Below are 242,673 nucleotides of genomic sequence, written 5' to 3' on the forward strand. Positions count from 1 at the left end.
TCTTTAGGAACTTTGTTTTTGGGGCATCTCCCCAGAGGGAAATGGATCTGCTTCCCTTGGGAGCATTTTTTCCAAAGATGAGGGAAGGGAGGTACACCAGGAGTTGTTCAGACTTCCAGGTCCTTTCCAGCTTTGGGGCTGTGCTTGGGAAGGAGTGTTGGACACGTGAGGGGATGGAGCAGGACATCCCTATGGACAGGGTCAGATCCTGCTGCCCACGGCAACTGGGAGGGGATGGGAGGGCACGGAAATGGGGAAATGGGGAGATGGGGAAATGGGGAAATGGGGAAATGGGGAACAGAGGTGGGGAAAATGGGAAATGGGGAAATGGGGAACAGAGATGGGGAAATGGGGAAATGGGAAATGGGGAAATGGAGAACAGAGATGGGGAAATGGGGAAACGGAGAAATGGGGTAATGGGGAGAAATGGTGAAATGGGGAAATGGTGAAATGGGGAAATGGTGAAGTGGGGAAATGGGAGAAAATGGGGAAATGGGAGAAAATGGGGAACAGAGATAGGGAAATGGGGAAATAAGGAAATGGGGAGATGGGGAAGTGGGGAACAGAAATGAGGAACAACCACTCTCCCTCCTCTCTTCCAGGCTATGGGAAGTTCAGGAAGATCTGTGGGCCTGAGGGGTACTGCTCCCCAAAGTGTCGCGTGACGGAGTTGAAATACACCTCTGGTGACTGCAAGTACTCCTGCTGCATCCCAACCCTCCGGAAGTGGAAATAGGAGCTGAAAAGGGAGCACCTGGGGAAGAGGAGGCACCACAGTGGCTTTGGGAGCAGATTCCCGGCTGTCTGACCCCACTGTCACCCCCTCCTTCTAATAAATAAAACAAAGTAAAAAATGGAGATGTAATTCTGGTGTGTGTGCTGTGGTTACTGGTGTCCCCACGGTCGCTGCATTAAAACAGGTTCCCCAAACCCAGCCCAAAGGCTCAACAGCAGCAAAAAAAGCCTGAACATCCACTGACAATGAGCTGCAGGACTGTCAATGCTCTGACAGGGTTGGGATTTGGGAATAAGGTGCTATTTTTCCTCTTGACTTCTCCATGGCCCTTAACAAAGCCCTCTGGAGACAGAGGAGACTCTTTTATCTCCTTGCTGCTTTTCAGGTCACAGGTTGTCTGCAGATGTCTTTAAAAATGTCTGTGGCTCAGCAATGTCTCCTCCCAAGCACAGGACAGCCCTCCTTCCATGAAAATTCCAGCAAGTGGGAAACAGAAGCAGCAAGACTCCCACAGATCCCCTGCAATGGACTGGACAGGGGAGATCCTTCAGCAAATGCCACCATGGGCAAAACAGACTCCCCCTAGGAAAATTAATATAATTTATTGAAAATCAAAATCAGGGGAGGGAAATGAGGAAGGAAAAAAAAAAATCTTAAATTCTGCCTTCCCTGCCTGCTACTTCTTCCCATTCTGGGTGTTCCTCCTGAATTCTTCTCTTTCCTCCCCTCTCCAGCGGGGAGATGGGGGCTGTGGTCAGTTGTCTCTGCTGCTCCTCGGGGTTTGGACTCCTCACACACTTCTCCTGCTCCAGTGTGGGTCCTTTCTGTGGTGTCAGTCATGGTCCTTTGGGAACAGGCTGCTCTACACGGGGTCTCCAAGGAGTCACAGGTCCTGCCAGGACCCTGCTCCAGTGTGGGGTCCCCATGGGATCACAGCCTCCTTCAGGCATCCCCTGCTCCAGTGTGGGGTCTCTATGGGCTCACAGTCTCCTTCAGGCATCCCCTGCTCCAGTGTGGGGTCTCTATGGGCTCACAGTCTCCTTCAGGCATCCCCTGCTCCAGTGTGGGGTCCCCATAGGGTCACAGCCTCTTTCAGGCATCCCCTGCTCCAGTGTGGGGTCCCCATAGGGTCACAGTCTCCTTCAGGCATCCCCTGCTCCAGTGTGGGGTTTCTATGGGGTCACAGCCTCCTTCAGGCATCCTCTGCCCCAGTGTGGGGTCCCCATAGGGTCACAGCCTCCTTCAGGCATCCCCTGCTCCAGTGTGGGGTCCCCATAGGGTCACAGCCTCCTTCAGGCATCCCCTGCTCCAGTGTGGGGTTTCTATGGGGTCACAGTCTCCTTCAGGCATCCCCTGCTCCAGTGTGGGGTCCCCATGGGGTCACAGCCTCCTTCCGGCATCCCCTGCTCCAGTGTGGGGTTTCTATGGGGTCACAGCCTCCTTCAGGCATCCCCTGCTCCAGTGTGGGTTCCCCACAGGGTCACAGCCTCCTTCAGGCATCCCCTACTCCAGTGTGGGTTCCCCATGGAGTCACAGCCTCCTTCAGGCATCCCCTGCTCCAGTGTGGGTTCCCCATGGAGTCACAGCCTCCTTCAGGCATCCCCTGCTCCAGTGTGGGGTTTCTATGGGGTCACAGTCTCCTTCAGGCATCCCCTGCTCCAGTGTGGGGTCTCCAGGGGCTGCAGATGGATTTCTGCTCCCCCCTGGACCCCCACAGGCTGCAGGAACACAGCTGCCTCTCCCTGGGCTGCACCCTGGGCTGGGAATCTCAGCTTTGGTGCCTGGAGCAGCTCCTGCTCCCCTTTCTGCACTGGCCTTGGAGCAGGGCTGTTCTCACATACCTTCACTCCTCTCTCCAGGTGCTGTTTTGCATTTTCCCCCCTCTTTTCTTACCTCTGTTACCCCAGAGGTGTTGCCACTGTCGCTGAAGGCCTCAGCCTCATCCAGTGGCACGTCCATCCTGAAGCAAATTGGAATTTGTGGAGGAGTCAGGGGCCAGAAGAGCCATAGGGACTGAGGGATCCTTTCCCATCTAGAGAAAGGACAGCCCGAGGGGTGCTTTGGGAAAACCTGGGGCAGTTTAATCCTCTTCTCTGCTTCTGCTTTTACCTTGCAATGGAATGTATGCATTCAGTGCAGAGAGAGAGAACAACAGCAAATCCACAGGGCCTGGGGTCTGCTCAGCCCCTTAGAGCTGTGATATCCAGCTGGATGTGGACGGGAACCCCTCATTCCCAGTCCCTTCATGTGGACACACTTGCAGCAAGAGCTTTTCCAGGTTTTGCTCCCCAGGGCAGGCAGCCCCAGGCTGCTGCCAGGCCATTCCAGAGGGAGCAGCACCGTGCAGTGCCAGCATTGTTCGGGCTCAAACATCCATTCTTTGCCAGGAACACAACCTGCGGTGTCTCCGCTTGGGTTCAGCCTCTTCTTGGACTGGAGGTGCTGAAGGATTTTTTTGTTTGTTTCTCTGCGAGGGAGAGAGAAATGTGGGAAGGAACACATCAGTCACAATCTGACATAAATGTAAATGTTTCTCCTGCCAGTAACCTGCTCTAGTGAGAAGTGTCCCTGCCCTGTCCTGTTCCTGTCCCTGCCCATGGCAGGGGCTGGGAAATAAATGAGCTTTAATGTCCCTTCCAACCCAAACCTCTCTTTTATTCCCAGTTTGTGGTGAAGGACACTTTGGGAGGGCAGTAGAGGCCTGAGCCACTCTGGCCATCTCTGCCCTTGGCATTTTGCTGTGTTTTGTTAATTTATGTGTAAAATTTACCTTCAGGCAGTCAGAGGGTTCTTTTGACAGGAAGGAAATTTCAACTCGATAACAACTTGCATGTCCAGTGCCACAGACTCTGGCAGAGGGTCTGGATCTTGACAGGCAGCTGGGAATGCCCAGGCTGGGGTTGGCCAGGGTGGGACCAGTCCTCTCAGGCCTCTGCTTTGGAAAGGGAGAAGAAGGGCTCTCAAACTCATTGCTTTAACACTGATCACCCCAACCGTTCCTACAAGCCAGCACCAAGTCCCCTGAACAGGGGGACAGTCACAATTGTCTGCGCTGAAAGTTTTGGCAGCCAGACTGAGAGGAGCCCAGCTCTCACGGGAGGAACACCAGCACAGGGCACACGAGAGCCCTTCAGAGAGCCAAATGGGCACAAAGTGGATGTCCCATTGTCAGATGGCCACTGGGTTGGAGTGACACGAGGTCCCGTTGAGCTGCAAACAACGCGTCTTTGGACACCAGCAAAGTCACGCTCCTCCTGACGCTGTCCTCTCTGTCAGGAAATGTCTATAAATACCAGGGTCTCCAGCCTTTTTCTCAGCAAGATCTCCCTGCAAGGCTGCATCCCAGAGCTGCTGTGATCCTGGTGGAGATCCAGCCATGAGGGTCATCTACGTCGTCTTTGCTGTTTTCCTAATGGCCTTGATGGCCACCCCAGGTAAGGTGGAAAACTGTGTGGAGGGGAATGAGAGATAAGGCTGAACCATAAAGGAATTAAGGCGAAAATGTTTCAGGAATTGTCCAAGGCCGGGTTGGATGGGGCTTGGAGTAACCTGGGATGGTGGGAGGTGTCCCTGCCCATGGCAGGGGGGTGGAACCGGATCAAGGTCCCTTCTAATCCAAATCACTCTGGTCTGTATGAAAACACATTTTCCAGGAAAGTGGCTGTGGGTGGGTCTTGCATGGAGGATTATGCTGGGTTTGGGTCAAAAGACTTTTGGAGTGGAGTTCAGCTCCAGAATCACCCCTTCCTAAATTTAGACACCCAGCATCCGTGGGTCTCCGTGGGAACTGGGTCCCATCATGGACCATGCTGGTGACCATGAGGAATTAGTCAGCGTAGGTGCAGATCTTTCCTTCCTTCCACAGCCAAGAGCCAGCCAAAAAGGAGCTGCAGAGGGCACTGCTCCAGGACCTGTGGCAGAGGAGAGAGGGAGGAGCACGCTGAGGACTGCGGGAGGATGCACTGCTGCCTGACACACAGGAAAAGGAAGTAGAGAGGAGGATGGAAAGTGATGTTTGCAGTGGTTTCTTCTTGTTTGGAAGGAACTTTTTTCCTTTTTTTTTTTTTTTTTTTTTTTTTTTTTTCTTGATGGAAATAGATTTTGCTCCTTTCAAAAAAAAAAACCAACTCCCCCCCCCCCCCCGCCCAAAAAAAACAAAAACCCAAACCTTGAAATGTGGTGCGTGGTTCATTGTCTTCTAAAAGGTTGAGTACAGAGGACAAGGAAAAATCTGGTCAGTCTTGCCAGACATCCTTGTTCATGGAGATGATGTGGTCAGATGTAAATACTGAACCCATTCCCCTTGTCCCCAGTCCCTCTCCAGCTCTCCTGGAGCCCCTTTAGGCTCTGGAAGGGGCTCTGAGCTCTCCCTGGATCCTTCTCTTCTCCAGGTGAGCACCCCCAGCCCTCCCAGCCTGGCTCCAGAGTAGAGGGGCTCCAGTCCTCAACCCCTGAAGTGCCAATAATTTGGAAATGACCATGGCTGTGTGAGCAGCTCTGTGTGGTGGTGCAGGAGCACTTGGAAGGCACAGGATCCTTGGGATTGAGCCGCTGGAGGGGAGAGGCACAACCTCAGGTACCAGATTGGATCCAGCCAGGGCTGGTGCAGCCTAAAAACTGTGCTGTGGCTCCTGAATCTGAAAATTGCCACCAATAATTATATTTTGTCTCCAGAAAGGTTTTAGTTTTGACAATTATGTGTCGTTGAGCCCTGTTTTGGAGTTGGCCTGATGGGGTAAACAGCCCATGGCATTCCTGCTGGATATTCTTCCCAAGGACACAGCACGGGGAATGTGCCCTCCAGCTGCTCCTTCTCAGCTGAGGCAGCACCTCTGGGAATCACTGGGGACACGTGAGGGAGAAAAATCTGATGAATGTGGAAGGGATCCCTGACCCACTGGTGGGAGCAGAGCTGCAGATGGCACAGAGTGCCCAGAGAAGCTGTGGCTGCCCCTGGATCCCTGGAAGTGTCCAAGGCCAGGCTGGACAGGGCTTGGAGCACCCTGGGATAGTGGAAGGTGTCCCTGCCCATGGCAGGGGATTGGAACCAGATGATCCTTAAGGTCCCTTCCAGCCCCAAAAATTCTGTGATTCCATGATCCAGGGCTCTTCTTTGCTCATAATTTCCTTAGAAAACAAAGTGTATAGAACCCCAAATCATCTTCATGCCTTGCTGATCCCAGTTCCCGCTTGTCACTGTGACTTTCCTGCTAATGTCTCCAGGAGGAGCAGCTGGAGGGTCCCTGCTGCAGAGACTGTGCTGCCACTACACCTTGGTGCTGGGGGAGACTGGGTGGGTTTACTGGAGAGGAGCTCAGCGTGGCTCAGGGATTCTGTCTCCTGCAGATTTTTAAGGCCTGTTTTTCCTTGCATTCCCATCAATGTCCTCAGCTGTGGACTCCAGTGTCACCCCCAAGGGCACCTCCAGGTTATCCTAAGCCCAAAGGAAAGGGTTCTCCTGTATCTCTTTGAGAGGAAGGAAACCACGCTTTGCTCAGTTTTAATGCACAACAAAGGGAAAGGATTTAAAGACCCCAACTGAAAAATGGATCACCACAGTTTTATCTGAGGAAAAACAGAGAGTACACTGTGGATAGTGATAATTTCACCTTTTAGGGAGGTTGGGATCAGCAGGAATGAACAGAGCCTATTGAAAATCCAACCTGGTGCAGGTGTCAGTCTAAGTGCCAGGTGGGGACAACAGCAAAGTGTTCACCGGTCAGGAACAAGGATGGTGGAGGGATGGGGGCTGCTCACACACCAGTGACAGTCTGGACACGGCCAGGCAATGCCAGCTGGCCTCAGGCCCAGCAAACAGGCCCTGGCACTGTTTAATGGACTGGAATAGACACCTCCAGGGTGTCCAAGGGCACGGGAACAGAGCCAGGAATAGGCTGTGTGACTTCCTTCTCTAGGACTGGTGGGCTCAGGGAAACAGCGGTGGGGGAACAGAGCTGAGGGTGTTGCTTTGTGTTTGTAGTTTGGAATCTGTAGTTTTCCACAGGCTGGAAATATAATGTGGAGAGAAGGGCAAACTGAAAAAGGGGATGCTTGGAAAAGAATGGGATTTCTATTTGTGTTCCCATCTCCCACTTCCAAGGTGTGGAGAACAGAGATGCACGAGCTGCATAAAGGGGACATAATTTCCAACCCTGATGAGCTCCTGCAATGAACACTGAGGCAGAAGGTGGGAATCCTGTGAGGGTGCTGAGGCCCTGGCACAGGTTTCCCAGAGCAGCTGTGGCTGCCCCTGGATCCCTGGCAGCATCCAAGGCCAGGTTGGACAGGGCTTGGAGCAACCTGGGATGGTGGAAGTTGTCCCTGCCCGTGGCAGGTTTCTTTTGAGAAGGTTTTTAAGATCTTTTCCAACCCAACCATGCTGTGACTCTGTGATTTCTTGAGGAGACACACTGGAATTTTGTAGGTGACCACAAAACCACACAGCAAAGGCACCAGGAGGTAGAGCTCATCCCACCGTCTCCTTGTGTCCTTCTGCAGGGAAGAACAATTTGGGAATAGAGATCACAGGGAGTTGAGAGCCCAGGCCTCCTACTCTTCCTCCTGGAGGTCCCGATCCAAACACCCCCTCCCACTGAGGCTGCTCCAGGCACCGTGGATGGTGAGGATGCCATAGGAACAGCCCAGGATGCTGGGGCTGCCAGCACGAAGGCAACTTTGGGGTGATGTACAACCAAGAGAAAACCCAGATCCCTGTTCCAGGCAGGAAGCAGGAAAATCCCGGCAGCGGGGCTGGAAATGCGGCTTTCAGCATCTCTCTGCAGCCTGGGAGCCTCGCGTCCCACCAGGCTCACGGTGAAAGGCGTGCCCGTGGTCAGAGGCCGGGAGAAGATTTAGGGAAGGCTGCCATCTCTTGGATAACTGCAAAACGACGGCACCTTCCCGGGAGATGCTGCTCACTCACCCGAGGGATGCGGGCTCCAGCCTTGCTCCCGGAGAAGCGCAGGCTGAAGTTATCGCCGCTCTGCCCGTGCCCCCCGCAGGCCGCTCCACCTCTTTATTTAGGGCAAACCGGGATCAGAGCTGGGAACGAGCTGATTTTCCGTCTGGCTTTCCGTGCCTCTCGGCGGTGGCTGCCTCTGCGAGGCCGGGGCTGCGCATCTGGAGGGTTTTACTCCAGCCACCTTCCACCGGGCTGCCTCAGGTTCTGCGGGTCACACACGGCTGGGAGAGGTGCCACTAGACTGGGGACAGCCTTTTTGGGGTCTCCTCGCCCATCCCTGCTGCACTCCGGTGATTTCAGGGGCTCCTTTCACCTTTCCACGGGGAACCTCGTGGAGTTTGCAGGGGCCGCACCTGCCCTGCCGAGCCCTGAGGTGTGAACCCTGCCCTCCTCTGCTTCCCTGTCCCCAGGGTCCCCTCGGCCGCCCTCTCTCCCAGACCCAGCACCTGCCTGCCTGGTGGCCCACTTTTCCTGCAGATTAAACATTTGTCTTATGGCCATAAGCTGCTTAAACACGTCTTGGGCAAAGCCCCTTTGTGAGTATCCCGAGAATAAACGGCTTCCTGCTGGGACCACTGCTGTGCCCCCACTCCAAAGGGCGTCCTATGGACGCCTCGTCTGTTTTCCTTCCCTTTTGTGCCTCCAGTCTGCTCATCTCCTTTCCAGGAGTGAGGAAGTTGCCCCATCATGGACAAAGGGAAGTGGCCTGTGTTGCACGGCAAAAGGAAATCCCCGATCCTGCCTCCCTTTTCCACCCTGCTCCGTCTCCCCGGGATATCCCAAATCTAACCAACCCTACATGTGTTTACCCAGCCAGCCAAGCCCGCGATGTTTAGGATCTGCCAATGCATGAGTGTGCAGCACTTTCTAATTAGCCTGACAAAGCTCAAATAAAATCAGAGCCAACATATCCAGCGCTTCCAGGATTTCCCCCCCCCCCACATGCCTGTAAGCTCTACATCTCCACTGTTTTTCCTCTCTGCCACCTCTGACCAAGCTGTGACCTCTAACCTAGACCCCCAAAAAAACATCGAATACAAATAAAGTGACCGTCCTAAAGCTGTTTCCATTTTTGGCAGGCATGGGAGGAGGATCAAGCTGACCAACACTGGGAATATTTGCTCCAAACAGTAATAATTGTGATTTTTTTTTTTTAAGGGAACTTTTTATTATGATGACTCTAACTTTTCACTCAGTTTTTGCCTCCTGAGGATGTGTGATATAGACCCCCCTGCCGCACCCATTTTCTTTTCTAAAAACAAATGCTGGCTCTAAATTCCCAATAATAACCCATCTTCCCATGCTCTGAATATCCAGCACAGAAATAACAGAAAAGACCCAAGCACTTGGATCAAGGCAAGGAATTCCAGTAACACCCTGTGCCCTAAAATCAAGGGGATCCATCCAGGGCTTATGCTATTAGAGGAGGTGATGCTGAGCCGGGGCTCCTAAGCCATGGATCCTTGGATATTAGAGAAGGAAAGAGTGTGGGGGAGGTGGCTGGGATGGAGAAATAGGGAATGGCTTAGCAAAGCCAGGCTTTAGAGTGCCGTGGAGGCTGGTGACTGTGATTCCCCTCGGGAAAGAGTGGTCTGGTAGGAGGGAAGGACTCGTGGGCTGCATGGAGAGATGAAAAGGAGGCAAAGTGACCTTATTGCCCCCAAAACTGTTCTGCTTTCCAGCTGGAACGTGGGGTGTCCCCCTGGCGTTGGGAATCCCAAGATTTTGGAGGCCAATCCTTCAGTTCCCAGCATCCATGGTGCTGTGAGGGCTGGGAGAGAGCAGGAAAGGTCCTTGGGAAGCAGCCCAGTGGCATAAGGGAGATGTGGGAGAGGGAAGGGAAGGGAAGGGAAGGGAAGGGAAGGGAAGGGAAGGGAAGGGAAGGGAAGGGAAGGGAAGGGAAGGGAAGGGAAGGGAAGGGAAGGGAAGGGAAGGAAGGGAAGGGAAGGAAGGGAAGGGAAGGGAAGGGAAGGGAAGGGAAGGGAAGGGAAGGGAAGGGAAGGGAAGGGAAGGGAAGGGAAGGGAAGGGAAGGGAAGGGAAGGGAAGGGAAGGGAAGGGAAGGGAAGGGAAGGGAAGGGAAGGGAAGGGAAGGGAAGGGAAGGGGGATGGCCACAGGGATGTGGGCAGGGGGAGTTCCAGGAGCAGAACACGAGCAGAGACCAGGAAGGGAACGGTTACACTGACCAAGGTCATGTGGTGGCTTCATCAGGGTCCCAGGATTTGATGACACAGGAAAGGCCTGGTGGGGTGCTGGAGCTGTGGCTTGAAGAGGGGAAAAATGGATGGAGGAATGATGTCAGGGAATAAGGTGCAGTGCCTGTATGACCAAGAGGATTCAGAGATGATCCAGGGACACCACCTGGTCTGGTCTGGGTGTCACTGGAAGGGAAGAGTCACGCCCCACAGGTCTTGGGGATGAACTGCCAGCCCAACCTGTGGCCAAACAGCCCTTCCAGAGTCCTTGGAAAGGCTCCTTCAGCATTTTTGCCTTGAGCTGGGCTGGGATCACCCGGCAGTCAGACACCCAGCTCCTGCTATTCGCCTGGAGAGTGCATTCAGGCCTTCAGTCCCTAAATGTGATTAATGACCCCAGTCATAATTACTGTGTAGCACCTCTGAGCACCCAGATTCTCTCCAGAGATTTATACATCTCTTAGGAGATTTACAGTTTAAACACGGTCTTGTGCATGGCTCAAAGCCAAGACAGAGTGTCCAGTTGGGCTGGATCTGCTTTTAAACTTTCTCAGTCTTCAAAATAGGATGATCCCTTCAGATGGTCCACTGGGAACAGCCCCTTGTCCATGTTAACTCCTGAGCTTCCCAGGTTACTCCAGCCATTGTTCCACCTGAGCTGAAACAAGCAGTTCAGCAGTAGGGGTGACCATCAGTGCCCCAGATAGCTTCATTCCCAGCTGCAGCCACAGCCACAGGGATCTTAATTCCAGTAGGGAGTAGGACAGCGGCCACGTGGCCTCAAGGACCAGGAGCAGAGCAAACCAGAAGCAAAGACCTTGACCAGCAGTGTCAGCTCATAAAATACGAGGCAAAATTGTAACTCATGCAAAGATAGGAAGCCTCTTTTTCACTTTAAAAGTGAAAATGCTGGAACTGAGTAATTACTCCAGGCCTGGCTATCCAGTCAGAAAGCATCAGGCATTTCTGAGCAGTGCTGGGTGAGGGACCGATGGGGCTGGCTGGCATTTCATCCCAGCTTCCTTTCACTTGAGCAATCCGCTCCGGAGACTCTTGCTTTAGTCACTTTTACGGCTCCTTGCACTCAGGGCTGCAGCAGCATGTGCTGGAAGAGATGCTAAATGTTATTTTGTGGCACTGCTTTTCCTAAAAGTAACTTTTTTTTTTTTCTTTCTTCCTTCCTGAATAGCTGTTTCCCCCGTTTCTTGTGATACCTGGTGCATTTTCACTGAGAAACGTGAGCTCCGGCCAAATTGTACTTGGAATCCCTCAGTTTCTTCCTGCCTTTCAATTTCCCCTGAAACTTAAAGGGGTGAACTCATCACCTGCCCTCTTCTGCTGGATCTCAGATGGTGTCAGCCCTTGAAATGACCTTGCTTGCCTTTTGGCATCCAGGGGGAGCAGGACAGGCAGGAGAGGTGGGTCCATGTGAACCTCATCAAGTTCAACAAGGCCAGCTGCAAGGTCCTACACTTCCGTCTGGGCAATCCCAGGCACAAGGAGAGGCTGGGAGGAGAATGGGACTTCTCCTGGGGAGAAAGATTTGGGGGTGCTGGTGGAGGAGACCTGGACATGACAGAGCCATGATCAGTCCAGGGCTGATCCCCCAGCGTGGGCAGAAGGGAAGGGGGGGATTCTGACCTGCTCAGGTGAGACCCCACCTGCAGAGCTGCCTCCAGCCCTGGGGCCAACAGTAGGAGGATGTGGAGCTGCTGGAGAGAGTCCAGAGGAGGACACGGAGATGTTCCAAGGGCTGGGGCCCCTCTGCTCTGGAGCCAGGCTGGGAGAGCTGGGGGTGCTCACCTGGGGAAGAGAAGGATCCAGGGAGAGCTCAGAGCCCCTTCCAGGGCCTAAAGGGGCTCCAGAAGAGCTGGAGAGGGACTGGGGACAAGGGATGGAGGGACAGGACACAGGGAATGGCTTCCCACTGCCAGAAGGCAGAGTTAGATGGGATACTGGGAAGGAATTCCTGGCTGTGAGGGTGGGGAGGCCCTGGCACAGGTTTCAGAGAAGCTGTGGCTGCCCCTGGATCCCTGGAAGTGTCCAAGGCCAGGCTGGACAGGGCTTGGAGCAGCCTGGGATAGTGGAAGGTGTCAATTCCCCTGGGGGTGGAACTGGATGATGTTTAATGTCCCTTCCAGCCCAAACCATTGTGGGATTCCATGAATTTTTGTGTTCTTTCCTAAACATCCCTGAGATCTTTGCCCAGAGAAGCCAAAGGATGTGTTGGACACCTCATGGGTGGTCTGCACCTGTACTCCAGGGTGCCAGAACACCCCGAGGAGCTGCACAAGTTCGTATTGATTCAAGAAACAAAACAGTCAAAAATTCAAAAATGTTTTGTAAAGACAACAGAAGAATTTGAGGGTATTCAAATGAAAAAAAGAGAAGGGAACCACAGGCCCGAAACTCTCTTTCCATCTTTTCCTGCCCTGGATGTCACTGGGTGAAGGCAAAGTTCAGTGGAGGAGCAGGATTTCAGAGTCCCCTCCGCAGTGTAAAGCCAATTTACAGACTCCTCTGCTAAAGAAGGTCACTGAGTCAACTGCTGTGACTGGATAATTGCATGACCGTGAACATTCGCAGCCCTGCATGCGAAGATCCTGTAATAAAGGTAATCAAATCTCATGCTCCAGCGCACACGTGGATCTCCAGCAGTAGCTGGGAGAGAGCTTTTCCACCCAGGACTGTGCAGTCACTGCGGAGTGCGACGGAGGCAACCTCGGGAGCCTCCAGTTTTGGCCATCGCCGGAGGCAGGAAGCAGGGTTTGATGAGCTGGTGGTCTAAGTGGGGATGGCAATTCCTCTGCAGGGGCTGGGGCGATCACGGAAGGGGCCGGGGGTGATTAGCGTGCTCCAGGGAGTCGCTGTGCACCGGGAAATCCGTGGCTCAGGAGATCGCCCCAGCAGCAAACCCTGGCCCGGAACGTTGGCAGAGCACCACAGGGCACTTACGCAGTGGAGTCTGAAATATCCTGGGAGACTGCAGGTGACGCTTTGCCCTGCTCAGGAGTGAGGAATGATGAAGGAGTCCTCATAGGTGCCCAGAGATGGTGTGGACTGCCCGTCCCTGGAGGTGTTCCAGGCCAGGTTGGACAGGGCTTGGAGCAATTCGCTCTGTGGAAGGTGTCCCTGCCCGAGGCAGGGGGGTGGAATGAGATGGTTTTTCAGGTCCTTCCCACCCAAACCGTTCTGTGATTCTGCAATTCCATCCTCAGCCAACACTGAGACACTGACCTCCCTCCCAGGACAAGCCATTACTGGTTTCCATGTCAGTGAAAAGCCCAGCCATGGTGTCCTGTGCAGGGACAGGAGTTGGATTTCATGGTCCTAGTGCATCCCTTCCAGCTCAGAATATTCTATGGGTCTGTGGCAAACCAGAGAGGAAACATAACATCCTGACGGGTGCATTGATGGGAGTCAAGGATTGGGATCTATGTGTATTTATGCGGATAAATCACGGATAAAAATAAGATTTCCAACATATGCGAGAGAAAAAAAAAAAAAAAAAAGAAGAAAAAAGAAGAAGAGAAAAAGATAAAAAGAAAAAGAAAAAGAAAAAGAAAGGCACTGAAGAGTACTTAAGATCCTTATAATCTTAAAATCTTAAAATCATAAAATGGGTTGGGATGGAAGGGACTCTAAAGGTCATCTTGTTCCAATGCCTTGACATGGCAGGGACACCTTCCACTATCCCAGGCTGTTCCAAGCCCTGTCCAACCTGGCCCTGGACACTTCCAGGGATCCAGGGGCAGCCACAGCTCCACTGGCACCCTGTGCCAGGGCCTCCCACCCTCACAGGGAACAATTTCTTTTTTTGGAATACTTGGAGGGAAGAAGAGGGCACAGACAAGCAGCATCTTGGATAAAAGTGCATCCAGCTATAATATGAAAAATGCTCAGACAAAAATGCCCACTGTGGGGGTACAGGGGACCCCAAATCAGTGCCCTTCAAACCTGAACATCCAAGGGGCTACATCTTAGATTACAGGGCCCAAGCTCTGCATCAGGAGGCCGTGAAAGCTGTGATTTCTGCAGGTCAGCACAGGCTGGAGCAGAAATGGATGTTTCCCAGCAAGCAGAGTGCAGTGAAATACCCTATTGGAATACCCCACTGAAATACCCTACTGAAATACCCTACTGAAATACCCTACTGAAATATCCTATTGAAACATCCTATTGAAAGCCAGCGGCAGGAATCCGCTCCCATCTGATCCGCAGTAATTTCGCACAGTTCAGGAGGTTTTCACACGCAGCAATAAAGAGCGATTTTGGGAGGCAAACAGCTGAAAGAGCAGAAGCACCTGGAAGTGAAGGCATCACCTCTGGTGATGATTGCAGCTCCCTGACGTCAGGAGCCAGCACCAGGCAGGCACAGGATTTCCCAGCAGGGCCCAGCTGCCAGACTGTTACTCTGCCTTCACACTGTCAAACGCACCTGGATCCACAATTCCCTGAGCTCCGGCGGAAAGTACAGGGGAAACCACGGAAAACAGGTTTTGCTGCAGTGCTGTGACAACCATCCTTCATCTCTGTCCACAAAACCCACACAGCCAGGCTGGGGAGAGTGTTTTGGGGCCACATCCAGCCTCTTCCGAAGGAAAAAGGAGAGGTCCTGGGAAACTGGCACAGGGGAGTCACAGAAATAATCTGAGGGCTGGAGCACCTCTCCGAGGAAAACAGGCTGAAAAAGCAGGGGTTGTTCAGTCTGGAAAGGGAGACCCCATTGTGACCTTCCAGTAATTAATGGGAGCTCATAAAAAAGAGGGAGAGGGGCTTTTGGCAAGGGCATGGAGTGATAGGACAAGTGGAGAGGCTTCAAACTGACAGAGGGAAGAGTCAGGAAGGAACTGTTTGCTCAGAGGGTGCTGAGGCCCTGGCACAGGGTGCCCAGAGAAGCTGTGGCTGCCTCTGGATCCATGGAAGTGTTCAAGGCTGGGTTGGACAGGGCTTGGAGCAGCCTGGGATAGTGGAAGGTGTCCCTGCCCATGGCAGGGTGTTGTAACAAGATGATCTCTAATGTCCCTTCTGTCCTAAACCATTCCATGACTGCATAATTCTGCTTCCCAGTAGGGATGCCTCCAAAAGGAGCTTGTGGCACAACTCAGGTGTTGAGACACAAGCCATGGTTCAAGAGCTTTAGATGGGAAATTCAGAGGTGAATACATTCCCATGTGGCAGGAAAAATCCAAGGAGTGGACTGACTGAGGCCCACGCAAGCCTGGATGGATGAATGAACACCAGGAATAGGAAATGCATTGAAAACACTGAGATCCCTCCTGAAGCTGGATGGCTGTCATGGCTTCGACCCTCAGGTGAGTTCCAGCTCCCAAGCCACACTCTATCAACAACCCTATCAAGCAATTCAAGGCAGACTTACAGGCTCAGGAGGAAGCTGTGACGTCCCTCCATGCACATTTTCTCCTGCAAAATCAGTGTTAGCTTGTGTCTCCTGCAGAGACAGTGACGTCTCCTTGCACTGCCCTCTGTACCTAGGAAGTTATCCTTTGCAGGGGAAGATCTGATTCAGCAAAATATTCCACCTAAAATTAACCTGGAGCCCATCTGTGCTCCTGGAAACAAGTGGCACCGGGAGCTGGTTTGAATATTCTGCCACACAGACACGTCTCAGGATCGAGACATGATAAGGGATAAGGATTTAAATGTTTTGTTTAATCAAGAAGTGGTAAAAGAGCTGCTGACAAGGAGGTGGAAGCAGCGGTGTACACGATATCCTGAAAGCACACATGAGCAATCCAGGGTTGTTGGACTCCCTGTGAGGAACTTGGAGCAAGGAATGGGGTGTGTGCTTCTCCCTGGAGTGTCACAACACTACCCCATCTCCTGAAAACAGGAGTTTGCTGCCTTTCACCCTGCTGGCCCCACCACCTTGCACCAATCCTCCTGGCAGCTGGCAGCTGCAGCCACACCGAGGAGGGAAACTTGCTCACGGGAGTGGAACCGGCGGCTTCTCCCTGGAATGTTAATTAATGAACAGCCACACTCCGGGCGTGCTGCATCCTCGCAGCACCTTGTGCCGCGGTGACTTGAGAGAGCAACGAGTGCCATTCCCATCTGGAGATTTCCTGGGGGGATTTCTGACCTGTCCTAAGTGGGACCAGCAGGATCATAGAATCACTGAATGGTTTGGCTTGGAATGGACTTAAAAGCTTATCTAGTCTGACCCCTGCCATGGGCAGGGACACCTTCCACTGTCCCAGGCTGCTCCAAGCCCCGTCCAACCTGGCCTCGGACACTTCCAGGGATGGAGCAGCCACAGCTTCTCTGGAAATCCTGTGCCAGGGCCTCACCACCCTCACAGGGAACAATTCCTTCCTGATCTCTGAACTAAACCTCTCCTAAATTAAAACCATTCCCTCTGATATTGCCAGGACTGATCATCATGTTAAGGTCTATGAATTAAGTCTCTCTTTATTGAATTATTGAATTGTGGAATGTTTTCTGTTGAGGGGGGACCTTAAAGAACATCCAGTTCCAACCCCTTGCCATGGGCAGGGACACCTTCCTCTAAATCAGGATACTCAGGTCCTTACCCAGCCTGGGACTGAGCATCTCCAGGGACAGGGAGTCCACAGCAACAGGACTGGGATGGGAATGTCTCAGAGGGATGGGAATTCTTTCCTCTCTTAGGGTGAAATATTACAGGTGCTGCAGAGAGATTAGTCAAGCCCGCACAATCTCTGCTGGTGGTGGAAGGACAACTAAGAACTTTTGGGGTCTCATTCAGCAGGCCCAGTTGTGCAGTCTTTACCTGGACAGCAGCCCCACTGCAAGTACAGTGATCTGTAAGATTTAGATCAAGAGTTATTGTTTGCTGCTGTTTCAGCTTCTTCTTTCTTTTTTTTTTTTTTTATCTTCTTTCTATTCTGCCCTAAAAATGCCAGAGCTCGTTATCCTCTCCGAGACTCAACCTGAGCGTTTGTGCCGCAGACTCCCTCGTGCCCCTTCTGATGAGCCTAACCACCAGAGAACTGAGTGCCTCACACTTCTCTTTGAGGAGTCCTTGCCGTCCTCCAGCTTTGCTTGACCTCCATGGGATTCCCTCTGTCCTGCACTGCCCATCCCCTGAGCAGAGCAGGGGGTGTGTTTCTCTGGTTCTGGCTGGGTTTCCCATGGGAGATGCCACAAGGAGCAGCTTGTGACACTTCCCAAAGACCAAACTCACCATTCCTGGCTCTCTAGCAACCGGAGAAGCAAGACTCAAAAAGTATCATCTAAACAAAGGATCCATCTCTGACCAAAGTTCTTGTCACTCTGGTCTGTGTTGCCCTTGCCTAATTTCAAGTCTCTAAAAGTTAAATCTCTGTGCAGTCAGCAGAAAAAGGATGGGCACCTCCAGAGCATGGTTCCTCCTGTCCCAAAATACATGCCTAAAACTGGGAGAGGAATTGCCTTCTATCTGTGCTGGCATCCTCTCCAAATCCTCCAGAGGAACTCTGAAGGATCAGCTTGGACAAGGAAGATGTCCAGCTTCTAGATGGCTAAAACAAGGCGAGACGAATTCCCACGCCTGGCTTCGAGTTCAGGAACCTCACAGGGAAGAACAATCCTTCCACTGCTTTATTAAGCAATCCTCAAGCTTATTTATCTCTTCCTTCCAGTCTCTTTAAATGCCACTGAAGTTGCTGTCACCACAAATCAGAGTCACCAGAACTGCCTTTCAAAGCAAAAACTCCAAACTGAGAAGACGAGACATTGCTGGGAAGCAAACCCCGACGGGCTGTGTATTGCAGGGACAGGAGCACGGGGGCTGCTCCGGCCTCTCCTCACCCTGGGCCATCCTGGTTTTGTGACTCCTCCCAGGGAGCAGGGTGCCTCAGGAGCATTACAGCAGCTGGATTGCTTCAAATCTTAGCACTTCAGGAGGACTTTCTTTACAAAATAGGTTGTTAAAAATTGGGATAGGTGAGATGGTAGAATCACCATCCCTGGAGGCGTTCAAGGAACAGCGGGAAGTGACACTGAATGCTCTGGTTTAGTTGACAAAGTGGTCCAAGTTTCGACTTGATGCCCTTTGAAGTCTTTCCCAACCTGTACGATCCTGTGAAATCAAGGATTCACCTCACATTTTCTCCCCACTGTTGACTGGCCCTTAGCAAGGTCCCATAAGAAAAGTAAGATCAAGGAAAACACTTATTTGTCTTTAATAATTCCACTTTCCACACATTTTCACACCAGAGGACTCCTTGAACTTGTTGCCATTTGCCTCAAATGGGCTTTTTCTTCCTAGTTCACATTCTGGAACAGTCCAGCAGTCGTTTCCTATTCCCAGTCCTTGAGTCCTCCAGGATTTTGCAGGCTGCGCAGATGTCCCGAGTCCCTCTGGAGAGGTTTGTCACTGTCCAGCCTTGGCAGCTGCGTGTCCCGGAGGTCTTCACGCCCCAGCAGTTCTCATGAAGTGACTTCTTCCCAAGCTCTGGCATGAGTGGGGATCAACTGGTGCTCCCCAGTGGTGGCTGATCAGCTGGTAAATGGAGATTTGCTCCAGGAGAAATGTGCACCTACCCCAGGGTGATGCTGCAGGATGTGTTTGAGTCCCGAGTGAGCCCAGGCTGGACAGTGAGATTTGGGGATGGCAATTTATAAAAGAGCTGGAAGAAGTGAAGCAGAAAGGAGATGAGGGAATAAAGGGTTTTTTTATGTTTTTCTGGTTTCTTGAAGAAACAAGGCTGGGGAGATCATACCCTCAGAGTGCCCATCTCTGATTTTCTGTGTCTTTATCATTCCTGTCTGCTCCAACAACTCCTTCATCCCTCCAACAGTTTCTACTAGACCCCAAGGAGACAAAAGACATCCTATCAACATCTTCTCCCAGGCAAAGCTGTGGATGATAGGCACAGCTCTCAAAGAGGGGAATTCTTAAAGCCACTCTTTGTTCAAAGATTGTTGGTTTCACTTTATTTGGGGATGGGCTTTGAGGATGAGGCTTTGAGCAATCTCCACTAGAGCAAGGTGTCCCTGCTCATGGAATGAGATGATCTTTAAGGTCCTTTCCAACCCAAACCATTCTGTGATTATATAATTCATTTGGATTCTTTTTTTTTTTTTTTTTTTTTTTTTTTTTTTTTTTTTTTAGTGATTTTGTTTGATTAAAAACAAACTGCATCCCCAAATGCACACCTATACATTTTACTTATCATCATATATATCATCGCTCTGCTCATGGGTTCTCTGTAATGAACTTTATAACATTCCCAAAGTATTTGCCATGCGCTGGTTAACTGCCGCTCTTAACCAAGGAAACAGGACTCGAGAAAGTGTGAGAGGATGGACACATTCACACCTGAAAAAGTTATTTGAAAAGAAGTTTCAATGGCTATTCAGGTTTTTGAGCAGAAAACTCACTCTGTAAATACCACAGTTGAACACAATGAAAATGAAATTAATTTTCAGCATCAGAGAAACATTTCTATAAATCCTACTGTGAACTCCAAGGTACCAATGCCAGGTGTCTGGGTAGCAGGGATGCTCAGAGGGCTTTCCAGATGTCACCTATCAAGAGCAGTCCTGGGAGGATCTGGGGCTGCTGGTGAGAGGCTGGACATGCCCTGGCCCTGAAAGCCCCCTGTCCTGAGCTGATCCCCAGTGTGGGCAGCAGGGGAGGGGGAGAGATTCTGCCCCTCTGCCCCACTCAGGTGAGACCTCACCTGGTGTCCCCAGCACAGGAAAGACAGGGATTGGAGTGAGTCCAAAAGAGGCATCAAAATGGCCAGAGGATGGGGCACCTCTTCTGAGAGGAAAGGTTGAGGGAGTAGGGACTGTGAAGCCTGGAAGAGGGAAGACTTTGGGGTGACATAATTGTGGCCTTCCAGTGGCTAAAACGAGCCAACAGGAAAGTTGGAGAAACACCATTTACAAGGGCCTGGAGAAACAGGACAAGGTTTCACACTGACAGAGTGCAGGGTTAGATGGGATACTGGGAAAAAAATTGTTCCTTGTGAGGGTGGGGAAGCCCTGGTACAGGTTGCCCAGAGAAGCTGCAGCTGCTCCATCCCTGGAAGTGTCTGAGTTCAGGTTGGATGGGGCTTGGAGCAACCTGGGACAGTGGAAGGTGTCCCTGCCCATGGCAGGGGATTGCGGTGAGGTGGGGTTTTGGGTCCCTTCCAACCCAACCCAGCCCATTCCATTACTCTGGGACTCCATGAACTCATGTGGTATCACGAACAACCTGTGAAATACCTTGGTTGTCCTTGGTAGGATGGTGCAGGCTTGGTCTTTCCTGCTTCACCCTGGATTTGGAGTAGGGTTTATTTCTCTTAATGTCAACAACAGGTGCTTCTCTCCAGAGCACGAAACAAAGTCCAGGTTCTTTCCTGGATCAGAATTCCCATCTCCACAGGCACTTCAGAAGCAGCCCTATCAACACAGCAACCAGCTCTGCTTGGCAAAGGTAAATCTCCCCAACCAGTGCATCGCTGCTGTCTGAGGGTGGCCTGACAAATCCATTGACATGGCATAAGGAAAGATTTAGGAGAGGTTTGGGAGCATAATAAATGAATCCCCCATCGAGTCGACTCTACGTTCCTTGGATCTAGCAAGCAATCACAATAAGCCCTTTGGATTACTTGAGACAAACGCCTGTCTGCACAACAAATCACCGCAGATTGCTTATGACAGCCAAATGAGACGTCCTTTCAGAATATCACCAGCCACTCTCACAGCTCTGGAGCACTTTATACAGCAGGAGTTAAGAAACCTTAAAAAAACCCACATCACCTCTTTTGGGTCTTCTTCCATGGGATAAAGACAAGTGACTTCTAACCTGCTCTCCCAGGGTGGTTTGGCCAAATTTTTTGCAACAAGGCACGAGAGCTTTTGTGCTGTCTTTGGCATTCCAGGTTACTAAAGGATTATATCCATAGACTGTGGTAATCCCTGAATATTTAGAAAATACACACATGGCTCTCCAAACACCAGACATCTGCCCCACGGCACTGCACATCTGCCATTCCCATGGATTTCTGAACAATTTCCTTTGATGAGCAGGTTTATTCCAATGGAAATCAACAAATGAGAGCAGCTCCTCTTCCCTCTCCACGGCTGTGCCGAGTCTGCAGTTTTGTGGCTTAACATTTTTATCCAAGACAAAACATGCAGTCAGGCTCTTTGGACATCACACAAACACACATAAAGGTTGAAAGATAAATAGGCTGGATGTAGACATGCACACACACAAAAACTCACTGAAATCTCCTTTGCTAAAAAAATCAGCTTCTGAAACAAATACATATTTTTTAAATTAACATTTTTTTAGAGACACTAACTGCATCTTGAGAGCAGGGAACACATTATTTTGTAGGCGTTTTCAGCAGCACAATACCAACCCCTATTTTTAACTATTGACTAATTACCAGTAGATCTTAATTACATGGTGTGTGGAGGCACTAATAAGTTTACAAATCTGCCAACAACACTAAACACATATGTCTTTGCAAGCATTAGCCTCTCTCTCTTATTTCTTAAAACCTTCTCTCTCTTCCCCACCCCAATTTGGCAACAGAAGGTCCTGGAAAAGGCTGTAATTGCGGCTGATTAGAAGGCGAGCATCTAAACACATCCTCGTGGAGAAAAGAATGGCTCAAAGCACGAGGAGGAATGAAAAGAGAAGCCAGCAGAGACCAGAGAATCTGGATTTTCAGCAGGGTGAGAGAAGGGTAGCCTTTGGAGTCATTAACTTTTGTGTTCTCTGCAAGACTCATGGAGCCATGTGCAGGTTTATTGATTAAGTTTGTTTGGGAAACAGTGGCTTAGAAGAAGCTGGTCCATGGAAGGTGTTCCTGCATACAGCAGGGGTTTGGAATGAGATGATCTTCAAGGTCCTTTCCAGCCAAACCATTTCGTGATTCTGTGATACAGTCTCTGAGAAGAAGGATGGTATTATTTCATGCATTTGGGTTTAATATTCTTATGGAAAAAGTAACTCAGCAGAACTGCCCCGGTGCTCTGCTTTGCTGGGTTACTGCACAATGCAGCCAAACCCAACCCAGGGAGATTTTTCTGGCAGGGTTTTCTTCTCTTGTTTGAGAATTTTGACCAAGTTTTTGCATTCTCAGCTCCTCAGAGATGTTTTACACCACAGCTGGACCCTCACATCTACCAAAATACCTTTTAGACTCAGACCCCACAGAGGTGTCCACACTTGCAGGCTCGTCCAACAGCCCTGAGTGGGGCTCAGGAAGTTTGAGCCCTGGGGATGCTCCTCTTGCGCAGGGTCTGTCACAGGGGGCAGGGGGCTGTAGGTCTGCAATGCTCCTGTTAAATACACATTTGGATGAAGTTTGCCCAGTGTTACAAAGAGGATTCATGGAAATTCAGGAAGCAAAGAGGTCGCTGCCATCAGCAGATCCTCTGGAGGTCACAAACTTTCATAGTCTTCTTCAAAAGTTGGTCAAGAGGGAATGGCTTTAAACTGCCAGAGAGCAGGGTTAGATGGGATATTGTGAAGAAATTCCTCCCTGTGAGGGTGGGGAGGCCCTGGCACAGGTTTCCCAGAGAAGCTGTGGCTGCCCCTGAATCCCTGGAAGTGTCCAAGGCCAGGTTGGACAGGGCTTGGAGCACCCTGGGGTAGTGGGAGGAGTCCGTATCCATGGCAGGGGGTAGAAGGGGATGATCGTTATGCTCCCCTCCAACCCAAACCATTCTGGGATTTTATGGTTGAACTCAAGTGCTGTCAACTACAGAACTGAATACCTAGAAGCCTGATGTAAAGGCTTCCACCTGCTCTTCCATCAGTTGAGTTTGCGGCAAAAAGGAGCAACACCCAGAGATCACCCTCAGCAGAAGCCACTGCACACCCAACAGCATTTAGTCCAAGAGATGAATGCTTGTGGATGGTTTGATGTTGCTTTAGAAGCTATATAGAGGCTGTTGATAAAATCAAAGAGCTATTAGAAAAAAAATAAATTATAGTGGAATTGTATGGGCTGGTTTCTAAAATAAATAATTCCAATAATTTGACAAGAAGGAAAATTAATCTTCTCTTTCCAAGTGCAAGTGTAACTAAAAGGTGAAGAATGTCCATATTCGTGTAATAAACACTGGGGACACTTTTAGTCTGTGTCCACACTGCTGCTGATCTCCTGAATGATCTGCCATGGAATCACTAGATAAACTTGAGCTTTATGACACCATAAATGAGAGCAGGTGTCTCCTTTGCACATTCATATTTCTAAATGCAGGAGGGTATTTCTGTCTGGGATGATTCAGTGTTTATATTTACACAGTGGAGGAGAGGAGATTATTGTCATTTGCATTGATGAAGGAGGTAGTTGTCACCTTCCAGTTTTTCCATATTGAATCTTTGTTAGCAAATAACATGTCTTGAGTAAAATGAGAGCAGGAGATAATTTAAATGGGTGCCACACTTAGCCCCAGCAGTGAAATCACAAAAGTGAATCAACATGAAAGCAGAATCATTTTTTTTCCTCAACAATTTAGGTAATTATGGACAAGGCAGGCATCAGTTTTCCCTGCAAAGAAACTGAACCAGTTACTCTGGTGTCTTAGGGCAAAACTTCAGTTCCTTAATTAACAGATTCAGAAATATAGTGTGCGCTGGCAGATGGAAGAAATGATAAGAGCACTTGGCAAAGCTGGAAATGTTGGTGATTGCCCATATCAGAAAGCACAGAGTGTGCCTGAACCAGGACTTCAGAATAGCCAGACTTAATTCTGAGATGCTGTCTGAAACAGCCACGTGATAATTTTGCCATTGAGATGAGAGACTTCCAGCGTCCACGTCAAGCTGGGCAAATCTCATCCTTCCCCTGAGTTATTAAATGACCTGTGCAAAGCGTAATTAATTAAAAGCATTTAAAAACCAAGAAGGGAAATTGGTGATGCTTTTAATACGGTGGGAGAAGAAAGAAAGAAAGAAAGAAAGAAAGAAAGAAAGAAAGAAAGAAAGAAAGAAAGAAAGAAAGAAAGAAAGAAAAAGAAAGAAAGAAAGAAAGAAAGAAAGAAAGAAAGAAAAGAAAGAAAAGAAAGAAAGAGAGAAGAAAGAAAGAAAGAAAGAAAGAAAGAAAGAAAGAAAGAAAGAAAGAAAGAAAGAAAGAAAGAAAGAGTTATCCTATAAAAAAGAGTTTTGCTCCATTATGGAATAAATAGTATTTATGCCCCAACTCTTTACACATAATGCCAAGTGGCCAGGTGAAGAGATTTCCCCAAAACAGGTGAAAATTCTATGTTGTTGTCTGAAACTGGAGCCTGCTCCTGCCAAGAGAAACTGATCTAGGAGAGGACAAAGTCACAGGATAGGAGGATCCCTGGCAGGGGACTGGAATTAGATGATTTTTAAGGTCCCTTCCAACCCAAACCATTCTGAGACTACGTTCTCACTCAGGACCAAAGTGGAACAAATGATGGTTGAAGTGGAGCCAAGGCAGGGGCAGAAGGGTTACTGAGTGCAAAACGACACAAAAATCAGAATCCCGTGTGGTGCATGGGGAGAAGAGAAGGGCTGCAAAGGTGTCACCAACACAGAATTAAAGAACATCCATTGATGGAAGGGACCCACAAGGTTCATCAAAATCTAACACCTGCCCCTGCACAGGACAACTCCAAGGTTCACGCCATAAACAACGGGAATAAAATGGAAATTCTGTCCTCAGGATGAAAAAGGAAAAAAAAGCAAGGAGACCTGGTGTGGACAGAGCTTTAGGAGACCGGGACATAGGGGATCTCAGAAGATCAGCAGGGAATCAGGGGAAGGCGATTTCTCTGCAGTACTTTGCCTACAGGAAGGACCAAGGAGAGAAGAAGACACCAAAGTGTAGCAGCCCACATTGGAAACAGGCAATGCTTGGGTTGACGTTTCACCCAGAGGGAGACGGAAGAAGCTGCAGTCACCAGCCACCAGTCACCTTTTCCTTGACTTTCTTCCGGAGGGAAACCCAGGAATGTTTGGATTTGTGCACCATCCTGTCTAAATTTGGTTTGACATAAAAGGTCATGCATTTAATTAACAATTCTGTAACAACAGCATTAAATACAAGAAAGTATTCTGCTACATTCGGAGGTTTGAGGGAGGTTTACAGCATCATGAGACCCCACTTGAGGTAGTGCTTCCAGCTCTGGGGTCTCCAACACAAGAGGGACATGGACCTGTTGGACTGAGTCTAGAGATGCTCTGAAGGTTCCTTCTGCTCTGGAGCCAGGCTGGGACAGCTGAGGGTGTTCTCCTGCAGAAGAGAAGGATCCAGGGAGAAGTTTAAGGTCCCTTCTAACCCAAACCATTCTGGGATTCATTGATTGTGTTATAAAAAAGCAAGCATCAGGAACTGTGGGAAGGGGAATAATTTTACAAGGAATATTACCTTACCTCAGTCAAGGTGTGAAATCCAGCTCCACTTCCTCTCACAGTGAATCCACATTGGCTTTTCTAGCGACCCAGAAGAACAGAAAAACTGGATGTTACCCACACTTCCCATTGGCACAGGGGCCAATCCTCACCCTGCTTGGAAGGGGAAGCATTGCCTGATAAGTTTATTTTTCACTGAGCTCCAAGGAGCAGCGTGGCACACTGACAACAGCAGCCAGCCTCTCTGTGAGATACACCCCTGCCCTTCAGAGCCAATTAAATCACTGGAATCCCATGGGGGGAAGCAGGAAACGCTGTGTAGCTGCTTTTCCTAAATCCCAGCTTGGAAAAGCACCGAAGAAGTCCATCAAACTGGAGGCCTGAGCTGTTAATGCTTTTCCAAGGGGACAAACGCAGTTCCCTGCACTGCTCACCACCTTCCTTGGCTGAGGAAGTCTCGTTAGTCCCCTCCTATGGGGTAACCAGCTCCTCGAGGAGCAGGACTGAGGGGATTATCCCATGTTTTGTTTAATAGGAAAGCTGCAAGCACTTCCAGAAAAGGCAGGCAGGATGGAAATCCTGGAGTCACCCCCTCCTGGTCAGCCCCACTCCCCAGGTGACCCCCGGACCAAGCATCCAGCGTCACTGGTTCAGCTGATGGCATTGAAATGGTGTCCCACAAAGGCATTTTGGGGGAAGCAGAGAGAGCAGACAGGTTCTTTTTGATGCACAGTAATAAATGAAAACAGCTGCAGCTCTCAGGAGATTAAAGGGAGCCTGAGGAGAGCTGAATAAACCCTGTCACCACAGGTAAGATCTAGATAACAGGGACGATGAAGTTCGCTAATGCACGTCGCAATACCATACTAATTCTAAAATTTGTCAGGAGGTGTAAAGTGATTTAAATGTAACATTTCTGTCCAATCCATACAAATATGGGATTCACATAATTTAAATTTCTACTTAGCGGGGAATTGGTATCCAGGTTTTATCATGTAACACTTGAGGATCTGAACATATTTTAGGAACTTGTAAGGAACTGGAAGTGAAGCACCTAGTCCAGCTGTGAGAACAAACCACACTCAGTTGTTTAAAGTCCAGGCTGGATGAGGCTCTGAACAACCTGGTCTAGTGGGAGATTCCCAACCCATGGCAGGGAATAGATCAAGATGGTCTTTAAGGTCCCTTCCTACCCAAAACATTCAGTGATTCCATGATTTTATGATCAGCAAGGACTAACACTATTGGCAGTCACCAATACCACTTACCAGTCAATTGCATTGCTAAAATAAAAATCCAAAAATTCTCAAATAAAAGAGAAAGGGTGGAATTGGAAAGGTTAACCAAACATTCCTCACACTGTCTTAGAGGCAGTTCTTACCATGGCTGTGACCTGGCTTTGCAATAGAGAACATTTGGGACCTTCCGCACCTTTCCTAGAGAGCTCAGTGTCACAAACTGGTGGGTGAGAGCTGGACATTCCCTGGCCATGTGCTCTCAATCCCAGAAACTCCCATGCCCTGGGCTGATCCCCCAGCATGGGCAGCAGGGGAGGGGGAGGTTCTGCCCCTCTGCCCTGTTCAGGTGAGACCCTTCTTGCAGAGCTGCCTCCAGCCATGGGGCCAACAGCAGAAGGACGTGGAGATGCTGGAGAGAGTCCAGAGGAGGACATGGAGATGTTCCAAGGGCTGGAGTCAGGCTGGGAGAGCTGGGGGTGTTCACCTGGAGAAGGATCCAGGGAGAACTTAATGCAGTCTTTTAGTACTTGAAGGGGGCCTGTAAGACAGACGGGGACAAAAGGGACAAGGCTTGATGGTTTTAGACTAAGGAGAGTCAGTTTAGATTAGATAGAAGAAATGAGTTTTTTACAGTGAGGGTGAGGAGGCCCTGGCACAGGTTCCCCAGAGAAGCTGTGGCTGCCCCTGGATCCCTGGCAGTGTCCAAGGCCAGGTTGGACAGGGCTTGGAGCAACCTGGGATAGTGGAAGGTGTCCCTGCTCACAGCAGGGTGCTGGGGCAGAATGGGCTTTAAGGAATCACTTCCAACCCAAACCATTCCATGATCCCATGATTCTATGACAGCGCTGCCAGAGGGAGACAAGTGGCAGCTAAAGCAGCATCCTGCTGATCCTCCCCTGGTATATACACGTAACATTCAAAGAGGTTAATAGAAATTAATAAAGCTAATCAACAGAAGGACTGGCCTAAGTGAGTCTTCTAAGTCAAGCTCGCACAAAAACTACTAAGTTTACCAAGATATCCAACTTTTGATCCCGCAGAGACACGAACATCGTGGCAATGGAAGCTGGAGCTTTTTCTGCCTCATGCATGAATAACAAAGCCACCTGCTATATTCCAGCAGTGGATGCTTTATTGTTAGTGATGATGCATGAGGCAGAAATAATGCAGTTTGATTTTTAGAGACAATACCAAGTTGAGCTTGCAAGGTTGTCAGCCCACACTCGTTTGACTAGGGAACTGAGCAAACAACATGGAAGTAATTGATGGAAACTAATGACACAATAAGATGTCATTCTTTTCTGACCTACTTTGCTTAAAGTAAATCCCCATTAATTGTAATTATCTGTACTCCACGTACACCAAACACTCAGCTGGATCCATCCCTCGGTTATTTAAATGAGATAGTTCCAGATTCACACAACTCTGATTCTGGCTTACATACCTCTCTATATTTAGTGTTTGTTCCCCTGATCTGAATAAATGCCTGGAAGATGGAAGACCACACAGCTCAATTAGAGTATTGATCAGGATGAAAAAGCCTTTAACCAAGCAGCACAAGGAGGTTGTGATCCCATGCAGGGGTGCTGCTGGAGCCCCAAACATGTCTCCCCTTCCCAGTGCCTCCCTGGTGCTCCTGGAGAACACCGGGAATGTGAAACGCAAGGCACAGACAGATCAGCTCCGAGTGCTGTGAGGGAAAAACCCTGGCTAAACATGTTTTATAAATACTTGCAGATCTCGGGGTCACCCAGAGTTTACCCAGACCTCCGGACACAAGCGCCTCCAGTGTGATGGAAGCGTGGGACGCTGCTGAGTGCCGAGAAAAGCTTTCTCCTCTCAAAAATATGAGTTGAGAGATCTCAACATGGGTGTGATTGACACTCACAACTTCCAAAAAATCCCTAAAAATACAGAGTGCTGGCTAATAAAAGAAACAGGCTCTGAGTAATGGCTTCTGGCTCTCTGTGAGGGCCAGGACTACAAGGGAATGGGAGCTCTTGTGGGCTGAAGGGGCAAAGCGTCACCCCCCCATGTCCTTGGCCAAAGCCACCCCACAGCAGCAGCTGTGGGAAACAGGGAAATCAGGGGGTTGTGGGGAGACTGGGACATGGGCACATCTCTGTTGTGTGCAGGAGAGATGTGAGGGAGCAGGAGCTGGAGAACATCATGGGATAATCAGGAATTAAGATGTAAGTGGTGGAGATATCACTTCTGGCCACCCACGGAGTCATGTAGCCATGACTCATCCCCTGGTGCAGGAAGGAACGTAGTGTACCGTGCATCAAAATGGACAGGATCTTTCCAAGGAGAGACGATCTGGGATGGAAGACCTTTAAAGGGCTTCCATCCCAGCTGTTTGTCCCTCCACACTGGCATGCCTTTTCCTTGATAAAATCAGGAAGTTATGTGTTAAACGAGTTACTTTTTTATTTCAGTCTCCCATACTCCTACTGGAAAGATCTTCCGATTTCCAGGCTAAAAATATTCATGGCCAGTTCCTACTCATTTGCTTTTCCACCGTTGCCCTTCAGTGTCCCAACGCCTTTCCCTCCGCTCACATTTATTTTCCAGGATGTATTTATAGGCAGGAAAACACATTCCTTCTCCAACCTCATTTTTTAGCTAAACTGAACAAGCCAAATTCTTTCAGTCCATGGGAGAAAAGACAGATTGTCCTGAGCTCTGATCAACACCCAGCTCTCCCCTGCAGCTGGAATTCGCCCTTCCCGAGCACAGGTGGCCACAACTGCACCGAGGAGTTCGGGGGCAGGGCCAGCAGGGTGTTGTCATTGTGTCATCCCTTGCCCAAGCAGCTGCTTCTCTCACTCCACGTGCCAACGCTGAAATCCTCAACTGCTGCCTTCTCCCACCCGAATGTCTCATCAAACAAGTTTGGGTTGGTTTTGTATCAAAACAGATGACTCGTCTGCCCCCCTTATTGGTACACCTACACTTCTATATAAGTAATAAGACCAAACAGTTTGTTTACTTCTCTGTTGTTTGGGGGTTTGGGGGATTTTTATATCTTTTTGGTCATATGTAGCAAATCTGCTGCACAGAAAAGTTTGAAGGAATGAGGGATGCTTCCATTTTTATCTCCCTCGTACTGCAAATAAGAAGTCGAAGCTTAATCTGGGCGCTTCTCACCCAAAAATATGGGTCCCAGAGTCCTTATTTCTTACTGCTGTGAGAATTACCATCCATATTTAGGTTTGAAAGTATCCATCAGGAGAGGGAGTCGATCACATATATAAATACATGCCTTATGCACATGAAATAACTTTGGTCGAGGGCTGGTTTTGCTCTTATTTATTTCCATATTCTTGTAATAGCTGAAGTTGGCAGAAAATAAGGGAATATCTTCAACATTTGAATGCCTTATGACGGGATCTGTGGGATCCTATTGTGTCTGATCCCACTATACAATATTATAAATAATACCAGTTTTCTCCCTTTGGAGAAATTTGTGCCAGAGTTTCACTCCAAGTGAAATTTGCCCACATCCAGGTGTACATCAGGTACATCCACATGGATTATGCCCAAAGCTTTGCTTTCTGCTCCCTTTCTTCTGTTTCTCTGCTGTAGGAGTATCCAACCATTTCAAAACCAGCAGTTTTTCAGACTTCACAAAGCTTTTCAGCTCTTTCGACATCACCCAGAAACACAAAATGCACCCTTCCCAGAGATCCTGTTTAATATATGAAAGTCTGCACACTTTTTCTTCGAGATTTTTTTTTTTCTCCTTGCAAAAGCATTTTCTCTGCACTTTACCTGCATTTTTCTACCTTCTTGGAGCTGATTCTTTTTTTCTCCATGTTGAAATTTAGACTCTGCAAAGCAGCAACTTTTTCAGCCAGTTCTAGAGTCCTGACATTCTCAGCCCTGATATTTTAACACAGTTCAAAGGAAAAAAAATATTGGAAGGAAGGGTAGAATTCAAACTCCCACAGAAAGAGGCAGAAGCAGCTGCTGGAGAAGGAGCATCTGCAAGGAGTCTTCTTTTCGAATGGTGGGGGAAAAAAAAACACATGGAAAAGAGGAGAGATTGTAACCTACAGAGGACAGCACAAGACAGCTCAGAAAAGATGGATATGATGAATGAACAAATGTGTAACACGGAACTGGGGGGAAAGGACTTGGAATTTGGCTTTCCCAGACTGCCAGTGGGTCCTTAGGTGAAACAGCTGCCTGGGATGCAGCTCAGCTCCAGGCAGATCCCAAAAACAGAGCTGGGAGCTGCTTCCTCAGCCTGCCAGAGGTTTCTCCAGCACAGAGCTGAGCCCTTGGAGAGCGTGCTTGACTCTCTAAGTACAGGGTGGGAAAACCAGTGTCCCCCAAAGCGGGTAAGGGAATGACAAAGAGCAGAGGAGGGGATGGAGAATCCCTGTGTGTGTCTGGTTCCGTTCCCGCACCGGGTGGGAGATGACCTCCGGCTAGCTCAGGTCAACACAGCCACAGATGTTCCCAGTCCGGGGGGCACGCAGGCTATTACCTGCTGGGTCGGCTTCTCAGCTGGACCAAGTAGTATCTTGACAGCAGCAGCAGTAAGAAAAGATTGGCTCTCATCCTAGCAGGTTAAAGATGTTTATTCAGGCCCAGCTGCGGGAAGTCCGCAGCTGGTCCGACCTCAGTCCAGTGAGGCCAGCAAGCCAGAGCTGAAGAGCTGAGAGCATGAGAGAGTCTCTCCGCCACCTTATAAGTGGGGGAGGGGTTCCAGGGGGGTTAAAACAAGACAACAAATCAGGGGATTCAGAGGGTAACAAGGTGTGCCCACCCCCAAGCCCTGGACCACTAAAATCCAGAGCTAAAGGAATTCCCCCCAGGGGACCTATCACCTGAAGCCCTCTCCCTGAGATTTCACAACCTGGGAGGGCTCCTCAAAGTGATAGACAGGCTGCCCCAGAGAGGGGGGTGGGGCAGAGGGGATGTTACAAGTCAGGTGAGGAGTGGGAGGACTGACACAAAACACCTTATTATACAGACAACACAAAAGGGATACAGAATTGGGGATACAGTGAAATGAACCATAACATAAACTTCTTATAAAAACCTAATAAAACAGTTCTGCACCACCACACCTGTGTTAGGAGAAGGACAGGAAGACACCAAGGTGAGGGATTTGAGGAGGCAACAAGGTGGTGTGAGGTCGGGGTGCCAAGGTGTGCTTGGAGAGAGCTGTTATCAACAGAGAATGAATCCCAGAAAGGTTTGGTTTGGAAGAGACCTTAAAACACAGCCAGTGCCACCCACTGCAACAGGCAGGGGCACCTTCCACTACACCAGGTTGTTCCAAGTCGTATCCAACCCGGCCTCAAACACTCCCAGGGATGGGGAAGCCACAGCTCTACCATGCTCTGAGTACAGGAGAGGGACAGGAGAGGGGCAGGAGCCCCCCATCCCCAGCACAATCACAGGAAGGGAAAAGAAAAAAAGAAACCCAAAGGAGGTCCCAGATCTGCCAGGGACCTGGGAGCTGCTGGAGGTGGGAATGTGGAAAGCAGCCTGGCCGAGGATGAACTGAGTGGTGATCCTGGGATTTGAGGTGGAACAGATGACAGGGACAGGGCAGCTGACACTGGATTGGGGAGCTGATTTGGGAGCAGGATGGGGTCAGCACAAGGGAGTCCAGCTGAGGCTGGTCTGGGGAACAGTGGTGTCAGCACTTGGGCCTTGAGGGAAGAAGCACAGTGGAACTTTTTGAGTGTCAGAGGAGAGCCAGGAAGAGGGTGAAGGGTCTCAGGGGCCATATGACGAGCAAACTATGTCACTGGGTTTGTTCAGCTGGAGGAGATGGAGGACAGACCTCACTGGGGGCTGCAGCTCCTCCTGAGGAGCATCCCCAGTCTCTGCTCCCAATGACAAGGACAGGAGCCAGGGAACAGCTGGAGCTGTGCCAGGAAGATTTAGACTGGGTATCAGGGAAAGGTTCTTTCCCCAGGGGTAGCTGGGCACCGACCAGGCTCCACAGAGAATGGGCACGGCCCCAAGGCTGCCAGAGCTCCAGGAGGGTTTGGATAATGCTCTCAGGCACAGAATGGGATAGTTGGGGTGTCCCATGCAAGGTCAGGGGTTGGACTTGTGTGTCCCTTCCAAACCAGAATATTCTATGATTCAGTGTAGATTTTCAGATTTCAAGACGACTAAAGAGATGGAACACCTCTCCTGTGAGGAGAGGCTGAGAGAACTGGGGTTGTTCAGCCTGGAGAAGAGAACCCTGGGGAGATCTTAGAGCCAAGGTCTTACGTGGCTGGGGAACAGGTTCAGGTTGGACATTAGGAGGAATTTCTCCAAAAGAAGGGTGGTTAGACATTGGAACAGGCTGCCCAGTGAGTCTGTGGAGTCACCATCCCTGGAGGTGTTCAAGGAAAGACTGGACATGGCAATCAGGTCTCTGCTGTTGTTGACAAGGTGGTGTTTGGTCATATGATCCAGATGTGTTTTCTAACCTAAATGATTTTGTGATTCTGTGATTCTGTGATTCTGTGAAATGATCTCAAGTTGTACCAGGGGAGCTGTAGACTGGATATTCAGGAAAAAAATCCTTCATGGAAAGAGTGTTCAGGCAATGGAATGGGCTGCCCAAGGCAACCTGATGGTGGAACCCCCATCCCTGGAGGTTTTCAAAACGTGTAGATGTAGAACTTGGGGATACAATTTAGGCATGATCATGTCCATGGGTTAACAGTTGGACCCAGTAATGCCAGAGGTCTTTTCCAACCTAACTCTGTGGTCCTGTAAGGGAGTTCCAAGAAAGCTGGAGAGGGATGTTGGACAAGGGCATGGAGGGATAGGACAAGGGGGAATGGTTTTAAGTTGAAAGAGGGCAAGCAAGGCTAGATGGGATTTTAGGAAGAAATTCTTCCCTGTGAAAGTGCTGTGAGGACAGAGGTTGTCCAGAGGTTCAGAGAATAAGCTGAGTTGGAAGGAACCCACAAGGACCGTCCAGTCCAACTCCCGGCCCTACACAGGAGCATCCCCACCAATACCCACCCCGTGCCTGAGAGCGCTGTCCAAGTGCTCCTTGAGCTCTGTCAGTTTTGGTGCTTTGACCATTCCCTGAGGAGCTCTTCCAGTGCCCAGTCACCCAATATCCAACCTAACCTTCCCCTGACACAACTCCAGGCCATCTCCTCTGCTCCAGTCCCGGCTCAGCACACAGCAGAGCCCAGCGCCCGCTCCTCCTCTCCCCCTCACGAGGAAGCTGCAGACCGCGGCGCGGTTCCCCCCTCAGCCTCCCCTTCTCCGGGCCTCATCCCTGCGAGCCCCCCGCGCCAGGTCGGACGGGGCACGGAGCGTCCCTCCGCGGCCGAACGGCGTCCGTACCCGCGGGCACGGCGTGCGCAAGGCGCCGCTCCCTCCGCTCCTCGCCGGCCCCGCCGCGCTGCCGCCGCCGGTCGCTGTCGCCGCCAGGCGGCCCCGGCCCGTCCCGCGCGCCGCGGAAGCGCCGCCCCCGGAAGCGGCGGGCGGGGGGAGCGGGCACCGGGGGGCAGAGCGAGCGAGCGCCCGGCGAACGGGCCGGGGACGCGGCGGCGGCGGCAGCAAGATGGCGGCCAAGTCGGATGGCGGCGGCGGCGGCGGCGGCGGTGGCGGCGGTGGCGGCGGCGGCTTCGCCCAGCTGCACAACCTGGACGAGGCGGCGGCGGCCACGGGCGGCGGCGTCGGGGCAGCGGCGGCCGAGGTGGCGGAGGAGCCGGGCGCAAGCAGCTCCTTGCACATCTGCCACTGCTGCAACACGTCGTCTTGCTACTGGGGCTGCCGGAGCGCCTGCCTGCGGAACCTCTTCGGGCGGGCCGCCGCCACCGCCGCCGCCGAGCCGCTGGCCCCGCGCCCCCCCGCCGCCGCCGCCGAAGGGCCGCCGGAGGGCGGCGAGGCGGCCGAGCGGCCGTGGCTGGACTGCCTGTGGATCGTGCTGGCGCTGCTGGTGCTGCTGGGGGATGTGGGCACGGACCTGTGGCTGGCGCTGCACCACTACGGCCGGCGGGACTACTTGTGGTGCGGCCTCACCCTGGCCTTCGTGCTGCTGCCCTCGGTGCTGGTGCAGATCCTGAGCTTCCGCTGGTTCGTGCAGGACTACACGGGCGGCGGGCTGGGCGCCGTGCAGGGGCTCAGCAGCCGCGGGCCGCCCATGATGGGGGGGACCGCGGGCCGGCGTGGGGGACCCGCCGGCGGGGTAGGAGGAGCCGGCGGCACCGCCACCCCCGGGGCGCAGCGCCTCTGCAGGATCTCCGTCTGGGTCTGGCAGTCCGTCATCCACCTGCTGCAGATGGGGCAGGTCTGGAGGTAAGGGGCGGCCGGGGACTCCGCCGTGCCCCCGGCGGGGCAGGCGGCGCGCTGGGTCGGGGACCGCGGCCGCGGAGGGGCGGGAGCGGGGGCTGCGAAAGCCCGGTGCGAGAGGGACGTGGGGCGGCGGCGTCAGCCCCTGGTCCGAGGGGGATGCGGGGCGCTGACACCTCCCGGTTTGTGATGGACGGGGACAGTGTCACCTCCCGGTTTGTGATGGACGGGAACAGTGTCACCTCGTGGTCCAAGGTGGACGTGGGTCGGTGTGCCCTGTGGTCCAAGGTGGGTCAGTGTGTGCTGGCCGAGGAGGGGCTGCTGTAGGTGGTTGTCAGCACCTGGTTTGAGGCGGATGTGGGCGATTGTCAGCTCGTGGTCCAAGATGGGCATGGGTCAGTGTCGCCCTCTGGTTTAAAATGGGTCACTGTCCTCTGAATGAGGTGGGGAGCTCTCAGCTCATAGTCCAAGGTGGACGTGGATCAGTGTCACCTTGTGGTCCAAGGTGGACATGGGTCAGCGTCCATCTCCTGGTTCATGGTGGACATGTCACCTCCTGGTTTGAGGTGGATCAGTGTAATTTCCTGGTTTAAGTTGGGTCAGTGTCATCTCGTGGTTTGATGGGGGTCAGTGTCGCCTGGATGGGCTGAGGTGGGTCGCTGTCCCCTAGCTGAGGTGGACCAGATGGCCACTGCTGTTACCTCATGGTTTGAGGCAGACGTGGGGCAGTGTCATCTCATGGCTTGAGATGACCATCACTGTCCCTTGGCTGAGGTGGGATGGATGGGGGTCCGTGTCACCTCATGATTTGAGGTGGCCATGGGTCACTGTCCCTGGCTGAGGTGGGGCAGATGGAGGTTGTTGTCAGCTTATGGTCTGAGATGGACATGGCTCAGTGTCACCTCGTGGCCTGAGGTGGTGGTGGTCAGTGTGGTGCTCCCCACTTGGAGAAGAAGGGCAGATTTGGGGGTTGCTCCAACTTTGAGTGAGGAGAGACCCAAAGAGAGGAGCGATTCCCACAAAATGAGCCTGGGGGCTGAGGTCGGGGACATGGGGGTCATTGTCACCTCATGGTCTGAGGTGGCCCCTTGCCAGTGCTCCCCACGGTGGAGGAGGTGTCAAGGTCCCCCTTGTGCTTAGGGGACATTTGAGGGGACAAAATATGTCTGTGGGCCTGAGGTGGGGGGGAGTGGGATTGGTTGGTACAAGCAGGACATGAGATGGTGCTCTCCACGTGGAGATTTGGGGTGACCCCTTCTTTAGTGAGAAGAGCCCCAAAGGGAGCAGAGATGCCCCCCAAGTGAACGTGTGGGGCTGGGAAGAGGGGAGTAGGGCTGCTGTCACCCCACAGCTTGGAGGGGACACAGTTCTGTGCCCACCATGGTGTGAGATGGGATTCTACCTCGGTGGGAATGAGATGGTGCTCCACAGGCATGGGGCAGGATGAGGAGGGGGGGGTCATGGAGCTGCTCTTCCCTCCAGGACAGGCCTGGGGCTGGGGGTGACCCTGGCAGAGGCAGCGCTGCAGAGGGAGGTGCTGTGACCCTGGAGGGGACTCACGCCACCACCCCCCTCCCGGAGCCAGGGGCAACCAGGAAAAGACCCCATGGAATGCAGGGGCTGCTCCAGAGAGGGTCTGCAGGGGGATGGAGCCCTGGCTGCCGAGCACTGGGACGTGCTGGTTCCAGAGGGGTGATGTCCCCCTGGCACAGATCCCGTAGGGATGAGGGGTGAGGGTCTCATCCCCAGCCAGTGGAGCGGGAGCTGCTCGCTTGCTGACTCCCCCTGAACCGAAGGAGCGGGTGGTGGAAGAGGAAAAACGCAGCGCGATGCCTCGGCTGTGGCTTTGGAGAAAGGAGAAACCTCGGCGGGGACGGTGGCGGTGGGGCTGCCGGCATGAGCCTGGAGGGGCCGGCATTAAGGGACCGTTCCCTGCCGGAGGGAGAGGTCCTGGGGTGGAGGAGACGCTGGCCAGAGGACGGGTCTGGGAAGTGACCTCAGGCTCGGCAGGAATAAAAAAGCATCCTCCAGTGCAAGCTGCAAATTACGTTATCCTCCCCAAAAAGAGAGGTGGGAGGAGGCAGGGAGGGATTCTCCAGGATGAAAGCCTGTGGATGCAAACGCTGCCACAGAGATGTCGGGCTTACGGAAAGAGGTGGTGTAAGGACAGCTGTAAAGAACCCGGCGTGGCCCAGCATCCTCTGAGCTGGGGCGCGGGTTGGTAACGTGGAGGGGCTGTGAGATTTGGGGTGGGGGTAGAGGGACAGCTCTGGGTTGTGTCACGGGGTGGTGGCTGCACCCCCTCCACCTCATGGACGATCAGGCTGTAGGGAAGAGGCTCCAGATGGGGGTCGCGTGGTGTTTGTAGCTTTTAAAATAATCCCTAGGGATCAAGGATTTTTATTTACCCTTTTTTTTTTTTTGAAGAAGCCGCGAGGGTGGAGGGGAGGGGATCTGCGTGGGAAGGGTGCGTGAGATGTGTACGTAGGAAATAAGCCCATGTAATCATGCAGTGCAACAGCAAATACATATTTCTTATGCATCTTCAATGTCATTTGTGCATCGTTCAAAGCACATTTGTTCTCAACTTCTGCTTGGGGGTTTATTCTATTTTTATGGGTTTTTTACGGCCAGGATTTGGGCTGGGGGGTGGCGGGAAGGGGATGTCTGCGGGTGGTGCGTGCGAGGATGATGAATTGGTCCGCGACCCTTTCTGCGGCTTCCCCTGGTGCTCCCAAGTGCTGATCCCATCAGCAAAAGCAGTTCTCAATGCAGATGCTCCTCTGGCAAGTTGGATTTTTCCTTTCTTGGAGTCAGGCAGAAGAAATGATTATGTTTTAGCTGTGCACAAACACCCCATGCCATGGCACGCTCGAGTGAGCGCTTGGGGAGGGGGGAGCTGAAGTGATGCTGGCAGGGACAGAGGGGGTGCATATGGGGGGCTGATTTTTGAGTAATAGGAAGAAACAATGCTCAAGTTACCCAGATTTTTCCCTAATGCAGAGGAAAAACATTTGCTTCTGAGAATGTGCAGGGCTGGGAATGCAGAAGGGGACTGACAAGGAGTGCTGCAGCTCAGATCACGTTAGGTGAAATCAGGGAGCTTTCTCTCCTGTTGATCTCTAATCCCACCAGCGCCCAGCTCCCACTCTTTAAGGCACACTAGACAGCGTGGAGCTGACTCCCAATACCTGACCAGAGACAGAATTAACTTCCTGGGATCTGTGGAGCAGCCTCCACGAGGGTGTCTTTTTGCATTCCCACTACAGCTGCTGCCAGCACCATTTAAAATTAATCTCGGATGCGGTGACGGGACTGATACTGGAACGCACTGGTTTGGCCGCCTTTGCCTGCGGCACAGTCGCTGCATGCTGGGGAGAAGTTTAGACGTGGGGATGAAAGAGGAAAACCTAGGACAGCGAAAGTTCAGTGCGTAATGCTCCGAGCCCGGTTTCCTGTGGGATCACGGATCCGTGCTGCCGCTGCATGGAGTGTAAGCGGGCTCGTACCTTACGTAGGGGATGTCGTGGGTGTTGCTCAGCAGCTGGGAGCGAAATCGTGGAGAATTAGAGGGGGGCAGGTTGGAGTAGTACAGGAATTCTCATCCTGAATACGTTTAGGTAAATATGCGTTTGGATTTTGAGGGATGACACAATTGCTGTGGTGGCTTCTTCTCGTAAATACTGGGAAGGCTCGCCAATAAGATGGTGAATAAATAGCATTTTATAGCAGAAATATAAATATACATCGGGATCTTATTTTAGCAAGGCTGTCTCTTCATTTTGTCAGGATTGTGGGAGAAGGAGCTTGTTTTGGACCAGTCTGGATGGAGGCTTTGTTGTTTGTGTCGTATTCAGAGGGCGGATCGTGACCAGGCAGGAGGGCTGAGGGGGCAGTGTGAGTGCTGAAGGGGGGCTTAGTGATATTCCTGGGGTTTTTGTGTTTTTTTTTAGTTCAGCTGGGATCTGAAGGATGTGTTAATACTGTCTGTCTATAGTGGCTGTTGGAAAAATAGTGAAAACATATGTGTGTGTATAGATACATATATTTTGAATTCTTGCTAGGAGTAGTCTGATCTCAAATGGATGCCAGCAGTCTCATCTCCAATGCCATTCCCACCAATAAAGCTCAGCTCCTGGGGTTTTTACTTTCGTATACCTACAATATTCACCTTTCCTCTCAAATCTTAGATTGTCTTGAGGACTTGAACAATTCATCCAGACTATCCAAAAAGTGAAGAATGCCAATTGGGGCACGTTATGCTCATTATACAGGTGCTGCAGTGCAAGCTGCCAAGGGCTGTTCCTTGAGGAGGGATGCTGTGGTTTTTGCCAGAAACAGGATGAAGACAGGGCTGTTCCTTTTGCCAGAGCCGTTCAGATGTGTAAATTCAGGAGAGATAGAAGTTTTGGTATCTTGAGTAGTTGCACAGGTTTTTTGAATGACAGGAGTGAAGTTCCCTGTCTGATGCACCTTCCCTTAACCTCTGCTGGAAGTGGGTTACTGGGTCATGGATGCTGCCCTGGAACAGGGGGTTTAGAGTGGAAAGTCCGATCCCTTGCGTTGTGCCGTGCTATTAAAGCAAACATTATTGGATTCCATTGGATTAACGGGATGTGGAGCTGGGCTGAAATGAATGCTGACCAGCTGGAAGTCTGTGTCTGTTAAACTATCAGTGATGGTGAGTTTTGGGACCTGACTGTGCTCTGTTTATGGGGCTTGTCATTAAAACAGATTTGAATACAGATCTGGGAGAAAAACATTCTCTACAAGAAACCCCAGCAAACCACAACAACCCTTGTCACTGTTGTGACATTAAAAATTGCCATGTGTACGTACATGGTGAGAAATTCCTAACATTTAGGCAGAGAGTTGGCATCTTTTTTATTAGTGGAAAGACCAAATCTGTGAGTTGTTCATCTTCGGAGGTGGAAGGATGAATCAATGGGTTTAAACGGAATATGTGGCATTTAATGACTTTGTGTTGAGTGGATTCAGGCTCTTCCTAAAATACTTTGTCTGGGGTGAACTTTGTGATTAAGAGGCACATTATTTTGGATAGTTTAGAAGTACAGGCAGCAGCAACTCTGAAGTTTTCTGCCCAAATCTCTCAAAGTGGGAGCCATCTGCTTCTCAAACAGGAGATGAACCAGAAGCTGCTGACCTAATGCTACCTCCTTGTCTTGGTTTGGGATGTTCAGCTCTCTAGAGCCTTTCTGTAAATTTACTGCTTTTCCTGGCATGCTGGAATATTTTTTTCAGCTTTTGCTGGTTAGCTTGTCTGGCAGCTGAGTTTTTCCTTTTAGCCAAGTTTTAACAGCTTGCTTTTATAGTACGGAGTTTTGTCAGCTTTTGACAAGTTGGCAGAGGGAAGACATTCTGGGATAGATGATAAATATGTTCTCCCTACAAAAACAGGTCTGGGGTATAACTTTTTGTGTTTTTTCCCAGCGAGGTTGTCCTCCCTTCCAAAAAACTTACCCATTCCACTCCCATTTCTGCAGGATCTCCATAAGGGAGTGCTGGGCTGTGGGTGTAGAGGTCCAACAACATCTACAGAACCCGTAGGTTGTGAGAGAGTGGAAATAATAATGACAATAATCATAATAACGATGGGAAAAGGGCTTTATCCCTTGAGAGGGGTCTCCATGGGTGGCGGGCGGTGGTGATGCTCCGTGTTTTGTTGAGTGGTTCCCACTAGAGGGGGTCCAACCACAGATGTTGGAGCGGATCTGCTGGGCCAGCCTTGGGAGGGCAGAGATTTCTCCAGACCTTTCCTTGGGAGAAATAACATCCTGCCCTGACCTGCTGGGAACTCCCCTTCCCGTGCAACCCAGTGTTTCTGCAGACAGGATGGCTTGGGCAGGTGGGGAGTGGGATTTGGAGGAGAAACTGGAGTTTGGTTTGTTTTTGGATGATGTTGAGGAAGAGCTACGTGGTGCTCTGTGGCTGGGCAGTGACAGCAGCTCATCACCCTCCTGCCCTGGTTTTTTGGGGAGGAGGAAATGGAAGCAGAACTGCTTGGGTGACCTAAATTACTTCTTACTGAAGCCAGCATAAAATTTCCACGGCTTTCAAGGTGAAGACACTGTTGCAAGGTATTTTGGGGACAGCATCTCCAGGAGTCCAAAATCTGCAAGGGAACCCAACTGCTTTGAAGCTGGGTTGCAGGCTGCTTTCCTAAATGCTCCCACCCATGTGGACCTTGACCACAACATCCCTTTTCAGCTGTTCAAGCTGAATTCCAGGAAAAACAGCTGTTTGGGTTTTTTTACCCACTCTCCCTATGGCTTTATCTTTAATGCCAGTGCTTTTCCTCGTGGAGGGGAGGCAGGGTGCCAAGGGAAGGAGAAGAGATGGCTCACCATTTTTTGTGTGTTAAAATTCCAGGCTCTGTATTTCCTACCTTTCCAGACACTTCCATTTTGCTTCTAGCTGCACTGAGCCAGCTTTATTCCTTGCAGTGGTTCTCCTCTCCGAACAAATGTAGGTTATTCAGGGAGCATTTCTTTTAATGAAAAGGATGAAGAACTGATGGTGATAAAGCATCTCTTTGGAGGAGTGCTGCTTGCTCTGCCTTGAGACTGCAAGGAGCAGAAATGGGATGTCAAACATGTAATTTTCCTTGGGGAATGAAGGTGTGCCTGTGGAGAAGTCTGGATCTCTCACACAACTTCACTCTATACTCATCTTGCTTTATTTCCCTTGAATCCTGACTTGATTTTTAGCACCTGACTGTAGTGAAAATCAACAGTAGTACAAGGCAGTGTTTTAACACCTGGAAGATTTTAGGTAGGAGGAATTGTGAGTCAGAGCAAGGCTTTGCTTGAGAGAAAATTAAATTGTAATTAAAGGCATAAGCAAAGAACATGTGCCAAATATTGTCACTTCATTGACCCACCTTCTTCTGATGTGCTGGGATTCAGAATGATGGCCAAGCCTACTGTGATGCTTTAGGGCACTGAGATGCTTTTCCAAACAGGATCCCAAGAAAACAGGGGAAGAGCTTTCCAGGGGAGGAGGATCTTTAGAAAATCCTCCAACCTAGCAGCACTCTGATGGAGGGAGGAGCACCTTGTATTTTTAACCCTGTGAAGCAGAATTGCTTGATCTGTGCAGGGTAGAACATCAGACACATCCCATATCCTTTGGGCTGCAGTTTCAAGGATGCTCCCAAAATCTTCTGGATTGTGGGACTGAGCATTTAACTGTGTCCCAGAAGCAGCCCATTGCATCTCTCTGTGGATGAATTTTTTTTTTTTTTTTTTTTTTTTGGTCACTCTCTTCACTTGGGATTTACATTTCCTACCATCCTGCATTCCAGTTTCAGCCTGTGTTTGATTAAATGGAAATGCTGTAGCAGAGGAACCACATTTACAGTGCTGAGGAGGAGTCTCAGGAGTTGCTATTTGTCCATCCCTGAACAAATTTCACTGGTGGGCTTTTGTTATTTCAGTATAAATGGGTGTTTTATTCCTTACTCCCATATCTTGAACCAGGAACAAAATCAAATCTTTGCCAAGAGACAAAAAAGTAGAGCAAAAGGCCATCATCCCCAAAACTATAATGGGACCTGGAGACTGTGCTGCTCCTCACGTCTCCTTTTTTTGGAAATCTGTGAGAGCTCAGATTCACCTCTGAAGTAGTCACAGTCTGTCCTTAAGTGACTTCAGCTGCGCAGAAGATCTTTTGCAGAATTGGCAGCTTTGTTGAAACCTATGTACAAGCCCAGAGCTTTTATCATGACCTCCTCTTCCTCTGCTCCTTTCTGATTTGGTTCACCTACAGCAGGATTTGGGGACTTTGGCATCCCAAAGAAATATTCCTGTGTTATAATGGAATAGAATCATGTCATAGAATGGTTCGGGTTGGAAGGGATCTTAAGGACCATCCAGTTCCACCCCCTGCCATGGCAGGGACACCTTCCACTATCCCAGGCTGTTCCAAGCCCTGTCCAACCTGGCCTTGAACACTTCCAGGGATCCGGGGGCAGCCACAGCTTCTCTGGGAAACCTGTGCCTGGGCTTTCCCACCCACATAGGGAAGAATTTCTTCCCCATATCTATCCTAAATCTCTCATCTTTTGGTTTAAAATCTTTCCCAGTTGTCCAATCACTATCTGTCACATAAAATCACTCTCCCTCTTTTTTATACCGCCTTTTGTCCAGGATGTGCTGAGGGAAAAGGCATCTTCTCCCTGTCCCAAAACCCCATGGGCAATAGAACTAAGACAGGAATTTCTCGTAAATGCTGCCTCAGTGCCCTCTAGATGATCAATGAATGGGCACTAGGAAAACCAAGCCTGTTGTGAACAGGTTTAAATGGACACTGCAGAGGTCTCAGCTCATGCTGTCAGCTCCTGAGCTACATCACCTTTTCTGCCTTCACATGTGGGATGTGGGAGAAGCTTCCCATAAAACCCCCACCATTTTGACAGAACTCTTATTAAAAACTCCTCAGGAGCCATGATGCAAAAGGCTCTGGCAGCTGGAGCTGCCTTTATCACTTTGCTAATTAAACCTGTGGAAAAACCCCAAACCTGAGTGAGGGAGGATCATGTCCAGCTGCCAGAACCTCCCTCAACTCATGGGGTTCTGTGGGGTTTTCTGTAGGGGCAGGGAGCAGGATCATATTTTGCTTCTGTGATGGACACTGGAGTTAACAACTCTCCAAAGAAAAGCGAAGAGAGATGAGCTCCCCCCATCCTTTCAGTGGGGTGGCTCAGGATCATCTCCTAAAGCAGGGACATGTCATATATCTCCCCGTGAGTTTAAAGAGTTCCAGTCTCTGGGGAAATGGCCGTTCTCCCATTTTCTCTTGTAGAAAAAGATCAGTTTAACTCCTCGTGCTTGGATCCCCCACACAGGCAGCCCTGGATGACAGGATGGCAGAAATACGTTGCCTGATCTACCAAACACAGAAGACAGCAGTAAAGCACCAGGAGTGGTTTTGGGTTTGGGATTGGAATTCATCCCAGTTATGTCTAAGCAAGGGAAAAAAGAGCAACGGAGGCCGATGTTGTTGAAGTAAAAATTGTAAAGAGTGGTATAAGCAGAAGGCATTTAAATAATGTAAACAGTCTGGCATGGGAGGAAGGATGGGAGGCATTCCAGAAACAAAGGGAAAATAGTTTTAAAACATGGCTAAAAATACAGCAACTCTTGAATTCCAGAGATTATCTCAATTAGCGCTTTTTCAATATATCTTTACAACAGAATTGTAGGAGTTCACAAAAGATAATGGAGGCTATGAGATACGGAGAAGTGATATTAATTTGTTTAATTAAAAGGATGAAGGGCTCCCTAAAATAAGATTCACTTATCTTCTGTCGCAGGGAAGAGCAGGGTTATATTTGGAAAACTGCAGCTCATGGCACCGTAGTGTGGAGAAAGCATGGAGAGAGCCAAGGCTGGGAGGAAGAGCCCCTTCTTCAGCCTCAGCAGTCCCTTGCTCAGTGACTTTCAACAGCAAGTCCTTTCCCATGGGATTTATGTGCTATTAGAGCAAAATGGAATGATTTTACATTTCCAAGAGGATTTTGTTTGATGTTTACAGAGCAGGAATTGTACATTTTCGTCCAACAGAAAATCAAATACTCAGACATCAGAGCTTTGAGGGGCAGGCAAACGTGGTTTAAGCTGGGAATCTGTGTGTGTGAAGCTGTGCGTGGATGTGCTTGATGTCCTCTGGCTCCAGAGGTGTGTGGCACATGTCAGAGTTTATGTCCAGCCTCAGCACTGCATATCCATCCCTTGGAATGGGGGAGAAGCATGCATGGATATCCAGCTGGAAGTGTAGAGGGAGGCCATAGGGGCCAGGGAGGAGAGAAGACCCTCATGCAGATCTAAATTAAATTAACCCCCCTGGATGTATATTAATATGTTAAGTAGCACTAAGCTCTGTATCCCAGCTCAGCAATATTTTGAGGCACTTTATTGCTTTAATGGAGGGGTAAAATAGAACCTGCAATTATAGTAATTTTTTCTAATTGAATATTTTGCTTTATTCTTTCCCTTTCAAAGCATGACTGTAAGTACCAGCCTTCATAAAGCTTTGGAAATATTTATACTTTCCCTCTCCGGCAATGGGTGTAAATATGCTTTTTCTGGGGCAGACTGTTTGGGTCCCTCATGGATGAGGAGCAGAACAGCTCTGGAGAGCGGTGGGCAATGCACCTTCCTCTGCTCCTTTTAATCATGGAATTCTGGGATGGTTTGGATCCAAAGGGCTCCAAGGATCATCCAGTTCTGATCCCTTTCCATGGGCAAAGATACCTCCCTCCATCCCACATTGCTCCAAGCCCTCTCCAGCCTGGCCTCGGACACTTCCAGGGATCCAGAGGCAGCCACAGCTTCTCTGGGCATCCTGTGCCAGGGCCTCACCACCCTCACAGGGAAAACTTTTCCCCATATCCCATCTAACCCTACTGTCTTTCAGTTTAAAGCTGGGAAACACTCGTTTCCCATCAGGGAAGGGGGGGGGACCGTGATGTTACAGTCTCAGTATTTTCTGTCATCCTGCATGGGCTTGATGCGAATGTCAGGTGTCTTTTTGATTCATTTCCTGTCCGTGCAGGGGTAGTGGACAATCACAGCTGTTATTCCCAGGCCATGTTCTGTGCAAGCAGATGAGATCCTTGTTTTCTGCCACCTAAACTGAGTTTGGGGAGCAGGACAGGTAAAGCTCCTTCAGGCTCCTACTGGAGCAAGGTGTAAATAGTTGGTAAAGGCAAAAGCTGAGGGGCAGAGTCTTTGCCCAAAACCAGCCAGGTGAGGCAGGATGCTGACTACGGGGGATTAAACTCCAAAGCTGATGGTATAATTGGGTGTCAGTTGAGCTTTTTGAAGTAGCCATTTTCAGTGGCAGCTCTTCAAAACGAAGTTCCTCCCTCCAGCTCCAGCCTCAAACAGGCAGCAAAATGCAGCTAAATTAACATAATAATTGCGTCGTGCATTCCGTGTGTGTGCTGAATCTCGGGTTTAAAGAGGGAGATTTGCCGATACTCCCTCCGTGTGATGGGATGCTATCAGTTGGACGCTGTTGCAGAAGCTGTCTCCTCGTCTAAAGGGGACTTTTGATCCGATAAACTGCTTATCTCGTGTAGTTGTCCTTTCATCTAGCGTGGGTTGTGTGTGACGGCTGATGGAAGGCACGGTACTGTGGCTCGTTTATGAATATTAATTAGAAATGGAAATAATTTGAAACACTGTGCACTGACAACTCTCCGAGCACCACCAGCTGCAGAAATCCATCAGTTTTTCCCTCGTGGAAGACTCACAAATGCGGGGAAGGCGCTCACGTCGGGGTGTGAAGTCACCACACGGAGTCTGTCACGCCAACACGTCGGCGATGCAGCGGGAGGCTGACTCGGGGCTTTATTTCCCAGCGTTTGTTATGGCTGGGCTGGGAGGGAATGGTTTCCTTGGGAAAAGCTGCAGCACTGCCTTGCCAAGTCATGTGCATCCGAGCCGGGGCCGGAGCTGGAGGTTGAGGCTGTGCCTGGGCACGTGGCTGTGCCGAAGGGCAGCGCGATAAGGCTTTGGCGCCCTTGTTTTAGTGAAGGACATGCTTTGCTCCTGAATGCTTAATCTTACCTTAGTCCTTGTCACTCCGGGCCCGCTGTCACACGCTGACGTAAATGCATCGTGCCGCTGACGCCGGCAAAGGCTCCAGCCCCAAATGTGATGCAGCTCGCTCTGGGATGATACCAGAGCCTTTCAGGGAATCTCAGAATAGTTTGGGCTGGAAGGGACCTTAACGATCATCTCATTCCAACCCCTTGCCGTGGGCAGGGACATACTTCCCCTTTCACGATCCATCTCAAAGTCCAACCATGTGCACTGATCAAAGATAGAGCCCCCTTCATCTCACTTGCCAAGAACTCATCCTCCGTGGCCACATCTCCTCTTGGGAGCTTGGTAGTGACAGGATTTGCCCTCTGGCCCTGAGATGAGCTGGCACAGCGTTGCTGGTTCTGTCACATTAAGCTTTCTTGGTTTTTGGGAGAGGGTGGCTGCCTCCAGGATGCCAGCTGGGAATAGTTCTCGTGGTGCTTCTTGAGGGGCTTGTAGGTCCCAGGGTTGATCCTATGCTGGTTGAGCCTTGAAGGCTCCCTGCCTAGTAGACAAGGAGGAGCCTAGAAGGATGAAACACAGCTGAAGGAAAATGTTCCCATTACTTAAGGTTAATTTTTATTTTCTGATGAGAGTGTGGGCTTGTTTTTCCAAGCTGATAAAGGCATATCCAGCCTGTCAGAGTCTCCAGCAAAATCCACTTCTAGCTTTTGGACATGGCCATCAGATTTACCTGTTTAGGAGTAAATTTATTTTACGACTCCTGTGCATGCACCAGTGGCGGAGGCCAGATCCCTTCATTGGATTAGACTGTCATTGTCATCTTTGGGAGAGTTATATTCAGTGGGCCACTTTGGAATTGATGCTAAGGGGTGAATCCCAGGTGAGGAGAGCAGAGAAATGCCAAGACATGTCATAAATCATGGAATGACAGAGTGGTTTGGGCTGGAAGGGACCTTAAAACCCTTCCAGTTCCAGTCTGTCTGATGGGCAGGGACATCTTCTACTGTCCCAGGTTGCTCCAAGCCCTGTCCAGCCTAGCCTCGAAAACTTCCAGGGAATTTAGCTGAGACCCAAACACTCATATCCTTGTGGGCTCGTCCTGCTCGGATGCTGGTGGAGGAGGATGTGGTTTGTTGCTCCTGCCGTTTTCCTGAGTGCTTTGCTCTTTGGGAAGGACCCGCTGGGGTTAAACTGGGACCATCCTCGGGAGCTCAGGACACGCAGCGAGCCAAAAATGTGCACTTCTGGGGTCACCCATCATCACCCAGACCCCATCCCAACTCTAATTTGTGGGTTGTTTATTTATAAAGCGAGCCAAGTAATTAACTGCTTGCCTTTAAAACTCCTCGGAGCCCTTCAAACCAGTGCTTTAAAAATGGGTTGATTATTCCGCTTTCTTCAAAGCACGGGGTATTAGGAAAAGTCGGCTCCTTGCAGGCACGATCCTCTGGCAGCCCAAGGCACTCCAGGGGTGCTGCGCCGTGTCACACACGCTCAGTGTCACAAATCACTCGCCTGTGAGTGCCACTTGCTCCAAGTGGGGCATGACGGCTGTCACAGGGCCGGCTCCACCGTCTGCCATCCTCACCTTCCCTTTGGAATTTATTCCCTTCCCCCGGCATGGCTGGGGTTGGGTTCTTTGAACCAGCGCTGGCTTTGCTTTTCAATCGTGAGCTTTAGATCTGGGATAATAAAACATCAAAGTAAACCAGATTGTTGTGGATACAGGAAAAAAAAAAAAAATCAGGACACTCAGTAGGACTTCGGGGAGTAATAAATTTGTTCTATATTTAATCTCGTATTTATCGCAATGTCAGTATGAGACCACTTCATTTTACTACTTTAACTGTAGCTAAGAATAACTGAATCCTTGAAATATTGAGAAAGTGGCTAATACCTGGTGGTAGCTGATGGGATCCAGCTTTAATAGTTATTGATTGGCTTCAAAAAGCTCCCAGTAATATCACTTCTGAGCTACTGTATGTTGGGAGTGCAAATCCTATCAGTTATTTAAGATTAGAAGTAATTGTAGATTTGCAGCTTAATCATCCCTCAGTAGGTGAAGCCAGCCAGGACTTGAGGTGTCATTTATAATTTTGCAAAAAATTATGGTTGATCTGCCCTGGTTTTATTGTGGGAAAATCTTGGCATCCCAAAATTCAGATATTCTCCAGCATTTCCTCAGCTTGCTCTAAAATTGGTGCAGCTTTTCTGATGGGAATGCAAAGCTCAGTTTGAAATCTGTTTGTCAGGCAGTGGACACAAGGGACAAGTGACCTCTGTGGAGTTGGTCTTAGTGCTTGGTCCTTTCTCACAGTGCCCCATGTCTCAGAAGGGGCTGAAAAAGCCCACGTGTCCTCACAGGAAAATAAAAATTATCTCTGAGTAATGGGAGTATCATCCATCCAGAAATTCAGGAGAGCAAAAAATCAGATTAAACATTGCTTTTGAGTACTAAAACTCTGCCTGGGTAACCTGACATTTACCTGTGCTTCAAAACAGCACCTTTAATGATGCTTTATTACCGTTTGTATTCTTAGTCTTTGTTTTACTGCTCTGGAGTTTCATAATCCCATTTATCAAAACATTTGGGGTTTTGCTGTTTCTTTTCTCCCTGGTATGGCTTGTTGCACAATTAGAGCTTCGTTAAAGGCTCTCATTATATTTTTTTTGGTTGTGATCAAGCTCTGCCTGCAACGAACCACTGAATTTTCTGTTTGAACACACCGATGTCCCTGTAATTTCCTGCTGCTCCTTTCACTGGGAACCGTCTCTTTGACATTCCTGGGAAGTGACCGATTTTTTATCAGCGAGGGCACGCTATTTCTAACTCTTTTATTTTTCTTGTTGATATTTAAGTGCGTTCTGAGAGGAAAAAAAAGACAATTTTTCCAATTTCCTGCAATTATCGAGAGCTGTGTAACTGCAGCCGGGAGTTTGAATTCAGGGGTTAAGTTGAATTTCTGGTGGCTTTGCCAACTTCTTGGCCTGGGACTGGATTATTTCCCCCTTTTTTTCAGGAGATTAGGGAATTTATTCGTGAAGCAGCGCTCTTAACACAGGTGTCTGAGGCGCTGGGAGGTTCACACCTCCTCCATTTACTTTGAATGAAATGCTTTTGCCATCCTGAAACTGGTTTTTGGGGAAATGGTGAGGAAATCACATTTTAACTTGGAATATTTATTTTGGAATAATTCTGCGGTGGGATTTTAAGTAGGAATTGATGACTGAGGATACACTATTTGAAGAATCATTATTTAGAGCAGATTCCCACATGGAATCTGGGTCTCACTGGGGCAGAAATCTGTTTAAGGATCCTGACTCCTGGAGGAGCCAGGCTGGGACTGGGGAATTGTGTCTGGTTGGGATCTGCTGCTGGGTATGCTGCTGTGAGGCTTGTGAGCCCTAACTAAGAATGAAAATGCATGTATTTATGATCTTTAAGTTCCCTTCCAAGCCAAACCATTCCATGATTCCATGATATTTAGAGTGGATATTCTGCCTAGCACTGCTCCTTATGGTCAGTGAAAGGGTCCTTGTGTCGCTCCCACTTTCCACTGGATGTAGGGTTAATTGGTTGTGTGAATTAACTGAGGACTAAGCTTCATTAGGCTGCCATTACCAGTGCATTTGTATTCTTCCTGTCCCAAATCCTCCATGTCAATCAAAAGAGGAGTCTGCATTCTTAGGAACAATTTCACCATCATAAAACTGAAAATTTTTACCAATCTGACTCCTTTAAATATACTTACTTCTCCTCCAGTCCTTTTTCCAAGAGGAAACCTTTCAGTAGGACATTAAATGTGTGTTAACTCTAAGGGCAAGGTTGTGTTCCCGTTTGTGAGGCAGGTGGGACTCTCTGATACCCGTCAAGAGCTCTGAGATGAGGTGTGTCCTGTCCTCTTCTCTTGGCATTGCCCTTCATCTGTTTTCTGCTCTTTACTCTTTCTCTTCTGTGGGAGTGCGTTTAACTTTTCACAGAATTCTTGAATTATAGAATCATTAAGGTTGGAAAAGACTTCCAAGACCATCAAGTCTAGCCTATGACTGATCCCCACTCAGAGCACTGAGTGCCACATCCAGACCTTCCTTGGGCACCTCCAGGAATGGGGACTCCAAACCTCACTGGGCAGCCCCTTCCAATGCCTGACCATCCCTTCAGGGAAGAAATTCTTCCTGATGTCCAGCCTGAACTTCCCTGGCACAACTTGAGGCTGTTCCCTCTCCTCCTGTCCCTGTTCCCTGGGAGTAGAGCCTGATACCCCCTGGCTGTCCCCTCCTGTCAGGGAGTTGTACAGAGCCACAAGGTCCCCCTGAGCCTCCTTTTCTTCAGAGGGAGCCCCTTCCCCAGCTCGCTCAGCCAGTCCTTATCCAACTAGTGCTCCAGAGCCTTTCCCAGCTTGGAAGATACTGTTTTCTTCAGTATTGTTGAAGTTGGTTGAAGTGTTTTATTTGGATTTTTTTCTTGTCCCCAAACTCAGGGGTTCTGTGCAATCAGCGCTTTGAGTTGCTGTTGTTATTGTTGCTTTTAAACTGAGCATCCCTGGGGCTGGGCTACTCACTGCATTTATGGAACTGAGTGGCAGAAACCCCATAACTGCAACATTTTATTAACCACAGCATCAGAGAATTGCTAAGCTTGGAAAAGCCCTCTAAGATCATCCAGTCCAACAGTTCCTGCAGCACTGCCAAGGCCACCGCTGACCCATGTCCCCAAGTGCCACATCCACACAGCTTTTAAGTGACTCCTGCTGTCCTGGGCAGCCCCTTACAAAGCTTGACCACCCTTTTGCTGATGAAATAGTTCCTAATTTCCAGTCTAAACCTCCCCTGGCACGACTTGAGGCCATTTCCTCTCATCCTGTCAGTTGTTATGTGGGAGAAGAGACCAACCTCCACCTGTGCACATCCTCCTGTCAGGTAGTTCAGGCTTCGGAGTTTCCTTTGATCCATGTCAGTTTTCTTGGATCTCCTAAGAAATGGGATGTCTGTCCGAGGCTGACTCTCCCTGCCCTTCAAACATCGTCTGCTGGGGTTACCTCAGAAAGTTTCAGATGTTTGGAGCTTGGGTACCTTTGGCTTTTTAATAAAAGACAAGATTCTTAATAGAAATACCACTTGAAGGCCTGACAAACCAAGGCTGGTTTTACTGAAAGTGATGTTACTGAATTTCAGAAAACCTTCCTCACAGGAGCAGGGAATAACCATGAAAATTCACCATCCCAGACATAAAATTTGCTCCCACGTCCTTTTGCCCATGAATCTCATGATAAAAGAAATTATTTGCCCGTTAAAGGGTATCTATTACTCTTCCTAATCATAGGAATAGAATTAGAAAAAGGAATTCCTGCTTTAAATGAGGCTGTTTACCCAGTTCTGTGGTGTAGCCGTTATTTCCCTCCATGCACTCTCCCGTTCATTCACAGCAGTAAAGTGTCAGATACATCTGAAAACCTCCAGATTCAGTCAGCAGTCAGCTTTTGTCAGTTTATGATCTCACACTCTTTTTTTCCCCCCCACAGGAGTTCTGTTACCTGATAAAGCTGTATCTCTTTGGGTCAAACCAGTGGGATTATCTAAATGAGGCTGTTTGCTCTGCCATCCTTCCCGACCCGACTCTGCTGTGCCTTTGATGGGAGCCCTTCCTGGGGTGTCCTGCACTTGTTCCACACTGCCTTTGGTGAATTAAAGAAGTGACTCCGTGTCCTGAACGGTTCAGGGTGACAGGGATAACCAGCTTTTGTGCACAGCTGCCTGTGATCCGTAATAACTGCTAGAATGAAAGGAAGGAACCACAAAGCCTCAGCAATATTTGGTGTTTTTAAAGTAGTTCTGATTTAAGCGTAAAATACCTTTTTTTTTTCTTTTTTTGAACTTTATCAGTTACTGAAAACTGTTCACAATGCTTGAAAGGTCCTTTCTGGCAGTACAGGAAAGTACCATCAGAGATCTCAGGCCAAAGCACCATTCAGCTCGTTATCTTCTTTCTGATGGCAAGCAGAAAAGAGCACAGCTGGCCCAGGAAAAGGGGTTGGATCTGGGCAGATACGTCCTGACTTTCCACCAGGTTCTTGTGCCATCATCTGGCATTTGTGGTTTAAAAGTTCCTGAGCTGGAGGTGGTGTGTGTTTCATAGCCCATGATGGATGCCTTAGTCCTTTGAGGGGTTTTGGCAAAATTTTCTTAGGTGGTTTTTTGTTTTGTTTTGTTTTGTTTTTGTTTTTTAATTATATTTTGCTTTGCTTGGTGTCTTCTTGCTCTTTTCATTAGGACGGTTCCCACATACAGAATTTCTGGTGGGAGGTTCCGTGCCATCTGGATGATTTTCAAGTTCCCTTTCAACCCAAACCTTTCAGTGATTCTGTGAATTCTGAGGGATTGAAACTTTTCCTGCAAATATTGGGAGTGGGACACAGTTGTTTCATTTGGGGCATTGGGGGGGGGGTTGGTTTGCTTTCATGCAGATTCCTCTGTGGAATGGGGATTACTTGAGCTTTACACGTAGTGAGTTATCCTGAAGAACTGAAAGCAGCAGGGTGAGTTTCTGCCCCTTGCAGAGAAGGAAAATACCTGTCCAACAAAAACTTTTCCATAGATTTATTGTGAGCACTATTTTTTAGTGAAGCAAGGTACTGAATATTCCAAAGTCGGTTTTCCAGCTTCATTGTGGTGTCAGTGTTGACAGTTGGATTCAGTGATATTTTTATTGGGTAATTCTGTTTTGTGTGTATTGGACTTTGGGAATATGTATAGAGAAAATACTCTTGTGCTGTCAGAATTCTTAATGTGAATGTGTTATTTGCTCTGCAGTCAAAGGGTGTTTAAGCGAGACGGATTTTATTAAATCATAGAATCCTGGGATGGTTTGGGTTGGAAGGGACCTTAAAGCTCTTCTATTTCCAGCCCCCTGCCATGGGGAGGGACACCTTTCTAGAAGGTACAATTGCATTTTAAAAGTGCCTGTGCTCTCTACAGCTGGTGAGCTGTGAAGAGGAGGGAGACCCAAGGAAAACAGGACCCCCTTCAGATCAAATCCTGTCTCCCACAAGGGATGTTGATACTGATGAACAAAGGTGATTTTACACCACAGCTTCAGCAGCAGAGCTCCTCTCTGAGATGGGTCACTAATTGTGGTTTCTCTCCTTTTTCTCATCTTTTACCACTTACAGTAACTCCCCGCAGGCTCTGGGGAGAATTGGTCCCTGCAGATTTCTCTGCAGCAGGTTCTGATCCTGAGATGTACAGCAGGATTTGAGGAAAAATCCTGGAAGAGGGCAAGCACTGAGAAGGGAGAGTGGGCGTTGCAAGGAGATGGGTTGGCTAAATATTTCCTGTGAGGGTACCAAGGGATGTAATAATGACTGATATCAGAGGGGATGGTTTGAAAAGAACAGCTCATGTCTGATTTCAGCCTCTGGATAACGTGGTTTGGCTCATGCCTTGGAGCTGGCAGTGCAGGAGCAGCTCAGGGAGAAGGTGGAGAGCTGGTGGATGAATTGAGGAATTTCATTGCTTCAGCAAGAGGCAGCGTGAAGTCTTGTTTGAAACTCTTCTGAGTCTGTAAGGGCAGAAGACAAAAGCAAAAAGTTGAATTCAGGATCACGAGAGTTTTCTGTGATTCTGCATTGTAGGAAGGAAAATTCCAAGCAGCTGCAGCCTTTCATTCCATGCAGTTAATGGCATTTTCCCATTAAATTAATTTATTTTCTCAAATCACAAATGGATCTATAGTATCATTCACAGATGTTACTCGGTGCATAAAACTTGGATGTCTCTTCATACGACCATGGAATGGTTTGGGTTGGAAGGGACCTCAAAGAGAATCTCATTCCAGCCCCTGCCATGGGCAGGGACACCTCCCACTATCCCAGGTTGCTCCAGCCTGGCCTTGGACACTTCCAGGGATCCAGGGGCAGCCACAGCTTCTCTGGGCAACCTGTGCCAGGGCTTTACCAGCCTCACAGGGAAGACTTTTTTCCTATCATGACTTAAATCTCTCCTCTTTTAGTTTAAAACCATTCTTTTATCTCACCTGAAAGGTAAAGCCGTGAGCTGCAGGTGCCTTCCCAGCACTTTGGAGCATGCAGACCCCAGGTCTATGCTGCCAATCCACCTGCTCTGCCTGAGCACTGAGCAGATCCCAGGGAGACTTTTCATCTCCTGCAGGATTGCAGGCCACAGACCTCGTGTTCTCCAGGATGTGAGCAGTGTGTAATATTGATTGGAATGCTTACTGTAGTTATTTATTGCCTTCATTAGCAGGGAAGAGATGAGAGACTATCACAGTGTATTAAGTTGTCCCAGAGACACCTGGATAGTAAATTATAAATAAACAGTCAACAGTAGAGTAGAGCTGGTGGAAAGCTGGGATGGTCAATGTAGGGATCTACCAGCCAGGCTTTTTAAATCACTAATGTGCACATTCAGCATGGTTATTACTTCCTGTGGCTGGTAATGCTGTTTTAGGGGACTTAAATGTCTGGAGACATGGTTTGACTGAGCTAATTGAAGTCCATCTTGAGATGCCTCTTCTCTTTTGCACAGGACTGAGACTTTGAATACATGTTTTCATAGGATTTCATCAGAGATAAACCCCCCAAAACTGCTATTTTGCTGTAAACATACCCTTCCAAGGAAGGGGAAGATTGAGCTAAAATGATAATATCCCTGTATTGATGATTGGCTGGAAGAGGGAGGTAAAATCCTGGGTAGAATAAGGGTAATTCCTTGTGCTGCCCATTCCATTTCCTTCCAGTTTACCACCAAATAAACTTTTATCCTGAGGGTGATGACTCTGTGTGTGCTGGTGTGGGATTGTAGCATTTTTAACTTCACTGATTATCGTGACTGTTGTGGTTAACTGTTGGAATCAATGATCTTACAGATCTCTTATGATTCACCCAGCACTCAGCTTTTACTGGAGCCTTTTGAACCCAGAACCTGCCCAGAGCCCAGTACTGCAGCTGTCAGGCCTTATTTTATAAGAAAGATAAAACTTACATGGCCGAAGGGACCTCAGAAAAAAGCTCAGTGACAGAAGGACCAGTTGAAGACAGTGGAATTGAAAGTGGCCGAACTTTTTTGGTCGCTTTTATTTGTATTTACTATAAAAAAATAAAAAAAAACCAACAAACCTGCAGTTCTGCTTTACTTGAAGCTGCCGTGACTCGTAAATAAACCGTTGAGCGCTGTGCTCATGGCCTAAACCACTGGAGATGTATTTAAAGCCATAAACCCTGTTGCTGCACTTGTGTTTTTGTTTTAAATCCTGTTTGCGCAAGGCTGTTAATTTACACAGGGCTTTACAAACACAGATAAGACACTTTCCCTGCCCACATAACTCTTTCTTAGAAGTCTGGGCTTCCTGAATTAGTTCTTTGTCCAGGTATTAGGATGTCCCTTCCTTTCCTTATGTATCCCCGTGAGCAATCCTTGAGCCAGGATTTTTGTGAATAGACGTTCCTTCACCCAGCGGAGCTCTCATCCCAGCTGGGCACTGGGCTCTGTTTTTTGGGAGTAATTTTGGGGTGGAAAGTTCAACACCCAGGCTTGTAGGAGCAAGCCCAGGCTTTTATTAATCCCCAACTCCTTATGTTCGTGCATAAATAATACCTGAGCGTGACAAACACTAGTTAAGACATTGTGCATTAATAATGACACTTCTTGGCGTTTCCTCCTCAGATTGGGAAGGATGCTCTTTGTGTTGGAGGCACGAGGAGTTCAGAGCATCATAGGTTTCATCTCCATCCCACTGGATGCGGGATGGAGCTGAGGATTTCCTCTTGCTGGAGATTGCTGGTGGTGTGAAGCACTTTAGGCAGCCCGAGTGTTTCCTGCAGGAGAGCATTGTGTTCTCCTGGTGCCAAATGGGTCAAAATCTCTGCCGTGGTGGTGGCAAACTGTGGAGCTGGCAGGGGAAGGAATAAATCAGGGAACGTTCTGGGGAGATGATCGTTAACCAGCATTCATGTGTAAAACGGCGTCTAGACATTCAAACACTGCTAATAGCCTTTGATTAACCATTTTTGTTTTGTTCTTGCTCAGTGTGTTAATCACTGTGATTAAAATGCTTAGCCACCATGGAGCTAGGCGTTGGGTAAATTAGGAAGTAAGCAAATCCAAACAGATGGGGCAGGGAAAATTAGTGTCTCTGGCAGGGCCAGTGTTAGACAAGGCAGGGCCAAGGAAGATTTAGGTGAGACCCTAAATAATCTAAGAAAAGCAAATTTACGTTTGCAGTGGGCCTGGCAGATCTCCCCACCCTGCTGCTCATGTAAAGCTTTGCCTCCTCAAGCCTTTTCTCTTTGCCTCTTTAACTCACCTGGCCTGTCAGGTCCCAGGATGCTACAGCCAGGGTTGGAATCTGCTCTCTCCTTTGCACAAGGACATCCCAAAATCCTTGTGGGGTGGGTCCTGTGTCCCCTGCTGCAAATCCCTGCAGATAGGACTTGCAAGAAGGATCAGCCACTCAATTCTGGCCCAGTTTCTGCTTATTTGGTGTTTTTTCCTTTTTTTTACAGCAATAGCAAAGGAATGTTGGGGACGTTTAACCCCTTCACCACCAAACGTGTGGGCGCCATCCTTCAGTGGCACAGTGACTACTTTAAACTGCTGGGATTAGAGCTAAATCCTTGTCTGCTGCAGATTTTCAAGGAAGAATGAGGGCCAGAAAGGGTGGGAAAAGGCACCTTGCTTCTAAGATCAGGAGCCTTGTTAGGTGTCAAGATGCATCAAAATTAGCACCCAGTCATGTCATCTCTAAAGAGAAATCACAGATAAAATGGGTGAGCACAGGGGTTTGGACAAAGCTGGAATTACCTGAAGTAAGGATCATCTGTGGAGGGGATGGAGAGACCGCATTCACAGCACTCTGTTCTTCCTTCCCTTTAATCTTGTTTTCTGTGTAACTCATTTTCTGGTAGAGCTGTGGAAAAAAAAAAATTAAATGGGTAGTTTTGGTGACAGCAGGTTTTGTCCTATTATGTGCTAGGATCTGTAGCTAGGATTTCCAATTTCCCCTCTAATCAAAAGGCTTCCTAAACCTTTCAGAAGTGCTCTCCTGGGATGACTGCACTCACAGAAAGGCAAGTGCTTTGTTTCTGCTGGTGTCAGTCTCTTCAAAGGTACCTGAAGCACAGCACAGCCACCAGCCCAGTCCTGCTCCTCTCAGAGCATCTCAGGGCTGGGGATATCCAGTGCACAGCCCTTCCTTTTCCGCATGCTCCAGCCCTGGGTACGTGATCATCCTGGGATATGACGGTGTGAAAAGTTGGGAAGTCTTGCAGTTTCCTCACTTATAAGAAATGCTGAATTTAATCTGAACCGGTGTTCAATCACTGCCCGTGTGGGACTTTTCAGATTAAGTTGAATTTTGTTCTTGTATTTTTGTTGTGCCAGATAGATTTTTACTTAAAATCATAAAATCACAAAATGGACAGAGTCCCTGGTAGAAATCATATGTTTAGTGATCTCTAAGGGTATATTGAACTCTTGTAAGAGCCCCAGGCAATACTTAAACTCCTTAAAAGTTAGTTGTCTGTTTGATTTTGTTTGTTTGGATTTTTTGCTTGCTTCTGCCTTTTTTTTTTTTTTTTTAATTTTCGCATTCCTTTGATTTAGTGCTTTCCCTCCTGTCTTTACATGATCATCCCAGGGAGGTTTAGGTTGGATATTAGGAAAAGGTTCTCCCCCCAGAGGGTGGTCAGGCATGGAACAGGCTCCCCAGGGAATGGTCACAGCTCAGGAAGTGTTTGGACAACGCTCTCAATCTCAGGGTGGGATTGTTGAGCTGTCTGTGCAGGACCAGGAGCTGGACTCCATGATCCTGGTGGATCCCTTCCAGCTCAGCATATTTTATTATTCTACCTCTCATTTAATATTTCTGATTTCCTTCATGACTAAGCACAGCAGTTTTCAAGCCTCATAAAAAACTTCTCTGCCTGTGCCTCCCTCCGTACGCTGACCTTACTTCCTTGCTTTCATCTCCTTTTTCTTCCCCCTCGGGTCATATGCCTATATGCAGGAAAGCACAGATAGTGCTAAGTAAAAATGTCTTTTATACCTGAAATCTATAAGAAGCCCTTAGACTCAACACTGTATCTAAATATACCTGAAAAAGTTGGGCTTATTCAGCTCTCCTCTAAGGCGATTGAGACGTGAGTCTCCAGCTGAGCGTGTTAAGCTCTGCAGTGACCACACTTCCAAATATTTTATTTGCAGTGTGTTAAGGTTTCTTCAGCAAGTGCTCTATTGTTAGTGCCAGGAAAATGCTGACATATATTTTATGTAGCACATCAGATGTGATCCAGACTCGCTTTGCAGAGCTGAGTAGCATTGCTACGGCCAATTGTTCGACACAGCATTTTGCTGTGTTTCCTGACATGCTTAATAAAGATATTTTCATGATTCTGAAGGCAGCCTGAATGCCATTAACTGCTGGCTTTCTGAGGAAGCACAAACGCAGCTCCTTGATGCCAGGCTCTGCAGGTGTGGCTCAGCGGCCATCAGGTACCACTCCAGAGCATGGGAAAATTGAAATAAAAAGCACTTCGGTGTCACCTGAGCTGCTGCTTTCTGTCCTGCAGATTGATCTCATCCATGGATTAGGGTAAGGTAGAGCTGGGGCTGTTTTCTCAGGGATGGGGATGGAGGTTGTTGAGATTCTGGCACACAGGAGACCTGGCAGAGGATCTAAGGAAAACGTCTCTGTCAGGCTGTATCACGATCCCTGTGATATCCGTGTGTTGTCTTGGCAGAGTCCAGAGCCTGTAGATGTGCTGACCTTGCAGCCAGAACAGGAATTAGTTATTCCAGTAGAGCTGGGCCTTGTCATCACCACTTTATCTTGGATTTAGTATTTTTTCACTTAAAACCCACAGTGGATCTGTGGAGTAGGAGGAAAGCAGGAAACTTGCAGAGGAGTTGTACCTGCAGGTAAATCCTAGAGGGAAGGAGCACCCCTCCCATGAGGAAAGGCTGAAAGGATTGGGATTGTTCATCCTGGAGAAGAGAAAGCTCTGGGGTGAGCTTATTGACCCCTCAAGAGGGGACCCCACAAGAAAGATGGAGAGAGACTATTTACCATGGCCTGGAGGGGCAGGATAAGGGGGAATGGTTTCAAAATAAAAAAGAGTGGGTTTAGGATGAATATTAGGAAAAAAAATCCTCCCTGTGAGGATGGTGAGGACCTGGCACAGGGTGCCCAAAGAAGCTGTGGCTGCCCCTGGATCCCTGGAAGTGTCCAAGGCCAGGCTGGATGGGGCTTGGAACAACCTGGGAGAGGGGGAGGTGTCCCTGCCCATGGCAGGAGGGTGGGATGAGAGGATCTGTAAAGGTCCTTTCCAATCCAAACCTTTCTATAATTCCATGGTTGATTCTCTGGTACATGATTTTATGTGTGGTTTTTGATGTGCTGGGAGAAAATAGTCTGGTGGTTGTATTTAAAGGGATGGTGTTGATTGACACAGGGTGACTCAGTATGTCCCTGATCACTTAGGAAAGTGCTGAACATCCCTGTGGGAAGGGAACAGGCTCACAGCACATCCCTTCCTACAGAGGGAGTATCTGTTCCTCAGGAACAACCTTTTTTTTCCAATTTTTTTGTTTTTCTGCTCTGTATGTAAAGCCGGGGAATTCTCCGTAGGAAAAAAACCCAAATTATTCGTGTTTAGATTTTGCCACCCTGAAGACTGCGGGAGAGGAAAGAAGAGTCTTCTCTCATGATAGAGGTGTCCTTTTTGGCAATGTGGGCTTTAAAGAAAGCCAGAAGTACAGGAGGAGGATGGAGGCCAAGAGGAGGAGGTGGGATCTTCCATGTTCCCTTCACAGATCCCAAGGATGCCCCAGTTTGGTGTAGAAGCTGAAGCAGGGGGTGGCAGAGAGTTGATTTGCTGCTCTCCATGGATCTGAACAGCTTCTGAGTAGCTTAAAATAAGCACTTGGAAGGTATCATGTTCCCAAGGAGGTAAACGGTGAAGGAATCACAAGTTGGAGAGTGGGGAAGGATACGTGACAGAGCTGAGCCCAAGATTTGGGGCAGAGAGGGAACTGGAATGGGAAAGTCCTGAAAGTGTCTGTACTGTGGCAAAGAAGCCAGAAGAAGAGGGTATTGTGGTCAAGTGAAATAAAAAGATGTCTAAAGTGTGCCACTTCTATTGAATTTTCATCAAATTTTGCACAGCAGGGTGGCTAAGAGGAAATAGTGGTTGTATTTATGCTACTTCCTAAAAAACTTGGGAGAAAACATGATTAGCGTTTTCCATAGTGATCTTTAGCTTCTGTTCCTGATGTCCTGAGTTATGAAATCAGAGCATCTGAATAATGAAAAAGCATAGCATAAAGCACTGGATAATTAGGCTCTTCTGAATTTTAGATTTAGATTGAATATTAGGAAGGAATTCTTCCCTTTGAGGGTGGGAAACACTGGCAGAGCTTGCCCAGAGAAGCTGTGGCTGCTCCATCTCTGGAAGTGTCCAAGGCCAGGTTGGGCAGGGCTTGGAGCAACCTGGGATATGGAAGCCATGGCAGAGGTTGGAACGGGATGGGTTTTAAGATCCCTTCCAACCCAAACCCTTCTGTGATTCTGTGAAATTATTTGATCCTTATTGTGGTGTTCTCCACGTGTGCAGGAGACACAGAGCCTGCCCGTGTGGTAACTTCCAAATTTGACCCATTTCAACCAGAGTTTTCGGTGCAAATGTTTCAGATCACAGATGGTTGCTGGGTCTCTGAAAACAGAGGGGAGAGAAAAACCTGTTAGAGGTCCAGTGGAGTGAAAGCTACCACGTTTGTGAGAGTCCACCAGTGAATTTACCAGGACACACCAGTTACCCCAGTTAACAAGGTGGGGGGCGTGAGTCACAGGTTGGACTCGGTGATCTCAGAGTTCTTTTCCAACCTAAATGATTCTGTGATTATTTTTCACCGAGTTCATCCCGCCTCTGCTCCTATCTCTGTCTATCTCTTTTGCAAGTAAATCTTTGGGAGGAATGATGCCATAATCTAATCCCAGGGCTCTTTTTCCTCCTGCAGCTGCCGATCCCAGCGCAGGCTCCCGGCACTACGGGAGGGGGTGTGATAGATCTCCACGTGTTCCCTGGATCTATGGCAGCTCCGTGTGTTGGCCTGGTTACGGAGATTTTGTTCGATTGTGTTGGTTTAACTCAGTGGGAGGTTATTTGAGAAGGAAATGAAAGGCTCAATGAACAGTGAACGCTTGAAGAGGTGTTAAGAGGAAATTCCAGGCGTCTAAGCTTTAGGTTCTTTTGTTTTAGGAGTTTCTTTTGACTGCCTTTTCAGCCAGCCTGGTTTTGAGCAGTGCAGGAGTAGGTCTGCAAGAACAGAGGAAGGGATAACTCCTGCAGAGTGAGAATCCCAGCGGAGAGGAGTTTGTGCAGAGAGGACATGGGGGTCACAACACTTGTGGATACGAGAGTAGATCCAGGAAACATTTTTTATGATAAGGGTGGTGAAACACCAGCACCATGGGTGCTGCCCCATCCCTGCAAAAATTCAGGGTCAGATTGGATGGAGCCCTGAGCAAGTTTATTTCCCTGCCCATGGCAGGGGGGTTCAACACAGAGATCTTTAAAGTTCCCTTCCAACTCAGCCCGTTCCATGATTCTGCAGAGAGTTTTTACCTGCCTCAGTTCCTGCGGAGGATGATTTATGTCAGAACAGTTTGGTAGCGGGATGGGACTTGACAGCAGGCAGCCTTGATCTCAGCACTGGGAGAAGTTATTCTGCAAATCAGTTTTATCACCGAGAAGGGTTTCTAGAGGCCAGAATTCAGCAGGACAGGTCTCAGCCTGGGCTGTCACATCCCTGACCTGTGCTGGAGAGGGGAGAGCTGCAGGCACTGGGGACAGCCAGGTGTGAATGAGAGCGGTCAGAGGGGCACGTAATGCTCTGTGTCACGGTGTTGTGGACAAGCTCTTAGACAGAAATAATTAAGAGTCCTGGTAATCTTAAGTGAAAAAGGAAGAGGTCTTGTCCCGTTTGAAATTCTTTTTGTGTCTTTCACCCAACTTGTATTCTTAATTAGCTGGACATTGGAGCTGTTTTGAATGTATTTTTCTAGACAGGAGTATTTATATGAAAAAAAATCTGTTTGTATAAAGGGAGGAGTGTAAAGTACTACAGAAAAGGAAGACAAGATTGGTTGTTCTGAAATCCAGACTTTCCTGTTGAAAGTGATCATGTCAATTATATAGGAAGCCTGATAGCAGTGAAGTAATGAGAAGGAGATTGGATTGCTGAAACAAATGTAGTTTTTACAGCATTAAGATCTGGCCAAAACTTCCATTCTGAGGCAGTGAATTGCATTCTTATTAGACAACTGTGGTCTTCCCCGTTTTGCTATAGAGACACAGACTTGTTACTATTTAGGCCAAGTAGGTGCAATAATATCTCACCTACTTCTCACTGACGTGTAATTTCTGTCCAAGCTACAACAAAGCAGCTGCTTCCAAAACCCGTAATAATTATGGCTGCTGATTTTAGCATGCTTGGGATCAATACACTGGAAGTAGTGTAAGACTGGAGAGCGCCACTCTGCTTTAAAAGACTTGAGAACTGATCTACACAGCGTGGCAAAGGCTGAAAGTGGAAGGCTTTGTTGGAGGAGGTGTTAAAATTAAGTGTTGACATCCTTCTCCACGTTTCATGCAGTTCACTTCTCAAAAACAGTCCCTTCTTAATTATCCCTTGGATTTATTCATCTTTCCCAAAATTTTTTCACATGATTAGTGAAAGGTGGTTGCATGTGCCTGTCTTCTGTTTTCAGCAGGATGCTGGGTTGCCCTGGCAGTGGGCATCCTTCTGTATCCCTCATATAATTCTCCAGTTCTCCAGCATTCCCTGTTTAACATTTCTGCCTGGCTACATGTGGGTTTTACAATTAATATCACAGCTGAAGTATACTGGGAGATCAGATGATTTATAAAAAGGAGTATAAAAGTCTCATTTCATAAAAATAAATCTCGTGAAACCACGTTTGTAACCTTTAAAGTGAGCAGGAGTACTTTGAGAGAGATGGATTCTGTGAAATTACACTGTTAAGAGACAGAGGGGAGTCTCCCTCTTGGCTCCAGGGCACTAAAACTCAGCCCCTGGTCTTGCCATCATCTAACAGAAAACCTGATGGGTCAAGAGCCAGCACATAATTCCAAGCCCATGGTGTGACACAGTTGAGCTGGGTTTAGTACCAGATTGTTTTGCCAGGGACTGAACTGATATGCTCAGATGGACCCTGAGGGTGGACTTTAGTCCAGCATCTCATGACAGCCCTGAAGTGGTGACTTAGAACCCAAGGGAAGCAGCCAGACCATCTCCAGAGGAGAAGCCAGACCCTGGTTCAGTTCTTCCAGTGCTGGTCCCACTGCAGGGTCTCCAGAGTGGTTTTGGCACAGGAGCAGCCCCACCTGAGACCAGCATGCCTTTATTCAGTGCTGGCGTGTCCCATCTGTGCCAGCTGCTGCCTCGGGTCCTGTCCCCAAAGTTCCCAATCTGGGGCGAGCAGCAGCGAACGAGGCCGCGGTCCAACGGTGCTGCTCTGTCAGCAGAGCAGACTTGGGTGAGATTCAGCCACAGCAGCTGTTCCAAGGCAGAGCAGGTGGGAAATACCAAACCTTGCATTGCTTGAGGAGAGATGTTCTCGCTCTGCTCACCCAGGAGCTTATGAAGAGGAATCACAGAATGTCCTGAGCTGAAAAGGACCCACCAGGACTCCAAATGCTGGCCCTGCATAGACACCTTAACAATCCCACCCGGCTCCTGAGAGCATTGTCCAAACACTCCTTGAGCTCTGCTGGTCTTGGAGCTCTTTAAAGTTTCAGAGGGGAAGTCTTGGTGTGATTTTATGATTCCAGATGGATTAAAAAGGCTTTGTGTCTTAGCACAGGAGCAAGTCAGGAACAAATTCCTCCAGCTCCTCTTCCAGGCTGCAGGGCAGTTTCTGGTAATAGTGCTCCACAGAGCAAAGTGGAAGGAGTGGACTGGTCCTTTTACCATCTCCTGAGGAGTTTTTGTCCCTTACAAAGACAGCACATCTTCCAAGCTTGGCAACTGGTCTAATATTGTCGGATCACGGGCAGGGACACCTTCCATTATCCCAGGTTGCTCCAGGCCTTGTCCAACCTGGCCTTGGACACTTGCAGGAATGGGGAAGCCACAGCTTCTCTGGACAACCCGTGCAGGGCCTCACCACCCTCGAAGGGAGGAATTTTTTCCTAAAATATCTAATCTATACCCCCCCCCCCCCCCCCCCCCCTTTCAGTTTGTTTATCTGATGGATTAATGCCCCAAGGAAATGCATCAAGTATATGGAAGAGTGTTCCCACATCACCTCGTCCCTGGTGTTATTTAGGTGAAGAGTTGATGGTAGCAATAATAGGAGGCGTTTTTAAGCCAAAGTGTGGAAAAGCATTATTTGTACTGAGATCAGGGAAAAAAATTGCAGGAATTTAAGTAAATAGTTCCATGAAGAGAAAGAACAACCAGTAGAGCTTTCTAGTCTTGTGTGTTGGGACATTTTCCGTTATTCCAGTAAAGTTCCCAGCTCAACCCGACTCACCAGCTGATGTCCAGGTTCTGTTGTTACTCTTGGATAGGGGGATTCACAGCTGCATTTCTCCTCAGGAGACAGAAACCAAAGCGAGGCAGCTCTGTGCTGGTGACAGCGTGAATGTGCTCATTGAAAGCTTCATTTAACGTTTATAAACATCAGGGATGGCAGAAATGTTGTAACTTCAACATTTAGCGATTTTTATTTAAAAAAAAAAACAACAACCCGCAGTTAAGGCACTTTGAGGCTGCTGAAACAGCAAAGCAAACATTTGTAAGTTTGTAGGAAATCTGTGCCACGCTTCGCAGGTCTGTAGCTGTGGGTAGGAGGAGAAGTGTCAGCTTATCTCCAGGAACTAAAACATCCTGATTGTATCACATAGAATCAACCTCTCAAATTCATTCCTGCGCGGAGAAACCCAGTCACATAAAATAGGCCAGTTTTGAAGAAGGGCTTTGAAGCTTTGTGACCACTGGCATTTGTGTCAAGCTAGGGTTATTTACAGGCTGCTGTGAAGGGGTTTAACTAATCACTGGCAGCATTATCTAGTTTTTCATGCTTGGAGAGAAGAACTCTCAAAGCCCTGAGTTTTGAGTGGGGTCGAAGAAGTTTTTTACTTCGAGGCATCGTGCTATGACCTCTGCTAGAGGCACAACAAGGCAGTGAGTTCATGTGGCGTTCAATTTGTAAAAAAAGCAATATTCAGGAGGTAGAAGCAGAGTCTGGCTACAAGGGTGGAGGTTTAAACATTGTCCAGGCATGTTGGGTTTGTGTTAGGAAAGCCAGCACTCACCTAGAGTTGATTCTTGCAAGGGGACTTCAAGAAGAGCAAGATGTTTTTAAAGGTTGTGTGCGTGTACCACGTGGGGACATGGTTTAGTGGTGGGCTTGGCGGTGCTGGGGGAATGGTTGGACTTGAAAATACTGGAAGGCTTTTCCAGCCTAAATGATTCCACGATCCTCTATTTGTGTGTCTTGGCCTCTGCCATGAGCAAAGGGGTTTGAGACACACAGAAGCATCAGCAGTGGATAAGGGTGGGGTCAGGGTTTACCTGCAGATCCGTGAGACCTGATGGGTTCCACTGGGTGCTGAGAGGGGGCTGGTGTCAAAGCAAGGCCACTCTGAAAATTTGTGGAGATGTTGGGAAAATGGTGAATATTGTCCCCATCTTCCTAAGGACCATCCAAGGAGCTGCAGTCAGTCCTTCCCTGAAGGAATCACGGGGTGAGTCCTCTTGAACAAATTTCTGGGCATTTGCAGGGAAAGGAGTTCCCCAGGATCAGAGCCTGATCCCCCCTGGCTGTCCCCTCCTGTCAGGGAGTTGTGAAGATCCAGAAGGTTCCCCCTGAGCCTCCTTTTCTCCAGGCTGAACCCTTTTCCCAGCTCCCTCAGCCACTCCTGGTGCTCCAGCCCCTTCCCCAGCTCCATTCCCTTCCCAGAAAAGGGAAGCCACCAGCATCTCTTTAAACAGGAGCCCAACCACAGAGACAGGTGACCTGACCCCCTTTGCTGATCATACACAAAATCCCACATCCAGTTTTGTGCCTCTCAAGAAGAACTTCTCTGAACCAGAGGGGATTCACCATCAGGCCGGCAGCGTGGGGTGTTTAGACACAAAAAGCATTTATATATGCTGTGATAAATTACGATTTTCAGTAAGATCTTCATTGCTGTGATAAAAAATGAGGTGGATAAGGTGTCTCAGTTTTTCATGGTGTTGTCACGAGTGCTGCACTTGCAGGGTGCAAAGCCAGAGTAAGAACTGAGCCCATGGACAGCTCCCCCTTCCCAAAACAATCCGAGGGGATTTTTCACTGCGGAGTTCAGGCAGAGAACAAGAAGCATGTGTTCTCCTGGAGCAGAGCTGGCTCTGTTGGCAAAACTGTTACCAAACATCTCACAAAACTACGGAGTGGGTTGAACTTCCCAGGTTTTACATTTATAAGGAAAAGCAGTCAAGTTTCTGGGTTTTTTTTTTTCCCCACCAGCAACAGATTGCACCGAATCCGAATTAGGTGGCTGCCATCTGCTTTCACACAGGCTTGGAAAACAGGCCAGCCCTCCTCAGCATGAGTGGGGAGGGTGCTGGGGAGTGTTTACAACTCTGTGTTTACAGGATTTGGGATTAATGTGCTGTTTTCTTTTTCTGAGACAGAGTAAAATTGAATTAGGCTCTGAGCAAAACACTGACTGCCACTCACTTTCAGCACTGCAGTGTAATTTAGAAAAATGAGCTGCTCAAATCATTCTCTACCAAAATATTCTGACCTCACCCAATCCAGTTTGGAGGTATCATCCTGGGTTGTGTATTTTGACATTTTCTCTGCATTCAGTGCACTGTAACAGACTTAGCTGATGCATTCTGGATTCTCAGTGGTGAAGCAGAACCCCTCAGAATTTTGGGGGAAAAAGGAGGATAAGGTTTTATGGACTGTAAGGTTGGTTAAATGATTTTCAGAGTAGGATGTGCATGTCATCATCCCCAGAAGCGTTCTGAAAGTGTGTGGATGTGGCAGTTGAGGACATGGTTTAGTGGTGAACATGGTGGTGGTGCTGGCTTGGTTGGACCTGGTGATCTCAGTTTTCCAGCCAGGCTCTGTGATTTTCTGTTTCTGTGACTCAGGCATCCCAGAGTCAATGAATCACAGGGTTACTTGACCTTGCGCCCCTGTCAGGGCAGGTTGAGTCTGAGCCACGCAAGTACATCTTCCAATTTCAGTCTTATTTGTTTAAAAAAAGTGACAGCATGGAAAAAATGATATTAACACTGAAGTCAGGGTCAGCCAGGTCCTGGAGCAAACACCTTTGGGAACACACCAGGGCTTGTGCCAGGCTTCTCCTGCCCTCGTGTCCTACATCCCCAGCAGCCCCTCACTGCTGGGCTCCTGGGGGTGACATTGAGCTACCAGGGCGGAATTTTTGGGTGCTGACCCCCATCAGTGCAGACAGCTGAAGGTGTCACTCTGTGTGCAGAGTGCCTTGGGAAGCCAAGGGAAAAACAGGCCTGAATTCCAGCGGTGTGACCCCACAATGGATAAGGATACTCCTGTAAGGAGCAGTTCCCCTCGCCTGGTTAATTCCACTTGACTTGGCTGATTTGACTGATTCCCCCTGATTTCACACACACAGGGGCTTGGCTGAGGCTTTTCTCAGCTGCAGGGATGAATCAAAGAGCTCTGTGGCAGCAGGTGGGCTGGAGAGAGATTTTGATACCAGCAAAGGTGCAGACACAGTAAAAGAAATGTTTGGATGGTTCATTTATTGGGCATTTCCGTGCCTGGTTTTAGTGTCTGACGTGACACTACAGTTCCCAGGTGCTGTTCAGAGGAGAGCTGAGCAGCTCCAGCACACACTGAAAGCAGCATTTGCACAAGGCACCAGACTACAAAACATCTGTACTTGGATTTGCTGTAACTTGAAATCTTCAGCTGGATCGGCCTTTCCACCACAGCTCATTTACGCTGCTGCTGGAGGAGTATAATTTATTCTCGCATTTGCACTGCCAGGGTGGTTTTAAGTGGGAAGTGAGATTCAGACCTTCAATTTTCTGGTGGTTTCTTTGTGTTTTGATGACAGATGAACAGCTGGATGCAGTAGCCTTTTTCCAAGCCCCAGAGCATCCCTTCCTCGCTGTTAATTCACATCAGAGCCTGCCAGACCTGTTGCAAATAAGCCATGGGAGGATAAAGTGAAGCAAAGCTCGTTGTGTCTCAGAGCTGCTTTGTTCTTTCATTTGATAATTATCGCTTTGGTTTTAATTATTTAGGCTGTCGTAGTCCGTGTTGTGTCACCCTGGGTTTGTGCACTGCTGTGGTTGGGACAGCTCAGGAGGAGAGGGGGGGATTCCTGCTCAAAGCACACTCAGATTTACTCCTGTGACCTTTGGACACGGAGCGGGCTTGATAAATCCCTGCTGACAAGCAGAGAGGCATCATCACTTGGAATTTGCAAATGTGGAACAGCAGCAATTAAGGAAGAGTGAGTTTGTATTGCCAGAGCTGGGAATTTATTTAAGGGAAGATGGATTCGGTGTGAGGTGTTGATGAAGAGCGTTTTGTTTTTGCCCTGTTCCTGAAAAGCGCTTTTTAATAAATTGCTGATCTTTGGAGACCTGTAAGAAATACCACGGATTGCCTTTTATCAGCCTATAATGTGCCTTCATCACTCGAGAGAAGGATGTGAGAGTGATACTGAGTTGGTCCCTGGAGAAAGGCAGGAGACACTGCTGACGGCTCCGGGGTTAGGCTGCAGCGAGTCTGCGGTGGAATGGAGCTTAAATTTCCTCGTTAGCACAAATATCTCTCTAACCTTATCACCAAAGTGCTGCTGCTGGTTTCTCACACACAGAATTACTCTCCTGTAATGCTACAAGTAATTTACCTCAGTAATACTGAGTCAGAAACACCTCCTGTCTGAGTTGTTATGATTTATTGCTTCTTGAGGCTCTTAAGATTGAAATGGCTTTTCCAGCCTCGAAACTCTAAAATGCCTAAATATTATATTCTGCCTTTACTACGAGGCAAAATCTGAGTGGATTTGATGGCACCGAGATAATCAAGATGAGATGCTGGATGGCCATTTCGCGAACACTTTCTGAGAATAACATCAAAAAGTAACCAGATGTTAAAAGTGTTGTAACCCCTCTGTATTTCTTGGAATCGCAGAATGGTTTGGGTTGGAAGGGACCTTAAATCTTGTCTTGTTCCAATCTCCTGCCATGGGCAGGGACACCTCCCTATCCCTCCACTATCCCAGGCTGCTCCAAACCCTTGCCAGCACATCCTGTGCTTTGCCCACCCTGTGACTTGCCAGCTCAGGGGCTCACCGCTGCCCACCCGTAGTTTATGTTAACATTTTCGCTTCTATGGCTGAATGGAGCTGAACTGGAGTTTGCCTCCAAGGCCAGTGTGTTCCCCTCCTCCTCCCACTGCACAGCTTAGCGGGGTTTAAAAACTGCTGACGTTTTAAGGGCTGATTTTTGGGTCGGGCCTTTTGTACGCACGGCAGGGGGAGGATATTGGTGGAAACCGGGGGAATTGGAAGGATTGCTGTGGCTGCAGGCTGGGGGAAGGGGTGCTCCACTGCTGGAGAATAATACTGTCACTTTGAGGTGCTTTTCCTGCCCCTCCTGCAAAGGCACTCCAGCAGTGCTCCGGCTGTCAGGAGGAGGGGTATTATTGGGAGAAAAACAGGAGGAGCTTTGTAACAGGGCCGGGGGCAAAAGTCGTAGAACTAGAGAATGGTTTGGGTTGGAAGGGACCTTAGGGATCATCACATTCCAACCCCCGCTGATCAGCAGGACCACCTCCCACTAGCCCAGGTTGCTCCAAGTCCCATCCCGCCTGGCCCTGGATGCTTCCAGGGATCCAGGGGCAGCCACAGCTCCCCAGGGCCTCCCCACCCTCACAGGGAACAATTCCTTCCCAATATACCATCTAACCTTGCCCTCCTTCAGCTTAAAACCATCCCCCCTTGTCCTGTCCCTCCATCCCTTTTCCCAAGTCCCTCTCCAGCTCTCTTGGAGCCCCTTTAGGCTCTGGAAGGGGCTCTGAGCTCTCCCTGGGTCCTTCTCTTCTCCGGGTGGGCACCCCCAGCTCTCCCAGCCTGTCACAGAGGAGCTCGAGCCCTCTGAAGTGACTTGCTTAAATGATCACTGAAACACCCAGGATGCTGGGGGAGAAAATGAATGGCAGAACTTTTTGTAAAAAATTGCAGGGGAACCACAGAGGAGCTTATTCTATTCCCATGTGGACACACCACAGCGGCGGATTTATTCTTTCCCACCCAGATGTAAAAGCAGGAGGTGTGTGAGCACCGATCATTTAGGTGAGCGCATTACAAACACTCCTCTAATTTAGCACACGATAAAATAGCCCCTTAAATGCCTGGTATTGCTGAGAGTCTTTATGTTTGAGCGCACTGCAGAAGCAGTGGGTTCTCTTGTTGAAGAGCCTGAACAAAGGAGGGCAGTTTTGTGCTCAGAGTCGCTCCAAGCAGCGAACAAAAATATCTTGGAGTAGCAGTGAATAGGAAAAAGAGGGCAAGAGCTCTGCCTTTGTGGTCTGGAGGCCTGTCCTCACCAGGTCGTGTCAGGCAAGAGCTGCTGGCACAGGGACGTTCCTCCAGTACAGCTTTTTAGTAGGGCACCAAGTGAAAAACGAGCGAGGAGAATGATCCGCCCGACTCTGCCTGGCAAGCAGGACCGGGGCCCTCTGCGTGAGGACAGAGGAAGGTTTCAGTTTGATTCTGGCAACCGCAAAAAGGTAAAACAACATCTGGTTTGTGGGTTTGGAGGTCGAAAGCCAAGCGTGCCTGATTGTGACCTCACTCCTCATCCCACAGCACACAGGCTCTGCTTGTGTTCTCATGGGAGATTTCCCTGCATCCCACACAGAACTTGAATATTCCCAGACCCTGGACCGCTTCCATCCCTTGGCATAGTAACATTGCAACAAGCACCAATTTTCTTGTTTTTCTCCCATGCAATTGAAGAGTCAAAATCTGTGATGAATATATTAACATTCATTGAATTATAGAACAGATATTTAGCATTTTTCCTGAAGGATCCTAAAATGCTTTGCAGACACTTTCATGTATCACTACACAAATGCAGCTGCTTTTGCTTCATGTTTAGATTTAATTTGAGATGAAGGGAGAGAATTTTGTCTATCACAAAATCACAGAATGGTTTGGGTTCGAAGGGGCCTTAAAGCTCATCTCATTCCAACCCCTGCCACGCCAGGGAACTTTCTACTATCCCAGGTTGCTCCAAGCCTTGTCCAACCTGGCCTTGGACACATCCACGGATGGGGCAGTCACAGCTTCTCTGGGAAACTTGTACCAAGGCTTCACCACCCTCACAAGGGAACATTTTTTTCCTAATATCTCATCTAAACCTACACCATGCACAGCGTTTTTTTACAGGAGGACACATGATGAGTATGAGCAGAGAATTTTGTTGCACAAACCCAGGTTACAAGTGCATCCAGTGCCCCTCTTGCACTTCTGGTGGCCTCAGGCTGACAGGTGACATCTCACGAGCTTGGCTGTATCCACAGTCTGGCTGCACCATTGGAATTTGGAGGTGCACGACCAAGTCCACGTATCTTTTTGAACCAGCCCCACCGTGCCTTGCTGTGGGTTTGCATCCTCCTTTTCTCCTGAAATGAAAAACCCTCCCAAGCATTCAGGGTGAAAGGTGATAAAATATAATAATATCTGTTCTGAGGCTCGTTAAGGCAGGGGAATTGGGTGTAGGTGCTTCCTCTACTCTCACAACTCTGTCTCACTCCTGAGCCAAGTTTCATTTCCATCAGAAGCGCCCTGCGCTCTTCCCTCTTGGATAATGGGGGTGTGAGAAATCCCTGTAGGTCAGTTCTCCTGGAAAGCAGCTCCTGCCTTCCTTTATCTCTTCCCAGGGCTGGCTTTGCCCACTGCTGCTCCTGTTGTCCCAGCCCTGAGCAGGGATTGTTAATCAAGGCCATAATCAGCCTCTTGCAGGTCTTTTGTTTCCCAGACTGGTGCTCCCTGGTTTCTACTTCCTGTGATTTTTTTTCCCCTGTCCCTAGAAAAGCTGCATCCATTTGAAAGCTCCTGTTCCATCTTCCCCTTTCTTTAAGATGTATTTGTGCATTTTTTTCCCTCTTTTCTAATCAAAACGAACTCCCAGCCCTGCCAGGATCAGGATCTGTCTGGGTGATTTCAAATGCACTGTGAGAAAGATTTGGACCCGAAGAGACCTAACTTGTAAAATGCATTCAGTGGAAACCCTTCAAATTCAAAAGCTGCTTACAGTGTCCATATTGGATGTTGAGGAGGCTGGATTCCAGGCTGGAAAGGGTCAAACACCATTTTTAGAGGGTTGGAATGGCTGAAATTGCTCTCTTAGTCTGCAGACATCAGGAGGGTGGCAGCATCTGGAGAGGCTGTCATGGATTGCCCAGAGAAGCTGTGGCTGCTCCTACATCCCTGGAAGTGTCCAAGGCCAGGCTGGACAGAGCTTGGAGCAACCTGGGATGGTGGAAGCTGTCCCTGCCCATGACTGGACAGGTTCCACATAAAGTTTCTTCCAACCCAAGCCGTTCTGTCATTCCATGTCTGGTGGCAGAGTGAGCTCCTGGCTGCACTTAAAGATGGCTGAGACTTCAAAATAACCTGAGGCAGAAGGGGAAAATTCCAGTTTCTGATAGCCCAGGAGGTTTGGGATAACCGTTGAGTTTCCTGGTGGATGCCATCTCTCCTGCAGCTCCTATGGAATGATAACCAGGGAGACGAAGGCCATAAAGGAGCTGGAGCATGGTGCCACCACTCTGGAGCTGCTCCACCTCTAGGCAAATAATTCACCAATTTTTAGCTTCAAATGTCACTTACTTTGCAGCCTGCTGCACTTCATGAAAGCTGCCATTGAGCAATCCCAGTTTCCTTCAGAGCTCCCAAGTTTTGTGAACACTGTCACTACAAAAGGCAAAGCTACTGGAAAGGTTTCGTCCCAAAATCACTGTGGGAGTTAATTAACATTTAAGGGCTTGGGTTCACTTCATTTGGGCCGATCTTGTCCGAGTGTGAGATGGGGGTACAGATCCTGATGGTGTGGCACTGATGTGTCACTTGAGAGCAGAAATGCTGCTTCAGTGTCCTGTGCCTGGAATATGGTGACTTTCAAGAGGGTTTTAAGTGTTCACAGCCCTCACTGACCTTTTTTGGGGACAGTTTGGACACTTTCATGTCACCATTTCATTGAAGAGCATTGTAATTATTAACATCCAGTTCGGACACCTAAAGGAAGCATTGCTTTGAGGCTGGAATTTGTGTATTGGAGACAGATGGGTGAACTGCTGAAGATAATCAGAGGTCAGCTGGTTAAGCCTTATTTTTTGAATAGCCTTGTTGGGGTTAGAGAGTGCTTTCTTAAAGCGTATTTACTGCATAATCGGTGCAGATGAGCGTAAGAGAGCCTTTGAAGGAATTAGTGAAATTCAGCTGAGACTGCTTTGCATTCAGGCAGCAGAGAGCTGCTGAAAAACCCAAATGGCTGAGGGATCCTCCTCTGGTGACCCTAAAAACACATTTAAACCTCCTTTTCCACCTGCCAGCCTGATCTGTGACCTCACCATGACCTGACAAAGTGGAGTTCTCCTGAAATGCACTCCGGCTTTTAAGAGGGGGTAGTTAAGATCACTTTTGCTCCAGAAGAATGATAGGAAAATGCTGACACTCCTCATTTCTTGAAGGAAAAATCCATATGCCACAGCCTTGTGTGAACAAATGTGTTGTCTGGGCCGGATGGACAGAGTTAGCTGGGCAGTGATGAGTCTGCTCACAGGAAGAATCTGCATCAAAAAGTGAAGTGAGGGAAGCCAGAGAAATCAGGCTGGAAAAACAGCTATTTATTGGAAGTGTTGCCACAGCTAATGCTGGGATCATGATCCTCTTAATGTGCCGGTGACACGGAGTGCAATGTCCCAGCAGGGCAGCACTTGCTGTCTGTCTGTCTGTCAGTCTGAAAAATCCTGCGGTGTCTGTGACAGAGCCACAGAGGTGCTGATTTACTCCTTACCTCTGCTGGGTAGGAGCAAATGGCAAATTAATCGGGGCTTGGTGCAGTAGCTCGTGCAGCACTGAGGAAAATCTTCCTTCAGGAAAAGGTTTCAGGTGTCAGGAGAGGCTTAGAAGGAGCAATTTTCAGCAGCTGCTGGTGCTTCTGAGGCTTTCTCTTCTCTTCTTTCTGAGGTGATGTGGGAAAACGTTTTTTTCATTCCTCACCCATGGAATAGTCATTAAACTCAAAGAACAGTTTAAACTGTCCTGATGCAGTTTGGGACAGCTGTGTGGATCTGTGCAAGGGGTTGAATCATGTCCTGAAGAAAGCAAATGGACAGGAAGTATTAAACTGGGCTTTCCTCTAAAAGTGGTGCTGCCAGAGGTGCTCAGAAGTGGCAGATGCAGCAGGATCTCTTGGAAGCAAGCAGACCTGCACAGCAGCTGTCCCGTGGCTCAGGGTGAGGCTGTCCCCATCGCTGGCTCCACAGCAAATCTGACAGTCCTGCCGCTGTTTATTTTCCCAACATGAAACATAAAATATCCCATGAAGACAGGCTGGGAGCACTAGGAGCATTCAGCTTGGAAAGAGAAGGATCCAAGGAGACCTCAGAACCTCTTCCAGTGCCTAAAGGAGCTTTGAGAGAGCTGGAGGGGGACTTGGGACAAGGGATGGAGGGACAGGACACAGGGGGAATGGCTTTAACTGAAGGAGAGTAGGTTTAGATTAGAGTTTCTGGGAAGGAATTCTTGGCTGAGGGTGGTGAGGCCCTGGCACAGGGTGTCCAGAGAAGCTGTGGCTGCCCCTGGCTCCCTGGAAGTGTCCAAGGCCAGGTTGGATGGGGCTTGGAGCACCCTGGGCTGGTGGAAGTTGTCCCTGCCCATGGCAGAGGTTGGGAACTGGATGGTCTTTAAGGCCCCTTCCTATCCAAACCATTCTGTGATTCCAGATGTGACAGGAGTGCTGTGGGCATCACTTCATTCACATTCACATCTGTTTTAACTTCCAAGAGCTGTGTCCCTGCTGAGCACTCCCAGAAGGCTTCAGGAAGCAGAAGCAGAGACTTTGAGCTCAGCCAGAGGAAGATGGAGCACTCTGCATCCATCATCTCTACACGTTGGCTCAGGGGCCATTTGTGGCCCTGGTTGTTTTCCCCTGCTGCCAGATTTCAGCTCCAGCCTCTGGAGCAGTGGATAATCCAGCCTGTGCACAGAGTTACAAGGTCAGGAGGAAGCCAGAGCTGCCAGCAGGACTCGAGCAGTTTTTAGCCATGGATCCTCCAACCTCAGAGTGTTGTCCTGTTGCAGGAGTTGTGTTCTTGTTTTCCCTGACATCCTCCGCTGCTGGCTCATTCCAGGGACACGTTTGCAGGGCATTCCTGTTCTAACAGAGCATCCTCTAGAGCTGTGTTTCCCTCACTGTTCTCAGGACAGATTTCCTTATTCTGAATCCTCATAACATGAGTGACCAAAAAAATGACACAAACCCTAAGTGCCAGTTTGTGTTTACTGCTTGTTATCCTGAAATTCCTTGCTGGGATACTGCTGCTGGATCCTGCTCTGAAAAATGCTCCAATACCAACAGTGAGCAGCTAATTTTGTCCTTTGTAAATTTAATTTAGACATTGAAAGGGCTTTACCTTGACCTCACAAGTTTAGGGGAAGCTTTATAGATGAGTGTTAGCCTGCTTTCCCTGTCAGTGTTCCCAGCTCAGGTTTATCAGCAATCTTTCCCAGATTTTCATTAAAAGCACTAGTGCCCTAGTATATAATACTCAAGTTAAATCCAGATGTATTAATGTCTTATCTGATTCCTCATGCACAATTTTGGTACCTAGAAGAGAACAGGAGGATGACCTCTCTCTAAAAGGAGTGTTCATGCCATGAGAAGAAATAGGAGTACAGATTACACTTAAAATTTTACTTCTGAAGCACCAATCTGTGTTCATGGAATTGGTCTGTTACTGCTCCCCAAGGCACACTGTGAACTTGTAATGGAGCCTCTGGACATAAATAAATGCTTTAAGCAGTTTAGCTGGAAGTGTGGCTCCTCACCTTTCCCCTCTTCCCTTCTCTGTCTCCGTTCCTGCCTCCTGCCAGGCGCTGCAGTGATTTGAAGGGGTTTGTATCTTATTTCCACGTGGCTGCCTTGGAGATCTTTTTGACCAACTTCCCTCTGGACTCTCTACAAACATTAAAAGATGTTTGAAATTACTCAACCTCAACGGTGCTTGAAATTGAGCCATGTTCTGTTGTGTCAACAAAGTGCTGCAAGTGCTGATTGTAGAGGCTGGAATAAAGGTTTCCAGCTCTGGTGCTGCTGCCCACAAAATTCCCTTATTAAGTGATGTTCCCCCACCTGGGGGCTCAGATGTGCTGCTCTGGTGGCTAATTTGTCCATCTTCTTTTATTTTATTTAGATTCTTTAATCAATGAACAGGTTGAAACAGTTCTGCTGTGAGACTTCCACCCCCTGCCATGGACTGGGACACCTTCCACTATCTCAGGGTGCTCCAAGCCCGATCCACCCTGGCCTGGGACACTTCCAGGGATCCAGGGGCAGCCACAGCTTCTCTGGGCACCCTGTGCCAGGGCCTCACCACCCTCACAGGGGAGAATTTCCTCCTAAATGTCCCATCTGAATCTCTCCTCCTCCTCCCCCTTTGTGCCATTCCTTATCAGCCCATGTAAAAAGTCATTTTCTCATTCCTTCCTTGCTCGTTTTCCTTTGTGTGCTTGGATCTACTCAGAAGTTATTTGGGGGAGAATTAAGGGCTTTGTAGGTTATTGCAAATTTGTGGTATTACTTGGAGTCTGAATAATTTCACGGTGCCCTACTTGGCAGTGCTGCTTTTTTATTCGAGCAGAATGTTCCAGAGGTGGAAGAGTATTTCCTCTTCTTCACACTTGTGTTGCCCACAAAACACATGGAAAAGGAGCAGTGAAGTGTAACTTGTCCAGTTTTGGTGTCAAGGTGGTGCCTTCCCTGAGCAGCCTCTGCTCTGAAGCTGGGAATGTTCTCCTCGAGAAGGGAAGGATCCAGGGAGAGCTCAGAGCCCCTTCCAGAGCCTAAAGGGGCTCCAGGAGAGATGGAGACAAGGGGACAAGGGATGGAGGGACAGGACACAGGGAATGGCTTCAGACTGCCAGAGGGCGGGGATAGATGGGTATTGGGAAGGAATTCCTGGCTGTGAGGGTGGGGAGGCCCTGGCACAGGTTTCCCAGAGAAGCTGTGGCTGCCCCTGGATCCCTGGAAGTGTCCAAGGCCAGGTTGGGTGGGGCTTGGAGCAGCAGTGTCTGTTGAGTGGTTTCCCTTCCCTTGGCAGGGGTTTGGAGATGGTATCTAAGTTCCCTCCATCCCAGAGCATTCTGTGTTCCTGGTATCAAATGGAAAACCTTTATTTTGGGAACGCTGCATTTCAGTGGGTGCAGTACAGTCTCTGTGTCTTTTCTGGCTCAGGGTTTCCTCGTTCCTGCAGCAGCTTTGCTATTTTGCAGTAAATTCCTGGTCATAGCCTGCTGTCATCTGGTGTCTGAGGGCATCCTTTAAGCAGAGGTGAGGATTGAGGTTATTTTTCAGTTCAGAGAGTGTCTCTGCACTTGGTGAACAATGAGCTCTGCTGGTGCTGGATCAGATGTTGAAAAACTTCTTTCTCTGCTGGTCCCACCTGACAGTGAAAGCAGCAGATTTCCCTCTGTGTCTGAGGTCAAAATAAGCAAAATATTTCAAGGGCCTGGGATTCCACTGTCAAGTCCTGTGATAGCACTGGAGCTGCAGATTCCATAGGGGGAGGTTTTGTTGTCTTCCAGCTGGGATATCCCAGGAGCAGTGCTGTGAGTGCCAGACCGAACAAAGCCTGGTGCCCTGGAGCTTCTGTCTCATGCTTGGCTGCTCTGGGACCCACAGGGGAATCTCAAAGGATTGGTGGAATGTTCATGTGCCATTTAAAGGGCACTCTTCTGTGCAGGTCCTTCAGTGCCTGAGAAGGGAGAGGTTCACACTTCCTTTTTTTCTCCAAGGATGAGCATAGAGGAGGATCCACCACCCCCATTCAGCATCAGAATGAACTTTTCGGGGATTTGGGGCGTTTTTGTTCCATGGGAATTTGGAGTCTAGAGAGGAAGTCCTATGAGGAGCAGCTCAAGGAGCTATGGGGCTCAGCCTGGAGAAAAGGAAGGTTGGGGGATCTTCTGACAGATGGAGGAGACCCCCCTGCAAAGGTTCCTGCTTCTCCCAACACTTTGTTGAGAGAGGAGATAGACTGGAAATCCCAGAGGATGTGTGCATGTGGGAAGCTGAATGAAAGGCATGTCTAAGGAGGACTGAAAAAAAGTGGGTTTCAAGTGAGAACGTGGGAAGGGATGCTGGCTTGGCTTTGTGAGGGGCTGTAAGTCTTAAATGTTTGAGTTCCCAGAAGATGTTTGAAGCTAAAATAATAAGGGAAAAGAACGAATTTGGCAAATACCTGGTTCCGCTGGCTTCTTAGCACATGCCCAGTGTCCCAGAGGAGATGATTCCTGCTGAAAGGGGGGAGGTTTGCAAAAGCTTTGGAAATGGTAAAAAAATTTCAGTGAAACATTTGTTGCAGGACAGCAAGACTCACTCCTCTAATAATTGCAGGGATTTTGGAGAAACTTCCAAATGCAGCCTTGAGGAGCCACCAGAAGTGTTTAGGAGAGCAAGTCACAGACCCCTGGAGGTTAGGGCATATAAAATGCTGTCTGTGCTCCAGACTCCGGATGGGGATCTCTAAAAGGGGGTGTGTGCATCCCTGCCTGTTTAGAAAATTATCCACATTTTTGATGTGGCTGTCACTGTCTAAAAACAGGATGTAAGGAGCTTGAGGAGCTTAGGTACCTTCTGCCGTGTGACAGTGTCATTCCAGCTGTGTGAGGATCATGGAGTCAGAATATCCTGAGTTCAGAGGGATCCATCAGGATCACTGATCCAGGTCCTGGGCCTGCACAGACACCCCAACAATCCCACTCTGAGCATCCTGGGAGCATTGTTCAAACTCTCCTGGAAATCTGGCAGCCTTGGGGCCATGCCCATTCCATGGGGAGCTGTTCCAGTGTCCACCCTCCCTGTGAGGGGAGGAGGGAAGCTCAGTGGTACCCACAGCTGTAACTCCGTGGTTTCCAAAGAGCTTTGAACACTGGCAGCAGCTGAATTCCCTCTCTCCTGTGCCATCCCCGCTTGGAACGTGGCATTCATCTGCAGTATTCATTAAGATGGAGAAATATTTGCATATTATTAGCATTATTACATGGAAATAAAGCTGCTGCTGGTTCTTCCCTCCCTCCATGTATCTTTCATCACCCGCCTTTATAAGGCTCTGAATCCTGTTTGTTGTGTGACAAACTGGGCTGATAAATCTTGTTACTCACTTCAATGACTGGGAGACTCACTGCACATTACTGAATTTGGTGAATTATATAATAAATGCATAATTAAAATTAAACCCAGAGCCTCTCTTGGAACCTCAGAAAACGCTGTTTGTGATGAATTATAGAGAAACGTACATGGGTATTAAAATTTAAGCCTAATTTTTTGGATTTATTTTCAATCAATATTTAATACACTACCTATAAGTTCCTGCAGACCCACAGCAAATCTGTTGTGGCATTGCTGGAAAGCACAGAAAATGTCTGTGTGTGTGTGTGTGTGTTTAGAGTGAGGTGTTTGTTTTCTTGGGGCTTTATAGCTTAATATTTGATTACAGAAAGGACAACTCCCCTGAGCACAATGTGCTCAAAATTTTTTTCGGCCGTAGGAAGTGTCTGTGAGGAGTTGGGTTTTGCCCAAATCTGTCCCCACTTGATCACCTTTGAATTTTGCCCTGAGAAGCTGTGGCTGCCCCATCCCTGGAACTGTTCAAGGCTACGTTGGATGGGATTTGGAACAGCCTTGGATTATGGAAGGTGTCGCTGCCCATGGCAGGGAGTTGGAACAAAATAACCTTTGAGGTCCCTTCCAACCCAAACCATTCTGTGACTGTGGTTTACTGGAGGAGAATCACAATAGTAGGAAATCATTTACTCAAATTAAGTGCTGCTCGGTTGCTCACTCATCACATTGGTATTAAAATAAACTGAAAATCTTTCCCTAGATGTATTTTTGCCCTCTTGGTTCTCACTGCAAGGCGGCTGCTGTCAGGTTTAAACTTGAGATAATGCTAAAAACTTCTCTCTTTGCTTAAAACGGGTTTTAGAGATATTTTCCTAAAGAGAAGCGATGTTTTTCAGGCAAACAGCCTGCAAGTTTAATTTTGAAAGGTTTGTGTCTTAAGTAGCAAATTGAATAGAAGGGATTTGATTCCCCTAAATCCCCAATTCTAGAGAAAGCAGCTTGAGATCTCAGTAAGAGAATTAACACATGGGTTAAACTTACAATAAGAAGCAAGACTTGGAAAATGCCTATTCAGATGCCGTTAAGGAAATAATAGGATTAGTTCTTGTCGTGTCAGTGTGGATTCCTCAAACCGGGGGCTGCTGACACACAGCTGGGCTGCGTCGCTGGTCTGGCCGTGAAATTGGGGACAATGACAATAAAGATGACTTTTCTTGGAGGCAAATTCCTTTGAATGTTTGAGCTTGTGTACACACACAGGGCAGGTAATTCGGGATGACAAGGGAGCCCCTAATAATCCCCCTCCCTCCCCAGATGTGCTGTTTGTGGCTGAGGTGATGGTAATTGCAGTAAGTGGTGAAAAAAGTCAGGACTACACCACGGCACTGCGTGTTTTCAGTTCCTGTAAGCAGATTTCTGTTCATTTCTATCATCTGTTGAAAACACAATGTGATTTCTTACCTGTTATTTTATCCCCTCTATTCCAATGTATATATATTTCGATGTATATACATTATACCCATCGTTTAAGGTAAAGGATTTTTGTCCTTTGTTTATATTTATTTATTTGTTTTCACCGTTCATATCAATTCAGAATCCTGAAAAAAAGCATTATTTTCATTTTCTTGTGCTTTCTGTTCCATAATCATCCATGTGTCTTTGTTTTTAGCTTAAACCAAAGAGAACGAAGCATTTAAGGCAGACTTTGGGTTATTTTGACATCACCTGATTCCATCATAGAAGGAGCTGTAAGAGACCAGCGCTCTGGAAAACTTCCAACAAAATGGTAATGAGTCAAAGAAAGGCTTCTGTTGTGTTGTCACTCTTCTGTTCTTGTCTTCCGATACAACTTCTGCTGCTTTGCAAAGCTTTTCTTTCCTTTTCCATGGGGTTTCCTCTTGCAAATAGTCCTGGGTGTCCTGTAATTCCCCCCAGAAGTGCTTTGGGAGCAGAGGGAAGTTTAGGCAGCATTGTACAGAGCCAAAAAATTGCATGAAAAGTTGTGGCTGCCCTGGAAGTGTCCAAGGCCAGGTTGGACAGGGCTTGGATCAGCCTGGGATAGTGGAAGGTTTCCCTGGCCATGGCAGGGGGATGGAGCTGGATGATCTTTAATGTCCCCTCCAACCCTTTCTATTCTGGGATTCTATAATTTTGTGATTCTATGATTCCATAACTAAGAATGAAATTAAGTTCTGTGTTGTCAGATAATTGGCAAATGTACAGAGTTCCTCAGTTAATTATCACCAGAAAATTTATATATAATAATAGAATAATAAAAAAATATAATCATACCATCAGTGGAGGAAACAAGGTGGGCACGTGCTCAGGCTGGTGCTTCCCTTCCTGTGTCAGAGCATTCCCAAGCACTCCTCAAGCTGGAACTTAAGGTAGCAAAAAAAAACCCCAAATAAACAACCCAAAAAAAGCCCAACAGCTTTACAGCTTGGTCTCTGACAGAGCAGAGAGTATTTGCTGTGTTTTGGCACAGGATTTATTTAGGGGGTGTGTATGAATCTTGGAGAGAGCTCCCTGCACATTTTGCAGTGGCAGCCGCTGACGCTGCCTCGAGTTGCAGCCAAAGCCAGGCTGGTTTCAGCTCCATGTGTGTTTGAGCTCAGTGTTACTCCACACTGGAGTCATCTGGTGAAGCTGAATGATCTCACAGATCTGGAGATCAGCAATGCATTATCTTACTTAGCTGGCAGTTCAAGATTTTAAGGAGTGAATTAGAAAAGCTGCACTGAATGCACATGTGTACATGCATATAATTGTGTCAGGTCACTGTACCTGTATTTTTCTTACCCTTGGACTGTTCTTGCTTGAAATTCTTCATTCTGCTCTCCTCTGAGCTGTGCCTTTCTTACTAACAGGAGTTGCTCTCCTTTAACAAAAAGTGCTTATCCCTATTGTATGTCTTTTAAAATGTGTCCATTTAAATTAATATTTAACAGGGCAGAGACATGTCTGTGGTATAATGTATCCACTTATGGCTAATCGTTATTTGAGGTGATTGAACCTCTTTGTACTTAATTTTTTGTGCTTTTTATCCAGTGGAATAATTTGTAGATTGCAGTGTAAGAGCTGATTTACACCTCAAAGTAGACTTTCTCCTGGAGCTCTGGGTTTATTACATACCAGCATCCTTTTGGCAGCACAGAGGGAGCACTGAGTGTGGAAAAATCTCATCCCAAACCAGAAATCCCAATTCCTATCCCAGTTTGAGGTGTAGTTACCAATCTATTGGCACCCACCTGTACAATTACTTTCTTAAAGGCTTTGGAATGGGTAATTTACACTGCTGGGAGTTTTTATTCCAGCTGACTTCTTTTATCTTTTCCTTCACTGCAAGGGTGCTCAGGCACTGGAACAGGCTGCCTATGGTGGAATCCCCATCCCTGGAGGGATTTCAAAGCCATGTGGATGTGGCACCTGGGGACGTGGGGTCAGTGCTGGGGAAACTCGATGACCTGAAAGATTTTTCCAACCTTAATGATCCAAGTGAGGTTCCAAGTCAGAGCTGCTGGTCTTGGCTCCCTCTCAGTCACTTTCCTCTCCTAGAAATCCTGACGTTTTTGGCTCCAGCTTTGACTGGATCTGCACCTCAGACACTGAACCTTTGGTGGGATGAGCTCTGCCACCCCCATCAGGGATCCCTGAGCATCCTCCTTCTGTTTCACCATTTGAGCTTTAATTGATCGATAATGGTTTAGTTAAGATTTGAGCATTGCTATTTATTTAATGTTATTCTTTTCTTTTTTGTTTGTGTTTTAGGTATGAAAGGTTTTTATGGGTGACAAGATGTTCCAGTGCTTGGATCAATCTGTTTTGTTTAAAGTGGGAAGGAGTGGATTTTTTTTTTTTTTTCCCTGCTGTTGTTTGGTTGGGTTACTTTAAGTTTCTGGAATTTTACATCAGCAGAGCTCATCCGGGGTACAGAGACAGAGAATCATGAAATCAGAGTGGTTTGGGTTGGAGGAGACCTTAAAACCCATCTTGTTCCACCCCTCTGCTGTGGGCAGGGATACCTCGCACTATCCCAGGTTGCTCCAAGCCCTGTCCAACGTGGCCTTGGGATGAATGAGACGATTTTCAAGGTCCCTTCCAACCCAGTCCATCCTGTGATTCCCTGATTCTCTAAAAGCTCATCAGAAATCACTCCACTCCGTGAGATTTTTAACGTGCTCTGTTCTCCCTCAGCCACAGCTGAACCCTCTGTCAGAGCAGGGCTTTAACTCGAAGCCTGCGAGTTCAGACATCTCCGCAGAGGATTAGGCAAGTTAGAGAAATTAGCTTTGATCCCTTTCTGCCAGCATAGGATTATTCCACATCACACTGGGTTTGAAGTTCACTCCTAATCCAGTTTTACGCGGCCCGGGGGGACCGGGCTCCTCCCAGGCTCCGTCTGTGCCACGGCCCCGCGCTGCAGCCTCTGATTTTAGTGGCTCTTCCTTGATCCGGAGATTCAGTTTGCATTCCCATTGCTGCATCCCGTTCCATCCTGTGCCATCCCATCACTGCTTCCTGGGATCTGCCCTCCCAAGGCAGATGGATCCTTACACTCCCAGTGCTCACTACATACATTGATATACATTTGATATTTAAACCACACCCTTGCAAACACTCTGATATCCTGTGTGGAGGTTTTCAAGCTGTAGGAACAGGTTTACATACTAAAAGGGTTTGGAATGTCCAGCCTGGATCTTTGTGCATGGAAACAACTGTGAAACAAGATTCCAAGGGCCGCCTGTGCAGAACTGATGTTGATGATGGCAAAGTAGAGGGTCCTGTCCCATTTTCCAGAGATTTAGTGCTCAGTCCTGAGGGGGTTTTTTTATCGCACTGCATTTTATTTATGATATTTGTAACCCCATAAGCTTTCTTCCTAATAAATGTATACTTTCAGGCCGAAAAAAATCCTGGTCTGTGATCCTTTCAAATGCCTTTTTGCAGGCATTCAGCATCCTGAACATTTTTTCCTCACACACACCAGGCAGGGGAGTAGCAAAGCAGCAGAGCATTCCAGCCAGGAGCTTTTTGAAGTCCCCAAAGGATGCATTTAAAAGTGACATCGTGTTTTGCTGGACTGGCAAAAGCTCAGTTTAGCACCTCCATCACTCCCAGGGATTTTTCAGGAAGTGCTTTCTGGAGCAGAAAGCACTGGATACGTCAGAAATGTGGTTTATACACCAAAAATGGGTTTATAGGTAAGAGCTACAATTTCAAATTTTTAAGGGTAGCTGTATTTTAGTGGGAAGGGAAGCCCAGGAGATCCCAGAATGGAATTCTCATCCTTGTTCCTGCCCTGTGCCTTTTTTTCATCCACACCTTGTAACAGTATTTCATTTTTCAAGAACACAGCATTCATAGAAGGAGAGTTTTTAACCCTCCTGTAGCATGGTTGGCAGGAAATATCCCTGTATTTCCATGCTGAATTGCTTGGATAGCCCCTGCTCCTGCTTTTTCCTTCACTGGCAACAGCTCATTCAGAACCTAAATCCACCCCAGTGATATTTAATCATGGAGTCACAGAATGGTTTGGGTTGGAAGGGACCTTAAAAATCATCTCATTCCAACACCCTGCCATGGACAGGGAATCATCCTCCTCCCCCAAAGCTGTCCTTGGCAGAAAAGCGCTGTTAATCCTGATGGGAACCAGCAAGTCCAGGGATTTCACGGCACCCCTGCAGCAAAGCGGTTTTGGAATTGTTCTCCCCCATCCTAACAAGGCTTTGACCGTACCAGGAGCACCTTCTACAAAAAAAAAAAAAAGACTTTTTTTTTTTTTTTTTTTTTTTTTTTAAGCACATCAGCTCTGGAAGGTCGCAAGTCTGTCAGAGTAACTTATCCGCTCTCCTCTGGAAATGGCATTTCTGGAAGGCTGTGGCGGATGCTGCTCTGGCAGTCTGGGCTGAATCCTGCGGAAGGGCTTCAGGAGATCCATCAGATGCCCTACTTAAATTTAAAATGTTTGGAGTTTCTTTTATTTTTTTTTATTTTTGTTTTGTTCTCTTCACTGTAGTAAAATTATTTTTATGACCCTTCGGGTATTACCTGCTCTTATAAATCTTTCTATAATTAAATTTACAAATCCGCCTGTGAGCTGGTGATGTGTAAAACCTTGCAAACGGGACCCTTTGTGTGTTAACCTATATTTATGTTACTTTTATTCCTTCTGGCAGTAATTATCCTGGCTCTAGGCCTAGGATTAATCTATAAGATGCTGAACATGCTTGAATTTCCCCCCACCCCCTTCTCTCTGGCAAACTTATGTCTTATGCAGAGCAGGGCATTTTTAAAACTGCTTCCTATGAAGTGGTTTCACTGTTTTACCCCTCTTAAGTGATTCACAGGAGGAGCCATGGCAGAGGTTAATTGATCCTGGGCCGTGCGTATGGGAAGGAGAAATGATTCAGCCTCTGTCAGTTTGGTGCTGGGCTGTTTCCGAGCCTGGTGACGCAGCTTTGGCCGCCTGGCCAAGGGACTGTCACCATCACTGCTCTGCAGGACTGGGGGGGTTTAAGAGCTGGACAGGGACTCCAGCTCAGGTCTGGTGGGGCTGGAACTTCCATGCCATGGACAACAGGCAGCTGAACAAGAGCCAGGTGTGCCTATGTGGCCAAAAAGGCCAATGGCCCATGGGCCTTCCCAGGAATTCTGTGTCCAGCAGGGCCAGGGCAGTGCCTGTCCACTGTGCTGGCACTGCTGGGACACCTCCAGTGTTGGGGACAGCTCTGAGACCTTCCTGACAAGACAAAACATTGAGGGGCTGGAGCGTGTCCAGGGAAGGGAACGGAGCTGGGGCTGGAGCACCAGGAGCAGCTGAGGGAGCTGGGAAAGGGGCTCAGCCTGGAGAGAAGGAGGCTCAGGAGGAACCTCCTGGCTCTGCACAACTCCCTGACAAGAGGGGACAGCTGAGGGGGATCGGGCTCTGCTCCCAGGGAACTGGGACCGGAGGAGAGGGAACGGCCTCAAGATCCCCAGGAGAGATTAAGGTTAGATATTAGGCATGATTTCTTCACTAAAAGGGCTGCTGAGCCCTGGCACAGCTGCCCAGGGCAGTGGTGGAATTCCCATCTCTGCAGGGATCTAAAAGCCACGTGGGATGTGGCACTTGAGGACATGGGTCAGTGGTGGTTCTGGCAGTGCTGGGAAATGGTTGATTTTCCATGATTGTGTTATTTTGCCATGGTCTTGAGGCCAAGGTGCTGCAAGATCCTTAAAGGAATCATGGAGGGTTTGCACCCACCTTATAATACCTTGGTGGAACATTTGTCCATCCTCTTGCTGAGTAAAGAGTTCAGGGACATCAAAGAGAGGCACCAACACTTTCTGGAGACAAGAAAATGTTGTTTTCTGGGTATCACGTGAAACACAAGCACAGCCCGGGGCATGGGCAATCCACAGATTTCGTACAGCTGGAAAAGGAAGTTCTGGTTCCCCCCATCCCTGAAACATTCAGGATCAGGTTGAGTGGATCTCTGAGCAGCCTCATCTGGTTGAAGATGTCACCACTCACTGCAAGGGGGTTGGAAGGCCTTTAAAGACCTTTTCCAACCCAAAATACTCCCTGCCACATGTCCTCCTCCTCCCGAGCTGGCAGGTGCTGACACCAGACCTGCTCCATCCCTTTCTCCATCCCATCCTTCCCCCTGCTGTGGGTGGGTGAGGAAGGAGCTTGTGAGAGCCTCGGTGCTGTTCCAGGGCTGCTGCTGCCGGATCCTGCTCTGGGGGTGTTGCAGTGCCCCTCACGGAGCAGCGGCTCCATCCCCCCGAGCCAGCTCTGACACTGCGATCAGACGGGGAACACTCCTCTGGATTTTGGGAACCAGAGGAGCAGCTAAGGGGACTTTCCCCTTGTCACAGGAGAGACCTCACCGAAGAAGGAGGAAGGAGTTTGACTCAGCTGGAGGGCAAAGCCCAAGGTGTTTATTCAGTCCCAGATGGAATGGCCTAACCTCAGGGGAGCTGCTCCAGCAGAGCGCCCGGGCGATGAGCTCCAGGATTAAATACAGGGGAAGGACTAAGGGAGGAGACAAGCCAACATCCAGTGAGGGGAAGGTGGGAGGGGAACAGGGTTGGAGGGACTTTCAAAGAAACCAATGAGAACATAAAGGGAGGAACTTCCTCAGCTCCTGCCCTGTCACTCGATGTCCTTACCCAAACTTTCTAGAAGCGGGGAGGAACAATGGAATGACAGCAGGGCCCATAGGAGGGGACTGGAAGGAATGTGGGAGGACTGACAGGGGAGAGGGGCAGGGACAAACCTTGGAACATCTCAGGAGAACAGGGGTTGCGGAACAAACCATTACAACGAAAATAAAAAACATAAAATACAATACGAAAATAAATAACACAGAGCACAATGCTACAGGAGGTGTCCTCATGGCTGAGCCGTCCTTGGGGACTGTCCCCTTGGACAGAGGAGCCATGTCCCAACAGTGGTGGCCTCAACAAGTTCACAGCTGGAAGCTTCAGCCTTCCTGGATCCCTGGATCGATGCAGCCCTGGGCTCTTTGCTGCTGTGTCAGGAGAGCTGCCCTGGGCTGGAGCAAACTTTGCCCACTGGGAATTTTTTCCTTAGAAAACCTTTCTGGAGTCATTGATTTGCAGCATGTCTGAGCCAAATTTAAGCATGGAGCCACAGAGATCTGAATTTAGCTGTGCTGGCTGTTTTCCCTGGGAGGAGGGATCATAGGGATGGATTTGATTGCCTAGGAAAATTAGTGTTGATTTCAGTGAAGAATATTTTATTACAGTGTTTGCATTGGCATTGTCTTCATAGGATAATGGCTGAGAGTTTCCTGTGTTTCCTGTGCTTGTGTGTATTTAATAATTTAATCTATTCCTTCTGAATACTGGCTTGGACTAGAAAAGGAAAAAAAAAAAAAAAAAAAAAAAAAAAGGGCTGGCTGCCGACTGTTAATATCCCATCATAAAATAAAATCACTAATCCCAAAGGTGGAGTTGCAATTAAAAAGAAAGAAAACCGCTGTTGAAAAGTATTGAAATGGAATAATATGGTTTAAAATGGACACTGCCTGTGGCATTTGCTTCAGATACTGAAGATGCTGAGGTTGTAGTGCCTTGAAAAACTGGGATGCTGTTACAGGACCCCAGAATGGTTTGGGTGGGGAGAGACCCTAAAGCTCCTCTCACTCCACCCCCTGCCATGGGCAAGGACACCTTCCAGTACCCTAGATTGCCCCACGCTCCTTGGGGAGCCTGTTCAGTGCCCAAACACCCTCTGGAGAAGGATCTTTTCCCAATATCCAGCCTAACGCTCCCTGCCACAGCTGCAGCCATTCCTGGGTCCTGTTACTGCTCACAGAGAGCAGAAATCAGAGCTGCCCTAATTAGAAGTGGAGGATCCAGCCTGGAGAATTCTTTCCCTCTTCCATTTTACAAATATAAAATAACAACTTGGCCAAAATATTAGTCTTTAAACCTTCTTTTTCCCTGTGTGGGCTGTCAGAACTCCCCCTCAAACTCCCTCCAATCCCCTCAGGCACCATCTCCACACCAGGAAGGTTCCCTGCCCTGAGGATCCAAACATTTGCTGCACATGTGGGGCACAGAAGAGCCAGGGAGGCTGTTCAACACCATCAGTCCACCTCAGTTTGGGATCTGGTTTGCAAGGATCAGGGCAGGTGAGAGTTGTTGCTGCACGTTGTGTGCCTGGGAGTGTCCCAAATTCCCTCTGCGTCCAGTGGAGGTGGGGAGCTCCAGGACAGCGTAGGAGTGCTCCAAGCTCCCCAGCTGGGTGCTTTAACCTGCCTGGCAGTTATCCCTTCTTTCCCTTCCCGGGTATCACTCCGGGCCACGGGAAGTTTTGGATCAAGAGGAATTACCTTCAGTTGGTAATGAAAGAGGCTGTGCTCAGTCTTGCTCAGAAATGCAGCCCTGGACCTGTTAAATCAGGCTGTGTCTGGCACTGGGGGGATGAGTGCAATCTAATAAAGGTATTACAAGCACTCCGGTTTGGGCAATTAAAATGATAATGATATACTGGAGCTAACAAGGCTGAGGTGAGGCTTTAAGGAGGCCAGGGAGTGCATCCAGGTCTGCGCTGGCACAGAGAAGCTGTGGCTGCCCCTGGGTCCCTGGAAGTGTCCAAGGTTGGACAGGGCTTGGAGCAGCCTGGGATCGTGGAAGTTGTCCCTGCCCGTGGCAGTGGGTGGAACTGGGTGAGCTTTAAGGCCCCTTCCAACCCAAACCATTCTGGGATTCTGTTTGCAGAGCTTCTGGTCTGTAGGAGGAGAGTAATAGAGACTGATAGGAGGGGAGGATTGACCATCACTTAAAGGTTATTGCATATTTTATGTAGGACCTGAGTCTCAATTCACAGAACTACACAATGCTCTGGGGTAGGAAGGGACGCTGAAGAACATCCAGTCCAGCTCCCAGCACAGACAGGGACACCTTCCACTCCCCCAGGTTGCTCCAGGGGAGGAATCCTTCCTTTACAGCAGCATTTTTCTGGATCAGGAGTAGCAGCCAGGCTGTGCTCCCTCTGAGCAGCTTCCATTTACGAGAGGAGCAGAGCAGGAGCAGAGGAATCCCCGTGACCCACCACTGTCATTTGCTGCCTTCAGAGCTCTCCGTGGGCAGCACGAGGGCTCCTTTATGGCATTGTGTTTACCAAAGCTGCTTGGAGGAGGTTATTTAAACTGCAGTGGTTTGAACCGTGCTCTTGACATAATTTTTTCTCCATCTGTAGCTTAAATATCAGCCTCTTCTCTGAACTGAATGACTCTCATGGTTACTCAGATGCTTTCAAGGTGCAGCCGTTCCCTTTGTGAGCACCTGTGACATTTGGAGCTGCCCAGTCTGATTGCTACAGAAATCCAGCGTGTTCCAGGCTCTGCGTGGGAATCACAGCAGTTAGAGAAGCACATGGAGACACTGGGGTCAGGCTGGATCTTCTGTATGAAACCATTCAAATTAGGAATAAATCCTTCCCTGTGAGGGTGGAGAGGCCCTGGCACAGGGTGCCCAGCGAAGCTGTGGCTGCCCCTGGATCCCTGGAAGTGTCCAAGGCCAGGCTGGATGGAGCTTGGAGCAACCTGGGATAGTGGAAGGTGTCCCTGCTCATGGCAGAGGGTGGAATGAGATGATCTTTAATGTCCATTCCAACCAATAGTTCCAATAAGTTGTTTTGCAAACTCCAATTGTGATTATTAAATGAATTTTATTTTATGATTTTTTATTAATATTTATTAAATGAATTAAATTAAACAGTCCCATTGTGTGGTTCTGTGGGCACAGAAAAAAGTGCTTAATATTTTTGAAAGGAAAAACCCAAACCCGGGGAGAAAGCCCCAGGACTAACAGCTTTCAAAGCGTCCTGCAGCTCTGGGGTTTTTTTGTGTGGGCAGGAAGATTTCTGCTCACTCAAAAAAGCCGGACTTTTTCTAATAAATAAATAAACAAACACCAATTCCTGGGGGTGAAATTCTCAAAGGCTTCTTAGGGAACCAGCACTACTGGCCAGGGTGGCAGGGGGGAAATTTCCCGGTGTTACCTCGTGCAGTCACTTCTAATCCCAGTTCCACAGCTCCGGCCAAGCAGATAAAGACATGAGGGTGTTTGGGACCTGGAACTGGGGAGAAAAACCAGCGTGGGCTCTCGCTGCTGAGAGCGGAGTTGGGATGCTCAGCCTTTTGGAGGAGAGCTCCAAAGTGCTCCTCTCAGCTTGGAAACACCTCAGGAATTCCTTCATTAGAGCACAGAGCCAGAGAATTGCTAAGGTTGGAAAAGTCCTACCAGATCATGGAGTCCAACCATTCCCCCAGCACTGCCAGGGCCACCACTGACCCGTGTCCCCAAGGGCCACATCCCCACGGCTCCTTAATCCCTGCGGGGATGGGGACTCCACCACTGCCCTGGGCACCCTGTTCCAGTGCCTTACTACCCTTTCCATGAAGAATTTTTTTCCTACTATCCTAATATCCAATCAAAACTTGCCCTGGCACAACTTGAGGCTGGTTCCCCCTTTCCTGCCCCTGTTCCCTGGGAGCAGAGCCTGACCCTCCCCCGGCTGTCCCCTCCTGTCAGGGAGTTGTGCAGAGCCACACGGTTTCCCCTGGGCCTCCTTTTCTCCAGGCTGAGCCCCTTTCCCAGCAGTGCTGGGTGAGGGGTTGGATTATGTTTGGATTTAGCAGCCTCCAGCTGAGTTTGCAGGAGTTCCCAGCCTGTGCCCCAGAGCCAGTGCCAGAGCAAGTGCAGCTGTCAGCGAGCTGCCAGGTGGATTTTGGTCCCTGTGGTGCCTTCACTTCCAGTATTTCCTCATTCTGAGGCCTCTGGGGACCATCTCCCTCGCTAATGCAATTTGAGGGCCATCACTCAGAGAAACTCTGAGGGAGCCCAGCTCCGACTCGCTCCCACCTTTGCTGATCCCTCTGCTTTTGCTGCAGGAGGAGCTGCTGTGCTCAGGTGTTTGTCCTCGTCTCTGCCCTGCACCTAAATGTTTGTTTTCTGTGAGGAAATCCCATCATGTGTGAAGAGCCCCCGGCTGCCCTCGGCACCAGCACGCCATGCACGGCTCTGTCCTCCTGTGATCCCAGCAAGCGCTGCAGTCCCAAACCAGGCTTCTCCACGGCACAGACAGGAGTCGGGCCAGGAGCAGCTGAGGAGATCTCCCAGAGCGGGATCTTGTGTGAATTGAGGGGTCGAGTAAGGATAGGGAAGAGGCTCCGCCAGGCTGGGATTGTGTTCAGCTCTTCCTACGCCCACACGTGGGAGGCACCTCCTGGGAAAAACCACGGCAGCCTCCGCTGGCTGCCTGAAGATTCCACCACTAGCTGCAGTGGGAGCTTGGAGAGGAGGCTCTGGAGGTGGATACCTGCGTTTTGATGGGCTGGGAATTACATCTGGGACGGGGCAGCATCCACAAAGCATCACCCATGCCCTGAGGAGCTGTGGCTGCTCCTGGATCCATGGAAGTGTCCAAGGCCAGGTTGAACGGGACTTAGAGTAGCCTGGGACAGTGGGAGGTGTCCCTGCCCATGGCAGGGGGTTGAAATGAAATGATTTACAAAGTCCTTTCCAACTCAAACCATTCCATGACTCCATGATGGATATAGATGGCAGAACAGTGAGGTCTCTGAACTTTTTCAGTGCAAAGCCAGGAACATCCCATGAAAACCTTGCACATCCCATTACCTGTGCAGGCTCTCCAGGGTTTTGGGAGCCTCCCAGCGAGGGAGAGACGTGGGGGAAGCGAATCCCAGGTGGGAGTGTGTTTTTGTGCCAACACTGAATTCAAAAGGAGCCGTGAATGCAGAGACAGCTGAGCAACGGTGCAGCCTCCACCTTCTTTCACACCGGGAATTGTTTCCACTCAAAGAGCTGCTTTGCATTTTTATTTAATATGAATTTCCCTTTTATCAGTGTCACTCGTGACTCTCGGGTACAGCCTGTGATTCTTCACATCTGAGTACAAAAAGCTGGGCTGGGCATTGTGCTTTCCTGAGCTGGAAATTCCTGCCCTCTTAGTTTGTGGGCAGGAATAGCTTTTCCCACATTCCTGGGAGAATCAGAGTTGGATAGAGGATAGAATCTTCCCTGCGTCCTGGGACACATGGATCTAGAATCGAGCTACCCACTAACCTCCTGCTAAGTTTTTGGGGACAAGATCTGTTGCCTGCCAGATGTTTGTGCTCCGTCTGGCACAGCAGGGCAGTCTGGGTGCTATTTTTGTAGCTGTGTTAAATAACTCCGTCTACAGGGTTTTGGAGGTAGGAGGGGATGGTCTGTCAGGGCCCTTTTAAGAGTGACTTGGTGTTCAGGCTCGTGTAACACAGGAGATGTTGTGATTCCACATTGTGTGGCTTCATCCACCCCCAGAGCTGCCGCTCTCCTGTGCCTGGGGTTGGGCAGGGCTCAGACAGGCTGGGAGAGCTGGGGGTGCTCACCTGGAGAAGAGAAGGATCCAGGGAGAGCTCAGAGCCCCTTCCAGAGCCTAAAGAGGCTCCAGGAGAGCTGGAGAGGGACCTGGGACAAGGGATGGAGGGATATCACAAGGGGGAATGGACAGGGATAGATGGGATATTGGGAAGGAATTGTCAGCTGTGAGAGTAGTGAGGGCCTGGCACAGGTTTCCCAGAGAAGCTGTGGCTGCCTCTGGATCCCTGGAAGTGTCCAAGGCCAGGCTGGATGGGACTTGGAGCAACCTGGAATACAGGAAGATGTCCCTGCCCATGGCAGGGGTTGGAACGAAATGATTTATAGGCTCCCTTCCACCCGAACCATTTTAAGATTTCATTATTATTCTTAAATAAACTCATTCCCATTGCAGAGATGTTTGCCTTCTCTTAAATGTAAGATTTATTTTAAGTGGATATGGTACATGAACCCTGTGCTTCATCTCAGCATCAATTCCACATTTTAGGTGGAAACTTGGAAGCACTGAAGAACTCCTGGTTGTTGACCCTGGCTGTGTTTTGTGCCACTCGTTCCCTCCAACCCTTCTCCATTTCCCTGTCTGTGGAGTTCCGAAGCACGGAGGTGAATATTGGGCAGCTCCTGCCCTGCAGCCTGGAGTACCTTATTTTTCTTAAACCCCACAGGCCTGGGTTCCATCAGGCAGAGTCCCACATGAAAACTTCATGAGGTGAAGCCCTCATTAGGCGATGCCTCTGCTGGAGAACACGAGGAAAGGGAGTGGCAGAAAGTCTCTCTGCCCATCCTCAGGCAGGTGTCCCACGCCACTTCCAGCCACCACCTTCCCGCTGCCCTGTCCCACTTCACAGCTGGCCTCCAGGTGGGAATGACAATGCCTGTGGTGGCTCAGGGCCTGTCACCATCCCCAGCCCCTGCAGCACTGGAGGGTGGATGTCCAAAAGCTCTTGAAGCCTTGTACCAGCTGCTGTCCCCTCTCTGCTGGGAGCTGCCGTGTCACACAGGCTGCAGGAACAAAGCCAGGACAGCCAGGTGGAGGAATGGCTCAAAAGCCTCTTTTGTTTGCTTCTCGCCCTCAAAGGCAAAATGATGTCATGGAGGAGAGGTGGAGGCACGAGAAAGCTCCTTGTGACGCTGGCGCCTGAGAGTGGGGAGCTCACTGCGTAACCCACCTTGCCACACTCCCAAACCCCGTGGTGTGGTGGCCAGAAGGAGGGTGTGAAGAGTCCAGAGCACTCTTCAGAGGTTTTCCAGCTCTGCTTGATGCTTCTGCATCATCTCTGCCGTGTGGCCTCTGGCACAGAATCCACAGCACTTGTGCAAAGTAATTTTAATGTCTTGAAAAATACGACTTGCACAAGGAGTTTTGGGGCAAGGAAGCTTCAAAGACAGGTTGGATTGGGATTGGATTGGGATAGTGGAAGGTGTTTCTGCCCATGGCAGGGGATGGAACTGGATGATCCTTAAGGTCCCTTCCAACCCAAACCCTTCAGTGATTCTGTTCTCAAGGTAAGGTTGGCAAGGATTGGCTCAATCAAAGAGAAAATTCCAAAAAAGTGTTGAATTTTCTGGCTGCTGATTGCAATGGGGATGAGGCCCCAAATTACGAAATGGTGTTTTAAACCCCCCATAAAAGGATTTCTGCAGGGAGGATAATAATGGCACAAGCTCAACCCAAGGTTCTCTGAGGCAAATGAACTCCCACGGATAGCAGAGAACAAGGAAGGAAACGAAGTGGGGGGAAAAAACCCAGCTGGGTTGGAACAGAACTGACTCCTGGAAATCCTCCAGGCTTTGGAAATTGGTAGGCTTCTGGTTCTTGATGGATCCCTCATGGAGCTTAACAAAGACTGGAATATAAAGATATGTTTATACCTTTTCTTTGGGAGTCATTTTGCCTCTGTTGTGGTCTACAGGGCTGTGCCCTCAAGCCTAAAAATAAGGGTAATTGATGTAATCCTAAACCAAGGGAACACACCAGCTGAGAGCACAGATTATCAACCTGTCCCCTCAGCACCTGCAGGCTGGGAGGGGGGGAACCACGCAAAGAAAGATTTTTGAATGTTGCCCCCCGATCATCACAAGTGATGAAACAGCAGTGGGTGGTGTGGCTGGGGGGTGGAAGGAGCGATTTGGGAACCCAGAGGTGCTTTGAGGATGGATTTCAGGAAGCAGATACCTTCTCTGGAGGCCAGCCCACAGCTCTGGGCTGCTGTGGCAGATAACCATCCACAAGTGATGGAGGTGACTTCTCTGTCTGAATTTAAGATGCCTTAAACCTCCTGCTGCTGTTTTATTGTTCGACGTAAAGCCAACGGAGGCTCAGGCTGAAATTCCCTCTGAGTTCCCAAATGAGAGACTGGGATCACATCCTTTCCGAGAGGTGTCCAGCTCCTGATCAGGGGCGTCTCCACATTATTCTGTGTCCTCGTAGCCTCAGTCTGCACCAGGGAAGGTGCAGGTTGTACATCAGGAGGAATTTCTTCGTGGAAAGGGTGGACAGGCATTGGAAGGCACTGCTCAGGGAAGACATGGAGTCCCCACCCCTGGAGGTGTCCAGGGAAGGACTGGACGAGGCACTCAGTGCTCTGGGCTGGGTGACAAGGTGGAGATTTGTCACAGGATGATCTGGGAGGTCCTTTCCAACCTAAATAATTTTGGGATTCTGTGAAAGAGGCCGTCTCCACCAATATCCTCCTAGTCAGGGTATCTTTTGTTGCCTCTGAGAGCCCTTGGGGTGGATTTAAATCCTTTGTTCAAGCTTTTACTTAAACAAAGACAGGATTATTTTTCTTCTTTCACTGGTGCCAGTGGGATCAGAACAAGGATGTTGTGATATAGAAACAACTGTTTGCAAAGAGCCTTCACCAGGGAAGGGGAGCTCTGCAGGGTCCTGCTGGTCACCAGTGCCTGCTTTCAGCTGGGATCTTGGGTGCCATGGAGGATGTGCGGAGATGTGTCACGGACTGGGTGACAGGATGAGGGGGAATGGCTTCCAACTGAGAGGACATTTAGATGGGATATTGGGAAGGAATTGTTCCCTGTGAGGGTGGGGAGGCCCTGGCACAGGGTGCCCAGAGAAGCTGTGGCTGCCCCTGGATCCATGGAAGTGGGAAGGTTGGATGGGGCTTGGAGCAGCCTGGGATAGTGGGAGGCGTCCTGGGAGCACACAAAATGAGCATCAGGAGCACTCCTGGCTGCCAAGGGGCCGCTTCTCCGTGCTTGGCCTATGCTCTGGCTGGGATGCAGAGCAGCACTGACCCTTCCAGCCACAAGGCTGGAGATTTTAAAGCTCTTCTGGGGAGATTCCTCATGCCCAGAGCAACTGTGTCTTCATTATGTCTGGTAGAGGCTGCTGAAAAATTAATAACGCACTTACGGGCCTTAGTTAAGGAGCCTGCTCCGGGCAGGGAGCGAACGTCCCCACTGATGGGGCCTGGAAACCTGGAGAGCCGAGTGGTGCCTGCTATTTATTCCCTTTTATTTAGCATCCATATTTAATGCCTTGCCTCTTTCAATGGCTCTGCAAATATGAACGAATTAATTGGGGAGTTGCTGCAGTGCACATAACGAGGAGAGCCCTGCTAATTAGTCAGGGCGGGGCGTTGATGAAGCTCTGTTCAACAAGTGCTCCTGTTCATTCCCTCCTTCCAGTCTAAGTTCTGGTTTCAACTGCACTTCACTGATGGGGGAAATCCAAAATTCAGCAAAAATGTCTTCTGGAGGGTTTTTCTCAAAAAGGAAAAGCAAAACATCTGTGTTCTAGGAAGAGGAGCTATACTGATGTGTTTAATTTATGGGTTTAACTAATTTTTTTTATTATTTTTTTTTTCTCCTTATTCTCTAGATAGCATTAAAAACATACCTGGCTGGGAATGTATATCTAATTAATTGCTTGGCAGCAAATGAGAACCTTTCAACAAATCCTCCATGCACATTTTAGATCTTAATCCAGGGGCAACGCATTGGACAGTGCCTCACAGTGAGCAAGGTAATTCCACCTCTGTTAGAATAAGGCTTATTTCATAGAAGAGATTATTGAATTTGGAATTCCTGGTCTCACTGTTACCGCAGTGACTGTGAGGTGTATTTCTGTTTTGCATCCATGCTCAAGATTCAGCTTCCCAAGAGTCTTCCCCTATTGTGTCGCTTCTCATTTCTCCACCCTACCCATCCTAAATCTCCCTTTAATACTAGTGGGAACATGGTGGAGCAGGAAATGAATGCAGGAGGAAATTAGGTTGCTTTTGCTCTGTCTTCATGAATTTCTATCCAGTAACTCCCTCCAGTCATACAAAAAGGGACCTGAATCCTAGGAATTGTCAGAGGTGGGGACTGAGTTGCCAAGATGGAAGAGAATTCCTCCAGGAAGGTCTGTGGAGTGTCTATTCTTCATTCCCTTCAGGAAGAACTTTCCCATGCAGTGGCTGAGCACTGGACCAGGCTGCCCAGAGAGGGTGTGGGGTCTCCAGATATTCCAGAACCTTCTGGGCATGTTCCTGTGCCCTGCGCTCTGGGATGACCCTGCTGGAGCAGGGAGGTTGGTCCAGATGAGCCTACGGGTGCTCCCTTCCAACCTTTACCACCCTGTATCGCCTGGCTTTGCCCTTTCCTAGCTGAAAGGGCCATTTCCTGTGATTTTTCCGTATAGCACCTAACACGGAGGGTGTTCGTGCCCCAAATCCCAACTGTGAACCGAGGACAAACAAATCTCTGGTCTCATTCTTCTCCTTCCTGCTTCATCTTCCCTCCTGCCATGCCAGCAGCAGGAATTCCCGTCTGACTCCGCCCTTTTCACCCCAAAGACCCCACCAACCTCCTTCCTGGGTGTTTTCCCACTGAATACCTTCACTGACCCCCGGGATGCTCCTTTTCCAGCTCTCATCCCAGTCCTTCCATCCCCTCAGGGATGCTGCCTCATCTTGCTGCCTGCAGGGTGCTGCTGATGCTCTGTATCCTCCCGGGAATGCCGTGGGGTTGAGTTCGTGCTGGGCTCTGGGACACTTCCACTCAGCCCCTGTGGAAAGCTGGGGGGAATGTTCTGCTGGAATTTTGGAAGATGATGTCCTGGAAAAGCTGAGGAGATGCTCTGCTGGAATCTGGGGAGAAGTTTTGCTGGACTCTGGGGAGATGCTCCGCTGGAATCTTGAAAGGCAATGTCCTGGAGAATGGGAAGATGATGTCCTGGAGGATGGGAAGATGCTCTGCGGGAATCTGAGATCATATCCTGGAAGCTGGGGAGATGCACTGCTGGAATTTGGGGAGATGTTTTGCTGGAATGCTCTGCTGGAATTTGGGAAGATGTTTTGCTGGAATCTGGGGAGATGCTCTACTGGAATGCTCTGCTGGAATCTGGGAAGATGCTCTGCTGGAGTCTGAGATGATGTCCTGGAATCTGGGAAGATGCTGTCCTGGAATCTGGGAAGGTGATGTCCTGGAATCTGGGGAGATACTCTGCGGGAATCTGGGAAGATGCTCTGCAGGAATCTGGGGAGATGCTCTGCTGGAATCTGAGAAGATCATGTCCTGGAATCTGGGGAGATGCTGTCCTGGAGGCTGGGAAGGTGCTCTGCTGGAATCTGGGGAGATGCTGTCCTGGAGGCTGGGGAGATGCTGTCCTGGAGGCTGGGAAGGTGCTCTGCTGGAATCTGGGGAGATGCTGTCCTGGAGGCTGGGGAGATGCTCTGCTGGAGGCAATCGTGGCCAGCACGCATCAGCTGCTCCACGGCCGCCGCTTCATTCCGGCACCGGGCTCGGATAATCCCCTGTGCCTTTAAACGTGATGCACATCAAAGCCAAGCAGAGCAGAGGAATTCCCTCTTCCCGCCTCCCAGCCCGCGCTCCCTCCTTTTTCGTTTAAATTTTCGGGACTGGAGAGCGGATTGCAGCTGACACAGATTTGTAGCCGTCTCCATGACGACAGAGACGGGCGAGTTGTATGTGGAGCGTGTTCATTGTTAAGTTTCTAATTTCACTGAGATCGCTGGATGGTTTTTCTCCTTGGTTTTTTTTTTTTTTTTTTTTTTTTTGGTTTTTTTTTTTCCTGTAGCTCTGAGATGCCCTGGAGAAGGAGGAGAGCTGTCGGTGCCCCTGCTTCTCCAGGCGTGCTCCCTTGCTATCCTCGGAGCAAAAGCACTGGGAACCAGCCCCCAGTTTTCAAAGCTTTCCTGTTCTTAACCCCTTCTGCCCATCCCTCTGAGTGTTTAGCTCACGTGCACCTCAGCAATTCCCACTCTCCCTGAGTTCCCTCGGTGTTTTCCTCCTTCACCTGCTTTCAGCACTGCTGCACAGCCAGTGGATGCCATGCAAAGGTGCAGGTACATGGAGTTGATGACCATGAACACCATAAAAGCCACCAAATTCTGTCCAGGGATGCAGCATTATCCATGTCTTGCCTGGAGAAGTGGCACACAGCCAGTGGTTTGACAGAGTTGGTGCCATCACTGGTGTTTCGAAAGTTTTGGATCTTCCAGTTTGACTTTCTCTATTAGGGAAGATCTAGATTGGATATCAGGAAAAAGCTCTTCACAGGAGAGGTTGCCAAGCGGTGGAACAGGCTGCTCAGGGAAGTGGTGGAGTCACCATCCCTGGAAGCGTTCAAAAAATTTATGGATGTGGCACTCATGGATGTGGCACTCGAGGACACGGTGGTGGTGGGGGTTGATGGTTGGACTTGTTGATCTTAAAGGTCTTTTCCAAACTTAACAATTCCATGATTCTCGGATTCTTTTCTCACCTCGAGAAGAAACACACACCTGCACACAGACCTGGGGGTTTTTAATCAACTTGGTTTAGAATGGGGTGGAATTCGATGTTCCAGGTTAGGATTAATGCTGCTTCCCCCCTCAAGTGGTCATCTGGTAGGGTGGGGGAGAGAGAAAATATCCCTTGTGCTGATGCTCTGGTGCTCAAGTGACTTTGTTTGTAGAGTTCAAGGTCTCTCTCCCTCTTCCCAGAAGAAATGCTGGAATTCAGTCAAGAGAAAAACAGGATAGCTGATGGCAGAGCAGCTTGGGAAGAGAAGGCTCTGCGGAGACCTCAATACAGTACATAGAGGGAGTTTATTAAAAAAAAAAAAAAAAAGTACTTTTTACATTTTAGAGACTTTTTACATGGGCAGAGAGTGGCAGGAGAAGGAGGAATGGCTTCCAGCTGAGAGGACATTTAGATAGGATTTTGGGAAGGAATTCCTCCCTGTGAGGGTGGTGAGGCCCTGGCACAGGGTGCCCAGAGAAGCTGTAGCTGCCCCTGGATCCCTGGAAGTGTCCAGGGCCAGGTTGGATGGGGCTTGGAGCAGCCTGGGATAGTGGAAGGTGTCTCTGCCCATGGCAGGGGGTGGTATGAGATGATCTTCAAGGTCCCTTCCAACCCAAACCATTCCAGCATTTTAGGATATCAGGTTGCTGGTCACAATTTTCCCAGTTTGGCCAAACTTCATGAACAAAGTCAGATCCTATCGAGAAGGGGATGTGCTCAGGCTTTTCTCTGTCCCTTGCCTTTGAAACTACAATAAAACCCCAAACCATTGGGATGTTTTTCAAACAACCCCCACCTTTGTGGTGTCACGGGTGCTTCTTTTCCTTGGCTGCAGACGGGGAGCAGGGGAAGATGGGATGTTTGAACTGCAGTGCCCTGTGCTACTTCCAATGCCCTCTGTCAGCAGGTCAGTTTGAGCCTGGCTGGAAGCCCCTGGGTGTGTTAATTGAATTAATCTCTTTCCTATAAAGCACTGAGCTCTTAAGGTCAATGTGCAGTGGAACACAGAGCCGTAATTGAGGTACTCGCTCACTCATGTGCACGCTGGAAGGAAGAATGGTCTGATTGATTCCTCCAGGAAGGATCTGCCTGACATTTCAGGCACAGATGGTTTGCTTGGGTTGGTCTTCAAGCTCCCTCACTCAGTTTCTGTCGTCTGACTCGATCCCTCTCCTTGTGGCTCCATTGAAAACGTGGCTTTGAAAATGAAGATTCACAGCAGTTCCTCCCTTCAGCTCTGTGTGGAGGGTGGGTTTTGTGCAGACCAGCCTGCTCTGATCTACCCAAGGAAGCAATTTATCCTCCTTTTTCAGTATTTGGCCATTTTCCTTTGCCTCTGGACCTTTCAAACAGACAGAGAGTTGTTACCAGGACTTTTCTTAGCGGAGATGAAGAAGCAGTCAGCCAGAAGAGATAAAATCCCATCAGGGGAATGAGGAACAAAACTTCTCGCTGATGTTCTGGCAGGGACTTTGCAGGATTTGAAAGACTTTGGGTAGATTAACCTGAAGAGCAGCACTTGGATGTTCCATCATATCATGATTCCTTCTGCTTTTGGAGAAAAAACATTGGGTTTTGGGCAGGATGCGTGTGATTTCAGGGAACGGAATGTTGCCACAAGAAGAGCAGGAAGGCTGTGAGCATCTGTAGGAAAAACTGGCAGTGGGAAAGGGCTCCACCTGCTCCAAAGAGTGAGGAGGGATTGCTCAACCATTGCAGGAAAAACAAAAACACGTTGTGGATGTGGCTTCCAGGAGCTCTGGAAATGGCAGATCCCAAAGGATAACAGAGATCACCACGGTCTTGTCTCTGGAGCGGCTCAGAGCTGAGGGTGGATAAAACCTGATTTTCCAACAGCAGAAAGCCACAGATCTCTCCCATTTTCTGCCAGTTTGTCCTTTTCTCACTACTTGTAGGCTGCAAAAAGGTCATTTTATAAGGACAAATCCAGTGCCCAGCCTTAGAGAAGGGCTGTTATTACTGAGAAAACAATAAAATCAAATACTGCCAGACTTTGCAGGAGTCCCCCTGTACAGAGAACTCAAGAGGATTTGCTGTCTCCCTGGGAAAGAAATTACAGGCTGGGAGTTAACTCTTCTGCTTGAGTCATTTTTCAGAGTTGATTTTGGCTTTGCTGTGGAATATCTCGTCAGATTTTTTTTGTTTGCTTGCCTGCTGACATTTTAATAAAAAATATTTTATTTCATGCCTATAGTACTTAAAAAATAATTGTGAGGGAAGGCAGAGGGATAGTTTTTCATCAAGTATCTCATTTTCCTAAGGATCTTTGCTAGGGATATGGGGGGTTTTTTTGGTGGTTTTTTTTTTTTTTTTTTTTTTTCTGAGAAAGCCCATGTGCTCCAGGAGCTCAGGATGAGCAGAGCTTCAGCAGGAGAGAGAAGCGGAAATGCAAAAGATTTGCACAGGTTCTGACTCACTCAGAACAAAGAGCAGGAGGTTCCAACTGTGCTCCAAAGTGGGATCACCAGCACGTGCCCCATCCCAGGAGAAGCCAGGAGCTTTCCCAGAAGCTGCTGCTGCTCCTCTTCTAGCTCTTCTTGCAGGAGCTGGCACATGCTGTGCTGCAAAAAGCATTTGCATTACAAATTAAATTGGAATTACTGGTTTGAGATGGGAAGTCTCACACAAAGACCTGATTTATTGGGAATTCACATTAATGGGATTATTTCTGCTGCCCCCAGGTTGGCCTCCAGACGTGTTTTTGGGGCTGCCATGCCCTGTGTGCAGAGAGGGGAGCAGAGAGATGGCAGGTAAGCCTGGCTGGCTTTGAGGAGCGAGGTGTGGAGCAGGTGGAGTTGGCACATGGGCTTGGTGGACTCGCTGTGCCAAGGTGCAGGGGCTGGACTTAGAAACAGCAGGAAACACTAAGGAAAACCCAGCGTGGGCTAATCACAGGGTGGAAAATGTCGCCTGGAAGTGGAGCAAGGAGCGGGGAGCAGGGGTGTCTCTAGACCAGCTTGATCCCATCCGACCTTGGAGCCCTTGCTGGAGCCTGCTTCTGGTGTTCCTGGCACAGCCAGGGTGAGTCCAGGCTGGGCTGGGCAGAGTTCAGAGGAGGGAGTTCCCTTTAAAGTTCCCTTCCCACCCAAACTTTTCCATGACTCTGTGATCTATTTCCAAAGCATCCCAAATTGATCAGCTGGAGTCATAGTAGAAGGAGTTTGGGGCAGCAGCTGGAAGCATCCTGTGTCTTGGAGCCACCAGCAAGGAGAATTCAGTGCCTTGACCCTGGGGGTGGAAGTGTCCCTGTGTTGGATCATGGCAAGGAAACCTGGCAAAGGTGGATGCCAAGGATTGGACTTGGTGAACCCAGGGGTCAAATGGCTTTTTAAAATCACACCCTGGCATGGCCAAAGCCTCACCAGGACAGCTGCCGCCTCCTTGGCAGTGCTGCGTTAAGAGTTGGGCTCCATCTTGGAGGACTTTTCCAGCCTCAACGATTCCATAATTCTATACCAACCCATACAATAATTCCCTTTATGGGTTCTCCTCCCAAGGCAGGTCCCCCACTCGCTGCCAGCAGAGCCGTTCCCTATTCCCTGTTCCCCAAGCACCACATCCTCACTTCTTTTAAGTCCCTCCAGGGATGCTGATTCCACCACTGCCCTGGGCAGCTGTGCCAGTGTTGACAACCTTTTTCATGAAGAAATTATTCCAAATATCCAACATACACCTCCCCTGGCTCACCCTGAGGCTGCTTCCTCTTGTTCCTTTACTTGTTACTTGGAAGAAAGGACCAACACCCAAAATGAAACATAAAAAAAATTATCTCTTCCTGTCCCTTGGCTTATAACCCTCCCTCTGCCACAGCTGGATTGGAGGAGAGCACAGGAATTTTCAGCAGGATTTGAGGTAGCTGGGATGCGGGTGATCCGTCCCGTCACTTAGCAGTCCATGGGTTTGCAATGCTCACCGGGCAATGCCCTCTGCTTTAGAAACACCTCCCTGCCCGACTTCCTGGCTGTCTCTGGGGACACTTCCCACCTCCTTTTGCATTTCCAACACTTCAGGGTTGAGAGCACTTCCCTGCTGGGAAAAGATCGCGTGCAAAGAGCGCCGGGCGCCTTCCTGCATGAGCTGTTTGCCTGTCCCCAGGCTCCTTGCAGCGCCTGCCGTTGCAAGTTTGGATTCCTAACATTTTTCCAGGATGCTCTGGAGCTTTTTTAGCCCCTCCACTCATAACTAAGGGAACTGGCGCAATTTCCATGTTGCCCTGAGTGTGTTCACCTAACACAGGGCAGGCACATGCTCCCAGCTCTTGGAAACATCCCCTGAAACCACAGTCTGTGAGGGGTGGTGCTGGAGGCTGAAATTTGATTTGGGAGGAGGAGATGCTGTCTGGCTTCTGCACAAGGAAATCCAGCCCTTTCCAACCTGAGGATCGGATCAAGCACTTGCCAGTCCGCTAAACTCACTAAGTGCTAATTTGACGGGTTTTTTTCATCTGCTTGGTGCGCCTAAAATAGGATCCCTCCTCTGGCTATCCTTGGGAAGCCTTCAGGGAGGTTAAAAATACAAATGTGAAAGCTGTAATGATGAATGTCCCCTCGGGATCGACTCAGAGCCTTTCAGATGTGTTGAGGAGCCGGGACACAGGAGCAAAGCTGGAGCACTCACACAGGGGAAGCTCTCGTTGCAGAGCCACAGGGGATGTGAACAAGAAGGACACAGAGAAAGCATGGAATTATGGAATGGTTTGGGTTGAAAGGGACCTCAAAGCTCGTCTCATTCCACCCCCTGCCATGGATTCTGTTTGGAGCCGTGTAGAGCAAGCAGTGGACCCCGTGCACGGCGTTATTTAGTGGGAAGGAACAACGAACTCCAAGCACATAACGTTGAACCAGGCCAGCTCGAAGAGTTCCCAGCCACCCTCAGGAGATTAGGAGGAGCCTAAGAACTAGAGATTGGATGTTAGGGAAAACAAATCTTCACTGGAAGGGTGGTCAGGCATTGGAACAGGCTGTCCAGGGAAGCGATGGAGTCAACATCTCTTGGAGGTGTTCAAAAACACGTGCACGTGGCACTTGGGAAAAAGATTTAGTGGTGAATATGGTGGTGCTGAAGGGGTGGTTGGACTCTGTTGGAATTCTGGAAGCTTGGATTTTGGGATTTTAGTGTGTAGCAACACATGTGAGTCAAGATGGAGGGCTTCAGGCGTTGTCTGAGTCCTTCTTCGCCACCTTCTTCCTTCTTCTTCATGGACGCCATGATCTTGGAGGTCTTTTCAACCTAAACAGTTCTGTGATTCTGTCTGGGATCAGCTGGCTCTGAGGTTTTGAGTCAAAAATAGCCACTTTAAGTACCCTCAGCCAAGCCCAAGGAGGCGGTTTCAAAAGGACATCCACCTTCATTTAAACACAGCATGAAACAAGGCTTTTTCCTCCTGGGTGAATTGTGCCAGTGGCTAATTCTTCTCTGAGTGGGAAATATGCATCCTTCAAATTATTATGAGTTGAGGAAGTTTTTGATTCCTGGGCAGTGGTCGTTGTTCCCCCTGGGTGCACTCAGAGCCCTCTGCTCGCCCTCCTCTTCCAGGCAGGCTGGCACGGATTCTGACTTCCAGAAAAACATGATGTGATCCTTGGGGCTGTCCTGTGAAGGGCCAGGAGTGGGCTCGATGATCCTTGAGCCTTCCTTCCATTGCATGATTTTATTCTATAAAGCCAAATCCTCACTGAATCTCTAAATCTCTTGGCATTAAGGACGTTAATATCATCATTTTGGAAAGGCCCCAAGCAAAGTGAGTTGTTCTGCAGAGAAATTAACTTTTTTCCCCTATCACATTTCTATGGGATTTAATCGTTTAATTCCTGCAGGAATGTGTGGTGCAAGTCGAAGTTGGGTGAAGCCTGGTTTAGTGTAAAGGTTCCTGCTGTGAGAACTGTTGAAAGAAAAATCTATTTCACAGCATTGTGGATGTAAAACAGCTGGGTGGTCAAGGCTGAGACTCAAGTCTGGTTTCAACTGGGTTTGGCAGCAGGAGAAAGAGGAATGTTCCAGGTAACAGGTGATAGAGCAAGAGGAAATGGCCCCAAGCTGTGCTATGAGAGATTTAACCTGGATATCAGGAACAGTTTCTTCACCAAAGGGCGGTCAGGCATTGGAACAGACTGCCCAGGGCACTGCTGGAGTCACCACCTCTGGAAGTGTTCAAAATGTGTGGATGTGGTGCCTGGGGACATGGTTTAGTGGTGAACACGGCGGTGCTGGTTGGTGGCTGGACTCGATGATCTCCGAGGTCTTTTGCACCAGTAATGATTCCATGACTGGCTCAAACGGAAAGCCACGTTTCGGATCTCCGTGCTCTCCCTGTTTCGTGCCTCTCAGACAATTAGGGCTTGCAGTGGAGAGGCAGAGACTTGGTCTCCTCCTGCACCAGCATCCTGCTCCAGGAGCAGCCTAACAGAGCCAGGGTTTCAGATCCCCTCCAGCTCTGCCACAGATCCAGGCCTGGGGCCTGCGAGATGGGGACAAACTTTTTATTAGAGCCTTTTATTTATCTAGAGCTTTTTATTAGTAGCTTTAGAGCTTTTTATTATTAGGACAAAGGGTGGTGGTTTTAAACTAATACAGGGTCAATTTATATTAAATATAAAGAAGAATTTTTTATTTTTTTTTTTTTAATCATGAGGGGGATAAAACACTGACACAGATTGCCCAGAGAATCTGTGGATGTTTCATCCCTGGAAACATTCAAGGCCAAGTTGTACGGGGCTTGGAGCAACCAGGGATAGTGGAAGATGTCCCTGCCCATGTCATAGGGATGGAATGAAATTATCTTTAAGGTTCCTTCCAACCCAAACCATTGTAGGATCTTCTGATTCCCCCTATTTTGCAATACTTGTGCCTGTCATTTCTCTGGGGATTGGGATGACTCGAAGTGGGAACAAACCCTGCCCACACGTGGCTGCTTTCACCTTCAGCATCTTGCGGGATGCAAGAGTGCCTGTTCAGCTGATTTTTCCTGAGAAACTGTGGGCAGGGAGGTGGGCAGAGGGAGGATGTATCCAGGCGGGGAGGGTCTGTCTGTACCAGCAGATTTTAACCAGACTTGGGCTCTGGAGCAGAGTTATCCACAGTGCCACTTTTTAGGGTCCTGCACCGTTTGGCCTGGCCAGGCTGCCCAGGTGATGGGTCCTGGCAGGTACAAACTGTGTGAAAGTCCAGAGCTCCCCAGGGCCACATCAAACAAACCAACGAGGGCAGGAATGGCAGGAAGCTGAATCCACCTCCGGGACCATCCCTGCCACTAAATCCACACCACGATCCCCAACACCCCTCTCCCAGACAATATCTGGGCACGCCTGAGGGTTTAGCAGGGATGTTTTCCAGAGGGCTCCGTGCCAGCCTGCTTTGGAGGACGGGAGAGCTTGTCCATATGGATGTGAGCTGTGCCATGCTGCTTTGCCCTCGGAGAACTGGCCCTGACCCATTTTATTTCCTAGCAGGGATGTGGGACGCGTGGCCTGGAGGCGCTGGATTCATCAGGCTCTGCAAGCAGAGCCGCCCTTTGCCAGGTGTCTGGAAGTTTTAGGAGCTGTTAATGGGAGAGGTAAACCCCACTGGCTGCCCCCCCTTCCTGGGAAACCCGTGATGTAGTCCAACATCCAGTGTTTTCCATGCATCCAAGCAGAAATAGCCCCAGATTCAGATCACCTGCAGACAACACACAGGAGAAACTGAGGCACAGGGATTGTTCGACCTGCTGGGACCCCACAGGATCCAGATGCTGGGTCCATACTCTGGAAATCATCACCAGAGAGGTGCTGTTTGGATATGGATCACTGGTTTGGGCAGTGCAAATCAAGGCAAAAGCACCATCAGGAACCAGGGTGCTGGAAAAACGTGCTGGGGCTCAGAAGGGCTCATCCGATCCGAGATCATCTCGATCTCAGGCACAGGATGGAATTGTTGGAGTCTCCTGTGCAGGGCCAGGAGTTGGGCACGATGATCCTTGTGGGTCCCTTCCAGCTCAGGGTCACTTGGGACATCTCATGGATGTTTGAATTATGGGTTAGCTCAGCAACTTCTGGTGCACAGCCCATAAAAGGCTGGGCAGGGCCTTGGGAGGAGAAGTGCTTGGGCTCCAAGGGACTTAAATATCCCAGAGACAACAGCTCAGCTCCTGTGTGACTTCAGAGCCATGCTGGAAACTCCACCTGGCCACCAAGGCGACGTGTTCCATCCCCCAGGACACATCCACAGAGATGCAACCTTCACCACAGGGAGCCTGGCTCATACCCAGTGTGCTGCATAAAAAAAACAAAAAATAAAATAATAAAAACAACCCCTTTCTCCAGACTTCCCAGCTCTCTGGGTTGACCAGAATGGCTCTTTTAAGTGGGGGATGGATTCCCTGGATGCTCCCAGGATGTATTTGGTGCTCATCTGCATGAGGGGGATGAGCAGCCCTGCTGAATGAATAAAGAGCAGAGCTTCACTGCTCCGAGTGACGTTGATTTTAATGCAGAATGGCACAAAGTGGAGCAGGAGGAGCTCACCAGCTATCCAGAAAAGCTTCACCTGGTGGGAGCAGAGGCAGGAACTGACCTTGAAGGAAACTCAGCTCAGATTTGGGACATCTGTTAGCCACGGGAAAGGCTGCTTGGCATAGTGGGAATGGTTTGCAGCAGGGTTTGCAGCTGGAAGCACAACTGGATGGGGCTGGTTCAGTGGCTGAACAACCCTCTGAGAGGCAGCTGCTGCTGAGCAAAATGAGTCCCTGGACTGCCATTTCCACTGATTTCTTCCTGCAGGGAGAGGGGCTGTGGAGCTTCACTCCAGCAGAAGGCATTGGGCGCGCTTTTTTTTTTTTTTTTGGTGCATCTCTCTAGGCAAAGCACAGGATCCTCTCTCCCCTCTGAGCAGAAGCTGCTGTCACCTTTGTGAGCTTTGGTTCCTACAGTCCTGCTCCCCTGCCCTGCACCAGCCTCAAAGCTGCCCAAATTACCTGAGCCCTCCCTGCATGTGCCACATGCCAGGGATAAACCGACGCAGGGATATTTTTTTCCTCTCTCCATCAATCCAGGAGCGTGGCTCCCTCCTCCCATCAAAGAAGCATTTTTATTGCCTTGCTCCACGTCACTCCTGAACTGCTCCCAGCCAGAAACTCTCTGCTTGAAGCAGTGTTTGATTTAACCAGAGGCAACTCAACACCATAGTCATCAGTCTGTTCCTGGCACTTTCAAGGCCTGGAAGTTAAAGGAGGGAATTGAAAGGGAAGAGAATTTAAAAAAAAAAAAAAAAAAAAAAAAAAAAAAAAAAAAAAAAAAAGTAATAATAATAATAAAAATATCCTGTCCTCTAAGATCTGATTTCATGTGAAATGTTTTCCTCTTTGGAGTGAGCATTAGCAGCTGATCAGCAGCAGCTGCTCTGCTGACTCGCTGGTAACGTGCGCTTGTTCAAAGGCGCAGGGAATGCCGGCTCCTGCAGGAGATGAAGGGCTGGCAGCTGCCTGGAGCTGGCTCTCATGCAGCCTCGCCAGCTGACCACAGGCTGCAGGAGAGGCCTGGCTGCCTCTCTGGTGTTGCTGGATCTTAAAAATTGCTGTGCCTACACGGGTGATTTCTTCCTTGGGCTCCTCAGTGAGAGAAAACTACTGGATAGGGCAGCATGAGGGAGGAAAGGCTGGCAAGGCTTTCCTCAAGGAGCGTGCCGGGCTTCTGGTGGGATTGTTTGTCAGGGAGAAGATCCCTGGCATGTGGCCAGGATTTTCCACGGCCTGGAATGGTCTGTGGCTGCAGACAGGTCGGCCGGGACTCCTGAGGAGTGTGCCAGGGCTTTCTGCAGGCAGGAGTTGGGATGGAGCTGTGCCACCTGCCTTAACATTTCTAAGTGTCCCCACCGCTACTTTTATAGTCCCACTTGGACACCTGCTTGTGCCTGAGCTGGAATATGAGCCAGACTTTCCATGGATGTAAGGAAATGCAAATTGAGTGATCTTGGTGGGGCAGCTTTGATTTACAACTGCTGTGGTTGCCTTGGGCACCAATGCCAGGGCCACTCGTTGATCCACAATTGTGGAAATGCTTGGATTGAAGAGGAAATGACCTCAGGTTGTGCCAGGGGAGGTTTAGGTGGGATACTGGGAAAAAATTCTTCACTTAAAGGGTGGCCAGGCACTGGCACAGGCTGCTCAGGGCAGTGCTGGAGTCCCCATCCCTGGAGGGATTTAAAAGCTGTGTGGATGTGGCACTTGGATCAGTGCTGGATTTGGCAGTGCTGGGGGAATGCTTGGGCTCAGTGTTCTCAGAGGGCTTTTCCAACTTCACCAATCCTGAGATTCCATGATCTCATACCCACAAGTTGCCACGTGTGCCCAGCAGTGGCCAGGTTGGAAGCAGTCAGGAGAATCCCTTTAAAGGTTCCTTGGCTGATGTCTGGCGTCTAAAACTTCCTTCTCCTGGGACTCTTTGATTGCATTGGATGAGTTTCCAACACAGCAAACACCTGGCTTCTGATTTTATTGAACCCCAGAAAATGGATTTGGGAGAGCTGAGTGCAGTTAAGTCTTAAGGCAACTCTACCTGCATGATTCCCTGTTTCTTAAGTCCTGTCTCATGAATTCCATAATCAGAGAAAGCTGTTTCTCCCAGCTGACTTCAGGATTTCATTGCTGGATTATCCCAAAGTTCCTGTTGCCCCCAAATCCTTTTTAGGGTGGAATGGGATGGTGAGGTGGCCTCTGGAGACCCAGCTCAGGTTCTCTGAAGGGCACCACCTGAGACGTGGCTGTGCCAGGAGCTCAGGGCCCCTGGTTTCTGGAACAGAGGCAGCCTCAGGTGTGTGTGCAGATTCCCAAACTGCAGCTGGATCCTCCTGCACCTGCTTTCCCAAGGGTGGTGGGAATGGAAGCAGGAATCAGTCAGCAATGCATCTTTAAATCTTTGTTTGCATCATTAGGCACATCTGAGGGGTCAGGATGCTTCATTATCCCTGCTGGGATTAAATACTCCTCTGGAAAAGTGTTTGGTGGCTTTTTGTTTAACATCTCTGTGTAAGATGGATGTGAAATGCCAGGCAATGCTGTCTGATGGGCATTCAGGCTCTCCTGGAGGAAGGATATAGCACTGTCCAAAGTGGGAAGAAGGGAAAAGGAGTTGGTCTCACCTGGAATTCACTTCATCTCAAAGATGAATAGGGACTTTTTACACAGGCAGATTGTGACAGAACAACAGGGATCTGTTTAAAACTAAAAAAGAAGAGATTCAGGTTAGTTCTTAGGAAGGAATTGTTCCCTGTGAGGGTGGGGAGGCCCTGCCACAGGTTTTCCAGAGAAGCTGTGGCTGCCCCTGGATCCCTGGAAGTGTCCAAGACCAGGCTGGATGGGGCTTGGAGCAGTCTGGGATGGGGGAAGGTGTCGACAGGAGGTGGAAGAGGTCTTTCAAGTCCCTACCAATCCAAAACATTCTGTGATTCTATGACATCATCCTTGGCAAACGACAAAGCCAAAGCTGGAGCTGAATGTTTATGGGGCCTTTTTTTGAGATAAACCTCATATCCAGGAAAGCTTGGGATCTCTCTAGGAATGGCAGCTGGCTCAGGGGTGGGCCCACTGTGCAGCTCCTTGCAGACACCGTTTTTTTCCTGCCTTGTTCCTCTCAGTACTTCTTTGTTGGGAACAGATTTTGGGTTCATTCCTCCCCTACCACACACTTTCACCCAGGCCCAGCCTGCTCCCTAATAAACCCAGCGTGTTGGCAGCCAATCCTCTGATCCTGCGGAAGAAGTGCCTCTGTTTCTCCTCACACGGGCAACTTGATTTGTAAACAGACACTTAAGTGGGTGTTTTTAGCGGTATAGCAGATGGTCAATACAGCTGCCTCCTCTCCCTACTCTGCATTCCCTCCTCTACAATTACACTTTCTTGCCATTTTTCTCTGTAATGCGGATTCGGTTTAAAAAAAAAAAAAAAAAAAAAAAAAAAATTACAAGAGGGAGAAAATTGCTCAGTGAATTTCAAGAGGGGGAAAAAAAATGGATTGCAACCTCAAACATAACCTTAAAAGCACTGTGAGAGCTACCCACACATCCTCACTTCGCTTGACTTTTCCCTGCTTGAGTAGCTCTGGATCTCAATGGGACTGCTCGTGTGGGAAGAGCACAACGCTGGGATCCACTCCCTCACGCACAGGAACCCGTGACTAACACTACAGCTGAAGGGTTCATTTTCCTCCCTGCTTGATGGAGTCGGGCTCTGGTGCTGAAGGAGGTGCTTCCCCGAATTCTGCAGCGGGGCTCGGAGGTGGTGTCGGGATGGGGGATGGCGCAGATCCCTCTCCAAGGGTTTGCTGGCTCTGGCCCAGGAGCGGAGTCGGGGTCTCTGCAGATGTTTTGGCCCTGCTGCTGCACTTCTGCCTTGTGTTAGGCTCGTGTTTTTCCAAATTCACCTCGCTGCCTTCTGTGGGATCGATGATCAGCCCCAAGTGGGGGGTGGGATTGACGCCTTGGGAAGGCTGACCTGGAACAGAGACTGGACAGAGCTAGAGAATAAAGCAGATATTTACTAAAAGGCCTTGGGCAGCACAAGAGCCTGGCCAGGGATACACCCAGGATGGACCCAAAACGGTCACAAAATGGAAAAATGGTGAGGAGGTCTCACACTTTTATAAGTTTTGCTCCATTTGCATATCGGGGTTAATTATCCAATTACATCCCCAGGTTATGACGTCCCATCCTTCTTGTTTTCTCTGTTCAGCCCACCGTTGTTTGTGCTTCTGGGCCCGAAAACTTGTACTCGTTGTCCTTGGTCTCCAGCAGGAGAAGGATTTGTTTTGTCTGCCTGCTCTGTGAAGAGAGCTCACAAACAACACGAGGCTCAGAGCTGCACCCATGGGCAGCACAGAATCTGAAAAAATACAAAAGCTAAAACTTAAAGCATCAAGACTGAGCCCCTTCCCTCCCAGGCACTGCCCCACAGACCAGCATCTCTCTCTGTTCAGAAGGTGCTCCTTAAACTCCTTAAATTTTCCCTTTGCTTGCTCTCAAGCTGTCATTTCTTCTTCCCCTCCCAGCACGGCCCCATTGCGTGGTTGACACCTCCAGGAATCAGCTCTTAACCTTTACAGACACGTTAAAGCACTGGAGTGAGACTAATCCAGCACTAGTCTGGGGGCTGCACTGCCTTAAGCCACTGCTGCAGCTTTGAAAGCAAACCAGCCATCACCTCTCTCTTACAAGAGGCTTGGCTGGGGATCAAAGTCCAGGTGGGGTCATGTTGAAGAGTCTTTTTGTCTCTGACAGGTTGTCTCTCCCTGCAGTTCATCCCTGAGACCTGGAGACGCAATCAGTGGACACAGGGGGGAATTGTCCAGCCTGTCCCAGCCCGGTTCTTCCGTGTGCCTTCTGAGAGAGGATTGTGGCTCAGTTCTTATCCCCACGGCTCAAAATATTCTGGGGTTGGCTGTCAGGTCTCCTGGCCTGACACTTGAAACCCATTGAGGGTTTCCTGCCTCTTCAGCAGCCTTTTCCAAGCAGATTGCACCAGGGCACAGATAATTCCCTGCCCGAGGCAGTGGTGGAGTCCCCATCCCTGCAGGGATTTAAAGGCCCTGTGGATGTGGCACCTGGGGACATGGCTCAGTGGTGGTCTTGGCAGTGCCGGGGAAATGGTTGGACTTGATGACCCTAAAGAGCTTTTCAAACCTTAATGACTTGATGAGTCTACGAATCTCCTCAGAAGCTGTCTAGGAATTTCTCAAGGCAAACTTTAGTTTCCCTGCTGGAAAATACAAGTTCAGCAAAAAAAAAAAAAAACAACAAAAAAACCCAACAAACTCCTTTTCTAAGAAGGTGCTTATTCCAGTAATGTCTCCAGCAGGAATGATCCCTCTGAACTAATACTCTGGTGATCAGGGAATTATTTAGGGGTTATTGTTTACACGTTTCTCCCCTGTTATTGGTGTCCTTGTGGGTGTGATATGCTCCCGTATCCCATCAAATCGCTGGATGGTTTGGGTTGGGACCTTAAAGACCGCCTAGTTCCAGCTCCCTGGATGCCTTTTCATCTCCAGCAGTGATTACGAAAAAGCTGTGAGAAACATAACTGCTTTCTAACATTGGAAGCATCCATGGGCAAACAAAAAATGTGGATGCACAAGGGATTTCACGAGGAATATTTGCATCCCACAACACCCAGGGACTGCCCCTTCCTTGTCCTTACCTGTCACGCTGATGAGGTCTTGCTGGTGTTTAAGGCTGGAGCTTGGCTCTAGATCCAGCCGGGAAAACCGCACCGCTCAGGTTCGTGGTGCCACTGGAGGGATTTGTCCAGAAGGACAGGACCTTTCCTAGGAACAGAGCTTTCCTGAAGGGTCTGCTCCTCTTCCTGCCCCCAAGGTGAGTTTCTGGCCCAGGACTCTGCTGCCTTGCTGTTTCCTGGCCGGAGCCTCCTCATGCAGGGATGGCTGCGGCTCCTTCCCGCAGCCCTGGCCTCCATCCATGGCTATAGGAGGATTCCGTGCAATGGCCAGATCCACCTGTGCTTCTGTTCCCTGGACCTGAGCCCAGCCCGTTTCCCTCCCTGTCCCTCTTTTCCATGAATGAAGTGGAGGGATTTGGCCGGGAGCCAGAACCCTCCGGGCTTTTATCAATGGGATCAAGGGTTTGTCCTGTCCGTGAGGAAGAGTCACGGCGGGATCCCCTCACTGCTGGTAACGGCCTCGCGTGGCGCAGGTCAACCTGCCCGTCAGGGATCTGCGTGGAAAGGGCTTGCTTGGAGCCTCTGGAACGCTTCCATGGATGTACTCACACGTGGAATGACAGGACAAGGGGGAATGGCTTCAGACTGACTTCAGGGATAGGTGGGATAATGGGAAGGAATTGTTCCCTGTGAGCATGGTGAGGTCCTGGCACAGGGTGTCCAGAGAAGCTGTGGCTGCCTCTGGATCCCTGGAAGTGTCCAAGGTCAGGCTGGACAGGGCTTGGAGCAGCGTGGGATAGTGGAAGGTGTCCCTGCCCATGGCAGGGGGTTGGAATGAGATGATCTTTCCTTTCCCTTCCGACCCAAACCACTCTGTGATTCCATGGTGACACACGTGCTTGCTGGGACAAGGTGGCATCCTGCCCCTCTTCCCAGGGACAGCCTTGCAGGAATGTGCTCCCTTCTTGGAGGAGGACATGAGGAGGTAACTCACACAGGGAAGGTCTGAAAAGAGGATTCAGCTGAGCTTCGTATGGTGCCACAGCTTTTCCACAGTTGTCTCGGAGACCGTCCGGGGACAGCAGAGAGGGGACACAGCCACCAGCCCCAGGATGTGGTTGCTGAGCCACCAGACAGGGCTCCTGTCTGTCCTAGGGTGACTTTATGATGCTTGTATCCCCAGTTGTCTGTTCTCCCAAATTTATCCCCAAACCAAGACAATGTCCCATCTGTAGCTCAGATCACTGGTGTGATCAAACAGCTCTTTTCCCCATGTCCTGAAATTCACTGGCTCCAGCTAAGGCATTGCCAATCTCAGGCTCTCCAAGATGCACACCAAGCCCTCAGAAAGTGACAAAAACAATGATCTGAAAGGTCTTTTCCAACCTAAATGATTCTATCATTCCATGGTTTTAAATCCAGGCAGGCAGAGAAGAAGTCATCAGCATTCCATTTCTTCATCATTATTTTTTTTCCCCCTCAGGTGTTAGAGCCTGGAGGAAAACGTTGAAGTCAAACCTCACCTCAGAGACATTTTAAATGCTTCTCTTTGCCTGAGAGGTGCAAAATTCTGTTTCCAAAGTTTTCCTGTTTGCTTTTGGGCAGTCTTTCACCACAGCTTTACATTTATTTCCTAAGGAAACCACACCTATGTAGGGACAGAGCGTGGACCCTTCAAAACTTTCAATACTGATTTTTCAGAGGATAAATCCTTCAACTTCCACACAACCAGGGACGTGGAAAGGGAATAGGAACCTCAGTATCCTCAGTGAAGGAAAAAGCAGCCCTGGACCATATTCCCTCCTAAATTCCAGCCAAACCACCCATCAGAGGAACCTGACGAGTGTCACAGACTTGGGTAAATCCTTCATTGGAATTTGTGCTTAACTGGATGCTGGAGAATCCACCGTCCCTTGGAAAAGAACCTTGCTTTGCTCTTCTGCTCACAGAGCAATTTGTTTCCTTAGCTGTAGTGTGGGGAGAGATCTGGATGTGGTTTCATGTTGGAGCACGTAAAGGAAAACTTTGGGAGGCAAATAGGAAAAGCAGGGTTTTTTGAACCCTGGGATACCGCAAGAGCCGGAATTTCCACATCTTCATCCACCGGGCTTCATCCTGGGCTGGCCTGAGCTTCCTCCTAATTTAACGCCTGAGGAGGCTGATTTCCATGAGCCCATCTCCCCTTTGCCTCAGGCACATTTAACACAGGGCTCAAAAACCTTTTCTTCCTTTAAATCCATGAATTCCCATCACCCTTCAAACAGCCTCCATTGGTCTGCACCCCATCCCTGCCCCAAACCCCACGTGGGGACCACAGCAAGGGGTGGGATGGTGGCAGTTCTGAACTTCCACCTTGTCCCTCCAAATGTCCCCAGAGCTCTTGGGAATGACCCAGCCCAGTGTCTGCACTTCCAGCTCCCACTCCAGAGCATGTTTCCCTTTCCCTGAGTGCAGTGGGATGGCTGGAGCTTCCCACAGCCCTTTCAGACAGCACCAGCCTCCCCTCCCTGCCAGCCCCTCTCTCTCCCACCCCTGGTGCCTGTTTAGACCCATCAAGTTTTTAATCTGGCTTGTGTTTACAATCTCCACTTACTGCTGCTCCATTCTTTCTTTCTTCTGTTTAATTCCTGCTCCCCACTGGTGATTCAGCAATGAGTCCCTCTGGGCTCTAGGGTTTTCCTTTCAGAGGGTTTTTTTTTTGAGCATTTCCTGAAATGTTCACCCTAGCTGGGATCTCATTTGCTGCCTGTGGGGCTGGGCCTGTGCCCCCACAGCAGAAATGGGCTGATGGGTGGTGCAGGAAGACTCTCCTGGGAAGGTCTCATCCCAGTTGTCCCTCTGGCATCTTCTCCTGGGTGAACATCCATGGCAGGAGCGTGGCTGAAGTCTCCAAGTGTTGAGGCTTCAATCACCAGTCAGCTCAGAGGTCTCGTTCTGGCCAGGCCTGAGAGGGTTGGGGAGGGGCAGAAGGATCCCATGGCCTCAGGAGATACGGGATGTTTGAGGTGTAAATCCTTGGATCAGGAGCTGGAAGAGTGTTTGCAATTTGGGCAGCCGAAGGACAAGACCTCAGGACCACAGAGGAGAGGCTCTGGATAATTCATGTATACAGATGTTCCTTTTTCCTAGCTTTTCCCCAGGTGCCAAATGCCACCGGAGATGCCCTCAGGCTGTGCCCCGACTGCCTCTCCAGGAGGTCAAAGGTGCTCAGTTCAGGGCTGAACCAAATAAAACTCTGCCCATGTCTTCATTTCAGTGAGCGAAACCTCTTCCACCCAACCCAAACTGGTTTGCTTTTCCCCACCTCCATTTCGGCAGCTGCACTGGAGTGCCGTGAGTCCCACCATCCACACAGACAGGATGACCAAAGGACTCCTCATTCCTGGCTCATCCAGCAGGAAATCGAGTCACAGGCAGGTGCCAGCAGAGACCAGCATCCAGCAGGTCTGTTTTGCTGGGAGAGCAGGAATGGTGCAATCCCTGTCCCTGCTTCCTCCACTGGCACAGACAGAGCCTTTCTGTCCCACCCCTACCTCTGCTGTATCCCCTACATTTCAGGCATCTTTCTCTCCAACAACTCCCAGCCCTGCCCAGGCATTTACCCAGCAGAAATAGGACTTTTAATTACTATTTTTTATTACTTCCTTTTCATAATTGCACTGGAGGCTCTCTGCTGTTCTGCTTTAATCTGCATCCTGAGAAATCACTTTCCCAGGCACGATCCACCGGATGGGAAAGGGAAATGAGGATTTCAAAGTGCAGCCATGGGCTTGTTGGCAGCAGAGAAATGTGGGATCCACTGTCGTTTTATCACAGGATGGTTTGGGTTGGAAGACACCTTAAAGATGATCTCATTCCAACCTCCTGCCATGGGCAGGGACACCTTCCACTACCCCAGACTGCTCCAAGCCCCATCCAACCTGGCCTTGGGCATTTCCAGGGATCCAGGGGCAGCCACATCTTCTCTGGGCAACCTGTGCCAGGGCCTCAGCACCCTCACAGGGAACAATTCCTTCCTAATATCTGATCTAAATCTCTCCTCTTTTAGTTTAAAACCCATTTCCCCATGTCCTGTCCCTCTCTGCCTGAGGATTTCCTCAGGCAAAATCCTGCAGACCCCCCTCACCTGACTGTTCCCCAGCCAGCTGCTGATGTTCCTATCCAGTACTTTGGTGCACATGATGCCTTGGAGGGGCTACCTGAAACAGAGGCTAGACAAAATTAGGAGAGTAAAAGCTGGTGTTTATTGAGGCCTTCAATAGAAACACCCTGGGCAATCAGAAGCCTCTGAGGGGCTGCACTCAAGATGGGCAATGGTCATGGGTTCTTCATACAGCTGTAAGTTTGGTCCATTTACATAGCAGGGATTAATCCTCCAATTACAGCTTCAGGTAATGAAGTCACACGCCCCCGGTTTGCTTTTGTTTATACTTTTCGGGGCCTGAGACAGTGAAGTGTCCTTGAGTCCTGGGCCTAGAGAGGAACTGTTTTGTCTGAATAAAAGGGGAGAACAGGCTGGCAGGCTGTGGAGCTTTAGAGTTATACACTAAAGAACTTGAAGGATTACTAATACATGAAAAATACAAATACAAAAAATCCTAAGGCACCACACGCAGAGGCGTTAATTGGATGGAAATGTCGGTGTTAAGACTTTAACGCCCTTTAACCTCCCCTCGCTCCACCCCATCGCTTCAAAGTGTCCCTGTCATTACTGTCTGTCAGGATCTGGAGCTGTTCATTGTCTGCCATCTGTGGAGGGGGATCATTTTACAGGAACCCTTCAGACAATGCCAACATTTATCCCTGACATGAAGAAGTGGATTTTTCATAGGGCCAAAGCTGCTCAGGGTGGGGATGAGGAGCAACTTAAGAATGGAAGAGTTTGTGGATTTGGTTTTTAAAAGCTGCTCAGCCCTCAGGCCTGGTGCACTGAAGGAAAGAGGAGATTTGGGTGCTGTAGACACTGAAGGGATGGCTGTCACTGCTGTCCCAGGGAAATGATACAGGACACGTTCATGGATACCTCAGCTCTGGGGTGTGGGTGAGGTGTGGTGCTTGGACCAAAGTATCTGAAAGAAGACACTGAGGCCGCCAAAGAACCTTCTGTCAGCACTGGGGACACCTCCAGTCATCCCACCCGTGAGAGGTGCCCAAGAAACGCAGGAACAGCCACCTTTGGAGGCACCCCTGCTGTAGGTGACACCTCCAGTGACGGAGTGAGTTACCTAAGGGGCTCCTGGCACCGTGGCATTATCCAGATAGCAAAGCCAGCTCTTTACAAAAAGCCACAAGATCCAATCCTCAATCCCTGTCCTGTCCTGGGCATCCCACGGAGGGTTGCCCAGAGAAGCTGTGGCTGCCTCATCCCTGGAAATGTTGAAAGCCAGGTTGGACGGGGCTGGGAGAAACCTGGGACAGTGGAAAGCGTGACTGGAATCCTTCCAACCCAAACCATTCCATGATTCTCTGATAATGCAGCATGACCTGCATGGAACTGGGACAAGCAGCCAGCCAGGCACCTCCTGGGGTGGATATTCCCACCATAAGGACCTGGGGCTGGGAGAGTGGGAGTTGTGTGGTGAATCACAAAGCTCCACCACACAACCAGCTCCAAACCCAGCAAGAGAGGCTCCTTCTCACAGCAGAACCCCCAAGCCATCAGATTTCTTTTTAGACTAAAGCAGCGTGTAATATATAATTGATAATGGTTATTCCTGGTGCACTCCTTGTAATGAAATTTTAATGCCGGGGACAGCTCAGCGTGTGCGTGTGTGTGTGCAATGTAGAGCTGGGCCTTCGTGCTGTTAAACACAGCTCCTCAGCCTTTGTTCTGGCAGCTGGAATCTCAGCTGGCTTCTCAATGTCAAAGAGGACAACCCCACACTCAGCTGGTGCCAGAATTCCCACCAAAACCAAGAGTCCAGAGCTTGGAGTGGACGCTGTTCCCAAGAGTTAAAACATGACTCCATCTGATACCCCAGAGTTGCCCCTGCCAGGCCCTTCCTGGGAATTTGGGTGCCTGTAAATCACATTTCCATCACCTTTGGGTCCCGTTAAGGAAGAGCTTCAGCTGGAAGCAGGAGGATCTCACCCCACAGAAAGCTGCCCTTCAGTGAGCAGAGCTGCCCTTCTCCTGTCACTGATAAAAGTGTCTGGCCAAAAAATTCCAGCAGTGACTGTGCCATGTCTTTTCCTTTCTTTTCAGGAGGGGTAGTTAACTCCCTCTCCACAGTCTGGGTTGTGTTTTCCCCTCCACTTGTTCATTTCCATAGATAAATTTGGGCCAGGGCAGGCGGCAGTATATGGAACTCCCTCCCTGCTCATGGCCAGCCCTAAGTCCTGGAAAGCAGGGGGAACATTGCCTTAAGATCAGGTTTGCCCAGATTCATGGGAATGAAGAAAATGAGTCATCCTACCCTTCTGTTCTCTACCCATTGTGATATTTGTGAGGGTGTAAGGTCAGGGAACAGCCTATCAGCTGGACAAGCTGATCTAGCTGGAGATGGCCCTGCTCATTCCAGGGGTTTGGACTGGATGACCTTTAAAGGTCCCTTCCAGCCCAGGTTGTTCTGTGATTCTGTCATCAGCCCGTGGAGCAACCGGTCCTGGGTCCTTTTTGGGATTTATAGGGTGGGAGAATTCGGAACGGCATTCGTTAGTCTGTGCCTAGGCTGTGCTGGGAACAAAGTCCTCCCCACACCCTGCCAAGCACTGGGATGTGGGGAAAACCTGCAAGAGTTTGGATGTTTTGTTTGATTGTTTTCCTGTGCTCCAGGTTACAGAAATAACAATTTTACCAACCATTATCCGCATAACTAAACCAGTTGTGCTCATTTGGGGGATTGGGTTGGATATCAGGGAAAGGTTTTTCCCCCAGAGGGTTGTGGGGCACTGAAAAGGCTTCTCAGGGAATGGTCACATTCCCAAGGCTGCCAGAGCTCCAGGAGCATTTGGACAACGATCTTGGGGATGCACAGGGTGGGATTTTGGGGTGTCTGTGCAGGGCCAGGAGTTGGACTGGATGGTGCTGGTGGGTTCCTCCCAGCTCAGGACGCTCTGTGATTTTATGATTCTGAGTGGTTCCTGCCCTTTATTCCCACCCTGTGGCTGCTTTCCTGGGCACAGCCCTTGCTCCCTGCAAACACTCCCAGCAACGTCTGTGTCTCTACAAGGCGGCTCCACGTCCTTGGTGACTGTTCAGCCAAAATAACCAGAGTGTGAGTCCATCCCCTGGGGCAGGGGACGAGCGGCTGGGAGGGCTCTGGGAGTCACCCTCTGGGTTCAGTCACTGATGGAAGTCCCTGCTGCTGCCCTGGGCCCTTGCTGTGGCATCACTGGGGCACGGGTGAATTGAGAGCGCTGCCAGCAGACCCAGGTTTGCCCAGGCCCTGCCAGGGCTGGGTGGTTGATTGTTGTGAATGGTAAATGGAACAGAGTGGTAATTGTGAGTGGTAATTGGAACAGAAAACACAAGGGCTGGGGTTGGACCTTCACATTTCTGTTTTTGCCACCATCCCCAGCGCCTTTTCAGCCCTGGCCAAGTCAGATTTAGCCAAACCCTCCCTGTGTCAGCTCAGGAGCTGGCGTGGGCCAGGGATCATCCCCAGCGGTGGTTGGGGTGCAGCCACTGTCTTTAGGAGGGCGGGAAAGGTTAATGGTGACAACATGGCCAGGTCTCTGGGATGGAGATCAGCCTCCAGCATGGATTTATTGTGGAGGTGTAACCTCAGCATCAGCCTGGGTGGGAGAGCTCGGGGTGTTCACCTGGGGAAGAGAAGGCTGCAGTGCCTAAAGGGGCTCCAGGAGAGCTGGAGAGGGACTGGGGACAAGGGATGGAGGGACAGGACACAGAAGGAATGGCTTCCCACTGCCAGAGGACAGGGATGGATGGGATATTGGGAAGAAATTGTTCCCTGTGAGGGTGGAGAGGCCCCGGCACAGGGTGCCCAGAGAAGCTGTGGCTGCCCCTGGATCCCTGGAAGTGTCCAAGGCCAGGTTGGATGGGGCTTGGAACAACCTGGGATAGTGGAAGGTGTCCCTGCCCATGGCAGGGGGTGGAACTGGATGATCTTTAATGTCCCTTCCAAAACAAACCATTCTGGGATTCTTCGATTCTATGACCAGCTCTGCCCCTGAGCCCTGTGCAGGTTTTCCCCTTTGCCTTTCCTTCATCCCAACCTCTCAGCACCCACCTCTTGCAATAACCATCCCCGGGAGCTGGATCAAAAGGACAATCCCCAGCCTGGCAGCCTTCTCCCGGCTCCAGGACCCAGCTGCAGTTTGGAGCTGGTGGTGAAGCCTCTGATCGCCCCGCGGGATGCACAGGCACCGCGGGCTGTGCGTGCTGCTGGGGTGGGTGAGTGCTGCAGTGGAGAGACTCGTGCGAGCCCAGCGTTGTCACGGAAACCGGAGAGTTGGCGAGGAGGCGGAGAAGGGGATGCCGAGAGTGCGGGGGATCCGGGGAGGCAGAGGGGCTCTCCCGTCATCCCTGCTTGCAGAGATTCCCCCGAGGAAGAGACATCTCCCTGCTGCTTTCGGGGGCTTGCTGGCTCGGCTCCTCCTCGCTGGGGTTGATGGGTTTGTCTGCACTGCTCCTTCTCGGGGTCGGGGTCAAACCCTTCCTCCCTGTACCGCCAAAAAAAAAAAAAAAAAAAAAAAAAGGAAGACTAGACAGGAGGCAGAAAGTGAGGGAAGAAAGAAAAATAATTGAAAGGGGCAGGGAAGTGAGGAAAGAAAGAAAGAAAAAAAAAGGATTGAAAGGAGCAGGGGAGTGAGGGAAGAAAGAGGATCCAGAGGTGTACGAAGGAGTAACGCTGAATTCCCACTGTGCCCATCCCTGTGACCCCTCCGGGGCAGGGTGGCACTGGAAAGCACCAATGGAGCATCATCCACCATCCCCTGAGTGCTCTGAGGCAAACACAGCCACTCCCTCCCCAAAAAACAGCCTGGTGCCCTCCTTGCCCCACCTCAGGGAGCTCTGCGAGGTGGGACAGCACGGGGGTGACACAGGAGCGTGGCCGTGGTGGGCAGGGCACAGTCCTGGTGTGGGTGTGGAGGCCTCTGTCACTTTTCCATCCTTCCCTGTGACTCTGTTGGCCATTGGGATGTTTGGCTTCCCCCAAGGAGAGCCCAGGGAAGTCACCAAAGGCCTGGCTGTGGTTGAGGGGTGACGGTGGCACAGAGCAGAGGTTCACACATGGACAATCGGGGCATGCAGAGGGAATTCCACGGTGTGACCCCGGCACCAGGACTCTGGGGCACCCTCGGGGCTCTGCTCACCCCCAGGTTCAGACACAGCTGAGTCTGGGCTGGCTTGAGCTGTGCCAAGGACGGTTTTTGCAGTTTGGGGTGAGGATGGTCAGATCCTACAGGCGTGGCAGTAACTCAGGGCTGGCTCCTGCCACATGGCTGAGGTGAAGATCCCCGTCATGGCCCAGCTTCTCCAGACCTCCCCACACCTACACTGCCTTGCTGAGGATGTTCCCATCACTTTCCATGCGATTTTGGGGGCAGGGCACTGAAATCTGCAAGTGAGCAGCAGAAGGTGGAGTGAGGGAATTTCATTTACTAGGAGAGTGGATGAGACCACTGCGAGGAAATGAAGTTTTATGGTCTTATTCTTTAACTGTGAGGTTGAAAGTCCTCAAAGCAGGGGCTGGGTGACAAGAATGTGCCTGAGCAGCGGGACATTTACTGCACAAAGAGCAGCACAAGGTCTTATTTGTGGGTTCAGCTCAAAATTTGGCCAACTCAAGGCATGAATCCCTATCCATGTTTAGGATGGGTGTTCCCACACCAAGGGTGGGGACGCCCTGGCGCAGGCTGCCCAGAGAAGCTGTGACTGCTCTGGAAGTGTCCAAGGCAAGGCTGGAGCAATTTGGGATGGTGGGAGGTGTCCCTGCTCATGGCAGGGGGTGGAACCAGCTGATCTTTGAGATCCTTTCCAACCCAAACCATTCTGGGATTTCAGGGCGTCAGGAGTCAAGAGTGCAGCCACAGCAGCCCCAGCAGGAAAATGCATCCATGGCTGAAAACATCCCTCCACCGGGTTTTCCAGTCAGTCTCTAAACACAGTGGAAATCACAGGCATATTTATTCACTTTCAGTCCTTAATCCTGCACTGAACCTGATGGTGGTGATGGATATTAGGGCTGATTGGACATGGCTGATTATTATTATTACTATTATTATTATTTTGCCAGCTGCAGGGTGTGTGCCTGTCTCTTGCAGCACTCTGCCTCTTCTCTGTTGGCTCCTGGGAACTTGCTTCAATTTAGTCCAGGAGACCTGGAATTACTCCTCAGCAGGATCCTGTTGTTATTTTTGCTAGAAGACTCGGCTTGTTCAGCTTTTTTTTTTTTTTTTTTTTTTTTTTTTTTTTTTTTTTTTTTTTAAATTTTATACGTTTTTTCTTACCTTTTACAGCAGGGAAAAGCCCTCACAAATTCTGGGTTTGGGTCTTTGTGAATATACATGTTTTCATGTATATACTTTATATATCTGTGCATCTCCCACACTGGTGCAGCCCCTTGCAAACAGCCGTCCTTTATCATCCCATCCCATCCCATCCCATCCCGTCCCGTCCTGTCCCGTCCCGTCCCATCCCATCCCATCCCATCTCATCCCATCCCATCCCATCCATCCCATCCCATCCCATCCCATCCCATCCCATCCCATCCCATCCCATCCCATCCCATCCCATCCCATCCCATCCCATCCCATCCCAATCTTCTTCTCCTCCTCAGCCTCATTCACCCAAACTCACCCACTGAACAGATAAAAAAATCTTATTTATTTATGGGTGTATTTAAAGAGCATTGCCCTGCTAAATGCTGCGCTGAGCTGGAGACAAAAGAGGTGGGAAGGGTTAAAAAAATGCAAACTGGGGAAATGGGAATGAGGAAATCAATGCAAAGACCAAATCTGAGTCATCTGTGGACTGCAAATCTCTTGGTCATAGAACTTGATTAATGCCCTTATTTGAGCTGGTCTGTGATTTAGGGAAGAATTATGAGGTCACATTTTTAAACTTCAGGTCTCTTGTGACTGTTTCTTGGGGGGTTTTTTAAATCACGTTGTTTTTTAGAAAATTCTCAAAAAAACCCCAAATGTCAGAAAATGTTCTCCCTCCTCAAAAAACTCCAACCAACCTGCCCCAAGCATTTTTTCAGCTTTGACTTTTGATTTGCAGTAGATTTTATTTTTTATCAGAAACAAGTCTTGGACATGTCGTGAACTTCAGTGTCACCTGGCCAGCATGGGGAGTGTTTCTAAATTGGAGAGACAGAGGCACAGAGGGAGGCACCTCTTGGAGCTCAGGGCTTTTGAGCCCTCTGATGGAAAAAAAGGGATTCAAATCCAAGTCTGTGAGCAAAAAGCACCAAAACCAGGCAACTTTCAGGCTTTACAATGCAGTGTATTTTTATTGCAATGACCAGTATTTGGGAATTGTGTGGATAGGGAGAAAATGCAATATCCCGGGGGAAGTTTTCCTCCCAAAGCATAACTGGAGGTTAATTGGTGTCTAGGAGGGTCCTTATGTAGGTGTTTGTGCAAATATATATATTTAAACTCCAGATCCTGTTGTGCTCTGTATAAAATTTTTTTTTTTTTTTTTTTTTTTTTTTTTTTTTTTTTTTTTTTTTAAATTTTTGGAAGTCAGCCGAGCTTTTAATCTTTTGTGCTTCTGAAGAGATGTTCTATTCAGGGAGCAGTCCCAAAACCCCAAGCTCCTGACCACTTGTTAGCGCTCAGCAGAAGGAAACCTTGTGCCCCGGGGGCTCCGGGGACTTGGTGCTTTTGAAGGTGAAATCGCAGGGAAGCCCTTGCAGCGGGAAGCGCAGCTCCTGCCTCATCACACCGATTAAAATAAAAGGAAAAGAGAGAGAGGAAGAGCTTTGGGTGATGCTGTGGTCTGGATGCCCTGGGTGCGGGGAGGGATGCGGGGATGCCGTGCGGCGATGCCATGCGGGGATGTGATGTCCCGGAGGGGATGAAGGAGGTTTTGTGCGGTGTCTCCGTGCCCAGCACATCCCTTTTGGGTGAGGAAGGGACGGGGCAGGCACGGAGCGCAGGTCGGGGTGCCCCGAGCAGGGATGCAGGCGCACAACTCGGGTGAAGCATCCCGGCACCTCCTGGGCCGCCGGTGCCCGGCCGCTGCTGCGGCGAGGACGGGAATTCTGTGCGTGCAAAGCCTCGCCGCCCCAGCGGCGACAGCTCCTGAAATGACCCCAGCGCCGCAGGACCGATCCCTTTATCCGTGACCGCGGTGCGCCAGAGGAGGGGATGGAGCGAGGAGAGCCGCGGAGTGGGGAGGAGGAGGAGGAGGAGAGGGAGAAAGAGGAGAGGGAGGTTGGGAACTGATTACGTGGGAGGCATTTTGTCCAGCAGCACCAGCAGCAGCAGCAGCAGCGAGGATGCAGATGAAAGGATCATCCCGCCGGGGAGAAAAGGCGATGGCGAGGATGCTCCGGTGTGCCCAGGGGTGGGCTGGCACGGATGCAGCCAGCTCCAAGCCCCCCGTCTCCGGGCACCCCTCGGCCCCCGGTGGGGCTGTGCGGCTGCCGGGGCCGGGATTAAGATGGATAGATCGGTGGGAAGCGTTCGGTGTGACCGGAATAGAAAGCACGGTGGCTTCGTGCTGACTTGAGGGCACGGATCCAGAAAATAGCATTGCTCGGGAGATGATTACTTTACTATTGGAGCTTGTCCTTAAAATAGCAAGCTGGCTCCTCGCTTCCCCTCCTTCCCCAGTGCCTGTGCACGGTCCTAGTGGCGGCTGCGAGATTCCTAGGGTGCTTCCCCCCCACAGTTTATTCCCTGTTTATTTCCTTATTATCCATGTCACATCATACTTCGTAAAAACGTCCTTGAAGGCCTCTCGGTCTGTGCAAAGCTCGCAGGGGGCCCAGGCTCAGCTCTGACCATTGCATTTGTAGCAGGGGAAGGATTTGGGGGGAGCTCCCTGGGGAAAATCAGTCAGGGCAGCCATGGGGTGATGCTGGGATGTCACCCAGGAGCGCCCCTGGGGATATCAGAGCCCTTCCCTGGATATCTCCTCCTGGCTGGGTGCTGCTGTGACCCTGGGGCAGGGCCCCGTGCCTCAGGGCTTGGTGGCAGCAACATTCCCACGTCGTCCGTGTGGCTCCGGCCGCTGGGGTTTCATTTCACGTGGGGAGCAGCAGCAAGGAGGAGAACAAAGCCAAAAGCAGAGCCGGGAGCAACCCAGGCCAGCCGCTGATCCCTGGGAGCCTTCAGCGCAGGAAGAGCCTTGCGCTGTGGCCACGGGGGTGACGCGGCTCTGCCACGTCCCACGGGCGCGGTTACGTCTTCTCCGCTGGCGCGGGCAGGGCCACCCGTGGCCAAGGAGCCATCGGTGCCAAGGGATGGAAGGGGAAGCAGCAGAGCTCCTTCCATGGGCTCAGCCAGGGGACCGCGAGTCAGAGACCTCAGCGAGGGGTCTGAGCTCATTTCAGGGCTAAACTTAGTTCAGAGAGCCCCAGCAGCCGCTCGGGAACGCTGCCGCGTTGGGATGGATGCCCTGGAGCGGCGTTTTGTAGGCCAGGCCACCCGGATATTATCGTTAGCGTTAAAAATATTCTCTGCTGAGTAGAGAATAGAGGCTTTTGCTCCTCTTAGGCTGTCTCCGTGTGGATGCCTCCTGTCTTCCCTTTCTTACATGAAGCACTGAGTCCTTGGGAAGGGAAGGGGAATGGGATTCACGGAACTGAGGACGTCGGAAGCAGAGAGGGGAAGAGCAGTGGGGCATCCAGGGTAAAGCAGGGAGAGCCACAGCGAGTCTGTACCAGCAAGAGCAGCAGTGCTGGGACCCCGGCACGGGGTCTGCATTTCACTGCCTGCATTGCTGCTTGTGCTGGCACTGATGGGCCAGGACCGACCAGCACTGACCCACAGAACACCCAGACACAGGGCAGGGACTGGGACTGCCTCCACCAAGGGGGGATACAGCCACCCCCCTTCAGAGGAGGGTCCAGAGGAGGCCACAGAGATGCTCCAAGGGCTGGAGCCCCTCTGCTCTGGGGCCAGGCTGGGAGAGCTGGAGGTGCTCACCTGGAGAAGGATCCAGGGAGAGCTCAGAGCCTCTTCCAGAGCCTAAAGGGCTCCAGGAGAGCTGGAGAGGGACCTGGGACAAGGGCCTGGAATGACAAGGGGAAATGGCTTCAAACTGACAGTACCAACATCTGGCCACATCATCTCCCTACAAAAGAACTTTTCTGACAAGAATTACCAGATGCTTCCTGATCCTCTGCCATATCTGAGAATGATTTGGGTTGAAAGAGGCCTTGAAGAGCATGTCAGTCCAACCGTCTGCCATGGGCAGGGACACCTTTCCTCTATCACAAGTTCCTCCAAGCCCCGTCCAACCTGGCCTTGAACAATTCCAGGGATCCAGGGGCAGCCACAGCTTCTCTGGGCACCCTGTGCCAGGGCCTCACCACCCTCACAAGAAAGAATTTCTCCCTAATATCTAATCTAAATATCCTCTCATTCAGTTTTAAACCATTCCCCCTTGTCCCATAACTAAGTGTCTGTGTAAAAAATCCCTTTCCCTCTTTTTCATAAGCCCCTTTAGGCTCTGGAAGGGGCTCTGAGCTCTCCCTGGATCCTTCTCTTCTCCAGGTGAACACCCCCAGCTCTCCCAGCCTGGCTTCAGAGCAGAGGGGCTCCAGCCCTTGGAGCATCTCCATGGCCTCCTCTGCAACCCAAACATATATATTAAAAATTTAAATAAATGTATATTCATTTCTACAGAACCGGTGTAATTTTTATATTTATATGTTTACTTACTTAAAATGATGCCAACAGCTGCATGGACACGCTCACGTGGGCTTCAGCTGGCCTTTCTTCTGCTAAATTAATGGTGACGCCTCTTGCAGCGTGCTTGGCATTCCCTTATAAAAAGCGCCATGAGGGAGATGGTTATTTCCTCTTTTTCTTCCTAATAATGATGGCTAAAGCGATTTTGAACCATCTCAATGCCAACGTGGAGGAGCCCTTTGGACACCAGGGTAAGGTGTCCTGCAGACAGCTGTGGCAGAGGTTTATGTTTGGTTTGAAAGGTGAAAAATTTGTGGACAAGCCCACAAGGGAACATCTCTGTTCTCACCGTAAATGATAAAAACAATCACCAAAACCCCCGGAAAAATAATCTCTTTGTATTTAGTGTTTTATCTTATCTTCTGGCAGGGAGACACACACAGAGGGGACAGGACAGGTGTGAGGAGGGGGCACAGAGTCCATGCCAGGAGGAGGGCAGGTGCCAAGGTGTTAGGGAGGGTTTGGAGAATGAGGGACAGAGGAATGACCTTTTCCAGCCGTGTGGGGATGTCCAGGGAAAAGAGAGAAGCGAGAAATGTGGAAAACAACGCGGTAAAGACAATCCACAACTGACATCAAACTAATCGCCTTAAAAGAGATTTCTGGGGCCATTCTGGTAATTTGGGGATTTATGGTTTTTTTATGACTGCCCGTTCTGGGATTAGCTCTCAGGAGAGCAAGGACTGGAAATATTTTTCAAGCTATTTGTGACTCAGCAGCTGCGAAGCGCTGATTACTGGCAGCAGCTGACGTCCGAAAAGCATCTAAGTCTTTATTATATTATCCAAAAAGGGCACAGACTTTTTTTTTTTTATCATTCCGGCTTCAGAACAGTGAGTTCCCAAACCTTCAAGGAGGACTGGGGCCACAGGGCAGAAGGCGGCGCTGAAAGGAAATGTTAATCTCTTTCCCAAAAGCTCTTCAAATTTTCCATTTTTTGGTGCTCCCAACCACTTGTGTTTCCTCGGGATGTTCCCTTTGGATTTAGGCAAGATGAGCGATGCTAAACCAGCCAGTCTGGTGTCCAGCTGTGCCCAGCTGCAGTTGGCAGGTGAAGTTTGGGGTGTTTCTAGGTGACTTCTGCGTTTCCATTGGGAGAGTGCTGTGCTTTCCCACGTGTCCCTGGAAGGCTGATTTCCTTCAGGAAATCACTGTGGAAGGAGACGTGGAGCTCCTGGAGAGGGTGCAGTGGAGGGCTGCAGAGATGGTGAAAGGGCTGGAGGGTGTTCCTGCCCAGGAAAGGCTGAGGGAGCTGGAGCTGTTCAGCCCTGAGAGGAGATAAATGAGAGGGAACCTCATCCCTGTGTGTCCCTGTGTGTCCCTGTGTGTCCCTGTGTGTCTGTGTGAGCAGGGAGGGCTCAGAGCAGGGCCCAGGCTCTGCTCCAGGGGCTCAGCAACGGCACCAGAGGAACGGGCAGGGACTGATCCCAGCAAGTTCCACCCGAACAGGAGGCAGAACTTCCCTGTGCAGTGACAGAGCACTGAACAGATTGTCCAGAGAGGATCAGGAGTCTCCTCCCTGGGGATATTCCAGAACTGTCCGGACATAACCCTGAGTAACCTGCTCTAGGGATCCCTGCTTGAGCAGAGGTGTCAGTCCAGAGGACCTGCAGCTGTCCTGCAGTGCTCACAATCATGCTGTGATTCTGTCATCCAGTAAACTGGTCACTGCTCTGTGCCTCAGTTTCCCGGTGCTCTCAGACCCAGCAGGTCACATCAGCCCAGGGGTGCAGAGCTCTGATACGGACACACAGATTAGACATTAATTAGTGTTGTTAATCAAGCCACCAGAGTCCATCAGGCTGCTCTGGCCTTGGCAAGACCTTTTTTAGCATCAAGTCCAGGTCCAGCTCTGAAGTGCTCGGCCGGGTGTGGTGAGCTGGCGGTCACAGCAGCGTGTTTGGTGCTGCTGTGTCAGCTCGGGGGCAAGGAGAGAGATCTGTACCTCCCTTCTCCTGGCTGTAGCCTCAGAGCAGGTCAGGCCACTCTCATGACTGCCCATCCCATTCCCCTCAGCCTTTCCGGCTCCTGTTCGTCATCCCGAGACAAACTCCCCCGCAGCTTTCCCCTCTGTTGCAATTACACGCTCTTCCTCTGTCAGTCTCCCAACTCAGCGTGCCCAGCCGAGCCCGATAGCCAGGAACTTCCCGGGATGCCGCGAGCCCCAGCAGCCGATCCGTGTCGGCAAATGAGCGGCGGGATCGGGCCGGAGGCACAGCCGGGATCCGTCGGACGAGCGGAGGAAGCAGCACGTCAGCGACTGGTACCCTGGTCTCCATATGGATGGGCAGCATCCCCGCGAGTTCCGCCACGGGCACCGAGCCTCCCGCTGCCTGCCGGACAAAGGGTCCTGCCAACGCCGGGGAGGGGGGAAGAGCATCCCCGCCACCGCACCTGACAGGCACGGAGGAGGCAGGAGTTTGGGATAACGGCCCTGGAGCACCTCTGCTCCTTGCTTGTCGCTGCCGGCGGTGAACGGGAGTGGGGATAACATGAGACGAGTGAAGAGCGGGGAGGTTTCAGAATACAGGAGGGCACTTCATGCTGGAAATGAGCAGGAGCGGTGTGGTCCGTTTTGGCTGGAACTGTGTGATGTTGGGCACAACTGGGTGGAGAGTTTGGATAAATCACTAAAAATGAGAAATCCTTGGTGAAGAGTCATAGAGTCCTAGAATGGTTTGGGTGGGAAGGGACCCTAAAGCTCAGCCAGTTCCACCCTCTGCCATGGGCAGAGACACTTTCCGCTGTCCCAGATTGCTCCAAGCCCTGTCCACCCTCGCCTTGGACACTTTCATGGATCCAGGGACAGCCACAGCTTCTCTGGGCAGCCTGTTCATGCTGGTGAATCCGTGGGAAGATCCTGACGTGCACTGGCACCATCCCATTTCTTTGTGGGGCCTCTGCTCTGACTTTTGTGCGGTGATGATGACTAAGAAAAGGCAGTGCCAACCCTCTGGAACCTGCAGTGATTCCCCTCTGTGATTTGTTCTCCGGCCCCATCACCTGAGAGCGGCCAGCAGGTCCTGTGTCATCCCCTGCTCACCCCTCCTGGCGTGGCCTTTACACAGGCAGGGACAGCATTCCAGGGACCATTTCCTGGTATTTGTATATCCAGTGTGTGGGAGGGGGATGAGTGATCCCGACTAGAAGGCCGGTGAGATGCCTGGGAGAATAATTCCCTGTACAAGCCAGAGCCAAGGTTCATTCCCCTCTCTGCACTCCCTGTTTTTATGAGTTTTATTTTTTTCCTCGTCTTTCTTCCATCACGAGCGCAGGAAGTTGTTTCAGTGCAAATCCCAGCCCATTCAGACACATATTCCACCCATGAGGATGAGTTATGTTCTCTTTCCTCCCCCTGCTTTGCTTTCAGCCCTGCCCCTGCCTCTCACTTTGCTTCCCTCTGGGCAAAGAGCTTCTCCGAAATCTGTAATTACCGAAGGTGTGGAGAGGAATTGGAATATCCAGTCTTTGTGTTCATCCCAAATGGATGGAAGAGGCTGACCTTTAGGATACATGCATGGAATTGGATTTCTGAAGTAGTTTCCTTCAGAAGTAATACCAGCAAAATTTAGATATTCAATATATATTTGTGTGTGTGTGTGTGCACAGCTCTGTGGATATGGATACAAATCCAGATACTGACATGGATATGTTTGACTGGAAAAATGTCCAGCAGGGAAGAACCTGGTGGTGCTGATCAATAGTTCTTGAACATGAGCCCAGGTGGGCAAGAGGCCAAAGGCCCAGGGCTGTCCCAGCTCTGGGGTGGCAGCAGGACCTGGGCAGTGCCTGTCCCCTGTGCTGGCACTGCTGGGACACCTCCAGCCCTGGGGACACGTCTGGGATCCTCATGACAAGAGGGACACTGAGGGGCTGGAGTGTGTTCAGAGAAGGGAACAGAGCTGGGGAAGGAGCTGGAGCACCAGGAGCAGCTGAGGGAGCTGGGAAAGGGGCTCAGCCTGGAGAAAAGGAGGCTCAGGAGGGACCTTGTGGCTCTGCACAACTCCCTGACAGGAGGGGACAGCCAGGGGGGGTCAGGATCTGCTCCCAGGGAACAGGGACAGGAGGAGAGGGAACGGCCTCAAGTCGCACCAGGGGAGGTTTAGATTGGATATAAGGGAAAATTTCTTAATGGAAAGGGTTGTCAAACCCTACAACAGCTGCCCAGGGCAGTGGTGGAGTCCCCATCCCTGGAGGGGCTTAAAAGCCGTGTGGATGTGGCATTTGGGGACATTGGGCAGTGGTGCCCTTGGCAGTGCTGGGGAATGGTTGGACTCAATGATCTTAAACATTGTTTCCAACCTGAATAATTCTATGATTCCACCTACAGAGATGGATAGTTGGGCCTTTTTTTTTTCTTCTTTTTATTTTCCCCCCAAATTTTCCTTATTCTAATGAGTTTTCCAGTTACCTAAACCTCCAGAGTCTACTTCCCTCATTCAGCGATGAGTTCTGTGAAGAACTGGCAGGATCACAGAACCACAGAATACCCTGGCTCTGCACAACTCCCTGACAAGAGGGGACAGCCAGGGGAGGGTCGGGTTCTGCTCCCAGGCAACAGGGAGAGGAGGAGAGGACAGAACCTCAAACTGCACCAGGGGAGGTTCAGGTTGGGCATCAGGAGGAATTTCTTCCTGGTGAGGGCTGCCAGACATTGGAAGGGGCTGCCCAGGGAGGTGTTGGAGTCCCCATCCCTGGAGGTTTTCATGTCTGGCCATGGCACTCAGTGCTCTGGGCTGGTGGCAAGGTGGGGATTGGTCACAGGTTGGACTTGAGGGTCTCAGAAGTCTTTTCCAACCTAAATGATCCTTTGAGCCTGTGTACAGAAACATGGAGGTTTGCAGAGCTCCCCACCCCTCATTGCATCAACAGTTCTTCAGAGAATTGCTAGGAAAAAATCAATCAAGCAACAAAACATTGAAATGAAATGAAAAATTAATCTGTTTCATAGTAAATCACAACTTAATGAATTGCCTCCTTTTCCTCCCCACTCTTTTTCTTTTGTCCTTCTTTTCTTTCTTCCTTTCTTTTAAAATCACAAACATTGGTGAAGTTGTTTGAGAGGGAGTGTGCCTCCAAAGCTGTATAAATCTTCAGGAATTCATTAAGCCCCACTGAATTTATTGAAAGTTATAAAGTTTTTACATCTACAAGTGTCTGACATCTTTAAAGACTTATTAATTAATGCAAACCATTAAATACCGTTAAAACTCATGTCGCGTTTATGGAGCGTTTGAGCTTCATTGAATATGCAGATCAGGCAATTTGTCTTTTTAAGCTCCATCACTCTTTTGTTCCCAAAAAAAGATGGGGTTAACAGGAAGGAGGAAAACCCAAAGTTTGCGGGTCCTTAGGGTGGGAGAATTCACAGCCAAACTCAGGATTGCTCTGTTTCCAGGAATTTTCAGCTAAGACTGATGAATTTTTTGCTGTCCCCAGCTTTGTAGAAGCGCCTGGTGGGGTCGATTAAGGCCACAGCCGTGTCCTGGGTCGTTGTCCTTCAACCACTGGGGGCTGAGGTGGGATGGTGAGAGGAGGTTGAGAAAAGCGAGTTCATGCATTCGTGGCAGCCACCTGCAGGTGTGAAGTTTCTCAAGGAGAGCAAGGAGGATTTTGGAGTACCTGAGTGGAAAAATCCTTTCAGGTTACAGGACAGTGGTTGCTCTGAGAAAGGATTGAAAAAGACACCTGGAGATCTGCTGGAAACCCAGCTCATGGGGGTCCCAGGGTAAAAGGGTAGTTTGTGTCAGCCAACACACCCACAATCCAAGGTTTTCACGGCAAGAAAGCTTTTTGGATTTAAATTTTACCTCCTTAAGCTGCTGCACAGGAGGTGCTGTAATTTGCACCCAGAGCTAAACAAGGCTTTAAATGGCACAAGAGGGGAATGACTTCCCGCTGGCAGAAGGCAGGGATAGATGGGATAATTGGAAGGAATTCTTCCCAGTGAGGATGTGAGGCCCTGGCACAGAGAAGCTATGGCCACCCTTGGATCTCTGGAAGTGTCCAAGGCCAGGCTGGACAGGGCTTGGAGCAACCTGGGGTAGTGGAAGGTGTTGGGGCTGGAACAAGGTGAAGTTTAAGGTCCCTTCCAACCCAAACCATCCTGGAATTCTATGATCTGTATTTGGCTGAACTCTGACAAGGTGGGGATTGTGATCTGAGTAAGTTTTTAGACAAATAATCCTGGTGACTTCCAGGCCAAGGTCAAGCCCTAAGTGTAGGAAGGACTTTACCTGCTGAGCCCCCCATTCACAGAGCTGATCTTGAGTGATCAGGTGTTGGAATGAGGTGAGGACAAAACATCTGTGTGACCATTTCATGGCCATAAAATCACAGGATGGTTTGGGTTGGAAGGGACCTTGAAGATTCTCCAGTCCCAACCCCCCTGGAATGGGCAGGGAACCTATTTCCTGACAGGCAGATCAAGAGACAGACGAGGGGAAAAAAAAATAAAAATTGCTTTTGAGAAATATGAGAGATGATGGCCTTAAGCTTCATCTATCCAAGGACTCATTCTGGACTGTGCACTTGACATTAGTGGTTCATAATTAATTCCCTGTGTTGATGCTCCTATTCCAGAATCAGACACGCCTTATTCCAAATTAGTTCAATCCACCCGGGACCCCGCCACAAAACCAGGTTAAGAAATTAGCACAAAGCAGCTGAGCTTTGGTAACCAACTGGATAGGCAGGAGAATCCATGGAAAATGCAAAGGAATTCAGCTCCATTTTACATCTCAGAGAGGAGGAAAAATTCACAAAAGAATACCTGCCTTGGACTAAAAAACACACATGTGAGCAATACCCTAATCTCAGCAGATGTGCGGTTGTATTTTAAACTGCAGTAATGTGATTTAGTGTAAGAGCCCCCAGCACCACTGGGAAATAGCAATTCTACTATAAACTCTCTTCCTGCTGTAACCAGAGTGATTTTTTCCCCCTGAAAATAAATCTGTACAGGAGATTTCATAGATGAGTAGCCTGACTGGGACAAGGAGCTGGGAGAGCTTTGTTCTGGGCACAGTGCTGATAGTTTATCCATTTTTTACCACTCAGTGTGTGGTTTTAACTAATCACTAATTTAGTGTTCCTTTATTTTTACTGTTTGTTTTTTTCCCTAAAGCTGAAGAACTTTTAAATTTGAAGCAAACAAGAAACTTCATCTGAGGTACCATGAACACTAAGAACCAAAAAAACCTGAAAAATGCAAAACAAAACTAGCAAAAAAAAAACCAAAAAAAACCACCACCAACAAAAACCAAAACACACACACAATAAAGGAGCCTGTTTAGTAAAGTTGTTGCATGGTTGGTGAAATCAGAGACTCAGCGTGGTTTGGGTTGGAAAGGACCTTCGAGACCATCCTATTCCATCCCCTGCCATGGGCAGGGACACCTCCCACTATCCCAGGTTGCTCCAAGCCCCATCCAGCCTGGCCTTGGACACTTCCAGGGATCCAGGGGCAGCCACAGCTTCTCTGGGTGACCTGCACCAGCCCCTCCCCATCCTCACAGGCAGGAATTCCTTCCCAATATCCCATCTATCCCTGCCCGGGGTGTCTGAGCTCTGATGGGGGTGGTGCATATTTGGGGATTTGTTTGGGCCAGTGATAATTCACCTCTTGTGTGTGGGCATCATTCCAGAGACCAAAGCGTGGAGCACACAGGTCGGGTATCTGAGGGATAACTGGATATTTTCTGTGGAATGTTTAACTTACAGGACACAAAATGTCAGTGCTGAACCCCTCTTTTCTCTGATGCTGCATCAGGTGTGCTGATGAGGGAGGTGACAGCTTAGACCTGGGCAGAGAGACCTCGTGCTCTGCATCATTTGGAGTCTCCAATACCCCTGTGGGGAGGGATCTTCCCTTACTTGTTGCTTGCTTCAGCTTGATGGGATCATGATATTGTTTGTTGGAAAAGTCCCCACTGGCATGAATTAAACAGATTTCTTGCCTGAGTGCAGGAAAGGGCTTTTTGAACATTCTCAGAGGAGATGGAAAGCAGAGTCCTGATTTATTCACGGAGAAAGGAGAGGTCCTGCCAGTGACTAATCTGGAGTGCTGGAGCACAGAATCCCCTGCTCTACCCCAGGGGTTTCCAGCTGTGGAGCAGCATAAAGAAAATCACTCTGCTTCTATGGGGGGAAAAAAAAAAAAAAAAAAAAAAAAAAAAAAAAAAAAAAAAAAAGAGAGAGAGAGAGAGAGGGGAAAATCTTCGAAGTGCCTGAAAGTGGCTGGAGATATCAACTGTTTCACCACTTCCGTGAGCCACCTGCAGACTCCAGCTGGATGGATGGATTAGGCAGTGCCAGGGTGTGATTTGGGGCCAGCAGCATTGGCTCAGGTGGTTCCCAGGAGCACTTTTGGAATTAGCACAGGGCAGGGATAATGATGGGGTGGTGCCTTAAAGGTGGGAGAGTCAAGAGGAAAATGTTTCTTCATGGTTTGAAGCCCAGTCCGGGTTTTGCTGTAAGAAATGGCAGGAGCTGCATGACCCAGAGGAGCTTTGGAGCAGCAGGAAGGCACCAGGATTAGTGAAATACAAAATCCATGAATTTAGGGAGGGGAGCTGTCTGTAAATCATCTGTCTGCTGCCCCCGTGATGTGACCAAGTGAGACAGCTCAGGTCCCCAGGGAGGCTGGCACTAACGAGGCCCAGGGTGAGCTCCCGGAGTGCAGCAGGGTCAGACCTTCTGCACAGCTGCCCTTGGGCTGTGGGACCCAATCCCCTCGGGATCAGGCTGACCAGGGATCTTTGTCACTTCTGGAACAGATGACGGTGCCGTGACGCCCTTCCCTTCACATTAACTTCCTCTCGATGTGCTCCCCCGGGGGGAATGGTGGTGGTGATGATGTTGATGTGTAGGTGCTGGCCAGGCTTTCTCAGGGAGCTCTGTGGCGAGGAGAGGGGCCCTGCTCTGTTCCTGTGCATTATTTGGTTTCATATTGCATTTCATTTTTATATTGGGTTTTTTAGTGGTTTCTTCTGTGCTCCCCTGTTCCCCTGGAAAACATCCCAAGGTTTGTCCCTGCCCATCTCCCACGTTGTTCCCTTCCTGGAATGTAATCCAACCCTATTCCACTCCCACCTTATCCTTGATTGGGTAGTGGCTTGTCCCTGCCTTTAGCCCCTTCCCTGGATATAAACCAGAGCAACACGTGGAAAACCCTCTTGGCTCAGGGACTGGGCTCCTGACCCAGGCTGGGGCAGGACCACAGGAGAAAGACTGAATAAAGTCCTGGTTTTCTCCATGGATCAAGTGCAGACCTTCCTGTGCCATCGACGGGGATTTGCTCTCTCTCTGCTAAAGGAAAGGTTCCCAGCCACTCTTGGGTTTTGGGGCCCTGAGGAAAAATCCTCCCAACTGTGGTTTGTCTCTGGAGCTGGCTGGAGCAAAAATGGAGCCGGGGCTCTGAGAGGGAGACAAGCCGCAGTGCTCTTTGGAGGAGGAGGTGTTGGTGGATGGAGCATCCCGAGGCGGTGGCAAGGCTCTTCCCTCAGGAACTGCAAGTTTACCTTGCTCTGCTGGGAGCCCACCTCTCAGGGATGCGCTTCCTCGGGGATCTCTGGGCCCCTCACAGCCTTGTTCACTCCTTGGGGACGGGAGAGGTGGTCCAGCTGTGATCCTGCTCACAGTGCCACACACTGGCTTTCCTTTCTATTTTTCCATGGAGTCTCTTCCCCTGGAGATTATTAAAATGCACCTAGACACAATCCTGAGCAGTGTGGCCCCTCTCCCAGCGTGTGCTCTGAAGGGCAGCAAGTGGGCAATAAGTGAACAAAACTTGAACAGCATCTCCGTTTTGACCCATCCTAAGGCAGAGCAGCTTCCGGAGGAAGTGGAGGGTGTGCAGTGTGTTCAGCTGCTTCTGTCCAGGGAAAACTCAACAGCAGGGAACCACTGAAGCACAGGGTGGTTTGGGTTGGGAGGGAACTTAAAGGACGTCTCGTTCCAACCACAACATAACACTTTCCATTGTCCCAGGGTGCTCCAAGCCCTGTCCAACCTGGCCTTGGACGCTTCCAGATCCAGAGGCAGCCACAGCTTCTCTGGGAAACCTGTGCCAGGGCCCCACCACCCTCACAGGGAAGAAAAATTTCTTTATTGCATCTAACCTAAATCTCTCTTCTTTTAGTTTAAAATCATTGCCCCTTATCTTATCACTGTCTTCCCATGTAAAAAGTCCTTCTCCATCTTTTTGTAAGTGCCCTTTAGGTACTGGAAGTGGCCCTAAGCTCTCTCTGGAGCTTTCTCTTCTCCATGCTGGACACTCCCAGCTCCCTCAGCCTTTTCCTCAGGGAATTCAATATGACAACCGCTCTTCACCCATGGGAGAGGGAAAATGTCATTACCTGTCTGTCTAATTGTGGGGTTTTCCCCCTGTGTCTCCCAGCTGCAGCAGCAGAGTCCCATCAGACACATGGAATGTGGGAAAGGGGGGTGGACAGGGCTGATTAAATGAGAGAACACCATGGCTGGAAATAAAGGGCTTTAAATGAAATCCATCACGGCTCTGAGGCCGCAGCTGCAGGTAAAGGACCAAGGAATATCTGTGAGAGTTCAGTAACATGGGCAGTAGGTTCTTTATGAGTGTCTCACAAGGTGCAGTGAAAATGTCTTTGGTTTTGTAGGGGCTGTGCCAAAGACCTGTGATAATGTGTTTTTATAAAGTTTTTATAAAAATATTTTAAAAAATAAGGATTAATAGAACTTACACTTTCAGGGCTGGATTTTGCAGGGCTGGGTTATCTCGGCTCCCACTGAAGTCAACAAGGGTTATACCTCCAAAGCCAGTGAAGGAGCAGAGTTGCTGATTCTGAGAGCTTTGGAAATGCTCCTCCCTCACAAATATTTTTGGTTAAGCAGGTAAATAAATAAATACCTTCACCAGAAACAAAAAAAAAAGAGCCATATCCCCAAAAGCCCTGTGTTCCCATCCTTCCTTGTTGGGAGAGAATGATTTCCATAATCCTGCCCTCATCCTGGAGGGGCACTAATGGTAACAGTGGATTTACATCTCTCATCAAGGAGAGCACCTGGATCCCTGTTCCTCAGCAATGGAATGCCAGGGGATGCTTCTCTACCTCATCTCCCCCTCCCACAGCAAAACCGTGGGATGAAAATGATCCAGCTTCTGCTTTTTGTTCCCACTGGATCTCTCAAGCTGCTTTTTGCAGCCCTCCCAGCTCCAGGTGAGCCAAGGGGACGGGTTGGGGGTCAGGAGGGGACGGAAGAGGGGAGTAACAAAATCCTTCCAGATAGTTCCAATGGCCAGAGCAGGAGCCTCGGAGCGTGGGGACGCCTTGGCTGGAGCAGAAAGAGGCATTCAGGGCATGACACAAGTAGGTCATCCTGCCTCCCACTCCTTGCATCGTGGCAGGAGCAGAGTGGAGAGGGAAGGAGCCTCATCCACTTTCCCCTGCCCGCAGGGATTGTGGAGATGCCGCTTCCACCTGGTCCTGTGAGCATCAACAGACCCAATGTCTGCTCTGCCCTGAGCACCAGCACAGCAAAAGCCTTAAAAGCTTCTAAAATGGAGCAGTTTCAGCTCTAAACTCATCCTCTGCAGGGCAGCCAGGGTGAACACGGCTCTGCCGCCTCGGGCAGGAAAACAGCCTTAGGATACTTGGTCCGTCTGCAGCTTGGCTTCCTCTGCTCCCTGTGGGCTATTACACCTCTCCTTTTCATGTCTTTTTTGTATTTTTATCTTCCCATTTGGACATTTTTCCTGGCTTGGAGGGGACAAAGTTGTTAATGCCAACCTGGCTGGTTTGGCTTTCTCCTCCCTGCTCCTGGGGACTGTGCATGCTCTGTGGCCACATTGCAAGGGACCGACCTCCAGGGGAAAGAGGGTCTTGTTTCTCAGCCTTCCTCTGAGCTGTTGCTCAATTCCCCGTGGAAAGCAAGTTTGTGGGATTTCCCAGCATTTTGTCTTTGCTATCAAACTTTTGAGCCCACATTTCTGTCTGGGTTTGGGCTGCATGGCTTTGACTGGGCACAACCTTCCCCGCTCCAGGCATTTCCCAGAGTCTCAGAGTATTTCAGTTTGGAAAGGCCCTCAGGAGATCGTTCAGTCAACTCCTCCATTTTTAATTTCAGTCTCAAAATCACCAAATAGTTTTGGAATTGCAACTGGCACCACTCCTGTTCAGGTCCTGTGGGACTTTGTCCCCAGCAACGCAGGGATAAAAATATGTGTGTTTTCCTTGCATATGGCCTGGTGGAAGGTTCCCTGCCCATGGCAGGGGGGTTGGAATGAGATGATCTTTAAGGGCCCTCCCAACAGTAACCACTCTGTGATCATTACCATCCATGTTCTTCTCTGCAGTTGGCCTCAGTTCTTCTTCCCATGCCTGTATGGATTGATTCCCTGGCAGTCTCCTGGCTGCCTTAATCTCTCCATGCTGCCTCCTCAGATTCCCTTCCTGGCTGCTGGGTCATTTCCCTGTTAATTAGGCCTTTCCATGCTGCCGGTCTGGCCATGCTGCCTCCTGCCCGCCGTGTTCCATGTAATCCCTACTGGAATGCAGCAGGGAGGCGCTCCAGAACCGAGAGACCTGTTTATTAAATGAACTATTTAGAGAAATACTGAAGCCTGGGAGGCAGCAGCAAGGCCTGAGGAGCCGCGTAACCTCTGTGTCCTGTTTTAACCGCAGTGTGGTAATTCCCCTCTTCTCCGGTCATCCTACAGCTGAAAGCACCACCACTTGTATTTTGGTAACATCTGAGCACTTTGCATACTTAATATAATAACATTCATCTATTGTTGTATTGTTTCTATGAATATTATCATATATATTAATATATTCATCCTCCTGGCACTCAGGGTGGGAAAATGTTGCTGGTCCTTCATTGCCACCCAAGGAGCCCTTGGAGACGAACGGCCACAGCACCATCATTCTCGAGCCAGTTAATTAATTTTGCTTAACTCAGCCACACGGGGAGTTTGGCAGGACATAATCTTTTGTGATGGTTTAGCCCCTTCTTTACCCACCAAGCCCCTGCTAGTGTGCTTCTCCCTCTGGTCACACCTTGCCTGTCACCAAGGGGAATCCCAAGGCAAGCAGGGACAGCGAAATTCCCCATTTGTGTACAGCACCGTGGATTGATTTAGTCTGGCTCGCTAAACAAACACCAGGGACATCCCCCGCCCTAAAAGGCTGCCTAATTTATCAAGTTCAATCACAACAAGATCCCAGCTGCTGAATTGGCAAAATTCAGCCTGGAAGTCAATGCGGGACCAGGGAGTTGCAAGCAGCACGGGGACACGAACAGGATCAGTCATTTCTCTGCTGAAGAAACAAGATATTTTTCAGTCTGCCTCTAAAGGCAGCTGGGGATTTGGCCCCCAAGGGTATAACTCGGTCACCAAGGGGTGTAGATGGTCTGAAACTCATATCCGCGGCCAGAGTGCCCAGCAAGGCTGACTTCAGGCTCCTTTTTAGGGGATGGAAGAGATTTGCCTTAAATGGGAACTGCCATGGGATGGGTTAAACTTCCTTTCCTAGTTGGTCTCAGTGAAAACAGCACATATTTGTGTTATCAATCAACCACTGGCCAATTTCACTGACCAGTGTCCTTTCCAAATCCACTCTTTTAAGTAATGTATTAAATCTTTAGGAGTTTGTCCAGACAACCCAAATGAGCTTTATTAGCTAACTGCCAATAATCCTGTGCTTTTCATAGAAACAGGAAATCCAGGCAGGACTTTCCTGGAAATCACACAGGGAATCACAGAATATCCTGAGCTGGAAGGGACCCACAAGGATCATCGAGTGCTGCTCTTCCTGTTTTCAGTGATTTCCTTTGATCAGTGTGACAGCATGTGGCCTGCCTTGAAAATGTCATTCCCATTGGGTGCTTCCAGATTTCCTCCAACCTCTATTTCCACTGGGAGAGCTACCCCAGAGGATGAGCCATCTCCTCCACGCAGCTGAGTCCTGCCTGTGGCATCAGCTGCCTCAAAGGCTTGGGAATCCAGCTCAGGATCTCTTTGCAGCCATTTGCCAACATTTCCAATTCCATGTTGGACTGCATTTCTGTGAAGTGATGGTCCAAAAGCCGGACATGACCTCATTAATAGCCACTCACTGATTACCATCAGCAGGTTTAAAACTGCCAGCTGTGGTCAGTGGTGATTTCTGGGGACTCACCCCTGCTCTGTGTCCAGCCAGCTCTCCCAGGCTCTGCTGTGGCTGTTCCTGTGATCCCACTGGCTTTTCCCAAACATCCCTTGGACTTATCAGTTACTGGCTGCCTCCTGAGCCTGGATTTGAGTTATTTGGGATGTCCAGTCCTGGGGACACCCTAATTTCCGTGCCCATCAGTCACGGCACATGCACGGGCGGCTGCCACCACTCCACTGCTGCTCCCTGAGAGCCTCTGCTTTGCAGCCCCGTTAATGACCGTAATTATTTCCCTGAGCATAAATTGTTCCTAATGACTGCAGTCATTTTTAGCGTGAGAGCACAGCAAATGATGCATCCGTGGCACGGGATGGAGGCAAGGAACAGACCTTTCAAACCCTGTGGAATGTCAGGCAGGCATTATTTACAGAGCTGGGTCATTCCTGCTGCCGGCTTGCAGGTTCAAAAAGTTTGTCACTTCTCCTTGGCCCGTTTTGGCTGTGATCACGGGTGGTCTTGGTGTATGTTTCACTTCCCCACTGCTCAAAATTAGATATTTTGTTCCAGTGGGACTCAGTAGGTCTCTTTCAACTGCTGGTCACTGAGTGGTTTGTAAAATTATCAGCTATTTCAAGAGAGTCTGTCAAATCAAATTTGTCTCAAATAATTCAGCACTCTAAGCTGCAGATTTTAGGTAGCCTCCTTCTCTGAAAACTACAAGCTTTGTTTTTTACGTGCCCATCACTCCATTTAATCACCACTCCTTTAGTCTCTGCTATGGGGCTCTGTCAGAAGTATCTGCCCCTCCGACAGAATGGAAGTCTTGGGCGTAATTTTCTTAGAAGACTTCATCACACATGATTAACTCATTTGTAGTCTTAATTAGACCTTGATCCTGGATGACTATTGAAAGATCCATAAGTTGATATTAGATTATTGGAGTAGTTAATTGTGCCCTGGGCACAGGCACCAAGGATTGACTCTGCAAAGCACTGAAAGCAGAAACACCCACGGTACTGCCACAGCACCCAGGTTAGGGACAGGGCTCAGTGACTTCTGCTCCTGGGATGTCATCACCACCCAGGATTTGTGTTTTTTCTTCAAACTCCAGCATCCTGAAATCATATTGTTATTGGAGAGTCTTTGCTTACATTTAAGAGGTGTTTCTGTCTGTCACACTTGTTAAGAAAAGCAATCCGAGTAATGCCTGTGAGCTCAAAACTTCAATGAAAATCTATGGCATTATTCCTAATGCCACCCATTTGCAGAGGGAAAGGTTCCCCAGGAGCTGGGGCCAACTGCACTTTCTGTGCAAGGCTGCAAGTCCCAGGGGAGCGGGAGGCTGCGTCTCAGAGGAGCTTTCTGAGTCTGAGTGACTCGCAGACAGCACAGCCCCGAGGTGCTGGTGCTGTCACAAGAGGTCTCAGCTGTCATTTGCAGGAGCAGGTGCCCTTCCAGCCCCTCTGCTGACTGGGAGTGTCGTGACTGTGGTGACTGAGCAGGCAGAGGTGTCCATGTGTGCGTGTGTCCATGTGCAGGCACCTGCCCCAGGCCTGGGATGGGGTTTGCCGAGTGCTGTGCGCATTAGGAACAGATTCCCAGGTGTGTTTCCTGGCTCTGAGGCCAGCTGGTGCAATCTGGCCATGCCCTTACTGCCACGTTTCCCATCCCTCGTGCCCTTGCATCCTTCCCAGAACAGCATTCCCTTCCACTCTGCCAGCTGGGAACCTTCCCCCTTCCGGGCCACCTCCCAGACCAACCTCAGGAATCATTTTGGGGTTTTGCTTCTTGTTGGGGGCCAAAACACTGCTAGGAACAGGTTTTCCAGAGAAGCTGTGGCTGCCCCTGGATCCCTGGAAGTGTCCAAGGCCAGGCTGGATGGGGCTTGGAGCAACTATGGACAGTATAAGGTGACATGGCAAGGGTTGGGATGAGGTGATCTTTAATATCCCTTCCAATCCAAACCATTCCATGAGTCCACAGACATTTTAACAAGCCAGATCACCAAACTGCAGTGCCAGTTTTCTTGGCACTACCCCGGGGAGATCTTTGCTTGGCTCTGAAGCCCGACCTGCCCAGCTGAGCGATGGACAGGCCGCAGAAGGGGGTTACATCTATCAGGATGATCAGGAAGGACTCCGGAAAGGCAGAGACCGCACAGAGGAGGACAACGGGCTGCTGACACAGCGCCTACTCCTTTCCAACACAACCTTCCAGGAACTGGGGATGAAAGGCTGGTTTGGAGTGACGTTCAGGTCATGCCCCTGGGCTCAGCTGACAGCACAGGAACACCCTGAGGGAGCGCAGAGGCTCTCCTGAGGATCCCAAACTGGAGAAGCCCTGCTCACCTTGCTCTACCCACCAACACCTCCGTCCCTCGGGATGTGCCCGGCGTTATCCCTGCCCTGAGGGAGCTCCGGCTGCTCGGCTTTGCCCAGGGCAAGGAGGCTGCAAGCAGCTGCAGCACCTGCCTCTCCAACAGGGCTCGTTCCCTGCGCTGATTTCACTGCAGGCAGGGCTGAATCCCGATGCCAGGCAGGAGGTGGGACTGATCCCGTGGATTTCCTCAGCCCGACGAGTGTTAATTCCATCCACGCTGCCGTGGCAGGGGGAAAACATGGGGGCGGTGCGGCTGAGCACTGAGATTCTGAAAAGGGTGATGGAGAATTTAATGGATCTTGGTGGCTTAATGCTCCATTTTTCTTGTGATTCCCCCTCGTTTCTTATCTCTCGTATTTACATAAATTATGTGGACTCCAGGGAAGCTGCTGAGGCATAGAAATTTAATCAACCTGAGTCTCAGGAGCCTGGCCACTGTGCAGCAAAAGGAGGAAAAAGAGGGGTGGAAAATGAAAAATAAAATAATAACAAATAATAACAAATATTAAAATAATAAAAATAATAAAAAATATAAAAAAGAAGGAAGGAAGGAAGGAAGGAAGGAAGGAAGGAAGGAAGAAGGAAGAATGACGGAGGAAGTGAAGGACGGACGGAAGTCTACTTCTAATCCGTCTCTTCCCTCTCTCCTTCCTCTAGCTCGCTCACTCTCCCCTCTCCCTCCTCCCCCTCCCCCTCCCTCCCCCCTCCCTCCCTCCCTCCCTCCCTCCCTCCCTCCTCCCCCTCCCTCACTCCCCACCCCTACTCACCTCCCTCCCTCCCTCCATCCTACCCAAGACCACTCACTCCAAGAAGAAAACCTAAACTCCCCTAACTAAGATAATCAGCACAGATGTTTCAACGGGCTGTCCATACACCAGCCCTGAGCCACATCCACAACGCACTGATTTCAGGAGCAGGGAAGGGATGACATCACCTTTTGCTGCACACAGGTTTTCTTGCAGGCAGGAGGGATCTGGCAGGTGAACAACAGCCAGAGAGGCACTTCCAACCCTCTCAACCCCTCACCGCAGCTCTTCTCCTTCTGGGATGCTGATCGGGACATCCTGGCGTGGGATTTCCTCTTGTAACACCCATCCCCTGGGGCCAGGCTCCTTTTTTTCCCCCTCCAGTTCTTCAGCAATGCTGCTAGAGGAGGGATTGGATAAAAGGGTTTGGGAAGAAGTCATTGCAGGATTGCCCAGCTCCTCCTCGCAGGATGACATAATGCCTGCTGTGGTCTCTGAACTCCTGGTTTGCTGCTGGGCTGCAGCGTGGAGAGAGGCAAACCCACATCTTTGCTAAAGGCTGAATTCAAGCACGGATGGAAATCCAGGAGTAAACCTGGAGGAAGAGGGATCCATCCCTGGTTTTGCTAAATGATTTTAAGTGCTCCTACTCTCTCCATGTTCAGCAGGCAGACCCTCCCCTTCCCAGTGCAGCTCACCCTCTGCTTTTGGATATAAAGAAAAAGCAACAAAACTCCTTTGTTTCAGGGGATTTTTCCATTTTCTTTTGAGCTAACTGCTGACATGGGAGATTGGAACACTTGATTTGTGAAACAGCAGTCTGAAATTCTTGCACTTTTCTGCTCTTTGATGTAATTTTATTTTTAATTGCAAAACTGATACCAAAATTCACACTTTGCTTCCCTTTTTCAGTTAAGCCATTTTTTTCAGTCAAGAACTGTTGGATCCTAAAAGAAGAGAGAGATTTAGATGGGATATTGGGAAGGAATTGTTCCCTATGAGGGTGGGGAGGCCCTGGCACAGGGTGCCCAGAGAAGCTGTGGCTGCCCCTGGATCCCTGGAAGTGTCCAGGGCCAGGTTGGACAGGGCTTGGAGCAACCTGGGATAGTGGAAGGTGTCCCTGCCCATGGCAGGGGGTGGAACTGGATGATCTTTAATGTCCCTTCCAACGCAGCCTCAAATCCCAAACCTTTCTGGCATTCCATGACTGCTCTGAGATGCTGGGGTGTTCAGATGGAACAGCAGGAAAGGCTTTTTCACAGGAAATTGTGCAGCCCTGGAAGAGGCAGCTGGGGAAGGGGGGGGAAATCTCCATCTTTGTGGAGGTTCTGTCTTGGAGGCTGTGGAATCATGGATGTGGCCAAGCCCTGGCTGCTTTTCCACCTGAATATTGCACTGCACAAAGCCAAGTGTGTGACAGAAAACATTTGCAGTCCCCTGATCAGCCAAAGCTGGTGTCTGAGCAAAGGAAGATGTGAGGACTCAGCTATGGGGATTTCAGGCTTCCATCACATGCTGCACCCTGTTACTGATCCTGCCCTTCCCCTGCCTGCTTCCCCCCTCTGCCAGCAGGATCAGCCCAAGGAATACTCTGGAAAAGTTCCATCACATTCCTTCCTTTTCCTTTGCTGTCGACAGGGCAGGTAATCACCCTGGCTGTCAGTGTTGAGGACAGCTTTTGTGGGATGCTGGGCTTATCACAGCTCACCTTACACATGGTGACAAGCTGCCGTGGCTGTGTGATCCATCTGACAGCCAAATGCCCCCGCACAAGGGGGACAAGGCCGGGATACAAGCCGGTAGATCCAGGGATATTCCTGGCCAGTGGGAAAGTTTCTAATTAAACTTTTGAAGGCAACTACAGTACAAAGCTGTTCTTTATATTGCAGGAGATAAATCACTGCAAACATTTGGGAGAGCCCAGACTTCGGTGTGTTGTGCCAGTGAAACCACACGTCAGGAATGATGTGGGGTCCAAGTTTGGCTCCTGGTTGAAGGGGCCACCAATACCTTGCCCATGAGCTGGACTGACTGGTGCCAAGCTGCTCAGGGAATTGGGTCTGGAGACCAAAATGCTGCTCCAAAGAACATGGAAGCAGGACTGGAGCTCCACTGGAATCAGTGAAGGGATACTTTGGCAGTTCGTTGTGTTTAATGAGCCAGCTGAGGAGGGGTTGAGGAAACCTTGTCTTGAGTGGAGAGGTTTTTTTCCCCGTTTGTTTTCTCCTGGAAAAATCCTTCTTTAAGGTTGTTATAACCCTCCATCCCATTGATTTTGTATTGAGCCTACATGGAGCTGGTCCATCACTGACAGCAGAGCATAGACAGAAGCTCCACTGTGACACGGTAGTGGGAGGGCTCAGGCATTGGATCAGACTGCCCAGGGAAGTGGTGGAATCCCCATCCCTGGAAGTGTCCAGGAGGTGTCTCATGGGGACGTGGCTTTGTGGTGAACAAAGCAGTGCTGGGTTAATGGTTGGACTCAAAGGAAAACAAGAGTCACCTGAGCAGAAGAAAATCTCCAAAATGAAGAGACATTTCTGAGCATTCCCCTGACCTCCTTCACAGTTAATGGAAGGACACCTGTGCCTAAAAGAGCACAAATGGATTTATCCCAGCTGGCCACAGGAAGGACCTGGGGCAAGCACCTCAGAACCAGGCACACATTTTGCTCACCTAAGGCTCAGCTCAGCTCAGCTCACTGCATTATTCATTTCTCGCTGCTTTTTCAGCTTTAGCATTTTGCTTCTTTAAAGGCACTTTGCAATAAAGGGACCTTAAATCTCATCCTGTTCCACCCCCTGCTAAGGGCAGGGACACCTTCCACCAGGCCAAGCTGTTCCAAGCCCCATCCAACCTGGCCAAGACATCTCCTGCACCACATTGGCTTGGTCCCTTAGCCTGATAAGCACTGACAACCAAGTTCATCTGGTGGCCCCTTCAACCAGGAGCCAAACTTGGACCCCACATCATTCCTGATGTGTGATTTCACTGACACAACCCACCAAAGTCTGGGCTCTCCCAAATGTTTGCAGTGATTTATCTCCTGCAATATAAAGAACAGCTTTGTACTGTAGTTTTCTTCAAAAGTTTAATTAAAAAGTTATCTTCCTTTTTTTTTTTTTTTTTTTTTTTTAATGCTGGAAAACGTACAAGGAGAAAGGAGGTGGATAAAAATAAAATAGAAGCGAAGTTTAAGCATACAAATGTTGATTAAAAAATATCAACCCACTCTCCTGTGAAATGCTAACAATGGTTCCCATGGCTTCTGTCTCCCGAGTCAGAACAGGCCCAGCAGGTGAACTTTTGATTTCTGAAAGCACAGTCACTCCTGCAATGGGCACTGCTGGTTACTCACCCTCAGCAAGGCAGCCTCTGCTCTGTGGAGGAGATAAAATCACCCAGCGAGCTCCAGTGTTTGGAGAGGGATGTCAGTCAAATTCCAGCTTGGAACAAGCTCCACATCTTCAAACAGCGTGGGAAGGCAGAAATGGGAACAAATCACCAGCAGGGCCCGTGGGTATTTTTTTCCCCCACTATTTGTGTGGATAAATTAAACCTGGATAGCTCCGGAAGCCAAATCCAGGGATCTGATGACATTCTCAAGTGAAATTCTCCATCCCAGGTGCTAAGGGAAATAACTCCAAAGCTCACTCCTGACCTGTTACACCACCTCCCACACTGTGCATCCTCAAAGAAACAAATAAACCCTTAAACAGTAATTTATTATCTAATTGTCACTCTCACTTTGCCCACTTCACAGCGGTATTTAGCACTTCCACCAACCTGTGGGAATTTCACAGTGTTTATTTTGGCTGGATTGAAGAGCAGTAGCAGCATCAGTGTTTCTCCAGAGCTTGCTCCTTTATCCCTTCTCTTCCCAACAGTTCAGCAGATTTCCACTCACAATTCATATGAGCATTGGAAAGGTGTTCACTCCCTGTAAAGATTCCCAAATTCTTTTGGAAGCCAGCACTGCAAGGCAGGGAGCAAGGTCAGGACAGCGGGAAGAGCTGTAGGTCGTTTGTAAGATTTTGGACCAGCTGTACCACTCCTTTATGAAGAGATCACAGCAGATGGCTTTGATGTCCCCAGCCACCGTCAGGTGGCCTCAAAACACATCAGGTGATGCCCTTTGCAAGCAGGATGCGGGATGGGGACAAGTCTTCCCACACGGTTTCACTTTGACCAATTCTGTGGCTGTGTCTTGGTTTGTGAAGACAGGTGTCTGCCAAGGAAGGCAGCAGCCTCCCCAAAAATGGAAAATAAAAACCTCCTCCCCCCTAATTATAACTTTGAAATTAACGGGCTCTAGTTCTTTACTAGGAAAATTAGACTAAAAATGCAGTAGCACAAAAGAGAACATTGACAGAGTCAGAAAATAACCTGACACCCTGTTGGCCAGGGTGTTTGGTAGCAGCCCAGTTAAGTCCTCCTACAGTGACAGATGTGATTCTGTTGGAGCAGTGATCCTGTAGAAGGGTGTAGTTTTCCTCTGAAGGTCCAGTGGTGGTGAGATGGGTCTGGTCTCCCTCTGGGAATGCAGTGCAAACAGGCTGTGCTGGTGTTCCTAATCTCAGATTTTATCCAGGTAGGAATGCTGGGCTGCTCCCCCTGGGTGGAGCATCTCCCAATGGATGATGTAATTGTATCAGCCATGCAGTGAGCCTCGATGGCCCATTAACAGCAGATATCCCCTGCAGGGAGGATGGGTCCTGGAAGAGATAAAGAACACTACTACACCTGGTTTAACAGCTGGGCCATGAACAGAAGGAACTTGCCCCTTCTCCCATGTCATGAGGAATGGGTCACGGAAGAGAGAAAGAAAACCGGTTTCAACAGATGGCAATAGAACACGAACTTTTGGTTACATCTTGCATTGCAACCCATATGTGCTGGTGTGGCATTGATTGGAAAAAAGCTGTAGCAAAACCAATCAGTGGCTAAAATTGTTTCAGCTGGGGCAGATTTTGACATTGTCCTGGGAAAGCCAGGGCAAAGCCATCCCTGTTGAGGATTTCAGGACACTGGGTAATTTCCTGCAGTCATAAGCAGCAGGCTCAGCACAGGCTGCCCCTGCAGAAGTTAACTCAACTTTTGGGTGGAATTTGCTGAGAAACTTGAAATAGGCCATGTTTGGGACTGAAGAAAACAATAGTTATGCTGGGCCAGGTTTAAAGTCCACCAGGAGCAGGCTGAGTAGAGGTAGGAGGGTGCAAGAACAAGGAAAGCATGCAGGGATGCATCCCAGGATGCTCCTGAGATGGATGTGCTGCTGTTGATTTAATACCAGAATGTTCCTTGATGGCTGAGTTTCTCCGTTATTCTTTTTTTCTAAATCCTTGGCATTACAAGAAGGAGTTGCCCAGTTTAGCTGCACTTTATAGAAAAAAAAAAAGGAGCCTTCCATTTGCTGGGTTTGAACTGTCACCCAACCATCCCATAGGGAGCTCCTGGCTCCTTGCAGGGCACTCTGGATTTTACAGCTCTTTATCTTGCATGACATCAGCTCTCCCTTTTTTGGACTGCAGAATCTTTGTCTCTGTGACATATTTGCCCAGAGTCCTCGGCATAAAAAGGATGTGGAGCCGCTGGAATGAGTCCAGAGGATTCCATGGGGGTGCTCTGAAGGCTGGAGCCTCTCTGATCTGGAGCCAGGGGTGGGAGAGCTGGGGGTGTTCACCTGGAGAAGAGAAGGATCCAGGAAGACCCCAGAGCCCCTTCCAGAGCCTAAAGAGGCTCCAGGAGAGCTGGAGAGGGACTTGGGATGAGGGATGGGATGCAGGGACAGGAAAAGGGGAATGGCTTCTCACTGCCAGAGGGCAGGGATAGATGGGATATTGGGAGGGAATTCCTGGCTGAGGGTGGTGAGGCCCTGGCACAGGTTGCCCAGAGAAGCTGTGGCTGTCCCTGGATTCCTGGAAGTGTCCAAGGCCAGGCTAGACAAGGCTTGGAGCAACCTGGGATAGTGGAAGATGTGCCTGCCCATGGCAGGGGTGGAATGAGGTTATTTTAAAGGTCCCTTCCAACCCAGACCATTCTCTGAACGTACAGAAACTGTTCCATCCCCCTGATCTCTGTCACTGTCCTTCTCTGAATATTTTCTTGCTCTGCATCTCCTTTGGGAGATGAGTGAGGGCCACAAGCACACTTGGGGCAGCATCAGCAGTGCATCAGCAGTGGCATGGTCTCCTGTTCACCCCCTCCCCAGCCCTCCCTTTTATCCGATTTTGCTCTTTCTGACCCATTCCCAGCTGCAGAAGCGGCGGTGGCTGCAGGGCTGGCAGCAGCACATTGCAGCCGTCTGGCTGCAGAGGATGTGGAGCAGTGAGAAGCTTCCCAGCCCTCCCTGCACTGCTTTTCCCCTCTCTCCTCCCTGCCTGGCTGCGACTGCTCTGCCTCCTCTGGCACAGACGGCTGGAGGTTTTCCTGAAGTTCAAATCCCAGTGTAAGGACTCCCAGGCCCCCCTGTTCCTGTGTGAGGCTCAGGGAGCTGTTGGCCACCGAGGCCACCAAGCAGCGTCAGCTCCGTGTCCTTCTCTCTTCCCGTTGACCGAGAGTGGGTTTTGTTACAAACAGGTCGGTGGATTTAATTAGGAGCAGCAAAACATTTTGATTTATGCTTCCTACCCGCCTTACCTCCTCCCCTGCCTCTCTGCCTTCTCCAGCTTCACGCTTGTCAGAGCAGATATTTTTAATATATATATATTTATCACAAGCCGCTCCTTCAGCGCTACAGGCAAAGCTTTTAGCAGGGGAGAAAATGCCCGGCTTACAAGTAGCTCTCCAATTACTATTGCTTGCTTTAGTGATTTTCTAGGAGAGGCAGAGGGCTGGATCCTGGCTCATTCCCTTTCCTCCAGAGCAAGATATTCACCGCTTCCTGTGGCATCATCCCTCAGCTCTCCTGGGTGGCACAGCCACGTCTCTGTGGTGGGGAACGTTTGCCCTGATTTGCACTCGGTCCAGGGAGGTGATTTCTGGCTGCTTTCCCCCTTCCCCAAACACGAAGGCATTAATAAAACCCACCCACCCTGGCCTGTTTGTCTTGAGATTATCAAAGTCTGAACTAAATCCCAGGGCTGGGGTGGCAGGAGGGGAACCTCTCCTCAACCGCCGTTTGTCAGATCCGGGTCTGAGCTTGGATCCATGAATTGATGAGAACGAGATTCCTTTCTCTCAGCCCGGGATCCACGTGTGGGTCTGTCTATAACCCAGTGAGTCACTTCAGTGCCCTTTTTGGGTCGAATTTAAAGCTACACCCCCTCCCAGAGCAAAGGCTGGGGGTCGGGAGAGGCGGAGAAGGGGATGCAGGGATGGGATGCGGGGATGGGGTGTCTGAGCACTGAGCACCGATCCCATCTCACATCCTCGGCAGGAGAGGCTCCTCCATCCCTCCCTCGCAGCCTCCAGGAGCAGAGATAGGATCTCTGCTGCCCTGGCTCCGGGGAGACTCTGCCCAGACCCGCCGTCTGCAGCTCGGGAGGGAAACCAGAGAAAGGCAGCGGGGAATGGGAGCACTGAGGGAGATGCCAGACACCTGAGAGAAGTTCAGCTCGTGTAACGTCTCCCGGGAATGTCGGGACGGGGAAAGGACAGCGAGAGCTCGGCCATGGTCTCCTGATGCCTCCGTGTGGAGCAGCAACCTGATAGAGCAACTTTTCTCCTTACCTTCAGCTGCTCCCCTGCATCATCTGCGAGCAAAGCCTTTGCCTTTCAGTGACAACAATTCCATCCGTATGAAGCTACTGCAGCCTTTAATGTTTTATTTTATATTTTATTTTATTTTATTTTATTTTATTTTATTTTATTTTATTTTATTTTATTTTATTTTATTTTGTGTTGTTTTATGATTTAGTGTGCCTTGGTAACGTCACATAGCAATGGGTCACTACTATGAATGGCAGGCACTGAATATGAAGTTTAAAACAGGAAATACAACCAGGAAGAAGTCTTGCCAAGAAGTGACATTCCCTACATTTCTAAAAAGGGCTTTTCCAAATCATTCCAAAGGTCTTTTACACAAAACCGTCAAAACACTCATTTACTCCGGTTTGACCTCAAAATTGGATTCCCATCTTTACGTCAGACAGCAGCTGCTGGTTTCACCTCTCTGCCAGCAGGAGATTGTTTGTATAGACGTAGAAATGAATAAATAAACCACATATATGGTCATATGTATGATATCTATAAACACATATGGATTTCTTATATAAATATATGGCTCATTAATCAGATTTATTCTTTTATTTATATATGCCATATGCCTCTCTATATACAGGTATATGCACCTCAAATGAATAAATAAGCCTAAATGAATAAATTCATGGAGGTTTGCATGTACATATGAACCTATAGCTATGTTTAAGGTATGAATTTATATACATGGTGTGCACACTCACTCTACACTTTTCCTTGGAATGCATTGTCCTGTGTGAAGCTCATCAATGTAGAAAAAAAAATCAAAACTATTTAAAAATTAATTCCAGAAACATTAGATAAAAAGATTTGCAGGCAAAATCCTGGGAAAGATGAGAGTAGTGGAAGGGCCTGGCGTGGGAAGGAGGATTTGGGTGGATATGGAGGCAGTTTCTTAACAGGAGAATTGCTGGACCACCCCACTTGGAACTTTGGCAATGGAGAGATTTCCCTGTGAGGTATTTCATATAAATTAATTCACAATTAATCTCAGCTCGAGGTAGGGGTCTGAGAGCTGGACATGTCCCATCCCAAACTCCCCATGCCCTGGGCTGATCCCCCAGCATTGGCAGCAGGGGAGGGGGAATTCTGTCCCCTTTGCCCCAGTCAGGTGAGATCCCACCCGCAGAGCTGCTCCAGCCTTGGGACCCAGTGCAGGAAGGACCTGGAGCTGCTGGAAAGAGCCCAGAGGAGGCACCAGGAGGATCAGAGGGATGGAGCAGCTCTGCTGTGGAAAACGCTGAATTAAGCTTGATCAGCCTGGAGAAGGCTTTGGGATGAGCTAATTGTGGTCTTCCAGTTCCTGAAGGAGCCTACAAGAAAGATGGAGAGAGACCATTTACAAGGGATGGAGGGACAGGACACAGGGAATGGCTTCCCACTGCCAGAGGGCAGGGTTAGATGGGATACTGGGAAGGCATTCTTCCCTGTGCGGCACAGGGTACCCAGAGAAGCTGTGGCTGCCCCTGGATCCCTGGAAATGTCCAAGGCCAGACTGGACAGGGCTTGGAGCAACCTGGGACAGAGGAAGGTATCCAACCTCATCCTCCTCCTCCCCATGCCAGGGATCAATTCCTCCACAGGATGACATTGTGGGAGGCTGGCTGTGTGACATGAATCACCCTCTGCACTTGCCCCTTGCTCTGCCTGGGCTGCAGAGGATTCCCAGCTGACATCAGACATCTGGTGTTGGAGTCAGGAATAACCTGGAGCCCTGAGCATCAGCTACCCAGAAACCCCAAGGTGCTGCCAATATCTCAGGGAAACCTGCAGTCCTCAAACCATGACAAAAACATGGAGCAGGAGGAGAAGCCAAGGGCATCTCCCCATCCCACCAGGTGTGGCTGCGCCACAGCATTGCCATCATCCACCCATCACAAATGTCCCACACAGACCTCCTCATCCCTGGCTCCTCACCCAGCCTCTCCTCCTGCCTCTGTGACCCAACCCTCACCTTCAGGGGTGGTGGCAGCACCCTGGAGCTGTTCCAGGCTCCGGGAACCAAGGGTGAAGCCGCACCTGCTGCAGGTGGCACTCCCAGCATGTCTGCAAAGGGGCTCCTTCCCACAAAGCCGGCCAGGAAATCTTCCCTTCACTGAATGATGAGCCTAAAAGTCTTTGACAGTGTCCCTCGAAGGCACTGTCAGCTGTGATTGTCTTGGACGTGGCACCCCAGGCACGGGCAGCCTCTCACTGATTTGGGATGAGAGAGGATGGATGGGGCAAGGAAGGTTTAATTTATTACTGTTTAATTTATTACTGTTTAATTTATTACTGCCTTGCCTTCTCCACCTGCCTGTCCATCCAGCTCCGCAGTGCTGTGGAATGGCACAAGCAATCCCACAGGACCTGCTGTGCACCAGGAAGTTTAGGAGACGCCCTGCCAGCTCGCAGGAGGCTCTGCAGAGCTCTCAGTGCACCACTGTGCTCTCACCCACAGGGTGGGGGTCCCTGCACATCTGCAAAATGCTCATTAACACATTGGAGGCGTTTTCCAGTGACTCTGTTTGCTGTCCCCCGAAGGGAGATGCCCATTTGTCAAAAGGAAATGCTTCAAGTGGGAAAACACCAGTGTGGGGAAAGGCAACTGGGAGTTGTCAGCATGGATTCACTGAAGGGAAATCATGTTTGACCATCCCAACTGCTTTTTACCATGAGACAGCCACCTGGATGGATGAGGAGAGAGCAGTGGATTTTGTGTACCTGGACTTCAGCAAGGGTTTTGACACTGCTTCTGGGATAAACTCAGGAAATGTGATCTGGAAGAGTGGATGAGCTGGACTGAGAGCTGTACCACAGGTGTAGTGCTTAGGGACATGGTTTAGAGCTGGACCTGGCTGTCTTAACTTACTAGTTGGGCTTAGATCTTGAAGGTCGTTTCCAACCTTAACGATTCTGTGATTCCATGAACTGACTGAACAACAGAGCCTAGACGGTCGCAATCAGTGGCACAGGGTCTGGTTTGGAGGCCTGTCGCTTGTGGTGTCCCTCAGGGCTCAAAACTGGGCTCAGAATTGTTTAACTTGCTCATTAATGACTTGGATGAAGGCACAAGTGCCTCCTCAGGAAGCTGGGTGATGACACGAAGCTGGGAGGAGCAGCTGATCACCCCAAGGGCTGTGCAGCCCTTCAGAGGGACCTTGATGTGTTGAAGAAATGTGCAGAGAAGTGTCTGAAATTCAGCAAAGGGAAATGCAGGTCCTGCACCTGGGCAGGAACAACCCCAGGCAGCAGCACAGGCTGGGAGTGACCTGCTGGAGCAACTCTGTGGGGAAGGATCTGGGTATCCTGATGGACAACTGGCTGTCCGTGAGCCAGCAGTGCCCTGGGGGTCAAGAAAGCCAAAGGGATCCACGGGTGCTCCAGGAAGAGCATTTCCAGCAGGTCAGCAGCCCCTCTGCTCAGCCCTGTGAGGCAGACCTGGGGTGCTGTGTCCAGCTCTGGGCTCCTCAGGACAGGAGGGACACAGAGCTCCTGGAGCAGGCCCAGCAACAAGGATGATGAAGAATGGATTGGAGCATCTCCCTGCCCAGGAGCTGGGGCTGTTCAGCCCCAAGAGGAGATAAATGAGAGGGAACCTCATCCCTGTGTGTCCCTGTGTGTCCCTGTTTGTCCCTGTGTGTCCCTGTGTGTCTGTGTGAGCAGGGAGGGCTCAGAGCAGGGCCCAGGCTCTGCTCCAGGGGCTCAGGAATGGCACCAGAGGAACGGGCAGGGACTGATCCCAGCAAGTTCCACCTGGACAGGAGGAAGAACTTCTTCCCTGTGCAGTGACAGAGCACTGAATGGATTGTCCAGAGAGGGTCAGGAGTCTCCTCCCTGGGGATATTCCAGAACTGTCTGGACACAATCCTGTGCCCTGTGCTGTGGGATTATCCTGCTGGAGCAGGGAGGTGGCACCAGTGATCCACTATGGTTCTTTCCAACCTGACCCATGTCACTGTAGGACATGAAAGAAAGATGAAAGAATCCAAATATTTCAGAAGTCAAAGAGTATAGAAAAGCTTTATTGACTAATTCTTACTACTTTTTATAAGGTGTTCCATAACAGACTTAACGTGATCGGTGAACAGGAATGACGCCTCTCTAATCCCATTGGTGAAACCCGAGAAACAGCAAAACACCACCTGGAGAAAGATTGTTTTGAGAAAGGAACGTTGTTTTGCCAAGAATGTTTTGAGAAGAAGCTTTCTTGAGAACTTTTCCCTTGGGAAAAAATTAGCATCTGCTAGCAAGCCAAAATCTCTTCAGACTTAGAAATGTCAGGCCCACAGACCCATCCTGGGATTCTGGGATTCATGGGAAGTGTTTCATTTTGGGACCAAGATGGTCTTCTCTCTCCATATTCCACCTTCTGAAGTCATCTTCTGGGGCTGTCCTCAGGGCTGAGGTGTGTCTCCCGTACCATGACATGTCCAGAGAAGAGGGAGACCAAGAGCTGGAAGGCAGATTTGCAGGTGTAGGTAAAGCCTTTTTTTCCCCAATTTTACCTTCTGGCCCTTGTTTTATGAGTCCCAAGCTGAGAAAGGCAAACCAGACCCTTTATCCCATCCAGGATCTCCAGACCTTTGAGGAGGTTCTTGTTAAGCCCACGCTCAACATCCCCCCTGGCTTGTCCATTTGTTGTTTGTGCCCTGCACCCTTGGTGTTAATTCCACAGATGTTTTACACTTAAAATTCACACATCCACCCCGAAATACATCAGAGGAAATGAGGGGAGATACATGAAGAGATCAGAGGGGTTTTCTGCAACCGGGCTCTGCGGGAGTCATCCTTCATCCGTCCCCATCCATCCTCCATCTCCATCCTCTGGATCTGCCCGCGCACGCCAGTTTTGAGGAGGATTTTTTGGAGCCTGGGAGGGGAGCGTTTTTCCTGTGAAAGCCACAGAATGGCGGGTTCCAGCTCCCGAGCTGGCTCTCAAACACAGAGGCAAACCATCCCCAGCTCTCCCTGCGCTCATTAACGTGCAACTGGGAGAGAGGCAGGAACTTCCTAATGACTCGCGAGCGGTGCCGGCGCTTTTGTTATTCCTCGTGTCGGAGCCGGTTCCACCTTTGATTCTGCTGGTGCTGGGAGGGGACTGCTGACAGCAAGGGCTGAAAGCAGGAATCATCAGGAAAGGAGATGAAGGCCCAGCCTAACACCTTTTTCTCTCGTCCTGTGCATTTAAAGAGCTAGGCTGGATAATCTGGAGGTTTGGATGGCAGGAGACACCTGGCTTTTGAATGGCTGTAACAATTTAAATTGTGGGGACTCAGAGACAATTGTGGGTTGGTTTTTTGTTCTTCATAATCTCTTTTGCGTGGTTTTTATTGAAGTGGCAGTCATGGGAAGAGCTGGAGTTAACTGGTATATTCTGTAATTCCTGCTCACCCCTGGGAAAACAGGCAGGAAACCATCAGAAAATAAGTCCCATAATTCCAGGAGCAATGGAGCAGTTTATTTGCCATGGGAGATGCATATCTGGATTTCACAACAGCATCACCAAGGGGTTTGAGCATCATTTCCCAAAAACAGGAGGGTGAACAGGATCCTCTGCTGTACTTTGTGATGAGTTGGTGGAGCCAACTGAGACAGCACAAGACCTGGGTTCAGATCTTCTCTTTGCAGGGCCACAGGCTGGAGTGGGCTTTATTTATCACCTTCATATCCAGCCCCCAGCACTGGTTATGGGGCTGGTGACCATCCTGCCCACATAGGGGTGGTGCTCTCACCCTGGCTCCTCCAAATGCTACATCCAAATGGTGCATCCCAAGTTTCCAAAGTCCTGCAGCTGTCCAAGGCGAAGCTGGACAGAGCTCTGAGCAGCCTGGGTTGAAGCTGTCACTGCCCACAGCAGGGGTGTAGCACTGGATGGCCTTAAAAGGCCCCTTCCAAGCCGAACTATTCCCTGATTCTACCAAAATATGCATTTCAGTTATCACATGGTTACATTATTATGTCCGTTGGGATTTTCTTTTCGATGCAAACCAACCAAACCTCACAGGCACTCCCATTTATTGCACTCTGTTGTTTTTGCAGGCCATAGGTGATTTAGTAAAGTGTTAATTTCCTATAGCAAAAGTTATAATGGGAAACCAAAGTAAAATTGATTTTAAATTACCATGGCAAGCTTGCAGAAACACTCCCATTATTCAGAGGAGTGGGTGACAGCACTGCAGTTTTCGCTGCTGGGATGGAAAATACCTTATTTAAGATCAGGGGCTCTCGAGTGGCGTTGCCAGGCTTTGGTGACACCATCATGGTGGAATCCTGTTATTAGGGAATGTTTTCTTGCTTGAGAACAACCTGATCCGTGAAGAAAAGCCGTGTTACTGTTGGTTGCTTATTGGGTTTTTTTTAAATGATTCTGGTGCTGTGGCAATCACCAAGAGGCTCCCTGACATGGATCAGGGTAACAGCAGGAATTTCAGGCATGACTTTGTCTCCTGGGGACTTGTCCTTGATATTCCTAAAAGCAAGGATCACCCCTTCCTGCATGGACAGCTGCCCTCAGTCGGTGCTTCCCAAAAAACACCACTTTTCACTCAAAGGCTGCTGTCCTAAATTAACTTTCACCCAGGGAGGCCAGGGAAGACGGATGGGGGCAGATTGCAAAGCCCAAACACAAAAATCTGCTTGAGCCAAGGAGATTTTTTTGCAGAAGGAAAATACAAAACAATCAGCCTAATTGTGATGAAAACTAAAGACCTCTTAAAGCCTCATTAATGAGTTGTGGGGCCACGTCCTGAAGGCTTTACACTTCTCCAGGGACTGTCCAGGGGTGGGCAGGCTCTCAGTGCCCTGGGACAGGATCCTGTGGAGACAGCAGCTCTCTCAGCCTGCCTGAAGCTCACGGTGTCGGAAATGCTTTCCCATGGAACGCTGACAATATGAAATGTTTACAATAAATCGACACAAGGCGTTATTACATCCTGTCCTTCCTGTCTGATGAGAGCAGAGCTGTGGAGGAGCTGCCCTGCCGTCCATTCCCACCCTGCTCATCCCATTCCTGCAGGCCCTGGATGTGCCCACCCAATTTTGAAGGCTCGGAGTATTCCGGAGCATGGATGTGGCCAGATTCTGCCCACTGGCCTCAGGGCCAGACACTGACCCTGAAATTCTCAGTTAATTACTTTATATGAGGTCCTGGAGACCTGGAACAAATCTTGATGCTACAAACAATTCCTTTTCCTGGCCCAGTAAACGACACGAGCCTTAAAACTGCTCATTCCTCACCTGATGCTTCTGCTCCATAAATATCGTGTAAGGAAAGGGCCTGTTCGCACTCGGGAGCACAGGGGGACTCCAGGATTTGGCACAAATAATTCATGGGAATGTTTGCTCCTGCAAGGAGAAGGATGAGATCAGACAGATCCTTTGAATTCCCTGTTGCCGTGGCTGCATCCGAGGGTTCACACGCAGGTGTTGAGAGCACCCGCAGCAGTAAAGTATTTATTGATATCAAAACTATTCCTAATCCAGCTTGGATTCTAGGGAAAGGGAGAAAGGGAGGCAAAATACAAAAAGATGTATTTATGACCAAGTGGAGGCAGGGTGATCTCAGAAATATGGGTTTGCTGGGTAAAACTGTGGGCAATTTACCCTGATTTCCTAAATCACGGCTCTGTTTGTCTGAGGAGTGGAGTCCTGGTGGATATGGCTTTAGAACAGAGACCAGTGTCATAACGTGTCCAAGGAAGGGAACAGAGCTGGGGAAGGGGCTGGAGCACCAGGAACAGCTGAGGGAGCTGGGAAAGGGTCTCAGCCTGGAGAAAAGGAGGCTCAGGGGTGAACCTTCTGGATGTGTGAGTCAAGAACCTAAATTTACTAATTATTTTCAACTGAAATCAGACCCTGCCATACCTAATCCTAAACTCTTCAGATTTGGGGGTTCCACTGGATGGTAAAAGTCTCGTTTGTGTCACTGCTATGGTTAAAATCCACCCCTGAGAGTTAGGAGCTTTGGAAGGCTAGGTAATGGTACAGGAAATGATGTCAGAACAAAATCTCAAAAGTCATGGAATCACAGGATCACTCAGGTTGGAAAAGACCTCCAAGGCCATCGAGTCCAACCTGTGACCAGTCCCTACCTTCTCACCCAGATCAGAGCATTGATTGCCACATCAAATCATTCCGTGGACACCCCCAGGGACGGGGACTCCAGCACCTCCCTGGGCAGTTCCAAAGCCTGACCAGCCTTTCCATGAGGCAAGTTCTCCTGATGTTCAAGCTGAACTTCTCCTGGCACATCTTGGGGCCATGACAAATGAAGTAGGAGCCTCTGTATAAGTAGACAGAGGTAATTTATATTCCCTCATGTGCTTTCTCTCAGGTGTGTGGACATGGAATGTTGCAGGGAGGGTGTGTGGGACAGGTGGAACAATCTCTTTGTGTTTTGAGATGCCTTGACAAGACTCAGAAATTACCAACAGGTCTCAGCCCAGCTTTATGCCCAACAGAGCAAACTTGCTGTGGGTCACTCGTTCCCACAGGTGTTCCCTGAAGCTCACTCTTTCAGGCAAGTTTCCTCTAAGGAAAAGTGATTCCAGTCTCCCCTTCCTAGATTAGATATTAGGGAAAATTTTATTGAGACAAAGGGTTGTAAAGCACTGGAACTGGCTTCCCAGGGAAGTGGTAGAGTCACCATCCCTGGAAGTGTTCAAAAATTGTGTGGATGTGGCGCTTGAGGATGTGGTTTGGTGGTGAGCGTGGTGGTGGGGCTGGGCTAACAGTCAGACTTGACACCCTTAAAGGTCTTTTCCAGCCTTAATGATTCCACGATTCTGTGATTCCTGCCAGTCTGTAAAAGCACCTGGAGTGGTTTATCAGCCTCAGCCCTGAGCCCTCTGATAGGGTTTGGAGGGGACCTGCCTGAGCGAACAGAACCTGGTTGGGATGATGATGACACTGGGGGTGTCAGAAGGGGCTTTTCTCCTCCCTCCCAGCCATACATAAATAAAGCTGGGGCAGGGGCAAGGAAGCCCTTGTGAGGGACTGTGTTTTTTGGCAGGGCTCCTGACCTCACCTGACCCATCAGCAAAATTCCCAACTCACCCAGATTCCTGGTGTGCTCCTTCCTTGATGGCTGGGACAAGGCAGCGTCGGTGGGAAGCCAAGGGTCAGGTTTTGGCTCCTCCACAAGCTGCCCATGTGACTGCAGACAATTTATTGCGTCTCTCAGTGCCTCGGTCCCCTGCTGGTAATAACACATCCTTTCCTTTGCTGTGGTTCTGTCCTTGTCAAAGATTGTAAATCCTTTAAGGCAAGAGCTCTCTCTTACTCTGTGTGCGCTCCGGATCGGCACAATCCGACTCTGATCTCAGCAGAAGCCTTTTAACATTGCTATCATATAAATATCAGTGATAACTGGGAGCCAGGACTGCTGCGTTCTGCGCCTGGGTCTCTCAGCCCTGCGCTGCAGCCAGGGATGAGTTTATTTTACCCGTTTCTAAAGTAAAGACTGTCTGAAATAGTGATCAGAAGGTTGAGGAGTACAGGATCTGTTTATGAATAGCTTTAATGCGGGGTTGGGGGGGTGCAAGTGTTGAAAAGCCAGTCGGGAATGAATAATATGAATTAGATTTGGCTTCCTGATAAAAAGTCCTAAAGGAAAAAACTGAAGGGGTTGCACTTACTCATAGAACTGCTCCAACACCAGAGCAAAGGATTTATGGGAAGTGTCTTGGCTCCACTCCATGACTGTTATCCTGCTCCTTCACACTTCCCAGCCTTCTCCATTTGCTGCCATAACATGCAAAGCTCTCCAGGGAGATTTATTCCATCCATGTTCTGCTCTTTGCTGCTACAAACCCACCAGGGAGCTCCCAAACCCCCTTTGGTTTCTGTCCCCTTCTCTAAGCACTGAGCAATCTTTGAGCTGGTGGCAGGGGGACCCGCAGCCCTGGAGGCTGCAAGGGCAGAAGGTCGCGGTAGCTGTGGCTTGCAGGGACATGCAGACTATGCTGTCACTCTCACAGCAAGGGATTCTCCCAGCTGGTTTGGGCAGCAGGGGCAAGATTCCCATGGGAAACAGGTGGATGGAGCAATAAACAGAGTGAGGAAGAGGAGGAGATGGTGGGATTGTCCTGCCAGATTCCCTGGCCTGTTGCTGTAGAGATTCCCCTTTCTGGACTGAGGCCCAGGAACTCCATTCCCTTGTCCAGAGCATTCAAGATGCTCTGGGCAGCTCAGTGCACCCTCAGATGTGGGTCTAGAAGGGCAGAGGTCTTTTCCATACCCTGTATATCCCACCAGCCAGCAGTCCATGGATATCTTTGACATCCTCTGAAACAGTGCCAAGTGAGTCTTGGCCCTGGCCTCCAGCTTCTTCAGGGATGGCTTGGAGAGACCAGGAGATGCTGGAGCATTTCCAAAGGATGGAAACAGAGCTGGGGAAGGGTCCAGAGCACTGAAGTCTGATGAGAGTGGCTGAGGGAGCTGGGAAGGGGGCTCAGCCTGGAGAAAAGGAGGCTCAGGAGGGACCTTGTGGCTCTGCACAACTCCCTGACAGGAGGGGACAGCCAGGGGTGTCAGGCTCTGCTCCCGGGGAACAGGGACAGGACCAAGGGGAAACGGCCTCAAACTGAGCCATGGAAGGATAAAGCTGGGTATTGGAAACAATTTATTCACTGAAAGGGCTGCCCAGCCCTGACACAGCTGCCCAGGGCAGCTTCTATATATTTAGAAGATGTGTGCATGTGGCACTTGGGGACATGGGGCAGTGGCAGACTTGACCCTGCTGGGTCAACAGTTGGACCTGAAGATCTTTAAGATCTTTTACAAGCTCAGTGATTCCATGATTCTGTGGCAATGCACGGATTGATCTCCACAGGGATTACACTGAAAGGCAGTACCAGTCCTCCGGGTAGAAAAGGACATAAAAACTATGGGATAAGGTCTGTTCTAGACAAGAATTACTCATGGCATGTGTCACCTTCCCAAAGCTGTGCATTTGCTCCACAAGTGGGAAAAAAAAGACCAAATTAAGGGATGATGGGAACAAAAAAAAATATCCCAGCCAGCTCCGGGAGCTCCCATTCCAGCTGTCAGATGGGAATGCACTCCATTTTAGCACAAACTTTGGTCCCCACAGGAAAATTCCTTTCCTACCTGTTGGCATGGCACTACCAGAGCCTCCACATCCTCCAGATCTTTTCCATGGGGAAAGTACAAGTGATTCCTCAAAATGACTTCTCAAAATGACAGCAAGGAGGTGAGAGGCATCTGATAGGGAAGTGATGCCAAGGAGATGGGAGACATCTGGTATCAGCCATCAGCTCTCAGTCGGTCGTCTGGACCCTTCTGTAGTCAAGGGAAGGAGACAGGAAATCCGTGGGAGGTGTTGCAGACACTTATCTGGAGATGGGATGAGTGGTTCTCTGGAAATCTCTCTCTTTCTCTCTGTTGATAAAAGAGGGAACTGAGATGATGAGTTTGGATCAGCTTTCCCATTTTTGAACAGCTGAAGAATGGAAATCCCATCTGAGGAGACCTGGGTCAACTGCGGTGGCTCCAGAAAGATTTCCAGTCACATGAGCTCGAGCTTCACAAAAAAGCTGTGATCAGCTTGGGCCACCCCAGAGGCCTGGGGTGTCAGAGGGGGGGGAAATATATGACACAAAACATTCCATACGTGTCGGGGAGAAAGGCCGCATGAGGAAAGCACAGGGGAAGGGATTCGATCCCAAAGCTACTTTAAAACGCGCAGGCTCGGTGTCCTGCTTTTGGCCGTCACCTCAAGTGGCAGGACACGCAGGCAGGGGGGTGGGAGGTGGAGGCTTTAATTCCCTCCAGAGCCTGGAGATGACTCAAGCCTACAGCATCCTCTTTCCAGCAGAGTGTCCTCATGAGACCGCGGCGGGAACCCGGCCCGCTGGCACGCGGCCACCCGGCGCGGCCGAGGGAGTGTTTCCGACGGCAGGGAATCGAGCCCCGGCAAATTCCTCTCCTGGCCACCCTTGAAGCCAGCAGACAAGAGCCTTCCTGACACGCTGCCGTGTCCCAGGAGGTGTTCCAGTGTTGGATATCCTGCCCAGCAGCCCCAACACGGGAACCTGAGAGCTTTGTCTCCTCGGCCGGCTCGGTTTGAGGTTGATGGGTTTGTCTGGGATGTTCGATGGCCAAGGTCAAGCCCTGCCTCCTTCACGTGTAGCAAAGGAGGGCTTGGAACTCACAGCAAAGGGGTTTGAATGAGCAGGAAGGGGTTTGAACGCACAGGAAGGGATTTGTACCAATAAAAAGGGATTTGAAGACACGAGGAGGGATTTGTACCTACAGGAAGGGGTTTGAACCCACAAAAAGGGATTCAAACCCACAAGAAAGAGTTTTAATCTGCAAGGAAGGATTTGAACCTACAGGAAGGGGTTTGAAAGTACAAGAAAGGATTTGAACCCTCAAGAAGGGATTTGAACCCACAGGAAGGGATTTGTACCAATAAAAAGGGGTTTGAACACGCAAGGAGGGATTTGTACCTACAGGAAAGATTTGAACCCACAAGAAAATACTTGAACCCACAGGAAGGAGTTTGAAACTACAAGAAGGGATCTGAACCCACAAGGAAGGATTTGAACACACAAGGAGGGATTTGAGCCTACAAGAAGGGTTTTGAACCCACAAAAAATGATTTGAACCCACAAGAAAGGGTTTTAATCTACCAGAAAGGATTTGAATCTACAGGAAGCAGATTTGAAATCACAAGAAGGGATTTGAGCACAGAGGGAGCAGATTTGAACCCACCAAAAAAAATGTTCAAGGATTTGACATACAGGAAGGGGTTTGAACCCACAGGAAGGGATTTGAAGCAAGAAAAAAGGGATTTTAACACACAAGGAGGGATCTAAACCACAGGAAAGGGTTTTAACCTACAAGAAGTGGTTTGAATCTGCAAGAAGAAGTTTGAATCCATAGGAAGAAGTCTGAACCCACAGGAAGGAGTTTGAACCTAAACAAAAGGGCTCTGAACCCACCTGGACTCTCTCCTGGGTGGCAGGAGAGAGCGCACAGACACTGATCCTAGTTGGGTGTGGAGGTCTGGGCCAACGTGCTGGATGGTCTGTTGGAGGCAGGGAAGGTTGGAAGATGAAATGATGAATCTTTTGGTGGTCTAGGACAATCACTGGTGTTGGCCAGGCCTTCCTGTGTCTACCATGGCTTACCTGCTAAAGGAGCTCAAAAACCTGCAGTTTTAGACCTCAAATACCTGAAGTTTTAGGGCTCAGGTACCTGAAGTTTTAGACTAGGATTTGAAAGGCTTGTGTCCTGGGCTGACAGGCTCAGAGCCAGCTGTAAATTTTTAACTGGAGGGGCCCTGGCCATGGAAGCAAAGGGCAACCTGAGCCAGACTGGGAGTTTGTAATGCAGAAATTATGTCACACCCCAGCTCCCTATGGATGCTCTGCAACCCCAGGTTTACGGGCAGGACATCTCTTGGGCTTCATTCCAGCCGGGTCTGTTGGCAGGTGTTTCCAAATCTCTGTGAACACAGGAGGTGACAAATGCCACATCCCATGATATTTGAGGTCTTGACTCCTGTGGAGGGCCAGGCAGGACTTGTAGGGACAGGAGGGCTGACAGGCAGTGCCAAGCTCCTTGGAACTTGTGCACAGGGAGCTGGCACGTTCCTGCCCTGCAGAGCTGTCCTCTGAGCCGTGGCCAGGAGCCACCAGCAGCAGGGTGCAGGACAGGACACTTGAAGGTGGGGTGGCAGGAAGAGAAGGGTCCCAAAAGCAGGAGAGGGGCTGTGGCACCTCAGGTAAGATACAGGGACCTGCCTGGGGAGAAGTGGGTGGTGGGAGGGGGTTATCTAGGGAGGAGCTGGGGGGAGGCAAAGAATGGGAATTTTGGGCTAGGGGTGAGACCCTCATTGAATCCCAGAGTGGTTTGGGGTGGAAGGGACCTTCAAGATCTTCCAGTTCCAACCCCTGCCATGGGCAGGGGACCTTCTACTATCCCAGATTGCTCCAAAGTCCATCCATCCTGGTCCTGAACACTTCCAGGGGTGGGGAGTCCTTGACTTCTCTGGGCAGCTTCTCAGCTGACCCCAGTGACACCAGAGTTTTTCCTCAACCCACAGCTGCAACCACCCCAACTGCAATTCCTTCATCTCCCCAACAACCAAAACATCTGCTCTGCTCCTGTTTAAGAGCAGATCCCTGGAGAGTGGGAATCTCCTCCAAGTCCATCCCAACAGGCATCTCCACCACCTTTCCCAGCCAGTTCTGTGACGTCCAACACACAGCCTGAGCTTTCCCAGCCACTCTGGCTGCACACCTTCCTTCTGGAGAGGAAAACTCTCCCATTCTCCTTGCCTGGGGTCCTTGCCTCACTGCACTGGTTTAAACCATCCCTCCTGGAGGCAAGATCAGAGCAGACCAGGAGAAAACAGCGGAAGCCAAGGTCAGGGCTCTGGCGGCAGCACACAATTCCAGCAGGGAAAGGCTGCGTGTTTGCACTTCAGAGAGGCATTTGGGCAGTAAATGGCAGAGGTGCTGAATTATTCCATGGGAGAGGGAGGAGGTGTGAGTGCAGGGCGGGGGAAATCCAACCGTTCATTACAGAAATCAATAGCCCCCACGTGTCAATGAAGCAGGCCTGGCCCTGGAGAAATGAGAGATGGAAGAGTCCTCCACTGCTTTGCTGAGGGGAGCAGAAACTCTGCCCAGGCTCAGCCAGGGGAAGGTGGCCAGGGAGATTATTCAGTGGTGGCTCCTGAGTCACGTCTGGATCAATGCGTTCAGCAATTTATTGGTGCTTCTGGGATAGATCTCCTCCAAGCAGCTACGGCAGTCAATGTTAATGCAAACATCCTCCACGCAGGGCAGGACAGCTGCCTGGGCTGGAGCAGGCGTGTGAGAGGCATCCAAATGGGCTGGGGAAGCGTTTGGAGCAGCAGGAGGTTGAAAGGACACGTGTGAATATGGAAGGCTTTCTCTCCTTTGGATTAAGCACTTCCAAAAGGAGCCCATCCAGCAGGCAGAGGGAGGAAAGGACCTCCCCAGCTGGACTTTGATGGTCATTACAGGTCCTTTAAAACTGAAATTATTCTATTCTATTCTATTCTATTCTATTCTATTCTATTCTATTCTATTCTATTCTATTCTATCCCAAAATAAACCCCACCAACCACCATTTGCCCCAGAGGAAGCCGCTTAACCTCTCTGCCTCCATTTCTGCACCTAACTGGGCATGAACATCCCTCCCTTGGGCTGAGCTGCAGGATTCTGTACCTCGCCTCCCAGATGCTGCTCGCTGGTAGAAAGCTCCTGTGACCTCATTTGTGTCACTCGGATAAACTGGCTGCTGGAACGAGAAGCCTCAGCTGCACCCGGAGGGTGGTGGAGCGAGGACGTGGTCAGGTGGCTTCACTTTCGTTAAGCTTCAAGCAGAAAAGCTCCTTTTAAATTAGTAGGAGAACAGGGAAAAGAGAAAAAATACTGTGATTCTGGGTAGTGCTGTGCCCGGGCTGGTTCTTCTTCTGAAGGTGACCACTGGAAGGTGGTCCTCTTTGCAATGTTGTTTAGAACCAGTCTTAACTCAGAGTCACCTGCTAAATGGAGCAACTGCAAGTGCTTCCACCCACTGGCTCCTGCACAGCTTGACTCGCTGAGTTTTATTATATATACCCTTACTTAGAGCCCCCAGCAGCTGGGATAAATCCTGCAAGCGGGCAAAGAAGGGGCTGGCAGGCTCGTGGTTAGTCACAGGGCTGGGAGGAGACTTGGAAAACAGCGGCGAGCAAAGCAGGGAAGGATGCTCAGGTGAACTTCCCAAGCAATGGTTCTGCAGGGATCGGCTGGATACACCCATGGAAGGGTTCCTGCACCTTCCAAAAAGGCTGGGTCTCCTCTCCTGATGGCCTAAGACATCCTGGTGGCCTTTGGAAAGCCACTGTGAGGAGATGGCATGGCTTGTCTGAGTTTCCTCCCTCCAAAGCCACGGGAGGCTGCACTGGCCCAGCAGCGAGTGAGGGTTTGGGAGGTGCTGTTGTACTCGTGGCCACCTCAAAGAGCAGGGAACGTGCACGCTCCAGAACCCGTCAGTGCACTTCCTCTGGCCAGGAATAGCTGATGAGTAATACAAAGCAGCAGAGGTAATAAATATTAAAGAGCAGGAAAATGTAAAAGTGCACGGGCAGCGGAGCTGACAGGCGCTGTGGGTGTGAAGTGCAGGGATCAGGCTTTGCTCCTCTTCCCCTCCGAGAAAAGAAGTGTAGGAATAAGTGTCACAATTACTTTTTGTTAATTGCACGCTGAAAGGCACCACGCCTTCGAGCGGGCTGGTGAGCTCACCCCGGCCTCATTCATGTGTCCCGTGGTTTTCCTGACGTGGTGTGCCTGGAGCAGAGGGGACACAGCCAGTGGGAGGAAGGAGATGCGACACCGAGGATCTGAGGGGCCCGTGTGGTGATGGGGTTTTGTTTCCCAGGAGGTTGCGTGGCTAAAAGATGGCTGATTTAAGTATCTCATGGTGCTTAATTTCCCTATCCCAAGGCCAGGCTGGATGGGGCTTGGAGCAAGCTGGGGCAGTGGAAGGTGTCCCTGACAGTGGCAGGGTGTGGAGCAAGGCTTAAATTCCCTTCCAACCCAAACCATCCTGTGATTCTGTAAGGCTGTGGTGGGTGAATTGAAGGCAGCACGTGGCAGTTCATGGATGGCCTCTGTCCTGGCTGTCATGAGAGGTTACTGGAGTTGAGGAATCAACTTCCAGGTTCTGCAAACTCTGAGGGGCTCGCTGCCCCTTTCAGCCCGTGGTGTGGCTGTTCCTCAGACAGGGCTGATGGTGGTGGCGCACAGATGATATTTCTGTGCTGGAATTTTCTTCCAGTCCCTGCTCCTCCCACCACACATAATGGTATAAGGTCCATGGGCCAGGGACAGTCTTCCTTTACTTTGCAAGAGCCAAAATGCCCGTGAAGACCTTTCTCCCCCTTGTTCTGGTCCCCCTCACATCCATGCTGAGGTGCAGCTGGCTGGGGCCGGCTGTGGTGGGACAACAAGGGTTAAACTCTTTCCTGGCAGGCTGGGAGGACACCGTGTGATTTCTGGAGAGAGGAAGGCAGGCCCCCACTAATGTATGCGCCGCTTCTGTGGAACTAAAAATAGCCATGATCTGAGGCTGTTCTTCCAGGATTTCACAGGCGCTCACCCAATTTTTAGCTCCTTCTCCTCAAAGGGACGGCAAAGCCAAGGCGACAGTCTCAGCCCTGCTCGTCGGGAGCTTTGCTCCAGGGATGCCTCTGACCCCTGCGGCACAGGGGAGCCGGGGATGCGCTGCTGAACGCACACTCCCGGCGCTGTGACTGTGCCCGGCAAGGCTGGGCTGCTGAACAGCATCCCGAGGATTTTCTGGTAGCCCTGGCGCTCTGCTCTGGATGCAAAGGGCGGGCAGAGCGCGCTGCAGCTGGCAGCCAGCCACGGCTCTGACCCTGGCAGCTCTGCAGCAGGCAGCAGCTTCTTTGCAGCTGCACCAGCTCCTCAAGAACAGCTCCCCTTTTCCTAAGCAGAATCTTTTCCCCACCTAAACCCTTCCTGGCTGCTGTTTTTCTGGCATGCTGTTTGAAAATCCTGGAGCGTCCACCACCTCAGCCCTACAAAGGCACTCTCCGTGGGGCTTAGGGGAGGCTTTGCTGCATGGAAAAGTCTCGTCTGGTGATTTCACGTCCTGCTGAAGCATCAGTCACCCTGTTGGCTGGGGAGAGAGTAAATACTGTAAAATCTGTATCTGTTCTCTGATCTCCAAGCTACGGAGGTGACCCCCGTGTCTTTCCCAGCAGCCAGAGTGTGGGAATGGAGACATCTCCCTCTGGGTGAGGGAACAAACTCCCAGTTTTGTTACTGGGATGCTGGGGTCCACATTGGCTTTTGAGGGTAATCTGCACAGGCAATCTGCAGTGTCTGTTCAGATCTCTGGACCCACTGCCCCAAACTGTGACACCGCTCAGGAAGTGAGAAACCCTCCAACGAGAAAACCACAAGAGCCTCCATCTCCAAGGGACTCACTGAGAGCAAAAATCACGTCTTTCCCCTCTCCTGCTCTGTGTCCTGCACCAAGGGATCTCCGTGGAGATGAAGATGTGTTCCTGGCACTGACTAGTATCCCAGAGCAACGCTGACTTCTCCTCCCCTGAGGTATTCCAAGGCTCTGGTGAGCCCACACGATCCCAGATCACTTCCCAAGACCTTCTGGGTTCAAACACTGCAACATGACCCATCCTGTTCAAAGGGTGAGGTGACTGTTCCCATGTGCCTCTGAGAATCATGTGCTTGAACACTCACATTTTGGGAGTCCTCAAGCATTTGCTTGGGATTTTCTTTGGCATTTCAGGGAATTTCCCTGAAACTTCCCTTGCTTGGAGCCAAGACAAGTCAATCAGAATGCCTCTGCTTGCTTCCAAGGCTTTCAGCCCTTCCTGCAGGACTGACTGGACTGGGATCAGCTTTATTTCCACGAGGAGAGCCCTGACACTAAACCTTATTTTCACAAACACACTTGAGGCAAAAACTCAGTCTGAGTCCAGCTTCCTGGTCCCTGTGTAAAGCTGTTTAACAGCTTTGATTTAAAACAGAAGGCTTTGCCGGAGGCGATAGCACAGAGTGTCCAAGTATCCTTAAAGCAAATAAGCATGTGCAAAACAGGGAAGGGACTGGAGTTAGAGTATTCATAACTAACTTAAGGGGGGAATCCGTGATAAAAGAGAGCATTTGGCTCAGTGCTAGGACCATCCCACGTGTGATAGATGCTGTGACATGTCTCCACAGCACCCATCACTTGGATAACCTCTCCAGCAGCCCCCGCTGCTCTGCCTCCTCCTTCATGCGGCATGGAGATGGTTCCGACATTGAAATAAAATAAATAAATAAATTAAAAAAAAAAAAAAAAAAAAAAAGGCATTCATGCCGTGGTGCTGGAGAGGTCTTGGGGTTTGTATTCCTGTTTTAGAGCTCTACATCTCACAAAACAATGAACAAGTGAAAGCACAAACATGATGCCGGGGTCGAAACAATGGTAGCTGCTGCTACAAAGCTGTTGTCTGATTCTGTATTGATTTACTGAGCAGAGACCTGGAAATGGGGATTCTGCAACCTGGATATCCAGGGGAACCCCTCAGCCATGGGGATGCAGCAAGGAGAGGCTGCCTGGCTGTTTCCAAAATCGGCGTTGTGGTGAAATATCCATCACACATCCATGGCCATTTTTGCAAATAAAGAAACACTGGATGGGCTCTGGCTAAGCAAGGATAGTTCAGTAATAGCCAGACCAGGGAAGGACTGACAAATCATTGCCAAAAAGTGGGGCTGTTTAGGGCCAGCACTTCCTTATGATTTGTTTCTCTTCTTCTGGTTGTGATCTTTCAGCCTGTGAGTCAGAGAAAATTACTCTGCAGCTGAGGAAGGAGAGCAGTCACAGGGACAAATCCCAGAAACATCCCCCAGATGGAGCAACATGAGCAGCTCCTGCACCTTTGGCCTCTCGAGTTTTATCTGCAGTGATGCCCTTGCCCCACTTTCCTGCCCTGTGCAGCTGCTGGAGGTTGTGACCCCAGTGTCTGTCAGCAGCATGAAATCACACCTGTAGCCCTGCCTGTGCTCTCACAGTCCCAAATATCCACCTAAACCATCAGTAAAAAGGGATTTGAACCAAGACCAGGAGCGCTGCCCCAGAGAAGGGGGTGTAGGTTTACGTCCCCTTCGCCTGGTGCTGACACCAAAGCAGTAATTTCAGAGGAACTGGGGACACGGCTCAGGAATCATCAATCACAGAGCCCTGTGTTGTGTATCAGAAGCCTCAGATTACCAGCCATGAGTTAAATCAGCCTGCAAGTACCAAAGCTGGTGGAACCAGATCCTAAAAATGCTGCAGTGTCATGATTTTATTACCCCTCACCAGCTATTGGATGGAATTGACTCTTTATGAGGAGGGGCTGATTTGTAAACTTTCTTCAAGTACTGGAAGTGATCTTGGGTTGAAAATCATTTTCACCGTCCCAGGGAATGTTCAAAGAACATGTGGATGTGGAGTTCAAGGACATGGTTTGGTCATGCCCATAATGGTGGGTTGATGGTTGAACTCAGGAGGTCTTTTGCAAGATGAGTGATTCCATGATTCTGCAGGGGTTGGGGTGGAAGGCTGGAACAGCTTGTCCGGAGGGGCTGTGGAATCTCCACCCTCAGAGATGTTAAAAACTCAGCTGCACCAGACCATGACCAACCTTCTCTGACTTTAAAGTTATCCCCACTTGGATGGGAGCCTCGATCACCAGACCTTTAAAAACTCTTTCCAACCTAAATTCTTCCGTGATTCCACTATATGATCCTTCCCAATGCAAGTTTTATAAATCACTTGCATCTTTCGAGGTTGGTGTGCAGCAAAGCCATCTGTGCTTTAAAACAGCTTCAGACTGGTTTACAATGTGAAATTCTAACAGTTTCTCCTGTGCAGCAGAAGTCTGGGACAATCATCCCCTCAAACACAAATTTCAGTTGCACATTTGGCAAAAAGAGAGAGCTTGTAATACAAATTATTTATTCTTTAATAGGAGCTGATAGAAGCAAGTAGATAAGACTTAAATCAGAAACTGCAAGGCAGAAGGACTAAACCCCTTGATGAACACACTTTTTGCTACATTTTATTCATTTTTAAGGTGTAAACCGTATAAGGAAATCCCCCAAAGCTGCCAGAAAGCATTGAGAACCCCAGTTCTCAATCAGAGCCCCGAAGAAGGTTATAAAAAAGATTATTTAGGTGTGTGTGGTCAGGATGACCTGTGAGGAGGTCAGATTAGAGTTTGTGCAGAAATAAGGATCCCTTTCTTGATTTTGAGGTGGAAAGTGATCTTTCCCAGTTCAGCATGGTTTTGACCCACCACAACCAGCAGTGGTGAAAATAAATCCTGCACACCCTTCAAGGCTCAGGCCAGACCAGGAACAACCCCCTAGAGATAGTTTGGATGCAGCCCCTTGTTCTGGAGGAGTTTGATGCTGTGGGAGCAGCCAGAAAAAGCTGTGGAGTTATCAGCACCTGGATGGGACCCTGTTATTCCTATTTTGATACTCGAACTAGGAACAATAATAATCCATCTGTGAATCATTATCACTGGCATGTGACATTATCACAAAGAAAACAACTACCAAATATTGATACTGAGCTCGTTAATGGTGATGGCAACTCTAAGTTTGATTTTGATGTTTCTAATAGACCGCGTTTCACTTTCCTGCTCCCCTGGTGCTCCAGCGCTGCGTCTCCCATTCCTTTTTATATCAGTTAGAATGAAAATAATTCATTAAAATTATAAAAGTGGGCCAAAGTCGCAGCTGGTGTAAATTGCCAGAGCCCTGTGGATGCCAGCTCGCTCCAGCTGAGATCTGGCCTCACGTAACCTCATTGTAAGGGGATGTTCAGGCAGCCTCTGCTCTGAGCAGCAGTTACACATCCTCGTTTCCTCCCCTCCAACGAGAGGGATTTTAATCTGGGAACACCCTCCAGTGCATGAGGACCCTTGCAAGAGGACAAGGTGGCAGGAGGGTGAGCCCTCAGCTGAACAACACTCCCCATTCCCATCCTCTTCCTCCAGGATGGAGCACCAGGGAGAAGGTTGGTGCCATGGGATGGTGCCCATCCACGTGATGTGTGTTGCTGCCACGTCACCATGGTCACAACCAGGACATTTCTGAACATGAGCCAGCAGAGTGACAAGTGGCCAAGAAGCCCAGGGGCTTCTTGGATGAAATATCCAGCAACAGTGTGGCCAGCAGGGCCAGGACCATGACTGTCCATTGTGCTGGCACTGTGGGGACACCTCCAGCCCTGGGGACACGTCTGGGATCCTCATGACAAGAGGGACACTGAGGGGCTGGAGTGTGTCCATGGAAGGAAATGGATCTGGGGAAGGGTCTGGAGCACCAGGAGCAGCTGAGGGAGCTGGGAAAGGGGCTCAGCCTGGAGAAAAGGAGGCTCAGGAGGGACCTTGTGGCTCTGCACAACTCCCTGACAGGAGGGGACGGCCAGGGGGGGGTCAGGATCTGCTCCCAGGGAACAGGGACAGGAGGAGAGGGAACGGCCTGAAGCTGTGTCCCATTGTGGCATCACCACCACGTTGTGGAACCACCATCCGTGGAACTGTTCAAGAAGTGCAGACAGGGCATTTGTGGACGTGGTTTAGTGTTGAACATAGTGGTGCTGGGTTGCTGGTTGAACCTGATCTTAGAGATGTTTTCCAGCCTCAGAGATTCTGTGATTCTGTGGCTGGGTCTGGCTGAGACGGAGTTTGTTTTCCCCACAACAGCCCCCACACTGCTGTGCTTTGCATTTGGAGCTGTGAAGGTGTTGGTAACACCCCGATGTTTTGGCTACCGCAGCATCAGAGCTGTCTCTCCATCATTCCACCCCAACAGAAGGCTGGGCACGAGCAAAATCCACTTTCCATATACCTGTACTAATAAGCCAGGTAATTTCAAGACTTGTTCATGGGCATTGCAACTTCACCGTGCCCTGGACAGGGCCAGGGATTGGACTCAATGATCCTTGTGCATCCCTCCCAGCTCAGGATATTCTGATTCCATGCCAAAATTTGAATATAATCATTAGAATGGACAGGGCATATTCGGAATCTCCCAAGTCATCACAACCTGTGCAGGTTTCAGTAATCTAACAAGGGCTGGGAATCATTCCCAAAGCTGAATACGGAGGAAGTTTCCTGGTTTTGGAGGATGAGAGAGTTCATTTCTTGTGTCTTGGCCCGCTGGCCTCAGGAAAAGTGATCAGACAGTTAGAGCCTGAGATTCCTGCCCCTGGTGAGCTTGTGGCTGTGTGGGACAGGCTGCCAGGACTCTTCTGCCCCCAGAGCACAGCCCAGGGCCTGTCCTGATGTGCCTTTCTGGGCTCCCGTGGCCCTTTTACACTTCCACATCCTCCTACATTTCCTGGTGACACTGGGAGCCGCCTCTGTAAATCCAGCCGTGCCAAGGCCCGGGCACGACCCTGCAATAGCTCACCCAGTAAAACTGTCAACACAATCCCTGGAAATTTTGGCCAAGGCCAACTAGATGGACGTAGCCACGCGGAGCTGAGCCTTGCCAGCTGGCCAAGGACTGCTTCATTTCATGATACAAAACCAGAGCCTCGGCCTCCAGAATCCATCCCCCGCCATCCACATGGAGCAGCTTTTGCCACAGAGCTCAGGGTGGGCTGCGTTCTTACAGCAGGAACGTCCCCTCTTCTCCCTCCTGGTGGGCTCCTGCAGCTCCTTCCAGAGGTTATTTGACCACATTTGGTGGATTTGGCTCCTTGAAAAGGCGCTTTGGCGCAGGGACAGCAGCGACTTTGACCCGAGCAGTTCGTGTGCTGCTGTGACATACGTAGTAAATAAGCGTGAGGGTAATTATACCAACAGGAATTCTGGGAGTCCTGCCAGGAGGGAGGGGGACGGCCAATCCTTTGTGCACTAAAAAAAGAAAAAAAGGAAAAAAAAAAAAAAAAAATCACACCAATCCCCCTCCCAACCCCAAATCAGTAAATCAGTTCTATCTCTTGAAGCCGTGATGTGACTTAGAACTAAAAATATGCACAAATATACACACTCGTATATAAAAATAGCCAGCATTCAAAAAAAAAAAAAAAAAAAAAAAGCTCGAAGTTAGGCTCTTGTATCCAAAATTAAGCTCTTAAATAAATAAATTAGCCTGATTTTCAAAAGCATGGAGCAGTGAATGGTTTTCACTCACATAAGAGGAAGCATCGTGTTGCTGAAGATTGAAGATCAGGCCTGAATATGGATTTAAAAGTCTAATTATAGAAGCCCGTTTGCCACCAGCTTGACCGGGAACAACAAATTTCAGGTGAAATTACATTGATTTTTTTTTCTTTATTCTTCTTAAGTTGTCCACACTTAACCAGCGTTAGGAAAGGTTTGAAAGACCCTCAAAGAAGTAAATAAAGTAGCACAAGGGAACAGATGAATAAACCTGGAATAAAACTGTTTACACCAGTTCTGTACATTGGTGTTTGGAAACAGGGTTAAGAATTATCAGTGTTGGAGCTGGATGAAATTTTATGTTGATTAATTAAGTAGGTATTTATTACTTGCTGAAAGCCCACAAGGTGGAAATAGTATTTTTCCCAGTTATTCACACAATCCACTGGCATCAAGAAGGAATGGGATCTTAGTCATTCCTTCCTCTCTTTGCCAGATTTGGGTCTGAAGGATGTTGAAGACAGAGCACCTTAGTTTTTCATGGCCTGAAGAGAGAAAAAAAAAAAAAAAAAAAAAAGGGGGTTAATTTACTTTCAGCTGTAACTGGTCCTTGGAGCTGCTTTGTTCACATTGCCCAACATTTGCCAGGGGTTCACACTCACACAGGGTAAGGGCAGATTTGTCCTTTGGGGTCAGATTGGGCAGGGCTGGGATTTATGCTGTGAAGGAATTGTGTCCACCCTGGATGGAGGAGCATCAGCAGGTAGGGCTGTACTTCACTCATGTGGTGTTTAGAGGCAGGGGACAGCACTAAAAGATATGGGATTTGACGCCAAAAATCTTTGAGAGGAACTTTTTGCTGCTCTCTGACTCAGTTTCCCCATCCATGGAAGAGACACAATGCAGGTGGCCTTTGCCAAAGGCTGTGGGCTCAGCAGCCAGGGAGAATTTGGTGTTTGTGCCACTGCCACTGATGGAGACAGGATCAGGGCACTGTGTCAATCCCATGTATTTGAATATTCTTCCATGCATTCTGCCTCCATGGATTGGTGTCACGCCCTTTTTCTGTGGCCAGTAAGAAAAATTTGTGCTCAGACTGTGGATGGTGGTGAATTCCTAGAGATTCACCCTAAACCCGGAGATCCAGGAGAAATCATTGCAGGACATCGTGAACCTTCTGATAATTTCCTCTTCATCTTTTTGAGTGGCCCAATGTCATTGTTGCAGTTTGGTGGGAAAAGTAAAGATGGCCTTAAAAATAACCCAAAACTGGAGACAGCTGTTGGGAGCAGCAGTGTTGGAAGAGTAGAGGGGTAGGAAATGTGAACTGGGAGAAGACACCAAAAGAATTTTTTCCTGGAGAAAAGGAGGTTCCGGGGGGGACCTTCTTGCCCTCTTGACAGGAGGGGACAGCCAGGGGTGGGTGTTCTGGCTCTGCTGCCAGGGAACAGGGACAGAAGGAGAGGAAACAGCCTCAAGATGGGCCAGGGAAGGTTCAGGTTGGACATCAGGAGGAATTTCTTCAGGGAAAGGGTTATCAGGCAGCTGCTAAGGGAGGTGGTGGAGTCTGCATCTCTGGAGGGACTTGCCATGTGGATATGGCACTTGGGGACACGGGTTAGTGGAAGCCTTGGCAGTGCAGAGGGAATAGTTGTACTCAATGATTTTAGAGGTATTTTCAAACCTAAATAATTCTATGATTCACTGGAGCTGTGACCTTTTTTTTTTTTTTTTTTTTTTTAATCTAGAGAAATGAAAGGTTCACACGGCAACCATGTGCAAACAGGTAAAAGACAGAGTGAAAACCAGTAAATTCTTCTTGTCCGTGGCTGAGGTGACAAGAAATGAGTGGTTTAACCTTGCAAAGCGAAGTTTAAGGTTTTGCATACCAGCAGGAATGGAAGCTTCTGGGGAGGGACTGCAGCACAGATTTGGTGGAATTTGGCAGAGGTGATGGCACCTTTTCCCATGGGCAGCACCTTATGGGCACCACCACTTGGCTTTTGTGTCACTGACATCACAAAAACCATTGCATTCTCCTTTCCTCTGCCTCCCCCTTGAGCCACGACGCTCTCCCTGACTTCGCCTTTCCAGCTAAACTGCGTTTATTCAGTTCCTGGGCGAAGGGAAGGCAGGACGCCTGGGTCGTGCTGCAGCTCCTGGGCTTGGGGTGTTCCGTGGGAATGCCAAGTGCAGGATTTGGACGTGTTGGGAGAGCCGGTGCTCCACGGCCATCTCCATCCCGCTCGGGGTCTGCCGTGGGTGTCACACCAGTGTCACCAGTGTCGTATGTGACTGGCGTAGCATTTCCTCGAGTGTCGAGCCCCATCTGGTGGCTTTCCTGAGTCTTTTTTTTTTTTTTTTTTTTTGGGGTGTCCTTGCAGTCCTCTTTCGGGATTTTTCTCCCGCCAGCTGCGAGCGGGCAGGAAGGACGAGATGCTGGGAAAAGGGCAGGGCTCGCAGAGCTGCCTCTCTGGGTGTAATTCGGAGACCCAGAGGCTGTCCGGGCTCAGGTCCGTCCCCCCTGCTCTGCCGGGCTGTGCAGTCTCGCCCGAGTGGCAGGGGATGATCTAATCGTTTTGGCCAAAGCCCAGCTTGTGCCGTGAGCCGCCCTCAGAGCCTCCGGCAGGCGCTTCATCCCACTGCCGTGCTGGCAGCGGAGCTGGGACAGATGAACTGTCCCGGGAGGGGACATTTCCATCTATCGAACGGCTCAGATGAGCGGCTTCAGGGTCGGCATTAGGTGAAACGGTTCCCATCCCGAACGAGGTTACAGCCACCGCTCAGGATGAGAAGGAAGAAGACTCAGTATCAGATTGTCAATCCCTAGAAGTGTCCAAGGCTGGGCTGGACGGGGCTTGGAGCAACCTGGGATAGTGGAAGGTGTCCCTGCCGATGACAGGGGTTGGAACAAGATGATCTTTAAGGTCCCTTCCAACCCAAACCATTCTGGGATTCTGTGATATCAACAGGCATTGGAAAGGAACATGTTAGGGGTCTTTTCTTAAATGCCATGAGTCCTGAGACAGAGGCAGCGGTAGAGCTGTGCCTGTCCATGCATGAGACACCTTCTTCTCCTCCAACACTGCCTAAAGTCTCAGAGCTGACCAGTGACAAGCTGTGGCCCTTCACATCTGTGGGTCACACACGTGCTGCATGTGAAGGTGGTGTCTCCTTGCTCCATCTGTGATGAAATAGGGTCAAATCATAGAATCACAGAATATTCCGAGCTCGGAGAGACCCACAAGGATCAGCAAATTCTAATTCCTGGACAACATCAAGAATCCCACAATGAGCCTTGAGAGCATGGCCCGAACACTTCTTGAGGTCTGGGGTCTGTGAGAGAAACTCCTTACCAGAGTGCTGAAGGGGTTCAGATGGTCTCTCAAGCCACTTCCAAGTGTTAGGATCAATATTTTTCATGTGGGTTCTCGTGATGAAAATTAGGGGAGGGAGTTGCTTTCTAAAGCATCTCCTGCTCCCAGGCTTCCTGTTTGGGTGGTACCAGTTAAAGTCTTCCCACTCCTGCCTCACCAAGTGCACTCCATTGTATGATTTTGTTCTCAGGGTGGCATCCAGTTTCAGGTTGGACTTGATTGATCTTGGAGGTCTTTTCCAACACTAATGATGAGTCAGATTCTAAAAGTGCTCCTCAGATCTGACAGGAGGGAGGGGAAGAACCGTGCAAGCCTTAATATCTCCCCAGAACCCCATTTCCCCCACAAACAGGCTTTGCTGCACTCCAGCATCTCACACCCAGCTTTTCCCTCCTGTCCCCTGCAGGTATATCCGAACCATGTACCTGGGGATCCAGAGCCAGAGGCGGAAGGAACACCAGCGGCGTTTCTACTGGGCTATGATGTACGAATATGCAGATGTAAACATGCTGCGCCTCCTGGAAACGTTCCTCGAGAGCGCCCCTCAACTGGTGCTACAGCTCTGCATAATGATCCAAAAGAACCGTGCAGAAACATTACCATGTAAGTGGCCCCCTCTTCCCCCACCTTTCCAGCCTCTCCCCCTCTGATCCCAGCGCTCAGCAGCTGATGGATGTGTTGCTCACTTCCCACCCTGGCTGGGGGCTGCCGCTTTGGGACAAACCTCTGCTGCGTTCACTGGGTAAAATTTCTGCTCGTTCCTCTGAGGGGGGGAAAAAGTCAGTGTCGAGGAAAAGATGGGATTCAGCTCTTCCACGCCCAGTCCAGGATAAAGGAATGATGGTGTTGTCAGGAGGAGGCAAGCAGGCTCTGCTGCTGTGGCACCACTCGTTTGTCGCTTGGCACCGGGCGAACACGACCATTCGCTGCCTCAGTTTCCCTCCTTACCAAAGTGGGGTGATAAAACTGGCCAGATTTGAGTTTGTGTTGTGAGGACAAATGGTTCAATGCCTATGCAATGCTCTAATGGTGTTAAGTGTGAAAAAGGGGGGGCGGTTTAACAGCTAAATGCTTTAGGTCCTTTTCTGATGAGTGCCCAGAATTCATGTCTTGTCACTGGTACCATGGTTCTCACCAAGCCCATGAAAAGAGAAGGGGAAGGCAGTGGAGGGGGCTGTGTAGGGACAGGGATGTACTGGAGGTTTAATAGCAAAGGCAGGCAGATGAGACGAGGCTTGCAAGCCACCACAGGGAATATTTTGCCAATTCTGGTGCCCGCCACTCCTGTGATGTGCTGAGCATGGGGCATCTGTCCCAGCTGAGAGGGACGTGGCCCTGTCCCAGCCCTGGCATGAGCAGCTCTTCCAGCCCATGGTCATGATGGCAGCCTGAGGATGACTGGCCTAAGGGACAATCATCCTTTCCAAGGACCAAGGGCGGAGCTGCTGGGTTATTCAGCCCCTGCTCAGTTCATGCACCATGGGTGACACTCAGCTTCCCAAAGCCAGTCTGGTTGGGGCATGTCATTTGTGAGGAGTTTTTGGAGCTGAGGCGGGAACTGGAATTGGAATTTGCGTTGGGGTTAAATTCTGCTGGTTTTGCCAAGGTCACCACTATCTGCAGCATCAAGGAAAGGCCAGCCACTCTCCTTTTGCTCTGTATTTCCAGCATGTCCATCACAGTTGTTGATAGAGGCCTCCCTCCTCCTATTTATGCAGTCTTCTCTTGAAACCTCTCATCACGAGCTCTCCAGGCCTCCAAAGTGCTGACATGATGAATATGCCTTTCTACAACTCCTGCTAGAATGCCTCACATTTGCCAGCCCCCTTTTCCTGCTGCTTCTAACGTTATTAACCCGACCGAAAATGCAGAAATCACAGCCCGGGAGGTTTGCCAGGGCGTTCTGCAGATTGTGGGACTCGCCGCAGAAAGCGCCGGGTTGAAGTTTGTTGGCCTCTGTTGTGCTGCGAGTCAGACAACACGGGAGAATAATCCCTCCAGGCTTTCAAATCCGTGGCTCTTCCACTCTGCCACTTCCAGGCGCGGCTGCCTAATCCACTGAAGGAGCTGCATCATTTTTCCAACATCTCCCTCCCCTCCCTTCCCCAGCTTTGCAGTTCCTCCGCTCCTCCAGCGCTCCGAGCCGGCTGCGCTCTCTTCCAAGGCAGCGCACGTCCCCGCCTGCCTCCCCAGCCCTGGAGGGCTCTTTGCTTGCCACGCTCCAGCAGCCGAGCTCGCCGGGTCCCCAGTGCATCGTCTCCCTGCATCCCTCCCCGCCCGTGCCAGGGATGCGGGCGCTGATGGATGAGAGCACCGGAGCTTGCTCAGCGCTCCTTGACTCCGGTGCGAGGTTTCCTAGAGCTCCTCCATGCCCGTTCAGTGCTTCTCTCTTCCTCCCCCTCCTCCTCCTCCTCCGGGCCGGTCCGTAATTACACAAAAGCAAATTAAATGCTGAGAGGAGCCGTTGTGAAAGGGGAGCGTCAAAGATTTTTCTCTTAAAGCAGGCGGAAAACAAAGGGAGATGTATACTGCTAGGAAGGCAGTGTGTTTAAAAATCAAATCAAGTCTCTCCTGGCTCATGGAGTCTGTGGGAGCATGGCTCCTCACAGGAAGGGGCCAGCTCTGTCTTTAAACATCATCAGCATCCCTGAGGGATGCACATGGGAAAAACGGCCCAGGGAAGGGCTCGAAAGACCAGGTACAGCCCCTGATGATGTGTCCAGACTCCAGCCACTTCCATACATCCCCCACAGACTCCTATGGATTCATTTAGTGCCAGACAAGGTCAGTTCACCATTTCTTGTGGCACACATCCCTCCTCCAAGCCCCAGCCCTCCCTGCTCTTTAGATTGTAATGCCAAACCCAGGCTCCACTTTTCCCCAAATAGGTCAACTTCTATTTAAGGAGCTTTAGAAAGGGACTTAATGGAATGGCTATCAGGAGGCTTTGCTTTTGTCTCCTAATTCCTGTGTTGAGAGAGCTGTTGAGAAGAGTGAGCACACTGGAGGGCTTTACTCAGACCCAGAGCATCTCCTCCAAAGTGTTTCTGCCATGCAGCATGATGGTAGAAAGGGCTGATCTTGGAAGGATGAGTAGAAAGGAATACAATCAGGATAATGCTTAATTTCCTGGGTGTCAATCTATTGGGTAGAGGGAAGAACAGAAAACCTCATCATGCCTTGTGAGAACTATTTGACCATGAGTGGAATCTGTGTGAGAGGGTTGGGTGGGACCTGTGCCTGTTCCTTCAGCACTCAAAGAATGGAGCTGTTTCACCCAAAAGTGAGAATGTCCAGTAGCAGAAGTGCTGGAGCTGGAATTTGAGGTCAAGACCCAGCCTCAGGAAAGCTTGGGACAAGATCCCTGGGATTTCATGAGGGTCAGGATTCATTCCTTCATCATATCCCCAGCACAAGGCAGCACAGATCCCAGCTTAGCTGCCCCTGTCTGAGGAACAACAGAGAGAGCGCTGAGAGAAAAGAGGGGAGAGCTCCGTGTACTCCATCAGGTGGGCAGTGGAAGGCGAATGTTGAGAGCCTGAGCTGGAATTCTTTGGCTGGCAGAGCAAATGGAACCACATCATCTCCTGAATATCCACAAGGAAGGAGCTGGTGTTGGTAGCAGGCCCTCTGAAAGATTAATTAGCTACAATCACAGCTGGGTGGGCCCAAAACAGAATCAAGAGAAGGTGAGGGGAAAAGGATGGATCCAACACATGGAACAGCTCATGTCCAAAGCAGCTGAAGGAGGCGAGATGAGAGGCTCAACCTCCAGCAGCACCTTTCTCCAGGGAATCTTTTGCAGTTAGACCTATCATTAGGGTTAGGCTAAAGGACAGGAAGGGATGCTGGAGACGATGCAGCATTGTCCCTCAGTTACCCTGCCCATGTCTGAGGTCTGGGAGAGGATAAAAGGGTGTCCATCTCTCAGACTCCCAGGCAACCTGATGCAGTGTCCCTCACGGAGCAGCGGCTTCATCCACCCGAGCCAGCTCTGACACTGCGATCAGACGGGGAACACTCCTCTGGATTTTGGGAACCAGAGGAGCGGCTAAGGGGACTTTCCCCTTGTCACAGGAGAGACCTCACCGAAGATGGAGGGAGGAGTTGGACTCAGCTGGAGGGCAAAGTCCAAGCCAGGAGGAGCAATCGAAGGGCCTATAGGAGGGGACTGGGAGGAATGTGGGAGGACTGACAGGGAAGAGGGGCAGGGACAAACCTTGGAACATCTCAGGAGAACAAACCATCACAACGAAAAAAAAAATCATAAAATACAATACGAAAATAAATAACACAGAGCACAATGCAACAGAAGCAGCCATGGCCAGAGGACTTCCCCTACTAAATCACGTGTTTGCGGTGGAAAACATAACCTAACAACAGAAAAAGCTCAGCAGCCCAGATCCTCCTTCCATATTCACTCTCAGCAGATAATGCACCTCACTCCTTGCAGAACAAACCATCCTTAACCCCCTTCACCCCGCAGAGGTGCCGCTTCCTCTGTGCCAAGTGGGAAGGAGCAGATCAAACCAGCTTAAAGGAGACACCCAACCTCTAGGCAGGCAGGGAGGTGAGAGGGATTCCAGTTTTTCTGGCATAAATCTCCTCTTAAAGAGGTTTGCTTCCACTTTTTTTTTTTTTTTTTTTTTTAATTTCATGTGGCTTCTTTAAAGCTTAATGAGATTTAGCAGAAGCCCCAACATCCTTCCACTCCTGTCATGAGTTCTTTACACAAAGATTTCTGCCTGCATGGGGCTGCAGTTTTCAGCACAGGGTTTCTCCCTCCAAAAAAAGCCACATCTCTCCACAGATGCTGTGTCCACCTCCTCTATAACCCTACAGTTGATCTGAAAGAGGTTTGCAACATAAGTCTTCCTTTTGCAAAGTCCTGCTGGAATCTCTGGTATTTTGGGAGGTGTCTGCACTCTTCACAGCCCTCAAAAGCAGGCTGAAGCTGCTCATGTATTTTAGGAAAAGCAACATTAACTTACAGGGTTTGGGGGGTTATTTTTTTTAAGCAGAGTGATAAAAATTAGGCATTAAAATGGATTTCAGACATCCCAGCTACAGAGGTGTGCTGGCTGCAGAGTTATCCTGGAGGAGTTTGCAAATCTTGTTGTCCCTCCTAAAGAAATGTCCTATCTTTTTATCATCTTCTCCCTCATCTGTACCATGTCTGGGGAGCATTTATTATAATTTATGATACCTTTTTGCACAGGCAAACTAAAGGTGATTTTCCCTGTCACTTAGTTTAGAAGACTCAACTGGTCAGCTGAGTTAGAAAGGGACCTTCAGCCTGCAGGTGTTCAAAAATGTGATTTTCAAGTGATATCAACACTGGCCTGAACATAACTGAGGAGACTAAAATTCCCAGGTCTCCAGTGAAAGTGGAAAAAATACTAATGAGATTTGGAATTTCATCCTTTTCACCACCTGAAGGAGCACTAAAAGTTAGTGCAAGACCCTTCATGCTGGCCTGGGCCAAACAGGTGTGTCCAACAATGTTCAAACAGGAATCCAAACCCCTGAACCCAATCTCTGTGACCTCACAACACAAAATTGTCCCCATTTATGCAGAGTCCCATAACCTCATTAAAAAAACCAGGGTTCATTCTACACATGCACCAGATCCCATGGGGATCAGTGCAGAATTCAATATGGCATCTGCAGATTATGTGGGAGACAGTCCTGTTTCTGAAAAGCAGAAATCCTCTTCCTGACTGGTGCATTTTTCCAAAAATCCATCAAGAGAACTTCACTGTATGACTGAAGAAGTCTTTGCCTTATTAACTCCTCAGTAGTTTAGGAGGATGAGCTGGGGACAAGATCTACCAGAGCTCTGGGCTTTGGCTCAGGTTCTGAGACAGATCATGAGGAAAAAGAGATGCTAAAACTTTGCCCAAAGGCAGATATTCTTTTTTTTTCCTTTTTTCTTATGCCATTCCCTGGGGAATTAAAAGAAGTGGGAGACATCCATCACCCAGGCCTGGTTTCCTGTGGCAGAAGAGGCGCAAGCAGAAAAGCAGTTGCTCGTTGCCATGTGGGAAAGGGACCCCACCAGTTGTGTGTTTGCTGGGCAGGGAAGATCTGGGATGATCTGCCCTGAAAATTTGTGCAGACTCCACCACAGTTTCCTTTTAAATGTTCACCAGCAGCCCAAGGAGGCCCAGATAGCTCTGAACTCATAAGCAGCTCGCCTGGGAGGCCACTCATATGACTCCAGTGCTCTGCCAGACTGGGGCATATGGCTCTGTTCCTGCCTTCCCACCAAAGCCGGATGACAGGGAACAATTTGGTGCCCTGCTGGAAACGAGCTGCTGGTCCCCGGCCAGTTCCCAGCAGCATCAAAAAGCCATCTCCACAGTTGGCAGTGGCACCGAGGACGCCTTGCTCCGGCATGCTGAGAGCAGGCCAAGCCCGAGGCACGCTGGCATGGGACAGCTTGTCCCATCAGCAGCCGTATTGTCCCCGCGCAGTGGGATCCAGGAGCCCTCGGAGCCAGGGACAGATTTTTCTTTTTTTTTTTTCCTTTTCCCAATGGGATTTGGAGCCAGCCCAAAGAGAGGCGTCATCCCTTCGCCCATCTCCACCTGCAGCTTCCCTGTCCACCACCTTGCCATGTCTCTGGCTCTTATTTTTGGAGCGCTGATAAAACCCAGTCTGTTCCGTGCCACGTGTCACCGTCACACACAGGACACGGCACAGCCAGGAAAGATGAGTCACCGTTCACGGGACAGCACTGGCAGAGGGCCAGTGCTGCCAATTTTAGGCTTTGTCAGACTGTGGTAATCGCTGGGAAGGGGTTACATCATCAGAGCACTACAACAGCATTAGCTCATGCTGTTCCCAGGAGCTGGGAGCCAGCCAGGAAACTGAGGCATGGAGAGAGGTTTGGGTTCTTGTCAAGCAGATTCCAGGCAGGAAATTCTGACTTTTTTGGGTAATTCCATGCTGCAGGCTTTCTGGAGACACACCCCACATGGGAAGTTTGGGATCAGAGCATAGGAAAAGGTGCTGTTGGTTAGTGAAACACATGGGAATTCAATTCCTTTAACTTCAGGTTGCTCTAGTGCAGGATTATTGTCAGGCATCTAGGAGAGCACGGATAAACAGGGAGCACCTAGGCTCTGGCATGTGCTAAAAAGCATGGAAAAGATGCTCTGCTGGGCAGGGACTACTCTATGCTTCTGCCCCTGATGAAAGTGGAGCAGTTCAGGTTGATGCAACTCAAAATCGATGAATTCTGGAGGGAAGAATTCTCTCACTTCAGAAACCATTAACTGTTTTTTAATGATTAGCTTGGGGTGACAGTTCCGAGTCTGGGCATGCAGCAAAATTACTGAGTCAGTAGAAATCTCCTGAGATGGCTTTTGTCCTAAGTGGCATTTGTCCAGCCTCATGCTCTCAGTGCCCTCAGAACATCCGTGTCTTCACACGGAGGGTCACTGAGCAGGGACCGCCACCAGGCACAGGAGCCCCTGTCTGATGTATATCAAATGCTTGCAAAAAGGCAAAAAAACACCAAGAGATAAACCACGATGAGCACGATTTAATGTCTGGACACCAAGTTCTGACCTGCTATCTATCACATAGGTCTTTGCAGAGCGTACAAAACATGGGAAGCAGGGGAAGAAAGAGTTTCCTGCTGTTATCCTCAGAAATCAGTGTCCCTGGTGCCTTCAGCTAACCCACTGCGAGACAGCACCAGCTGCACCACATCCGTTTTTGTCACTTTGTCACTCCCCCTCGCAGGAACGCTCTGCCAGACTCGCATCGTTGATGCCAGCCCTGTGTACTCTCCAGGAATGTTGAGGCACTTCTCCTTTTCCAGGGACCAGTCCCCTCCACTGGGGTTATGCTGAGGTATTTCCACCAAGGGCCCCCTACACAACATCAAAGGTTTATAAACCATAAAGTTACAAAGTTTGCACTGCTGACACGTCTCTGGATGGAGACCTCTCCCTCTGACCAGAGAGTGTGATTGCAACTGGGTCTTTTCCTCCTTCCCATCAAGTCAAAATCATTCCCAGAAATGGGGTGAAGTTATTCCCCTAATTGCCTGCAGGCTTTCTGTGTCCAGGCCACGCCGTCTACCAGAGGAGGTTAGCAGGATCCCTGTTTGAGGCTGTCACAGACCCTTTGGAGCATTGCCTGGATATTGTCTCATCTCCAAGGAACAGCCCGTGGGAGCTGTGCTTTTTGCAGGAAGTTCCCTCATGAAGCCCTGGCAGGAGATGTTGCTTTCCCAATCCGGGGACAAGTCTGTTGGGTTTCGTCCCTGCTGATAAACCAAAACACCTCAGAACAGATCTTGTTCATCCTTTGCTTCACCTATCAGCACAGCCCTTGGCACATTTTTAGCTCCCGGCAGCCAACACCGACCCAAACAATTCCCATACTTGGCTCAGGTGATGGCAAGAACAATTCCCACCAAGCACTCTGGGCCACCCTGTTTCGGAGGCTGGGACCTAACATAGCAGTCAACAGAATTAGGCTTGGCTTAGTTGCTGATTTCTGGGCACAGGGTCCAAAGATGCCCCAGATCTGTGCTAAGGAAAAAGGGATTCTCATGGTCGCTCTCCAAAGCAGACAGCGGAACTCCTTGGAGTTTCCTTCCCAGCACTGAGGTGCTGCTCCCTTCTTTTTCAGAGTATTTTAACCCCCACTTGCAGGATTGCAACATCCTTTCAACTTGTGGTAGGCAGGTTTGCATCTTTCCCAATGGCTTTGGTCCTCATCCGAATTAAAACACGAAAAAAAGAGTGGCAGGATAGAAGTGCTGTGACAAGATGTCAGATTGCAGTGTTAAAATGCACGTGTATTGTACATGTTTGTGGAGTCCTGTTGTTTCATGCCAACCATCCCTACTCAGAAGATAAAAATGGGTGAGAAAAGATTTTATGCTAAATGGAGCCATGTGTTGTTTTTCTCAGCAAAAGGGTTTGGGGTTTTTTTTCACTTTTTCAGTGCATTCCAGTAGTTTCTTAAGGTGTCTTTCTCTTCATAGGGTTCCTAACAGTAGAGTTCAAATACCATTATTTCTGAAAAATCTTGACGTAGGAGGCTCCTTCTGATATTTTCAGGATTCAAACTGCAAGCAGCTCTGCTGGATTTGATACACTCGAAAATCTTAGCAAAGAATTGGCCACTAGAAGTCGTAACTAAAGTGCCCTTCAGAAAGAACCACCTGTTGAATGTGAAATGTGATTTTTCCTCCAAGAGCAACCCCTCTTGGATTTTGCCATTCTGTTCTTACCAGTTGAAGTAACCATGTTTGGGGTGGGGGGTTTTGTGCTTGTTGTTCTAGAAATACTATTTTAATTAGCAAAGGGACAAAAGCTAAGTTCCCAGCAGGAAATAGCATTGGGAGTTTCTAGAGGTTGTGTTCCCGTCAGGTTGAGCCAGGTTTGTGTGACTCCCCTGCCCTCTAACATCGCCTACAAAGAGGGATTTTGCTCTGCTTGCACGGAGTTAAATCCTGTCCTTGCAGGAGTTGTTGTCAGAACATCCTGGTGGAGCATTTCCAACAAAACCTCTCGGGGTCTCTCGAGGAGCTTCACATCCTCTCATCTGTGGCTGTTCACTTCTAGGGGCCCAGGTGGGGTTCTTTTACAGTGTCATTCTGAGACAGCACTTCAAGGCTTCAGATTAACGGGGATTTAACTCAAAAGTCTTTATAATTACAGTGATGACTGTGCAGAGGGCACCTCAGCCTGAAAAGAGTGGCAATTCATGCAGCTTTTGACAAAAATAGACACGAAGAGCGGTTCTCATGCTCTATTTCCAAACAAGCTAATCTGTGTCCGGGAAATCCTGGCTGCTGCTTTCCCAGCACATTTCTAATGCAGAATTAACCCAGGTGATTAGTGCCTGGAGGGATTTAGAGCGAGCTCAGAGCAGACCATCTCTCCTTCATGTCTGTGGGTCATTAGAAGACAGAGAGGCACACGGTTGTTGGATCTGGATGTCTCTATCAGCTTCCGTGCCATCCCTGCTCACCTGAGAATCAGGGAGTTGTGGGATCCGTGACCTCTGGAGAATGCACTGGGAAAAGGTGAACTTGGGCATGGTGGGAAGATCCCAGAGAGATTTTGGCACTTGAGTCCTTGCTGCTGCAATGTGCGTTACTGGCCCGCATGAACCCAAATTTAAGGGATAACAGCAACTCTTCTGATGGGAAACACCATCCATGCAGCCCCACATTGGCACTGAAAACACTTTCAGTAAGATTAATAAGAACTGTGGTTCCAAAAATCACAAACGAAAGAACTGTTCTGCATGAAAATCATTCGGCATCTGCTGAAGTGGGGGTTCTTTCAGTGAGAAAAAAAGATCTGCTTTTGCTGAAAGGAAAACAGTGAATTCTTTCTATTCCATTTTCTGAACATTTAGGGGAAGCTTCAAAGCGGAAGAGTCATTTCAAACTAAATAGTGTTGTGTTATAAATACTTTTATATCATTTATGTCACACCAACAGGAACTCCAAAAGTAAGACTGTGTGTGTCTCTGTTCCCTGGTTGCCTCCAGCTTCTTTAGGACTGAGTCAAATCTCCAAACTCACTCCCAATTCCTGACTGGAATTCTTAGACACCAGCCATGCAATGTTCCCCCTGAAAAGTGAGTTTGTGTGTTGTCATTTCTTTGAACTCTGCCATTAGAGTCCCATCAGAGGCTCGTGTGGCTGGGTGGAGCTGTTTCAGAAGAGGCTGCTCTGTGAAGGCAGGAATTGTCTCTAGTTCTAGCAATGGACTCATATTGACATTTTCCTCAGTCATAATTTTGGGAGCATAGCTGAGACCAGATTCCTGGAAGGATTACCCTGTCCTGCTAAAATAACTTTTTTTCTGGCAGAAAGCTGTCTCTACATCTGGATTATGCTTTACCTAAGCTCTACCTGCCATGCCTGGGCTCCACAGAGCTCTCCAGACACAGCAGCCACCTGGACTAATTTACTCTGCCCAGCCTGGAAAATCTGATAATATGAGAAGCTTCATCTCCAGGCATTGAGGAGTTGAGCCAAAGGTCTTCCACATTATTTTTAACATGGTCAAAGGGATTATACGACCACGGTTGTGATAAACAGAGGACTGTGATCAGATTTTGTCTATACCTGTAACACAAACAGCTTGGGAGCCCAAGCACTGGCACTCAAGTGGTTGTGCTAAATTGGTCTCTGGTAGAGTTTTCCCTGCCAGCCCTTTCCCAAAACTTTCCCAGGCATGAGAAAACAGTTTCTGATAGGTCAGGAACCATTCCCATCGGGCAGATTGGATAGAACTCCTGAGGGATTTTAACAGGATGGGCATGGCAGACTCTGCCAGCTGGGCTCAGGGTCAACAAATAATCCTGTTTCTCATTTGGGGTTCACATACCACCACCAGGTTCTTTCCCCATGTGTCCTTCTCCTCTCAGGTGGTTTTTGTGAGCCAGACTGTGGTGACAATTCACCACACAGTGTCAAAGACCCCAGTTAGCCGAGTGAGTTGAGGCTTGCTTGCGGACCTCTGCTTATACAGGGACCGAGATCTTCCCTAAGTGCTGCCAGAAATGTTCCAGCTCTGAAACAGGTGCCAGCAGCTTCTTTCCCTACATAAATAGGTAAAACCTGAGATACCTGCAGTCAGCATCCTGGGAAAGAGGCAAAGCTTTTTGTTATGAAAAGCAAAAAGTGGATTTTCATGCTGATGAGGGCAGTGTACAGGCCTGTTGAGACCAGCCCTCTTCTCAATGACGTAACACAGGGACGTTGTCTTTCTCCTACCACCTGAGGATGTTCTGGCTGTTCTAGGATGTTCTCTGACTGAGCTTGGCCCCCTTCTCACATCAGGAGGGTGCTGGAGGTTTGTTTTACCTGCTTGGCCTTCAGTGGTATAAATACATAGTTGTGCCACTTGAATATGCCCGCATCATGTTGGGTCTGTCAAGTTCTGCTCTGCAGGAGCCACTGTGGGATATTCTACTCATCTTAGGGCCAGGAACAGGTTTCAGCAATCCTCCTTTCTCCTCTCTTCACCTTGCTGAGGCTCAGTGCTCCCTTGGGGAGTTGGTGGGTGCCAAACCACTGTCACCTACTGTTCATTTTACCATGTTCTTCTTCGGTTATTTCAGTTTGAACCCCATCCCAGGAAGTGTTCAGGGCCAGGCTGGATGGGATCTGAGCAGCCTGGGGGAGTGGAAGGTGTCTCTACCCATGGCAGGGGGTTGGAACGAGTTGAGTTTTAAGGACCCTTCCCCCTCAAACCATTCCATGATTCACCAGGAAGAGTCAACGGAGAGACAGAGACATTTCCAGACAACTCATCCCACGTCTCAGACAGCACTCCTGGGGTGAAATAAACACTGAGGCACGTGATGGACAGGGCATCTTCATACAGAGGGGTTTAGAACAGTGGGGAAGCTTTGCCAGTCCTGATGTGGTGGGCGCCGGCCAACATTTTGAACGGGAGACTGACACTTCACTGAGGTTATTCGAGGACAATCCCAAATGGAGGGTGGATTATCCCATCTCTGCTTGGCCCGGGGTGCTCATGCCTCCCGCAGCAGGGTCGGTCTCTGGCTTGCATCCAGGAGGAGATTCAAGACTCGATGGCTGCAGGGTTGGAGCTGGTTTGGAGTGCCCGGGTTCACAGAGGACACGAACAGGAGGAGACGCGACAGAAGCAGCCGAGATAATGAGAGCACAGATCAGATGAGTGCAGCCGGTCACCTCTTCCTGCAACAGGGAAGAAGGAGGCACTGGGGACAGCTGAAAGGCAGCAGGATGAAAGGGGAGGAAGGCAAGAAAACACAATCCCTGGTGACCCCATGGACGCTTCCTCAAGGCAGTGCTGAGGCGTGGGCTGGGGGAGGAACTAAAGAGGGATTCAGCTTTTCTAGGGTCACCGAGGACATCTTCATTTAGCCAAAGGAAAAGGGCTCAGGAAGCAGCATCTTAGGACCTGAGCCAGCCTTTCACTGTCACGGGGCAGGAGGGCAACTCTCCATGCCAGCAAGCTTTTGCGGATTTGCCCCAGCATGGATTTTCTCACAGTGAAAGGTTCAGGAACATGGATGTGCCTGTGGTGTAACGTGGAAGAGCCCTCCTTGTGCCAGCTTGGACAATGACTATCCTGCGCAGAAACTCAACGCAAGCCTTGTGTGGGATTCCAGTGGGATTTGGTGGTAGAAGACTTCCTTGTTATCCAGACCTACTTGGAAATCTGTCCCTGAAAGGAGTTATCTTTGTTTCCTGCCTTTCCCAGTTACCAGCAGTTTTATATTCCTTACGGAATGGTGATGCTGAGTCCAGGTGAGCTGGATCCAGGAGAATGGGGATGTGATACCCCTCGGAGGAAGGTCCCAGAGGATCTCCCTACCAAGGGAGCAGGTGCTGAGGATGTGAAATTCACCACTTAACTGATGAAACCAAAATATTTTCCTTTAGAAAAGAGCAAAGGACAGGACACTGGTGTGATGCCTCTTCCCAGTCTCCCCAGTGTCATGATCTGGATTTTCATCCCTGGTAATTCCAGCTCTTAGTAGAGCACAGAGGTGTCACATAAATGTGAGGAGGCCATCGCTGGGTCAGACTTTTGCATCATCTTCACAGTAGGTGGAATAGTTCTCATCTGCCATACTGGACTGGTGGCACACTGGAGAAACTGCCAAAGTGTCCTGAAATCAAGTGAGGAAAATGAATGGCAAAATGGTCGGTGCAGCCCTTTACTGTTTACATACTGGTGATGTTCCATATTTTTCCATGTTCAAAGAGACAAATAGAGGGAAAATAAAGGAAAAAAGACTCAAGTCCTTACCTCCTCTGATGGGGAAGAATAAAGAAAGATTGAGCCTCAAAATCCATCGGGAAACAATGAAAATCAGACCAGGGGTCTGATTCTGACCCCTTTTACTCTGACACAAACAAATTAAATCAGATTAAAGAATAAGGGAGAGTGACTTTCAGGCCCTGTTGTTACAAAAGCAGGATCTGGCTTGATCTCTTTTGCGCATAAATGCATTTTCACTCTGTGTGCATCAAAATGAAAGCCTGTTCCTCGTCTCCCACTGAGCTTCAGGGAGGAACATGCCACCCAAAGGGGAAAACAGGATAACAGGGTTCACAGCACAGGGGCCTGAGCAGACAGCGAGGGATGGGGATGAACTGAAACGTGGCACTTGGCATTAAGCAAGAGCTGCCTCTGCACAGGGGCTGAGGGAAGGTTTCGTGTCGCGCTCAATATTTGCTCACCCGGGAGAAACGTTGGTATCTTCCCATTTTGTTTTAGTAGAGTCTTAAGGAGAATTAATGTCAAAAAAGAAATAGAGCACTGTTTAGGCATCATTTTAAAGGGACAGGCACCACAGGAAATACTCGGGGAATGTGCTACAGCAACTGCATGTAAATTGTGGGCAACCAACAACCTGCAGCTGGATTTGTGATGAAAGCTGTGCCTACCCCTAGTGAAAATCCTCTCTCCTCAGCTGGACAACACTGAAAAAGGCCAAAATGGGAATATTACTCATTTTGAATATTCATCTGTGTGTGTGTGTGTGTGTGTGTGTGTGTGTGTGTGTGATTTTTCCTATTAGACTGGTTGTAAAACCCTGCATCACTGCATAGCAGGAATAGGCCAGAGAGAAAGGGATGGGTTTCCCTGCACTGTTTTTTTTCCTAGGCTTTAAAAGCAGCAATGGCAATTTAAGGGGAGTCATTGCTTTGATTCTTTCATGTGGGGATTTTTCCAAAGAGCCTTTCTACAAATCTGAGATGACCTTTGCTTTTTCTGGACCACAGGTAGGAATCAGAGCAGGAAAACCAAACCAGGGTGATATTCAGGGTGTTGCTGTGAGCTTCAGCTGTTTCCTTTGAACTCAGAGATGTTCAGGCTCCTCTCCTCTGGTATCAGATCACTGTCTGCATTGTACTCAAGTCCACTCATGTTTTCATGACCCAAAGCAACAACTCTTGTTTCTCTTTCTCAGAGAATCTATTCCCTGGTCTGACATTCTCAGAAATTTAACTTTTATACACCTGCCTTATTTCCCACTGCTTTCTCATCTCTCTTCACCATTTCCTGTTGCACAGCCTCTGTGCCACATGCGTTTATCATCGAAGAGGGATCATGAGCTCCCCTGAGAAAGGCAGAATTCTTTTGAGTCTCAGCTGGTGTCATCTGAAATGCCCTGAGTGCCTTCCTTCACTTCAGCTCTCAGTTCAGAAATGTTCTTGTCCTCTGCATGCGAGTTTGTCACATCTGCCAGCTCCACGTGGTGGTCTGGAATATCCTAAAGCATCTCAAACATTGCTGGATTCCCACCTGTGATGGTTGCACTAAGCTTTGATCCTCCTTTGAGCAAAGAGACATCATTTAACCATGGATATCCTGGGGTGAGTCTCTACATTAGGAGCTGAATCCTTTCTGAAATGTCCTGTCAAGCACACTGTGATGTGGGGAACTATTCCCTGCTTTAGCTTGGATTCTATACGAGATCTTGGGTAAATCCTTCAAATCTTGGTGCTTCATCTGTCAAATGGGACATTACAGAGCCCTGCCTCCCTGTGCTGAGTGTAGGTGAGCAGATGTCTCACTGCAAGGACTTCAGGGTTCATTCCTAAAGGTATCTGGGGGATTATTTCTTGTGCCGTGTCATTCAAGTCACAGGGACTTAACTCCTTGATGGTGGTGGCTTTGACCTGTGCATCACTCATGGCTTCCTGAGGCAGAGAGGGTTGAAGAGAATCCCAGTCTCTGCCAGTCTGACTCGTTTGTGGGCAGGTGGGATACAGAGCCGCAGCCACAAGGCTTCCAGCCCCATAGGAGCCGATTTGCTCCTGGCTCAGGAATGCCCACAGAGATGTGGTTGTGCATGGTGGGGATGTTCCACTCCCAAGACTGAGAACAGAGTGGGAAGAGTGGGAGTGGGCTTTTTTTGAAGTGACTTCAGTGTTTACCCAACCTCATCCCTTTGATAAACAAACCTTGGAAGGGAGTTGAAACCTGCTCGTGCTCCGCGAAAGCGCAGCAGTTACCATGTGCAAGAGGCAGAATCAAAATAAAAAAATTACTGCTCATGTGATCCAGCTTTTCAGAACTTGTTGTTTTAGTTACGATTGAAGAGACCTCTACAGTTAGTTGCTTAGAAATAAGGTCTGGAGAAGGTGGGAGGAAAACAGGGACAGTTCATCCCACAGTTTGTGAGAATTGTAAATTGTTTGAAGATGTCATGGGATAGAAGTCACAGGGAAAGTTGGGAATGGGAAACTTGTGGTCAAGATGACAAAAGTGCTGTGTCATTGCAGTCTGTATGAAAGAGTCAGGGAATAATTTCTGCGGCAACACAGCAAGAAGTAGGAGTGATGTAAAAGTCCTTACATTACGTCATGGTTCCTGCTGACCTCCACCTGCAGATCTCCCCCCTTACACCCAGGTCCAGATCCTGCTCATCAACAGGGCACCAAAATTCACATTCAACACAAGACTTGTGAACTTTTTAACAACAGCAAAAAATATGTCAAAATGCCCAGAGATCCTTCATTACCTCCCTCAGATCTTGGTGCAGATGAAGAGACAATGAGCTGTTCCGTACGGGGGGGTCTCATCCCGCCTGACTGCTGGTGCTCGCACATCCCCTGGCAAGGGATGGAGTCAGACACCTTGGGAGCATGAGTCAACCCCTCCCTGTCCCACACACGGGTGTCAGGACAGGCTGAATCACTTTCTGGGGGTGTCTGCCTCTCTCTGCTGGCTGGAGGAGACGTTCAGATGACTGTCAGCAGCCCGGGTGCCGTGCGAGTGACTCAACTCTCTGAGCCAGCTCAGTGCAATTTACAGCAAAGGCAGTGATTAGTAGAGGGTTCTGCCCTGAAAACATTAGGTAAAGCCTTTATGTGCAAACTGGGGGATTGTTTTGAGTGTATTTTATTCCCCTCTCTTTTCTAGAATAAATGAGCCCAACAGAAACATTTTTAATCCAGGGTGACACATCTGTCTCCTGTGGGTTGGTGCTGCTTGAGTTTCCCTGTACAGGTACAGCTAATGCTGTACAAGTTTCTAGTAAAACAGCACTAAAATAAGGCAATAAATGACATTTTTTCCCTGCTAATCATGGAAAGTTTTTAAACTGAATAACTAAGAGACAGTGCAACAAACAGTTCTTATACGCATTGCAAAACTTTGTGGCATGACTCATCCTTCCAAAACTGTTAATAAAGTCTACCAAAAATGTAATTCATCTAGTAGGTTAAAAATGAATCTAATCTACATCTGCCTGAGTATGAGGCCGCTCATATTTAGAAGTTTCCAGCCATTATGGGGGGAGACTGAGGGAGCTGGGCCTGTTCAGTCTGGAGAAGACTGAGAGGGGATCTCAAAAATCCGTGTAAATACCTCCAAGGGGCGTCAGAGGATGGTGTCAGACTCTGCAGAGGTGCCCCAGTGACAGGATGAGGAGCAGTGGCCATAAAATAAACCACAAGGAGCTCCACCTCAGCATGAGAAAGAACTTCTTTACACTGAGGGTGGCAGAACACTGGAACAGCTGCCCAGGGAGAGCATGGAGTTCCCTCTCTGGAGACATTCCAAACCCACCTGGAGGTGTTCCTGTGCCACCTGCTCCAGGTGATTCTACCTTGGCACAGCAATTGGATGATCTCCAGGGCTTCCTTCCAACTACAACCATTCTGTGAGTCTGTGGCTGGAATCCCCAAGTCCTATGTGCAAGTGTTTCTTAGTGAGGACTTGGAACTCGGGGGAAATCATGATTTCCTTAAAGCTGGTGGCTTAAAGCTTCCCTTTTGGATAAGGCCACTGCTCTCACTGCTTTGCTGTTTGTTTTTGGGGTTTTTTTTTTAAATTAAATTGGAAATTCTAATTTACATTTGAGCCTAAGGACAAGAGGTTCAGATGGAAACTCGAGGGCTGATGAAAAGGTGTAGTTTCGATGGACTTTGCAGGGTGTGAGAATTCCAGTGAGGGCAGAGTTGGAGTCTGCCATCCTTCCTGGCCTTCTCCATCATCTCTCCTCCAGACACGGATAGATTGGAAGGAGGGAAACCTAACCCTGACACACTGTGGCATGGGCTTCTCAAAACCGAGATAAATCCTACAGAGTGAGGTCTGAGTCAGTGGACCTTATTTGCATTCCCATGGAAGCCAGGCCCCTGTGAGCAGAGGAGAGAAAACAGGAGAAAAAGAAGAAATTTAGGTTCTTTGGGCATTTTACCTTTTTAACCCTGAGCAGCTGCAGCAAGATATTCCCTGGATTTTCTTAAAGAAGTAAAAGCCTAAAAAGATCTGGACCTATCACTCAGTTACACATCAGAGATGGAGGGGCATTTCTCATTGTTTTGCTTGGAACCATTAGCAGTTTTTCCTCTGGACTTTTATCTGATGTTCCCAGATAAATCTTTGGCTAAGGCCCAATCCAACCATAGCTACCAAATTACTGAGCTTCCCAAATATGGATTTTGGTCCATCATCTGTTTTGTCACCTGGAGAACAGTCATCCCGTGAGCAGCAGTGGGGGCAAAGGAGTAAGATGCCAGCAGCTTTCTTTTGCCAGGAATCTCTCAATTAATTTTTACTGTGATGCTTTGCTCCATGAGTCGTTCTATCTACCCTTGTGATACTCAGTGGAATTATATTTTTAAAAGCCTCTTAAACATGGTGGGGCCACTATTTTATCTTCTGGAGGAAATAAATTGTTCAAGCATTGGTTGGGATGGAGAATAAGACCAGGTCCCTTTGGAATATCATGAGGTATTCTGCCCCATGTCAGGGTGCTGTGGGACGTGCTGGGAGCTGAAGGTGACCCCGGCGCAAGCTGTGCCCTCCCTGACGTGACCGTGACTTGGATTTATGCTCCAACCAGAAGACAAGAGATTAGGGAAGAGCTACCTCCAGTATAGGTCTTGGGTCCATCCTGAAAACAAGTCAAGGGATTTGCTGGAGAGATCGGATCCTTTGTTTTGGGACTCTTTCGAGGTTATTGATGAGCCTTGATGCTCCCTGGATTTATATGTTTCTATGCATGGGACGAAAACCTTGTTTTTCCAAAAGGCAAATGCAAATGGGGATTCCCGAGTAAGGCAGAATCAATGGGGATGTTGCTTAAATGAAAGTATTTTAGAATAAAAAAGAATCCATGCAGTTGCAGGGAATACAGGTGTCCTGTTCTTGCCGTGGTGCATTCCAAGAGAGATTCCGCTCTCCAAGAAAGTAACTTTCACACTTGGGCTTCAGCATTTAGATGGGATCTGAATTTCAAACTCTGTGGATCCAGTCAGGATGAGCACAGAGGCTGTTCCCTACCAGAACAGCTGGGGAGGGATGGCCAATCCAGTGGCTCAGGGAGATGAGGACAAGGAGTCAGAGAACTCCTGAATATGGCACCGTTTCCAATTCCCACACTGATATCTCTGTATTTCTCTCCTCCAGACTGTAAGGACAACCTGACGTGAGTTGAACCTTCAGGCTCCCGAGCCTGCCCCAGATGCAATAATTTAGTGAGCAGATGATGTTTTCCACCAAAGCTCCTGTCTAACTCAGTGGATCTGTGTGTCTTCCGGCAGGTGTGTCCTCTGTGGCCTCCCTGATGTCCCTGGCTTGGGTGCTAGCCTCCTATCACAAGCTTCTTCGGGACTCTAGGGACGACAAGAAGAGTATGAGCTACAGAGGGGCCCTCATCCATCTCTTCTGGCGCCTCTTCACCATCTCATCCCGAGTTATTTCTTTTGCTCTCTTTGCTTCCATCTTCCAGCTCTACTTTGGGATCTTTGTAGTGGTCCATTGGTGTGCCATGGCTTTCTGGATCATCCATGGTGGGACAGATTTCTGCATGTCTAAGTGGGAGGAGATCCTCTTCAACATGGTGGTAGGGATTGTGTACATTTTCTGCTGGTTTAATGTCAAGGAAGGGCGGACTCGATACCGAATGTTTGCGTATTACACGGTGGTCCTGACGGAGAACGCTGCCTTGACGCTCCTTTGGTATTTTTACAGAGATCCCGAGACCACTGACTCCTATGCCGTGCCAGCACTGTGTTGTGTCTTTCTTAGCTTTGCTGCTGGGATAGCTTTGATGCTGTTATATTATGGTGTGCTGCATCCCATGGGGCCAAGAGCTAAGATCTTTGCCAGCTCCTGTTGCGCCGAGCTGCTCTGGGGCATTCCTTTGCCCCCCGATGTTGAGCCCATGGCGCCTCAAACCCCTGGGTACCGGGGGGCCCAGGCTACGCCCACCAGAGCGGTCACGGAGCAACAGGAGGAACTCACAGCTGACACTTGCTTGCCCGTTTTCCAGGTGAGAGCAATGGTACCATCTACTCCATCTGGGCGACCCTACCCCCCCGAGGGGCCTCTCATTAAGATTGACATCCCAAGAAAAAGATACCCTGCCTGGGATGCTCATTTTGTAGACAGGAGGTTAAGAAGAACTATCAACATCCTCCAATATGTCACCCCCACAGCTGTAGGTATTAGGTATAGAGATGGACCTCTCTTATATGAGTTGCTACAATATGAATCTTCACTTTAAAGCTCCTTAAAGCAAAAGTAAAAGAGGGGACCTTATTTTTGTTTACGGTAAACACAGATCATGAAACAAACACAAACCTTCAGATAAGCTTTCTTTCTGGTTGCTGTATGTATAAAAAAAAAAAAGATATTCTCTATGTTTTGTAAGTAAAAACAAAAAGAAAAACTTTTCTTTTGTTTTTTACACACAAGAAACAGTATTTCAACTTCCACACCTAGGATTCACAGGTGGAGAAGGAGGCATCTCCACATCAGTTTTATACCGTACACCAAGTGTAGAACATTATTTATGGGATTGGTGCTGATTGAAAAATAAAAAAAAAAAAAAAACAAACAAACAAACCTACAACTGCCTTATGCCCTTAGGTGCTGAGTTTCATTAAGTACTGTCACCTTTCTCATGCAAAACTCTTTGATGATTATATGCCAGGAAAAAGCAAAAGAAAAACCACCATCCAACTGAAATGCCAACCTTAAAATTTAAAGAAAAAAAAAAAAATGAACAACAACAACAAAAAGAGAGAAATGTTAAAAAAAAAAAAAAAGAAAAGAAAAAAAGAATCCAGTTGCTCTTATTGGATTTAGCAGAAAAACCATCCAAATATCTAAAGATAAGAAAGCAAAGATAAGAAAGCAAAGCCAAGAAAACCCCAATGGAGTTTGATTGTTCCAACAGCTGAAAGACAAAATCAAGCCTGTAAGATAATTTGGCAAGGAATTTATAACACTATTGGGCCAAGCCTTGACCGAGTCGTGTTATAAAGATGACCCCACCCTGGAACCGTTTTCCTCGTGGAAATGGACCCTGTACAAAGGTGGGATTGTACCAGATCAGTGTGAAAATACAGGATCTGATCTTGTTCCCAACAACTGCTCGTGCTAAAGCCCCACTGTCTCCAGTGGAGCAAATACCAATGGTCTGAGCCCAGAAAAAGGCCTGCCGCCTTGATTTCTGGAAAATGAGAAATTACCAAAATTACAAACCAAAAACATGATCTGAAAGTACATTTCCACATATCTAATAATTATTTCAGTAATAATAAAACTCAGCATGGTAGCAAAAAGCGAGTCAATTTAAAGGCACAATACTTGATCAGTGACTGGCAAAATAATTTGACCTACTGTATCATTTTAAGGCTGTGAAAGGCATACATGTATTATTTGTAATCTCGTGTAAGACCTGTCATGTCTCATTCAGTGCGAGCCTTAAAGTGATTGTAAAGCATCCTTCGTTCCATTTTGGGGATTTTTGGGTTTTGATTTTTTGTTTTGTTTCTGTTTTGTTTTTAAGGAAAACAAAACATGAAAAGTCGGGATTAAAAAAAAACACAAAAACACAAAAACAAACAACAACAAAACAACCAACAAAACTTCTTCAAACGGTAATAACCTGTAAAACTGACTCACGTCTCAAGATGATTTGGTGCTTTGTAATTTTTGTTGATGTTGTTGTTGTGATTTAGCTGAGAAAATTCTTCGACTCGGTTACATGTGGGGAACTGCTGATACAAAACTGTCTCGTGTCACCCTCTACTGTAAGTACATGGCGAGAAACAACAACCAGAGGAACTCCAAGAGCGTAGCGAGAGCGCCGTGGTTTAGCTTAGCCTTCCACCGCCAGGAGATGCTGCCACCTCCGATGCTGGCAAAGCCCGGACGGTCCCGCCGAGGGCTGTGGGGTTGTCTTGACATTTCCGAATTAACCCGCTCCATGTCTGGACATTCTCATCTCTCTCGGATTCTTTTTATGTGCTGGAACCTCTTGGGTTTTTTGGTTTTTGGGGGTTTTTTTGGGTTGTTTGTTTTTTTTTTTTGACTTAAATCACCGGGTTTGCATCTATCCGACACCTTTTTTTCCCTTTTGAGAGTATTGCTCCTTTAAAGGAATATTCCCGTTTCAGGGCATCTTTTCAATCCCACCATCCCTCTACTTGGGAGGGGAAAAACAACAACAAAATGAGATATTTTTAAGTGAATGCTGTAGTATTTTCTGTGTGTAATTGCAATTTTTTATTCCAGAAATACTGTAACTGTCTAGGGTGCAAAGCTCCCATGCTGACCTATTCTGAAGAGGAGATCAGCATGGGGGGATATTTTTTAATTATGATTATGATTTTTTTTTTAATTTCAGGAATCAGTTGTTTTTTTTAATTATGATAGTATTTAAAGGAACTAGTTCCAATTTTATATAACAGTTTAAAGAAGCTGAATGCTTTCTTCGCCTGAATATACCTGAAGAGAAACATTTTTTTCAATCAGTGATCCTTTGCAGTGTTCTGAGAAAATGTTGGGGTTTCTTCAGTTGTTTCATTTTGTTTTGTAAAGGAAACTTTTAACTGGTGTCTCTCCCTTCCAAGGAGGGCAGGACTCCTTCAGGCCAAACTATAGACACACGGCAAAGTTTATACAAAGCCAAATTGTCACTGGTACTGTAATTCCCAGTCAAACTCCATTTCAGGCAGATGTTTCTGGGCTCTGATTACAACCAATGTGATGGTCACATTTTCATGCAAAGGGAGGGATTTGGTCTTGTCATCCCCTGTGTAACTCCCCAGTCCCTTGTTTGCTGTGTACATAAATACATACAGACATATATATATATATATATACACATGAACTGATATATATTTGTGAAAAGCTCTCATTTCCCTTCTCCATTGTCTGTGCCCCATAGCCAGTCCCTTCTCAAGTGTCCTACTAACATTTCACCCTGTTTCTCCCCTGATCAGTGTGCTGTCTCCATAAAAGGAGGTAATTTGTGAAGTGAACTTGCTGTCCCCGCCTGCTGAGTCCTAAAAACACGGAGGTGTCCATCCTCCAGCTACAGGCCTGCATTTCTCCTTCCAGAACTTTCTTTTGACTTGCCTTTAAAGTTAGCGTAGACTTATCTTGATCTAATTCCCCATGTAAAGGCTCCCCTCAGTCCTTGCATGAAGAGCTCTCCTCCTCACATCTGCATTTCCATGGAAAAAGCATGAGAAAGGAATGGATGGCAAAAAGCCCTGCTGTTCCTTGTGGACCATTTTGCCAGGAGGTGGCATTCTTATTTTCAGAAGCACCCTAAGAAGGTCCTGCTCCCCAAACCCATCAGCCTTGAGGTCTGGAAATGTGGTGCTAATCACTGACCCCATTGAACAGCCGGACCCTTCCCACCAGGACAGTGATGAGGAGCCAAGGCACAGTCACCAGGTGCCAGGAGGAGGAGACCCTTCAGTGTTGCCTCTCATGAGCAACTCCAGCCTGCCTTCCCTCAGGAACGGGATCTTACTCCACACCACCACACCAACAGCCGTCGCCTCCACCCCGTGCCAGGAGCGGAGGGACAAAACACTCTGGAAGTGTCCTTACTTCTCAATGCAGTGCTAACTTCTCACAACCAAACCAGCTTAACCAAGGGCTTGACACATCCCTGTTCCAAAGTCCTCCTCCTTCGTGGCTCGTTGTGTGGATAACAACAAAGGCAGGTGCCTCCACTGCAAGTTAAGACTCTTTCATTACTTGCATAAACTTTCTGTCTCTGCTTCTCCTTTCTTTGAATGATATCCATCAGCGTCTTCATTTAGCAAAGGATTTCCAGGGAAAGCCTGCATCGTCCCTGAAGAACTATTTCTTTTTCCAGGACTCCATTACAGCCTTAACATAAAGCTCGTGCTCTGCCACTACTCCCAGCATGTTCCTGGTGGACACTTTGGGGTGGTGACCATTTCCTTTTGGGATTACCTGTGATCTTGTTGCCAAACAGCGCCTTTTGCCAAGCCAAAAGCTCAGGGTGGAAAACTACCCCAGCTCTCTATTGGTACTAATCCCAGTGCTAAGGGTCTTGTCCTCTCCTCCTGTTTTGTTTCTTTGCCCTTTGATTTTTTTGGTGTGCACTTTTGCAGGATGGTCAGCAGCTTGTTTTGGCTTCGCTTCGATTTTAACTCCTCAGCTTTTCCCTGGTACCTTTTTTATACCATATCCCACCTTCTGGCCAGAAGATACTGCATGAGGAGCTTTTCAAACTGCCATGGAGAAGGTTGAGCCTGGATTTATTCACAGCACAAGATCGGTGGGCAACTTCTCTGGCACGTTTGTGGTGCTGGATTCACTCTGGGACCATCTAGACCAGCCAACTGTGCCATGCCAGGGCAATGCCAAGGCACGAGGGCTCCACCATCCCGACTGTTATTGTTCAAACCTTCCCTGGCATGGTTTTGATCCTCTCCAAGGAGCCCTGGGCTCAGGCACAGCTTGCCCAGGCTTTGGCCTTGACCAGAGGCTGTCCCCAGTCAGCAGTTTGGATGCAGCTGCTCCATATCAGGGGTGGAAGATTTCAGGAGTCAGGATGGGGCCAGCACTGCTCAGTTGGCTTCATGGCCAGAATGGATCCTGGAGGTGCTTAATTTCCTGGTAAAGATGTAACTCCATGCCACAGACCAGGATGCAGGATGTGGTGGAGTACGTCAGCTCTGATCTGGCATTTTGCTGTTTTCTGCCCGATTCAATGGACAAGTTATTTTTCAGTTCCCTCTGTTCCCTCTGCTGAGGTTGTTTTGCAAACTGCATCACTTTTATGGCTCAGATGTCAACCATCCATCCCTCCATCCATGTCAGATGGATGGCATGTTTACTGTGATAGTGTTACACATCCACAGGCAGCTAATTCAGAGACAGGAATCATTCAGACCAGACCAAATCAACAGTGGAAACACAGGAATTACAAGGTCCCTGCCCATGCCCTTGTCATGCTTTGCCACCCACACGAGGCATTTTTCGTCTGCAGCAAATCCAACCTGAACTGCAGAAGAGGAGCCAATGGTGAATAAATACCAGAGCAAAGTGCAAGTGAGATGCCCATTTCAAGTGTAAATATATATATTTATTTTTTTTTCAGTGTTTGGGATTGGAGCGAATTCTCTGCTTCACCCCATCCTTTTGCGCACCTGCTTGAAGTCAGCAGTCGTTTGCATGTATTTTTATTTAAAGCTGACTGGATGAAACAGGGCAAAATTAATTCCAAGATTTAGTGAATGGTCTGCTAAAACCTGGCTCACACGAGGAGAATCGCTATTGACTTTCAGAGTGCAATCATCCTGTGCTCTTCAGATACATTTTTGTACACACAAGATTCACTTCACAATTTATCCCACCCCTGGCCCTGCATGTCACACCTGTCACCCACACACCTGCAGCATGACTAAACCTCCTGAAGAAAATGTGGTCTGAGGTTAGTCCAGCATGATTTCGTTGAAGCTCAGAGGTGCTTTGAAAAGGAAAACTTACTACTGTGCATTTGCAAAACCTTTTAGTGCCTGCTTGCTGGGCAGCTTGGGCAGGAGACAATTTGGAACCTGCCGGAGTCAGCGGAAAATTGTGGAGACAGGCTTTCCTGGGATTTTTCCTTCTTTTACTGGGTTTGCTTTTCTCTGGGTTCTGTTCAGATCTAATGTGGTCCCGCTAAAGAAAACCCACCAGAAAACAAAAAAACCCAAATAACCATGATAAAATAAGGTCCGTGCCAATCCCCACAGAAGCTGAGGCGGCTGATGTAGGACGGTAGGGATGATGTGAACTCTGTTGTGGACCCTTTGCTTGCTGGAGCTTGCATGCTGTTCTTTTGGCAGTTGTCTCAAGCCCTGGGGGCTTTGAGTATGGTGCTTTCCCAGGGTTATGATTGCTGGTTTTATTTTTCCTTGGAGCTCAGGTGTATTCTGGTGCAGAGAATCTCAGCCTGGTTTGAATGAGGAGACTTGAGGCTATCCCAAATAGACGTGGGCAAACCTTTCACTGTGTGCAGAACACATTTCCAGACCTTTGGGTACCGCAAGAGATTGTTGCAATTTTCTTAATTCTCCATGAGCACATTCAGAATCGCTTCATTGTTCTGTTGTGTTTGAACTTGGGAATAACTTGGTGTGGTGACTCTTTCCCGTCGAGGTGTGATGTGAGCAAAGGGAGGAGCTTTCCTGCTGTGCTGGGTATTGCCTGTGTTCAACCCTTGTTCCTGACTTGAAGCTCAGACAGTGGGATGATGAGAAAAATGGGAAAATGAGATGACGGATTGCTTCATATGTTCCATTGGCTCTTCGTTGATGAGGAGGGAGGCAATTGGTGACTACTAAAATAAATCTGCATAAACCATCTGGACCTCAGTGTATATTCAGATGTGTGCAGAACCCAATTGGAAAGTGACGTTGTTGATAAAATAATCTGGATACCATTTTCTGTCGTATATTAACAACTTAAAAATGAAACCAAACCTAAACCAAGAACTGCAATCAGAAAAAAAAATTATTTGAGAGCATAAACCTTCCCGTGCCCTCCCCATTCCTTTGGGACACATGCAGCAAGGCAACTGTTTGAAAGCCAGGCACTTTGTAATCCGCGGAGTTAACTGGATTTGTGAAATTCTGTGTTTGTCAGATGGTCTCTTACAGAGAGTGTAGAAAGTGGCCACGGTCCAAAAGTCATTGCAGATTTTTGGGTGACAGTACTCCTGGGTTTTGACCCCAGCTCTGCCACGAAGTTGCTGTGTAACCTTGGGCAAGTGATTTAACCTTTCTGTGCCTACAGTTTACCCATCTGTACATGGGTATAATAATATTTACCTACCTCACAGGGGTGTTGTGAGGCTTAAGTTAACGTGCGTGAGAGGTGCCGGAAGTGCGCCGTGAAAATTTCATTCTTGCTGGGTTTGTGCTGTTGTGGGGGATGAGCAGTGAAAGGGTGGGTTACAACCTGCAGAAGGAAAACCTGATGGTGCATGTCTTGAGAAAGTGATTTGAAGTCTTTACTCTCCCCAAAAGCAAGGAACGGAGAAAATTGTTGTGCGCCAACTGAACAGCCTTGCTTTCCTGGTCAAATGTAACAGCACTATTTGCAATATTATTTTCTTACACAACAGGTGACCTTTCCCTTTTCCTTGCTGTTTCTGAAAACTTGAAACTAAAGATGACAAAAGTATTTCTGAACCGAACAGATTACTGATGAATACTTGAATTTCTTTAAAAGTTGCTCTCATCAGCCACGGTTAAATGTGCACTAATCTTTCAGTCATCAGCTTCCATCTGAATACAGTGAAAAATTTGCTCACGCTGTTTTGGAATAGCCTGGACCTTATTTGGGAGGCTGGTATTGCTGAGGACTCTTGTAGGCATGGGAAAACTAGTGTCTCAACTGATAAACATGTGAAAAAAAATCTTTTCTTTTCTTTCTGTTTTTGCCTTTTAAGTTCCTTGACTGCCTAAGACAGCACAATAATTGCAGTTTACTTGGTTGTACTGTAGCTTTTAATTTTTTTTTAGTTTTTGAACTGTTTCCATACATGAAGGGCGAAGGTGGGATGTGAAAGGATAAAATAGACCCAACGCTGCTCCCATGCTACTCTTCCCGAAGTCCCTGCTTTCCTGGAGAAAAAAAAACCTGTGCCACATCTAGAGAGACCAGACCAGGCTGCCTTCACCGTCCTCCTGCAGGCAAAACTTCCCTTGCCACCTGTGGGAGTTTTGTCTGTTGGTTCCATGTCCATCGAGGTGGATGCATCCCTGGTTGAGCCCCAAGGCACTTGCGTGAAAGCCAGGATAACTTTCTTTAGAATGAGGGAAGGGATCCAGTTCATTGCTCCAAATGTCACCGCTGGTCAGATGATTCAGAAGGGTGAAATGTGTGACAGAAAGCCTGGGATTTAGGGAGGCGGGGGTTGTGTGTCTTTATTGTCTAAGTGTCCTGACCATTATATGATGTCCTTGTGGGAGTGCAGTGCCAGGCAGGACTCCCTCCTCCCTTTTAGAGAAGTTTTGTGAAGTCTGCTCACACACTCCTTACTCAGGCACAACTCCTGGGTTTTGTTGTTGGGTTTCCTTTTCTGTCCTGAGTAAGGAGTGTGGAGTCTGGTCTGTTTGGGATCACTGGGGGAGTTTCAGGTGGCGCTTTTCTTCTCTAGCCCAAGACTTGCCTTGCATGAAGCAAGAAGGAAGCTCTGGCTTGGTCTGCTGTGTATCTTGCCTGTCCCTTCTCTGTATCCATCACGGGGAGGGAGTTCGAAATCTTCTGGCTACAGGGGCCAGGCTCTTCCACCTGAATTTCCAGGCAGCTGCACATCTTCCTGCTGGGGTAGAGAAAATTTAGAAGCCTCACTCCTGCAGATGGGCCGTCGCCCATCCGCGTTGGCTTTGGGTCTGCTCCTTCCCCATCCTTCTCCCCAGCTGTTTCTTTGCCCTGTTTTAAGCACTCAGCTTGGTGCTTATGGGTTCTTTTTACTGCTTCTGTTCAAAAAAAAAAAAAAAAAGAAAAAAAAAAGAAAAAAAGAAAAAAAATTGAAGTTGGGAAAAAACAGCAACGTAACTCCTTCGGTGCTATGCTAACTGCTTTGTTTGACCCAACCAAATGCTGGCCAACAAACGGATATTCCCTCTTTGTCCTAAAAAGCACCACACATCTGTGTCTTGAACAGGGATGGACTGAGAGGGCTAAGAGAGGGCAAGTGTGGTTTTGAAAGCAATTAAAGTCTCATATGTAGAGCAGAAAGATGTAGGTGCAGACTGCTTTCAAAGCTCATTGTCGCCCACCTTGTGGAATTAAATAGGATATAGCCTATAAGGTATTGAGGGCATTATATATATATATATTTATATATATATATATATATATATAAAAAAATTAAAAGACAAAACGTTCACATTATTGATAAATCACCCTTTAATTCTCCTGAAATTGCACTGTTTAACAGGGAAACCACCTGGCTGTGCTTGCACCCGGTTGTTTTGGTATGACCCACTTCGGCAGCGAGAGTAAAACAGCAGGAAGAGAGAGAATTCCTCCTACTATATATTAAGCCTGAAGTGAAGTGTGTGCCTACGAATTTTCAGGATTAAAGGGATTAATCAACATGTATGTCTGAGTCTATATCCCCAGTCCCATGGAAATATAGGTGAGCATACATGCCATGTTACTGCAGCAGTATATATGTTTAAATATATATGAACACATTGTGAATTCCAAAGGGCTTTTTCGAGATGAGGAAGGTCGTTCCTGGTGAGAGGTGCTAGCAATTTGGGATTTGCAAGCAGGGTTGAAATAAACATTCCTTGTAGGGGCTTTTTTTTTTTTTTTTTTTTTAAATTAAAAGACCATCAGAAGCTTAAGGTTGTGAGGAAATGCTGTCCTACCTGATCTTCCATTTCTTAAGAAATTTGGAAGCTAAAATCAGACCAAACATGAGGGCCAAACACAGCATCAGGATAAATCAGTAGAGCTCCACTGATGGCCAGGTGCCTCCTTACACTATCTATGCTAAAAACAGTAATTTCTGCTGGTGTTGGGCAGCCCAAACAGGGCCCTATTGCTCTTTTTCTTCAACTGTGACAACAGATCTCATGTCTGAGCTTGTAGAGTTTGTCAAAACCCAGGCAAAATTTGGGCAAAAGCAGGAGTATCTTTCCAAGAGGAGCCATCTGAGTGTAGCCAACCCCCAATCTTTATGGGTGGCTTTGTAGTCCCTGGCTTTAGCTGAGGGAGAGATGGTTTCTCCTTTCACCAGTATCAGCGCTGCAATGAGAACAGCCCTGTCAATACACACAGCAAACGGGACCCTCCTTTGCAGGGAGTAAACCCTCCAAATCTGATTTCAAGCCCTTAAAATTCAAATGCCAAATGCCACTTGAAGGGAATGATTATTGTTTTGCCTCCAGATGTCATTCCCGTTCATCAGTCACAAGGACAAGCAGCTCATATTTTCCTTTCTAGCTGTATTTACCAATAAAACTCGCTGCCAGTGCCAGAACCTCCTCTCCTCAGCCCCAGCTGAACGCCACCTGCACGCCGCCCCCGCCTTTCCTCCCCTTCTTCCACTCTAAAAGCAAACACTGTTCCTTCCTAACTAGGGAAGATCCAGGACAAATGCCAGCTGATTACACCTGCAATCTGTTCACTTGAGGGGTTGGTTTCAGTTTCTGAGGGCACACGAGTACACACAGGGACACATGCCCACAGGAATTTCAGCAGCCTGAAGCTGAAGCCTCTTGACTCCAGCCGGGTGATTCTTGGGGTCATCCCATGTGGGGACAGGAGTTGGACTTCCATGATCCTTGTTGGTCCCTTCCAACTCAGGATATTCTGTGCTTCTATGAGCTGACACTGTGGGAGAAACTAGAGACAAAGTGCTCCCCAGGCAACCCTCTCAAATTATTTCACACTGTTCCCATGTAACCTGTGGTTTTTTTCCAGTTTCAATTTTCCATTGAAATCTTGGTATCAGCCAATAAATTCATGATGGATAAGTAGTAGGGAAAGTGGATTGGTTTGCACTTATCCATAAACTTCCCAGGACTATTTGAGCAATTATACAAGCCTTAAATTGGATGTAATTGCAGTCATTTGGAAGAGAGCTGTGATGCGTGTTTTCTGAACAAGTTTCTAAATATGTTTCTAAATATGTATCACAGCCAAATCCCTTTGTCTCCCATCTTTTCTGTGTAGGGAGAGTGAGATGGAAGAGATTGTACCTTGAATATCAAAGTTTTCCATTAGCTACAAAATATGTCCCCTCCCAAAATGGATCTAAAACTTGAGGGAGTTTCTGTGGAAAATATTTTCCTATCAGAAAAAAAAAAAAAAAAAAAAAAGGTTCTGGCTACTGCTTCTGCTCTGCAAACTCTTACCATTCCAGCCTTTTGTTCTGATGAGGAATGGAAATTAGTTTTAAAAGTGTTTTATTTACTCAGGGAAGGACTATTTCTCATCTTGGTTTGGTGACTCCTGTCACTGGACCAAGTTCGGACCATTCCACTAAATCTGATGTGGCCACCCATTATGGAAACAGTATGAGATAACAGGTGGGGTGAGGCTCTTGCCTGGTTTTCTGTGTGTCCCTTATTCCAGACTCATAGGGATGTCCTTGGGAATCTGACAGTATGCTACAGTATGCTCCACGGTCGAGCTGTTCCCCTAAAACCAGGATTATCACAGGAGGGCTCTATAATTTGGAGGCTTTGAATGACTTTTTGATTGCAAAGAAATACTCTTCCTGTGATGTGAATATTTTTTTTTTTTAATTTATTTTGAAAATCATAGTGGCTGAAGACTCACGTTCTCTCTCCATCTCTGTCATGATCTGTTGGTTGTGAAAGCCAAGAGGATTTTCGGGTTGTGTCTGCTGGCAGGTGTAAGATGTCCCCTGGTGCCACTGGCCTGTTTTCCAGGGCATGTGATATGGGAATGGTCAGTCTGTTGCCACCTCCACCCCTGGATCTCTGCCATGCTTACCCCAGGTGTGCATTTAAAGATCCTTGTCAATCCTACTTCTTGCAAAGCTCTTCTGATTGAAAGGAATCCTGAAAGTCCATGGGAACCTCTCAGATGAGCTGTCATCCTAGGAGTGTTTTTGATTAGTGGATTTTGATAGTACCAGAAAATTGGCACAGCCACAGAGAATAGCACAATTTAAATACTTCTGTTGCAGAAGTGCCGCTTTTCCCATAAACATTGGAATTCAACTAATCACTACTGGAACTCATTAACATGCAAAACCTGGAAAACGCTCCTGCCCTTGATTCCTCAAATAAACCTTATTCAAGGAGAAAAAATTCCACAATCACTACAAAGTAGTAAAACTAAGTTGTTAGGGCTTAACCTGGGGTTTGGGGGTTTTTTTGCTCCATGTTTCATCTGTAAACTGGGAGGGATAAAGGTTCCCTCACAAGGATGATGGGAGGATTATTTAAACAATGTTGGTGATGTGCTTCCAGACCTTAACATCAAAAATGTTGTAGGACCATGGTGGTGGTGGTGGGCAGAGCAGGACAAATCCATCACGTCACCTTCCTTTTGTCCCAGTTTGGCTCAGCAGACACAAACAGGCAGATTGTTCTGAAATGCCACAATAAGATTTTGGGAAGCGCTTTTCTCCATCTTCTGAAATGCTCCTTTCTCCCTGTGGAAAACATCCAGGGAAATTAGAAACCGAGGATTTAGCACAGTACTATTATGCCGTGGAGTTGTTGATAGCAGAGGTGGAAAGAGAGCATGGGTCCTCAGGTGCATTCCCAAGAGTTCATACCACAGGCATCCCTGTGTCTTATTCTCCCACCCTAAATCCTGCCTGGCTGAAAAAGATTCCAAACAAGAATTCTGCTCACCCCAGACCCTCACGATCAGGTGCATCAGTCAGGAATAATGGCCTAAGCTTTCCTAGTAAAAAGTACATTTTTTGTTAACTAAGCTTGAAACTTGGTCATGCCCATGCCTTGAATTTGCCTTATGAACCAACTCAGCCCATTCTGAACCCAGGTCCTTCGTCTGAAGTTGTCCTTCCAGTGCCATTCCAACCCAGCTTGGCTTGCAGGTGAAGATGCCCATCCATCCAAGTTAGATCAAGGATTTTCAGTTCATCTGGGAGAAGCTGGCTCCTTCCTAGGTGGTTTCTGCACCTGAGCCAGCCTTCCTGGGATTCTAGAAAGACCGGGATCCAAATCAGACACCCGAAAGTCGATCTGAATGAACAAGGAAAACGACGTCAAGTCCTGCCACAGGCTACTCCCTTTGTCCCCCACAGTGGTGTCCCAGCATCATTCCTGGCTTCTGCCAGTGGGCCACACACACGGTGCTTGGGTGACACAGGGCTGCCACCACCCCCTGCTCTGAGCTGTCCAGAAGTGGCCAGGGGCAGTCCTGCCCCTCCTCTCTGCCCAGCGAGGGAATTCCCACCAAACTCGTTGGCGTTGTCCTTGACTCGGCGCGATGCCGCTGACAGCGGGGGCAGGCTGCTTGTCAGCAGCTGTCGGAAGAGCTCGGGATTTTCAGACGGGGTGGGCTGACAGGTGTCAACACGATGCAAAACCTGTGCTCTTAACTTGGCATAGAGTGCCTGCGAGTCTCTTCTTTTTCTTTTTTGATCGCCAAGCAACGACCTTACGCAGGGGAGCCCATTGGGGATGGGCAGTGTCCGCAGCAACTTCTCGTTTTGCAGGAGGGCTCTGAGGATGTGCTCTGGTTTATTCCCAGCTCTTCCTCTGTTTTCTGCAGCTTGGAGGGCAATGTGCTTCAGCGTGAGTTTATGAGCAGAAGAAACAGAGCAAGGGCTAACTCAAAAGTCTAGCGCAGCGGAAATGTTGATGAAGGAGGGAATGAGAAGCACGGGCTAAGCGCTCGGAAAACCAGACGGGGTGCAGGTTTTGTCTCTGCCTCAGCCTGGCAAAACTTCTGATAACCCATCAAAATTGTTGCCTGTGTCCAGGACAATTTATTCGCTGGGCTCCCGAGGCGTGACCGATTGAAATATTCAGGGCAGGGCTCTGCGAGGGGTGAGATCAGACTCACTGGGTGCCTTTGACTTCCCCTGGTTTGGTGGGAGCTGCAGGCATCCAGCACATCCCGGGAGGGCCAACATGCAGCAGGCTGTGCCCTCTTTGTGTTAGATTATTCCCTGAGCCCTCAAAGTTCAATCCTGCTTCTCTTCCATTGGTGCAGGCGTGTTGTTGAACACGCCACGAAAACGCCGTGTGAATTTAGGAAGGCAGTTAAAAAGTGTCCAAAGTGCTACATAAGAGCTCGCAAAATCAATGTGCCCCTCAAAAGACCAAACCCTGGTCTCAATTTCACCATCAGCCAATCTGTGTAAACCCCAGCATTTTTTCCTGGGAAAACTCTTTTTTCTGTCGTCAGCAAGGCCAGAATTCAGCCTGGCCCCACCTGTCCTCATTAACTCCACCAAGCTCTTTACTTTTGTTGATGATGGCTATGTTAGGGCAGCAACATTTCAACTCTCAAAGCCTTGTGGTGCCTTTCCTTGTGGTGCTCACCCTTCACAGGACTTCAGTCAAGGCAACCACTCACATCCAGCAGCAACGCCAGTACTTTTCCTCTGTATTAGGTGCCAGTGCAGTAACAGACTTTAATGTATACTTATATAAATATAGATAGATATATCGCTATAGTTATAATTATATATATATAATTGAGGTTCTGATGCCGCTGTCTGGGGAATGGACCATTCCTCTGCAGGATTAACACTGCTTGAGTGAAACTAACAGCTCAGCGTCCCATAAAACATTACAACCTTGGCAAGGAGCTTCTCTTTCCCATGATCTTTTGTTTTTTCCCCGCTTCCTTCTCCCCTCCCAACTCCCAGAAATGCTCTCTGTGAAAGATGCTGTTTCACTTCATAGAAATTTCTCAAAATTTCTCCAGATCTCCCCAGCGGATGCTGCCAGGCCACGTCTTCCTCCTAACACGGGATGGGGAGGTCTCTCCTTGCCGTGGAAGGAGGACGATGGGGTCGGTGGGGCAGCATCCCAGGGGAGCATCCCAGGGCAGCATCCTTGCCTTTCCTCTGCGCCTTTTGGCAAGTGGTGTTATTCCCTCCACCCCGAGCAAAACCATCTGCTGTCGAGCCTCTCCACCTCAACTGCCCCAGCATCTTGGTGTGTTTTTTTTCCTCTTGGATGCTCGGTTTTCCGTGCTGCTCCGAGCGAGCTGCTGCCTCAGCCCTCGCTGGCAGGCAGGAGGGAAGCTGGCAAAGGCTTTGCTCACACGAGCAGTTCTGCCTGACTTCAGGGGGGAGAGCTTTTTTTGTCAAAGGACTGCTGGGTTGAGTCAATCATCCCCTTTATTGTTACCTTTGAAGTATTGCTGAAACTAGAGAGAGATGATAGAACAGATGTGAAGTTATCATTTTCCTAAAGGGAACAACACCAATAATACTTTAAAAGGTGCTAGAATCAAACCTCATTTTATATACTTTGGTTCTTAGAGATAAAAAAAAAAAAGTAAAACACACAGTATTCTTCCTGTGCAGCCTTACTGTAGATTGTTATAACCAACTCATTATCCAAAAGACAAAAAAAAAAAAAGTGAAAAGGTTAAAAAAGGACAAAAATGAAGTGATCCTGTATAAAGTGTAACAAATATGACTTTCCTATATAAATGTATATGATCAGACATATATTAAAATGCACTTGAGACAGGCAGCAAGCATGAAAAGCTTTTGAAGTATCTTTTTCAATGTACAACACCTGTCTTTTTTCATTTGGCTGGTGCAAGAGGGAATGTGCCAAGTTTCTTTTATCTCCTTTTCATTCAATTTGTGATTTTTGGAAAAGGACAGAGGGTTGGAAAGAGGGTGGGAGGTTTAGGTGGGACAGAAACCTGGAATATTCATCTCAATTTTATTTGTTTTGTTTTGTTTCATCATTAGTTTACGGTGTTGGTGGCAGTGTTTGGCCTCACACCTCATTCCTCAAATGCTTTTGAAAGCTGTGCTGCCTGCCCCAGGTTCTGAGCATAACTCTTACCTCAAGAACACTTTTTAAAAAAAATGAAAAAGTCAATTGTTTTTTCCCATCTCTGAAAATTAATGTAAACACATTACAACAAAGAGAAAAAAAAAATTAAAAAAAAGCAAACAACCAGCAGTGATGAAGAAATGAAAATTAAAAAGAGAAAGAAGTCAAAGCAGAGGTTTGGTGATCAAACCGAGCCATTCTGGTGCTTTTCCCCTTTTTGTGTTGCTAATAATCAAAATTACATGAGATGGGCTTAGACAAGTCTGTGGTCTTAGGATGTAGCAAAAAATGTATTTTAAAAGAATACAAATTTGCATGGAACAAACTCTGATGGAACCTTTAAAGAATGGCTGTTTCAGTGTCAGACGTTTAATGTTAGCATGTGTGTGTGCTGTAAATACCTTTTCATGTGTGACATGTACAGTTGACTGAGGAAAAAAAAAAAGTATGGAACCGAACAAAAAAGAATAATAATCAAATGCTATTTTATCAGATGATGCACTTTTTCACCTTGATGAGAAGCCACTGTTCACAACTATGCAATCTTCCAGTTTCTCTCTCTATCTCCTCTCTCCAACCTCAAATTTCCCAACTATTTTCCATAGCCTAAACCGTTTTTTCTTTTGTACAAAGAAACACAAAAAGTTCCAAACTCTGGTTCAAGGTGAGAGTGCTACTGTGACTTTTCTCAAACAATAAGAGCTAACAAACAGACAAACAAAAGGGGTTTGGTTTTGTTTTTAAGAAAAAGGAGGTTCGGACATGACCCTCTTTATGTTCTCTAAGCGAATCAATGTTTTCTACATGTGCCAGGCTTCCGTTGACTGTTTTTTGGGTTTGGTTTTCTTTCTTGATTCATTTCTCTCTTGGGTTTTAGAATTTTTTTTTTTTTTTTGGTTCCTTATGTTTTCTGTTTGTTTGTTTTCTTTTAATTCTGGTTTTGTATTGTAGGTATTAGGGATGTGAAGATGAAGGTGAAATTTGGCTTAACTCCAAGTGTTTTAGTACATGTGTGTGCTATATGTACATAGTTTTCTACATAGAAAATTTTACGCGCTTTTTAACGCACTTTACGACTTGTATGTACAAAGTTGTCTATATAGAAAATGTAGTGAGTGTCCCCCGAGCCTCAAAGGAGAGCCTTTTGATTCCATGACTTTAGAGGAGTTCAGGTGCTTGAGTATCTCACGTGTGTGTGTGTGCGTGTGTGTGTGTATTATATACTATATTATATATTATAGAAATATATAATAGCCTGTGTCCACGTGAGGGTGTGTATAATATAGACACACATCCAAACCCAGGATCGTACCCATCTACACCATCCAAACAGAGGTCTTGTAGTTCTTTAAGCTGTAATAAATAGCCTGGCTCTACCGGGTAAAATCCCCCCCGTCCTTGGGTGAAAGGTGGAAAATTGACCAGTTATTCATATTCCTGGGTGGAGGTGGGATTCAGTCTTTATTACTTTTTTTTCCCCACCCCGTTTCGCCACGGAGAGAGCTGTTGGTGAGGAAACAGGGTCATCCAGTGATGAGCTCAGGAAACCACGCGGCCACCAGAGGCGGCTGCCCTGTCCCCCGCCCACCACCGGCTCCCCTGCGGCTTCGAGCGCGTCGCTCCCACCTCTCTGTGCCTGTCACACGGGGGTTGCCAATGCTGACCAAGCCTTTAAGCACTTTGCACTCGTGGTCCTCCTCGGCACGTCCCGCGGGGCCCCTCTCCGTGCCGACGGGAGGCGATTCGGGCCAGTTTACGGTGAGCTCTTCACCAACCTGCCCCTTGTCCTCCAGCTCTCTTCTGTTCAGGAAGCTCACTGCTCCTTCCTTTGATCTTCATCACCTCATTTTTATCTTCTGGCTGCGCTTCTCCTTCCTTCCACTCAAGGCTTCCCCGTCCTTGGGAGCCATGGCCCACCGTGGTGATGCTCTTCAAATCCCTTGATCAGATTCTCCTCAGCCACAGCTTGGCCGAGGGCAAAATCCTGGATTGCTGCTGTCAACTCACTCTTATCCCATAAAGTACACACAGACCCCACGGTCTGGGTCCTTATGGATGCCTTCCGACTTGAGATATTCCGTGGTTCAATGATTCTGTGACCTTGAAATTTCTTGGGGTGGGACAGATAAAATCCCATTTCCCACTCATTGGACACCTAACTTGGAGGAGCTCTTCCAAGCGACCAAGGAACAGCTTTGGATACAGAAAGGGCCCTTTCTGGAGCTGGCAAAAGTGGGGAGGATGAAGGGAATGGATTTGTGGCATCTCTTCCATGGGTCAGTGGGAGCACAAGTGTCCACATCATTCTGCGGTATCAAGGGTGCTTCTTCTAGCCAATCTTTTTGCATTTGGATCCTCACCAAGAACTTCGTGTGAGTCTTCCTGCTCAAGTTACAGCCACATTTACCTGAAAGCAACTGTAGTGGAAAAGTTGGATGCCGGCATCTGCAGTCTGTGTCAATAATTATTAATGATTAATTTAATGATTAATCAGTAATTTTCAAAGACAGTGCTTTTCCCCTCAGCTCACTTGAAGTTAGAATTTCCATCCCTGAAAATGCGGTGCTGAGAGGCCAAGTGGAGTCAACCTCTGCCCCAGTTTCTGCTAAAGTTTTAAGGAAAAAAATTTAGGATACTTTCCTAATTGCTAAATTCAGTGAGCAGAGGAACCTAGAAGGCAAGTTTGACTCAATCTGTAATCCAGCAGCTAAAATCTTCTACGTTCATACATTCCAGTTATTAAAGGAAGTAACTTACAAAAGCTGCTTGTTCCATGACTCACCAAGAAAATCTGTTAGGGAGAAGAAATGTATGGAGGATGCTTGGCAATACATTTTCCCTTTCTGTGTTACCCAGCCCCTTCAAAGCAGAGCAAGGCACTCTTTAGAATCTCAATAAAAGCACACCCATGTTACAGTTCCAAACAGCTTTTTTTGGTGACATGAAAACCCCAATCTTTAGCAGTGTCTTTGGGAAAGAACAGGAGGAAATCACTTTTTGCACAAGCATAAAGCCACTTCCAGCTTCCAGAGCCTAAGACGAGGGTGCATTTTTTGACAGATTCCCCCAGCTAAGAAGGTTTGTCCAAAGTTCCTTGGCTGTATGTGAATGGGATCCAATCCTCTAATTTGGCCAGAAGATCTGGGTATCTCATGTGTTATCAAGGTCCATTCCATACTCAAGGGAGACTGCCAGATAGGGATTCATCCCAGTCGATTTCAGATCTGTTTGGCAGCCTTTATTTGGTCATGTTTAGGTGAGCTGAATCCCATACAAAGTGGACAGGATATGCCATGCTTCCAAGGCACTCTCCACCATGGCTTCTCATGAGAATTTTGTACTCTGCTAATGAGCATTCAGAATTATCTCCTTCAGCCTAGCCCTGGAGTTGGGAATTCCGCTCTGCAGCCCCTGCCAAAGTGGCACATCCACATCAGGCATTTCCCTCATAGGACTAAAGGTATCAGCCTGCAATTCAGTGTGGGACCCACGCAAGAAATGGGGGAATTTCATTTTCTTAAGTGCTACACACCTTCTGTGACCGTCTTCTGGTCACTGTAGGGGTTCCCAAAAAATCTCCTGGAAATGATTACACAAGCAATAACCTTCTGTGTGTTTTCCTAAAGGGTAAGGTCATTCTCCAACAGTGACCTGCTCAATTCACACAGCGAGCTGGTAACAGTCACACTGGCTTCTCCTCCTGCTCATTCGCAATTTGTTCTGGTCAATTCTCCTCATTTTCTTTAATCCAGCCATGACATTGTAAAGGATAGGAGAGTAAAGCTCGCATTGCCACTGTTTGCAGGAGAGCTGGGGAATCGTGCTTCTTCCAGGGTTACTTCCTCCCTGTGCAAGAAGATTAGGAGATGTTTGAGCAGCAGCAAAGGGGCTTCCTAGTCCGGAAAATCCAATTTGCTTTTGTCTGTGTTGGACATAAAGCACTGAGAGCTCCTCCCACCACCGATAATTCATGGCTCCTGAATGATCCTTTACTGCACATTCCACCTCATGGATGAAGGTGGTCCAGTGGCCTAAAAAACTTTTACCAACCATCCCTGTGCTGGAAACACGTTGGAAGTGATTCCCTGGATCCAGCCTGGCTCCCCCTGGCTAGCATTAAACCCACATCTTCTCACATGCATATCTTTCTACCCATGGAAGGAAGCACCAGGTACACGTTGTCCTGGGTTGACAGACTAAATTTAAAAGTCCAAGGCTATCCCAAATCCATTCCGGGATATTGTACTGAGAATTACCCATGGAGCTCCAGTCATCCAGGTGCCTTAATGAGTCTCCCTGTGGGAATGCAGCCAAGCAGCCAGACCCCACCAGGTGCCAGCACCGGTCCCACCAGCGCCGGTCACTTCAGTGGTGCCAATTTTCTTGCCACGTATCTGGTGCTGCCTGAAAAGAGCAGCAGGATCCATCCAGGGGCTGTCCTTCTGCTGAAGCCTTGTTTGCTTGGCCATCATTGACAAGTCTGAGCTCATATTCCCGAGCATACGTCTGTGGATGCAGCCTCCAGCATTCCCGGGGTGTGCTGTTTCCTCTCAGCCACCTAGAAGGAAGGGAGAATGGCTTATTTTGCTTTTGCTTATGTTCAACCCCAGTAAATGCCCCTGCTGGAGAGTCCTCCCTCTTTGCCCTCAGGCACTACCAGTACCCCTAGATCACAGGCTATTTCTCAGAGCTGTTCTATCAACATTAAAAGTCATGAGAAATCAATGGAAAATTTTCCCTCGGAGACGACTGGTTTGTAGGAAACACTTCTGATTTATTTTCCTCCCCATTCCCCAAATGGCATCATTCCTAAATGGGCTCTAATATCAATATCAATGTTAGTAGGATCCATTGATCAAGCTGTGAATCAAAGCTCACTGCTGTGGTGGATATACAGATGTTAATGACAGTTGCGTTAAGCCAAATTTAGCAGCTGGATTCTTCAACATCCCTTTGTTTTGTATCTACCTCACTATGATTTCTTTGATTTCTTGTGATTTAGTGTTGTATACAATGTCAGAGGTGATATGTAGATAAAAATATATATATATATATACAAATATATATTTTTTGCTTTGCAATAAAGCTCAAAGCTATAACATGAATATTCATAAAATGTCATAATCTTTATTGTAATGTTTCCTTCTTTGTTGTAAAATCCTGTCTGGATCCTATTTTCCTGTACACTGGAATCGATATTGTGTTCATGAGTGAATGGTTATTATTTCTGTTCCTTTTCCATTGAAGTGATGTTATTGAGATGTGAGATAGACACCAGAATTGTCAAACATGAATTTACTTTTTTTCTTTTCCCCAAACACAGCCTGTTTGTAACTGGAAAGCAAAATTGAAAGAAAATGATTCGCAGTCCTGATCTTTCAATTTTGTTTTGTCTGATCTCAACGCTGAATTTGGCAGGAGGCAGAGAGGGAGCAGACAAAGAGGGGCTTTTAGGACTGATGGAGGAAAAATATGTCCATCTCTTTCCATTTGGGTGAAGAGGGGGTCCATTCTTTGAAATAATTGGAACGTGGCACTTTCCTGAGCCACGGGACCACATTGATTAAAGTCTTGTCCATCTAATGGCAGCCACTGACCCAGAGTCACTAATCCAGGTCCTTCCTGTGGGAGGGGAGAGAGACAAAGAGTTCCCCAGGACAAATCACCAAGAATCAGCAAATCACTTGGCTAAGGTACACGGGATGCATCTCCTTCAGTATGGCTGGAATTGAGGATTTGATGCTCACCTCGGATACCTCACCTCAATGGGCTAAAGCAAATTTCCCATGGTCAGAGCCCAAATATCCTGGTGAGTGAAAAGCCCTGGCTTTTTGGTCACGTTCGTCATTCTGAGCCACACGGTTCCTTGTGCTCCAGCAGTGGAAGGGGTGAGGAACGTGGGAGCTCCTGGCAAAGTGAGGAAGACTTTGCCCTGTGCTCATCTGAGGGAAAATACCCTTGGACCCTGTGATGAGCCAGGAACGCCACAATGGCCAACATCTGGTGCCAAAATTCTGGCTGAGTCGTGCAGTGTGGGGAGGAGCATTAGAGAGGGCTGTTGAGCTGTACGGGATCTCTCAATTGTTTATTCCCAGGAAAGCCATTCCAGGAGCCTCACAGCTTGATCCTCCTGCCAGAAATGTGAGGACACAAAGCCCACCTCTGCCCAGAGCAATCCTTTTCAATGCCCGCTCTGCTCCCATAGGCTGGAATTAAGAAAAAAAAAAAAAAAAAAAAACACCCAAAAAAACCCCCCCACGCCCCAAATACTGAGATTCTTATCTTTGTTAGGAAATATTTACAGGGATCTCACTTTACTGGGAGTAAAATGAGAGGGATCCTCTCCCTTTCCACCAGACTGTGGGGAATGTAACATTTTCCACCGCTGCTTTGTCAAAGCAAACAAAATATTAGTGACCAGAAAGAACTGGACACAAATGGAATATGACATATTTTTTAAGAGCAAGGAGAAGAATTATTACTGAATATTAATCCAGCTGTTCCATCAAGAAATAAAAATATTTTAAAATTAAAAAATTTGGAAAGGAAAAAGAAATAAAGGAAGAAGCAGGAAAAGAAACCCAAAGATAAATAAATCTCTGTGGAGTAAATGCTGTTGGGTTTCACTTAAAGCACAAGACAGGACTGCAAAACACAGATTTAGACTGGGTTTCACAAGACCCCTTCTGCGTAGTCTTCTCTCTAAGACTGGCACAATTGTTCAGTACAAACAGCATTTTTTTTCCTCATTCTGATCTGGTGTCTGTACAAATCTGGCTTGTTCTTTGGTTTGATTTGATTATTTTTGTTGCCTGTTCCCACCTATTTCTATTTTTATGGTGTAGTATTTTGTCTATCTGGAATGTTATACAGATGTGTTCATGAAGTTGTATAGCAGATGGAATTACAGGTTGGAGTTGAATTGGAAAAAGAAATAATTTAACAATGAGAAAAATATCTATATGAAAAGTATGCTTCCAAAGTGTGTGTTTGAATTTGGGCATTTTGTCATTCTACTGAGCTTTTTAGAAGGTTTATTTTGAGATAATGAGACTTTCTGAAGTTTGAGAGGAGCTTGAGGTACCAAAAAGCACAATTTATTGTTAAACTGCTATAATTTGATTGAGGGTCCATTATGGTAGTTCAGTCTTTGTCTATCATAAACCCCAAATTTTGACGTGAAATACAAAATCCTTTCAATCGGTTCATTTATCATCTTGCATTAGGCAGAAGGGAGAGATACAGCTGTTTCGTTTCTGCTCAGAAATCACATGGAATTCCTGGCCTTATTTGTTCTTTATTTGCTTCAGAGGTAGGGTTGGATTTTGTACTTTGTGGTTATTGTCTTCAATCCCTGCTGCAAAGTCAAAAACGTCTCCTTTTGACTGAGCAGCAAAGAATCTGTCCAGTAAATGGAAGAGACAGCCTGGCTTTTCTCTCACCTGCAGTGAAATATGCTCTGGGAAGGACCAGGTCATGGAATCACTGGTGGATCTGATTGGGCCACGCTGATTAATGTTAACGAGGTTCCTGGTGGATCCTCTCTGCCCTCCAGAGCTGCAGGTGCTGGATGAACTTCATGTCTGAAGCAGCATTAACGATGCCCTCAGGTGCTCAGAGGGCTGGTGGTGGTTTGATGAACTGGGGAAGTCTTCAGCATTTCTTCTTCATCTCTTTGAAGGGAGCTCAGGTTTTCTTCCCTTACTCCCACAATTATTTCCACTGGTGCTAATGGGATGCCTTTGGTTTTGGTCATGGAAGTGTTTCCCTGTCACATCTGGTTGGTTTGTTACTGTGGTCATTTTGCAATGATTTCCTCATGACAGCTCTGAGGTTTTAAGTCCTCCTGGAGCATCAGCTTTGCTTTTATGGGAATCTTCCATCTCTGTGGTGGAGCTTCATGATCACTGCTGGGCTACCTGCTCCTTTCCATGTTTCAGGACTGCTCATTGCTATAAGGATCCCTTTTGTTTTGGAAGCTGGCTCATGACCAAAATTTTCCTCTAATTCCTCCTTGCTGAATGTGGGAAAGCTTTACCAACTTCCATGGAGCTGACCCAGCTTTTACCCTGGCCTGGAGCAGAGCATCCATCAGTGAGCAAGGTGTGCTGTTTGAGCAGGAATTACCTCTGTGTTGCCTGTTGCACGACAGATGGGATATAGCAAGTGGATATAACAGCACTGGGAATGTCTTCTGCTGTCCCACCTACTAAAGAGAAGGTTTGGGTAAAATGTTGAGTAGGTTCTGACCAAGGAGCTTTTACAGAAACCGAGACTCATTTGATTTGGACCAAGGGTTTGCTGAGATTCTTTAGGCAGCAGAGCAGTGACAGAGGCTGCAGGACTCGGTTTTATTATCTCTCTGTTATTCCCGAGGTTTGGAGGCACAAGGCCCTGCACAGAGTCAGATTTGGCTCACTCACTCCTCAGTTCAAGTTAAGAAACAAAGTTTTGTCCAAGGCATGAGGGTGAAACCGTGGTTTGAGGGACCCTTCATGGCTGTAGGATTGGGCATCAGGACATGCCCAGGCTCACATGAGGAAGGACAGACCAATGCGCCATCAGAAGATCCTATGAAAGATACCAGAGCTTAAAATATATAGAAAAAGTGCTGCAATTTTAGCCCATTGAAATTCTCCTCCAAAATACGGACTCAGCAAAGGAAACTGAGGAAAAAATGCCTGATGGGCAACTGTGAATTATGTCAGTTGTCCTGTCAGGAAAAAATAATTGTTCAAACAAGTGATGGATCATCTTGAACCTGAGGAGAACTAGCCTGCACTCCCCAAAGCAGTCACACCATCAACACACAGTCCTGCCTGAGCTGGCCTGGGTATGCCAGGAGGAGGTGTAAGGCTGGTAGAAGCTGAAAGGATGATCTTCCTCCTCCTCGGGGGGCCTGCCCCATCTCCGACTCTGGCTCCAGTCTGGAATATGCCCCCTGAGTTACTTTTGGGAGGTGTTAATGGCATTGGCTGCGAGGACATTCAGCTCTTCCTGTTTCTAGTCCCTCTTTGGATCATTAGCTCAGCACCGATGACATCACTTGGCAGGGAATTTGGTACAGCTCTTCCTGAGCACCAGATGAGCGTTTCACTGCCCAGCCAAGCTCAGTCTTCAAGAAGAGCAACCAAACTCCTTCCCTGGTGGTATTGCTTGGGGTCTCTTCATCACCATCCCTGAGATGCAGGATGAGGGGCTGAGTAACATTTTGGATGTGCTCTGAAGTGGTAAAAACTCCAAACTTAATAAGGCACACAGATTATTCTCCCATTCCTGTTGCATTTCTTGTCTCCACTCACGCTAGTAAATTACACAGAGCAGGATCTGGCACTCAGTTGTCAAAACTTTTTCAGTTCTTGGCACAGTTTTGGGCTGCAGTCAGTGAATATTGACCCAGAGATTCCCCCATGTGAGGATTTAGTACTGGTCTGGAGACAAGTCTGTCTTTATGTGGAGGCTCAGGGACACTCTCACAGGGAAAAAGAACCGCTGTCGCAGTGGTTTTTAATTTATTATGGATAAAGTCACCACAAACCTTATCAGCTTTTGGTTCAATGTCATGGCAAGCAACAGTGCAAAAGCCAAGAGGAGGTGATATCAGACTGAAAACAAGTCCCTGCTGAACAAGAAAGAGCCAAGGTTTGGGGCAGAGGTCATATCTTTTACAAGAAATATATATTTTATTATTAAAATACCTCCCCCTTCAAACCCTGCCTCTTGTATTACCTCAGACTATGCCAGCTCCCAAAACGTGACTGCAAAGTGCTCAGAAATGTCTAAAAATGGATTTTATCCCAGTGTTGTCAGTCTATCATTAACAAACTTCTGTGGCCCATTTCATCCTTCCGACTTGCACCCTCTTCTCATCCCACACCAAAGCAAGCGCCTTCAACTTTGCAATGTGCCAAAGGTTTCTTATTAAGTCCCAAAATACCATCCCTGCTTTCCGTGGGAGCTGACGGGATCAGAATGTTCCAGGAAGAGCCCAGAATTTTTTTGGTCCATGCCTTCCCTTTGTTATGCTGCCAGCAGAGCCTCAAGGACGGCATATGGCCTTGTTACATTTGCTTTTTAAAAAAATAACGACTCCACGGTGCTGACTGAGTTTTAATTTTGCTGTGTTTATGTGCATTTCCCTTTGATAAATGAGGTATTTCTGCAGAATTCAGCACCTTCAAATCTGGCTGCATTTTCCTCCAACAATTTCTAATTTTGTGGGCTAGGGGGATTTTTTCTGGCTATTTTTTTCTGGCCTTCCCCCAGTCCAAGATTTAAAATACAATTATTTGTTTTCTTCCCCAAATCCTTCCCCAGGTCTGTTGCTCACTCTAAGAACTCAGCCTTGGGCTTTCTTAAAACTCACAGCCAAGAGCACTGAAAGAATTTGCATCAAGTGAGGCCTGGGAAGGTGTTTGCAACTTCAGATTGGGTTAAAAATCCACAGACTTGGCAAATCAGATTTGGCTTCACAACTCTCTGGATCACTTCTGTGCTGGCTCCATCATGTCCTGTGTTCAGTGCATCAGACAGTTTTGCAATATTAGGGTTTTTTTTCTATAAAAAGATGTCACATTTTATCAGAAAAAACAAATGTATTTGCATCCTCTTATGACAAGAGCCACCACCATCAACATCAGTGAAATTTTGGCAATTTGAACCATAGTGATCACCTGTAACCCTTTATTTGAGCAGCTCAGTTCCTTTCTCAGGAAAAAGAAGCACCTGAATTGCATGAAGGAAAAAGAGTTGGAGTCAGTCTGGTATTAAAAACTATAACAGGTGTTTAAAGAAACTATTCTGTGCCCATTTCTCATTTGGTGTAGTCTGGACATATTTAAACAATGATTGAAATCTGGTTGTTTTCACATCCCATGGCTACATTCATAATTTATTTAGCTACTTGAGGAGTTCCAGAAGATAACTCCCTTAAACCTGCAGGCTTTAGCAGCCAGATGTCCTTCCCCAGGAGTGTCCAGGCCTGGTTATCATTTTGGGATCATTGCTTTTGTAGAAACCAAGAAGAACACTGTGAGAATACTCAGCTGGTTTTGTCCTTTGAAAATTTCTCTTAGCAGCAACAACATAAGTTTTTAGCACACCGTTTGTTTTCTGTTCTTTATTAAGGTATCTCTTATCTACATTCCCATGACAATTTGTCACCCCTGTACACCCCAGATGGGAGCGTGAGGCAAGATAATGATTCTCTGTCATTCTTCAAGAGCAATTTTATTTCTTCCCCTTGCTCTTTATCCAGAAAAGGTCTCTCACAGAGCTACAGTAGGAATCTCTCAAGTTTTAAGGTTTCTGACTGTACCCCTAGAAATAGGATGGGTCCTTGAGGTTTGTGTTCGCCCCATGACATCCCAGCTGCTCTGGAAGGCAGGAAAAAAAAAAAAAAAAATTAGTAACTTTGCAATGAAGGTGAAATTTGACTCACCCAATTTTAGACATTTTCAGCGTGGTTGTCCCACTTGTGTAGATTAATGAATGGATGCCACATTTAGGAAGGAATGTGTCTTTCTTGGATGCAAGTCCTGTCATTGCAAAGCAGCTGGCTGCACTTTGTCAGGTGAATCATGACCTAGAAATGTCTGCGTCTGTCTTGACTTTAGAAGGAGTCCGAGATACCAACTCAAACGAAGGCATCAATCTCTGTTTGTTCAGATAATGAGGCTCCCAGCGTCCCAAGATCAAATCAATTTTTAAAGTGTGCCCTGCAGACTGCTCACCTGTCAAGGTGATCTCCTGTTTCTTCCAATCTTTATGGGGGGGAAAAGAACTTCTCACTTCTAACACCGTGACTCAAATTGATAATATTTAAAAGTTTGATTTCTGTAAAAGATCTCCTTGGAACCTTAATGGCCAGTTAACACTGTATTTATACAGCAGCGCTTCCAAACAATCTAATTTTCATCCCAAACAACCTCCTTTTCATCTTCCTCCCCAGCTCAAGGTTTCTGTAGAGAAGTGTCACCTGCTGAAAATCTTGAGCTGCTTTCAGTCTTGGTCTTCTGTCCAGATTTGGCCACAGCCAATTTTGCTCATTTTGGGAAATCAGATAAACTTGAACAACCAAGATCAGCTTGCCAAGCCCCTCCAAAGGGACACTGTAAGGTCCTGCAGCTCCTCTTCTGGATTTTTATTGCAACACCTAAAAACAATTCAGAGGCTTGGACTGCAGTGTCGGGTACCTTATTTTTGAAGAAGGAATCCTTCAGTATACCCACGTCTCTTGCACAAAGCTGACATCTTTTCTCTGGCAGAACAAGTGGCATCATTTGTTTTCACCTTCCAAAGAGATTTTAGAGGATTAGTGTCAATGAGCCAGTGCTGAGACCTTCCCCATGTTCCAAAAAGCACAGATCCTGCCGATTTCTTTGCGAACATCTCTCTGGAATCTGGACTCTGTGGGATGCTCCAGGAAACATTGCACAATTCAAAGAACAAGAGGCGTTCAGTTCCCAAAGCCACTGGCCAGGGCTGCACATGGGACACCCAAGTGGGAAAACAATTACAGTGCAGTGGGATGAGAGGAACTGTGCTGGCAACTCCAGGGAAAAGCGGCTATGTTGTCTTGGCATGAAATTAAGGAACAAAAATTTAAGATGGCTGTTGCCCCAATGTAGATTAATAAATTCAGGATGGAATAAGCCAGCATTGAAACGTGTCAGTACTTTAAAAAATCCAAACCTCCACAAACGTTTAAGACTGAATATTGCTGGTGAAATTCGCTTTTGTCTGACTTAGATAACTAAAAGTTAACTCCCCAAATTCAAACTAGTGCTGCTCAACTTTGTCTTTGATCCTTGGAGAAGAACACTCACCCCTCCTAGCTGAGATATCTAAAGCAGGAGAGATCAATCAGGCTCTGGAAATGCCAATTTCCTTCCACTGACTACAGAAGGAGCCAGGGGTGATCCTCTAACACAATGCAGAGATCACAGGCCATTTTCACTACTCATGCAGCAAATTCCTTTGTGTAGGAATGAGGCAACATTCCTGCTGTCCTTCTTCCATCTGCAATTCATCAGAGAAGTTCAGACATTAACACCAAGAGGCAAAATCACTGTAAAAAGTAGATATCTTCATTGTTTCCTGGGATAACAAAGCCTATCCCTCTCAAAAAGCCTCACAGTCTCAGATCCCAAACTTTGACATAGTTTGATAGAGGCAACTTGGCTTATCTCATTTCCACCACTTCTTTTCCATCTTGAAAGCCTGTGCTGTAATTGTCCAAGTATTTTCTGGAACAGCCATAAAGTTTTCATGGAATTCCTGACTTTTCAGCCTTTTGTAGTTAGGCCTATACTTCACTGCCTTGCTGCTCAGAGTTTGGGAGGAGCGGTGCTTTTCCTTCGACAAGGTTGCAGGGGTTTTTGTTGAATTAATCTGTTAAAGGGATTTTTGCTTTAGAATAATGATCATAAATAAATGCCTCCTGCAGTGGGGCACCACACAACACCACAGGCCTCCACGCTTGGATTCTTGGCTTACCACAGGCCTCCATGCTTGGATTGCTCTTCCACTGGCCCATCAAACTTCCAGAGGAATTTCTTGTTAATTACAGCCCAGGGTAGAAGAGCGCTGTGATGAGAACGTGTCTAATCCTTGATCCTTTCCCCTTTAAAGAGATTAATTATTCCTGACCAAATGATTTTATCAAGCTTTTTTACTTTTCCGTGAGCTAGACTGCCGCCAGCTCCCCTGGTGCTGGGTAGATCACACTGTCAGAGCCAGGCTCTTCTCAAAAACCAGGTAGCGTTCAAAAATTAGGAAACCCAGGTGCAGGGGCAGGTGTTTGCCATGGGAAAAGCTCCTCGGGGCATGGTGCAGGTGTGCTGTGGGAAAGGAGGGATTCCTGCATGGACAGAATTGGCACAGAGGAGCTGAGGGGCAGTGGTGGAGCTGACTGCAGAAATCTGCTGGGAGGCTGTAGTGTCTGACAGAACTAAAACATGGTGACTGACACAACCAAAGGCATCCCACTCTTGTGTTGGACTCCTGCTGCTTCTAAAGGTCCCTCAAATGCCCAGAATAAAATCTAAAGGGAGGCAGAGATGGAAGAACCTTGATAAAACATTTGTCTTTATCTCCTTTGAGCTCACAATGTTCATCAAACCTCCTCCAGCCTCTGTCCGGGACTGCATTTTGCTAAGGATTGCAGATGCAATTTTCAAAATGCATTTGTTATTTTTTGTATAAGGTCTTCCTTTTAAGTAATTCTGCAGCCTTTCCCACCTGATTACTGTGTATTTACTTACCCACACATTTGGACTGGAAAGAGAAGTCAGAAGAGGGATTAATCCCACATAACTTCCTCTTCTTTGAAGGATCTGGTCTGAGTTCTTTGCATCTGCTTCCTCTACCATCAGTGGAAGGAGTTGTGCACCTTTGGAGAGGAATTCCACACTACTCTTCTGGGTCTAACTTTCAATTGAACTCAGATGAAAAGCATATTATTTACCTGAGTAAAGGCAACTTGAGAAGGTAGAAGTTGGAAAATCATGCACTAAATAAATTCCTGAAACACTGCTGAGGGACAGGAACATTTCTGTTGGAAGCCTGTGTTTTTGGTGGTTATGAAGTCAGATGGATGCCTCTTCCTGGAGCTGGGATTTAAACTGCAACATCAGATTTTTCTGGCTATTTTCTGATTACTATTTTCTTGCTTTCAGAAAAGTCAGGCTGGTTGTGAAATAAAATCAATGCATTTGACTAAATTAGCAAGTTACCTTGATGCTTCAGGCACAAGGTGGGATTCTTGGAACTGTCCTGTGCAGAGCCAGGAGCTGGACTTTCGTGATCCTTGTGGGTCCCTCCCAAGATGGTATATTCTGTGATTCTATGATTCTAAAGATTCTTTAACTCAGAAAAGTCAAAGCTGGGTGCAGTGAGACCAGGATAGATGTGGCACTTGAGGACATGGTTTAATGGTGAACATGGTACTGGGTTGATGGTTGGACTCGATGGCCATAGAGGTCTTTTCCAACCAATTTCCAAGGATTACTGCAGGGCTGCAGTCATTTGCATCTCATCCTGATCATTTAAGAGCCCCTTCCAAATGAACCTGTGGCTTGGAGTCCCTCTGTGGATGATCCTTCTTTCTGAGAATTCATCCACAAAATAAATAGATTGTTGATAACGTTAAATACACAAACTCAAATCCCAGCTGTGGGAAGCTGAACACCACTTTGCCTGGCCAAAAAAACCCTGGTGGGTGAGCAAGAAGTAGCAGTTTGGACAGCACAGACTCATCCAGGAGCTCGGTGGGGTGGCAGAAAGCCATGACTCAAACACACACTCGCGTCCCTCATCGAATGGTTTTTACATTACTTTAAACGTCGGGGTTTCGACCAAGTTTTCATGCTTTTTATTAAGGCAAAAGTCCGTGCTCGTGAAATTGTGAACTTGATGTGTTATTTTGTATCTGTTTAAAAAAAAAAGAAAAATGTATTTAAAGCTAAAGAGCCGTTATTGTGCGGGGTTTTCTCTCAAACTGGTGCATACACTTTACATCAGGGACCTACTATACATAACAAAAATCAGTGCTACAGTTACTGTAAAACCAGATACACACCTTTTACTGTAATAATAACTTTTAAAACCTTGCACTGTAATGGTTGCTATTAAAAAAAAAGAAGAAAAAAAAACTACAAAAAAAACCCTCTGTCAGAACTGATTTTGTATCTTTGATTATATCTGAAATTTTAGCATTTTTGTATACTTGCCATGCCAACCACAGCATCCTCCATGGTTGATTTCCCGGTTCCGTTTCCTTTCCGTCTAACCCAACACATGCATTGCTCCGTGTGGATGGGCAGGGTATGGCCGTGGGGGAGCCGCGTGGGTCCCCGCCCCGCTCTCGTTCAGAGCCGAGTAGAAGGAAAAGTAAAGACCCCAAACCATTGGGATGGTTTCAGATCCCGTTCCGAGTTCCAGCTTCCCCAACAGAACCCAGCAAGCGATTCCCGAGTCATTCCTTTATCCTGGCGTTTCTCCGGCCGTGGTGGCCATCCAGCTCCATCCCACGGCAATGCATCGCGAGTAGGTAGGAAATCCAAACCAACGAGATAACTTTGCAAACACTGAGTTTATCGATTAATTTTATTTTTTTTTTATCTTCCCCTTTTGAATGTTTTTTTGAACTAAGGTGTATTTGGAATCACAGCATGGTGTTGCAATTCTTTCTATTTTTAAATACTGATACATTCTGCGTGTAAAGTCTTGTTTCTTAGCTAAGAGAATCTTAAATGTGGAGCTGAGTTCGAACCATTTTTTTCCTTGTTGTACTGTGATTTGGGAATTATTTTGATATAATCCTTTAATTTGGTAGAAGATTTCCCACGCCTTCTCCCTCCTTCCTCTCACCATTTCATATTTTTTACAAAACTGAAAAAAAACAAACAAACAAAGGAACAAATAATCTTTTTTTCTCTATTTAGGCTGTGTAATGTTGTGTTGTCCAGATTCTGTATAAAAATATGTATATGATGTATCTGATATTTGGCAGTGAACGGCTGCAACTTTAACCAATATAATTAACAAAGAAATGCATAATGTTGGTGTTTTAAAAAGTAAAAAAAAAAAAAAAAAAACCTAGTTAAGATGTTTGTGTAAACTTGCATGGTTTAAAATGTACTTAGTGCATTGAGAAATGTTGTTAGGGTCCTAAGTGAAAGGCTGGTTTACTTTTTGATTCTAATGGTGATTGGTTTGTTGATCAGAATATCCCCTATACTGTATGTCTTAGTTTATTTAGCATATTGGTTTCTTTTCTTTCCTCCAGACCTAGCATAGTGTATCTATCTCTGTGTGATACTGTTCCTTAAAACCAGGTTGTGGAAACTGCGTTTCGTCCGGCCAAAACGATGTTTCGCATCACGCTCGTGGTTCAGTTGCGTTCCATTTGATTTGCTGTGAAGTCCAGGTTTGACTTTCCCTTGGGATCTTACGGCAGGGACACGCTCCAGGCCGGGCTGCGGGTGCCACTGGCACCAGGAGGATCCGAGGGTGTGGCTCCAGTGGGACACCAGCGCCAGGCCCGGCGGTCTCTGACCATGGAGGGGTTTGAGGACAGGATTTGGTCCATCCTTAAACAACAAAGGTTGGGTTTTTCCTCTCAGCAGCACGTGTTTTATCAGGATCACAGCAGGCAGCCCCTGGGCTTTCTCCCAGCTCTCTAATGGATGAATTTGGCTTTTGTGGCAGCCGTTCCACACTGCTGAAGTCACAGGGTACCGACAGCAGCGGAGTGTGGACAACCAGCCCTTGCCACCCTGAGAAACACAACGAGCCTTCAGTGCCCGCAATAAGCTCCGTGTTCCCTTCCAGAAGCACAAATTCCATGTTCCAGAGGAGCTGGCTCTGCATCCTGCAGAGCTGATGGATATCGTGACAGTTAGGACCAAACGTCCAAGAGGCGACCACACGGGCAAAGGTCATGGTTCATTTTCACATCTCCTGCCCCCACCACACCCCTTCCCAGTTCTCTCCAAGCTTTGCTACTGCTGAACCACCAGAATGGGGACATTTCCAAGCCTCCAGCAGGAACCAACAAAGTTTTCTGGGTTTATTGACCATTAATGGTTCGTGCAACTGCCCTCCCTGTGCTGGGCAATGCCGACACACATGTTCTTATCTCTCAATGCCTGAAAAATCTCCAGTGGCCTTTCCCAAAAATAAGAGAGCTAGACTTGAATATCTGGAGCTATCCAACTTCTTCAAGTCCTTCATCCCAGAGGGTATCCAAGGGCTTTTCCAGCATAACACGATCTTACTCGTGCAGCCTGTAAAGTGGCAGAGCACTGTTAGCGACCTGCAGCCACCTCTGGGGTCACCCCACCAGCTCACGGCCACTCTATGCAACAGTCTGGGGCGAGAGGTGTGGATCACACCCTTGGGAGCACTTGGCAAAGGTATAACCTGCAAAAATCCCAGCTAAATCCATGCTGAGACCTAAGAGGACAGATTGATTCATTTAATTCTCCTTTTCTGGGCAGTCCCCTTCTTCTTTTCTGTCTTCACACCACAAGTGGTCCAAGTAACCTAAACTTTTCCAGTTTGCTTTCATCAGCTTTTTTTCCGTCCTAAAAGCTTTTTAAATATTCTTTTCACACAGGAGGATAGGGAACAAATCTTTCCTCCTCAGCTCCAGAAATAGAACAACTCCATACATCTCTCTTTGCTTACCTTCCTTCTAGTCATTGACCAATCAACTTCCAGTCTTCCCTGATCTCCACCACATCTTTTAAATGACAGCTGCACTCTGATTTTGCTGCTTGATATTCTAATTGGTTTTAATCTGGACAGAAATAAGCAGCCTGACACTGGGCACTGGCAGGAATCCTTGTTTGGCATGCAGATATAGGCACTGTCCTGCGGCCAAGTCCTACAGCTCGATGGATGCCGGCTTTTGGCCTTGCTGCTGACTGCAAATCCTGTGATTTGTTGCAGGATTGGCTGCATCTCTGAAAAGCTGCTCGTGGTGCTCATCTCCCCAGCTTGGTAAGCTTTGTTCTTCCTTTGTTCCAGGTCCAGAGTTGCTCCAGTCAAACAGTGGAAATGCCTCAGCACTGGATCTCTGGTGAGAGGAGGAGATCTCCTGGTTGATGTTTTATGGCATGCTGCCCAGTGGATCTTTCTTCCCAAAATGAATTCAGTCGATCCCAAGTCCCAGATCTTCATATAGAAAATCTGGTGCTGGAGTCAAGCTTTGCTTTCAAAGGCTGCGAGCTCAGCTGCTCCAGACCCCTCAGGGTTGTGGAGTGCTCTCAGATGGAGAATGTCAGCACTCAATCCCTTGCAAGAGCTTTTCCCATCAGTTTTCTTTCTGCAAAGCTGGCCTTCTGCATCTCCAACACATCTGGGAGAAGGAGCTGTGCCCTGCTAGGAAAAAGTTTATTCCTTGAGAGATGCCATCTGGATTTATGGACCTGTAGTGTCCCCTTCCCTTGGCTCATCTGCCTCTTCATGGTCCCAGAGACATCAGGAGGAGTTGGCTTTTAGAGCAGCCTCCTGCAGTCAGTCTCCAGTGGCACATCCTCCTTCCCTGTCCCAAGGCCAGCATGAAAATGTTTCCATTTGATTAATTAACCATAGATCTGACATAAATTACCAGAATCCCACAGAAATAACTCATGGCACAGCTCTCCACCAGCTGTTTATCTTCCAGTTGTCCACCAAGCTTTGGTTTGCTCTACAGGAACATGCCCTAAGATAAGATAAAAACCCTCTTATAAAATATTACCCTAGACTACAAGCTAGGCACAGTGCTTTGCTCACCCTCACTAGAAACGCATCAGAAAAATCTCTCTGTATAGAGGGACTTTCCCCTTCCTGCCCTTAGAAGAACAAATGCCATGACCAGCTCCAATTTCCATCCTCAAACCAAAAAAACAAAACAAAACAAAAAAAAAAAAAAAAAAAAACAAACACATACACACACAAACAAACACACAAACAAACAAACCTCAAGCCCTAAACCCTGAAAATATTCAGCAAAGTCAAGGTGAGGCGGGGATTTTGCAGGCCACGGCTGTGGATTTATGCAGGACTTTCCATGACTGTTTTATTTCCAACGCAATAAAGAATAACCAACTTACTGTAGCAAACCTTGTGCCAGGTGCTATCTCCCAAAACCTTCTGCATGGGACAGTCTCCCTGTTTTTTCTCTGCCTCACATCACTTTGCAGAATTTTGGAAGGGAAAACACCCCCTTTGCAGATTGCAAATAGGAAAAACTATGTGTTTGTTTTTCTTTGTCTTTATTTTTTTCTTCATTTTCTCTATCTTAATCCCTTTCTTCCTTCCTTCCTTCCTTCCTTCCTTCCTTCCTTCCTTCCTTCCTTCCTTCCTTCCTTCCTTCCTTCCTTTCCTTCTTCCTTCCTTCCTTCCTTCCTTCTTCCTTCCTTCCTTCCTTCCTTCCTTCCTTCCTTCCTTCCTTCCTTCCTTCCTTCCTTCCTTCCTTCCTTCCTTCCTTCCTTCCTTCCTTCCTTCCTTCCTTCCTTCCTGTCCTTCCTTCTTCCTTCCTTCCTTCCTTCCTTCCTTCCTTCCTTCCTTCCTTCCTTCCTTCCTTCCTTCCTTCCTTCCTTCCTTCCTTCCTTCCTTCCTTCCTTCCTTCCTTCCTTCCTTCCTTCCTTCCTTCCTTCCTTCCTTCCTTCCTTCCTCTTCTTCTTTCTTTCTCTTTTTTTCTCTCTTTCTCTCTCTTTCTCTTTCTCTCTTTCTCCTTTTTTCTCTTTCTTCTTCTTTCTTTTCTGTCTCTCATTCTCCCTTCCTCTGTATTTTTCTCTCTCTCTCCTTTATCTTTAATTTTTCTCTATTTCTCTTTTCTTCTTTCTTTTATTTTTCTTCCTCTTTTTTTTTTTTTTTTTTTTTTTTTTAATCTCCCTCAGTCTTGCTCTCTCAACCTCTTTCTTTGCTTTTCTTTCCTTCCTCCTCTTTCTGTCTTGTGAGATGAGGAGCTTCCATTGGCAGCCACTGGAATCTGTGAAAGCAAATCCCTTTGGTCTTTCCGTGATAGTTCCAAAGCTCACTTGGGGGTGTGCTTGTGAAAAACCCACAGATGTCCCTTTGGAGCAGCCTTTTGGAAGTGTTTTTATGTCCCCACTCCATACCTGACTTCCCAAATCTTCTGGATTCTCTCTTTCACTGGTCTTACGCCCAGTGTCCTTTTCTGAGCTTTAACAAACCAAAAACTGGACTTCAAACAGGAAGATGAGCATTGTCCCAAGAGCTCCTTTGGTGTCTCTCCTACCTTACAGTAGACAGACACATCTCTTCTTCTCCCTGGAGTAGCAGGCTGGCATCCAGGATCCCTGGATCCTTGCCATAGTGTTTCCTCACACTTTCTCTCTCCTCCTTCTCTGTGTGACTCCATTTGCCCACCCAGGTTCAATATCTGCCTCACAGGGCTGCTGTGAGACCCTTGTCTGGGTAGGAACACTCACCATTCATGGATCAGCTCATCAGCATTCCCAATCTCTGTCTTGACACATCTGCGTTAGCAAAAATCAGGAGTTTTATTCATTCCTTTCATCTCATGCCAAAATTTGGGATGTTTGTATCAACATCCCACAGGCAAGGCTGGGTGTGAGGTGTGAAGGAGATCAGATACAGGAATTTCTGCTCTCATTCCTGAAATACGTGAAATTTCCAACACAACCATGGACAAAGGGGTTTTGTCCCACACTCCCAAGCCAACACCGCCAACCACCTAATCATCTTTTCCACCACAAACTCAGCCTTTGGATTGTAAAACTCACTGAAGAATGGCGCTAGTGCACATTTTGTCTGTATAAACGATGCCCGTTCTTTCTGTGCCACAGTCCAGTCTGTCCTACAGCACTGCAGGAGCAGCCCAGGAAAAGTTTGCTGGTTGATGTTTGAAAGGATGTGCAGGGGAAAAGTAATTTTAAAGTAATTTCTCAGCTTTGACAGGAGTTTAGCACCCTCAGCCAGCCTCTCCTTGACTGTACACACTTCAGTCAATAGATTTGGGCTCCAGCAGATGAGATTTAGGACACGAATCCCAGCAACTTGTACTGAAGAGGAAAACTTCATCACCATCTTAGCCTACCCCATAGTCAGCAAAAAAATGCTACTTTATCCCAAGTTTTTTATCTTAATCAGAATGAATTGTTAGCAGGGTGGAAACCATTCTTTTCAAGTGCAGGAATTTCTGCTTGGAATTTCTGCTACTTCCTTCTTGAAAACTGTAAGAAAATTAGTGAACAAAATGATAAAAAAAAATAAAATAAAAAAGAGCAAAATGCCCTCTCAGGGGTGGAAAGGAGCCCACAAAAGACCCTTCTTGTGCACCATGTGAATTTGATTCAGGGAAAACAGTAGGACAAATGACCTCCTTTCAGCCACACTGGCACACGGAAATTCTTGGAGCATCTTCGAGTGGGTCCCTCCCACCAGAAAGCAGCACTTGGAGAACTTCTGCTTTCATTGCCTTTGAAAACTGAGGCACAATTTCAAAAATAGAGAAGGGGAGAGCTTTAGATAAGGTAAACCAAGTCTTCTGCATGGTGGGGTTAATAGGAGAGGACTGTTCCATCCCTTAAGGATTTCTGTGCATTTGTTTTTCCAAGCCACATGGAAACCTCAAGGCTAACAGCAATCATGAAACAAAAATGTGCAAAACAACACACACGCCAACAAAAACAATTTGGCTATCATGGAGGGAGATTGTTTTGATCTTTCCCTGTGTGCATCCTCTTTTTTTATTTAATATATAAATTACCCTGCATTTTGAAACAAAAGCTTTTCTGAAATGGAAAGAAAACAAACTGAAGGAAAATGTCAAAGAAGACCTCCAAGAGCTTCAAATCACGTCATTCATTTCCCAACGGATGTGATATTTTCCAACAGGAAAAGCCCTGAAGTTGGCATTTCCCAAGAAGTTTTAACTGTGACGCACCAGCTTTTTGTGGAGGGAGAGAAAACAATTTTCCTTCCCAAATCTTGACCCCCCTATCACATCTTTACAGGGCTCTTTTTACAATTGGGATTCCCTTTGACACGGGAGCTTGCAGCAACATTCAGAGCACCACAAACACCTGGTGCCACAAGCTCCTTCCTCACAGGATGGGAACAGCCAGGTTTCCAAGAGGATTTAATCCCTGTCAGACTGTGGAGCACCAAGAACAGCACAGGCAGCGCCTTCTCAAGTCCTGCCTGCCCTTCAGCCCAGCCAGGATGGGGCTGTCCCTCCTTTCTGAGGTGTTGGAATTTTCTACTGCCCTCCAACCAAGCAAACAAGGAAAACCCACCCTTTGCTTTGTGTGGATTTGCTGTCTGGCAGCATAACAACCCAAGCCTTGAGGAGGTTAAACCAGAGGCTGGCAGGGAGGTTCCCTTTAATTCTATTTTAACATAGCCACATTTCTTTTCCCTTTTTGAGCGAAACTTGAAGAGTTCCTGGAATGCCGAAATTTGTAAGAAGTCACCATTATCCATCAGGGAAGCCCATTCCCCCGCACCCAGCCCCCAGCAGGACCCTGCCCATTGCCCGGAACGATAAGCACACGGCAGAGGTTAGAGGGACCACGACAGCCCCTGGCTACAGCAACAAAGACAAAAAAGCACACTTGAGATTAAAGCACACCTGCAAGCCTGCTCCACGATCCTGATAAAACCCGCTGCCCAGGAGGGAATTCCCCACTGCCTCCCCTCCAAGGTCCCAAGCCCACACTCACACTTCCCCCTCTGCTCCTCTCGCTCTGTGATTTCTCATCTCGACGTCACCCCCCTCTCCCAGGCCAGGCTTACTCCAGGATACTCCACTGAGCTCGGCTCTTGCTTCACCACCAGCGAGGAAGGAGTCTGCAGAAGGTTCCCGTGTGCCAAGGGGGGATTTCCCCAGGATCATGAACACCCCTGGGAGCTGCAGGGAAGCCCAAAATGGTGTCACCAGGGCTGATCTCCAAGCCTGCGCTCCCCTTTGGAGAAGAAGCTTATCCTGGCCAAAGCTGTTTTGTTAGACCTGGCCTGGAGCTTTGCATCAGATCTGGGCTTGTGCACTTGCCTCTTCCTTGTGCCATTTGTACGCTTTGGTTTCTGAGCCGTTTTCCTTTTTTTGCACTGTCAGGAGTTTCTTTACCCGTGTTTAATTGTTGTCAGCTGCAAAATGTTTGTTAAGCCTCTCCACCAAGCTCTTTAAATGAACGTCAGTGGCTGTCTTCCCTTGGACAATAATGAATGTATATATCGTAAGTGCAGACTATACAGAAAAGTGGCTAAGTCAAGGATCAGAGGGTTTTGTAAAGCCTGTTTATTTTTTTAAATAAGTTTGAGCATTTATATTTTACCACCATTTACGTGGTTTTGGGGAACCCAGATTGTGTCAAGATCTCATGCCAAAACAAGCCAAAAGTTGTTTGATTTCAACCTTTTGTTCCATGAACCATATTTTAAATGATACTTTGTCATTTTAAATGTTTTATTGAAACATGTACTGATGAAAAAAAAAAAAAGAAAAAAAAAAGAAACAAAATGTCATCTTGACAAAAGATTTATACATGAATCAGAAAGTATTTATTTCAATTTTGTACCTTTCCATTTTAATACATTATAATGTATTGACTCAAACGAGATAATATAAACAGTTCATTTTAATAACATGTTTGCAGCGTGCTGTGTCTTCTTATTCTTTCCTTTCTACTCCCCATTGAACAGAGAGATTATGAAACCAAAAGAAATATTTTAGATCCTGGCAATCCTGAGGTTTCTTTTTAGACCAGAGCACGAGTGTGTCTTGAGCAGGATGCTCCAGGAAAACCAAATGGGCACTGAGTCAGACCATGGGATGAGGTCTCCTGAGAGAGCAGAGGACCTGGGAATAAGAACGGTCCAAGCTGAGAGTAACCCACATGCAGCTGGAAATCCAGTTGCCAGCTGCTGGCTCTGGGTGATGTGACAGCCCGTGGAGTCCCCAGGCAGGGAAGGGCACCACCACACCCCAGGTGTCCCTCTTCCACCCCCCGGCAGCGGTGTGGCCCCTGCACTGAGACCCCAGCTGAGCCACTCCCTCAGGGACCGAGTGTCTGACGCCTGTCCTGGCCCTCCTCATCCCCACTCACTCAATCCCTGAGTAAGGACTGACTCTCTCCTCCCCCAAATTCAGCGCCTGTTCCTCATTTTCTTCATTCGCCTCCTTTGTCCCCTGCTGCTCCTCCAGCCCCAGGGAGGTGCATGAACCCCTCACACACACAGGGGATGCTTCTCTACTGCTGCCCACGAGCTGTGCTTTGGCTTTTCTGCTTTGTCCTTTGTCGGGACAATCCCAGGCATCAGCACAGGCTGGGAGAGGAACTCACTGAGGGCAGCCCTGGCAGAAGGGTTTGGGGGTGCTGTGGGTGAGAGCTGTACATGACCCATCCCTGAAACCCTCCAGGTCCTGGGGCAGAGGAGAGGTGAGAGGGGACTCTGCTCCTCTGCCCCGCTCAGGTGAGAACCCACCTGCAGAGCTGCCTCCAGCCCTGGGCTCCAACAGCAGAAGGACGTGGAGGTGCTGGAACAAATCCAGAGGAGGCCACAGAGGTGTTCCAAGGGCTGGAGCCCCTGTGCTCTGGAGCCAGGCTGGGACAGCTGGGGGTGTTCACCTGGAGAAGAGAAGGATCCAGGGCATTTAAAGGGGGCTTGTAAAAAAGAGGAAGAACAACTTATTACACAGAGAGATAGTGACTGGACAAGCAGGAATGGTTGCAAACTAAAAGAGGAAAGATTTAGGTTAGATGGGATGTTGGGAAAGAATTGCTTCCTGCGAGGGTGGGGAGGACCTTGCACAGGGTGCCCAGAGAAGCTGTGGCTGCCCCTGGACCCCTGGAAATGTCCAAGGCCAGGTTGGATGGGGCTTGGAGCAACCTGGGACAGTGGAAGGTGTCCCTACCCATGGAGGAGGGTGGAACAAGATAATCTTTAGAGTTTCTTCCGATCCAAACCATTCCACAATTTTCTGCTCCAGTTTTCTGGCCTCAGTTTGTGTGTC

General features: G+C 48.6%; 1 protein-coding gene across 1 annotated transcript; it reads left to right on the plus strand.

Moving 5' to 3' along the window:
- Positions 1-34,042: 34,042 nt before the first annotated feature.
- On the plus strand, positions 34,043-202,316 carry XKR6 (XK related 6; the record flags this gene model as incomplete). Its single annotated transcript, XM_040058557.2, has 3 exons — positions 34,043-34,731; positions 181,815-182,011; positions 200,958-202,316. Coding segments are annotated over 3 exons (1,851 nt in total), but the record flags the coding sequence as incomplete, so codon positions are not given.
- Between the last annotated feature and the right edge of the window lie 40,357 nt (positions 202,317-242,673).

This window comes from Hirundo rustica, chromosome 3 (genome assembly GCF_015227805.2).
Source record: "Hirundo rustica isolate bHirRus1 chromosome 3, bHirRus1.pri.v3, whole genome shotgun sequence".
In the NCBI taxonomy this organism is placed as follows: Eukaryota; Metazoa; Chordata; class Aves; order Passeriformes; family Hirundinidae; genus Hirundo; species Hirundo rustica.